Here is a 278,457-nt window from a genome sequence, read left to right on the forward strand (position 1 = left end):
ACAGTTGGGCAGGATGTGTGTCACGCTGTCACTGTCATCGACTTTGTTGCTTTCAGATCAGTTGAGGGATCACATGCTCCTGCGCAGTTTGAGTACACTCCTCAAAACTTTCATAACATTTGTATCTAAGTGGGCCTACAGTATCTGAGTAAAAGTACTCCCACCTGCTACCTTAGCAGCTCTTGTTACAGTTCTTTATTTTATAGCACTGTTACAAAACAAAGTTTACCACAAAGACAAAAGGACACAAACAGACAGTGCAGAGTTCAGTAAGAGTTATGAACCTGGAACTGCCACAGGAACAACAGTCATAAAACACACTGACCTTAATCACTCTGGTTTATCACTTTGAAACTGTTTTGAGAACTACTACATAAATAAAGATTGGTATATTTTTGTAAGATACAAACTATTCATTGGGCATGTTTCTTGGTCTTATTCTGTCTTATTTTGTATTGGATTTATTGCATATCTTTGCATTTATTATTACCCTGGAATCAAATTATAATTCCTGGATTGTTGCATGGTGTTTTTCAAGGTTCAAGGTTCAAGGAGTCTTTATTGTCCCCGTGGGGCAAATTGCTCTACAGCCAGCAGTAACAAAAACAGTCAACAGTCACAGAACAACAACATATTGACACAGAGGAAATAATAAATGGAACAGCAGATTAATCAATCACTTATTCAGAAGACCAATGGCAGCAGGGACAAAAGAATACTTAAGTCTACGATATTGTACACATCTTCTGTTCATTGTTTGAAATTTTACTTTTCCCTCAGAGGTCTCCAGCACACCAGGATCAGGAGATCTCGTTCCCCTCCTAAGAATTCTTACTTTTCTCCTTATATTGGTTTTGTTGAGGGGCAGTTTGAGGAGACATTGAATGTAATATCAGGTAATACATTGATGGAGATATCTTACTATAATATTCTGTCCTCTAACTATGAGGTGTGTCTGAGAAGAGAGAGAGAGAAAGAGAAAGAGAGAGAGATTGTGAGAAATCCTCTCTCTTCCTGACAGGAAGTGTGAGGCGGATTTCCCCTCCTGGTCGTCCCAACGGGGCGGAATTACTTAGACGGATTTCCTCGTCAATGACACAGCTCCTAGTTCACCTCCCAGAATGAAAAAGGAAGAAATGTGAAAGCTGAGTTTCTTTCCTGTTTTAATTTGGTTTGACTTGACAAACACATGACAGACACAGCGAGGTGAGTCTGAGCAGAGAGAGAGAGGGGGTCAAAGGTCAAACTGCAAGCAGACAGAACAATAGCAGGAAGCAGGCGGACAATAAACGGCTGCAGTACTCTGGGGTTCACTGCCTTGCTCATTGGCTCTTCAGCAGTAGATTTTTTTCCTTCCAGATTTCCAAATACGGTTTTAAACCGCAGCCTTCAAACTCAACAGGAAGTCCAATTCTGTTGTTTTCAGCCATTTTCTCTCAGTTCACATGCTCACATCTTTGCCAACATTCATGCCATCCAGGGTAATTTTGCACTTGCTCCTGTTTCTACACTGGTTTTATATTCAATGATGTTGCGTAAAATTTGCTTCACATTCAGTCTGAACACACCTTTAGGAATATTATTGCTATTTGAATTTGTTCAAATAAACTGTTGGTCCACTAGCAAATTTTATATCTACAGAAAATCTAAATAAATCTGATAGGTGTTGAAGTTATGGCCTTGAAAATGCATGAAATGCGGTTCAATTTAAATCTTGTAAATGGACCCAAGTGGCCAGTCGAGCCTCAATAATGAACAATATAAAGAGACATTTTATGTCTCTTATCTATGTTTTATTTAATGTGTTTTATGTTTAACAAGACTAAAGTTTGAATCACCTGTTCACCTGCAACAAACACTAAACGGTGGCTCGAAGAGACAGACAAGTGAACGTATCTAAATGACATGTTCCCACTATCTTCACCACCTAACTTTAGCATGTTAGCATGGTAACCTGGCAAATTACACAAAGTACAGTTGAGGCTGCTTGGAATGTAATTAGCTTTGCAGGTAGAGGAAATTAAAATTTTGTCCTGATAATGGTTCTAGAAGAAAGGTTGCACTGAATTTACTGACAATCCATCCAATAGTTTTCAGTCAAAACTCAACATGTCAGCCTGAGGGTGGCACTAGAGGAAAAAGCTGAGAGATCACCAAAGTCACAAGGATTCATCATCTGGGAACCATGCATGTCTAAAACCTTGCTGTAATTTGGTGGCCGTGCTCACTGGTGAATTTGTTTGGACAGTACCAACGGTCACAAAATGATTAAGCCTTGACAGTTATACATGAAGTCTGTTTTTCTACATTTATGATGAGTACAGACTGACATGACAGAAAGATGAGTTACTGATGGACCACACAAGGATTCATTCAGTTGCGTCGTTATGTTTATGTTTTATCAGTTCTTAGAGATAATGTCTGTCCCTGCATGGTGCTGACTGGCTGACATTGTATATTTCTCTGGATGTCTACTCACATCCTTGAGACTGCCTGATTAAGCGCAAGACAAATTAATTAAAACATTGTGTGAAGGACGCCATAATTGTTATCATTGAATGTTACATAATGGTACAAACACACATGCACGCACACACACACACACCTTCACTCACTGCTGACTCCTGAAATTGTGAGAAAAACCTGAATCAGGAGTACAGAGAGAGGGGCCTGGAGCCAAAGGTCGCAGATGCCCATGTCCCTGTGACCGTCTCAACCTCAACAAATGACTCCAATCAGCACTCTGATCCGGAAAACAGCAGGACAGACAAGAAAAACCATGAAAGATAAGAGGAAGTGAGAAAGGATTTACTATCAGTGTCACATCCGCCTGGTGTTCCCTGGTGTCTTTCTGCTCCGACTGTTTATCAAAAGAGACTTTAACTGTATTCAACAGAATATCTAGAAAACCTTGCAGTACCATGAAGACATGCTTTAATGATCCAACTTCAGCCCGTCACCAGCGGTTCTCAAACTATGGGATGGCCCACCAGGAAAACAATGCAAAGCACCCAGAAACAATAAATAACAGTTCTTTCATGCTCAAGATTAGTGACATGATTTTTTTTCCTTCTTGTTAATTGTTATTAATCTTAAATGACATGTTAAGTGTTACTTAATTCATGTGCTAGTCTTGAACTAATCAGTTGTAGCTGCTAAACTGAACTGTTAAATAAACCTGACAAACACAATATGTGCTAACAGAAGTGTTAGCTTACCCGAACCAAATATTAACTGAAAATCTGACCTGTTGGCTAAATGTGGAGCCAAATCTGAAGATGCCAAACTGTCCCTTTAGCTAACCTGTACCAAACTATGATTGTTGTTTAACTGAGAAGTTGACTGACATGAACCAAACTTACAGTTGTCAGTCTACGCTATGCTCAACTGTTAGCTAGCTAAACTAAACAATGTTATGCTAAAAGTGCTAAAATGACCTGTTAGCTTACCTGACCCAAATATTAAATGAAAATCTGAGCTGTTAGCAAACCTGAAAACAAGCAAACAAACAAACAAAAACTGCTGTTAAACTGGACCAATAGTTAACACGTTACCAAACTTTTAGCTACTAAATTAAAGTGTTTGCTAATGTGAGCTTAATAGTATTAGCCACTTAACTGCACCATTAGCTAACCTAAATCAAACTGGGTGCTAAGTGAGTTACTAAAGCTATAAAGCACTCACAGAAGTGCATACGCAATATGACCAAGGCAGTGCAATCATCTAAACTTGTTATCTTAATAACAGGAAATGTTTAGAACACTTTAATCTGCTTGTGAAGATGCATCAAAATTCACAGTGACAGCAAGTCCAGTACTTGATAAGAAAATAGTCAAAATGTCCAGCTTGCAATGAAAAGACATCCTGATTCCACATCATAATGGAGTCAACTGCTGAATTTTCCACCAAATCTATATGCTGAGAGGTTTAATACAGCTGCTAATTACTAATGGGAAAAATAACACCCTGCAGAGCAGTTTCCCAGCCTGGCGTTTAACCCTGTTTGCTCTTCATAATGCATTGTCATGCCATCCTGGAACATCTACTGTCACTTTGTTCCGAACAGAGATCCTGTTTGGATCCAGCCTCTCTATGTGACCAAGTTCTGGGTAGCTGAATCAGTGTCTTTATTACAGGTTTTTCTTCACATGAAAGCAGAGTCTGAACCTGAAAGTCTTTCCTATCAGTTGACCCTCTGACACCCAAAGAATGCCAATCGGAGGTCGCTCAGCCAGTTTTGCTGATCAGACACTTCCTCGTACAGTATCTCTGCCCAGTCTGTTGAAGTGTCCCCAAAAAGGAAATAAGCAGGATTTCATGACTGCTCCGACAGACAGGAAATAGAGGAAGTTGAACAAGTTGAAAGGTGGCTGTTCGTTTCGTGCTGCTGAACCGCCAAGTCATCAAAATCTCATTGTGTGGCGAGAGCAATTGACTGCTGACGGGAACCTTTGATTAATTCTTTCTTTCTAAGATGTTTTTTTTGGTCTTCTCTAGAAAACAAACTGGTCTTGACCTGGTCTTAGCCAGGAGTTTAGAAATAGTGATTCTTTTCCTAACATAGTTCTCATTGTGAGCAGTTCACTTTTATTTTTTGCACGTTTCCACTGATAAGAGCTTATTAACGGCACACAACTAACTAAATTGTAATGAGAACTTTGTCCATATTTTCCCTATAATCAATACAGAACGTCAGGTCTTTCCAGGAAACCTAGTTGGAAATGATTACAAAATATATAATAATAATAGTATTACAAACCCATAAAAAGGGTTTTAGATCCTGACATTAATGCCAGAATTCTGTTTCTAAGCCAGGAATATTGTCTAGTGGAGAAATTCTTATTCCTTTATTTTGTTGGCCTGAATTTAGTTACATAACACAATAAAATCTGAAAATACTGGAAGGTTTTAACTGAATTTAAAATGCCCAAAGGTTCCTACACCCCCAAATTCACAGAAACATTTCAAGGACATGACCTTAGTGTCCTCAATGGTCACTATGGCTGCCTTCATCGTGTTTTTAGGAAATGTCATTGTCACAAAATCTGAAAACATTTTTGCTGTCAGTTCTAGATCATCTGCATCAACATGTATGTTAAGAGCTGTGGTGGCTCACTTGGGGAACCTATATGTAACTGACCTACATGTGAAGTCACCCCAAATCTGAAGTGTCAGTATAAAATCTGATCCTGTCGGGCTTGGTTCAAGTTGACTCTGCATCATGTGTATGCCTAGAATCAGTCAAACAGATAGACAGTAAAACACTACAAACTGTTCTCAAACCTCATCTGTTGATGAATGTTTGACTCTCAGAGTAGATGTGACTAAGACTTCTGAGTGATACTGCCTACCTCAGGTTTTAAAGGACAATTCTGGTTCATTACTTCATAACTTTGGTCTTAGTTTGGTAGTTTTGTTCAACATTTCTATCAGTGAGATGGAAAGAGAACCCTGAGATCCGGAAACACAGTCATATCACTAAAAATACGTTTGAAAGCTTAAGAAACATGAGCAGTCATTCTGGAAACAAACCCCCACTGAATTATTGCTCTGTTACTCAAGACGGACTTCCTGCATTGCTTTGTATTTAATCAAATTTCGAACTGTTTATTCACATCTTACACCACACTGTCATTCTTAGCTTATTTTTATAGTTTACTCATTTTAAATTCTACTTACATTTGCATTACTTGTCTTTTTACATGGTCTTTTCGTACTGCTTGGTTGCTGAAAGATGCTATACAAACAAACAAACATGCTCCCACCAACACAATGCCACTGTTCGTTTTAATGGAGGGCCGTTTTCAGCCTGAAAGCCTGCAGATCCATGACTTTTATGGCTTATCAGATACCAAACCACAGCACAGTGGTTTATAATACTATGAGACAGGATGTTGTTACGCTGAGAATTATTTTGTTTTTCAGCATCAAAATCGATCAAAAGGTAAACAGTAGAAACAAGGTGTCCATGTTACAAAGAAATTTACAAGGAATGTTTGCTTGCACGTTTTTGATTGGCCACCAGAGCACATTGCTAGATGACCGCGAGTTGCAGTCCAGAAAAAGTTGATCGAAGGTCAACGGTTTTGACAGACAACCCTGCACTAAACAAAGCTAAATAAAGCAATGCAGAAAAAAGCAGGTCACTGCAATAGTAATGAATTGTTGCTGATCTCTGCATTGCTATAAAGATGATTTGTGAAACCTGATTTTTATTTTAATTTGGAATAATCTCACACCATTGGCTAAGACAAAAGACAAAGGCTAACACACTAAGATTTCCAGACTTAATGTGGCTAAAATGAACCTTTGCAGTTACTGTGTCCATCCTAGAGTCCGTTTCAGTTGCCATTTCAACAACTAATCCAACAGTCAGACTGGTTTTCTGGTTTAATTGCTGCATCAGCTCAAAAGTGCGAAACTGTGGTTAAATTCTGCTGATTTTCCAAGAACAAAAAAAACGTTGCTAAACCAAAAAGGAATTTGTAAATGTTTTCATTTTTCTTCACTTTCACTTTAATTCAGTGGCATTCCCCTTTAACAAGACAACAACATGTAACGTAAACAGTGGTGAAGGGTGGGGGTGTCCAACGCTGGCGGGCTTCCCATTTGTCGATAATAATGCATGAAAAATGCAATATACAATAAAATAAAACACAAAGAAAATATAAAAAATAATACTCAATGATAATACTAAATATGACATTTCAGAGCTCATATTGGAAACATCATCACAACCTTCAGGTTTAGTACAAAATCAGCTTCAGGATGGAAAACATCCGTCTGTCCAAAAGCAAAAATTATTAATTAATTATATTAATATAATATTAATAACAATATACAGTTCAGTAATACTGCTTAATTAATTACAATGTGCAAGGAATAAAATGTTCAGGGAGCATATTGTGCCAAGCAGCAGTGTGTATGTGTGTGTGTGTGTGTGTGTGTGTGCTACTTAAAACAACAGTCCAACATTTTGGGAAATCGGCTTGTTGCCTCACCCAGAGTCACACTGCGCAATGTAAAAATGGAAACGTATAAAAGTGATTTTTGGTATTAAGAGTAACTTTACATAATAACAACATGTATATCAGTCAGCTTTGGAGTTGTTGGAAGGTAGATGCTTTTTCTCTTTTGATGGAACTAGGCTAGCAGTTTCCCCCTGCTTCCAGTCTTTGTGCTAAGCTAGGCTAACACATCCTGGATCTTTGGGCTGGAAACGCAGAGATGAAACTGAGATGCATCTTTTAATCTGACTCTAGATGAGACAGCGAACAAGAAGATTTACCAGAAATGACAAGCTGTTACAGTGATGTTGATTAAAATCAAATAGAACTCCTGTGGACTGTCTGCAGCGCCCCCTGCTGTGCAACACCAGTCTGTCTGTCAGTTAAGTCTTTCACCAAATAAGTAAATCTCCTTTGTGTGAGATACTTTGCAAGAAAGTGAGGTTGTGCCAGAAAATCACTACTACTTCAGCTCCATGTGAGGTCAGAGGCCTCTTCTACAGTCTGTGATGGCAGTCTGGTGTCTACTGAGTCCTACTAAGTCTCAGTTTATTTTTCTGTGGCGGACACCAAACAGTGTGTGGTCAGAACCGCATCCCTTCCATTTTGTAAAAAAAGTACGACTAAAGGCCTCAGTATGCTTCAAACTAAGTGTTTGATGGATCATTTAACATGAAAAGTTGTAATTTTTCTGACTTTCGGAAACCAACAATCACGCCCATGCAGTGACAGCAGGCTTTTCAACCCACTTTCCAGTGTGGACATACAGAACACAGAGAAACACTTTGACTTTCGTCGTGGTCAGTCAACATCTCATTTGAACTAGCTCCTTTGAGGATACCTACAGAGATGCACCTTTTTCTTCAAGGGTAAGATCCTTTTGGTTTACCCAGATACAGTCGTTACCACTCTTGGCAAAGCAACCAGACTCCATTTGCAAATACAGTCATTTTATTACTGTAAAACACACTTCCTTCAAACCCGACTGAAGCAAATTAAAACTCACCAAAACCATCCTGGTTAGTATTTTCACTGTTACAACAATCACCATCAACTCTGGTTTGGTCGTAATAAACCCTTAACTCACCGCATTAGAGGAGAAAATTCTGTGAGAAGAGCAAGAGAGAGGGCGGACATAAGAGAAACAACAGGGAAAAAAAGTGAGTTAAGCCGGAATATTTTCACATATAATATTTTTGACCAAACCCTAATTGGAAGTGATTGTTAGACTAGTGAAAAGATGAACCAAGATGGTTTTTGGGAGTTTTATTTTGGAAGTTTGTTGAAGTTAAAGATCCATGAAACATGAAGTGTGTTTTACAGTGATAAAATTACTGATGCTGTAAATTGGGTCTGGTGGCTTTGGCGAGAACGATATAGGTGATCTGGCAGAAGGTTTAACCTGGCTTGACTTTTGTCAAAACACAATGTCAAAATGATGTCAAGAAAGACCCGTATTTGTTCTCTGGTGTGCTTACTGAGAATAATCCTCACAGACAGCTGCTCAAATCAGAAAAAATGCCATGCTGGGATATATGAGTGGCGAGGTGCATCGAGGTATGTGAGTAGACGTATTTAAAATCTCTCTAGGTCTCTTTTTTCCTTTCTTCACACAAACACTTGTTACTTTTCATGTGAACAACAGCGTGCAACACCATGAATGCCCGCAAGGAGAGACTGTAAATGTGCATTGCTGATTCACTGCAGCTCGACCTTCTCTGAGACCATTCAGAGCAGCACAAGAATGCTTTGCCTTTAGTCCTGGTTGGACAACACTTGGTACAAACTAGTATGTTTGAAGCATATTGAGGCCCTTTAAGAGCCAATCAAGCCCTGAATCCGTGTGTATTATCCTGGTCATACACTGACTCCTCCTGCCAGTCAGCTCCCATTGGCACCCATGTGTTTGTCATCCTCGTTGACCAATCAGCCAGTCAGCTCAACAGGAAGCTCCCGGCTGCACAGCGCCTCCCACTGGCGAGCGAGAAGTGAGATCAGCCTCTCTCTGCTGTCGGCTCCTGGGACAAAGACACACCATTGGACCTCGCCCTCTGCGCCCCCACTGGCCCCGGCCCCTCTGTTCGGGGCTTCCTGCACACCGGCGGCGAAGTGGTCCATGGTGAGGTGGCAGAGCAGGTCAGGGCCAGGCAGGTCATCAAAGACCAGGGTCAGAGCCTGAGGGTATGTCTGGTACCCCAGCAGGACCCGGTCCAGGTCCCGGATTCTCCGAGCCTCACGAAGCTGGTATCGCTCCCTGCAGGAGAACATTATGAGGAAGAGGAGGAGGAGGAGGAAGATAACTACTCTCGCACTGTCAGTAATCATCAGAATAACCTCAGATGTTTCATAATGTTTTTTTTTTTTTTTTAAGATTCAACAAAAGCAGCTCTGGACCAAGTTAAAACCTATTTTTTAACATTTTCTTCATCAGGCTAAATATGTTACCAGAGTAATTTTCCAGCCTCTGAAAACTTGAAGACCTCCAGTAGTTTATTCACTCTCTTTTTCTCTCTGATCTCTACCAGCTAAATCCTCCACTATAGTCATCATGCATTCTCTACCTGCTGCCCACTGCGAAAAATAACATGAGAGCTGTGAGAGTGAACCAGAACAGTAAAGTTGTGGCCAGACAGTTAAACAATGATCTGAATCTTGCTATAAAGCTCCGTTAAGCAGATGGATGCTGCAGATTGAGGTAGTAATTGTCTACAGATTCATCAATATGAGCGACCTCTTTCACGTTGTCATGATATATTGTTATTATAAAAATATCAATTATAGCCGCTTTAGAGACGAATCCTATTCTCGACTCAAAAATTCATGTTTAGGTCTATTATAAGGGATGCAAGCTGATTCAGAGATTTTTAATGCATCTGTATAAGCTGTTGGACTGTAAATCAGTTAAAACAGTGGAATAGTTTCCTCCTGAACACCACAGAGAGTCAGTAAACAGCAGAGCAACACAATCAAACATCACCTATTACTTTCACTTTATGATCTCCACACTAAGAGAGAGTGATGCAGCAGATTTGCCTCAGGGCTTATAAAACTGTCGCTGCTTCCGTTTCAGCAACACTGGATCTCTGAAGTGCTGCTGTTTGCTAAAAGCTGCATTTAGGATTTCAAATATTTTGTTTATGGGTGAAAACTGTCCATAATGACAAATATTATATATTATCTGATCAGTGATTAAAATAGGTCTAGTTTTGTGCTCATTAATGGTAATTTCCCGAGTTGGACAAAGTACTGAGCAAATCAGAGCTTTGCAGGCAGGGCTAAGAATGGGGACGTTATCTTCTTGTGCCAGAGCCAGAAAACGGTCTTAAAAATGTGGGAGAAATGGATGCGGCAAGTTGTTCCAAGTCAATTTTAAAAATTCACAACTCTTAAATCACCACATTTGTTTCTAAAAAAAAAAATCTGCTCCAAAAAAATGACAATGACGTCAGTAGGACAGTGGGACGGGCACTATTTAGCCGTAACCAAACAGAAGACAGCTGACATAACACAATGTCAGACTGAATAATGACGTAAAGCATGAAAGCACGTGTAAGAGAAACAGCAGTATTGACAACTGTGCAAAATATTACAGCAAACTATTCAAGGAAATCTGCATACAGTCTGATATCTTTCATTCAGTCAGTTCAAAGGCTTTAAGATGTCCAGTGCATGTCAAGTACAAGCCTTAATATAAGATGCCTGCAGGCTTAGTGTGCAGCTGTATCATTATTATACCATATCATTATAACTTTATTATAAATATCACGCTGTGTATTATCAAATAGTTGATACTGAAGGTATTAGACATGCCTTTGAATTATATCACACACACTAAGCCTCAATCAACCAAAACATGTTGGGATTTGCTGGCGAGTCACTACCGTATTTTCTGCACTATAAGGCGCACCGGATTATAAGGCGTACCTTCAATGAATGGCCTATTTTAAAACTTTTTTCATATATAGGGCGCACCGCATTATAAGGCGCATAGACAGAAAGTACCGTACTGTGGTGTACGGGTTGCGTTATGCATCCACTAGATCAGGGGTTGGCCACCCGCGGCTTTTTCATCCCTCTGATGCGGCTCTTGAAAATAATTCATGAGCATTTGTTTAAAATGTATTTTATTTTAGTTTGTTCGTTTTGAAACAAACATCGCGCGCGCTCACAGATGACAGTTTATCCTGCGTAAAGATGCAGGTGACGGCGCACAGCACTGATGTGCAGATGCTGTGCACTGAGGTTCAGGAGCAGAAATCACATTAATCACGTTTGATTAATATTTTAATTGCCTATTATTTAGCATATATTCATATTTTTTCATTGTTCAGTGAAATAGCCATTTTATTATTCAGGTTGACAGCTGACTGCATGCGGCAGTAAAAGGATGACGGCACACAGAGAGTGGAATACTGCTGTTACTTCAACCACGCCCCCTGACTACAATAGCCATAATTAACCAATATTGATCCATATAAAAGGCACATCTGATTATAAGGCGCACTGTCGGTTTTTGAGAAAATTAAAGGCTTTTAGGTGCGCCTTATAGTCCGGAAAATACGGTAATAGGAAAACTATGATGAGTATTTTTGATTTCTTGCTCAGTCACACAGCCTCTGCTCCTCCTCACAGTGAGAAGTGTGCTGTTCTGCCTCTCTGTTTTCAGGCTTCAGTGAATATTGATTTCAGTTGTTATTTTATTCCTGAGTGCCCCATGTTCCCTGTGACACCCTCTGTGTATCTATGACTGAGCGCTCAGAAGAGACGACATGTTTCACAGTTTGTTTAACATTTGTCCGTCTGCCTTCTAAACGCTAAGTGATGATTCTGCTATTCAGAGACTGCCCTGGATTATATATGCTAGATTTTGAAATTTCATGACATTTCCAGTTTTTCGTTGATCATGGGAACCCTGGGCTTCCCGTGTGCTCACCTGGAGGGAGGTTCTTTGGCGAAGTCGGGCAGAGGATAGCTGACATAGTCCTCGTCCAATAGGAACACATCAGTGCTGGTCAGGATCAAAGTCCTGGGCTGGAGTACAGGAGACAGGGCAGAGCCAGAAACAGAGGGGGAGTGGCCTGAGAGAGCAGAGCCTTGGTTGGGCAAACTGCTGGGGATCTGGACCTGGAGGAAAGGAACGGAAGTTGACATAACTAACCTAAACCAAAGCAAGTACAAAGAGTGGAAATATAAAATCAGTGCAAAACCAACTCAGAAATCATATCTGGCAACCTGCACTGTGTTTAGAGACAATGCACAGAAGCACTGTTGCTGTTCTAGAAATAGTTTGAGCATGTTAACTGCCCCTAAATTCAGAAAGAAAGAACTTTTTACCTGGAAGACCAGCAGGTACAGCAGGACGTTGAAGGAGCGCGAAGACGAGGACGCTGCGCTGGCTGGAGTCTTCCTCTCTGCCACGATGAAGGTCAGGTCTCCCATCTCCTCCTCACTGGGATAAATAAACTTCACCCTGCTGCTGTGGACCAGCTCATAGTTCTGCATCTTGCCTGCAGGGGGAGACAAAAATCACACCTGTCACTATTATCAGGCCAACACCAGGTCAGCAATTATTCTAATTAGTCAGACAATTTATTGTAATTTTTCACAGAAATAATCAGGGATTTAACAAATTCATATATAGGTTCCAAAAAGGTTAGTATATTGCTTCTGTAATCCCCTTCACTGTATAATGTTCTCATTATGGATTTTATGTGGTCCAGTAACAGACATTTTAGATTTTTGTTTGTAAACCAAGAGACCTGCCAACAATCATGAGTTACATGTAAGTGCAGAGGGAAGTGCACTGTGTCTACCTGTGTTTGTGTTTGTGAACTGAGAGTAGAAGTCCTGATCTGACGGCTCTGGAGGAGGAAGCTGCTGCTGCAGACTGAGAGCTGACATCAGCTCCTGAAGGAAGAGGCTCGTCCCATAACTGTCCCTGCTGAGACAGCAGACGATGTGATCAGCCGAACGACCTGCAAACACAGAGTGAGAGAGAGACAGTCCATGAATAGGTGAGAGGGTAACACAAAGTAATATCAGCATTTGGCAACAGTTTGGTATTAATTTGTGTGAATTCTGCAAACACTGGTGTGTATATCCACTGACCTACGACTCTGAAGTACTGGTCAAACAGTCCCACATTGACAGACAGCAGCTCAGACAGTCTGATGGACAGACAGCAGCACAGACAGACGGCAGGATCTCCAGAGTCCATTATGTCCAACACTAACAGAGAAAGATGAAGAAAGACACAAAGAGGGAAGAGATTTAACAAAAGTGAAAGTCTACAGACACATTTATGTCCCACTAAGGCTGTTATGTTCACAACACACCAGAAAACAAACTCACTTGATTTGACTCGGCAGCAGGAGCAGCAGTATTGCAGTATTCTGACATTACATGATGTGATTTTAAATGTAATCTTATCTCTTAACCCCGACTGAACCAAATCATGTCAGTTCATCGTACCTGAGTGATGACCGAGCGTAGAGGCGGAGTCTTCCAGCAGGAAGTAGATCGTATCAGTGGAGAGCAGCAAACAGCAGGTGAGCTCAGACTCTGGAGACTTGTAGAGAACCACAGACAGCCACAAGACCTGTCTCACCTCCTCTGCCTCAGACTGGTGTGGGCATTAGAAGTGACACAAAAAAGAAATGAAAGTTGATTTTTTTAAAAAGATGGGACAAGAACTGCAAAATGTCTTTCTGAACATGAACACCGCCTTAAGATCTTCCCTGAAGTAAAAGCAACGATGCTATAGGAGAACAGTCTGTCTTTGAGTTAAGGCAGAAAAAGCGCCAACTGCGCTTCTTCTTTGAGGTGTCATTTTTCTGTCTTTAGTGATTGTTGTGTCACAGCCGGAGTCCATGCTCTGTGTCCTGGGCTCAACCTGGACTAACTAAAGGCAAAGTTGCACAAAGCAAAAATTCACAGCTGAACCAATCAACATAAAATTAACTATCCTGATAAAGACTTCAGTCATTTTTCAAGCAAAGATTCTCTTGTTCCAGCTTTTTATTTGCTGGCTTTCTAAGTCATCCTCTGCCTTAGTGTGACAGTGTGGTATGGCAGCTGCACAGCACAGGAAAGGAAACAACTGGCACGGGTGGTTAAAACTGCACAGGGCATTGTGGACTGGCCCCTTCCTGACCTAGACTCTATATATGAAGGCCGGGTCCCCGTCACGGACCCCAGCCATCCGGGCCACAGACTGTTTGTACTGCTTCCATCAGGAAAGCGGTACAGGAACATCCGCACCACCACTAACAGACTGAGGGACAGCTTCTTCCCCAGAGCTGTTAGAGCTATCACCCCCAGCAGCCCCTCACTGGAGTGAGAGACTGTGAGAACTGTGAACCACTGCACTTTACACCTCCACCTCCACCTCCACCTTCTGTGTACTTAACATTTAAGTACACACACACTTAACTAAATGGCCAACAATTTGCATTCAGTATATACATTATAGTATATTTCAGCTGCTGTTGGCACATTTCATTGGTATATTTTATTGTTTATTGTTTAGTATATTTTTATTGTCTTAGTATATTTTCATTTCTGGTATATTTTTATTACATTAACGAATATTTTTACTGCATCTTGGTTTATTTTATTCTAGTATCTTAATTTTATTTTAGAATCTTTCTTATCTTTCTTATTATCCTGTTTCTGACATGGGGGTTGCAATGCAAATTTCATTAGCATGTCATGCTCAATAACAATAAAGAAATCTTGAATCTACTAACTGACTGTTTGAGTTTTACACTAACTGACATTTTCAAATCTAACTTTGGACTCTGAGAACTTCTGATCAACACTTTTTACTAGTTCCTGATATTCTAGAGACAAAACGATGAATCAAGAAAGTAATCAATGCACATATCGATAATGAAAATTATCGTCAGTTGTAGCCTTACTAAAATTTCACTCTTAAACAGCTATGGTTTACTTTGGAAAACAGTCTGTGTGTGTGTGTGTGTGTGTCCTACCATCGCTAGATATTTGTGGAAGTAGGTCAGCAGTTGCTGTCCTCCAAGCCCAGCCAGGAGCTTCAGTCCTGGGGAGAGACCCGGCATTAGGTGGGGGGACGGCTGGTTCTCCTCCACCTGGAGGCGGGATGAGTCCCAGCTGAGGAGGACAAGGAAGTACAGTGATGAAAAGATAAAAATATCAAAGGCAGCAAGAAGTAATCTAATGAGAAGAGAAGATGACAGTGTGCTTCCTGGTGTTTGTTTAATGATGTAGAAAAAATGAAATCATGCAGTGCCTCAACATCATTTGGACCTGGCCTGAGTCAGATTCTGGGTCAGTTCTCAGTTAATCAGAACACATGAAGACCTCTGAGTAATAAACTATGTGCACTGTGCAGAATGTATCTGATATTTACATAATCCATTTAGCCCTGAAATAAAGTGCCTCTTCCATGATGCTGTCATGTTGTACAATTAGTCACCATTTCCATGCTATTATAACTACCTGACTTTCATTTTTAAGTGTGATGTTGATGGACACTACATGTTTCCTGATGCAACATTTAATGGGCACAGAGGAACAAATCACAGCTGGATGAAATGAAAAAAAATGCCAGGTCGTAGTGTGATGCTCCAGTAACAATCTGGACCAAAAAATAGAAAAAACAAACAATAAAAACTTTGTTATAAAATTTGAAATAAGTGATAATTAGAGCCTGATACAGACCAGAACTGAAAAATACCTCATTAACAATATTTTTTTTATCATAACTTCTCCAGTTCCTAAAAAATTGTAGCCAAAATATGTCCTGAGCAGGACTAAGCAGGACTAAGCAGGACTAAAGGGGACATTTTACACTGCAGAAATAATTCAGTGCTCTCAGTGGACAAAATATGTAATGGAGACAGCTTTTATGTCAACTCAAACATATCTCTGATGTTTCTTATCACTTATCAACCAACATACGTAAAGCTGACACTGGTACATCTGTAATGAGATCAAATATTGACATGGCACTGTCATTATTTGATCTTATCACAGATGTACCAGTCAGACTCTTGTGATTAAGTGCTGAAATTACAGCTTCAATGACGTACATCAGCATTTACTGTGCATCATGGCTTGGCTTTGATAATAAATGTCATATACACTCACTGATAAATGAGGGCCCTGATAAGATTAGTACATTGTGTCTACAGCTGTGAAACTGGGACACACTGTCTGTCCTAAATCTAAGTACAGCATGCAGCTGTAAATTAAGGCATAAGGAAGAAAGGAATTCTGCAGTTACATGGAGAGAAAGTAATCTATGTTGGGCAAAACAGAAGTCTACCTGCTGGTGCTGTGTGATTTCCTGGTACTGGTACAACAGCACTGGTCCCTGGATCGGTAAAAGCCTTAGAAAGCAACAACAAAGAGGTGTCAAACAAACTGAGAGAAGAAACCAACAAACCATCAAAACCAGGTCTGAGTGTATGAGCTGTCTTCACCTTGTGTGTGTTGCCCTTGATGTGGACAGGGTGTGGAAGGCCGGGGCAGGGCCACCATCTTCAGCCCCTCCAGAGAGGCTCTCCGCTGGCTCAGCTCCATCAGGAAGGAGCTCGCGTCCTGGGCCAGAGGGAAGAGCAGCAGTAGCCTCTGGCCGCCCAGCAGCAGCTCCACAGTGTGACTCCTCCTGGACACAACATGATGGGTACAATACAGATAATGACGACATTTAAATGCACAGAAAGCCATTTCTGCCACTCAAATTCCATTCATCCAATCCAGCTTGTGTACCTGCGGTGGTGCTTTGGGTCAGGGCAGGAGGTGTTTATTGATCTGTCCACAAGCGGAGAAGCTCTCTCTCTGGGGTAAGGGACCACAGAGCCAAGGGGCACACGGACCAGCCTGCACCAGGACGAGGAGGAGGAGGAGTGATGAAGGTCAGCACTGCCCCTCTCTCTTTCTGCAAGCTCTCTGAAGTCGATCTTCAGCACCCAGAGGTGTCGGTGGGTGAGAAAGAGGAGAGAAGGAAGGCTGGGCTCCCTACTCTTGGATAAGATGTCTGACAGGAGAGGGTGGGTGTCCAGGTTAGAGGAGGAAGAGGGAGGGAGGAGGTGGGCAGGATAGCCTCCCTGGGCTCCCTGACTCTCCTCCAACTCCCAGGAGTTGATGACCGAGCGGGGGAGGAGCTGAGGAGCGTTCGGGGGCTCTAGGTCATTATGAGACCCTGATGCCTGGAAAAACAAGTGACAAGGTTTTTATTTTCCAGGTGCTGACACAACAGAGTAATGTCTGATTCATGCTTCATGAATGGCCACACATAAGACTTTATACAACACATCGCTCGTCCATCGCTCCGTTTGACCCAATTATAAACTGAACTGTGTTGAAAGACCTCTTCAATAATCTGGATCTTATGACATTAAACTGTGTTGATTTTATGTCTTTACTTGTGACTCACGCTGCAAATACTAATTTAATCAAAACTGAAAACTGTCCTTTTTATTTAAGGTACTCTAATCATGTGCTGCTCTCTGACCTGCATCAGCACTGTAAGCTCGTCCTTGGTTTGCTGGAGCTCCTTGGCCTCGGAGAAGATGTACCACCGGGTCAGTTCAGCTTGGAGGCCAAATGCAAGGCAGGAGTCAGGGAGCTCGGTTTCAGAAGAGAGCCGGAGCTGGGAGTATGGCACCAGGAGATCCAGCTGCAGGCTGGACAGCACCTCCTCCACAGGAGGACTCTGCTGCTGGTCTGAGAACAGTGGGAAAGATCACTCTCTATATATTCCAGTATGCAGCAAAATCATTTCTGCACTACAGGTCTATGCATAATGTAATTTATTGTATATTATGGTGGCAAATAACATTTATTTTCATTCATTATTGATTAAACTTCAGATTCATGGATTAATTCTTGGTTTATAAAAGATGATTAAAAAATGTATGTGATGCACTGCATGTTGACTTAACAGGTGCTCCTAAATTTTGATGATGATGATGATGAAAAGTATGATTTAACTTACAGAGGAAAAAGAAATGTAGTGTAAATGTCCCTGTATTTATTCACTTTTCTGCTTTTATTTTTGACAGCATCAAAAATATCAATATCAATTTTTTTTCCAGTGTTTACATATACAAAACCTTCTCTTTTCTCTTCCTGTAAAATGTGAAAATATGTTTGATGACTCATTCTGCACTTGCTGGCTTACACAGAACATAGATTTATCCAATCGAATGTGATTTGGGACCAGCCTGCACTTCACCGTTGGCTCATGGGCCGTAGTAACCATCAAAGCAACACCACAGTACAAGGCGTATGTTTCTTCCTCCTCCTGATTCAACAGCAGAGACAGGGAGGTGCAGGTGTTGGTCAATAGTCACATCATAACTTTCCGTTACATACTCCCTCCTCTGTTAACTTCTAACCAAAACAGGCAACTGTGTTGTGTTCAACAGATCAATGTCTCCGCTGTTGAGAAAAGGTAACTAGATCTTCGTTAATATCTTAACACAAGTCGAGCTCTGTTTCACTTCCTGTTAATAAACTAGTTCTGCATTAGGTCTTGGGATGCATCTGTCTGTCAGATTTGTTTCTGTTGTGAACTTTGAAAAAGCCTTATCATGTCAGACAACGGTGGATATGTTTCAAAGTTTTCCAAAACTTGCAGCAGCAGAACATGAACAGTCTACTAACAGCAGTCTCATGAAGTAGGATTAGTTAACTGGATAAAGACCTGCTTCAGATGTGAGGAGGATCAAAGTTTTTCACAGCAAAGTTATCCAGCTAACATCATAATCCTGCTACATTACGGAGGCGTCACATGAACTCTTAATTATTAATTAATTAGTTCAATCCAAGATGGGAAGAAGAAAGAAAACATAATTCATGCAAACAAATATGAAAAAAAATAGCGGCAACTGCAGCTTCTATATTTGTTTGTATAAACTATATAAAGCTTAACTGAGGCTGATTGTGTGCCCACCTGCGTCCTGATTGGTCCGTGTGAAATCATCTGACAGGTACATCAGGCCAAACAGCCGGTCCGTCAGCACCAGACACGCCTCCTTCTGCTCCACCTCCTCCTTCACCTGAAGACAGTAGCACCACAGAACCCTGCTGATCTGGAGTTGCTCCTCCTCCTCCTCCTCCTCTTCATAGAGCTCCCCCTGGTGGGCACTGGACTCTTCTGCAGGGGGAACAGCGAGTGATGTGGAGGAGGAGCAGACGGACTCCTCAACAGAGTCATCCAGACCCATCTCAAAGTATCCATCTCTGGAGCCTGGGCTGGAATAATGAGCAAAAAAGAGTGGATGAATCAAGAAGAATTATCATTTTGTCATTTAAGTTTTTATACATTTACAGATAGTGCTTTCATACAAAAACACAAACTTCATCATCATCTCAGAGTCTGTTGAAATCCCAAGAATCAGTGTGGATTTTAGAGGATCCCAGAAACCAGTCAGAATCTCATGAACCAGTGGGACTGAATTTAGGGAGAAATTTAAGAGCTCTAGAAGCCACTGAGATTCAGAGAAACCAGTGGGAAACCCAGAAACCAGCAGCCAGATCCCAGAAACCAACAGGAAATTCAGTAACCACTGAAACTAGGGGGACTTTTAGGGGATCTCAGAAACCAGCAGCCAGATCCCAGAAACCAACAGGAAATTCAGTAACCACTGAAACTAGGGGGACTTTTAGGGGATCTCAGAAACCAGCAGCCAGATCCCAGAAACCAACAGGAAATTCAGTAAACCAGAAACAACTTCTGGCGCTCCCAGAAATTTGTGGGACCATCTGGAAAACCAGTGGGAACCATAGAAGATCACAGAAACCATAGGAAACTTATGGGAATGCCAGAAATCAGTGGAAATTTTAGGGGACCTCAGAAATCGGTAAAAACTTGGGAATCCTTGAAAATTAGGTTGTTTGCTGGTTAAATTACCTGGGACATCCCACCTCGGTGACTTCCACACTGGACTGAACCTCCCTGGATTCAGATGGCTTCTCTTCCTCCGTCTCCTCCTCCTTCTCTTCCTCTTCCCTTGTCTTCATCTGTTGCTCCTTCAGGATGGAGCTGAGACGATGGGAGAGCTGGGCAATGAAGTCTTTGTTGAAGGAGTTCAGGGAGAGCAGGTGAGAAGGAAACAGAGGACACCAGGGAGCGCTGCAGGAAAGGCAAGTGGTTTCAACTGGTCTGGAGGAGGAAGAGGAGCAGACACAACTGGAGGAGAGAGAGATACGGACGGAGATTTTTAAAAATGCCAATGATGTCATGAACACAGAAGAAACACCTCTTCAAATATGACTTTACCACATGATCATTCACTCGCTTCAGTTGTCCTGTCAGTTTATTTTACTTTCATAAACACTCCTGCCAATATTAAACCAACTGTAGCACCAACTGATTCTTTCGTGTTCCAAATTTTCACTGTTTTATGTTACTGTTGTGGGTTAATAAAGGGCAATTAAACTGCCCAAAAATTAGAGCATGGGGAAGACATGCAATAAAGATCACAATTTTCAGACACCTCATCAGGACTCAACACATTGAAACTCAACTTTTCCTGCACAGATTTTCACACTAAAAGCCTTCCAGTGGTTCAAAAAGTTAACTTTCACTGACGGTAGATTAACAGCTATCAAAAAAGCCTTTAAAGCCAAGCCGACCAGATATTTATTTAGAGTTGCTCACTTCCATGATGTTAGTAGCACTGTTATTTGATACTGACCAGACAGTAATAGCAGTAATACTTGTGGGAGCTCCAAAGTGTGTGTGTTCAGACAGACTGACAGCAGGTTGTTGTACCTGCAGAGAAACACATGAAGCAACACTAGAGCTGAAACAAACATAAATATTGTAAATAAATCATAATCATGAATATGATCTGCACACCTTATCCACAGCTCCCTTCATTAGCTATGATCAGGTACAGCAATGCTTTGAACTAAAAGCTAACATTAGCATGAGAACTTGCTCATGTTAGCTCACTATAGTAGGTAATATCATATTAGGAAATGTATTTTCAGTTTTGTATGAAAACATTTTGCTACATTCTTAATATAAACAACTAGTCTAATTTGCTGTCACATAATCCCTAATTTACATAAAATCTTATACACATTTCTGAACCACCCCTGCCCCTCCACCCCTCCCATCTCACAAATTTGATATCCTACTGGTTGTCATGGTGACAGGCCCCTGCCTCCCTGCTGTTTCAGGTGTGTGTCTGACCTGGGTGGGGTTAGCAGACAGATGGTGTGTATTGGTGTTAAAGCTTGCAGGGGGAGGTGCAGTGTCCACAGGAGGGAGGACACTGGGGGGAACTGTGGCTTCTTCTCTGCTCGTCACTTCTGAAACAGGAAACCAAACAGATCAGTGACGCTGATGGAGAAGAGCACTCTGACATATGTGGTTCAACTAAATGGTACGCAGAATGTAGTGCAATGATTTTATGGCTCCACCTTCTTAAATCTAATTATTTCAAGCTTTTGCTTTTAAAATGTGTTTTAACCGTCGGTCGGGTAAAACAAGACATATTAATAAGAAATTTTGAAGAGCATTTCTCACAGTTTTATACACCAATACAAACAGCAAATTCACTCATTATGAAAATAATCATTAATTGCAACCCTACATAACAGTTAGTTGAACATGAATTCATGCATACACAATTCTGACAGAAACATGTTATCAAAAATAAGGGGCATCTTGCAGAGTTTCACTGAATCTGAAACAAATTTCCAATTTCATAAAAAAACAAAACATTAGTGCTGAATAACAGTCAAACTCAGTTTCGCTGGACAGGCATCAAAAAATGCCAACATGCATTTGGTTCTTACTGTTTAGATTCAGGCATTCACAGTGTGCAGCCGGTACTAAGCAAATATTAGTGTCACAGACAGAGGTTAGTGAGCATTAGCAGGGAGTCATGTAGCCTCCATCCAGACATTAGTGAATATCACTCTTTGATTAATTATTCTCCTGTCATCCAGCTGTTTGCAAATCCATCACTCTGTCTGTGTGCAGTGTAACTGCTCAGAAACAAACTCGTCAGCGCTCTCTGGTGGACAAACTATGTGACGGACCATATTAACACGGCAGCAGCGGGAACCTTAAACGCTGTTATCAAAACGCTTAATATTTCACTGCTGTGTTCCATGTTGCAAGTTGCACAAATATAGGAAATCTGACAAATCATTATCTTTTCATCATTCCAACTGATCAACAACTGAGATGATAACGGACAGTAAAAATCCAGATGGACATCAGGCCATACTTAAGAGTAAAACAACATATTTGATAACCCATTAGCTCCCTTTAGATGAGAGCAAATGTTAGCATTCAACCAACTCCTAGCTAACAGTACTGTTTGATAGTGTTACACAATACGACAGGAAAAGGCTTAAATTAATTCTAACATATCAACGCATATCTCGGGCCCGTTTATTTAAGTCTAGAAGTAAAACTCACTGGATGTAATCAAGCTTGCAATGTAGCAAAAGTAAATGTAATGCAGCAGGCATAATTCATGCCACACAAAACACTCATTGCTAAAGTGCTTGGAACACACGGTGCTGGATATAATCTGTGTGAACATTACACAGAAACATGTGTTCCATATAACTTTACTGACTTAACCAGAACATTTCTGAGCTGAAGAGACAGAAAGACAGTTAACATTAAATTACACCCTTGGCTACATCCAGTTTGTTTTACTTCCTGGCTTAAATAAATGTGTCCAAGATGCGTGCCTATGTGGGTCGTTTTGCTTTAACCAATCAACACAGACTAATGAATCCATCCTGACAACCTACTTTTCTGTTGAAAAAGAGGCTGTGGCAGTGGTTGTTAGGAGCATTTAGCTTAATGTCTGTCATGTCTATTGAACGAACATGTTGATTTTAGAGTTGTTAGTCGACTTGTGCGGCTGCAAAATTCTAAAACACGCTTTAATACTGCAGCATTCTTACTCTTCATCAAGAAGTCTAGAATTAGGCTATTCTAATAGTTGGTTGGCGTAAAAAGTTTTGAGGCTAATGTCATCTGTGTGATGAATAAATATCAACTTTGTGAATGTTTATAATGCAGAGTTTGGACTTACGAACAGCTGAAGCAACAGGCAAAAAACAGGTCACAATTTTCATGATTTATAAGTTATAAACAGTGAAAAAGCTGTTTTCCTCTCAGTCTGAGAAGACAGCAAAGCAAATCTTCAACAGTAAATATAGAGCTCACAATATCTGCTTCAAAATCAGCTAACCTAATGAAAGTTTTGTGATTTTTTTCACTGATTAGTTCACATGTGAACAGTTCCTAATGCAATTACTGCTCTGAGGAACACTCATGTGACAGAAATCAGCGGGGAAAACAGTCTCACACTGTACCTAACCAGACTCAGAGCATCACATGACAGCGATGAAAAACACATTTCAGTGTTAGCAGAGTTAATCCTCATTATCTGAAGATAAAAGTCAGTGAGAATCAAACCAAACTTTATCTTCACTGAAAGCAGCAGCCAGACAGATTTTGTTTTCACATTTCTGTTTCTACAACCTTTCAGTAAAAAAGACACAACATGAAGCCGCTGACTTTGGAGGATGGATTTTTTTTCCACTTTTGATGGAGCTAGGCTAGCAGTTTCTCCCAGCTTCCTGCTGCTGTGCTAAGCTAGGCTAAGTGAAAGAAGTGGAATGAGTACTGTAGTATTTAAGTGTCTGACTTTCGATAACTTGTTCGCCATCTGTTAAGTAAGTGTACAAAGAACACACATTAGAATACTTCAGTTAAAATAGAGAGCAAGAGAGGTGAAATGATGTGATGTTAATTTATTGGTCAGTGACCAACAGGAAACTAATAAAAATTATCAATTAAACAACAACTTCGATAATTGAATATATTTGAGGATTTGCAACTTTTCTGTTTTCTATTAGAGGTCGAACAATGAATCCGTTTGGCCAATAAGAGCCACAGGATGTTTTAAAGACTGTTGATGTTGGCGGAAATTTGCTCCGATGGCTGCAGCCGTTGGCTATGAGCTGAGCAGCATCCACCAGCCATGTGGGGATGTACGTCACCGTTTTGCATGGATGAGGTCAAGGTAATGTCATTGTTTGCCTCCGTTCCCTTCATTATAATATCTGGCTTCACACTGGAATTACTGGGAAAATAATATTATACCAGCCTTTACAAATCCACTATTGGTTGGCCTCTGTTTTATATAACTATAAACTCAACATTTGGTATGTTGGACAGACAAAACAAGGTCTTTGAAGATGTAACCTTTGTCTCTGGGAAACTGTCACGTGTACTTCTCACTATTTTCTGATATTTACTGACCAAACAGCAGGCAGGTTACTGGTACTGAAAATCATTACTAGCTGCAGCTCCATCGTGTGCAGTCAGCTGTTGTTTTTGGGAATCATCTGTTGAGACAGAGGAAGATACTCGTCTGTCCGGCCGCTGCCTTACAGCAGAAATAAAAACCACCATCCCCGCTCCCTCCCGCCCTGCACAGCCTGATACATACATGATTACCTTGGCTGGGGCAGGCAGCCTGCTGGGCTGGACAGGAAGAGGAGGAGGAGGAGGAAGAGGAGGAGGAGGTGACAGCAGGAGGAGCAACAGCAGAGGAGCAGCAGGAGGAGGAGGAGGGGGGAGAGGAGGAGAGGTGAGGAGGTGCAGCGGCAGACAGCCTGGTCTCCTCACTGATCTGACGAGAGGACAGAGAGGAGGGAGCCTTCAGAGAGCAGCAGTCACCTACATCATCAACCAGATTACATCCTAGAACCTGCAAACAGCTGCTCCATCAGCAGCAGAGCAACAGGCAGGTGGTTTTTAAAGACGTCTTTAGACTAACTTTGAGTAATTTATACTGAGGCTGACATGTCTAGTTGTAGAATGACTGCACATGTTTGAGGTTGAGTGAAAATGTGCAAAGTGTGTAAGCTGTGAAGTTCAAGAGGCAAACCTGATTGCTCGAAGTCTAAACATAACCTTCCTGACTCGTGGCAGGTGTGTTTCTTTAAATCTGTAAATGTACAGAGATCTGTGAACAAGCTGCATCAATTTGACCTCTGTGATCCTTTGATGCCAACTGACTAAAAACAATTTGGCCACGTTCTGGTCTGTCTTTTTAGCCTGGTTCCAGAGCTCTGAATGGCCACCCATATCTCTGATTTGTCAAACAAAGCAGGACTTGTGGGCAGGACTAAAAATGGGACATCAGCTTCCTGTACAGGTTGTCACTCTTTGATTTTAAACGTTTCTTTTTACTCTTGGTTATTCTGGACACCTTGGCAAGAGCCAACAAACACACTTAGAGGCTTCTTCTGCAGGTGCCAACAGTTGGCCATAAATATTTTTGACATGTTCTTATAGCAAAAAAAAAGTGAAAAAAACAAAACAAAAATAAACTGTAGTCTCTTCAAGAGGTCTGGGAAATATGTCCTGCCCATGTCCAAGATTACAACCTTCCACACCTAATCGTGCCTCATGCCCACACTCCTCTGATTTACTGGCTGTATGTGTATTACATGTTAACTCTGCTGCTGATGTGCATAATCTCTCTGATCTAAAAAGGTCAACCTGTTATTAGAGTCCCGGTGTAGTTGCTCATCTGCAGGTTGTGACTCTGACAAACAGCTCATCACACTCATGTAGTGAATGAAACAGGCTGCTTTGGTGACTGACAGTGTGTTTAAACAACAGCTGGTCAATCTTCAGGCTTTAGAGATCTGTTAGTAATCAATTTGATATCGAGATCACTATTAGTCACATCGAATTAGTACATTTTGTCTTTTCGGATTGGTCTACCATAAGGTTAGAACTATAAAACCACTACAGTAGGTTTCAGGGTTAATTAATTTAGAAGCTCTGACTAATACAGAACTAACAAAGATGTTAAAAGGAAGCTCTGCTGTCTCAACATCCTAAAAGAGAGTCATGAATTATCTCTTTACCCTGGATCGTAAATGAAAAATAAATTATTTTAACTCTCAACATTTCTGAACTATTTAAAAATCTTTACAGTGCCGACTGTATGTCAAGATAACGGACATAAATACTGATCTGATCATATAAACTGGTCTCTGCAGGTCTCACGCTGCATCCTGCTGGATTTAGTGTGACAGAACGGACCTTCTTGTCGCAGCTGCTCATCCGGTCTTTCACTTCTTTGGCTTTCTGAATGGCTTTCAACACTTCCACTGTGTCCAGCTCCTTTTCTGTCGTCACTTTACCGTCCAGACAAACCTGACGATGTAGACACAGAGGGGAAAAAAAAGTCACACAGTTTTGTGAAAAACAGCAGAATTATTATTAGTAAGTGCTGATATAGGATAAAGAGTAGCACTGTAATACAGATAGATTAGTAATCAAGAAATACTTCTAGTAGCAGTATGAACAGTTTCTATAGTAGTAGTAGTAGTAGTGGTACTTGTAGTGTAATATCAGTATAAGTGGAGGTGGTTCTCGTTGTTTACCTGTGCAGTAATATTAGCAGTACAGACAACAGTGACAGCAAGAACTACATTTTGTTGCTGTTGGCTGTGTAAGCTCTGCAGTAGTAGTAGTAATACAGCAGTAATGTTAACAGTGTGGTGGTTTTGGTGGTGTACCTCTGCAGCGCGGTCTCCAAACTGGGCCAGGACTTTGGTTCTGTAGTCTGGGATGATGCACATGGGGTTACTGGACAGGTTGAGTTTCTCCAGACAGGGCAGCGAGCCGATGTTCCTGATCTCCTCCAACTGGAAACACACACAAAACACATCAGCCTCCTGTTTCCCTTCTTAAACTCTGGAGAGAAGTGGTTGTTTTTCCCCGCAGTCTCAAGTTGTTTTTCATAATCATGTAGTAGCGAGTCAACTGTAGAGAGATGACAGAAAATGAGGAGAAGCAAAGACGGAGACGGCAGAGGACCACACCAAATTAATATGGATCAGTTACATTGAGAGTTTGGTATTTAACTATCTATTTATTCCACTCGACCATCAGGACGTCCTCACTGTGATTACCTGGGCCAGCCGGTTGTGGCTGAGGTCCAGGTTGACCAGAGAGTAGAGCTTGGTGAGGCCGGTTAGTTGGTCCAGCTGGTTGCCAGCCAGGCTCAGGGTTTTGATGTTGCCCAGCCGAGTGTGAGCAGCTTCCAGGACCCGCAGGCTGTTATAGGACAGATCCACGTGGACCAGGTTGTACAGGTGCTGTAACCACAGGACAGTTGCTTCAGTACAACTATTTATGACAAACTATACATCTGCGGGGGTGTCTGACTGCACCTGTCAGGACCAGCTGCCTTTTGATCCTAACTTTGAGTATAAAACAAACCCTAACTACTACACTGCAACTAGTTTCACATTCAACCCCCCATTTGTAAAGTTGCACCTTCTATTCTGACACTACAACTGAACTAGATCAACCGTAATTAAAACACACTCTCAGAGACGCACGTCATCCTGTGCAACAGGACTAGTAATGAAGAGTTAGAGACATACTGTTACGTATGATGTGTGTTCTTCTGACCACCTCACAAACATTTTATCATTTATCCGTCACCTCTAACGTACTTTGATGTTTTAATTATGACGATGCACTCCAAGTATGAAAATGAATATTCCCTCCAGCTCTTCAATCATTAGTCTCTCATCTTCCTTCTGCTACAGCAACAGTTAATCAGGAATGACTTCCACCTGCTCAGGAAGGTGTGAACTTTGCTCTATCTTAACTCTATGTCGTTACTAACTTATGGTGCAAATTGTTTTTACTGATTAAAGTGCAAGTCCTTCACTACGTTCAGACTCAGGTACGTTTGAACTCACACGTAGCTGCTGCAACAGCGTAATGAGAAAGAACGTAGAAAAGAAACTTCATAGAATTGACAAATGCTGAAACATTGAGCCAATAATATCAATCAATTAGTAATTTAAATCCCTGTCAAGCAAAAATATCAGACATTTTCTTCTTCTCTTGTTCTTCTTCTCTGATTTCTATCACAGTAAACTGAATGTGTTTTGGTCTGTTGGTCGGACAAAACAGGACATCAGCTTGGGCTCTGGAAAATTCCAGACACTTCTCACAATTTTCTGACAGCTAACAGACCAGTCAATTAATTGATTAATCTGAACACTATAAGGGCACTCGGAGAGCGCAGACCTCCACCAGGGCAAATAGTCAACTCATCTGTGATATACAAATCTGCCAGTGCACACTTCACTGTCAATACTATTGCTTGTTTTATTGAAGCGGAAAGTTTCTTCTTTATGTCTCTGGTGGAGTTCATTGCAGACAATTCAGATTTGGATGTGCGTAATGTTATAATTAGTTTAATGATAAGTGTATTTACGTTTTCATAGACACAAATTTGTTTGACAAAAAAAAAACAACAAAACATTGTTACAGATGTAACAGTCCTCCCATGAAACCACTCTCCCTGCATGCTGAATAATACCTGCTCTCTGTATGAAGTTTGTTCAACTACATGTTCCTGCTACCCCAGAGGATTACTGGTACCCCTGAATGTGGACTGTGATATGAAGTCATCATATTTCTACAACTATCTACAGCTATGTTTTGTCACTACTGAACTTTACTACCATCTACTGGATTTTAAGATGTATGGCATTTATCCAGTAAAGCCAAACTGCCTAAAACCAGACCAAAACCATATCCTCCTTGGCAAACATAACTTCTTTTGCAATGCTTGAAATGATACAGACATAAAATTCAACCTTAGTCACACAGCTGATGTCATCACGCGGTCACATACCTGGAGGTTTTCCACTGTGGACAGCTGGTTGTAGCTCAGATCCAGAAACTCCACCTTTGGAATCAGTTTCTACAACAAAGAAAAACTCAGCGTCAGCAAGCAGAAACTGATGCAAGGAACCGAATATTTCCTTTATTTACATGCAATACAGTTTTTTAGCCCTGTGTAAAGACAAAGGGTGATATCAAGGACAGTGTGACGTGCCTCCCTACACAACAGCTAGCTGACCAATCAGTGGGTGTAGAAGAGACAGCACATCTGTTTTGAATATTCTTATTGTACTCAAAAACTGACTTTTTAAACAATGTTATCGTCTGATGCTGACAGTGTTTAGGTTTGGTGGGCATGTCTTACCACGGAGCTGTCGATGGTGCTGATGCAGTTGTGGCTCATGTCCAGCGTGGTCAGGTTTCTCCACACGGGGATGACAGCTGTGACGGGGCAGCCAGACTCCGCCCCCTCAGCCTCCCACTGGGAGAACTCGCTCGCTTCAGGGACCAGGATCGACTACAGGAAGCCAGAACACAGTATGTGCATCAGTACACAGCATACAAGACATGCGTGAGCATGCATACTGTAGTGTAGTATTTAGTCTAAACTGTACCATCATAGTTTCTGTGGAGTAATGGATACTCAGAGTTGCCAAACTCGACCTCAGAGACGGCAGACCTCGAATCTGCCGCGAGCTGCACTCACTGATCTGAAAAAAAGAGGAAGAGATAGAAGTTATTCAGTCAGGTTTTCAGTGAATTTCTGACTAGTCAAAAAAAAAAAACTCCATCAGTGCGCACCCTTCAATATACTCATACAGGAATATATACAACGGAACAAGACTTGACTACATAATTAGCTGAGCACCAATACCTCATGTACATTATGGCATTTCATTGCTGCTGTTCACCTTAGCTGGCACTTTATTTGCCTCCTCTGTTATTGTTTTTATTATGTGGTTGGAAAGCGAAGTGAGTCATGCAACCACGATCTGTGGACTGAATTGTACTGGGGACATTAAGGTTAAGTAGTAAGTTGTGACAGGCCCCTTTGTTCTTTGTTCTCTTTAATGGTGAGACACAGGGGCTCTGTCTGCAGCAGATGAAGCAGGAACTACAGTGTCAGTGTCCCTTGATTAAAGTATGAAATGATGACAAGCCTGAAAAGATAATTCTGGTTCCATCAGCCCATCACATGACATCACATCTCCTCATCTATTCACAAACTTCTCCAACTGAGCCAAGGAGAGAAAAATTCTATGCAATATTGTCAAATATTTCGAATTCCTGCCATTTCACCACAGACTCAACAGTAGATAAAGGCAGTGAACTTGAGCCCTTTCATTCATGAAGAGACAGTAGAAGAGAGGAGAGAGAAAGTAGATAATTCTGCTTGCCAGCAATAAAAATATAAGTACTGCTATTTAATTTTTAGTAGCCCTTTATATTAAGGTACACAAATTCAACATTAACTAGTCGCTTATTGACTTATTGGCAGTACACAGGCTCTTCATTAGTCATTATGAGGCACTTATTAATACCTTATTCTGGGAGTTAGGGTTATTAAGGGTTAGATTGTTAAATTCGTAATTCATGTACAACAACGTCCTTACTTACTAATCAATAAGCAGTAATTAGGACTCTCGCAACACACATTGTTCCATCTGATTTCATTTGTACTTACTGGTGTGACCAGGCACTAACCTGGGATCACGGTCTGGTATAAATGTGTTTACCTGGTGTTCACTGTCACATTATCAAATACAGGTTTTGTGTGATTTGAACGAGGCGAGAATTCTACATTTGTACATACGAGAGTATTTTCGAGGAGAGGCAGAAGACACAGAAACACAAACAGATAGTTACCTCTATCTGAAGCAGTGATTTGAAAACAGACAGGTCGAAGGGAAGACTGCTCTCCTGAATGTTACTGGTTCCTACTGGACCTCTGGTACCAGACATCTGAACAATAGAGACAAACCACGGGAGACAATTAAAAACAATACTACAGTGTAATTTGGGCATTTGATGTAAATAAAGAGGTATGTGACCTTCAGGTATCGCAGCCTGCAGGTGAAGTCAAGGATGTGTCCCAGGTCAGTTTTGGCGTCTCCGTTACAGCAGGTTGGTTTGGCCAGACGTAGCTGCTGGGAGACGGAGTAAAGCTGCAGAGGACGGAGAGAAAACACCTCGCCAGCCTGCAACAACTGCTCACCTACACCAAAAGAACACACAACCATCTGATACAGCTCACTGTACAAGGTTTACATCTGAACAATGTATATTTTTTGCAGGCTAGTCAATTTACTGTTCATAGCTATAGTTTCACAGAACAAAGTAGATATCAAAAATACCTAAAACATTCAGCAATGATCTTTTACAAGTTATAGTCAAGTTATATTGGGTTTATAAATATAAACAATGGGTGACCTGGGAGAGATGCAACTTTTTTCTTTGATAATTCTTGTGGAGAAAATGGACTGTTGCAGCTGAAGATATTAAAACAGGTATTTAAATATTTAGGGGTACTAAGCAACCTGAAAAAAATGGGTAGAGTCTAATATGGAGGGACATCTTGTCTCACATCATGTCATTGTGCAAAGAGTCAGCTCAGTTTTACTGATTTTAACTCAACTGTAGATGAAAACCAGCCATATGACTAAATCTACCACACTTATATCATTATGATGCTAAATAATGTGCGTTGTCCCTGATTAACATTATTATTATTATTATTGATAATAATAATAATAATAATAATAATAATAATAATAATAATAATAATAATAATAATAATAATAATAATAATAATAATAATAATAAAGCATTCTGGCTCACTACTCTTTGTCTCTTGAATTGATAAGCACAGTAACAACTACAGAGAGAAAGCCTCTACACAGAGTGGAAACACAGCACTCCACTGAAGGAGTCTCATTAATTGTTAACAGAGTTGTAGAAACACTAGATGAGAGAACAGAGGTCAAAGGTCAGAAAGGAAACAAACCTTTATGGAACAACTCCTCAGCCAGTGCTGCTGTGATGCCGTTGATCTCCTGAAAGAGACAAAGACTTTGTGGATTCACTTCAAAACAACAAGCAGCTTGTAGTTGTTGTTGTAGTTTAAGAATCTTATTTCTTCACTGCTCATTAGACTGCTGGTCAGGGTTTCAACTCTCTACTGATGTTTGATAATGGCTTTTTTTAAATGTTTTTCAGCACACTGATTTGTCAAGGTAACTCCATTGAAAATTAACAAACTGAACCTCTAATTGTATTTGAGTCATGACAGCTGCATAACATGTTAGCCTGGATTAGTTACGCAGCATTTGAAGGACAGCCCAGCACGACACCTCATCACAGGCTGTGAGCATCATTGTTTTCATCAGTGTTAGATTATACAGTAATTGTGTGCTAATGCGGCACTAATGCAGCTGCATAATAAACAAAAATAAAGCTGTTTTTTGTAATCATTTAACCTCGCCTGTGGCGGTCATGTGTTGATCATCTCGTGTCACATGAGAAGATTTTTCTAACGGCTGTTTACTCTGCAGAGTCCTGAGGACTCAGACAAAATGGTCTGTTGTAAAGACATAATCATATGATCACAGTCACTGACATCACAGAGCCTTCAACTACTGCCACTGCTAACACCAGCCTGGAGGAGCGCTTCTACATCTGAGAAATAATCGTCATTTACTGGACAGAAAAAAAACAGTTCTCTAATAACATTTTATCATATGACATACCAACCAGTTTTCAGCCAATAAGCAAGTTTTGAAATGATGAAAAACAGAACCCAACCAGTCACAACTGAAGTAAGTGAAATGAAAAGATTTTTGATCTGGTTTTAGTGTAGCACAGGGTGTGTCACAGCACTGAGCAAAAGAGACCACCCATGTAAAAGACCAGACAATCTTGCCAATGTTGAATAAAGCTGTCAGAATTTTTGTTGATTACTCAATATAACTGTTTCATCTATAAAAGGGTTCCTGCACACCATCTTCTACACTTATCAGAGAAAAGTATTCATTACAATATTTTGGTACACAGACCTTCCAACAGATATTTAGTTATCTAATAACCTGATGAAGGTCTGTGTACTGAAACAATGTTCTGAATAAATTTCTCTTATTGCCAGTGTATAGGATTGAGTGTGGGAGTCTTTTGTCCTGTTTTGTACATAGTTGTACAAAACTCTTGCTTCTTGGATGTATAAAATGTCAGAAATAAAATGAGTTCAAAACTTTCTGACATTCAGTTTGCAATTATATAAAACAGAAAAGCAGCAAATCCTCACGTTGGAGAGGCTGCGCCCAGTGAAAGGTTGCCATTTTTGCTTTCTGAAGTTGTTCGGCTTTATAGAAGAACGAAGAAGATCGATAAATCCCTGGAGATTTGCCCACAATTTACCATTGTACTTCCTGTTACAACATGACAATCTGCACAAGGTCAAAATCCATTGAGAAATGTTTTTTCCAGTTTCTTGAGGAAAAACAGAACTGGCCTGCAGAGCCCTGACCTCAACCTCTTCGAACACCATTGGGATAAACTGAAACGCCGACTGTGAGCCAGGATGTATCACCTAACATCAGTGTTGGATCTCACTGTTTCTTTTGTGGCTGTGGACCAAATCCCTGCAGTCAGGTTCCAAAATCTGGTGGAAAGCTTGAAATCAGAGGGCTGTTATGGCAGCAGTTTAATGCTCATGGTTTGACTTCTCACAAGTCCACATACTTTTGGCCATGGAGTGTACCTGCTGTTTGCAGAATCTGAGCAAGTATCAAGCACATGTTATGTATAATATCCTCTCATTATGACTGAAATACCAGTATGCTGAGGACTGCAGGATCAGGTGCAGTGCAAGAAGGCTGAAGCACCTGAACAGGCTACTGTACATGTGTAGCAGTAAGGCTGGAGTAGCTTCAGGTGTACTCACATAGAGGTGAAAGTGCAGGAAGCAGGCAAGCGGAGTGGGCGTAGCCTGTGGAAACTGCTGCAGCAGCGTCTGCAGGTAGAGTTCCAGCTCTTTCTGCCGCCGCTCCACCAGACTCTTCGAGTTCTTCCCCAACATCTTCTTTGGAGGAAGAAGCCGTCGGTCCACCTTCTTCTCTGCCGTCAGCTGAAGGGAAAAACACACACATTTTTTCACTCAGCAAAAATGTCACATATTCTCTGGGTGTGGCTCCTCCAATGTGAAGACAGAAGATTGGCTTTATATTATTGTAAATTGAGTATGTTTGGACTGTTGGTGTGACATAAGACATTTTAAGATGTCACCTTGGACTCTTAGAAAGTGGGATGGACATTTTTACTATTGTATAAGTAATTAATTAATGAGAAAAAACAGATTCATTGAAACTAAAGCTAATCATTAATTGCAGAGATAGTCTGCTTTGTTCTCTCTCCATTTATGTCCCTAAGAAGTTAAAACCTAGTGATGTTTCTCCACAGCCTGAAGCTCCTGCTCTCTGTTGAGTTGCTGATTTAAATTCAGACTCCTGTCTCTCCTGTATAAGGACCATACTGTCATTTTGTCACATTTACTTTCCATAATTACCAATTATGTTTCAGGTAGCAGATTGCTTATCAATCGGTCAGTCAACAGTCAACTTTAAGTCAACATTTTTTGGTGAAAGTTGTGTAAAGTTGTACACTCCAAAAAATAGATGTAGCGCATCATTGACATAATGCATTATGTTTATTTATGAGCATGGATGAATAATACATCTGTCGCAGGTAAATTATCCTCTAATAGGGTTAATCAGGAAATTAATTCTGATAACTACACGTGTGGGACATGGTTCCTTTGTGATTGTGAATGACCACCACAACCATTTACTATAAGTATAATAAGTAGAATGTCACACAGGAAAGCAAATGAAAATTTATTGATTGCATTGCTGATAGCAAATTCAGGGTAAAGATGAATTTCAGTAAAAAATTACCATTCCATTGGTAGTTACAAATTGTTAGTAAAAGCTGAACTGCCAGTAGGAAAACATAAACTGATTAATCAAAAGTTAGCCTTTATTGTCCTCTTCACACTTTCACAACTGCAAGATAGATAATTATAGTTATTGGCCCTAAAATTCCATAATGTGCACCAGCTGACCTGCTCAGGTCTCTTACCTTCTCGTGTAGGTCGTGAAAGTCACTGTAGCGGTGCTTCACAGTCCACTTGTGCTCTCCATCAGTCACCTCAATTATATAGACCTGAAACACCACAGCAGGACAAATCAGGGACTGTATCCTGCCTAAATTAAATACGGCTGGGATCAAAGTGGTTCCTGGACTGCATGGGTGCTCCAATAGTTAAATCGAAAAAAGAAAGAAACATCTAGACCATCTCTGAAAAGACACACACACAAAAAAACAACTATATACAACCTCATGCCAGGTGAGGTGAATCTAACATTTGAACCATCTGTATGAAAGCATCCGCTAAGGATAGCCACGAAATGCGACTGAAAGCTGCGGAACAGTTCCGGTAAGCGGATCTTGGGCTAGAATTACACCATATGAGCATAAAATATAGGGCCTGACAGAGTAAGAAAAAGATGCAGTGTGCTGTCAGGTCTGCATTGTTTAGCAATAACTCTGTAAAATCTCTGACACCGGCTGACAGCTCAGGTTACACCGCAGTTAGCGGTTAGCTTGTCAGCTCTGCTGGGTTCTCTTTGTCCAGCTTCATGACGTGAAGACATAACGACTATCCAAATAACGTTTAACAACAGAACAGTTTATGTAAACACTGATAGAGGAATTTATTCAACATTAACTCACTGTCACTTTGACAGACATAAAGCTAGGGTAGCTACAAGCTAAGCTAACTGGCGCTAAGCTAGAGGAACCCGGACGTAGCTTACAGTGTAGTTCTCCACCAGCTCCGAGCCGACAACACACACTTTCCTCTCTGAAACCTCCTCTGGAAACGGGGCGGACTCCATCTTGAGGCCGGGGCGAACAAAATATTATGTTATTAACTTATAAAAAACTGCTAGGTTGATTAAAACGGCTGTAGAAGGTTTCCAGCGCTTCTTGTCCGTTAGCCGCCTCCTGACGCCATGTTTGTTGTGATACCGAATGAAGCAGCTCAGCTGACTGCTTTAAAACGCTCAAACTTTATTTACATTTGTTCTTTGACAATTTTTTTCAACACGGTTTCAATCCAGAAAACAACTGGTTTATGTTGAACAGTTATGGAACATACGTACATTGTATGACCAGTAAGCCTTGGTCATTAGACTACTCGTACAATAAAGGCCAAAACACAAGTGAAAGAAAAGTAATCGACCGAAATGACCGACGGTCATTCTACGAGCTTTGTCCGATAATGGGAATATGACTCATCTTAAAACTATTCTTCACGACCATGATGATATTAACAGCAGCTCAGTAACAGCGTTGACTGTGGTTGACATTGGTACAGTATGAGGTAATATACTTAATACACCCAGGTATGAGCAACAGTCTTGTGACATATTGACCACAGTATGTTTCTGAGGCAAAGACCAAACCATTGACCAACACATGAACAAATCCTCTCCAGTAACAGGGAGCTTCAGAGGCACAGACATGTCTCTGCGAAACAAGACACGATTTGTTTTAGGAAAAGCATGGACCTGTTTTACCAAAGCCACGATCAGCTGAACCAAGGCAGGAGTGTTATATAAAATATTCCTGTTATCTTTTATTTGGGAAATTTCGTGGTTTTGATGACAAGTGCATCTTTTAATATCACATTTAAGTAATTTACAAATTTGAAGTCTTGTTAGGGAACCTATATTTTGGAAAAATGTGATTTCATCTCATGCCTGTGAGTTTATACCTTTTCATTCCAGTTCACATCTTTATTGTCCCACAAGACTAGAAAATTCTTTTCACAGCAAGCCAGCACAAAAACAAAATCATGAAACACAGTAAAATACACACCAAGGCAACTGCAGACATTAAAGGAGCTGTACTGTCAATTCAGAATAAAACAAAGGTTGTATGATAAAAGCACCAAAAGCTGCAACAAGAGGAATAAATGTAAGAAAAATAAAATAAGAAGCAGTTTATAATGTATTCAAATTTAAAGCACTTAATCCATATGAGATAAATGAAAACTATGACTTGCGCCTGATTTTTGGAAACCGTTATATATGTGACCAGAGGAGAAAATGTTAAATTCCTCCTCATTGGATGGTTTGGATTTGATATGGTGGATTTAGCTTTCTGTGTGAGTTATCAGCTATAAATGTCAGACAGAAATGCCCATGCCACTTTATAGAGTTCTGTATTTAGTTTTGAACATTTTTTTTGGCATTCACAAGTCACCTATCATAAAGTGGATGCAAAATTGTGGTGTATAATCAGTGTGTATCAATTGTCTATTGTCTTTAAGAGCAAATGCTTTTTGACAAATATACATAAGTTTTGAATAGTAAAACCAAGCTTTATATCTTTATGTAACTATATGCACTCTTACATGAAGAGCATCTCCTCATCAACAAAACAAACAAACAGAAAACAGATGGCTGTGAAGATATATGAAGTATGTCGGTTATAGCCATTTCCTTTATGTAATGACACTTATTGTATTTCATAACTTTGTTTTATTTATTTACTTGGGCTATTTTTATTTTTCCACTATTAGTGTTTAAGATAGATAGATAAAATAGAGTTTTTATGCTCCTGTAAGACCCATAAGCTACAATTACCAAGGAAACAACTACTAGCTGGATTATGAGGACAGATGGTGATGCTTTGCTGTATTAAAATAGTCTAAAGTAGTCAGCACAGGGTAAACTGTATGTGTAGTCAGCAAGGTTAACAGTAGTTTATTGTTGCCAGATGGGATCATCCTACATGCTTTGTATTTGTTCTGCAGATTATTCAGGACTCCAATACAAGAATCAGTCAACAGAAAATCCATTTTCACAACAAATGCTATCATCTCTCTAAGCCTCACACAGTCCTGGACTGTGTACTGCCAGCTGGGATGGGACACGTCGCTCAGTCGCTTCCACAAAGTGGTCGCTAGTCTGCCTGGGGTCCATGTGAAACTTAACATCCGTATCATAGCGCTCTAGTTGTAAGGATCTAGGAATAGAAGGTCTCTTGTAATCTATCCAACACTTTTGCTGGATGGATCACAGGAAACACTGCCGTCCCTCCTCTTCTGCTTCAAACTGTTCTGTGTAATATGCATCTCAGCCACACAGGGTCACTAGTGCAGCTGCAAACCTATCAGCATGTTATGCCATATTATGATATGATGGTTGAATAGAACTGATCTAAATATGTTTGAACGGAACAGACTTGTGACAGCAGGACTAGTTTTAATGGTCTCCCTGCAGACAAAATGCTTTGTCATGTGATTTAGGTGACAATGAAGACGAAGTTCATGTGTTACTGCACATTGTACATTGATTTAAGGGCTGTACTTTTTTTTAGGAAAATATCCTTAATTTCCGCTAACGTCTTCTGTGGGATGATCACAAACCTCTACAGTCTACAGCCAAGCAGCTCTGTTCGGCTGTACTTTAGCTGAACGGTGACATCAGCATGCTAGAATGCTCATAAGAACAATGTTAACATGTTGATGTTTACACGTATAACGTTTACCCTGTTCACCATTTTATTTAGCCTGCTAACATTTGCTAATTAGTTGTAAACACAAAGTGCAGCTGAGGCTGATGGCAGTGTCATTAGTTTTGCAGGTATTTCGTCATAAAGCAAAGTACCAATACACCAATGATGGGGCTAGATACAAGGTCAAGGGATCACAAAGTTATTACAATTCATGCTGAGGGGGACGCAGATTTCTCAACCAAACTTTATTGCAATCCCTCTAATAGTTGTTGACATATTTTACTAAAATAACAAATGATGTTGAAAAGCCAGAGTAATAAGTTAGTCAGGGGAACATGAATGTCTGTACTAGATTTCAACTCAGTCCATTTGTTATTTGTTTAGATATTTCAGTTTGGAACAAAGTGGTAGACTGAGTGACATTGCTATTCCCGGAGCTATGCTGGTAACATGGCGCTTGAGTTGTGTTTTCAGAAGTGATACTTTTATGTGGCAGATTTTATTTGTAGAGTTTGAAACCAGAGACGAAGTCCTTTGTTTGCAATTAAATATTTTATATAAGAAACTACGATCCTTTCAGACAGTTTCACCACTGCAACAGTATTTGTTGTCTTAAGTCGATGTGGGCTGGGTACTTGTATGTGCATGACACAATAACTAACTACAGACACTGCTATTACAGTAACTAGGCTACTACAATCCTGCTGCCACAGTGCTGCTGGTTGTTGTTGCTGTCTGTTGTCAGAGGGGCGGGCTGTAACAGCAGCAGCTCTGGATCAGATTTCAGCTGCTAAAACTGAAGAGGAGTGAACCATCATGCTGCAGGGAGCAGCTTTCTGCGAATCACAACCACAGCTTGAAATCTGAGGCACCTACAGGCCATCATGTATGTTATAATATATTCTATACAGATGTAGAAGTAATAATGTATAGAATCTGCCATATCACAATGTTGTTAATTGGCAGTGGACAAAACTGCAAAACCTGACCCCCCCTCCTTCTGCTAAACCCATGAATGGATCAGTCCAGCTCTTTATCCAGGCTGTGAGGGGAAGGCAGAGCCACAGTCAGAGCTGGTCAGAGCAGAGGACACTGTAGTCGCTGACCTAAAACTGAAAAAAAAACTGCTTTAAATCAGCTAGACGACGTTTACACCCCCTCAGTAGCTCACTTCAGTTCACTAATCAGAGCTGTAAAGAGCTGATTTGACTTTTAGAGAGGTGACGACAGATTAGAGAGACAGAGGAGGGCGTGACAGCCGAGCAGGCAAGCTGCTGCTGCAAGGGGAGGAAGAGCAGGCTATGCATCAGCCAAAGCCAGAGGTCAAGAAAAAAAGCGAAAGAATAGTGAAAAGGTAGACTCTGAGTGAGAGGGGGGTCTTTTGTGATCTGAGCCAGAAAAACAGAACCAGCCTCTCTTTGTTGTTGTGTGACCACTGAGGGAGGAGGATGTGAAGGAGAGCAGCAGGGAGGAAGGGAGGCGACTGCAAGAAAGACAAGAATATGCTCTCAGAGATGATGTGCAGGAGGAGCTGCCAGCAGCAGGAGAAGGAGCAGCAGCAGCAGCAGGATGGAAAAGGGGCTCCACAGAGGGACCCTTCCAGCCGCAGGAAGCACGGCTGGTCCAAGAGCTGCAGGGGGCGCCTGCAGGGGCGGAGGAGAGGAGGGGGAGGGTGGCCAAAAGGGCGAAATCACCACCACCAACACCCTCAACGTCATCATCCTCATTACCATCATCGCCTACACCTTCAGAGGCCAGTGATGTCCCTGCGGCCCATTAATGTCAAAGGAAACAGAGCGAGGGGGATGCGGGCCCCCAAGAACACCAACCAGTTTTTAATGCACGAGAAGTACCAGATGCTGCACATGCGCTCCGACTCAGTGGGTAGCGACAGTGGCAGCAGCTCAGACAGCGACATGGAGCTCACTGACATGGACTCATACCTGGGCGTCCTGGAGAATGCCAGAGGAGCCCTCTTGGACAGTCCCAATCCACACGGCTCAACGACACCACCAGGACAGATCCTGGTACTGCACAAGGACAGTCTGCATCTGCACAAGGAGAGTCTGCGCCTGCAGGAGGACAGTCTGCGTCTGCAGGAGGACAGCATGCAGTATTTCCCTTCAGAAGATGACCTGATTCAGAGCCAGAACTTCATGCAGAGGGACTTTGTTGAGTTCTGTGACATCCTGACGTCCTGAAGGGAAACTTTCAGGGAGCCATTTTGTTCTCAGCAATCAAACCTCAGACTGAACGGGGTCAGGTTTGTTCTGCTTCATGTTCACAGAAAAGAAAGAAAGCTCCATCTTATCAAGTCATTTAGCCTTAAAGTGTTAAGAATATGCTTGCAGGGTGAGATGATTCCACCAGTTTCCAGCAGAAATCAACTTTTTAAAAATATTTTTAAATCAAGTGTAATTTTCTTAATACTCGTTCATTGATCTGCCTTAATTTGTCTTTTTTCAACATACTGGCACTGTTCCGAAAACGACAAGAGGAACTGTACTGAGAAAGAGTGAAATTATTTCACCCTGCAGGTACTTTTCTAGGCTTAAGTAAAAAAAATTTACTGAATGCAAGATTAAATGATATTAAGACGGATGTTTTTTACAGTTCATGTATGGTCATGTACAGTGTGTCCGGGTGCTGTAAAGTGCTGCCTTTCTGTTGTTGTTGTTGCACACAAAGGGAGATGGGCTGGGTGGTGGGAGTGAGCCCAAACAGCCAGTCGGCATCGAGCTGCCTGGATTAGGCTGCAGATGATTGGCTGATGCAGACTGTCATTAACAAAAAAGTCCTTTACAGAATAAAAAGAAAAAAAAAACAGAAATAAATATCTGATTGGTGGAACGTGGGCTGGTTGAGTTTCTTTGTGGATATAAATGAGAGTGAGTGAGTTTTTCATTAAGTATTAGGAATTATTAGAGGAAATGTGTCACTGAGTCATCAGGGGAGCTCAGTTAAACCATGTAAAAAGAAAACTCATGTAACAGTATGTAAGATATATATATATATATTGTTTTGAGTTGCATGAATTAATAAGCAACATTGTTTTGATTTTTACTGTACCATAAACCAACAAACACACCTGTGCAGATATTCACCAAACATAGAAAAGAAGAGAGGAAAACACAAACAGGTTCAATCCAACACAGGACGTGCATTCAACACAAACAATCATTTATAGATAAAGATATAAATAAAACTGAAGCACAACACAACATAAAAACACTACAAGGTTAATATAACATTTCCATGGTGGTCCTGGCCACAACAAAACCATAATATCAACAAAGGCTGCTCATGTCTGCTTAAGTGACATGCAGATGTAAGTATCATATAAGCCTACTCATACAAATATAAACTGATACTGAACACTTTTATTCATACGTGAAATAATTGAAATAATTCATACATATGTAAATCTTTACACCCTCCATTACCTTTATGAATAAAACTTTTTACATCTCTGTCTAAAAACTCTAATGTACTTATAGTATCTCATATCATCTGGTCAGCTAGTCCATATTTTGGACCCCACTGGCTGGAAGGATGTAGGCCCAAAATAACCAGATCTTTCAACGTGGACAGAATTTTGACTATGCGTGGTATTGTACCTATGCTGGTCTTTTAGTAGCCTGGTGACCGACCATCAAGGCATTCATACACACGCCCTGCTGCTAATTAAGTTAGTAATGCTTTTAGGGATGTTTAACCAACATTTTCTTGTAACTAGCATTAATAATTATTTTATTTACATAAACTTTTAGACTGGCATTAAAGCAGGAAGGCGACAGAGACACTGTGTTCCTGCAGAGCAGTTGAAGTGGATTACATAAGGTGAAGTGGGCCGGTCACAAACCACTTATGATGGGCAGCGAGGTATAAGCCTATTTGTGTTTGTGTGTCATAAACTAATAATGGTAGCTGGTCAAAGTGTGAGGAACGAGGAAGGTTATAGATGTTCCTCACTAGTGATTTATATTATCTATTATTGTGCCCATCAAAGTGAAAGAGCAGCAACTACAGACATGGTTAGAATGAGAAGTTTTAAGTTTTCAGGCTGGCTGGAAAGCTGTAGAATAGAGATAAATGTTGTGATGGCTTCATTTTATGCCCTTTCAGTCTGATTATCCTCCCAGCGGGATAGATTGTAGATAATTCATATGGAAGAGGCCCCACTCTGCCCTCTTCATCAGGGAATGTGAAGGAAGGCAGCAGTATCTAGAAGAAAAATCTTTATTGTCAGTACTATGTGATGAAATAAATAAAGGGTAATTAATTAATTAACTACATAATATATTTAAATATGTTAATTAGCTGAAACACACAAGATCACTTGGATTTCACTTCTAGTCATTCTGAGATGGTCTCCACTAGGCTAGGCTTGTTAGCAGGACTAGTTAGTTTAGCTAGCTTTTTTATGTTGTGACTGGATTTAGCTCCTGTCTTATTAATGTGGAATAACAAATTGAAGAAAACTGAACTGAAAAGATGTTCTGATTGTATTTTGCAATTCCATATTAGAACTTCTGGGGATGGGAGGATTTAGTTTTAACTAGCTAGCTGTGGAAACCTTCCCAGTTAGCTTTAATTTGAATCTCTTTAATGTATAGGTGTCTGTTTTTCTTTGTAGCAGAGTAGTGATTTGTTTTTTTAATGTCAGTTTGTATTTACTTGAATTGGGCTATACACTCATCTGGTATAATAAGTGAATAATAAGGGAAAAGCACTTTTCTTAATGGAGTGTTAAATATCACGTTGTCTCTTGTGACCAATCGTCTTTGAACTCTTTGTTATATAATAGCAAACAGGCTAACGGCCAAAAATAGCTAACATTAATCAGCAAAAAGGACAAAAAGTAATGCAAACTTGGATAAAGCATTATGATAAAGTGATAAATATTCAATCTTAATCGACAGCAAGTGAAAAATCAGAACAGTGATACTGAGTGGTGAAACCGTCAACTACAACTTACAGGTAATATACCTGTACCCTGTTATTGGGCAGATTAAATTGTAATGTTATGAGAAACGCATAATCATAGTCTACACTCGTAAACTGTTATCAATTAGTTGTTGTTAATTAGAAAATTATCTTAGCCTGTTTATTTGCTTGGCAACACTTTAACATTACTGTCTAATTTCACATTTACAGTGCACCATCCCAACCACTATTTTACAGAGGACTTTACACCCACTAAAGGCCAAGTGTAAGATTTAAGTTGTAACTTATATCTATGTTGGAACTACTACCTAAAAAGGTCAGTAGCACATCAACTCCATCATAAATGAGAAATTCCGCTCAGACTATGTTTGAATTTCCACATAGCTGGTGCAACCTACTGCAGGGCTGGAATAACCAGCTTGGCAGCCCTGTGGCAAATTGATCTGTGGGCTGTCTACATTTGCAATGTGTATATATTGGTTAGGAACATGCATCATGTAAGAACAATATAAGATGGAATAATGAAAGTGTTAAAAGTAGTTTGTAATTTGAGGCACTACAAGACAGGACCATGAGATTAAACAACAGATTATTCAAAACTATAACTATAACTAACCTGGAGTGAAAATACAAGATATTTCAAATAAGAGGGCTCAACCAAAAACCACTGTGGCTTAAAGAAGGAAGTACACCCCATTTCTCCCGCAGGCAAATCAAAGTCAGCCATGTGCTACCATCTCTCACTGTAAGATTTCTATAAGAAGTATATATGCTCTATTCTTTCATATGTCACAAACTCATCCAGTCCTGAAAAAAAGACTCTCCACATGATCATTATTGTCATCTGGGCCCGGCCCTTCAGTGATCATGGAAAAGCAGTTCATGCCTTACAGTATAAAATAAAATACAAAATTTTGGAGAAAATGCAAATTGCAGACCGGTGACAAGCAAATATCATTACAGTGTGTCTTCACCCACACATTTCCAGCAGGCTGCAGCCTTTTAAACCAAGTCTATATGACTTGCATGGGGTCCATTAGTAATGTACTTGAGCAAGAGCCTTACTATTCAATTTTTTCACATTATTCAAGATTTCCTGCAGATTTCTTCATGTTCCCCCTGAAGGTATTGGATCAGTAACCATTGCTGGGTGATAATACAGTTTTGGATGATTTCATCCATTCACATCACTACAGTGATTAATTCCTACAACCTTATGCTAATAAAAGTCCTGTGTTTCAGAATGAAGACCTACCAGATGGTAAACATGTGGGAAAAAATGAGTACTAATGTTAGCAGCAGGTCTAACCTCCTCAGACTGACCTTTGACCTGCAGATCAGCTGACCAGCTCAACCAGCACAAGGTGAAATTTATTCTGAGGGTGTGTTAACCAAGAACACACAGACAGACATATTGACCTACAGTGTGTGTGCACTGTTTCTTATCTAATCGAAGGGTTCGGTGCCTTGCTCAGGGACACTGCAACAGGTCACGGCTGTGTTGCTTCTTCTGTATTGATTGTATCTACAGTAGCTCTGGTTTCTACGTTTTCTGCTGTCGCCATCAGTCAGCAGGAGCTTCTGCTAAAGTCTGAGCTGCTGTTGCGCAATGTCGCCTCTGATTGGTCAGCTGACTCAACCAAACAGGAAGACAGAGTGAGCAGACACACACACAGACCATTTCAGTATGGTGGTGTATGTGGCAGATTACAGAAAGTAGATCAGTACCCTGCAAACACTTCCTTTACTCTGATGCTAATCTGTGACCACACAAACAGTTTGTATGTCTATACTTGTGAGGACCTCCTCTGACATTTTCTTGCCCAATCTTTTATATAAACCTAATTCTAATCTTGACACTAAAACCAAGTCTTAACTCCAAAATAGCTGTTTCACGAAGTGGGCAACAGACAAAATGTCCTGACATTTTAAAAATGCAGTTGCTTAAAAAAAATGTCCTCCCTTTCCATCACAAAGACAGGCAAGAGCACACACACGAGCACACACACAAGCACGAGCACGCACACACACACACACACACACACACACACACACACACTAAGAAGTGTGAATCGTTGAAGGGGCAGCCGTCCAACAACAAGTAGAGACAGGGAATGAACGACTGTTGCAAAGATCATTGACACACCCACACAAACACACACACACACACACACACACACACACACACACACACACACACACACACAATGCCCTATACCAGTTGCTGAAATCTGTGAGACTCCATGTTGTGAGTTTTAATTTTAATATTTCAGGTGAATACGAAAACTTTTTTTTCCAGAGGCTCAATTGTGCAACAGTTCCACAGAACACTGACATATACAGTCCCCAGTCACATCTCAAAAGGGGATGTTGTGATTCATTGTCAGCCTGACAATCCCCAAGCCTCAGGGACGGGCCAAAATACTTTTTCAGTGTATTGAGGAATATATCATCTAATATCCTCTATATAAAACATAATGTAGTATAGTTAGATTACTGTGGAATAGTTACTGATGAACTATAGTTAACTGAGTCCTTCAACTGGCAAATTAAAATCAAACATTTAACATGTGGTGACCTATCCATGAAGTCAATGACTGACAGCCATGATTAACAGCCATAGCAGCATCAAAATGCCCTAAATCTTACTCCATATGTTTCGATATGAACTGTATTTTTTATTATTAGTAGTGATTTTTGATCTAATGTTGTTGTGTATTGAATATTTCTGGTGTTAGTGGCCTTTAATGAGCAACTTCTTCCAGAAGCCCAGCGTCTTTTTTGGTTAAAGTCACGGCTCGTCGAGTCGAGTCGAGAGGATGCTGTTAGTTCACACACGTCTGTGGTAACAGCAGCACACAGACTCTTCATTTTTTCAGAAAGACAGATGAAAGAACAGCTGAATGAAAAGCTGCACTGAGGTGCAGAAGCTTGTGGAACAGAAGCTTGGGCATGACGTCAGAACTTTGGCTCTGCACACTCCCTCTGTTTCTGTCCGTCTCTACGGCTGTAGAGACAACTTTGTGCAGCAGTCAGCTGCACAATAAAGGCAAAATGCCAAAATGAATAAATAAACAAATCTCCTGTGATGATGATGATGCACCACGTGATCAGATTTCTTTTGGACCTGTTATCGTGTTGTGGGAAACACTATATGAAGGGAAAACAGTCACACAGGATGAAAATCATCATCTTTCTAAGATTTTTAGATGCCTGGAGAAACAAACCATGGTCAGTGCCTGGCTTTTCCTCACAGGTCACAGCATGAAAGCAAGTGAGACTGAAGCAAATGTCAAAGTTATTGTCGCGTTTCAGGACATCTGCAGTGAAAGTAGGCTGAAATGGAGCATGCTGGTTTTTCTACCAGAACTCCAAACCAATTAGAGAGTAGCCTCAGTCGTGATTCAGTACACAACCAAAAATCCTGGAAGAAACCTCTGTTACCTCAGTGTGTGTGTGTGTGTGTGTGATTGGGGAGGGGGTGTGTGTGTTATGAATACACGAAGTGATGGAAGCAGGAGGAGTAGGAGGAGTTGGATGCTGTATCAGTTTGGAGTGGAAAAGTACAGCTGTCCGCTCCGGAGGCGGAAACTTCCCTGTTGAGTACACAAGCCAGCCAATCAGAGGACAGAAAAACACATTGACTGACAGCCGTGCTCAGCAGCATGACAAACCAGCAGTGAGGCTCCAAGTCTGAACCCTGTCTTCATCTAGACTTTACTTTTGTGCTTTTGATGAGAGATTTTACTCTGAAGTGAGACAGTGTTGAACGTGAAATAGATTTACATTCCTGGAGCAGACTGAGCTGAACCAATAGTTTGAAAAAGTTTAAGATAAAGTTAAGATGGCTTTCACACTGGCACATCTGTAAATACTAGAACTGTGTGTGTGTGTGTGTGTGTGTGTGGGGGGGGGGGGGCTTTTTTTGAAGGACTCTTCATCAGTAACTTAAAGTTTTCTCACATTTCATCTCTACAAGGTAAAACACAGCTGAAACTTTACTGACTTATTCACTAAACCCCTCCCCCAAACAGTGACTGTAGCTTAGCAACTGTAACTCGTGTAAGCACAGCAGGAATGTCAAGTGTTAGCTCCACTAACATGGTGAAGAGCTGTGCATGGAGCTGAGGATGGAGGTCTTTTTTTTTTTAAAAATGACTTTTCCCAAAAAAAATACACAAGAACAAAAGGGAAAGGACAGCTGCTGATCTGCCACTGATCCAATTCACCTGCTTAATATTTGTAATGAGCAGTCATCAGGTTCCCGCAGTGTTAAACCCACTGCGAAACACACTGGACAGTCACTGAACTCCTCCTGTTTAATGTTCATGTGAACCAGCGACAGTGAACACAACAGCTGCTGGTCAGTCACACATGTGCACACAAGTAAAACACAGTCTGTTTGAATCACAGCACCACTGATGCACAGGTTAAATATAAACCTGAGTGACGCTGCTTTTGTTAATGAACACATGTGGTCGATCGGGCGTTCCAGTGCTACAGGTTAGTGGATGATCACACTCTGTCACTTGTTTTGAAAACTGGCACTGTGGTTGATTTGTCACCAAACTGTGTCATTGTGAACCAACCAGGTTATCATTGTGCTGTTGGTTAAAACACACACACTCACATGTGGCATTTATGAGCACCAGAGTGCGCATTGTCCTTCCCAATCCATGTGTATGTATGTGTGTTAAAGTGAACGTCCAGCATGCAGCTGCTGGTTAAAGAAATTACTGTTTAGTGCTTTGTGTTGTGTCCAAGGCCAAAAGTTACACCATTAACTAACTACATTATTTTGTGGGGTTCCAGGTCATGATAGAAAATGTCTCATTCAGGACTAGAAGATAAATCTCCTGGGTTCCTCCAGTCCTGGATGAGATCAGAGTTCAGGCTTACATACATACGCATACACACATCCTCATTCAATTTGGGGAAGTTTACTGGAGATATCCTGGCACACAATGGTGACTTCCTCAAGTCCAGTCGCCATCGTGTGCTTCCCAGGTGCTGTAGAGAATGCAATCATTCATTCATTCATTCATTCATTCATTCATTCATTCGGTGTCACTCACAGATCTAGATTCTACGTACATGTTGATAAACCAGCCTCCAGGCGTAAACACGGCAACCGTTTTTACATGTACAGTCTGTTAGGCTGACCAGTGTGAGTACGTGATCTGTTTCCTGCTGCTCCACTGACCTGACAGCTTGTATTTTACACAGACACACACACACACACACACACACACACTTAGAAGAGCTCAACTCAAGAGGACAAGAAGAGAGAGAGTGAGGGAGTCGATATCCTCTCAGCAGTGTGGTGAATGTTTCACAGGACTGATAATCCTCTCACAGCACACACACATGCACGCACACACACACACACGCACGCACGCACGCACACACACACACGCACGCACGCACACACACACACACACACACAGATTCCGCTGGCTGTGTGTGCTTATCTTGGATTGGGAGAGCAGAAGGAGAGACGTGGACTCAGTGGATATGAAGGGGAGATCTACAGCTGTGCTCTATCGTTCTGTGAAGGATTTCAAGTCGTTCAAGTGAAAAAGTTAAAGTGAAGTCATGAGTTTCTGATTTTAAACTCATTTAAGTTTAGAGTTTTTCAAGTTTAAGTATTTTTTGAATTTTGTGTTTAATGTATAAAACTCAAGTCATGAACACCTTGAAGAAGCACAAAAGATAAAATGAAAGGTGTAAAGGTAATTCTTCCTAAAAGGTTTTTTGTACTAATGGTGTAGCAGTACAGTACATATCTGCACACACATGTGGACACAAAGGGACTGGACGGTCAGGGAGGAAGGAACTTGAAAATAGTTTTTATTATTATTTTTGTTAACTAGCATCTTTGAGAGGTGCTCACAGGTCAAAATGAGCGTCGACCATCTATGTTTGCTGGTGTGCTGAGCTGCGGCTGTTGCAGCTGTTTTTGAGGGAGATGTTATGTGTCACTCTTTCTGCATATAGCCTCAGTTCTGCTCAGTTTTGATGCGAGTTTAAGTTATTTGAAGCAACGTGCTCCACTGCTTGTCACATTTTTGTCCTGATATTGTGCAACGGCTTAATAAAATTTTACAATGACTGTATGCCGTTTGTTCATGTCAGTTCAGCTACAGCTGCCTCATCATAAAAAAAACATTTTCTACTCTCTGTACTCCATAAATACAATGAACTACGCTCTGTTTAGCAACAGTGTGAATCCACATAAACCTGAACCACCTCAGGTTGTTCAGTCCCCTGTAAGTACTATCCCAAACTATAAGTAGGCTTTTTTACACAGTAACGCAGTAAAACATATTATTCCCTAACTTCAATCTTGTTTCCTTGTATGCACATATGCATATTGGTACACACTGTACTGGCACACTGCAAAAGCTACATTGTAAACTGTGAAGAATTACGCCTTATATGCCTTAACACATTTACCAAAATTGGTAAATTCAGTAAAGATGGATAAAACTTCTGCAGATAACAGTGTTAGCAGCATGTAGCAGCAAAACACATGTGTGCGAAGTCTTTTATTCTTTGGGACAGTTGTGATACCAGTAGTGACAGATGCAGTAAATGATAAACAATAAAATGAAGTAAAATTTGCATCCCCTCTCTTGAGGTTATCATATGTTTTGCATGTAAAACGCATATTCTAAAATTAATCAGTAACTCAGATTAATGCGTAGCAGTACTACAGTACTTATACTCATTCCCGGCCGTGTGACAGTGTGATCAGTGTGTCAGATCAATCTGACTACACAAACACCACAAACGTTGGTGTGTGGGACAAGTCTGACACGTAATGCATGTGTGTGGCCCGAGGATACACACAAGGAAGTGAAACAGGAAACCTCAGCGTCTGATTGGCTGGCTGGGACACAGGGACCTGCCTGGTTACTGAAGAGCTCGGTGACGTCGAGCCCCTCTTTTGAACACAAGCCTTCTTTCTTTTCCTTCCTGTGTTCACCCTCCAGTGAACAAAAATGCAGCAGTGTGTTCGGTCTCAACATGCACTCTAATGCAGGAGCAGCTCTGCTGTCCTGGGCTCAGCTGAAGCCGTCCAGCTTTAACGACAGACAGAGTTAAGATGCAGGACTTCTTGAATACAAGTGACACAAAGCAGCTGATTCTGAGTCTGCCTGGACTCATGGCTGTTTAGATATCTTCAGATATTTGCAGTGCAGAATCTGACACACTGCCAGACTGCAGCACTTTGTGTGTGCAGGATATCTGGTCGGTGGGTATTGACTTTACATGTAACGGAACACTAATTTATGTAACAGCCATTCCTCTGCACTGGTCCCGTTTGGTAACTACGGATGAGTAATGGTTAACTGAGGAGGTGCTTGACTTCTGTTTCTGTTCCCGTTTTCACTTGACAGAAGGTTCGATGGAAGGAAAGACGACTTCCCACTGAGATTAAGAACTTGATGGTCCCATTTTTTCCGTCTACGAGTCGATAACGATAACTGACATGTTTCAGCGTGAAATGATTTCCTGCTCTGTTTGGATCTGACCTTGTGTCGATGTGGAAAAACTCACAGAGACGCTGATAAAGAAACACCTGGTCAGCGTGTACACACACACACACACACACACACACTCATACTCATGTTTCCACTATTTTTAGGGACATCACATAGCCTTACATTAATTTCCTGGAGACTTACCCTTACCATAACCACTACTTTCCTTACCTTACCTCAACCTGAACTCAAATGTTCATCCTAAAATGTCATGATTCACATTACAGGGACTTCCGTTTTGTCCTCCATAAGGAAGCCAAGTCCCCCACAATGTGACTGTGTAAACATATCTGTATCACAATATTAATACACATACACACACTTGTACGGCCTGTTGGAAATAATAATTTATTACTGATATTTTTTCCTCATACAAAGAACAAGATTTCCTCTGCCAGCTACTCTGTCAGTCTGAAGATTCACAGACACACAAAAAAGTTTGGATTTCTGTAACTGTGAGGACCTTTAGTGACGTACAGTAAGCCATTTACTAGCCCCCACCACGAACTGAACCCTAAAACCAAGTCTGAATCCTCAAACGACCCTTTGAAGAAGGGAGGTCGTCACATTTAACACTTCCTGTAAAAGGTCCTAACTTTTCGAAACTCTCCTGACTCACGAAGTGTCCTCACTTTTCAACAGCTCCCACTTTCTAAAAATGCCTTCAGTCTCAAAGGGTTAACCTCAAACTGGTCCTCACAAAGACAGAGGAACAAAGGACACGCACCCATGCACCCACACACACACACACACACACACACACACACACACACACACACACACACAGAGGGCTGAGGGCCGTTTTAGTTCCTGGTTTGTATCTTGTGAATGTCGCCCATTTAAAGATTAAAGTTTGCTGCAGCTTTTCTCTCTTTTCAATCAGAGATTTTCTGAATGTATCAGAGTTTTGGAATTCTGGCATTTAAACAAAAAAATTATGACATAATCAGCATTTATTTAGGCAAAATGATTCGACTTTAAGATTTTTGACCTATTATTGTGTCACATTGTGAGATACCTGTGAGCTTTGAATCATTCTTAACTCTTCTTGTATATTTTCAAGTAAAGGATGAACTTCCGCAGAGAGGAGGGCAGCAGTGCAGTTGTTGGCTGGTTTTAGGCGATACTGTCAGCGAGGACAAACAACAGTAAGTGTACATGCTCTGATGCCCCCTTCTGGTCAATCAGTGTCATTTAAAAACTGCCTCAAAGAAACAACTTTTCCTGATGTTTGATAAAGAATCTCTCAGTATTAGAAGACAAGTAGATCCTTTCATAAAGTCTTGGAACTCATCTGTTAAGGAAATGAACAGAAAAACAAAATGCCAGTTTTATGTGGATTAAAAGAGGAATTCAGCAGAACTGAAGCTGCAGATTCACATTTTATTATTGAAGATGAAGCCACATCAGAGCAGTCGGTAACTTGAAATATTTTCAGGTGAAAACAAAAGCCTTTCTTAATTTTTACATAAAAAGGGCCTTTATTTTTAGATTCCAGTGCAAATTGGAGTCCAAATTTGGGGTCAGTCAATGTATATATAAATACATTATAATACAATAAGGTTTTTTTTTTTTGTTAATGGATCGTTGTCTTTAAATGAAAGTGATCGTAAAATGCTGCTTTTTACAGCTGAAAACTGAAAATGAAATGTCAGTAAATGGAACCATTTGAAGCAATTTTAAAAGTAAACTGCATTTCAAAATTGTATAACACTATTGATTCATCTTTTAAAGCTGTTGTCAATATATCAATAATATACACTGCTCACAAAAATTAAAGGAGCACCTTAAAGAAACACATAAGATACATCAGATCAAAATATGAAGTTGGATATCTATACCAATAATGACAGGGCACTGTTTTAGGAACAAAAGGATGCCAAGTCTTTTAATGGAAATAAAAGTTTTCAGCTTACAGAGGGCGCAATTGTGTAGACACCGTAAAATCAGAGTGAAATGAAGATGTTAAGGGCTAGTCCATTTTTTCCAAAACTTAATTTTTGCCACTCAAAATGCTTTTCAGTATCTTGTGTGGCCCTCACGAGCTTGTATGCATGCTTGACAACGTCGCGGCATGCTCCTAATGAGACGACGGATGGCGTCTTGTGGCATTTCCTCCCAGATCTGTGTGAGGGCATCCCTGAGCTGTTGTACAGTCTGAGGAGCAACCTGGCGGCGCCTAATGGACCGAAACATAATGTCCCAGAGATGTTCTATTGGGTTTAAGTCAGGGGATCGTGAAGGCCATTCAATTGTTTCAATTCCTTCATCCTCCAGGTACTGCCTGCATACTCTTGCCACGTGAGGCCAGGCATTGTCGTGCATTAGGAGGAAACCAGGACCTACTGCACCAGCGTAGGGTCTGACAATGGGTTCAAGGATTTCATCTCGATACCTTATGGCAGTCAGAGCACCATTTCCTAGGCAGTAGAGGTCTGTGCGTCCCTCCATGGATATGCCTCCCCAGACCATCACTGACCCACCACCAAACCTGTCACGTTGAACGACGTTGCAGTCAGCATAGCGTTCTCCTTGTCTTCTCCAGACTCTTTCACGTCTATCACAGGTGCTCAGGGTGAACCTGCTCTCGTCTGTGAAAAGTACAGGGCGCCAGTGGCGGACTTGCCAATTCTGGTGTTCTTGAGCAAATGCCAGTTGAGCTCCACGGTGCTGGGCACTGAGCACAGGGCCCACTACAGGACGTCGGGCCCTCAGGCCACCTTCATGAAGTCTGCTCCTGATTGTTTGGGTAGAGACATTCACACCAGTGGCCCTCTGGAGGTCATTCTGTAGGGCACGAGCAGTGCTCAGCCTGTTCCGCCTTGCACAAAGGAGCAGGTATCGGTCCTGCTGAGGGGTTGAGGACCTTCTACGGCCCTGTCCAGCTCTCCGAGAATAACCACCAGTCTCCTGAAATCTCCTCCATGTTCTGGAGATTGTGCTGGGAGACACATTAAACCTTCTTGCTGCAGCACGGGTGGATGTGCCATCCTGGAGAAGTTGGACAACCTGTGCAACTTCTGTAGGGTTAAGGAATCGCCTCATACTGCCAGTAGGGATATTTACGCAAGCCAAAATCAGCACGAGTGGAAAACCAGCCGAAAAAGATGAAGAGGGAGAAACTTGAAATGACCTCCACATGTAAAACCAGTCCTGTTTTGAGGGTTTTCTAATTGTTGCCACTGAAGTGCACCTGTTGTTTATTCCATGAACACCAATACAGCTGAAATTGATTAACGAGGCCCTCAGCTGCTTAACCAACCAGAAAATTATCAGACAGGTTTAATTCAATTCATGCCAGGGCCAATGAAAAAGGTGTTCCTTTAATTTTTGTGAGCAGTGTATATCAATCAATATCTTCATATTATCAATGTTTCCAATGACTACATGTATGTGAACGGGGTCAAAGTGGATCTGAAAGTGGATTTTATGCCCCCGATGACCAACTTGAGCAGCTTTAGTGAGAGTCGTCTTTAAATGAATCTCAAAATGCAAATGTTAAAGAAGGAAACAAACGTTTTCAGACAAATTGACGAAATACTAAAAATTAACAATCATTTATTCATCATTCATCAGACAGAATAAGAACACTGAATTATTGATTGGAGTGGAAATACATTTTTTTTAATGTATCAATTTATTGAAGGGGCATGAAGCAAATTCTCCACACCATCAGTTTACTGGTTGGTTTTACTCAGCCTGTAAAAACATTTATACAATGTGTTTGAGAACATCGGACTGAAAAAGAATATAATTCCTCTGGTGGAACACTTCAGATCTGATATTTTATTTGTAATAATATTCTAATAATAATGCTAGAATATATTGAAACACATCAACAAACACAGACGCAGTGTACATCAGCATCAGCTGTTCTGTTTAACAGTGATCATGTGTTTTGTGTTTTTTTCCTTTTAAAGCCAAAACATCAAAGAAAAGTCGTTAATATCTCGTTCTGTGCAACCAAACATTGTTCAAACTCACAGAACTTTATTTTAAGATCTCGAGTTAAGCGTTTCTCATGATTTCTAATCTGTCTGGCTGAATTTTGTGAAAGTGTGTGTGAAATGATGCAGCAGATAAAAATATTTCTATTTGAAGGGAAGGAGAAACCATAAAAAAAAGTGTTGGGTTTGAATATTTCACTCGGTGTACACATTAATGAAGAGGTGGAACAACACGACGCAGAATTTATAGTTTTATGATACAATCAGAGTGGAAGAAAATGACTTTTTCCACCCTTAAACCGACTTAAAGTGGAATTGAGAGTTGAGAGATGCTCCGTCAGCAGCTCAGAATGCATCTCAGCACATAGTGTTTGATTTTACACATAAGAGAGAGCCACTTTATGGTAAAGTCATGACGACATGGGTTTTTGTAACACATTGATAAATTTGTCATTCACAATTTCTAATCAAATAATTATGATTTGAATAAACTCAAAACAGTGTGAATGAATCCATTCTAAGTTGCTGAGACTCCTCTCATGTCAGATGCACCTATAAAATGATTTTCTGGGACAAAGGAGGAAAAACAACAGCAACAAACACCTTGAATCTCATTTAAATGACTCCCACCTTCACATGTTGACATCCTTCATCACTGTCAGACATCAGAATTCAGCTATAGTTGAAGTAGAGTAGATTCGGTGTGAGCGGCAGGTTGAGTATCCCTCACATTAAAAGGTTTTAACAGAAGAATGAGTTTTAAAATCCATCACTGCTGCAGGCTGAACAGGAAACAATCCTCTTCTCTTATATCATCACTTGCGGTTCTCCAGCAGTGATGGAGCTCACTCTGCGGGTCGTTCTGTAACTGTCCTGTCGTGTCTGAATGAAGCCGCACAGAACGTTAAACCGACAGCCGTCACAGACACAGCAGATGATGAAGCCACACAGATTCCAGGTCTAAAAACAGGCTTTATTGCATGAGTCCATCCTCCTGTCCTTTGCCTGTCCCCTCCGAATCACTGCTCTTCTTCTTCTCTTCCTCCTCCTCCTTTTTCATCTGCTCCTGCTCTCTCTCCAGCTCCTGCTGTTCTTTGATGTCAGCCTCCTTCAGTTTCTCCTCCACGTCCTCAGGAATCTCCACCTCCATGAGGTTCTCCATGCCCTGCTCCGGCTCGTCTCCTATCAGCACCTGGAGGCATAGAGGGTTCGCTACATGACATATGCATCCAGCTGCCAGTTTATTATACCCACCAAGCTAAAGCTAACGCAGTCTAATCCAACAGCTCTGCAGTAAATCCATCAGATATTCAGTTTGAAGCCGTTTTATGGAGGTGTTATTTAATAGTAATTTTGGATGATGTAGTTCGTGCTTCTGCTGTGTTGGGCTTTTTCACAACAGACATATTGACTTGTCATAAGAGTGTTTTAGAGGTGTTTCTGATAATATTAACAAAGGCTCTATTCTATTTAAAACCCTTAACCAAACATATGTTGATATTCTTTAAAACAGACATTTTCCCCTTCTGATAAAATCAATAATTCTGTTCACTGGATCTGCCTTTTACAAAATATTTCCGTACACACGAGGAGACAAAAGTGATTCCAAATGCTCAAACCAGCATGTTGAGCCGGTCAGTGGCGATAAAATCCACATCCGTCAAATACCAGAGAAGAAAACTGTGAGCGTGCATCATGAGCTTATTTTCTGTTGGTGGTAGTAACTTAAAAACACAAACAGTTGCAGCTAATTATTTATTCGTAGTTATTGAACACTTTCCTGGCACACGCCACAGCAGAGCTATCCAGACGTAAACCAACCAGTATTTCATCACTGTTGTTGTTCCAGATGCATCCTCATTAACCCTGTAAGACCCAAATACCCCCAAAGGTTGCAGGTTGTATGAGTTCATGGCCCAATGGCCGGACCTATAAACACATTTACCATCCAATAGCACTGCAGGGTTAAACAATAGGCTGGCTATGTAAAATGGTCTTTTGAAGATTTTTTTTTGTTAGTGTAGCATCATCGTTTCCCCACACACTATGTTTTACATGAACACACGGACACACAGAAACCAGAGTTTTGAATAATATGCACTTTGAAGGGAATTATTACAAACAAAACTCTATTTTAGTGACTTAGCTAGCTGTTTGTGTGTGAATGAGAGGTCAAAACATTGAGGAAAATGTGATGACAGTTTAACTGTGAGCCGGCATGCACAATATCAGAACCCACTATGATGCACTATGATGCATCTTGTTCACAGTGGACATTTTGACTTAGGGCATGTAGAATTAATAACATTAGTGACGGCTCAGTTACATTAAGTTTCCCAGTAAACTATCAGCGAGCCATCTTTAATGTTATTAAACACACCTGTCAAATGTCTGCCGTGTTGTCACGCCTGACACTCTGCATTTTTGTTTTGTAAGGGGTGGGGAGCCACCGTAACATAGGACTAAAACTTCCAGTTTGGGTGCCCAACCTTCAAATTAAAAGCACAAAGAAAAACGTTTCATTACTTGGTGGTTAGTATTCTAGTTGACGTATTTAACAGTTTAAAGCTTTGAAGATTTTAGTTGATGATTCAATCTTTCCTACCTGAACCAGTTTCTCACAGGCTGCTGTAACCTGGATGTCTTTCTCCCAGTTGTGGAACTCTCTCATGATTGGATAGACGTTCTTGTCTTTCAGCGTCTGCCGGCCAGCTTTGGTCGCTGTCAGCTGCGCAAGAGACGAACAGTGAAGATCTCAACATGAAAACATGAGTACACACGTGTGCGTCTGTTGTGTCGTACCAGCAGAAGTGTTTCCAGCAGCATCTTTCTGATGTCGGGGTCTTCTTCTCTCTTCTTGTCCTCTGGGAGGTACTGCAGGTCCACAGGTAGACCTGAACAACACGTAAACCTTTGTTAGAGTCAGAACCAGCTGTGCTGTGTTCAGGCTTCATTTAGATTGTGATCCACAAAAAACATTTAGTTTCGACAAGAATTTGAGCAGAACCTTCATCTTAAAGGATGACTTTCGTTTTTTACAACCTGGACCTTATTTCTAGCATTAAATACGCCCATTTACTCACCCAGGTAACTTTGGTGGCATTTGGAGTCGTTTTGAAGAAATTAGCCCCAGAGGAGCGGCGCGTATATCCGTATAATGCGAGTACTCGGGGCATCCATGCGCAGCCTCTATATAACGCATAATCTGCGGCGAAACTCATTCATATTCCAATATTTTGTTATGATATGCTGGTGCTATTCCCCTCTGAGCCCGTGGTGGCATGTTATCAACATCCGGCGTCTCTAGACAACTACTTCTGACGTGGATGATGTCATTACCGAACGCCGGGCGCTGCCAGCAGCCAGCCACAACACGGCTAACTCTGCGGCGGTCGGCTACGAATACGCAATAACGAACCATAGCTGTGGCAAACTACAGCTAAACTAGCCGACCGCAGGCTCAGAGGGGATTAGCACCAGCATATCATAACAAAATATTGGAATATGAACGAGTTTCGCCGCAGATTATGCGTTATATAGAGGCTGCGCATGGATGCCCCGAGTACTCGCATTATACGGATATACGCGCCGCTCCTCTAATTTCTTCAAAACGACTCCAAATGCCACCAAAGTTGTCTGGGTGAGTAAATGGGCGTAATTAATGCTACAAATAAGGTCCAGGTTGTAAAAAACGAAAGGTATGCTTTAATACTTTCTGACTTCCACACCCACTCTGACCCATTGGTTCCTACTGAAGCTTTACAAAACGAATGTTTAAAAAAGGTCCTAAACAGCTGGGACACAGCTGGTTTTCAGCAAATGTTATGTTGGACTGACTCAAAATAAGTGTGTGCGTTCATGGCAATGAAGGAACATGTCAGTGCAACCGTGTGGCTCATTGATGGGTTTTTAAGTTTTTGAACAATAGGAGCTCTACAGCACGGAGGAAGAAAACAACACATGTTAGTCAATCAGTTCATGGTTGGTCGTTCATGGGTTTTGTAGACAAAAAAGAAAACAGATAACATCTCCAGACTCACCATCATTTTCCTCCTCGGTCAGCTCCTCTGGACCAGCCAGCGGCAGCAGGAGGAAGGGCAGGATGTCCACAGCGTCGCTTAGCAACCACTCATGAAGGGCTGGACAGATTGAGGAGAGGTCTGGATCAGATGCAGTACTTGCTACAGTTCAGTGAGGACACACCTGATGCGGCAGCTCTCGCATTTCTCTGATTTATTCTCTCTAACTGTCATGAGTTTAACACTCAGGCAAATGTTCAGAGGATCCAGTTTTAGGCCGAGTCAATGCTCCTTGGATGTTTTGATATCAGACAACTATACTGTGACCTGCTAAATCAAATGAAGTGAGCTGTGTGTGTATGTGTGTGTTTATGTGTCTCACCGTGGTCAAAGCAACAATTGCGTAGGGTGCCAATGACTCCGCCCCTCCTAACACTTGATCCCTGGTACTGAGTGAAGGGCAACAACCTCTGGACTACACACCTGCAAAACACACACACGCGCACGCGCACACACACACACACGCGCATATACACACGCATATACACACGCATATACACACGCATATACACACGCATATACACACGCATATACACACGCACACGCACACACACACGCACACACACACACACGCACACACACACACTGATGTGAACAATGTCTGATAGTGAGGGAGGGAAGAAATATTAAAAAAGGACTTTGCTGTGTGACCGGGGCTTTGCCCATTTCTACATGTGTGCACGTCTTTCAAATTGCTTCAGAAAGGGTTATCAAACCCTTTGTCAGCTTTGAAAAATTACAAAAACCGGGAGACGCAGATCAGTCACCTGTCCTTGTCCATGATGAAGTTTCTGGCCTCGGGCAGCTGTGTCAGGTTGGACAGCAGAGGACCCACGCAGTGGAGCTTAGCGTACTTGTTGTAACCTTCTGTACAGAAGATCTCCACCAGCTGAGCCAGACCAACCCCCTCCTGAAGGACCTGAAACAGCAAAGAAGCACTTCATCTCTCACTATCCAGCAGCTCAACCAAATGATCTGAGGGTCTTTGTGGTCCTGTGTGGGATCACAAGTCAACCTGTATCAGCCAAAACCTTTTCCCATCCCAAATGAGTAGATTAATCACCCTGAACACAATCTTGCAGGTCTTCTCATGGCGAGTCAGGTTGGACAGGATGGTGCCGATCTGGTCAGACAACATGTACTCTGGATCAAAGAGGTTCTTTAACAATGCTGGAAGAAATTTGACATCTGCCACCAAAACCTGGATGAGACAAAACCAAGAACAGACACCTGTAACATCTTTGTCTTCAAAGAGGAAACCAACAGTGAATCTACAACATCTCTGAGCGTTGTACCGTTCTTTTTGTTTTGTTTGTCAAATGTTGGTTATCACAACAATGTCTCACTCTCGGACAGTCAAGTAGCTATATATTAATACTAGTCCATTTAGACCAGACTGCTGATCAATCAAGACTGATCACCTGGTGCAGAGTCTCATCAGCTGACAGGTTGATGAAGATGTGGTAACAGTCCTTCACTATAGCAATAGAGGGGTCACAAGTCAGAGCAAACAGGGCAGCAAGTAAGTCCGGTTTAGAGCGGAGGAAGCGGCAGCCATCCCTGAAAATAAACAAATACAAACTTTAAGTTAGTAAACAATCAGCTGAGTGATGGAGCAGGAGGGTGTAAATCCATCCAGATAAATCCTGCTAACATCAGTCAATTTTCAGTTAACAACAGGTTAGCAGCTGACACAAAACAGCCCCTTTCTTTCATTTAGTCTGGAGGTTCCTGCTTTTATTCATATTTTACTTTTGCTTTACTATTACACATTATTAGTGGTGCACTTTCATCAATACACAATACCCATAGTTGAGAAATTTTACCCATCTAAAACATACATTTTAATGCCTCTGACTGTCATGTGTGAGGTGAAGAAACACATTCACACTCTGTGTCCTGCTCATAGTTTAGCACATTTATTACATTGGACGCAATGGACGAAGAGCATCAGAGTCCAGTCTGATTCAGGACGGGTCTAGCATTTGCATTAGCTGAGAGTCAGTACATTATTAATGGTATCATCATCATCATCTTCCTCCTCTTCTTACCTGTTTCCAGACAGTCCCATGATGTACTCTGTGGCATGACCTTTGACATCAGGACGTGTACTGGGGGCTAGGAAGGAGAGCAGCTCTGCAGCCTCAGAATCACTCAACATCTTTTAACAGTGTCTAATGGACAGAAATAAAACCACAACCAGCCGTCAGCTCTGACAACAATACAGCATGCTACTGATTTACTTACTGCAAGACTCACTGACAGATCTGAAATCAGCAAAACCAAACCTCCCATGAAAGGATATTTACTGCTATATATTTTACCATGACTGACACACTTTGAAGTACGTTTTCAGAGGGAGTTAGTTGCCATAGCGGATACAAAAACTGTTAACAACAGCAGCTAAAGTTAAATAACTCTGAAAATCTTTTGACTTTTTTGCCAAACATGAGGTTAAAGTTTCCACGACATTTTATGACAGTTTGACAAAATCGTGCTGAACTCTTTGAGTCTTCTTTGTGAGCGCTCAGTGACATTAGTGTCTGTTTTTCCAAAAAATGACCATCTGGTGTAAAAAAATATCCTACCTTTAACGAGCTATAGGACTTGTCTGCTTTTCATTTCGCTGTTACAACTCTTCTATATTTCTTTAACATTAAACAGCATGTGTAGTCACACAGCGTGACTACATGTGGACCGATACACTGCAGCTACCAGCCTTTCTTCCGGGTTAGCTGCTTCTTCTTTGTTTTCAGCGTCTTAAATGGCGCTGAGTGAACATTACTGCCCCCTAGTGGTAGCTAAGTGTGAATAACGTCCCAAAATGTAGTTTAATGACCTTCTGCACGATCCGAACGAGACAGAAACAAGCATACTAAAAATCTGTTTAAAAATCTGTTCATGTTGTTTTGAATTTGGGTGAACATCACATCCGGTGTTGGAAACAGTAGTCCCCCAGTCTCTTTGTTGGCATATCAATCTTAAAATGTGCTGGTTTATTTCCTTTTTTATATTCCTTTTTATATTTATTATTTTATTTGATATCTTTTGATATGTATTGTACATATTTATAAGACCTTGGCGATCACTTTTTTGCCTCTTTGTGTTATTTTTAGTGTAATGTGCTACTAGGCTCAAAGTATTTTATGTCACTTATCTCTATTATGGTGTTTGAAAAGTTGAAATAATAATAATTATATGTAGCCGGGGGCTTATTTTGGCCACGGGCAGTACAGAGAGGCAGCCTCAGTATCCTAAAATTGTATGCTGGTCATACTGCACATGCTGTTTAATAAAGGTGTTTTAGACCCTGAAGATAACACACTTCATTTTGATGAGAAACACTGAATTTTAGCAGAAAATGTGTTTATAAGAAAACTCCACAGGGCACCTTTAAATTGAAATTTGCAACAAGAGGTTCCCTTTACATGTTATGATGCACACACACACACACACAGTCCTATTGTGAGTCAGTATGTTATATAATTTTTTCCCCTCTAATTGGGCTATGGATCTGTTTTACAATGATGGGTCTGTTAGTTTGTTTCAGAGCCAATGGTGTCACATAATTACATTGATCAACAGGTGGAGGTAAAATGGCAAGATGTGCAGCAGTGTGACAATAAACGCAGGGAGAAAGAAAAGAACAAACAACAACCCCAACTCCAAAAAAACTGGGATGCTGTCTAGAACATAAATAAGACAAAATGTGAAAACTTTCACTCTTTGACATAAACTCAATTGAAAACAGCCCAATATATTTAATGTTTGAACTCATCAGCTTCATTGATTTTTGTAAATATTTGCTTATTCTCAACAAGTTGGGACAGGAGCAATAAAAGACTGGGAAAGTTGTGGAATGCTCCGAAACACCTGTTTGGATCATTCCACAGGTAAACAGGTTGTTTGGTAACAGGTGATAGAACACATTGTAAAACCAGTTTCAGTAAACACAGCTCATTTGCAAATGATTTTTTATTCATCTTTTACAAAGCGTCCAAACTTTTTTGGAATCAGGGTCGGAGTAAACATGGATCAAACAATGCAGGATTTAAAAGGCTTAAAAATGTTTTGTGAAGAAGGAAGTGCAGGACAACTCTGGTTTATTCACAAGAAAACTCCACAGGTCACTCGTAACCTTCCAAACTATTTTATTGATATATCCAAAAAACACATACAAGACATTCAAATAGTTTAGTCCCATCAGCAACAGCTCCCACTCACTCCAAACGTTGCATTGAAATGCTGAAATCACATACAAATGTTCACGAATGTTGCCTGCACTACAGTACAGTGTTCACCTTGTGTTGAAGGCACAGTTCAACCTTTACTGACTGACCGGTTCAGACAACATCGGGCACTTTTGTTCTCAAACAACCATCAGTGAATCAAATGCTGCTGAATGTCTTTTGCTTAAATCTTAATCTTGTCAAGGTCCAACGCAGCATTTTAGCATGTCACACATACTGAAAACAAAACATTTCAACAATAATATAGCTGTGGAAAAAGGCCTGAGCCCTTGTTGTACTTGTGATTGTGTCTACAGGCTTCAGACATGCATTTAGGAGGAGTGACGCAGATCCAAGGCTGCAGGGTAAAACACCGACCCGAACTCTTCCAAGAGATAAAAGGAGGTCAGACACAGTGAAGGCTGCAGGCTGAAGAATGTGGCTGATCCTTCCCTTCCAATGTTGAAACATTTAATTTTTCTGTGTTCTGGTCACACAGATTTCAATAGTACTTCAATACCTTTGCAAAAAAACAAACAAACAAACAAAAAGACTAAAAATCAGCATCTTATGTCAGAAACATTTCACCACGTATGTGTAGTTTGGAGAGAGAGAAGAGAAGAAAGAGGACTGAAACAGCATCAGTCTGGATTGTAAACAGATAATTCATGACGTCGTCCACCGTGAGCTGAAGTGGATCCGGGTCCATGTAATCTGCCTGGGGCCAAACAAATCCCACTCCGAGTCAGATGAGGACCTTTGTGTGAAGCGTTTCAGTGACTCAAAGTATCTTGTAATTCTGGGTTGTTATGGTAACATAGTACTACTGAATTTTTCGGTACTGTAGTGTTTGCATCAAAGCCTTGATCTCTTTATGGTAACAAGACTACCAGGTTCAAGACCGAGACCGGCATCAGAAGGCACTGTGGAGTTCGATTGGCAGAGGAGAGAGATCAGCTGACAGCCTCTCTCCGTTGGCTCAGGGCGGGGCAAGTCCATCATCATCATTAATCATCATCATCTTCACCATCCTTCACTCGGCCTTGTCTTTCCTCTTGGCCGTGAACGGGACCTTGTTGGCTACCGTCGAGCCCACCGAAGAGACGCCGCCGGCCACGGCAGACACCCCGCCCTTCACCAGCCCCACCCCCACCGAGGGCACAGTGGTCACGGCCGACTTGGTGATCTCCAGGCTCTTGCCGCCCACCCAGGCCACCCCGCCCACTGCCGCACCCACGACTCCCTTGGTGACGTTGAAGAGACCTCCAGTCACCCGCCACATCATGCCAGGGGCGGGCTCCATGTGGTCCTTACCAGAACCTGAAGAGACATCAAACATACATGAAGCACCACAATGCTCAGTTTTCTATTACTGTACATGTATTCCTGCACTGCTGGACAATGTCTGAGAGATTTTATTTTTATTTTATTCCATGGAAAGACCCAGTTTGACAATGTGTTCTTCTGTTTGTCTTTACTTTCTGACTTCTCTGCTCTGACCTTTGGTTCCTACTGAAGACAGAAATGGTTAAAAACTGATCTCATTAACTGGTCCTGTAGTTAATGAGTTATGCTTTTAGCAAACGCGACTCAAACAGAAGGAAATTGTGCATTTTCAGTGGGGGACTGTTTTCAGCCTCTCTTGTGTATATTTCTGGCAGCAGGATGGAGTGAAAATAAACTAGTGTGTGTTCGTGAAGGAACTCCACAGCCACAGTAGCAGCTCTGTGAAGCTGCAGTCGGGCAGCTAAATGCTAACACCAGCATACTAACAAACACATTGAATCAGTATAATGCTCAGCCCATGCAAATCTTAGTTTAGCACGTTAGCATGCAAAACTATTACCACCAGTATTTTTGCAGGTATTTTGCAGAAAATTTGGTCAAATAATATAAATAAATATTTGACATGATGTTGCTTAATGAAAAGTCAGTCACCAACGTACTGGAAGTACTAAATTATTACGTTGTCTGGGCGCCATAAATTTCTGTGCAAAATCAAGTCAATGTGGAAATATTTTACTGGATGAGTCAAAACTTTGGTCTGCTGGTGGCGCTAAAGCAATGGGGATCACCAACGAATTAGGATTCATCCTCTGAGCACCATGAATGTCTGTGAAGTGGTGGACTGACCAGCCTTCACATCCTTAGAGCCATGGCTAAAAAAACCCCCAAAACAGTCAACTGAGAAGAAATTTTGATATTTATGGTCCTTTTGGTGTTTTAACATAACCAGGATCTTTAAATCTTGGCTCTCTTAACCACCCCCCAATGTCTACAGTTCACCTGGTGAGTAAACTCTAATCAGGACTGATCTGTTGAAAACAGAATTATGTGTCATTCAATAACAGCAGATATGTTTACTGAGAGCAGCAGTGAGGGACTAAACTGGTACAAAATGTGTTGGGACTTAAATAGCAGGTTGGAGCCACAACCACTCTTACACAAACACACATACTCCCCTGACAAACCATTTCTGAAATAGCAGAGGGCAACATGTGAGCACAGATTGCACCATATTCCCTGCTGATGCTTCAGCGTTTAGCCACAGCCCGGGGAGCTCTCTGCTTACCCTCTGTGGATTGGCTGTCGGCGGGTTCGACTTCGCCTGAGGCCACGCTGGTCCCAGGCTGGGGCTCCACGTTGATGCTGTTCACATTCTGGAAAAAACAGGAAACCCCCTGGTTTTCTTTACTCTGAATAAACCAACCGTCACAGTACATCTCTACCTCTAATACTTACATGACTGGGCATTAAACTTTTTTTTAATTGTCATCGCACTCAGTATCAAAAACTGCCACATACTGAAATTTGGCATCAAACTTCTGGCCGGAGTCATAATCGTGTTGACTTCTTTGATCAGATAGTTCCTGATTGCTGTCAAAAATGTTGCAAATTTTAAACTGTATTTCACTAATTTACAACAACATTTAAAGGGGCACTCCAATTTAACACATCAGTATACTGGTCATGTGTTGCACTACAACTGTTTTCACTGCTCAGGCTGTCAAAACAGTTGTATAATGTAATTCTGGAGGAGCTACGTCAAGACCGTATATCAACTCCGGTGATGTCAAAGTGATGTTATCAGGGTTATCTCATTTTAAGATTAGAGACATCACATTTATACAAACTGGTTATGTGGAGATTTGAGGATGTGGGTATTTACCAAATGGGGAAGGTCTAATGAAAGAAACATATTCAGTTGCATTGTGGGAAATGTAGGATCCAGTGTGAGCTTGGTGTAAAGATGTGAAATACTAAATTACTGGAGTGTCCTTTTAACTTTTGATGACTGTGGTTTCTTTTGTTAAATAAAAGAAAAGTTTTTTTTACAGTGACTGTAATCTGTGCAAGTTATTTTCTGAATTGACTTTATGCTATGCGGTCTGTGCTAAGTGCTAACTTTAGCTAATGTCAGCTATCAGAGCTAATGTTAGCTATTGTCAGCTAATGATAGCTAATGTCAGTTATCAGAGTTAATGTTAGCTTATCTCAGGTATTATCACGAAAGATAGCTAATGTCAGATATCATAGCTAATGTTAGCTAATGTCAGTTATCAGAGCTATTGTTAGCTTATCTCAGGTATAGTCACGAACGATAGCTAATGTCAGCTATCAGAACTAATGTTAGCTAATCTCAGATATCATCACTAATGATATCTAATATCGGTAATCAAAGCTAACGTGAGATTCTATGTGAAAAACAATGACAGAGAAAAACAGACTTATTTGCGGTTTGGAAGTTCCAAGTGAACTTGTGAAAGCCATGGCTGTAGGTGTGCGGCATCGTTTTTATTTGGTACATGAACTGTGGGAAATTATTTCTAAAACTCTTTCTTCATCCTTTTAGGCTGCTCCAAGCACAAGTTCTGTAACTGAATGAATACATGCATGAGAATAAGTCAATTTTTCACTGTTGTTGTTTTTCACATTGAAAACAATGTTAGTTCTGATAGCTGACATTAGCTAACATTAGCTCTGATAGAAAACATTAGCTAACATTAGCTCTGACAGCTGACATTAGCTATTGTGAGCTATGAAATCTAACATAAGCTATCATGAGCTATGACAGCTGACATTAGGTAAGGTTAGCGCTTTTTCCAGCAGACCGCTGCCAGACCAGCAAAACCTAAAATAATCAGCTAAAACTTGAAACCAGTCCAATTTTATGTGGAAAAACAACTGCACAGTGAAACAGTTTTTAATGCTTGTGTTCAATTTTTCTGTGGAACATTTCTCAGTGCCAAGACAACTTTTTCCAAAACAAGTATTTCAATGGCAATGCTTGCTGTTCTCAATGCCAAAATGTACAGTCATTGTAAACATGAAAACATGTTTATATGCTGCTTTATGTTCATTAAATTAAGGCATAAAAAACAAACAAAAACAAAATGTAAAATCAAATCAAGCTTCACTGTCTAAATAGTAAACTGATGTACAGTCTGAATGTACCTCTGAGTTAGTGTTTTATGGTCATGGCCAACTCCTTTTAATTAAGTTCTAAACATAGACTATAGACTGGTAACCTCACATAGTTTGTGGCTTTGTAACAAAACTAAAATCCAGCATGACGTCTCACAGGAATTAATTTTGATGCAATCGAAAATCTATTTACTTCAACTGAATTACACACAGGAGTCTCTGACCGACCAGTTGAGCCCAGAGTCAAACATGTAATTATGTAACATACTGTACTTATCACACTCCAAAGATGATGTTTTTATATTACAACCTTTCCCTCACTTTCTTTTGATGGCATGCAAATGCAATTCAGCATTTTGCTCATGTTTTACGTTCTTTGTGAGAAAATATAGTTTGATAAAGTAAAAGAGGTGGTTAACAGGTGGCAGCCACACTGAGCATGACTGGTGGCCATGTCCATGTAGGTCAGTAAGCTTAACCTTTTTGACTTGTGACTTCCCTCTTACTACAGGTGGGTACAGCAATTCAACCATGACTCTATAATTATTCAATGACACAAATATGATTCAAATTAGTGCATATTTCACATGGTTGTTGCTAAAAATAGAAATGCCTTTTCATATAATACAAACCATATTGCAAAACATCCACCCAACCCCTATTTTTTCTTGTGACCCACAGGCCCAGATCCTAAGCTGAAGAACCAATGCTGCAAAGTATCTGCTAAATACTGCAACAGCTGGGTCTGGAAGCCAAACCTAATGTAAAAATTTGGAGTTTTTTTAAATGAGGTTTTGGCACAGCTGGATCAGAGTTTGAGTAACATTTGCAGGAAGCTGTGACGCCTTCCTTTACTGGACAGAAAATTACTCGTTTTCAGAGAAGAACAGAGAAGAGGCCATTTCACCTAAACTGGATACCACTAATGAAATAACCTGTTTTTGTGCTCAGAGTCCACATACTCACCCATGTAGCCTGCTGCTGAAAAACTAGTCATGCAACTTGCTGTTGAAAACCCGTCACTCACACGCAGTTCGTGAACCATATTTTAATTTATTCTAACATTACTAAGGATGCTGGCTGGTCCTTACCTTCACCATTGTTCCCAGTGCTTCTCCCACAAACACACCTGGCAGAGAAACTTGAGACAGGAGCAGCTTGTGTTTCAGCCTCCGAACCAAACTCTGCTGTATTTATGGGTTTCTGTGTGTGTCCGGGTCTGTGTGCGTGTGTGAAACCTGCTGCTCTCACTATTGACGGCCTTTTCTTCTTCTTTTCACGCCTTTATCGCATAAATGTGCAGCTTTCTAACTTCTCCTCACACACACTTACAGGCGGAGCTGCGCAGCTCTCTCTTCACCCTGCTGGTTCTGCCGACGTGGCGCCTTCACACACACACACACACACACACACACACACACACACACACAAAACGCACTGGACTTCCGTTTAGGTCCTTCAAATTAAAACCCTTCTCAGTGATGAGGAGGACTACTCAAGAGTCAAGAAGAATAATCTAGTTACTAGAATACAGAACAGACCTATTTTAGAATTTGTATTATATATATTATGTATGATTCTTGACTTCTGCAGTATTTGTTTTTTCTTTTCTCTCACAATGTTTATATTGACTGTTATACACTAAAATACTAAGGGCGAATTCTTCTCGTCATGGCCTGTCAACAGGTTAATATAGTCAAACATAACACTTCAATTTGGCTCACACTGTGTAAATTAAGAAAGTAAAAATGTGATCATGCTTTAAATATGGGGCAAACCAAACTTCAAGAAGTCAGTACTTAACAAACAGTATTGATTCAAGATTCAAGATTCAAGACTCTTAATTGCCATTGAGCATGTCAATGAAATTTTCATTGCAACCCCCCATGTTAGGAACAGATAGTAAGAAAGATAAGAAGATTAGAAAGAATAAAATTAAGATAACTACAATAAAATAAACCAACATGCAATAAAAATATTCATAAAAGCAATTAAAAATATACCAGAATGAATATATACTAAGGCAATAAAACATACTAAACAATAAACAATACAATATGTGTCCTCTCCTTTGCCGTGCAGCTGCCATACCACACTGTCACATTAAGGCAGAGGATGCTTTCAACTGTGGCCCTGTAGAAATTGACGAGCAACCGAGAGGAGAGCAATTTTTTAAAACACCTGTTCTTTAACCAGGAAATAAATTGGTCGACATATTATCATTTATCTATTTATGGCTTCTCTTTGCTGCCACAGTAAAGATGCCTGTTTGTTGTCATCACCTTAAGCTAATTTTTATTTTGGGCTTTTATTATGAATACAGGAAGTCGCTTGTGGGCGGTTACTGCAGCTCCAGCTCCGGATCCAGCTCCAGATTCTGCATCACCAGCAGCCACAACTGGTTGTTTGAAAGTGAAGGGTTGTGTAGAAAGTCTCTAAGTGACACAACTGTGAATGTTTCTGTAAGATGTAGTTTCAAACAGAGACTCACATGTATACTGACGTGTTTCTCACTGTAGCGTCACATGCAGATTAAAACCATAAAGTTAAAGATAGTGTATGGGTAAAAGTCAAGGGTCAAGTTCTGCATGGTGATGTTGGCAGCATCTGTCATTCACTCACAACAGGATAGGATAGACTTGCCACCTGTACCACAAATGTTAGGTAACCAGTAAAATATGCTGTTGGACCTCTTAAAATGAGCTCGACCTGTACCAAGTGCAGCATTAAACTGATCTATGCATTATTGCATCAATAATTATAATGCAATGCCACAATATACATTATTCTAAAATGTGACAATATGTGCAACTTGGTACTTTAAATATATTTTAATGCTAATACTAGTAATACTACATTTACTTCAGTTAAAATTTGAATGCAGAATTACATCTAACAGATTCTTTTTTCCATCAATGGAAATCAGTATGAAGAAACACCACAGGGGAAAGCATCGGAACAAGGTTGAGATCACATAGAACTGAATAAAACATACGTAATAACGGGTATGTGTGAGAATTGTCAGTATTTTAGGTATTATCAGTGTCAAGAATATCCTTCAAAGAGAGATACAGAGAGGCAAGTCAGGAAGCGGAGATTTGAATAATTCGGTTAAAAACAATTTTTCACCTTTAGTTTAGTTGTATCATAAAGAGAAAGCGGGATTAATGAACAGAATTCATGTGTGTTCATGCCTCCTTCTTTTTAGAAGTTACCCGGTCTTGCTTACTCCAGAATAGTAGGTGGCGACACTACACCTTTTATTTAGTTCAGGCATTATCTACGTTGCATTGTTTGGGGTCCTCACTGGAGTATCGGCGCCAGTCAGGCAGTCGTAGCAGTAGTAAATACGACTGAAATTTAGTGAAATATTCCGTGAAATCAAGTCGTTAAGGAAATTTATATCATCGGTCGTCCAACAATGAATCTCGAACTGCTCGGTAATTAACCAAAATGTTTCTTTGTTTTTAATTCCCCTGACTTTTTGCACGTTGCTAACGGCATGTAGCCACTTGTTATGGTTAGCATTGTATGTTAGCCTAGCATGTTAACAGCAAGCGATACGAGTCAAAATAAAAATAATATTAATGATTAGAATCGCACTGTTAAGTTCGGTTAAACTTCTCATCTTAAATTGGTTGCTAAGTTATCGTCCGAGACTGTATGTAAAATCTGGTTATAGATAGGGAAGCACACATAGTGACTGTTAGCTAACGTTAGCCCCAATACATTTACTGTTGTAACGTTATTTTAATTAAGTGTTTCTTTACAGGAGAGAACTTCTCCTCATTTCACCGTATGTATATTATGTACAGTATATATTGCACAGAGCCTACGAACTGATAGGTCTTAACGTTATGAGGACCACGGGGAAACAAAAAAATGACAGCTTGTCCGTATGACAGGGAGTAACGTTACAAACCAGGAAGACTGTACTGTAACGTTACTATACATTTATTCTGTTTTCACAGATAGATTGAAGATTTCGCAAATTATATTGAGACGTTTTAAACAGTCTTCAGAGTTTTCACGCTAATCTAGTCCAGGTTTGATACGTCTAAATATATATCTACAGTTGGTTAATAAAAGTCTGAATGGAGGAAGATCTGTGATATGTGAAATTTCTTTTTACAGAAATTGAATAGTATCTGAATTGGTGTTTTAAGCAGTCAGTTTAGATTACTCTTTAATTTAGTCCAGGTTTGACAAGTACTGTGGTTTTTTAGCTAAACTACATCAAAATGAAGTGAAATGTGAAATTTGATTGTAAACCATGCTAGAGCTCTTAGTATGTCTAGTACCTTCTTCACACCCGTTTTACATTTTTGCTTTTCCTTTCTGACTTTCACTCATGAGTGAGTGAGTGAGTTCTTTCTTATATATTACCAACTCAGACTTTTTGAATGAAACTACATTATTTGATTCTATCTGGTGAATTCTTGTCTTAAGTGTTTGCATATACTCAGATATTCTCCATCTTTTTTGTTAATGTATTTGTTGTGTATATTTGTCTTAAATCTCAGATTGATAAAAGTTATCTTTGTTATTGATTTCTGAATATATTCCTCATGGAATAAATCCTTGACTGTACTGTTCTTTCAAGTTCCAAATACTCTACTGTACCACACAAAATATTTGTACTGTTAATTAGAATTAAATAACGATTAGTGAAAGGTTGTGTTGTGTTTCTGAGCCTACAGTCACTACATACGACATGTATGAATATTTCTTCATTGAGAAGTGTTTCTCATACACTCTATTTTGTTATTTCTCTCCTAGAATCGTTCGGGCAGAACTATCCAGAGGTAAGCCACCAGCTCTTAATGTACACAAGAACCTTAAAGATGTCCCAGTAAATATTTATGCATTGCAAACACCAATACACATGGACTTTCATCTTTTGATCTTTTGGCATAAATCATTATGTGAATCTATTCCCAGATTGCTTCAATGGTGATGCAAACTCTCTAGTTGTGTTTCATTGTGTGTGTGTGTGTGTGTGTGTGTGTGTGTGTGTTGTTAGGAGGCAGATGGCACTCTGGACTGTATCAGCATGGCTCTCACATGCACCTTCAACCGCTGGGGCACCCTGCTGGCCGTGGGCTGCAACGACGGCCGCATCGTCATCTGGGACTTCCTCACGCGAGGCATCGCCAAAATCATCAGCGCACACATCCACCCAGTCTGCTCTTTATGGTGAGACACATCACACATAATGCAGTATGTGTGCTCATTAGTGTCCCATTGTATACACTAAAACACTCAGACACATCTACCTTTTACCTGCCTTGTTTGCTTCAGCTTAGACTACATGCAGACTAAGATGTCTAGTTTTTTAAGATGCTTTTTGGGTGAAAATAATGTGTGTGCTTTTCCAGGTTGTTGTCAAAAGATCTCTTTCCACACTGAATTTATTTGAACTTGCAGGTTTGACCTGCCCTACCAAGCTCTCGTTTTTCTTTCTTCACACAACTAGTTCTGTCTCTTTTTATGTGAGAAGCTGAGTACAACACCATAAATAACTTCTTAATGATGAATTAAAGCATGCTATTTGTTTGTTTGTGTGTGTGTGCAGCTGGAGTCGAGATGGCCACAAGCTGGTGAGCGCCTCCACAGACAACATTGTCTCGCAGTGGGATGTCCTGACAGGAGACTGTGACCAGAGGTTCCGTTTCCCCTCACCCATCCTGAAACTACAGTGCCACCCCAGAGACATGTGAGTGACCTCATCTCATCTGTACTTGTTACTCCTGATGTGTTCTGAGGTTCAGCTGTTGGTCAGATATGCCACGTAAAGTGTCACATTATGGGGTTTTGTCTGCTTAATTTGTCTTGATAAGGTAATATTCTTTACTTTTTTGTACTAACAACAAACTATGGTTGTGTTTTAGGGACAAGGTGCTGGTGTGTCCCATGAAGTCTGCCCCGGTCCTGCTGACTTTGTCAGACTCCAAACATGTTGTCCTGCCAGTGGATGACGACTCAGATCTGAATGTGGTGGCGGCCTTTGACAGGCGGGGGGAATATATCTACACTGGCAATGCCAAAGGAAAGGTCAGTGTCTATGTCATACAAAACCTAATCCACTGTGCACCTTTTTATTACATCACTGCCCTTCAAGATAGCACAAGTAAATATTAATCTGTATAGAAAAATACCTAAAGCAAGTAAAGGTTTATGCGTAGGATTAAAAACGTTCTGTCATTGTGGTGCCCCACAGGTATGAATGCAGGCTACACTTCTCCTCAAAAACTCCACCTGTTTTTACCTGTATTGTAGTACTTTAATCAGACTAAATAAGAGAATCAGTTACTTAAAGTTTGAATTTTTGATAATTTCTCATTTTTACCAACTCGCATTTTACACTCAAAACTGTTCTTTTGGTTTATGAATGACATCCAGTATTTTTGCTGCTTTCCTTCACCATCATGTCTCCCTCTGTCTGTTGTTGCAGATCCTGGTGTTGAACACAAACACTCAGGAGTTGGTGGCTTCCTTCAGAGTTACAACTGGTACCAGCAACACCACTGCCATCAAATCAATTGAATTTGCACGCAAGGGCAGGTGAGAGGCAACAGGAGTTTTTTCTGTATCTAAACCTGAATGAACACCATGGTCTGGATGATCTACGCCTTTAATGTTAGGCTCTAGTCCATATCAGGGTTCTCCTTCCTGTGCTCTTCCTGTACTTTCTTTTTCCCTGTTTCTAATTCTACCACTGTTTTCTTGACAGTTGCTTCCTCATAAACACAGCAGACCGGATCATCAGGGTATATGATGGCAGGGAGATACTGACCTGTGGGCGAGACGGAGAACCTGAACCAATGCAGAAACTACAGGACCTGGTCAACAGGTACAGTATGTCAGCACAGGACTACAGCATAGGACATGCTGTTGGGGATAAATGTCAGGTTGTTTATTTTAATTTGGCTGCTAAAGGTGTGGCTGAATTAAAATATGTTCGTATGGGAAATTACAGTGACAGACTTGGCAAGCTTCTTGTCTTCACATTGTGATTGTGTAAAACCTGCTGGTGGGGGGAATTGCAAGCTCTTGCAAATCAAAGTTTCTAAGGCTAACACTTGCTGGGACAGTGTTACATTTTGTAGTGCTGCATCTGTCTGTGTCTCTGATCGTTTGTTCATGTCCTCTGTTGTGTTTTCTTTGTTTAGGACTCCGTGGAAGCGATGCTGTTTTTCCGGCGATGGAGAATACATTGTGGCTGGTTCAGCCAGGCAGCATGCCCTCTACATTTGGGAGAAGAGCATCGGCAACCTGGTGAAGATCCTGCATGGAACCAGAGGAGAGCTCCTGCTGGATGTTGCTGTAAGGATGTCAGAACTGAGATTCTGACCCAGCAGAACACTTTAGAAGTTTAAACATTGAGACAACACTTCAGTGGATGTATTTTAAATTAAATTGAGAGATGTGTTAACTATTGGATAATTTACCGATCTTACCGTTTACCTTTGTCCAGTGGCATCCTGTCCGTCCGATTATTGCCTCAATCTCCAGTGGAGTGGTGTCCATCTGGGCTCAGAACCAAGTGGTAAGTAGACAATGACAGTAAAGGCAGCATGTACATGAATGAACATGTTGACAGGTTATTAACTTTTAGTATCAGTCACTCATGTTTCCGATACTAAAACTTAAGCTCCATGTGCAATATTATGGACAAATATGTTGAATTTTGGCCTTTGATGAAGTACAACTACCTGCTGAGTTGATGTAAAATGATGTGATCGATATGTGACTGCTGGTTGTGTCCGCAGGAAAACTGGAGTGCTTTTGCTCCAGACTTCAAAGAGCTGGATGAGAATGTGGAGTATGAGGAGCGAGAGTCCGAATTCGATATCGAGGATGAAGACAAGAGTGAACCTGAGCAGACAGGTAGACCACACACACACCCACTAAGGGTTGTTAAGGAAGGTTGTTAAGACAGCAATCATTATTTTACAAGTTACACTTAAGTACATATTACGTTAATTTGCATGAACCCCATCAGTGTGACAGCTGTTGACCAAAGTTTGACCCCCTGTTCTGCTGACACATGCACCGACCAGATGTCTCACACATGAACCTGTGCTAATGTTACAGGTGCAGATGCTGCAGAGGATGAAGAGGTGGATGTCACCACAGTTGATCCTATAGTTGCTTTTTGCAGCAGGTGAGAAACAATAATACAGAATCCTGAAAACCGTTTAGGATCATCATTGTGATGATCAATTCATCTTGATGTGTTTTCATACAACGTTTTTTGTTTTCAAGGTTAGAAATATTCTTGAATTCCAATATACTCCTTAAGAAATGCTTGACTTCCAGCATAATTGTGCATTTCATCTGCACAATCACTGTTAAGATATAATCCAACTTGCTCAAAACACTGCCAGATTTCTTACAAACATCATAAACGGCTCACTCACATTACTGTGATTTTAGCCTCACCGCACCGTCCCACAGTTTGTTTTAGAATTAATTTGATTATTCCTTTAATTACCTGTAAGGTATTAGATGGCAAAGCCACAAGGTACAAGTCTGAACTGATCTTTCACAATGTCTGTGGTCATGTTACCCCTCAAGCTTAAATCAAATCTGAAAGAGGTTTTGCAAGCATGGCCTGTAAAACCTGGATCAGCTGACCATATCACAATAGAGAGGCTGATTCTGTTCATGCATTTAAATTTGAAATATTGACCTACTGACGGTCTTGTCTGTGTTTGTGTCCTGTAGCGATGAGGAGCTGGAGGACTATAAGGCCCTGCTGTACCTGCCAATCGCCCCTGAGGTGGAAGATCCAGAGGAAAACCCCTTCGGCCCCCCACCAGATACCTCGGTCCAGGCTGGCACCCCAGAGGACGCGTTGGCCGGCGGTGACAAGAAACAGAGGCAGCCTTCGTCTGAAGGAGGCCCGGCCAAGAAGAAGGCTCGCACCACCACCATCGAACTGCAGGGGGTGCCCAGTGACGGTGAGTGGAACACAACAATAAATCCACCCAAAAGATGCAAAGTTTATATACTGGTGCATTTTCAGAGACTGACCATGGCTTTTGTTTTCTTCACTGCGGGAGAGAAGATACAGCCTTGTAAAAGAGACGAGCCTTTATTTATAATTTCCCCCTGTTATATTTTAATAAGATACCTTGCTGTTTTTTTTTATCTACACTTACTCCTTGATAAATTCAGTATAATGCATTCTTCCACAGCACTAATTCCATCAGTACAACAACAAGAGCTGTGTCATACTCACCACTCTGCTTGCCAAGAAAGACATTCGTGGACTTTTTCTCTAGTGTCACCATCACATCAAAGTTGTCTCATATCCAGTGAAACATTTCAGTATATACTAGGTAGAATGGTATACGATTTGGTACATTCATTACATTCATTTGCGTTCCCCTCAACATGAGTTTGAAAACTCTGGTGAGCTCTTAACTTTGTGCTCTGCTGTGTGTTGAGTGCTGATGAGTAAATGTTTGTATGTGATCAACATATTGTCAAAGGAGAAACAAATGCAGTGAATGAGAACAGTATTAAAATATTAATAAAATTTAAAACTGAGAGCAGCTGAGTGGTGAGCACAACATGACTCCGTTGTTGTCTGTACGTTATAATGAATTTAGCACGTGAGGCATATTTGGCACAGATAATTTCATTGAATTTGACCCTGAGTCCATCCTCTCTCTCTCCCAGAGGTGCACCCCCTACTGGGTGTGAAAGGGGATGGCAAGTCCAAGAAGAAGACAGCAGGCCGGCCCAAAGGCTCCAAAGGTAAAGACAAAGACTTCCCCTTCAGGCCCAAGCCCTACAGGGGCGAACGGCCCTCCTTCCCCGTGGAGGCCCTGGGCAGCTCTGGCCCAGGAGGAGGAGGAGGAGGAGGGATGAAGGGCAGAGCAGAGGGGGGCCTGGCCACAGGTAAGCACGCCACCGCCCCTGCTGCTGCTGAGTCTGGGAGCTCTGCTAGTCCTGCAGCCCTGCTAGTCTGACTGACACCACCTGTCTCCAAGGCACCCCCCCCTGTATTGCTTCCACCTCACATGAACCCCCCCCCCCACACACACACCCCCCCTTCCCCCAATTCCCCAGCTCACTGACAGAGGCCCGCTTGCTGTAAAGCCACAGTCTGGAGGTCAGAACACAGACTCTGCACTGTGTCAGTCCAGCATTTCATTAAATTAGATCTGTTATTAGTCCAGACTGTAAACAATGACAGACATCAACTGTAACATCACAGTTACCGTTTTTACATTTCCCTTACTATGTAACAAGGAAATGATGAAATGCAAAACATGCCTCTTAAAGCCCTTTTTAATAAACTGTACATATTACTGTGGGTATAGAGGTTTTCGACATGGCCTTTAGAATATATGTATATTGCAATATGTTTTTGCAATAATTTTCATGTATTATTTTTAAAGAACAGTTCTCTGCTTGTTCTCTGAGTTTTTCCTCACACATACCAAACCTCAGTGAAAACTCAGGGTTCATACTTACATCACATTTAAGTATTAATAAATACTATTTTTTATTGTCATCGTGTTAAAGGTAACGTCATGATAAATACAGTTATTGTCTTCCAATCTGCAGGAGAATTATTGTGTTTTCTACTTTTTTCCTTTTTTTGCCGTTAGACTTCTACAGTCGTTGGCTCTGAGACACATGTGATTAGGGTTAAATTCTAGAAAATACCTTTTGTTAACTCACTATTTTTAGCATTTCTGTGTACTGAAACAACCTGTCGAATTGACTTGTCCGCTCTGTCTTTGCTAAATTCTATAATTACAGTGATGTAACTGGACCAACCTTTCAGCTGCAGATGTTTCTTCCGCTTAACTTTCAGGCTAAAACTGAATCTTGCAGTTCAACTTTTTGGCTAAATATGTTCTTAAAATAAGTGAACAAAGTGGAGTGCAAAATGTGTAGACAGTAATTCTGCAGACTGTTCTCGATCAGACATGCAAGCAGCCATCTCGAAACAGAGCGGAGCGGCGTACAGCAGGTGTTGTAACTAAATTAAGTGCTAAATCAAAAAGCTCTAAACCACCAAAACAATATGCTGAAATAGCTGGATATGACAGATTTACTTGCCCCCTGCAGCAGTAATAACATCTCTTCAGCACAGTGAAAATGTTGAGACGCTCCCATAGAATCACTCAGACACATTAAAACCGATCAGAGGATATACCAGTCTTTGAAGTTTGTGTATCCAAAGCCTGATATATCTTATTCCTGTGTCATAGAGCTCCATTGTTCTTTAAAACTATTAAAACACATCAATGAACCCAACTGTCACCAAGTAGATAACATGTTTCTTCATTATCATGAACACACACTGTAGTTTATCCACTATCCTGCTGCCGGAAATACTCACTAGACCACAAATGTATGAAAATAGTCCACTGATCCACTAGAAATAGTCCCCAAAATAATTTCCTCCTAACGTTTGCGAAGAAGCACCAGTAACCAGCTGTTTCAGGAAATCAATGAGTCTTTAAAAAATGAAATGACAAACTTATTTTTAGCTGTTTTTCAAAATTAATGAGCTTGGCCCTGGGGGATGTCAGAAACCAGCTCACTGTTGGTTTTAAGCTTTTCATGGGAATTGTTTACAATAAGAGAAGTATTTAATAACATCAGATCTGAAAGAGGAATTGTTATTCTACTAAAATAAGACCCAGATTCTGCAAAAAAATTGGGCACGCTATAAACGTAAATAAAAACAGATTGCAGTCATTTGCAAATGAACTGTGTTACCAACCAGTGATTCCTCTTGTACCGACATAGTTGCATCCCTCCCAGACTGTGGCTTTATGACTGTATTACCTCTGCTAACCTCAGCCTCACTGACTAATTTGCCATCATTTGAACTTTGCTGAAGTTGGACTGTAGTTGGCAGATGGGTGTTGACGTGGCTATTGGTGGGATGGTGCAGCTTGTTTCCCTGCGGGCTAGCTGACTAGTCTACATCTACTTCCTGCTTGGCCTTTGACCCTCCTGCTCCCACTCCCACCTCGCTCCGTGGGCTTGTCATGTGACATGAACGTGTGTCTGTAGCGGCGCTGCTCAGGTCCTGTCTTTTCTGTTTCTGTGTGTGTGGCAGAGATGTGGGGCGACAGTGTATGTTTATATTGTCGGTGTTAATGTCTCATTCTGCTTTGAACTTCCATCAGTTCTGTAACCTAACAGCTACATTAAAGTGGTAATCTCGAGGATTTCAGTCCAGGTTGATTTGGCGACACCTGTAGTTACTGGGGGTGACAGCAAATGCTGTTTAATACTAGAGATCACAGAATTCTGGGAACAGCAAAACAAACGATTGTCATATTAAGTTAGGCAATAAGTGGCCTTTTTCATCATTCTGGGAGCACCCATTATCTTATCTTACTCTGCAGACTGAAGGACATAGTTAAACAGAAAGTTTATGAGTTAGTAAGGTGCATTTTGGTAATATTTTTGCCATTGGGTCAATGAAAATTGTCCAAACCTAGCCATGTCTGTGTTTTTCTGCACAGATATTGGCATCACAGTCAGCCTTATTAGTGTGCACAGTTCTGGAATTAGCAGTAAAACAGTTTCAAAACTGTGTTTGATGCTTTGCTGAGAAGTTGGAGGTGTGCAGCCTGTCGCCTGCAGCTCTTTATCTATCAGCTCACTGCGGCTGCTCCTTCTTCTTCCATTCCTCCCTGCAATATTTCAAACTGATGAAAAAGTTGTCATGTTTTGTAGATGCATTTCTGATGAACAACAGTGTTGAGTGCAAAGCTTCTTACTAAAAGCCAACTTGTGTTTTGCCAGTTAAAAGATTTTAAGTATGAACCAACTGCATTAGCAGTAACTTAATACAACATTTTTCCTGGGAATGTTGCCACAAACAGCCAGTTCTTCATTCTGCAAATATATAAATATTGCAATACTTCTATCAATGAGCTGCCATTCCTCTGTGGCCACCTTTATGTTAACTCATGCAGCGAGAGATGATGACTCAACAGACATTTCTTTAAATGAAAATCTTCGAGATTATCACTTAAACCTTGCAGGTGTGAAGTGAAAATTAAGAATTCCCCCTCAAAATTTGAGACACACTGCTTTGTCAAGTATGAAACATTTATCAGCCTTTATGTGCAGGAGTGCATTGCTAAAAGTACAACCAATGCATATGGAGCACTCACTGGTCTCTCTGAGCTTCAAATGAACAGATATGTGTGAATCATTTGTATAATCCTATCAAGGATTAGATGTTTCATACTGCAATATTAATCTTCTTAGTTTCATGTTAAAGGCAGTTTGAAACATCTGCAGGAAGTGTTCAGTTTTATTAATACTGACTTAACAGCGAGATTCTGCCAGTTGTTCCAGTTAGTATTTGAGAATTGACAGTGGTAAATCTAAGCAGTGTCTTATTCTCCATGATGTGTCTGTCTGACAGTATCTGTGTTCCTCAGCAGGGAGTCTGGTCGCGCAGTCGTACAAACAACATGACATTGGAGGGATGGACTGATCGCTGCTGTGTACAGTTGTGGAGAATCACCAACAGGCTTAAACAAAGAGACACAAAGCCTGATGTCATGTACAGACTGTGTGAGCGAGCAGCCTGTTTGATGCGCAGGCTGTTTCTTCTTCCGACCAGAGCACAGCGTCACAGGAAAACTCTTCAGCCCAGGTGACTGGCGGGAGCTGACCAAGAGGGCGTGAAGCAGCCGAGTCCTCACAGTAGAGATCACATGTCCTCTGTCTTTGTAGGATTCATCATGTATAGATTGCCTATCCTGATAGTTTGTGTGTGTGTTGTCTTTCTTCTTGTTTTTTATACGTATTAAAACATTCTGATTTTTAAATAACCAGCTGCTGCGTGGTTCTGTGTGCAAGCCTGAACTGAATCTGTAGATCCTGACAGATGATGGATTTCTGTTCACTAAACATTTTAGTGCTAAAAGTAGCTCTTAGGTCTGAGGGAAGTTTGAGGTAAACCGGAGGAATCCCCTGTGCCCCTTTTTTGTGTCAGCATTTTGGTAACAATACAACAATAATTAATCTTTCTAAACATATAATAATGGTGGGCAGGTTAATAAGCATCTACACACTGTTTCAACAAATCAACAATTCAATAACACTAGATGATGGATTGCACAAGTCTCCAATACTGTGATACCAGTTTGGTCAACAGTTCATGAAGTGTACATTAAATAATCAACTGCAATTATTATATAAATAAAACTGATAGTTTGATGTTACGATGATTATTATTATATGTGACCGTTAACAGTGGTGGAAGAAGTGTAATCAGATCCTTTAAGTGTGAGTACCAGTATCACAGAGTAGAAATACTCTGTTACAAGTTGCAAAGTCAAAACATTACTTGAGTGACAGTACAAAAGTGTTTTATATTATCGTTGTATAATTGCTGATACATTAATTTCCACATGTTGAAGTTGGTAAAGGTGGTTAAACAGTTTTAGAAAGTTTAATCTATAATAATGAATTATAATTTGTGTTATGTTATTTGTTTAACATTTTTTTTTACTTCAGTACAATATACTTAATTTCCACTACTTATCCACTAACTATGATGCTGTTCTTTCATGCCTTCCCAGAAAATTTAACAGCCAGCTTCGTACTACTGTCATTTACACCTGACCTCACTGATACAACAGTCAGACTCCCCCCCAGTCAGTTAGACCTGAAGAAACCCTTCAGAGGCGACAGATTTTCAAGTTTCTGAGTCCAGTTGCCCTTGAGACAACCCCCCTTGGATTACTGTGACCTGGATGACTGAGAATCTGTAAATACAGGTAGTGTGAGAAACTGTAAGATATTTCCCAAAACAAAGCTGTACTTTTCCTTTGCTGCTGAGGGATTATCTCGACTTTCTGCCATTTGCATACAAGCATTACTCACTAATCACATGATCTACTGTACATTTCCTCTTCTGGATTCTTTCACTTAGTTTGTCACCCTGTCAAAGTTTTTTTCCCCTCCGTCCCACCTGTCCAACCATGTTGATACCTGGTCTGACCAATCGCAGCGGAGTAGGCGGGACTCCAATGGATCGCGATAACAGGGAGCGGTCCATCAAGTCAAACGAACCAGAATTATACCGGAAACGATTTAAAAATAAAAGCAACAAAGCTAGCCACTCTTTTTTTTTAAGATAATGACATAGATTTCAAAAATATTCAGTAGTGTCATAGCAAGATGCATGGGGTGATTGACTTATTCTGACTCTTAATTTGACGCCCATTTATCGCCACAAGTGACAATATTATGCCGATAAAGTAGTAGTTTTTGTCAATAGTAGGAGCTTTCTCATAAAAAGAGCGTTTTTCTTGTGATAAATTTTCTTGTGGTGATAATAATAATAACAATACACTTTGTTTTTTATAGACCCATCATACCAAAAATGTATTTTAAAGCGTAAATACAGAAATTGCATGCACCAAGTGCTTTCTATGACATATACAAAACAAAGACATAAAATAGGAATAGAATGCAATGATTCATGTAAAATGAACAGCAACAACAATAATAATAAAGCTAAAAATAGGATCAATCGAATAAAGCAAAGTGCAAAACAGACTTTCAGACCTGTATCGAGAAAGTCATAGCTACTAAAGTTTAGAAGTTTCATCTCGTAATATGACTTGTTCCTCACAAAAATCACAACTGTTCTTGAAAATTGTATTTTTTTTGATAAAACTGACATTGTCTCATAATATTATGACTTTTATTGTACGAAACTTTATTGAAAGAAGGTTTTGTCTTCATAAAGCTACTACTTTATTAACATATTGTTGTCCTCTTCAAATATGTTTTCTTTAAATCATTTCTTTCTTCTTGTAAGACTTTATTTCTAATAAACTGAGACATTCTTCTCGTAGCATTTATTTTTTTTCTCCAAGTATATGGGACCTTTATTTTGAAGTCTTAGTCGGAAGTAGTATTTGGGGGGAACTTGGTCAGCCGGGGTCGAGCAGCAGCAGCAGAAGTCAGTCGGTCCTGTAGTACTTCTGAATTACTGCTAACTGCCAGTAGTATCGGTCGGAGTACTTGTATGTTGCCGTGCCGTTGTGTGTTACTTTCTGGCCGTTAACGGGAGCTCAGTTTGTCGTCGTCGGTGTGATGGAACTGGACAAAATGGACGAGAACGACTGGAAGTATCACGGAGAGGGAAACAAGAGCCTGGTGGTCTCACACGTACAGGTGAGTAGGCTATGCTAACGCGAAGCTAAAGCAAGTTCGGCTAAAGCAGGAGGAGTGTAAATTTAGCTTGAAGAGGACAGGACACCCATCGCCCGCTTCACACTTATTAATCGTTAAATATGCCTCACTCCGGTGTTGCTGCCAATGGAAACTTTGTAGTAATTCTTTGAAAAATGTGTTGATGATTGAGGGGTGAAATGTCAACTGCCAGGATTTTATTAATCATCGTTACCATTAGCCTGTGTTTCCTAGCTTACCCGGCTTGCTAGCCAACAGCTAAGAGTTCACATTAGTTCATCCAATGAATAAACGATTGTTACACAGGGACACCAACGCGTAAAACACCACCGATTAATAGAAATTACATATAGATTTATGAAAGTGAAAGTGACTGACTGGGTTGTGTTGAGTCATAAAACGTAGGCTCCTAACGGGCTACTGGGGAGCTAATTTAGCCGTTAGCAGCATCCCAGCTGCTTTTTCCAGCTGCTGATTGAAGTCAACACTTTACTGGGCTGCTGCTTATTGGGACTTGCTCGTTAGTCGACTCAGAGGCAGACAGCTAGTCTTTTGATTTAATTTCCATGCAGGCTAATCCCTACTGATAGACACAGGACTGACCTGGGCAGGGCGGTGCATACACTGTCATGCCACTGGGCGACTGTGGGAAAGGAAAGTCTCCCTCACAAGACCGGTCAGATCGTTATGTTATTGAGCAACTGGTGACATGTTGTGGAAAGGAACCATCACAGCAGCAATGCTGTAACCAGCCCAGGTGCTGTCAAGCTTTCTTTTATTGTTTACAATTTAATACATTCTTTTCTAGGGCTGGGCAATAATTCAGTGTTATTGGTTGCTGACTTCAGATGGAATGATCAAATTGTAGGACGAGTTAACAAAATTCAGTTGTTCAGTTCTGTCATTCCAAAAAGCTGTGATTTAAAATGAACACTAGTCATTTGAGTTTTTGTTTTATGCATGATGTGCCCACCCCATACCAGAGTTTTAGCCCTGGTAACAAAACAGTACTTTTGCAGTACCATACTTTAAGAAATATTAACTTATTTTTTACAAACCCATTTTCATTGAACAAAAGATGTGTGGCTAAAACAACCAGACACAATTGTCTGTATTTGGCTAATCCAGCGAGTTGAATATCTGACGTGTCAAAGCACTTACTATTACCATTAATCAGTCGTGCTCATCCATTTGCAACATTTGCCCTCAATGATCTTGCATAACCAGCAATGACGACAACATAAGCCAGAAATATTTTCCAGTATTAATTGTCATTATTGCCCAACCATAACTCAACAGTTCACCCACTCCCATCAACAGGTGTGATTATGTAAGAGAGGAATGATGGAATGAACTGTGATAGATGAACAACGGAAGGATAAACAGATATTTGCACTTTTTAGAAATCGTTATTATGGTTGTCATTGTTGATAAAATTATTCTTATTATTGTTGTTACATGGGACGTTTTTTTGTCCCATCTTGGTACTTTTACTGAGGAATTACGATGATGCCAGAGATACTGCAGTGATCTGTTCCTTTATTATTGCTGTCCCTAAATCTGTTTTCTGTACTTCTGTTCTTACAGTATGGAACTAGAGAAACCTGGTTTCTCCGGCTAGATTTGTTCAGGAGTTAGCCGATTTCTTGTCCATGTATACGCACAACAGGATTTGTAATATTGGTTATCGATAATGGGTAGTAGCGACAGGCAGTGTGTACAAAGGGCAGTGTTAACTCTGCAGTCATGTTATCTGTTTGCTGGCTAACATTTAATGATAAATAATGGTAAAGTTGTATTGTGAACTGCTGGATACTGTAGCGTTTGTTAACATTAATTACCTCAAATGATGTTTTGTCCTTAAAATTGGGTGGCTGGTGACTGATTGGCAGTGAGACATGATTTGCTGAAGCAAACGTGCAAAACACAGCGCTAGAGATCTTTATGTTTCGATGAGAAGTGTAACAATGTTGGGGGCACACAGTCTGGGTTGGCTAATTAAAGGGAAACAATGTTTGACTGTAAAAGTCAGACAAATTGAAGCTAAACCCCCCATTTAGGTTTCCTTCATAACCGGATTTCTCTGAGCAGTCAGCTTTCTTATAGGCATGTAGATACTCACTGCTAAAATATTTTTTTATGTGGAACACTTGGTGCATGTAATTTCTTTGTTGTAAAGCACTTTGAGTGGCATTTCTTATATGAAAGGTGCCTTACAAATAAAGTTCATTTCAAACCCTCCCTGATATCTGTTCTGTCAACATGTCAGATTCTTTACATAATCACACCCAGGTGTTGACAGAAATGGTCACTGTTCTGTTTTAACAGTTAATACATTGCGTATTGTGTTTGAATGTTCTCCTGACAGTCTGGAGACTTGCCCCAACTTGCAGTCTGTTGCATATGTTTATATGCTATTGATGCTTGTCAGTGTTGATAGGCCATTAAAGTGTTTTTGAGTCTGAGTCACCCCAGACCTTCCTGAATGGACTTACTGTGCACTGTGGGGAAAAAAAAACAAAACGTATCAGTATTTTAACCCACCTCAGGAATCTATTGGAGATGTTCTTGGATTGACCTTGCTGAGTCGTGCAGGTGTGAGTCCAGGTCTGTCCCGTGATTAAATTAGGCTCCATTGATCCTAACTTAGCTTCTCTTCTGCTCTTGCAGCTTTCCAGAGTTCTACGCCTGCTCAAGTATCCTGCAGAGGACTCTGAAAACCCACCACAGGTAAATATGAGTCTTGGTGTGTCTCAGGTGTGTCTGAAGCTAAAGCCTGATCCATGTTATTGCTCAGTAAAAACATCTTGTTACAGATAACATTGCAAGCTTTGGGAATATTTACATGTTTTAGATAACGTGTGCTTGTTGATTGCATTTTATTCTTTTGCATGTCTTTCTTTAGTAAGAACCAAGGCTAGTCTGAAACCAAGTATATGACTGGACCATGTATGGTCAGTGTGCCATATTGTGGCCCAGCTGTTACACCAATAGTCAGTGGTAGTGTCTACTTTGATGCTATCATGAGATCTGTTATAAACTGTGTGGTATTTTAGATGTTGTGGCTGACTCCAGTAAACTAAACTTCAACCACATACACATAATCGCTTACCCCCAGTTCTCATTTCAAAACAATCCAAAGTTTCATCATCCTCCACCTGTCTGCAGCGCCATTCTTCTTCTTGAGTAAAACTTTATAGTACTTGTCAATGCACAGGATAGATCAGAGTTCAGTGTTTACTTTTGGTGTGAGCCCCCACGTCATAACTGGTTGAGTAATTGAAAATGTGTATTGTGGATTAATACAGTGTTAACACAAGATCAATAAAAACAGGTTTCTGCACCCTGTGGTAATGGTGGACTGACGATACACACAGTTATGGCTGAGTAAACACGAGATGGCAAATATTCAGAAGAAAAACAAAGATAGGCAAGCGGAAGATGACAGCGTTCAAATTTTCATTCCAAAAACAACACCGTACCCAATCAAATAAAGTATTTGGCTGAACACCAACAAACAGTGTCATGGTTGCACAGGATGATCCAACTCTGTGGGAGGAGAAACCAGACATCGGAGGAAGTGTAGATGAGGTTTAAGCTCTGGTTCGTATCTGTTAGCGGGGTTAAAATAGAAACTTAATTCATTGTAATGGCTGAGTGCAGCAGTGCAATGCTGCGCTCAGCTGCTGTTCTTACATCCTGCTCAGATTAAAGGCTTGAAGGCGCAGTCCCTGATCCAAATGCAAACCAAAGTGTCGCCCCGCCCCATCCTGAAATTCAAATTTACCTGCAGCTGCTCGCTGCTGCTGTCACTCTGAAGCTGGGCACTAACAGTACACAGTGGCTCAAGTTATTAACATTTTCTGATGCAGCTAAAGGTTTTGTAGCCACAGCGGGAAAAAGGTGCATTTCTTATTAAGCTATAACTCAAACTCTGCTAATTTGTATGAATTTACTCAAAAAGAAATGTGATGAAAAAATAGAAAAACTGGGATCTTGAAGGTTTAATCTACTTTTGAGGTTGATAAGTACAACTAATATTAGTGTGCACTTGGTTAACCAGCTAACTCTGGTTTGAACCCGGCTGTTTCTCACAGAGATGGTCGCCATGGTAACGGTTGGCACATACCAAATAGACAGACAGTTTTTCTTCAGACTTACAAAACTTACATCGTAATTCCTCAAAACTTGTGAAAGAACACTTGATGAGGCTCGGTAGCGATGTACTTATATAGGAAGATGACGTTTCATTTCTTGATCCTGTCTGCGAAGCTCTGAGTGGTTGATTGTTTGCATGGCCAGGGGAACTTCTGCCAGTGAACACAACAGCAGAACAACTTGAATCAGTGAAAACATTGTAGAGTGTGGGGGAGGTCTGAGAACAATGCTAAGAGCAAACAGAGTCAGATGGTGATCAGCTCTGTGAGACCGGTTATCCAGAATCACATGTTGGTATTTGGTGTAGTGAAGCCAAATAATGATTGAGCTGAGCTGACTTTGTGATCCTCTGCGTGAGGTCAAATACCTCCACTGCTCTGTCAACACTCGATGTCTCAGAAAAGAACGCAACTTGCTGCTTACTCGTTTGTTTACCTGCCTGTCAGTCTAACTGTCGGTCTGTCTGTGTGTTCGTTCTCCAGACGGTGGAACAGGCCTTCAGGCAGATTCAGCACATTGTCGACTTCAGCTCCAACGTGATGAGCAGCCTGCTGGGAGAGAAGTTCATCCACAGCGGGGTAAGACACTACGGTGTTCACAGGGTTGGCTGCAGTTCAGTGTGGCATTTTTAAAAATGTTTTATTTAACATGATCACATTTATCACACAGGATATTGCATATTATCTTATTCCACCGTCTTAGCATTGCACTCCCATAATATTGTCCGACTCAATGACAAAAAGAGTCAAAATAGAGCAGCTGAAGCAGAGAATCTTTTTTTATTCTATACATTCTTCTTTCTACATTACCCACAATGCAGCACAACAGTTTAGTTGGAGATTTGTGTGTGTTATGCCGGTAGTGGCTAATGTAGCTGTAGCAGAGGTCTGGTAAACTCACTTCTTTCCAACTCCACTTCACCAGATTTTTTATTTTTAAACTTGTAACCAATGTTGCCTCAAGTGACATCACTTGAGGACATTTAGCAGACTTCACACAGCTCCCTCAGGAGCCACAGAAGGCTTTATACTCCATATTCACATATGCAGTATTACCACTAAAGACCTGCAAAAAGACTGATTTGTGAAATCGGAGGAGTTCTGCTAAATAATCACACATAAAACATAAAAACCATTAATCACAAATGGTCCAATCAAGTGAGGTATATTGGACATTATTCATTCAGTTCAATTCAATTCAATACTGCCAATGAAATAAGAAAAAAGTTTCCATATTTTTAAAAATGCAACATAAATTGTATCACTCATCACTAGTGGCGTCTTGACCACCGTCCTATTTCCCATTGTCAATGTGCATCAACCCAGAAAAGCACCAGTTCCATCACATTCACTTGTGCCAATCAGGGGATTAACGTTCTGTCTGAATGACACATTTGGTGAACTAATTCTATCCCCGCTGTGAAAAATCTGGAGTTGTTTGTACTGGACTCAACACTCCAATCAGAGCTGAATGATAAATCAAACAATTTTCCAGCAGCAGAAATTCCACGAAACAATGAGTTACAGTGTTGAAGTCCGGAGGGTTTAGCACATGAGCAACAGTCTCCAGGTCAGATGGTGCCTAATTTTAGATTCAAGTCCAAGATGGAAATTAACATCTGAATCTAGGGGTCTGTCAGAATGCAGAGCATTTTATTGTGCCTTGATAGTTGCATGAATATGAATATGAGTGTGAGTGTCTGTATAATTAGAAGGGTGATATTGTAGCCAGCTCTGTACATTATCACTCCCATAATAAACTGCTGATGAGACACTGCCAGCAGCTCGCAGTGCTTTACACACAGTAGAAAACAGAAGTATGTATTTGTTCTCTTAACAAATTGGACTTAAGTGACTGACTGACTTCATTTTCTCTACAGGAAGTGGTAAAACTGCCGCTCGAGTTTGTGCGACAGCTGTCAATCAAAGTTCAGCATCAAAGACCAGGTAAAGCTGTTTTTTAATCATCTGGTGTTGAAATCAATTAAAGGGACAGTTTGGCATGTTGGGAAACACGCTTATTCGCTTTCTTGCAGAGGGTTAGATGAGAAGATTGATACCTCTCTCATGTACTGTAGATATGTAGATATGTAAATATATGTAAATATGAAGCTACAGCCTTCAGTTATCTTAGCTCAGAGCAGATCACTGTGGCATCTCAGGGGGTTTTTGTTGTTTAAATTCAGGAAACGAGCAGCGTGTTGAGTCAGATGTCATTGATGACTTTGGGTTGCAGAAAAAATGAACTGAATAAAGAAAATAAGTAATTCAATTCCAGTATTATATTCTAGAGCAGCAACAAGAAGACAATCATTCCATTAATCAATCAAAAGAAAATTAATCTGCAGCTACTTTGATAATTTATTAATTGTTTAAATCAAGCAATAATTCAAGAATTCTCGCATGATGTTACATTGAATATTTGTAGGTTTTGGAGTGGAAGACCAAACAAGACATTGTGTGAATGAGGATGTTGGGGATATTTGTGATGTGATTGTGGCATTTTTACTGTTTTCCTGTGTTTTATATACAAATAATTTACCAAGAAAAGAATCGGCAGATTAATTGAGAATGAAAAAAATTTGTTAGTTGCACTACTTACAATTTGAGGCAAGCAAGGTAATAAATACACACAAATTGTGTCTGTGTGTGCGTGTGTGTCAGCCTGGCGCTGTGATAAGGTGATGGACATCTACAGCGGCTGTGCTCTCTGTCTGCCCAACCTGACGTCTCCAGTCCTCCACCAGCCAACACACACTCCTCCACTCTGTATTGAGATCAAGGTACACACACACACACACATTTTCTTTTCTAGGCATGAAATTATTCTTCCCGTTTTTAAATTGAAAAGTTGTGCTGAAGTTAACAGAAAAAGTTAATTTAATATGAGTCAACTTAGATAACATCGTAATACATTTTGAGCCTGGTTCCACTTCAGTAATAAAACTCTGCATGTTGTTTACGATGATGTTCTCCGTCCTGAGTCGCTGCCACAGTTTCAGAAATCTTTGCCGATGATTCACTCTCATCCAAACAAAGTGAGCTAAAGCAGCAAATCACATGATTGTGTCTGTGAGTGTTACTCAGCTGCTGTTTTTACGTGTGTTGTGTTTTTAGCCTAAATGCGGCTTCCTGCCGTCCTCCAAACATGTCAGCAGAGACATCAAGACCAAAGTGTGCCGCTTCTGCATGCACCAACACTACAAGGTAACTATAACCGATGTACAGCGCCACCTACGGCAACAACAGTGCAACTACAGAACAACAACTTGTTATAACTGTGGCAACTAGAGAAGCGGAGCCGTCGGAGGTGGAGGTCGGTATTAGCTGGTAGGGGCCGATCTGGTTTTATTTTAATGGACTGGTATCATGGGATCAAAACCTGATGCTTTCTTTACAGTGTTTTGTCCACCTCACCGCTCGTGTTTCAGTGCAGCATTTCACTACATATAAAAGTGAAAATTGGTGTGTGTGAATCTAAGAAAATATTTGGGGGCGAGTCTGTTCTGACACCTGGATTGGGAGAATCCATGGATTTGATAAACCCCGACCCTGAAGAATCCGTTATCTCTCCTGTCTCTCTTCACGAAGCTCAGTGTACAAAACATTCAAGTAACAGTTTCTCATTTTTAGCAGTCGCTGACAGTCGCTTTCACAGTTTCACAAACGTCGCCGGAGGCAGATCGTATCAGCTGTCGCTTATTCTGTCAGCGACTTGATGACAGACCTCAGCTAAAGCTAAGTTGTCTGTTGTTATGCTTTGAGCTCTGCTGCCAGTATCTGTCTGTAGATAGTGTTTGAGGGAAGACGCTCCACTCTGTAGCACAGCTGTACAGTCAGAGTGGACTGAGAGGGTCTGCAGTTTGACTCGAGCAGAGTGACAGTCGTCTCCCTAATTAAACTTCCATTCATATCGGATCATTCATTTAACCTTTAAAACTTAACAGCGTTGAATCAGAACCTTCAGTATTTGGATCAAGTAGCTCGTGAAAAATAAGTGGTGCCCAATTTAGGATACAGCTGTTTTATCAATGTGTCATATACATATTTAATGAACATTTAGGTTAACGTAAGTGACTCTGTTGACAGATTAATTCAAGGACTCTGATCCGGATCAGGGCTTAAAAAAACACTTGGTCAGACAACTACAGAACAAAAAACAGTCTTTCATTTAAGTACTTATTAATAAGTTCTGTCTCTCTTCTCTTCTGTCTTTCATTACTTTGTATTCTCTCTCTCTGTCTGTCCAGGTGGCCAGTGGGATGTGGAAAAGACGCAGTCTGTACTGTCCTCTGGACCTGTTCTCAGGGTGAGATCACTGCTGCTACTCCTTTCACCAGCATTTGTCATGTGTGGAGCTCATATGAACAATTATACTGCAATAATGTATATAATAATCCTGCATAACAGTACTTTATTGTATGTATGTGTATGTGTATATATATTACATTCTGTTTATAAAGTCAGTTCTGCAACAAATCCTGTTTGTTGCTAATATTCTGTACTAATATTAGTTCTGGTCTGAAGCAGCTGGTGATCTAAAACTGCACATCTCTGTATGGACCAAACATTAGAACACAGGATACACAGTGTAATGCAGTCCAATACACAAGCACTGCAGCCTGTGTAGTGTTTTAGTAATGTTCCTCAGAGGAACGTCTAGTGCTCCCACCTCCTCACTGCAGATTCAGCTACTCTTAATAAAGCTGCTCTGCTGTTCTGCAGCTGATGTTCTCTGGTTTCTCTCGTGTTGTTCAGGAACAGACAGAGAATGCACTTTGCCATCAGACACCTGATAGAAGAACCTCAGAACAACTTCAAAATCTTCAAGGTGAGACACAGCCACACCTGTCTGTCTGTCTGTCTGTCTGTCTGTCTGTCTCTCTCCCTCCTGCACTGTGTGATGTGGAACCTTTTGCTTGTCTACTCATATCACATAATCCAGATCCACAGTCGATCCTACCACCATTGGTTTAAAGAACAGGCTCACAGCTCTTGAAGTGGTAAAATAATTATCAGTAATCAGTTTTCATTCCTCCTGCTCATACTGGACATTAAAGGACAGAGTCACATTCCCCTCTGGCTGCAAACAGAATTATTCTCAAAGTCATTTTAAAGGAAGAGATGAAGTACAAAATCCACAGTGTTCACTCTGTGCAAAAAGTTCAGCTGGAACTAATATGAAGCTTCACAAGGCTGAGTTAATCAAGTCAATAAGATACAAGTTACAGTTATTTTAGTTCAAAATGGAAGCGAAAAGGCTGGATTTTGTACTAAAAGACCATAACTTTGGAAGATACCATCTCTGTGTGTCTAACTCAGACTGCTGAGGCCTGATTAGCTTCAGATAAAGTTAATAATGTATTTTTACACAGAACAAAGACAGATTTTGTTTGTCTGATTTCTGAAATCTCTGTGTAGCCAGTTAGGGACAAGAGGAACAGTTACAGAGACTAATAGCCCTTTAAATGTACACACAGCGTGTAAGGCATGTTTTCAGAGGGGAAACAATGATAGCATCACCGTTCCAGTGCACTTCAGTACATTCAACAGGAAGTGACTGTCTTCAGTAGTATGTTGATTGTGTCGCCGGCCAAGTTTTCACGCTCGGTTTAGTACAAAACCAGCCGACACAAACACTGCATGTGAGGTTAATGGCTCAACAGCCACTTATTTACAACTGAGTTATTACTTTAGGATTGTTTGTCGGGCTTTCATGAGGAAGTACGGTAACACTGCTCAGTCACCAGTGAAGAACTCCACTGCTAAAAGCTACTGATGTGGTCAGGAACACTGGGGGTTCAGTTGAGTAAAGATTTGTTCGTACATGTACTGAACACCTTTAGATCTGTTGGCAAGACAGTATGGACAAGAGAACAACTGAACAACCAGTAACCCTTTTAATGTACTTACAGTAGAGGGAGTATTGATGATCATCAGTGTGTTAATCTGTGATTTGTTTACCCTTCAATGTTCCCAGAAAGGTCGATGGATAGATCACATAAGATAAAAAGATAATCCTCTGTTAATCCCACTGCGGGGAAATTTACAGTGTTCTCCACTCTGCCCACATGTTATGATGGTGCTGATGTTTTTTCAAAAGACAAATATATAGTATTATATAGTATGGTAATATAATATGGTATTCATATGACTGACTGGGCTCATCATGCAGAGCTACACATGGAGAGTTTGACCCAAGACTAAGCGAGACGTCTGTCTGTCTGTCTGTGTGTGTGTGTCTGTCTGTCTCTCTCAGGGCGGTCAGTGTATTTACAGCAGTAAGGAGGGCAGTGACGACTCGTTGGACCTGAACTCTCTGCTGCAGCATCTCAGACCGTACTTCCTGTACGGAAACAACCGACTCAGAGCTGTCCTGAGCGACTTCATTCAGGTAAAACCAACACACACATATACAGAGGCATATACATGAGTGTCCTTTTAATTCAAAGTAAAAATATATTAGTGTGACTGCTGCTTGGCAGCAAACTGTTTGCACATGAAGTTGGATATTTCTCAGCCAGACTCTTATTTTAAAACCACTGGATTGAAGTTTGATATTAACAAGCTGCACTGACAGGATACAAAGGTTTAACCGGGAGATTCTGATGTGAGACTCGAAACAAAAACAAACAGTCCAGGATAATGACAATGTTTAGAGTGACTTTCTTTCTCCAGCAGCAGAGAGAGCTGTTAACCAGGCGTCTCTGAATGTATCTGCCTTCACACACCCTGTGATGAAGCCTCACTGAACACTCTGTCCGTCTGTAGGTCCTGGTGAACGCCCTGCTGAGTGGTGGAGGAGGAGATGGAGGAGTGGTGACAGACAGACAAGGAGAAGGGCGCAGCTTCTGTGAAGCGAGCCTGTTCAACAAGGAGAGAATCTGGCACGGTCAGAACCCGCCTGCCTGTCTGTCTGCCTGCCTGTCTGTCTGTCTGTCTTCTGTTTTTCTTTCTGTGCGTCCGACAGGTTTTAGTGATTCCACTGAATCAGTCATTTAGTTGTGGTTTGAACGTCCCTCAGCTACAGCTGAAAGGATCTGAAAGCTCACAAAGTTGTTCAGTTTACTGAACATGCTGTAAACCAGAGTCAAACTCAGGGCTAGTTTATTTAGTGTCGCATTAATCGATTAATTGAAAATAATATGAAAATTCTTATTTTGAAATTGTATTAATTGCTCTGAGTCATTTATTTTAAAGGAAAAAAAATCTTGCTAAAATGTGATTATTTGCTGTTTTTTAGCCTGAAGATTTTTGGATTTTGGTTGGACAAAGCAAGACGTTTGGAGATGTCTGTTTGGACTCTGGGAATCTTTGATGGACATTTTTATGGACAAAGCAATTAATCGATTCACTGAGAAAGTAATAGGCAGATTTTTCAATAATTTAAATAACTATTAGTTGCAGCTCTGGTCCTAATACAATTCTGTAGTCCTGTTTTCCTTTCTCTCTCTTCACCCTGAGACAGACGGACTGAAACACACAAGACAAAATACCTCACTTCGTTTTCAGTCCAACTTTTCAAAGAACTGTTCAGAAGTTGCAGAAAAACAGATGGTCACGCTGTCTGATTTGTTTTTTGTGTGTGTATTTGGACTGTTCCTCTGCAGTCTAACAGGTCTGGGTGCAGCCTGTCTGTCTGTCTGTCCCTCTTACAAAGGTTTTTCTTGTGTAACAGCCTCCTTCAGAAATGTTTGTGATTTGAAAGAAGCGTTTGTGTCTTTTCCACACAAACATTTTGCTCATAGCATCTGAATCTGGTTATGTAAATGCGTGAAACTGAAAAGTCTCAGACATTAAATACTCGTCCTGATTTAAACATTTAATGTAAATGTTGTGTAGATCAGAATTCTGACCTGCAACAGTTTGATGACCTCCCTCCTCTACACCCTCTCTGTCTCTGTGTGTGTATGCAGGCTCTCAGGGTTTACCCAGCGACAGTGTGTTGTTCAGGATTCTTCAGACTCAGATGTTGGACACGCTGGACATCGAAGGACTTTACCCTCTGTACCACCGAGTGGAGCAACACCTGCAAGACTTTCCCAAGGAGAGGTAATGCACAGCTGTAGTGATGGTGTCTGTGTACAAATCTCATTCATCCATCACTTACCAGTGACACCGCCTGGTCTCTGGCATCACTTCCTTTTTCTTTCTGCATCAGAGCCCGTCTTCAGATAGACGGTCCGTACAACGAGGCCTTTCTGGAGAAGCTGCAGAAATGTCCGACTGAGGACGACGGCTCGGTGGAGTACGCTGCCGCCAAGGTCAGTCTGGTTTCCCCCCAGTCACACTGAGTCAAAACAAGACCTGGAAACTCAGGCTCTCTGTATGATGGTCCAGGTTCCCTGCAGTATCACTGCTGTCTGATGTCAGCTGACTCTGTTGGAGAATTCGACAATTAAATGTCAGCACAAATGCAGAGACACTGAGATGAATAATATCTGCTTCACTGAAAATAAAACAAAGGTAGACAACAACTTGAGTTTAAGTCCCAGAGAGTAGTGCTGCAGTCGAGGTCAGCGGGGCTGGTTTCCACCCTGAACACTCGTCTCACACAGTCCATGTCTCCTCAGGTGTTTCCCTTCCTAAAGATGGCAGCATGTCTAACTGCTGTGTTTTCTGACTTCAGGTCCATCAGTACCGCGTCGCCATGACTGCCAAGGACTGCTCCATTATGGTTGCCCTGGTGCCCAGCAGTGAGGAAGAGGAGGACGACGAGGGGTAAGAGTGTGAAAGTGTTGTTGATCATTTAAATGAGTCTCATTAACGAAGGAGCATCAGACTAAATGAACTTTTAACGTTAACATTCAGTCTGCAGGCGACTGAGTGAGACTTACATTTCTGTGAATTTTCCTGTGAACAAATGAAGTTTCTGTTTACTCAGTTTGTGTCTGTGAGGTCAAAGAAACATGTAATACACATTTTCTTTTTCAGAACTCACTTTGCAAAGCTGATTTTTGGAAGAATCTGAAACCTGTATTATTTACATTAGTGAACAGTCTTCTTCCACTCATATAACACATTAACTCATAGCGGTTTACCAACTGGCCAATTAGTTCTCCTTTGTTATAGGATGTTCCTGGAAAATGAAAGTCACATGCAGTTTGCCAGCTGTCCAATAAAGTTAAACTTTTCAACTTGTGTAGTCCGGTATTGGGGAACTGGTCTCATCACGACTGAGATTAACACTACAGTTTGTTAATTTTAATCATGATCAAATATGGTAATTGGTTAAATATGGTAAGGACTTGCTGCTTTTCTCTGTTTCATATGATTGCAAGCTGAATATTTTTGGGTTAGGGTTAGGACATCTTTCACATATTTTCTGAAAGCTTATTAACTAAACCTTTAAGTGATACTGACTCTTAATATTGGTGCCTCAAACAGCATGTGCTGTTTTTAGTGTGTAGAACCTGATGTGGTCCACCAGCTGGAGCTAGACATCAGCTCAGCATGTTTAACCTCTTCTTCCCGCTCATGAACGCTCCCCCTCTCCTCTCCTCTTCCCCCAGTCAAAGGCGGTTTAGGGACTTCCTCGCCCCCAGACCTCCGGCTTTCTCCTACTCGGTCTCTATCTTGGATCTGGACCCGAAGCCGTTCGACAGCATCCCCCGCCAGCTGCACCTGGACCAGAAGATTGTCTCCTGCTACCTGAGGACTGGTGGTGCCTTGCCAAAGGGCTCTCTGCCGCCACTCCCCGGCATCTTCACAGCTGCAGAGAGAGAGGACTGCACGCTGCTCTTCCACCCTGTGTGAGCGCTCTGAAGACTGACACCAGGCCTTTGGAGAGACGCCGTGTTGATGCAGAGGTCTGGAATCACTCACAACCAGAGCTGTTGATCTGAGACTTTACTGCAGCACTTTACAACACCAGCTCTGGCTGCTGCTGCTGCTGCTCAGCAAAATTAAAATCTCCAGGAAGTCACCACTAAATCACTAGACGTTTAAGTGACTTTACAGATATTTCTGTTACTGATTCTAGAGTCTGCGTCGTCATGGTGACAGACTAGTGCTCCTGTCAGGAGGTGAATCCCGACATCACCACTGTGTTCTGTCATAATCCATATTTATTAGAAACCTTACAGGGAACTTTGTCCTTTTCTGTGGTGACAAGAGTTCGGATTAACCTCCTGATAGGACTTTTGTGGTTGTCGTGGCGATGATCTCTTACTGCTCTCGTTGTCCGTGGCAACGCTGCTGACAGCGAAGCTTTGAAAGAAAAGCAGGTCATTGAGCTGTGACGTACGTATGATGTCATTTCCTGAATGTAGGTGGGGCCTCCGGTAGAGTGAGGCAGCCAATTTGTTTGAACTGTGTTCTGAAGCATCACTATGGTGACAGAAGCACTAGTTGCCATAGCTACAGCCACAGAGGAGCATGTTTGATCTGATCACCAAACGGTTGGTGTGAGTCTGGAAGGAGGAGGTGTTTGTTGTACCCACAATCCTTTGCAGAAATGTGGATCCTGGAGTGAGGTTCAGGCTGGACTCCATGGAGGTTTTCAGTCCAGCTCATCACACTGATCAACTCGCATTCAGTCGCTGAAGCGAGGTGATGTTTGATAGAACTGAAAACCTTCATGAACCACCAGAGACTTCTCTCATCAGGCATTTGTGGCGAGATGTCGAGGGTCAAATGTTTGACTTAATTTTTCTTAATTCAGGGAGATTGAGTTATGTTTAGGGAAGTGTTAACCCCCCCCCCCCCCCCCCCCCCCCCCCCCCCCCTTGTTAAATCTAGAAACTATAAACTGTTTTTTCAACACAAGCTAAATTCCTGTCATGTCAGTGGAGGCAGAAGTCTGAAATACAGATATCTCAAATCTAATCTAGACGAATAAAAAAAGAAACGATCTGCACAGACAGAAACCAACAGAGGGAGGAGAGCAAATACACTCAGTGGCCACTTTATAAGGTACACCTGTATAATATAATGCAATCCAGTACAACACCCCTAGGGATGGAAATTGATACCAATGCCATTATAGATTCTGCTTATTGGTCCAGTGCCTATGCAGTGTTATTCAAGCTGGCTGTAGCTTGAGAGCTGGCATTTGTTTTCATATAGGTTTTCTTGGTCACACCACAGGACCCTCGTTACCTGTGCAGAGAGTGTCAAATCTATGGCATTCCTGGAATTTAAGACGATGTTGCGTAGAAAGATGTTTCCAACCTCACAGCTAACACTGTTGTCATATTTCTTGGTGAAATGAAGACACACTTTTGGCTGTTTCTTCCTCTCAGCCATGACTCGCCTTGTTGCAGCTTTCCTGCAGCGTAGACGCATGAGTTTGACGTCATTGTTTTGCAATGCACAACTGTCAGAGAAACATGCCTGCATTGATAAAAGGCATTGACAAGCCTGGACGCACATGATACAGATGGATCGGACAATTTGGAACCCATTCTTGATTCCCATCCCTAAACAGCACTGTTACAAATTCTGCTTTTGATGTTCATTTGACACTGTCAGAGGTGTTAGAAAGCAGTTATATTATACTGAAAAGTGCTTCTATTGTCATGTCCACCCCATCTACATATATGAGGGAGGGAGTCCAGGACACCACCACCAAGTAAGACCTCAATGATTAGCATGATTAACACCTCTTTGACAGTGTCACCAAAACATGAGATTATTAAGAGTAGCATTAGTGACAGAGCTGTTGTATTAGACTGTATTATCTTATATAGTTATTTTTATATATATTTAAGTAATTTGGGTAAACGGACCCGTTAAGATCCAGCTGGGACCTCTGACCAAGCAGCTCTTGTTGGATCCTTCTTGTGAAGATGTTTGGGGGGGTTAGGGTTAGAAAACATTTTGTGTTGATAAAAGCAATTAATTTTAACTCGTCAGAATAAGATTCAGCCTGTTTTGTTGGAAGAAAATCCACATTCAGTCGTCTAACATTCCCTCGTTGACTAACATGGTGATATGTATCTTTGTAAAGGTACGGCCACACAACACTTCAGTCCTGCAAATATCTGCTCTGTCTCCTGTTCAGTTTAAGCCCAAACCACCAATTCAACCACGAGTTAGCTGTTCTGGTGTGGACTCATAGGAGTTCACCTTGGACCTGTGATTTCACTCAGGTGGCTGACAGATGAGGGAGGAGTCGTACTGGCAGCAGTGTGTCATCACACTGCCTGACAGGAGACCGATCGCCTGCAGAACCAGAGCAGAGGGTTTTAGAGTGAAGCAGGGAAGTTATAACACGAGATGGTTGAAACAGAACAGGGATGCTTTCTGTCTCCTCTCCAGAGGTCAGTGTGTCCGGTCTGCTGTGGATCAGTCTGACCCACCAGAGCAAGGGCTGCTGGGTAACAGGGCGGTCCTCTTCAGACAGGCCGAGCTTCATGCTGCTGCTCCGCTGGTTTTTTGTGCCATAAGTGGCTTGTTGTGCGTTCGTCCATGTGCCTAAATGTTCTGGTAGGACTGGAGGGTGGTGTGTGTGTGTGTGTGTGTGTGTGTGTGTGTGTGTGTGTGTGTGTGTGTGTGTGTGTGTGTGTGTGTGTGTGTGTGTGTGTGCGTTGCGTTCACAGCTGAGATCTGAGACAAGTCGCTCTGTTTATCATTGTCCAGACTACCATCAGATCAGGTTTGGAGCTGCTGTGGACGCAGCTGTGAACTCTCAGTACCTCGAACTCCTGACGACCCGGACCGAAGTGCCGCAGGGTCGTCTGATGTTTGAAAAACGATGCGTTCAGGAGCGCTGGGAGGTTTCTGAGGACGGTGAGACTTGTACCCAGTGTTTGTTACCATTAGCAGATGAGTGTTGACTGCATTTTCAGGACTTCCGTCAAGTCCAGATGTCGTTCGTGTTCGGATCATCTCGGGTCTTTTTGTCACCACGTACAAATTTTGTGACCTGTGATTTTGTGGTGATCTCATCGTCCTCTTAAACCAGCAGCGCTCACAGAGGCTTCAGATAAACTGGTAACACTTGACTTCAGTTCCTCTGTTTAGTTTCCACTCTCCAACCACCACGACTTCCATCAGCCAACCAAACATCTGAAATCACACTACAGGCCAGAAACTCCTCCGTCAGGTATGTTTTCGGGAACTCCGCCAGCTGATGATGATGACTTGACTGCTGCCTCGTTCACCAGCAGTTTGTCACCATCACGGGATATGTCCACCCGGTCAGTAGTTCTGTTCAACAGTTTAAAATGACTTTTCAGTCTGTCAATCATAAGACCAGCTCTCTCTGTTTGACCGTTAAAGGAACAGTTCACCCCAAATAAAAGTTTTTTCTCTCACCTGTACTGCTCTTTATCCATCTAGAATGTTTTGGTGTGAGTTCTGGAGATCTTGGCAGTAGAGATGTCTGCCTGCTCTAATATGATGGAACTAGATGGCATTTGGCTTGTGTTGCTTAAAGAGACAAAAAAAACCCCTCAACAGCAGCGTCTCTTTACAGAAATGACCCGGTTACTCAAGATAAGCCACAGACCTTGTTGTGAGCACTTTGATATAGGGACTATTTTCTTTCTACGGCACTACACCCAGCATCCGTATCACTGCACAGAGGGTGTGTGCATCTACTCTCCTCACTCCAGTCAATCCCTGGATGCACGCTTCCTTCTACACAGTGACACGTTTAAAGAAAATAGGTCCTACATTAAACTGCTCACAACAAGGTCTGTGGATTATCTTCTACTTGGATTAAAAGCATTACAGGTGAAAGGGGGACAGGCCAATCACATCAGCCCCTTTTTTGACTGACATCTAGGTAGTTGGATGCCTGGTTGTCTGGGAGACAGGAGACAAAGGCTGGAGAGTGGACAGCGGTCGAACTGAACCAACCACTGATCGTTCTAACTGTCGAACTGAAGACGCAACAGGCAGCATGGCAGGACAGCAGAGGCTCATGGGAGTAAGAGGGGGGAGGGTGGGGTCTCTCTGAGACAGACAAAGAGTTCATGTTACCATCACCACAGTTCGATTCCTTCTGAAACGTCTTAACAGTACAACAACTTAACAATTTGTACACCAAAGTCTGTTGCAGCTACGTCCGAACATGACGTAGGATGGACGATGCTGATGGAGAAGAGTTGTTTGTATCAGGGCTAAAAATGCAGTGCATTAACAAGAGAATATAACCATCAAATTAGTGTTCAGTAACTATCGTGAATGAGCAACTTTGGCTGACTTGCGACGTCCATCTTAATTTACTTTTTCCAGTACCTTTTATTTTAGCTTCTAAATTCATAAACGGTATTTACTGTAAACCCTGAAGATCCTTAAAAACCCAGAAGATCATTTAACAACACAACAGTTCTGAAGGTTTTTCCAGAATCCTCAAAGACTTTTCTGTTGATCTGGATAAAAAAATATGAATATATGAATTCTTTATATTAATAATAGTGCCTAATATTATTTACATAAATTGCATGTTTATGTCCTAATCCAGATAGACTCAAGAAAAACAAACAAGTTATTATGATTATAAATAGAAAATAAGGAAAATAAGTTTAAGACTAATTTATGTGATAAAATTCTTTTACTTTGAAGATTCTTGGAAAACAGCAGTTGACAAAATCAGTCTGAACTCTAAGTTCACTTACTTGCTTGGTGTGGAGCGTTTAACTGTATCACACATTCTTCCTCAGCATTGATTGAGTTTGTTCGTTGTCAGACTTTAACGTCCTAGAGGAGCTCAGAATTATGGGAAGTTTGAACATCTGCAGAACAAGAGAGCAAGTTGACCCTGAGCTGAGATCGTTTGCGCAGTTTCCAATGTTAGTTTGTGATGTGTATACATATATATATATATAAAAAAAGTTTTTTTTAAATAATTTTTTAAAATTCTAGATAACCTTCAAGGATTCTGGAAATCTCTTTAACGTGCTTTTAAATGACTTTGTGGGGTTTTTTTAAAGATCGTCAGAGATTTAATGCGACACGAACACAGACCGAGATGCAAACTGGAGCGTAAAAAATGTACAAAGCACTGATAAGATTAAGTGAAAGATTAGAGAACAGCGGTTTTGTAATCAGAAGAAAACAAACGTGGTTCAGACTTTTCTGTCCTCAGAGACGAAGCTCCGACAGGTGAGCTGGAGTCTGATTGGCCGCTTGCCTCTGCTTCCTGCTGCTGCCTGAGCGTCAGCCTGCAGAAGCATCACAGCACTGTGATACCTACAGACTTCTAATAACTGCGTGTGTGTAAATAGCTGAGAGAAGAAAACTATTTGAAAATACAAAGGCGACACTGCTGTCTGGCATTTTGTATTTAAATTATTTATTTTTGTAGATTTTGACCAATGAGCTCTGCTGTTACAGCTATTACAGTCGTGCTCTTTCTATTGAATAAAGATTTCTAAGAGACTAAACCCTTGCCGTGTGTTTACTGATCCGTGTCTATGTTTATATGTGCATCAGCTCAGTCTCGACATGTTGAGATATAAAATGTGTGTGTGGGTATGAGACTCAGCAACAGAGTGTTATGTACACAAGCGCGTTTGACATTTTAACCGGTAGTTCTGCACAGAGGTGAACATGTGAGTTATGTGTCCTGTGAGAGGCTGACCGCCCTGATGACAGACTCCATGGCTGCTTCAGGTCCCAGGATCCTCAGGAGGCTCTGAAAGGCCTCTGCAGCGCCGCCTACAGGCTCAGAGGGAAACAGCTGCAGTGCTGCAAACACAGATAAAATAAAATGAACATCACCTCACCTGAATCACTGAGAACAGTTCAAACTAAAACAGTCAGTTAACCTGTGATGTCATAAAAATGTCACTAGATTTTTTAAAATTTGTTTTGGAAACGCTTTATTTTATGAGTCTGCAGTTTCCAAATAGTTTCGCAATAACTTCAACGAAGTTGCCTGGAAAAAACAAATAAGTAATTTGGCACTAACTGGAGGGAAAATAGAGACAGTGTTAAACTTGTATACTTCAGATTAAGTCTAAATAACTGCTAGAAGAGTTACGATTATTTGACAAAAAATTAATGGGCAACTTTTATCATTTATTGTTTCAATCATTTTTCAAGCAAAATATAACAAAACTTCAGGATCCAGGCTGTAAAAGATGACACTTTTCTTTGAATTTTTGTTTGCTCATATATAACAAATGGTCTAACTACGGCAGTAGGAAACCGACCTTTTTCACTCTTATTGGCAGTGTAATTGTTAATGAAGGTAATTCCAAATTGTAGCTCTGACTATGAACATCACCTAGAGTCGTTTATTTCTCTATAATTAGTACCAAACTATATAACTCCACCAGGAAACTGTTTAGTTAGAGGGAAATAATGAGAAAATTACAGACCTGTAAAATAAAGAGTCTTCCAGAGGAAAGCACTCAGTCTGGTTTAAATTTGTTGTAGTGGTTTCCAAGTAAATTTTGTTTTTTGTTTTGATCAGTAAAACACAGTGTGAGAAGAAGCTGGTGGAGTTAAAGGTGTAATGTCCCCTCACTTTCCAGAATCCTATATTGGTAGAGCTTGTTTGAGCAGCCTGAAGACACAACTGAGGGCTAAAAACAAACACGACATCCTTCATGTTTTGCTTTTCTTTTCTGACAGGAAATATTTAATCTATATTTTGATTTAGTGCCAAAAAAAAAAAAAGATAAAGGACAACACTGTCTTTAGAGATACAAAGTTAGGATGACCTCATTAATTATCAGGTCTTAGACTACATGATAAAACTAATCAAAGCTAATCATTAATAACAAGTGTTTCTTTTTTCTTTGCTAGATTGAGTCTGACATCTAAAACCAAACCGAGACAGCAGCAGACAGCCTGTGTGTCTGTCAGGGCCGGCATGCAGTGTTGGTGTTTCTGTCTGTAGGAGTCAGACAAACATCTCACCTCTGTCAGGGATCTTTGTCAGCAGGTTGATCTTTGGAGTGACTGCGCCGTCTCTGGAAACTTCAACCGACCAATGAATGAACAGGACGCAGCTATGAACAAAAACACAGTCAGAGGTCAGCAGAGGCGCCTTTACAGATTTCAGCTTCCTCCTTCACAGCTCAGGGTTACTGTGCTCCGTCAGTATGAGTGCATTTACCCAGGAAGCTCAGGATGATTCAGGGTCATGACCTCTGACCTGCAGCCTCCAGGAAGAGAGACGACAGACGGATACTTCTTCTGCAGACAGATAAACAGACGGAGACAAACTTACTCATAATATTATCATCAGTTTAGAGGTGCTTCCTCATTCATCAGTTTGAGCATGCTCAGTGTGGCTCTGGGACAGAGATCAGAGTTAATAATTCAAATTTATTCTCTAAAATGATGTTTCTTCCATCAGACATCATTTCTTTTAGAGCACACAGACACAACAATCCCCTCATATCTGCAGGAAAGTTAAAGTACTGTTAAATCAAACAGCTGTTGTCTCATCTAGTTTTGTTTCTCTGACATGAAGTATTTTTACACTTTAAAGTAATTACTATGTGCAAAACCAGCACTAAATATCACAGCAATAATGAGTTAAAGAATTACCTTTAATATCTTTAAAAAAAATGAAGACAAATGTACATACAATCATGTTCAGCTCCTTTCAGTTGAGTTATTTTCTATTTCATGAAAAGTTATGTACAAAATTAAAAGAAATCTACTATTATTCAGTGCAATTTCATTTTAATTTGATCAGGTAAGTGTTGGTTATTTCCTGGCCTGCAGAACTGAAAGAAACCCGTCATTACTGCTGTTTCCCACCACTTCAAAGTGATGTCAGTCGGCCTGCAGGCGGCGCTACAGCATCTGTTTAGCAACCTGAACACTGGGCGTCATTCATCGAAAAAAAAAGACACAAGTTTGTACATGAACACTGAACTGTAAGAACGAGTCCAGAGGAAACACAGTGAATATTTCGAATGTGAGGTCGCGTTGGTGTTTTATCAACTTCACAGCTGAAACTCTGATGAATGGAAGCTGCTTCAGTTCCAGCGAAAACTCTCCTCTTTGTTTTCCATCGAGCGAACAGCAGCGAACACTCGTGAACTTTATGGCCCAAATCACTTCCTTCCCCAGGAGGAAGTCATTCATGTGTGTTCAGGGACGATGACTTTATCGACTTTACAAACCAGAATGGTGAGAGAGATAATAGAGATAAACTGAACACACACACACACACACACACACACACACACACACACACTCACACGGACACACACACAAGGGGTGTGTCCAACAGGTGTGGGGTGTCTTCAGGTGATTCAAATGAGAGGCATTTGCAGCTCTGTTTGTGTGTGTGTGTGGGGGGGCTGTAATCAGAACCAGACCGCCGCAAGTTTCAGTCCAGATGAGACCCAAACCAGGTCTTAATTGTCGTGTTTACTGAGCAGGTCGTCACAGTTTGTTTCTCTCACGTTGCCAGTGTTTGTCTTCTGTCTTTGAGGCAAACAGCAGCTTATTCTCACATGAGCAGAAGAATATAAGAGAGAAACGAGCTGGAGCAGAGTAGAAGGTGATCACGTTACTCATAGTTTACAGGAAAAAAAAACAAAACAAAACAAAACATATCTTCATGTATCTTCCAGCAGCAGTTTAGTGACTCCACCTCCACCTCCACCTCCACCACACAGCGAGACCACGTCCACAGTAAACACTAAATCCGAACACACGTTTTTCTTTCCGTTCCGACCTTCTCTCCGTACCTGGAACCAGTGTTACAAAACGAGGTTGCTTTTTTTTAAAGCCACAAGTCAGCTATGATTTCTCATTTTGTCAAATTAACAAAGCATAAAGCTGCCAGGTGCTCAAAACACAAGAAAAATAAAGTAAAAGAATGAACCAAACTTTATTAGCACTGAAACTATTACTGTAATACATGGAAATTATTTTATTCCAACTGTTTTTGTGTCTTTTTCTTTGAAATCTGATGTATGCCTGTAAAGAAGTCAAAGTTTATATTCCTAAGTATGATAAATAAAGATAATAAATGAAAAACATTTATAGTGTTACACAAATTAGATGCTGTGTGCTCGTCTCAACAAGATAAATATATAAAGTTCTGTTACTGTGAGAAAATAAACTCATTCACAGATAAACAGACGGACTTAAGTCATTCTAACCACTGACCAATCACAGGAACTGGCTCCTGTATGTAAGTGTTCCGTGCTCTGAACGCCTGTTGTGCCCTGTGACAGTGTAAATACACGCAGCTCGCTGTAAACGCAGACAAGCCGAGGCAGAATCAGCTGTAACGTGACATCAGCCAGTCTGACGAACTTGCAGGGTCTTGTCTCGTAATGGTTTTTTTCCTCCATCAGATTGTATCCGTCTGCTTTGCCGCTGAGATATTTCACTCCTTTGTGCAAAAGTCACGTCTTTGTTCGTGGGCAGTTCACTGAGACTGAAGCACATTAACACTTGTAGCACAAAGCAGCACGTCACGGGCTGATGAACTGTCTGGGTACAGTCGCAGAGACGTGGGAACAAGGTGAGCAAACGTTAGAAACTTGTTGCTTTGAATGAGAGCTGATGTGTTTGGAGGCTGGGAAACAGGACAGCGGTGTATTTAGAGATAAAATGATTAGTTGATTAACAAATGATTTTTCATGCCAAAATAGTGAAAATCATTCAGTTTGCATCTTCTTCAACGTGAGGATTTGCTGCTTTTCTTTGACATAAATGATCGGAAACAGAATCATTTCGGATTTTAGATTTTGGATTGTTTGGTGGACAAATCAGGACATTAAAGAGATCATTTTGGGCTCTGGGAAGTTTTGATGAGCATTTTATAACTATTTTTGGACATTTTTTGGTTTAAATTTAAATTGATTAACTGATAATAAAGCCAGGTGTGTGACGTGTGATTGTGGGTTAGCACGTGTTGTGCACCACCGGTAATTATTGTCTGTTATGGTTCATCATCACTGACGATGATGGTGTGGAATAAAGAACAGCTGCTCATGGTCATATTGGACCTTCTGGAAATCATTTCTAATTATAAAACGCACACAGTAAAAGTCCATTCAGTTTGACTGTAGCAGAGGTTTGTAATTAAATGCTGAAATATTTGTACTTTTTATTATATCTTTTATGGCTGCCAGTGTTTTGTTGTGGTGACATTTAAGGCTTTTCCTCCATCTGAGTTTGGGGTTTATTTAAACGTGCTGCTGAGCAGAGAACAGTTTTTCACACGAAGTCTCTGTCGTTGACACTGCAGCAGGATGTTTGGTCTGCCGTGACCTCTGACCTCTGTCCTACATGTAAACTTCACCTCTTCTTCAACTCGACCTTCGATTAACTTTCACCACAGAACTGAAGCAGCCTTCGCGTTTCGTCGTCTTAGCTAACGTCCTCTTGTTTTTGTCCTCCCCACTGTGCAACATGAGAGTACTCAACTTATTTCAGTTGGCTTTACTGTCTTTCTGCGAGATCCTGCAGCACGTTGGCCGTGTCCTCCTGCAGACAGGGAGACAGACCTGTCTCCCTCTCACTCTCTCTCTCTCTGTCTATTACTCTCTCTCTCTTTGACCCAGCTGCAGAACAAATCCTGGCTTTCCTCACAGCTGTATTAGCCTGCTCTGCTCTACACAACTGCTCCACATTCTGAGACACAGCGACAACACGACGCACACACACACTTACAGTATCATCACACAGCGACACACACACACCTCTCCTGGAGCTCCTGCAGAACCAGAGGAGGAGGAAAGAGAGCGGAAGAATTTGGCCTCAAGTCCTGCAACCGCCTTCAAACTGCTGGTAAAGTAGAGTTAATGTCTGTCTGTCTGTCTGCCTGTCTGACTTCAGCTCCTCCCCTCTCCTCGTCTGTCTGTCTGTCTGTCCTGCGATGATGTAAACAGTCGTTTGATTTGCTGTAGATAATCTTCTTCACAGACCCAAAAGACAAGAAAAACGAGGGAATCAGATTCTTCAAGCTTTGAGATAAATGTTCACGTCTGTTCTCTTCCTGGTTACGATGCACTCCCCAGCTCTCCCCTCAGCTCACCAATGATGTTCTGTTGTGTTTCAGAACATCAAAATGAGCTAAGAGGACATCTGGAGATTTGGGAGTGCTAAAACTAAACCAGGCAGACCGTCTTTATTCAGGTTTTGCCATCTGTGCAAAAAAAAAAAACTGGTTCCTGGTAATTTCTCAGTAATTATCACAATAATAGCGTTAAAAAACTTAAAATGAAGTCATTCAACAGTATGACTTCCACAAGGCTTAGGTAGTGAGCACATTTAGCAAAGCAAAGCCAAAATGTACTGAGTCAGCGGGTTTATCAGTTTGCACTCCAAGCATATGATTGTTGGGTCAGATTCACTGTGACGAAGAGCTCTGCACGAGCCTAAAACTGAGACCTGAAGCTGATCCACGCCTGTGCCCATGAGACATGAAGCTGAGTGCTACTGACAAGCATGAGACATGAATCCGACCCAAGACCTGAAGCTTTATGTAAGACAGTGCCATTGGATGCAGTCAGAAAACACACGTAAGCCTGTTGTGATAAGCCTGTTAATGATATCAACTTATCTTACAATATATGGACTTGACCTCTTGACCATCTCAGCTCACCTGTTGTGTTTACATGCGTGTTTGTTTAAGAATCTCACCAACATGATGCCAGAAAAAAAACAGCAGGATTTTCCCTGCGTCGTTAGACAGAGGTGCGTCAAACATCGTAGAACAAAAAAAAAAAAAAAAAAAAAAAACCTATGCTGACACACGGTTTGCTGTCATTTCTGGTGGCGCTGCACACACACACACACATACAATACACACAGTGACAGTGAACCAGGTGAAGTGATGATAGCGTGTTACTTGAGGCTAATAGGTGTTTTTCCTGACGACTGCATAAATCCAGCCTGGAGGTTTGGATGAGTAAGTCCAAATGGACTTGGTTTAACAGCCGCTCTGCAGAGCTCTGCTGTGGAGACACTCTGTGTTTAGGTTGAATGAGACAGGCGAGCGCATTAATGTGAACAAACCGGTGTGTTAACTTTGTTTAAAAACCGTGGCAGTGAATATTATTTATGATATCATATATGCTTTCACATATTCTAATGTCTTAATATTCTTAGTATGTAAGAGTTAATTGCTCTTTGAAAAGGTGTACTTGCAACATTATACTATTACATTATCATTATATCAGTGGCATAAAATGGTCCTGAAATACCAATAATCATATCATCAGTAATATCGCTTATTGTAATTATGTCTGGGACGATATATCGTCCGACAAAAGACACGACAGACCGAAAAGCAAGGCAGGAACGTAACATCAACTGTCTCTGGTTCTGCTTTTCCTTCCACTGTCCAGCACTCGCTTTTCGAGAACAACATGCCAGTTACCGCCATTTTTCTAATACTACCATCACTACTACTCTCAGAGGGAGCTGTGTCCACAGGTACCTTAGTGTTAAAAAAAAGCACCTTAAACTGCCAGCTTTTAAAGGACTCGTGACAGAAACTCTATGTGAGAAGACGCAGATGCTGGAGAAACTGAAGCTAAACTACATGTAACCATGTGGAGCTTGACGTAGACGTGATGCTGGTGGAGTTGTGGATGGAGGACGACTATTTCATAACAACTACAGATCAGTGTGGAGTTAAACTTCAGTCACATCTTTAGTGTGGAAAATAAAAGTCACACACTGGCTAAAAGTGGAGTTTTGGAACTTTTTTGTAATGAAAACCAAAACAAACATGTCTCAAGGAAGTGAGTGGAGTTACAAAAAGACATCCACGAGAAACTTTAACTATTTAAGTCAAGTTAATAAGTGAAATAATAAGTGAGGGCAGCAAACAGAAGCAGCAGAAGAAACTTAAGCTTTAAATGCTGCCTGGGTTTCATTAAACTACACACAAACACAGCCTCCAGGTTATTTTTATCCTCCGCTGTTCAGCTGGAAGTCTCTCCGTCTGAGCCTGCTCATCCAGAAACTGAACTGCTGAATATTTTCCATTTCTCTCCCCTCCCTCCTGTTACTTTCCTCTGTCTCAGCACTCATGGATCTCTCTCTCTCTCTCTTTCTGTGTCTCCCGACCAGCATTGAATTCTGGTTTCCTATTGGCCGGTGCTGAGCTGAGGTGGGACAGTCAGGGCTGGCTGTCTGTGTGTTCAGACCTCCAGTTTGTGGAGCTGCAGACTTTGTTTTCATCCAAAAGAAAATGTGAAGCGATTAATGTGGAGAGAGTGCGGGCAGATGTCATGGATAAAGGAGACCCACCTACCATGACCTCTAATAAGGACACTGCAGCTCGGGAAAAACCTCACGGGGGCTGTAGTTTTTGAATGCTAACAAGTTCATCATCATTAACCTTGTTAAAAACATGAAGGGTTCTGATCTAGCTGCTGTAGATAATCATTTATCTTAAGGCATCAGTCACACTTGTCAGTTATCACGTCTTGATAAAATCCAGATTCACTTACACTTCAGCTGTGGCTACATGCAAATCAGCCCAGAGGGTGGTGGTAATGCACCTAAAACGCCCAAAAACACTAGAAGAAGAAAACCTATGTAAACTGTGTACTTTTGTATGTTAAGTTTCAACAATAGCAGTTAAATTATGTCGCTAACATCCATCCATCACCTGACACAAGCTCATAGATGGATGGACAAAAGTTGACTTGTCTGGACAGACGCTCACTCATGCTGCTCCTTCACCCACATGATCAGTGCTGTGCTTTCATTAAGGGTTTTATGTGCTAATTCAAAATGCAAACAAATTCCTAATAAATCAGTGGAAGTCTCTTGCACTTGCAGACGCTCAGAGTTGGGTTGTTGTTAATGTTAGGAGTTGGATTGCACCAGTTTTTAATTAAAAGCTAATATCAGCATCATCAAGCACGGTTATTACAATGTGATGAGAATTACAGTTGTGCTCATAACTTTACATACCCTGGAAGAATTTATAAGACGTGTACCATTCTTTCAATTTCAACTATAAGGCATCACAGAACAGCACGATCGATAAACTAAGCATAGCAATAAAGCGTACCCTTCGTTCCTAATAGTGTGTTGCCCTCTTCAGCATCAGTGCTAGCTTGCAGTCTTTTGTGGCGACTTGAGTTGTGGATGAGGCCCTTTATTTTCTCAGGTGGCAAACTGCTCATTCTTCTTGGCAAAAAGCCTCCTGCTCCCGTAAATTCTTGGGTTGTCTTGCGTGAATGGCACATTTGAGCTCTCCCAGTGGTGGCTCGGTGATGGCTCAGTGATGTTGAGGTCTGAAGACTGCGATGGCCACTCCAGACCCTCCACTTTTCTCTGCTGTAGCCACTGAAGGGTGGACTCATGCGGGAAAGTCAAAGTGTGTTCCATGTGCAGCTTCTGGACTGATGAATGCAAATCGTCCTCCAACATTTTCTGATAACACACTGTCTAAATGTTTCCATCGGTTCTGACTAAATTCCCTGTGCCGCTGCAGCTCACACACCCACTCATCTCACCTCATCCACCTCCACGCTTCACAGTAGGGATGGAGTATTTTTCATCATAGGCCTCATACACTCCTCTCTAAACATAATTTTTATGTTTGTGACCATAAAATTCAATTTTAGTCGTGTCACTCTAAATGACTTTGTTCCAGAAGTTTTGAGGCTTGTCTACGTGCAGTTCGGCTTATTCTAGGCAGGCTGCTTTATGATGTTGGCAAAGGAATGGCTCTTTTCTGGCAACTCAACCGTGCAGTTGATTGTTGTTTTGTTTGCTTATTATGCATCTCGAAGCAGCCACACTGCTTTTTAGCAGAGCAGCCTGTATTTTAGCTGAAGTGGGTTCTGGATTTTTCTTTGCATCCCGACCAGTTTTCCTGGCAGTTGTGGTTGAAGTCTCTGTCAGTCTACCTGACCGGGTCTTGGTAACAACAGAACCCCTAATTTTCCACTTCTTTATCAGAGTGTAAACACTACTGATTGGCATTTTCAAATCTCTGGATATGTTTTTTATTTCGCTTTCCTGATTTTTAAAGCTCCGTTGCTTTCCCTGTGGCTCAGTATCCAGCAAACTCAGCGCAGCCCTGGGTGAAATGTGCAGGGGTCTCTCAAGAGCCAATTAAACCTGTCTGTGTCAGTGTGTTATCAAGCCAAAGATTCATGCTAATGTAAACATTTGATCAGGCCATTTGGGTGACTTCAGTTATCACTATTATTTAAAAATGGCACACACAGTGATGTCACAATAAAAGGCTTCATCTGACCACTAGTCCTAAATGAAGGTTTCCTGCATGATCACACATGTTTTTTTCATGCCAGGGATATGTACATTTATGTGCACAACTGTATTTCTTTATTTCATTTAAATGTCTGAAAGCTGAATCAGGACCTGACATAGGATCCAGGATAAGTTGGAAATGTGCTCACAGAGCGAAACTTAATAATAATAGTTAACTGAGGCCTTGTCTTTCTGTTGGGATATTTTTGGAGAGCAGCTTTTATTCTGACTGTAACAGAGGCGCTACATGTGGAGACACACATGCTGCATTCATGTTATTTCTCTATATTGAACAATACAGAAACAAAACAAAAATCAGATAATGTTGTAGCAGCCTAACTGCCCTACAGTATTATCATAAAACTGGTTTATCCACAGGAGCAGAAACCTCTCTGGGTTTTCTCTCTCAGATGTTTTGCAAAAGTCCGTAAAACCAGCAGAGACAAGAAGCAAAAATAACAGTAAAAATAACACACATAAAAAATAGCAACCACAGATGAGCTGTGTGCAGCTGCTGTGACTCGCCTTGCAGAAATATCAACTCTTATGTGGACAGATTTCTTTGATTAACATGACAAATGTTAAAGCTGCCTTAACTTTTTGGCCACACGAGGGCAGGAGAACACAGCATCTCGTGCTAATATCTCCTTATAAAATAGTTATGGCTAACAGCTGTCTTTTTCTAGATCCAGCTGACCCAAAGCAACATTTTCATCCCACTGGAGCCCCGTTTGTGTATATCTGATGATTGTTGAGTCAAATATCTTTAGCTAGTTAGGTGCTAAATGTTCCGCTATGGTGAAATGCCTAGAAAAACTTATGGGAAACAAGTCAGCAGTAAATGGACAATGAATGTTTTTCAGTCCTTCAGACTAACCGAACTAAATGCCCCAAGCTTGTTTGGGCACCATCACAACAAATCAGAGGCTCCTATGGTTCAACAACAACTCCCATCGTGCACTGGGACACAGCTACAGCACACTGTTATTGAGACCAATATAGAGAATTAGTTCAATCTTTTCCATTCAGAGGGGGAATCAGACAGAAGGCAAAGTATCAGGTGTGTAAAGGTGTGTGTTAGCATCAGATCACTGCTTTAATAATGACAGGACTGCTGAGTTTAGACTAGTCATTACACACACACTCACACACACACAGGGAACCAGCTATTAGGCCCCCAGCAGAGGGGTATATGAGGGCCTGCAGCAGCACTGACAGCTCTTTTGTCTGAGAAGCTGCTGCAGGTAAAAACCTCTGTTTTTCTTCTATTTGTCTGCAGGAGGAGGAAGAACATACAGCCGTATGTTTGGTTTTAGCTCCTTGTCTCTGCATTTTAAATTCTTAAATCTCAAAGAAATCTGAGGAAGAGGAGTCCATGGAAAATTCTAAGAAGAAAAGCAAACATGAAAAAACAATCTTTTCTCCTCAGGATTTTATGCCTTTTTGAGAGTTGACAGGAATTGAGGAAAGAGAGAGACGGGGAACAACAGGAAATAAAGGTCTCCGGTTGGGCTCAAACACTGGACATAACGGTTCAGAGTCAGCACCTTAAACCCCATCGTTTCTGAGCATTTGATTTCCAACCATGGCGCTGGGAAAATTAACTGTTTAATATTGTCATTTTGTCTCTGGTATATCTCATCAACTGCATGTGATATACAATTTGTTTGTTGCACTGAATGTTGAAAACTGTATGGCTGCTTGTGTTTAAATTACATTTAATGTTTGAGAACTATCATTATCTAAACAGGAAATGTGCCGACACTAGTATTAAAACTTTCAACCAATACCCAGCCATAGTGATGACCCCTGTGGAGGTAAAGGTTTCTGTGAGACAACCTGAACCTGCTCTGTGCTGCTCTGCAGGGATGAGGTGGTGGCTAGTGGTGGCCAGTCTGTGGCTGCTAGTGGCCCTGACCATCCCGGACACCCAGGCCAGGAACAGACCTCGCAACCAGGACGGAGGGAGCCACCGGGGGAAAAGGAAGCGGGACGGACATGGTAAGACTTTGCGTCTTGTTAGCCATTGTGCAGCTAGTTGAAAGGATTGTTATTGGTTTCACCTCTTCATCCAGTACAGACAGATGCAGGCTTAGCTCAAAGGCTGGATGGAGGAGAAAATGCTAGCCTAGCTAGCAAATAAATAAATAAATAAATCACCTTATTAAAACTTTATGGCTGTCTGATTTAAATTCTGCATCTTGTGTATTGAACTGGGGTGGAAATAGAAATAGAAAAAGGAGACAATGCGGTTTTAGCAGCAGTTCGTGTTGAGCGACTTGTTGGCACTTCTCATCTCAACATATATGGGTTTTCAGGTTTGAGCTCTGTTCTTACACCATCTTATGTTTCTCTGGTCACCATCATTCAAAGTACAGTCTTGTTTTCTGATGTAAAAACCTTCGACAACACCACAGCAACCACCAGTTACATACACTATACCTACAAGAGAACATCTTGGACCCGAGCTGTTTCTGTTATACAGTGTAAAATTCACCCAGAATCTATTTGTGCTGAAAATGTCTTTTTATTTGCCACTGATTCAGCCCTTTTGGCTCAGAATGGGAATACATTAAAGTCAGTCTCCAGTGAGGAATTCAGTAAGTTCATGAACCTGCTCACACAAGTTGATGCACCTTCTTTTTAGCTGAAAACCTGGAACAAAATATCTGTAAACTGATAATGAGACTGTTCTGAGAATCCAGTGGCTCTGAATCACGCTGTCTGTTTGTAGATACATGTAGATGACAACTGATATGACTATGCGCTGCAGGTCATGGGCGGGGGAGAGCGGGGCGCTCTAGACCTCTGAAGATCAGACTTGTTCCTGGTCCCAGCATCCCAATGGAGCTCGGACAAAACCAAGAAAAGACTCTGTTTGTGGAGTCCTACAAGAACCTACAAGAACAACACTCCAGCTACAACGTTATCCCAGGTCAGTGAGGCTAAAAACACAGCCGTAAACCAGGTGAGGGAGACCAAAAACTAAGATTTAACCTTGGTAAGTGAGACCAGTAACTCAGCCCAGTGAGACCAGTGACTCAGCTTTAATCCAAGGTAGTGAGACCAGTATTCATCCTGATGAGACCAGTAACTACTAGAGATGCTCTTATCAGGTTTTCGAGGGTTGATAACAATTAATATGTAATGCCACTAGAATCACCTGATCTGATAAAGACCAGCTTAAAGACCATCACCTTGCCATTTCTCTTTGAATCATCCCAGAGCATCTTGAATTTCAGATGATTTATACACCTGCTAAAACTGACAACCTGGAGATACAACCTGGACACAGTTTGGTTTGTCATTTATCCATCTGTCCTCATCTGAGAAATGAGTCACATTACGTTCTGTTGGTTTTTGCGATCACATTAGGGGACAAGAGGCCATGTGGCACAAAAGCTCTGGGCATAATATGATTGTGACATGTTGTTGTATGTGGGAATTGCTATTGTTTCTGCAGATCTTTGCGGCGAGGGGTGTTATGGATAGCACGCCTCCCAAATAGAGCTGAAACTATTTATTATTTTCATTCATATTTTGTCCAGTTTATCCTTAAATCTATAAAATAGCGGCGATAGCCTCCACAACTTCTATCCAAGGTGACATCTTAAAAAAACTGTCCAAACTCTGTCAAACATTTGAATTACAGTTATATTTAAAACAGAAAAAAATCAGTCAGTCAATGTACTGGGAAAGTTGGAACCCCATAATAACTATAATAACTGTTTATCAAAGCTACTGCAGATATATTTTTTATTGACAGACTAATCAACTAGTCAACAATGGTTTCTGCTCCTCTACCAAATATAATGAAGTACTCTGCAGCGCGCTGGATCAAACAAGCAGATCGATCCAACTTCAACAGTTTGAAATGGAACAATGAAATTAAAGTGGACATATTAGCGTTATACCCAAAGTATAAAAGAAAACAACTGTGTGAAAGTCATTTATACAAGTGCAAGTTCATGGTCTGTAACAGAGTAGGCAAACCTTGTTCTTAGTATTGCCAAATGCCTTTTTCTATGCTGAAGCAGGTTTTGATCACTTGGTGCCCCAACTAGCTGCTTAAGAGGAGCGAGGAGTGACTGTCAATGACAGTATAACACAGAGCAGTCGGTTTTTCAAAATCTGTGAGTCACAGTAACCATGAGAGGTCATAAATACAGTCAAAAATGTGCACAAAACATACGATATATTAACATAGCTTAGATTTAAATGGTGCACTAGCTGGCGCCATGTCTGTGCAGCAAGTTTGACCAGCTTTCATAAACAATTCAATATGTCTCAGTGTTGTATGTTTATGTGTAAACCAGCATGAAAACAGGCAGAAAACCTTTAAGTGGTATATTACATAATAGAGTTTTCTCACCAATAAAATGTCAATACAATAAATAAAACCTTCCACTGAATGAAAACAGGACATTTTAATCAAACAGGATATATGAGTGCAGTGAGAGAGCAGCTCAGCTCTGAGGCTTCATCTTGTTTCCATAATGAAGCTGCCTGTTATTACTGCTCGGTAATTTAATGACAAATCATCACATTCCAGCGTTAACAGAAGGGAAAACCATATGTGGGAAAAGAGCTTGTCAGAAAGTAAGTCCTGAAAAATCCCACACAGAGATGAGGACAGAGCCTCCAAAGAAGAACCTCAAAGCCCCGTAGAAGCCCCTAAGCTCAAAACAATCAGAATTAGTCAGAATTATGTAATTAGAAGGGAAGGTGGTGTTGGTGGCAGCCTGTTGTTGCTGCAGGGGGATTTTCTTTTCATGTAGATTTGATCCATTTGGCTCTGTTTTTGCTGTTGTGTGGAATTTGAGAGCATGCCTCTGTGATCAGACAAGCAGATTAAACTTAATGTAATGAAACAACAACCGAACTGCAGTTTACAGAAAAAGAAAGTTACACATCAGATCATCTTTATAAATGTCCCAGGGTACTTCAGTTTGAGAGTTCACTCCTGATGTTTGACAAGATAATCTGAATCTGAATCTCATGGATCTAAATCCTTCTTCTGGAGCTTTCAACCTTATCTTGCAGAGTGACAGGTGATTACATATGCAGGGTGATCATAACCCCCTGCAAATCACTCTGTGTTTCCATCATCTAGGCCTATCTAAATATTGTGAAGGAGAAAGAAATACCTATTTTCATCATTGTTTCCAAAAGCAATTACAGTATCAGAGCTCAGTTAAGCTTAAAAACATTGTTGTTGTTGTTTGCCCAAAATTATGCCATTTACTTTTAGGTTATATTATCTAATGTGCACAAGATAATAAAAAGCACTCTTGGGAGTCATTTGTTTTGCAGAGCCCGGGATGACATCTTCAAATGTCTTGTTTTGCCAGACCAGCAGCCCCAAACCCCAAGATTTAATGGTGATGTAAAATGAAGAAAGGCTGAGTCCTCACATCAGAGAAGCAGGAAACAAAGAATGATTGTTGTTTTGCTTGAAAAATGATGAACTGATTGCCAAACAATGAAGTGACAACAGTTTTGATAATCGGCGAATCAACTAATTGTTTCACTGGTAGTAAAAACACACGAAACTATGCACAGAACACCAGAGAACGAGGGTGCTGCAGCAGGGGCTGACGGTTGCTGTATTATCTGAACCAAACCCTGCAATTTACTAAACAATCAAGAAAGAAAAGAAAAGCTCTAAAGTATGTGTGCTCCAGCAGAGATGACAGGGTGACAGTCTCACTGCTCACAGTAAAGAGGACAGAGATAGGAGAGACAGTATTTAAGAGAAATAACCTGAGCCTCTTAACTACCTGTGTTTCTATGGATGAAACAAAGAGCATACCATTAGAAAGGATAGATGACAGGCAGGACAGACTTAAAATAGACCCAAACAGCCTCTTCCTGCTGTATCATAGTGGTTTACGGTCTTTTCTACTGACTCACTGCCAGTCACAGCCTTGACCTGTCCCAGGTCTGATGTTGAAAGATGGAGTTAATGCAGAGGGAGGAGTGGAAACGCTACAAATCACTGCTTTGTCTGGTTCTGATGGTAAAGTACAGGCTTTAGATTTGACTATACACACACAGCAATTACTGCACCAGGGTCTGCTGTTGCTGCGGAGGAGGAGGGTAACAAGGGTCAGCATGTTCGGCTAAAGGTGTGACCCAGAGATTGCTGCTTTGAATCTTGGTTTTCTCAAAGCAGCCAGGGGACGTCCATGTTACCAAATGACGAAGATGCATACCATGCCGCCCACAACATCCCCAGCTTTATTTTTTTTGCATGTCTTACACACCCCCCGAAACATCATCTGGGGGAAAGAAATGCAGCCAGAAATGATCAGCTGTTTATTTGTCCAGTTTAACTATTCACTAAATGTGCAGATCAAACAGAACTCCAAACAATACTTGGCCATCTTCACAAAACTGAAGCAGTCAGACTAAGATGCAGGAGCAATCATTGGTTATTTCCTTGTTGAAGCACAACTACAGCAGGGCTACTGTAGATCTATATGAAGGTCTTTGTGTTTCAGATTTCATCCACACACTGGCCTCCACTGCTAATATTACTGATGTTAAACTCTTGCATTCAAGCTTATAGACTGAATTAGAAGATTTATCTTGCAAACTGATAACTGACGCAAATCAATAATTTCCAAATGACATTAACTCCGTTCATATTCCCCTCAGAGTGTCACTGTGTGACCTGTTAACAAAGGTTTTGAACTACAGTGACGACTGAGCTGACTGTAATGTGTCTGTGTTGTTTCAGGTAAGCAGGGCCAGTGTCTGTACCAGGGCATGACCATGTTCGACCAGGCTGTCTGGTCTCCAAAGCCCTGTGTGACTTGTCTGTGTACCGGAGGGCGGGTGGTTTGTGACAGGATCACCTGTCCCATAATGCATTGCCATTTCCCCTTCACCCCCGCTGGGGAGTGCTGCCCCGTCTGCATGGAGCCAGGTAGAAACACAACATGTGGCAACGCCATGGTCCAACATCAAGAGGCAACAGAGGTGGCCAATGTTTCTGACTACGCGAAAACACGACCAAATTCACTATATACAGTCTGAATTTTGAGCGTTACCCCTGAAAACATGTGCTTATGAGCCTTCAGATGAGTCTTGAATTGAATGTAAAAGTCTAATGGGGTGGACAGTGATCCAACCCACATTGTTTCTCAATGGAATCATATTTGGATTTCCTGTAAAATTCAGCAGTCGGAACAGTTTTATATTAATTAGGCTGATGTTTAAATAGTTTACTCGTCTCCTGGAATAAATGAAAAGAAACAGTTTCCATCTCTGTGGCCTCAGCATGTTGCTTCCTTTTTCCATCATGGCTTTAAAAAATGTGTTTAGCACATTTCGGGTCAGATCAACACACATGTTGTGACAGTTTTAACATGTCTGTATGTTGTGAGATAACACATGTTGCTTTAAACATGTTCAGGGTTGGTTTCACCTTACTGTCAATTCAATCTCACCAAAATAAAGATTGGATGTACAGAGCAAAATTACTGTGAGATGTGTGCACTTGCTGGAGGCAGAAAACAAACCAGAGTGAGTGGGAGTTTACGTCAAGATCACCATAAAGAGTTGTTTTGTGCCATAAACCGGAGAAATGACAAAAGTAATGGTTGGAAATTGCTCAATATCCCAAGAAGAAAGCCCCCATTCTAGCACAGAGTGGATAATAGTTATTAACATCTAGTAAACTATCTACCACCTTATTAAAATCCAGGGCTCTGACCTTGGATTTTAATAAGATAGCTTTGTACCAAAACAGGTGAGGAAGAAACAGCTGTTTTATGGCCAGACAAAACAAGTCATACTGTTACTCTTTAATGTTTCAGTGTGGGACTTGCTGACAGCTGATGGAGGCGGCTCACTGAAGGCTTCGGATGGAAAATGCATTATGTTTTCATAGAAAAACATCTCAAACGGGTGTGCAGAGTTTCTTATACACTGCAGTCATCTGGTCTTCTGAGTTTTTGCGCTAAGACATCTGGCATAATTTAATCGCAAACAGCAGGAATTTAATTTAATTTCTCACTACCTGTTTTACACACAGATCTACCTCCAACAATAATTTTAGCAGTTCCATATAACCAAAACGGTTTCTTTAATAGTGAAAATGTTCACATAGAAACCATCATGACAATGAGTTTTCTACTTCCTTGCTGTGCATGCATCCTTTACTGTAAACAGGAAACCTGCCTATACAACCTCTGTTAAACTGCAGTAGTTGAACTGACAGTAACTAAGTCATTGCTCTGTCATACAACGCATAGTCACTATGTGAATGTATGGAGGTGAAGCAGGAGAAAAGCTCTCAAAGTCATTTTGTCTATGACTTTTAACTGTGTGTAGATGAGTATAACATTAACCTGATAGCAGCAACCATAGAAACATGTACGTATTTGTACACTGTGTATAAACTCTGAGTCTGTATGGATGGAGTTAACTGTAAAGAGTACAAAACACTAAAAGCTGTTTTATACTCAAAAGAAAAGTGTTGGTCCATCAAGTGGCACTGAGGTATTAAGTGCTGGGAGGCATCCTCCACCTTACACTTTCCTCATGTCATCTCCATAGTAACCAGCATTAGCATTAGTCTGGTTCCAGACCTCTGAATGTCCCGTCACATCACTGATTTGTTCAGCTAGTCTTTTGTCTTAGTAAGAACAAAATGTGGCAAATCAATGAAATCGACCACCAGTAATGCACGTCTATGAGTCAGTGACCGTCCGATATCTTACAGTGAAAAGATACTGTCAGTAATATTTTCTGGGGTTTATGCCTATAAACCAGCATAAAGTGCAAGTGAGCTAAAGTTAAAAACATAAAAGGCAAACTTTACGTGGTCAAACAAGTTCAGTTCAATGGGATCTGGTACAGACTGGTCTATAGCAGCAGGCTGCTCTGTAGCTAGCTAACAAGCTGGCCTTGTACCCATTTGTCTGGGCAAATGTGGGTTTGTCTCTCTGTCTGCAACACTAACACACAGCCGTCTCTGTCTGTCCACCTCCTGTCTGTATGTCCAACTATCATCCTGTCTGTCTGTCCTCGCCAACTTCCCTCTTCATCCTGTTCAATTCTCTTTTGGTTTTCTTTCTTTACTTTTTCTTTCCATCTTGTCTACTCTTATTTCTATTCCATTCCCTTCTTTCCTTCTTTCTATACTGTCACTCTTATCTTTCCTCTTGACTACCTTCCGGCCCCTGATTGGCTGCCCACACACCACCCTACACCCACCCAAGACCCTGACCGCAGCCTTGAACTTTCTGGTGACTCCCCAGTTCCAAATGAGCCAGGCAAGACCGTGAACCCACTGACCCAGGAGGAGATCCAGCGAATCCTCTGGCGGGAGGAAGAGGAGCACCTTGAGGAGGAGGAGCGCCTGAGGAAGAAGGACGAGGCGAGGAAAAAGAGGAGAAAGCAGAGGAAGGAGCAGGCAGAGAGACAAAGAAAAATAGTGGAGGAGAGGAGGAGGGAAGAGGAGGAGGCGCTGAGGCTGCAGGTGGAGAAAGAGGAGGAGGAGTGGAAGAGGCAGATGGAGGAGCTGGAGAGGAGGAGACAGGAGGAGGAGGAAGACAGAAGGCAGAAGGAGGCAGCAGAGAGAGAAGCAAGGGAGAGGGAAAGGAAACTAGAGGAAGAAAGGAGGAGGCAGGAGGAGATCTTGAGGGAAGAACTACTGGCTTTTGTGGAGGAGGAGGAAGAGGAACAGCTGGAGCAGGTAGAGGAGCGACAGGAAGAGGAGGAGGAAGAAGTATGGCTGAGAGGAGACGTGTTTCAGATGCCCCCAAAAGAACCTGAGGAACCAGACCTCCTCCCAGCTCCGATCCCAAGACCCCCTGCTGCGACAGAGGATGAGCTGAAGGAGACAGAAGCAGCGGTGGAGGAGGCAGAAGAGGTGGAGGAGGAAGAGAAAGAGAGGGAGGTGGTGGTGGTGGTAGTGAACAGAGGAGGCCTCCCTCCAGGCTGCACAATCTCTGACGTCACTATGACATGTGAGAACGCCAAACTCATCTACTTTCCTCCTCTGGCCATACCTGAGCTCAGATCTCTCAGTCTGGAGGGTAAGTCAACACCAGGACAACACAAGGAGAGAGCAGAGCCAGAGAGAGCTCCATGCAACCTGAACGACCTTTAACTAGTTAAAACATACGTTTACAGTGTGAGGGCTAGCATCTTAGCTAATCTGAATCCAGTTTCAGACCCAACATTTATGCATAAGTTTAAAATAACAAAAACCCAAACATTTGGTTGAAATTAGTAATAATTAAATTCTGATTAGGTGCAGCCAGCTCAATTTATTTTCATTAGCTACTTGCTTCAAATACTGGGGGCCCTAATTCAAAACTATTAAGTTGCTTAAAGGATAAGCCTAGAATGATCCTATATTTTCCTTATTATGAACAAATCTCATGAAAAGACCAAAACCAACCATGTGTTTGTTTATGAAAACAATTGAGAGACACATAGAGGCACACAGAAATTCACTGCAGTTACTGCCAATTTTCCTCCTCTGAGTGTTAACTGACTGAAGCTCTTCTGACCTGCAGGCAACAACATCAGCAGCATCCCAGCAGAAGCCTTCAATGGCATCCCCAACCTGGAATGGATCAACCTGAAGAAAAACAAACTCACCTCTGCCAGTATTGATGCTAAAGCCTTTAGAGTAAGATATACAACACTGATTCCAAAAAAGCTGGGACGCTGTGCAAAATATCAATAAAACAGAATGTCATTATCCTAATCCTGTTTGACATATACTCAGTTAAAAACAGTACAATGATAATATATTTAATGTTTTAACTTCACTGATTTTTGTAAATATGTGCTTATTCTGAATTTAATGCAGCAGATCCAAAAACACCTGTATGGAACATTCCACAGGTAAACAGGTTGATTGGTAACAGGTGATAGCATCATGGTTGGGTACAAAAGGGGCATCCTCGAAAGGCTCAGTCGTTCACAAATGAGGATGGAGTAAGGTTCACCACTTTGTACAACACATGAATTATGACATTGTATTATAATACATTTGTAGTACATATTACTACATGGGCTCAGGGAACGCTTTGTAAAACCGTTGTTGGTGAACACAGTTTGTTTGCAAATGACTGCATTGTTTTTATTTATGTTTTACACGGCGTCCCAACTTTTTTGGAATCGGAGTTGGAAAAGCCAAATTTTTCCAACTTTCCTTTCGAGGCTTTAAGAAATTGTGATGATGATTTCAGTGACCGTCCCCGACAACAACCACAGTCTAAGGGCAGGCGTGTAAAACAGACATACTGATCATCTAAAGTAATGCAATCAACTAGACAGAAAATAAATATGAGAATTTAAGTGATGTAATGGTGCAAATGATCTCAAAGACTGATATATATATCACACACAGCAACAAGACCAATAATGAAGACTGCAGGAATCAGCAAGTGTTTTTAACACTTTTAAGACTTCAATGTGACCTGAAAGTGAATTTTAACAGGCAGACAGAATCTGTGTATCTGGAATTAACTGACATTAAATATTTGTGGTATGAAAGGGGTGCAGTGAACTTTGCACAAATCACCATGAAATGCTTCCCAGCATCACAGGTACCTGTGTGTGTGTGTGTGTGTGTGTGTGTGTGTGTCAGGGTCTGAAGATGCTAAGGCGTCTGTATTTGGACGGGAACCTTCTAGACGCTGTGCCCTCTGACCTTCCCCCCACCCTACAGGAGCTGAAGATCAGTGAGAACAGACTGAGAGGAATCCATGAAAACAGCTTCCAAGGTACTGTCGCAGTATCCCATAATACCTCCACACTGACATCAGCTTTAATGTCACATCTGTCAGTCATTTACATGTGATAACAACCCACCAGGCTGCCAACTAGCTGTCTGAAAAAGTATTCTCCTTGGTTGGAAGGAAAACCTTTATGGAATAGGTTGGACATGCCTGACCTAGATTGTTTATAAACACACCACTCGGTTGGCCCTTCTGAACTGTAGTACAGTTCACTCAATCTTTGCAAACATCAACTGATTAGTGCGTCTTTCTGCAGGAAACCCACTTTGGCTGAGTGCAGACAGAGCAGCATGCAGAGACATTAACCAGACAACACTACTCCCTAGTGTTTCATTTTGTAGTTTGGCCAACACACTGAGATAATGTTAATTAGCTACAGTTGAAGAAAGCTGGAGGAATTGCTTTGTTTTTCTCGAAGGAGAAACTCATGGCTGCATTACTCTGGGTGTGCACCTCATGGTTCTGCAAAAAGTCTGTTTTAACTTTGACCTTTGGTTGGACAGCCCAACTTTGTGCTGTGTGCTACTTTTTGATAAACTCTGTTTCACAGTAACGGCTGACTATAATACTGCGACAGATATTTCTCTGTCGCACTGATTCTGTGACAAATGTCCAGCTGAGGGACACTGATATTTATCTACTTTCTATGTTAAAGATCTGAGCAGCCTGGTGATTCTGGAGTTGGAGGGAAATCTGCTGAGTGAGGGGAATGTAGATCCTCTGGCCTTCGCTCCCCTCATCCAGCTCTCCTACCTCCGACTGGGCAGGAACCACTTCCGCACCGTACCACAGGGCCTTCCCATGTCATTGCTGGTATGAAGCAGTACTGCTACATCTCTCTGGCTCTCACTCCTTCATTCACCACATGAGGATACCTCACAGAACAACACTTTGACTTTCCTCATAAAATTCCAGGCTGCAGTGCGCTCAACTGATTTAAAAAATCTTGTCCAGCTGCTGCTTTGGTGTGATGGTGCCAACAGAAAACTGATCTAGGTGAAACTAGTCATGATGGCTCAATCCACAAGGGTTCACTGAGGCCATCCATTCCATCATCATCATCACCGTCATTCCAACAGAAGCAAAAAGCTTTTTGCAGCTGATAAAGACTGCTTATCATTTCAAGGTGTTGGACAATCAATGAAAGTGAAACCTGAGTAATCTGGAGGCTCTGACCAAACTGCCTTTTTGGACATCAATTGGCAGAAAAACAGTGACACATGAGAAGTTCAATAAATATATGTATTAATAATACTACTAGCAACATACTGTTTTTAATGAATCAGGCTTCAGTCCATTATCAGATGCCTTCTGAGCAGCCAGTGAGGAGTCAGTGAGGAATTTAGGTTTGCTGATGCATCAGTATTTTCTTTTTGGCTCTCATGTTTAAAGCTTCTCCACTGAGTAAACTCTGCTTCTACCTGTGGGAAACCACTCCACCCATCTTGTAATTACGGCCTCTGGTTAACCACAAACACTGGAGAACACCAGCTCTATGCTGTTGCTGTAAATCCACCTTAAAAACCAACTTCATGTCATGACCTTGGAGAGTTCCTACACACTACCTGCAAAACCAAGACAGCACACATGTTCTTCCTCAGTTTAACATTTAACATTTGCTCTTTTTTAAGTAGCTCTGGGATTCCAGGTTTTATCAGACACTTTCTCCTTCATATAGTCAAGGGTGATTATGATCATGATATTAAGGATGATGTAGAGTAACTAAGCAGATGCCCAGAATGTGTCAGTATGTGTCTGGTGTTCATCCCCCAGTCTGTCTTTTGATTAGGTTGTCAGTTTTAACAAAGACAGGTAGAAGAAATGTGAATTTCGTTTTGGGGTGGATTATGCGTTTATCACCAGAAACAATGCCAACAAACCACAGACTTGTCTGCCAAAATCTCTGAACCAAAAGCACTCAGTTAACACAACTGTGAAATGGCAAACTTGTAACACTCCCACTGTTGCTTTCATTAAAATCTAAAAACGTATGACACTGGGATCCTTTTGTTCTACTCTGACACTAAATTCCAGTTATTGTCCATGACTTTCCACTGAACAAAACATTTTCCTTTCCGACCGTGATGGTGTCAAGCATTTGGCTTCTTTTCTTCTGCTCTGCCTATTGTTTAGGAGCTGTACTTGGAGAACAACCTGATTGAGGAAATCTCAGAGACAGTTTTCAATCAGACCCAAAATCTGAACGTGGTGTCTCTGAGACACAACAGGCTGGACGAGACCAGGATTGCCCCGATGGCCTGGATCAACCACAGGTCCGACAAAAACAGCATTGTCATTGTAACCCACGATTGTCCAGGGTCACAGGAATTTACCACATCTGTTACCAATACAGATGTTATCACAGTCATCAGTACAGCAGGAAAGAAAGTACAAAACAATATATTTTATACAATGGAGGCACAATGGACTGACTGAAATGCACATGAGTTTGGTTGAATATCTGCAGTGATAAACACTCCTACAGCATGAGTCATTGTTTTGGCTTGGTCTGGATCTGCACTCAGAGACTGTTTGAGTGCTGTGGGGAGAAGGACTTGCCTTCCAGTCAGCTTTTGTCTCGTTATACTAATTGACAGATTTGGATGAGAGACAACAACTAATGTACAGCCAAAACTTTCTTGGTAAAAGTCACGTTCTAGAGTGTCTGTTCCACGCATGCAAGCAGTAGAGATAAATTGACTATTTTGACAGCAGATGTTTGTGTCACAGGGCGTACTGAAACGAGGAGGTCACATGCTGAATCTAATGTCCTACACCTACTGTTACACCCCTAATTAGCACCTAATCTGATGTATTACTGTGTGTTTTAAAGAGTAAAGAAACACTGTCTTCGTCACTATATTGAAAAATCCACAGTGGATGGTTTCTAATTTTTGTTCAGTTTTTCTTCGATCAGCTGTTACGGAGGACAATCAAACTCTTATGCTATCCTTTCTCCCCTCATCTTCCTACTCTGCAGAAATCTGGAGTCCATCGACCTTTCACATAATCACCTTTACCTGGTTCCGTCCTACCTACCCAGATCTCTGGTCCACCTAGTGCTGGTGGGAAACAACATAGAGAGGATACCTGGTAGGTAGATGGGAGGGGCTTAACTGTAGGCAGATTGGCAAGATATCTTAAAAAGTTTTGGGCCCTCCAAACATTTTTAAATTTAAATTCTGTGAAACAAAGAGAAATCCATGACCCTGTCCCAAGCAACAGCTGATAGACAGAACACTTACAGTGACATAACACAGCTTTCAGTAAGTATTCATTTTCTCTGGTTCTGCTTTTGTTTCCACCGCTCTGTGCCTGCTGGGATGGGCCCCTGGGCACTGCTTAGAAAGTTAACTGATTGGTTCAGCTAAAATGTCACATCACAAGAACGATGACTACTACAAGCACAGCAGTAATTACCGTTTTACTACTGCAACTGTACAAAGACAACCAATACTAAAGAACAACATCAGAGAATGCCAGTTAGGCTACTACCGTCTCCAAGTAGTTAACCAGAGAAGGCCATTCAGAGAAAGTGTGAGTCAGAAGATTGAAGATGATGATTTCTCAACATCAGACAGAAATGGAGGAATATTACACAGTCAAACAGCACAGGAACAATTAAAAATGTCAAACAAGATTACAGGAAAATAAAAATAAAAAATTACAATGTGTGCAGCGCAGCAATGCAAAAAACTACAAAGTGGGTGGACACCGTGGACACAGTTTCAAACATTTGCCCTGCTTGTGCCAGCCCCAAGGGGACCTGGATTCTCTGTCAGATATTGTATCTCATATTCAGGTAGATCCGATCAGATTAGATTAGATTAGATTAGCCTTTAATGTCTCTCTGAGGGAAAAGAACACAGCAGAATGCACAATGTAAATGTAGCAGAAAATCAGACACAATATTATGCTTCAATTTCGGACTTCATTCACCTACCAATCAGACCTTCAAAATAACACTTTAAATTTTATTGACATAATAATTAAACAATTAGCAAAAAACTGTAGCCATAGTAGTAAATGCAAAAATTCCTATCCACATCCATGGTAAAACTGTTTCTGTGCAACACCTCCACAGGTTACGTTTTTGCCCACATGGACCCTGGTTTGGAGTACCTCTACCTCTCCTACAACAAACTGGATGGGGAGGGAATCGAACCCGAGTCGTTTTTCGGCTCTTACAACTCCATGGTGGAGCTGTGTCTGGATCACAACCAGCTGATCACTGTGCCGTCTGGCATCAACGAGATGACCAACTTACACTTCCTCAGGCTCAACAATAACAAGCTCAGGTATGAAGTCACCAACCACAAACAATCAAATATTGGAGTCTATTCAAAGTTTTTAAGACTTTGTGGGAATATATTGAGAAACTGACTTTAAAACAGAACTATGAATAATTCATCATAAAATGAATGATCTTACTGATTTTACTGTTACGTAATATCTTTTAGTAGAAAAACATTCAATGTTTTTTGAGGTAGAGAAAACATGGAGGCCTGGAGATCTGATTAAGACACTTTGTTGGACTGCCTGCATACTTATCATAGACAGATTTTATGCTCCATTTCGTTCACACTTCACAGCCGCCTTCTATACTAGCAGTGTGTACTGATTTGGCCAAAATGTAGCATGTAGTGCAGGATGCAGACACATCTGCAGTATGCCAAAAATACCACAATGTCGTACTGATTCTTCTTCTGAAAACTGATAACGAATTGAAGAAGCACTGGCTAGCTAGCCGGTCGGTCCCACTCACAGACCCCGCTCACCCCACACTCACACAGACCACTGCATCCAACACAGCAGACCTCAGCAACAATGGCAGAAGAAAGCCAGGCTCACAACTGAAAGATATTTTTCATTTTCCTACCGCTGTTAGTCTGTGATTACATTCAATTTTTTATGTATTTTATTGAACTTGTGAGGCTCTTGCCAAGGGGGAAATATTCACAGTATGACCAAACCCAGCATGGGCAGTAACAGGAACAGAAATACCATCAATCAACAAGTTTTATAAAAAGGCTCCCAGTTTGATTGAAGCCAGGAAAACAAGGGTAATGTTATGCTTCAAAAGCAGCAGAAATACCAGGAAGACTAATTCCAAGTGTTACATTTGCAGTGAAGTAATGCAACAAAACCTTGGTTGATCCAGTTTCTTCCAAACGTTTGACAGGCATTACCCATCTCTTACGTAAATGTTCATCCTTCAGAAAATCGTGAAAATCCACATTATAATTTCCATTTTTTCAGAATATAAGGGAAAGCTACATGGTAGTTCTGGTTTGTCAGTAGCTGTATTATTGTTTACTTCAGCAAAACCGGAAACTGGCTAAGCTTGGATTAGACATACTGCAAATAAATCGATTTAACAGTTTCATACTTCATACTACTATGAAAAACAGTCAGTAGTATGTAGTAGGCGGTTCTGAATACAGCCTTAGCATAAACAATACTTTGCTACTGAACTGTAAGCTGCAATTTTAGCACGTCAAGTAACTGCAGCAGCTGCAGCTGAACAGTTTGGTTTGGAGGTGTCTTCAAGTTTTTGTAAGTTAATAATGTGTGAACTCACAGCAAGCACAAGCCAAAAAAATCCACGTTCTGCATGTAGTTTTCCTTTGGTCTCTTTGTAGGTCACCAGCCCATCACAGGGGATCTATAAATCAGAACTTGAAGCATATTCTCAGAATTTCTGCTACTGATAATAACATTGTACAAAGCAAGTGTCTGAGGATAGAGGGTGTCATGCTGCACAGACCTTTGAAGAACATTTCTGATGTTGAGCTATATTAGTTATGGTTTGACTTGACCAAGTTAATTGCTGGGATCTGGAAATGTACCATACTGTATTCATAAATCTCAGCATTTAGCAGTGCAATATTGTGACTGATAGAAATGATTGCAAAAACTATAGAAATACGACCCATGTTGCAATTGTTCAGTTATCAATTGACATAATTGGCAGTAGTAGAAAATGAAGATTTTCTTCCTCAAAATACACACATGAAGTAAAAATATTGACTTTGCCGTCAATTTAGAAGAAACCTCCAGCAGAAAACAATAAAACCAGGTGCTTAAAGACAAGGCTGAAGGGAAAAAAAGACCAACAACAGACCAGAGCCTCACCAGATGACTGACTCATTCATCGCAGCCAGCCAGACAATATTAAAGCTTAAAGTTCACTGGACGGAGAGTTGTCCTGACAACAAGGAACAAAACAAGCTGATTCATATTTCCACCTGAGAGTCACCCTGAATCACCTCATTACTCGCTCACAGGTCCATGCATGGTACACTCTGTTGTCCAGGTAGTAGCATGGGTTTATATAAAAGTAACATTACAAATTAAACACTGCACCGTGCTCCATCTTCACTGCCAAATGGCTGAAATACCTGGTGGGAAACTGTAACCAGCCACCAAACAAATACTACTGATTACTTTAACATATGTGGGATAGTACAAACAAACCAATAACCTACAGTACATAAGATGAAATACCAAAGAATAAAAACTTACATAACTCAACTTAATTTGGGGCTCCCAAATTAAAAGACAGATTAAAAAGAACGGTCTTGAAATTCTTTTTAAAAATAAAAATGCCACTCTTTTCCTGTGGGAAACATCAGGAACTTCTAAAAGAAAGCAGCGAAAGACAGTTCTAGAGTTCTACTTCAAACAAACATTGAAAAGCAATCACACACATAGGAAGGTATTAGGTTATGTAACGCTGCATAAACAAGTGAGATGGCTTTAAAATGTGTTCTAAAAAACAAGGGTAGCCAGTGATATATTGCAAGCAGTTAGGAATTGTTTAATGTTCTGCTTAAAAAGAGGACTTTCTAAAAAGAGGATTGGAGATCAGAATTTAAGTGTCATTCGGATTTAAAGAGGTCTCAGTTTGGTGATGCTCTTAAGAACTATGTTTTTATTATCTTAATAAAGCCACAAAATTTGCATCCAAGTCTAAAATCATTACCAGGTCTGTAACTTGTGTCTTAATCTGTGTGGACAGACAACTTTGAGCCAAACTCTCTGCCTGTTTCCTGTCATACAAGTAGAATTTCTGTCTTTTGCTCAGTTAGTTTTAAAGAATAAGCAATAGGAAGATATGCAATTGTGTATAATCTGTATAACAGTACGTATAAAACACACATAACATTTGACACTACGATGACTGATAGTGTTGAATGCCTTCTTGAGGAGCTCCAAGTGTCTGTGACACAAAATCAGCGAGACTGAATAAACATGTTGTTCCTCACAAGCTCTACACCAGAGACACTATAAATGCTGTGTTTTCCAGGAGTATCCCAGACGACGGCATCTGTGACCCGAACCACAGCGGAGACGCCACTCTGGTGGCCCTGAGGCTGGAGAACAACTACATCGACCCCCAGAAGGTCTCACCAACAGCCTTTTCCTGTGTACGCTCCTCCTCCAGCGTGATCTTAAAACCCCAGAAAACCAAGTGACCTGAGCACGGAACAAAAGACGCTAAAAGACGCTTGTTTAAACCATCAGAAACACAAGGGCCTAGATTTTTTTTAATTAATGTGCCAAAAGATCTCAAAATCTAAGATTAATTTTCCCTCACACTCCTCTGATGCTATATGTTATTGAAATTACACCCAAAATAATAGAAAAAAGGCTCTCCCATGTCTGATGTACAGGTTGAACATGGAAAAAAAGGGAACTGTCAAAACTCAGTTATTGCTGATGTAATTTTCCTTATGGGAATGTACTGTCCTGTCATATCCTTGGACTGAACCCTTACGAGCAAAACATTTTCTTCTTCTCTGGCCCTGATACACAGTTTTAGGTCTGGTAAGATGTTTTGCACTGCTGCCTGGCCCAACTTAAACCGGTGTGAAGGTGACAGAACACCTTCAGACTTCAAAATCAAACACATCTGTCTGCTTTAGAAAATGTTAAACTCTCTAAAATGGAAAGAATTCCTACACCATACACAGTAAAATGAAAACGCTAATAAAGAAATGGAAAGAATTCGATGAAGTGAGGCCGCAAACCCACCACATTATTTTTAACAACCTCGCTACCTTCATGTTCCATTTCTCAGCCGTTTCTCCCAATGCCTTCTTTCATTCCAACATGGAAAGGGCTCTTAGCAGTGAGATCACGTGTGACACATCATTCGAGCTCTTTGTGTTGAAGATTAAGAGCAGGTTGAAGGATGAAGTAAAAGTGAGTGCTTTGGAGAGTTGATCCCTCTGACCAGATAAAGAGAAAGAAAATGTATGCATGTCTGCCCGTTTCCTCCATCTTTTACATCCTTAATCGCCACTCAAGTGGATAGAGGCAGGACAGTAACTTTCTCTGCTGCAGTTAAACTGGATTTATTCTTGATGTAAGGGGTTAATGAGGGTCTCTCTGTATGGCATAGGCTTTAGTACAGCATCACTTTTTTACCTGTTGATGGCCCCACAACAATAAACGCATGTATCATACATGATCAGGCCACGCTGTGCTTTAATCATACTCCCCACAGTAAAGGTTTCACCTCACTTTCTGATATCAGGTGACAGTGGGTCACACAGAGTCAGGTTACTTCTATTTCACTTAGTCTCATTGTTGAATACAAGGCTATGTCCGTGTAGTTGGCATGTTTATGTGGCTTCATTAATTGTTGAGTAGGAATCATGGTTAGCAGAGGGTTTGCTATAGAGTTTTTACAGCTATGTGGATTATGTGGTCTGAGGAAACACAATTCTTGGGACAACCCTCTAATAAATGCGTTTGACCCTAAGGTCTCTGCAAGATCTCTCCTCAAGTAGAGCAAAGTTAAGATGTGGGAGGAAAGACTGTCTCCAGAAATATTTTCCCTCCTCTAAATTCCCATTTCAGTTTTTCTTTTAAACGATGTGCTCGATGTTCCTGAAAACAGAAACATTATTTAACATACAGGTCTATGTTTATGCCTCAGCTATCAACCTGTGTAACTGTAGTGTAATGTATAAATAAGTCAACATCAGCACTGACCACAGAAAAGAAGGCTTCTGCAGCTCGGGAGAGAAATCCTTTATGTATGAGATGATGTGGATGCTCTTACAGTACGTCTAGACTGCACCATTGCTTCAAATAACATTGACTAGAGGTACAGCACAGCATGCCCAAAAATGTAAGTTTAAGTTACTAAGCCACTCTAGTTAGAAATTACTAAACTAGTTAAGAATTACAAATCACTTTTTTCCAAAAAAAACTGTATCTGAACATTTGAACTGCCCTTCACTTTGCTCTTGGCTGGCCAACGTGCATAAATTATATGACAATATGTTGTGTGAACAATCATATTTTTTAGTTTAACACATGTTACAGTGCAAAATTCAAATAAACTTCACTATGTTCCCACTACCTAACCGATGAAGTCTCGCCTACATTCACTACTCTATATGGACAAAAACACTTTCTTAAAGTAGAATTATGGCAACGAGAGCACTTGTAGTTGTTGTGTTCATTATGTTACAGAGTGCAGCCATAAGAACTTTAGTATAAAGCAATACAGCATCCTTGTGGCTGCGAGGGTCTGTAAGGGCTCCTGCGACATACATTTCATCATTAACTGCATATATGCTCCTTCTTTTTGCTGAAAAGTCCATTTTGATACCTAGTGTGTCTGAGTGGAACATACAAAAACCCAAACTATACGCACTTTTTGAGGCTGAAAACAGATACTGATGCATGAGTCTTAAAAAAAATCTGATAACAATATATCTGCCGATGTTAATTTTTAAAATATAAACAAATAATGTGACCAAGATATGTAGTGAGCAGGACATTTTACAGTGTAAGAATAAACTTGTCACTGCTCTCTGGTGGATGAAGTTATGTACTTGACATTTTTTGTTCCATAGGGGTGTATTGGCTGGCCTCTAGCTCCTGCTACTTCAATTCTGTCAGCTGCTTGTGTTCAACCACCCAAAATGTATCACCATGGACCTACACCTACAAGCATGACGGTTCTTCTTGTTCAACATTTTGATTTCTAGAGTGTGGAACACGTACACCAGCACCCAATATAGAGCAGGTCCATTTCATAGTCCATTGCGGAATATATCAGAGCAGCCGTAATGACTCAGATATTTACTATCTAGTTTACAGAACCAAACTGATTCAATCACTGCAGCTAATGGACTGTTGACTATTAGTGGTGAAAACTGCTTTATAACTCCTATTGTCTCTAATTAATTCTAACCCGCTGTAAAATTTTACAGCAAAAACGAAAGATTTCATGGATGTTATCAGCCTCATAACCAAGGAAGTGCTGTCAATGAGTACAACACCAGATTCATTTGAACTGATGAAAAAAATCGGAGTGGTGATTCAGAGGTCTGGAACCGGGACAAATGAGCCTCATGTTCCCATCTGGAACATTGTGCAACATCTTGCACATTTTTAGGATTAGATGCATGTTGACATTGACTGCAAATATTCAACCTGTGAGGTGTACAGTATGACTCACTTATCTAAACAAGAATTTAGGTTATATTCCACTGGATTCCCTGATCCCCATCACTGTAAGCACATCCAGTACATTGAGGAGAACATTCATTTATTTTTCATGTTATCAAATTAACACTTCAGGCCTCGGGGAGGAGGTGGAGCCATAATGACTCTTAAAGAATGAGTCATGGTAAAAATGTGGCAAACTTTGCATCACATGTCGTCTACCCTCATGCAATACACATTTGCTGAAAGCTGTAATTATCAGAGCTGGAAGCCAACTATATCATAACATTTTCCTCTGAAAGCCTGAGGTTTAGGATCATTTATTTCAGTAGCAGACAGATCAAAAGCACGATTGGAACAGAAAAGCTAAAATGTGAAGAGGACAAAAACCTCAGCTCCTTCTTCGGTAAGACAAATTGGAAATATTAGGTAATTATATGCAGACGAAAACAAACCTAAAAGTAGAAAAGCAATAAAAACAACAATCAGTAATGTCTGGTCAGTTTCTAGATGCTGGCAGTCATCATGTCATCATACTTCAGCTGGAAAACTTCCTTCCAATGAGCCGAAGCTCAGAGATCAAAGGTTTTCCTGTAGAAAAGAGAGAATTCTTCCTGTCTGCCAACGTGAACAGCTGCTGCGTTCATCAGTCTCACAAACCCAACACATGAAGGAACAATCTAATAGTCATTTGTCACATGATCCCTTCAGATTGTTCCTCAGGATGAGAACATATAGCTGACAAATACACCCACAAATTCAGCCTGAAGTACTCAGCACATATTCATCATGTCGAGATAACTATTATGAGGTTGGACAATCAGTCAGCTTCACAAGAGGATGAATTCTTTCAGGATAAAGCTGGTATATTAAAACACTGAAAGCAGAAAAAAAACATGTTGCACAAATTTACATTTTATTTAGTTGTTCACTTTATTAATGTTAAGTACAGGAAATTCTTATCTTTGCCCTCCAACATGTATTCAAATAAAACAGATTTTTTGTTTTCAATTTTAAGTCATAGTCTATAGACATATATACCCACTGACAATGGGTCACAAGTATTACTTCATATTAAGGGGTCACAAGCCAAAAAGGCTTGGAACCACTGATCTAAACAGCTTCATTTGGATGTAAAATAAAGTGAGGGCACCTAACATTTATTCTTAAATATGTACCACTATCCTAACATTGCTTATTTTTCTAAACTGCTGCATACCAACTAATTAAATAGAGTGTACATGACTATAGTGAAAGTAGGTTATTACTTAAGGGTGTGTAATTTTATAATGACTTTAAACAAGTTTAATGAAAAAGTTGCAACATTTAAACCTAAATAAACACCAAATTACATAATCTTATAATGGAGCCATTATCATAGTTTCAGACCACTTGGACTGACTGACGTTGCCTGTGTCAAGACTATTCACAGCAAGTCTTTTCAGCGTTTACTGTGTCCTTTAACATCTATTAAAATCTTAATGGACAGAATGTACCACATTGTTTAACACACTTTGCAACAACTTCACTTTGAAAGTAATTGTGTGCTTGTTTAACGTACATTCCCAGGTCAAATTAGACCAGATGGCAAATGCAAGAAACAGCTGTTGATCAAACCAGGGGACTGTCAAACAATACCAAGAAGGGTAAATTCAGGAAAGGACAGCTCATTAGGAAAGGAAAGGATTAGCTCATAATTAAAACTCACTGCTACACCATGTACAATCTATTTGACTTAGACTTTGATGATATGACAATTCTACCCATTTGGCCATCCTGCTGTACCCAAACTCCTGAGCACTCAGGGAACTGGAGCCTATTCTCATTATTTTTAATTATCCGGTTTTTAAAAAACAGCAACAAAAAAAAATGCTCTATTGGTATCAGCCTCAAAAATTCCTGCAGCAGGTGGACTCATGGTGAGGTGAGGTCATGGTGAAGTCTGAGGATGGTGAACACTGGTCTGTTGTGCAGCCTGGTTGGGTAACTCTGCCAGCAGCAGGTAACATGCTGAGTTGTGACCCTGTCACAGCTCTATTGAAATGTTTCCTGGCAACAAGATGTTCCTGTGGCACTAATGCAACTGCAGTGCTGAGGCAAATGCTTGGCACCATCGCCCTGCAAGTTGCCCGGGTGACTCACAGCTTTAAAGGCTCAGCTGGAGGAAATTCTCGTCAAAATAAGAACGCAACAAGCTCCAGTCGGTCCAGAGCCGTCACAGACGTCTGATGGGTTGGAAAATATGAGATCCTAAGAGACAAGAGACATCCTGACCACCTCCCATGAGGAACGCAGACCATCTCCCACCAGGAAACAATCTCTAACATTTAATTTGCAGTTTGAATACTGTAATTCAAACAATTACGCCATAAAAATTTTCACAACCACAAACCAATTTCCCTCTTTGGACTATTAAAGCTACTGAATTAAATCTTTCTGTGGCAGACGAGTCAGCTGAGAAGTATGAGATTTTCATGCACAAGATCCCCCTGAGGAGAGGATGACGGCACAACAAATGTCCTGCTCACAACAAAAGTTCCACATTTCAAAGGTTGCTTTTTGGACAGATAGAGACAAAATACCACCAGGATATACTGATATCAAAGCAAGCATACCACGGTAGCATTTACTGGTAGGCTTGTGGTGCAGAATGAAGCCAGTGTCCTCTCATAGTGCAGAGAAAGCAGAAAACTCTGAAGCACGTTTACATCGGGGTCTAATCAGAATCCTGCAATGTTTGTGAAAATGGCATCCTTTAATCTTAAAATCTGGCTCATAACAGAGTATTGTTTCAGCAGAGCAATGAGGCTGTGATTATGAGGCACTGGAAACTGAGCTTGAGGTTTTAACAGGAGAACCATAAATGTGGACTTGCTTACATATCAGATAATAGTTGCTTACAGTAGAATTGAGGTACTGTTCAGCTCCGTGTTGAAATTCACCAACAGTGTAGTGCTTGTTAAACTTCAGCTGGGATTGGTAAAATGTTTGACTTCTCAGGTAAACATCGAAAATCATGAGTCTCTTTCATGGTGACCGGGCAGCTCGCTCACTACTGGCGAGGTGAAAAATGTTCTGAGGTTTCCATGATGACTTGGTGATGCCTTTGGTCTTTTAACAAAGTTGCTTTTAAGATTTCTAAACAAATAAGTTTATGATCTTTATCATAAGTGCTGCTGACTAATTGTTGCTGCTTTAACATTTTATCGGTAATGCCTTTTTAAAAAATCTAATCAGTGACCACAACAGGCACTAATAACAACGGTGATTTGAGTACAGCAGCATAAAACAGAGAACACAAAGTATGTCATGAGATCAGAAATTCAAATGTGACAAATAAATGAAATTGTGAAAACGATAACACAACAAATCAACTCCAAGTGTCCCCTAAAAAACAAACAGTCTAAATAAGTTGCAGTGAAGGTCTTGGCCAGACGCAAACCAGGAACCTTTTGATTACATGGTTGGGATCTTAAAGGCCAGCAGGACGCCCTGGTTTACACATTTTTGATGACGAGAACTGAGGAGTGCGGCAGTGCCTTACACCTCTGGGAGGTTAAACCATGTGATCAGTTTTAGTGGTCCATGATGTCAGGGCCAACAGCATGCATGAGATGATGCATGCATGAACAGGTGATTTAACTACAAATGGAACTTTATGTTCTGTTCTTCCACACGTTGCTGATAATGAAGCTTTCATGAATGAGAGTTGTCTAAGAATAGGAGACATACACAGTAGTTTTGCTGTTGGATGGAACAATAAGCAGGAGAACCAATAGTCAATGCTGCAACAGTCTGCAAATGTAATTTAATCTGACACAAATATTGTGCCAGAAATACCATTACTAATTTCAGTTTTCTGGAAGAATTGGAAACTACTTGTGAGAAAAACAATCTTAAAATGCTTAAAAAGAGTATGCTGAACATGACAGAGTTCAGCAGGCTTCTTGTTGATGAGATGGTCATTTAACCAGATCTGTGATGGTTTGGAAAATATGATTTCCACATTGAGAAGATGCATCAAAACCAGAACACCCGCTCCCATTTCAGCTGGCCTGACTGCCAAACCAGGGCATATTTGGATGGTCTGGCTCCGCCATAAGTTGTGCCTCAGGATGCTGTTCCAGCTCAGCTCAGCAGAAAATAACAGCACTGAATGGAAAAAGGAACAGTATAACACGTGAACCCCTGAGGGAGCAAACTCCTGTTAGCTTTTTCCATTCTTGGGAGGTATTTCTCATTCCTGCCTCAAACGTAAAGCTTTAGGCTCTCCTGATGTGCCTTGTTAAGATACACTTCATGCAGAACACAACACAATCAAACAGTGTTGACTGGATGTTGCAAAGCATCACTTCTGTTTCTCTTCAGCCTCTCCTGTCTCAGAAGACATCTGTAAAAACACAAAGAGAAAGCTACCAGCTCTCACTGACTCTGATGGCAACTTTTAAATTGCCTCTGTGATAATGGATAATGTGATAATTGGTTCTAAGACTTTTCTAAAAATGAGTGTCAATATTTTGAAAGATTTGAGTTGTGATGTAACTGAAATGTTACAGGTCAGACCGTGCCAAGTTGCCTTAGAGACTTTTACTTGGCATGCTTATTCAGACATAAGACCTAAATGCACCACTGCCAGTATATTTACATGGAGTAAGAAAGTGTGTGTGAGAAAAGAGGCTTAAATATCACTTGTTTAAAACATTAGACACTATACTGTAAATAAAGTCTTGAAAGTCTGTATTTCTATTGTCTGGGCGGATTGTTTTAAGAGAGTGCTGCAGTGTCTTCGTATCTTTTTCAATTCAAAATATATTTTTCCATGATCATTTTTAGGAAAAAATGTAAAAAAGTGGTCAATAATAGCTGCTTTTATCATTCCGTCCCATTAACCATAAAGATCAACAACTACCTGATGACAAGCATCACTACATCTTAAACATGCTCCTCCTGTTGATCATTTCACTGATGTTTAGCTAAATGTACTGTAGGTAAACATAGCAGCCTCGGTTCTTCCTTTGGGGGAGTCAGCTACTGTGGAGCAGCCAAATGAAGGAATTCCTCAAATGAAATGATGGATCATCATCTTAAAAATCCCTGAAAGGGTCGTCTCACCTCCATCCTAACTGTTGATGTTTCACTGAGAAAACACAAACAGCTACAGCAGCTGTACAGTCCCATATCCTTGTTTAACCAGCTGCCAACAGGCCTTAGTGTAGGACCCATTCATGTTGATGCAAAATATTTAATATGGCAGTCGGCTATGAAGAGAGGGGAGGTGATAGACCTACCAGTATGTGCTATATAAAGACTTGAGCATTCAGGAGCCTGAAGCTAACTATCCTGGCATCACTTCAAAGCTCCTGATGAAAAGCACATGACTAAAGTCCTAACAATGCCTTCCCAAACCTAGTCCCTGAGACGTACAGATGGTGTGATCACAGCAAGAGTGGAGAGCTTTTAACTGAAACTGAACCTCTCACCCTAACGGCAGAGGTTTTCCGTCGGAGGGGGTGTTCTGGGGGCCGTTTTTTTTTTTTTTCTCTGGAGAGAGAGGGTGATGCTGTTCTCCATTCACTGGGAATGTATTGACTGAGGATCCAACTCTCAGCCTTCCAGCTGGACCCTGCTGCTGCTCTGCTCACTGCGTGGGGTTTAAACCAGGACACAAACACACCTGACGGTTGAGGTAGGACACACCCTGGATTTATTAACAAAACAGCTACCTCATCTTTTCAAGTTTGTAACTAGTCAATCTGGCATGTTTTATTTTCAGAGAATGTAGCATCTTTGAGGTGTTTAGGTCAGTTTACAAGTCTCCTGCTGAATACCTTAAAGGTTTCAGTGGAGCCAAAGGACTAGGCTGCAAATTTTAGTCTGAAAATCTTAATTTCACCAGCTGATCTCGGTCTGTAGTGTAGGAAAAATAGGCAATAAATAAGAGACAAAACTTTAAATGCAACAAGATCAATTTACAGGAATGTTCATAAGTCTGTGGTTCATGTTTAAGTTAACTACATAATGCGCAAAATCTTAAGACAATGCTTAATGGTTGTACTTTACATTGAATACTGTGGTTATTCATGTGTTACTTGCATGGAGTCCTGGTTCAAGTTGATCTCATCTGACAAAAATGCAAAGTAATTTTCCACGGAGTACAAGCAATATAAGCTTGTAAATACAAACACATGAGGGAACTTGAATCACTTCAATTTTCCAAAATTGCTTGAAGTACAAAGCAGATCGCTCTCACGCTGATATGAGTGCTGAAACAATTAACCGAATAGACGATAAACAGAAAATTATTTAGCTATAATTGTGATAATTAATTGCTAATTATAAAGCAAATGTTCTTTGGTGGTAGTGACATATACTGTAAGTGAGCCCTGATGGAGACAGCAGGGATCAGAGGAGCATAAACGCTGGAGACGTCCCTCAGGTTTGGATGTTTTATGAATTGCAAGCCTCTAGAGAATGGAGTATAATTCAGACTGTGAGCAAAAACACTCTACCTGCACCAGTCTGACTAGAGGGAAGTCAGATTTACTGTAGCAGTTCGCAACACTTATTTGATTACGGAAGGAAAGCACAATAATTGGATAATTGTCTCCGACTTACCACCAAGTTGCAAAACACACATCAAGAAAATAGCCCCCTTTGTACTAAATGAGCACATGTGGAACAAAAGACAGTGTGGTGCAGAGGAAGGGTCTTTGCTGTGTGGTATTTGCTGTTGCAGCAGGATGCTCGACCACCACTACATATTTGTGGGTGGACTGACTGCTCCACTGAAGGGCTCAGAATCCATAAAGATTACCCGAGGCACGCAACCAGACGATCTCAGCCTCTCTCTGCTGGCTGTCCAATGTGTAATAGACGAAGATATATATATATCATTTTGTGAATCACCACAGATGCTGAATAGGTGAGGGCTGGAGAAACATTTATGTTGGCTGCAAGACCTCCTTTCCATTAAAGGTTTTCAGAGCCTCATGGAAACACTGATAGAAAAAAAGAGCAGCACTTACTGAAACTGATCACTCCAGGAACTCTGCATGCCCTTTCACCATGCACTGTTTTAGCAATACATCCTAAATCAGGGTAATTTGGGGCTGTAAAACTGAATCTCAACTGCTTCACTGAGAAATGTTTTGGTGGGTCTGCTGTGACATTAGCACTGTTAAGCATTAAGACTACTAAAGTTTTATACAACTAAGTCGACTATAGTGCCATAGGAAAACCAGCTGCAGGGAAAAAACTCTTTGAAATGCTAGCATCATGTTACCATGGTAACCACCATTATTGGATTTTACTAAGTATATTTACTGAGGTACTATACTTAAGTAGAACTTTGAGGTAATTGGTTTACAAAATATAATGCACTATCAAAGATTTATAATAGAAAAGAGATGAAGAGTGCAAAATGTAGTGTAAACGATGAAAGGTGTTAAAATTAGAGTTTTAGAGTAAGGACTTAGATGAGCTTAAGAGTAAGGAGACGTTGAGGTGTCATTTAAGTGTGTTAGTTGGAATGAGGGTAAAATTGCTGAGATCTAAACCCTATAAACACTGCAATGAGCTGACGTGAACTGAAAGGAGCTGAGTTGTTTGTGTGTATTGGTTACTGTGTGTGGTAGAAATGTATTGTACATACAGTAAAGGAATGTTAAATTAATGCATTATAACATTATAACACATTATAACTGTTCACCTGTGAGGGCACCAGACAGTCAACTGCTGGGTCAGGCTGGTCATTTACTAAACTTTCACCTTAGAGGCAGGAAGCAACGAAAGAACTGAAATAGCAGTTACAGTTAAAAATGTTTAAATATCTGTAAACAACACCTTTGTTTATCTGTAATACAACCATGGTGACACATAAGAGATCAGAAAACCTGTCTATTCAGCAAATCTCAATTTGCAGCGTGTCCCCAACTAATTAACGGTTGCCATGCTGAGAAACCGACAGTTTGTCCCCTTCATTAGAACGTGGGAAAAAACTGCTAAACTGTTAACTATTTCGGAAAGTATGAATGATACAAAACAGCGAGTTTGAAATAAGTTTCTACGCTGAAAGATGTTGAAGTACTTAGATGCCAAATAACAAGAATAAGACTAACAGACAGTGATTATCAGATTATTACATTTAAGTAATTTTGCAATGTCAATAGAGGTGGGTCAGGTCGGGTTGCATTCTGTCATATTGCTGCAAAATTCAGCACTTGTAAATACCTCTTAAATCAATATGATCAACACAGAAGTGGTTAAAACAGATGAAAAATAGATGCTGTGAAACTCCTTGTTCTCTTGTTAAACACTGCGTAGGAGTTCGTCATTCTCAGGATGACTTTGAAATGCATACAGTAAACAACTGAGAGATTACACATCAAAGGTGACCAACTTCCACAGGCAATTCTAAAATGGCCTGCGAAATCTGAACTATCACAAACTTTTCCCATGTGAAACCATCACATTACAGTGGGTCGTCCATGTGGACAGTGTAAACTGAGGTAAACTACAAGGCTCTGCATCCCTGTTCTGTTGATGCTGGAATAAAACTGCAGGAAAAAACAAACAGAAAACATTCCACTGCTTGGACGGGTTATTTCCTCGTTGACATCACAGTCGAGCCTTATTAGTTCTAGAGCTAACGTAACGTCTGCATTTTCCTACAGCTCTCCCTGGCTGCTGTTTCACTGACCAGTCTTCTTCTAAAACCATGAGTGTCTTCCTCCTGCTTTGCCTGCTGGCGCTAGGCAATGCCAAACCCTACCAGCCAATCAATGTCATGGACTTCATGAAAAACTATGACATCATGATGGCTGACAGGGGTGATGATGATGACGACGATGACGACAATGACGACGATGACGATGATGACGACGACTATGATGATGACGATTGTCCGGCTGGTTGCCATTGCTCACCCCGAGTGGTGCAGTGCTCCGACCAGGGTTAGAACACAACATTGTGCAGAGCAAGGCCACTTTCTCCAGTTGAGAGAGTGACTGCATTCTCCTGGGCAGCAAGCTGTATCTCCGTGCACTGCACTCATTTTGTGGTTAAAGTTAAGGTGGTTAAAGTGCTGTAAAAAGAACAACATACTGGCATTTCATTGCATCAAGTTATGACCTAAATTGTCCTCTTTAGCAGAAAAAATATCACATTCATTGGCACATGCTGGCTATTGTGCCTTGACCTTTCCTCTGTCAAATGATGTAGGCCACTCCCTCACTGACTAATTTTAACCACACACTTCTATCTTTACTGCAGCATTTCAATGTAAGGCTATGAAAAAAAGTCTTATAAACTTTGGTGTGCAGCTAACAGTGGCTTACTGCTTTGTCTCTGATTTGTCATGCATTATCATATATGTTCAACCAAGAATCACTGATGCATCATTACTTGAGAAATCAGATGGCAGAGTTTGCATCAGAGAGACTCTATTGACTTCTTCTTTAGTATATCTCAGTGTTTTATGTGTGACACACAGATGTTGTCTAAGCTCTGAATTTCATCAGTTTTGATCCATCTCTGGTCTTTAATCAGGCATTTGTGTTTCTGCCAACAGGTCAAATCTCTGTTCCAGAGAAGATTCCTGAAGACACTGTGATCCTAGACCTCCAAAACAACGATATCACTGAGATCAAGGAGGATGACTTTAAAGGCCTCAACAAGCTTTATGTAGGAGAAACCTTCAGAGCTGGTTTGCTCTGCACATAGCCTCAATGCCACAACCCCTGTTTACATTAAATATACCTTAACAACAGGGCATGCCAGAAGTTAAAGAAGTAAAGAATAACCTCAAACCATCTGATGAAAACAGACTAGATGAGCAAATAAGTTCACATGTCCAATTTCAAGTTTGAGTAATGTCTGAATGATACTGGCTCTGTATCAGTCTCTCTGCCTCCGACCAATTAAACCATACACTAAAACGAACAAATGGTGTCCACACATCAGCACGATTCCATTTTGCTGTATATGGACCAAATTTGACCAATTCAAAACCACCATGGAAATCTTGGCCATATGCCAAGTGGAAAGGAGTGGCTAGTTCATTGTTAACAAGACTAACACAGAGTCTTTGCAGTCCACATAGCAAAAACAGCACGTTAGCAGAGCAGCAGCAGGTTCACGTCTCTGTCTGTGACTACAAAGGATGTGTGCAGATGCAGTTTTTTTTGTAAGAAAATCACAGTAGTTATGCAGCTATAATGAAAGAAAATAGACTTAAAGCATAAAAATGCTCTTTGGGTCGCATTTCCATGTGTGTAGAGCAAGTGAAAGGTGAGCCGTTACAGGGCCTGTGTAGAAAGCGGGACTGATTAAAACAGCGGTGGATCTGTTTGGCCAGACGTGTGTGAGACAGAAAACTGGAAAATGTTGTAAGAGGCTATAGAGCTACATTAGCAGCTCTGTGAGGCTGCACTTATGCACAACAGTGCTTTGAGCATAATGCATGCTCACAATGACAATGCTTCACATTTTCACCATCTTTGTTTAGAACAGCTGATGCCCATGGGAATGTCATTAATTTTGCACGTATTTGGTTGTAACATTTATGATTGTATTTATTAATTTGGCAAATGCTTTTGCGCAAAGCAAAGTACAAATGTGAGGTTCAATCCAAGCCAAGGATCAAGGTGAAGCCGCTGAGAATAAGTGCCACAATTCTCAGTTTCAAATTCCACCTAGCACACCGCAAGGTTGTGTTTGCTGAAGTAAGGCCTGAGCGTGTAGGAAATCAGAAGTTGTTGTAGTTCATTTTCATCTTTTAGAAACTGGAGTATGGACAACCTGACATTTTGACCTGATGATGGCGCTGGATGAAAAGTCAGGGGATGACCAAAGTTACTACAATGCATTTTGTGGGCAATGTGAAGAATGCAATATTTGATGACAATCCCCCTCCAGTGTTTGCTTACATGTTTCACTCAAAACCAGAAATGTAAACCTTCTGGTGACACTAGATGAAAAGTCAGAGACTGACTAAAGGCAATATGATACATGTTCTGGGAGTCATAAATATCTGAACCAAATGCAAGTGCAAATCTTTGATTGAGCTAATGTTTTCCCAGCTGGGAAGGCCTAAAAGTCTGAATTATAATATACTGTGTCAAAGCAAAAAGTGATAACAAGCTGCAGCCGCAGCTCTGTGCTAATACGGTGGCTTGTCATTGAGTCTTAAATGGTGCAACTGTTCCATTCTTACACCTGCTGTAAGAAATTCAGCAGCTTTATTCTAATTTCGTTTTTTCCACAACAGGGCCTGTTTCTGATCAACAACAAGATCTCTAAGATTCACCCCAAGGCCTTCAGAAACATGAACAATCTGAGACTGCTGTACCTCTCCTACAACCTGCTGACTGAGATCCCTGCAAACCTGCCTCCCAATGTCATCGAGCTCCGCTTCCATGAAAACAAGATCAACAGAATCCAGAAGGATGCATTTAAAGGCCTGAGGAAACTCCATGTGCTGGGTAAGACCTGGTTTCAGCTTTGTGTATCAGCAGCAGTAATGTAATGTTAATGTACTTGAAGGTCAGGGCTGTCCAGTCCTTTGCCAAAGAGATGTCTGCAAGTTTTTAGTCAACACTAAAGCAGATAATTTCATTGATTTAACAATGCTTTAACCAGAAAGAAGTAATGGATAAAGTGCTACACTACTGTTTGGTTTGAAGGGTAAACTGCAGACAACAAGTCCGAAAACCTCATCTGCCTCCCATGTGGAGAGCCGAATTACTTGTTTAAGGTTTAACTTGTAAAGATGGTGGTATCGGCGTGGTTGGGAGATCAAATGCATTAACCTTGAGGCACTTTACACACCGAATAATCCATATTAACACTAATAAGCTCCGGCAATGCTGTGAGAAAGTCGCACTACTTCTGTCTACGAGACAACAGTCGTTACTCCCATGACCCTTAGAGTTCCACATTGTGGTTTCTGCATCTGCATATCTGCGAGAGTCTGCATAACAGAAATTCTATCTGGTCTTGTCTGCAAGAACCTGCATGAGGAGTGTGCAGACAACAACGCTGACTGGGAATGTATGGGAACGTGTGAGCATACATGCAGTACGAACAGAACTGCATACGGGTCTGCCCTGCTGATTCGTAGTACATCAAAGAATTAATGAGTAATACTAGAGTTTAGTTGAATTAATCTTTGGCGAAAAGGGCTTGTAAAGTGTTTCTTAACATGAAACTATGGGGAGCTCCTCTCATTAACAAAACAGTGCTGAATCACATTCTGATGGGAAACGAAGACTTGCACCACAGATAGCAAGATAGAATATTATTAACAATAAGAGACTAAACTAAATCTTATTTCAATCAACCCAAGTTTTTACTTGTTATCAAAAGAACATTCAGGTAAATTTTGTCCAGGCTTTTTCAAGATGGTTTCTTGATTATGTATTTGCACATATGTAAACAAAGCTGACCAGATCGAGAAGATCAGCTGATAGATCTACTGTAATTCACTTGATGCATGTTCTCTACCATAATCAGGAGATATAATGGATCATTAATAATTAAACGCGATGCTTTGTGCTCCAAACAGAGCTGGGTGCCAACCCTCTGGCCAACAGTGGGATTGAGCTGGGAGCTTTTAACGGCTTGTCAACCCTGTATGTCGGCATAGCAGAGGCCAAACTAACTGCTGTACCAAAAGGTAGGATATCACTCACCTCATGGCATGCTGATTTAAACACATTAATGGTAAACTTTTCTTTCTCCTTCAGTCACCCACCTACAGTTTTACATTACACTAGACCTCAACTGTATAACTAAATAAGGCATAAACACTGCTAATGTCTGTTAATATGATCCTGTGATTTAACAGTTTTATTTTCAAATATTTGGTGTGTTTTGTATCTGCCAGACTTCCCATCCTCCATCACAGAGCTGAGCCTGGACTACAACAAGATCTCTAAGGTGGAAGTAGAAGACTTCATCAGATATAAAAATTTGCAGAGGTGAAAACCAGCCACATTGCATCCTAGAAACTTACATTTGCCAGTGATCAAACATTTTGTGCAGGCTGTTGTACATATTAATTCTTCAAAACTCAAAATTGAGTGTTTTTCTGACTCACTGTATATTGAAGGTTTGGTAAACATGAGAAATATCCACTGTAAATACCCAAAGGTCAAATTGACGTTCATCAGAATTTTTTATCTCTATCACCATATTTAGATATAGGTACGTTTATGAATTGGATGTGTTAATCTGTTTTCAATAACTTTTTAATTTGTGGGTGATTGCTATTCACAAGTTGTGATACTTTTGTCATTTTTGCAGGCTAAGACTGGGTTTTAACCAGATCAAGTTTGTAGAAAATGGCAGCTTTGTCAGCATCCCGAACATCCGTGAGATCCACCTGGACAACAACCGTATGAAAAAGGTCCCACCAGGCCTCAGCTCCCTGCGCTACCTCCAGGTGAGAAACAGACGCTGCAGCAAATCTGGCACACTGATCAGTACCCGTAGGTTAAAGTACATGTCACAAATCTGCCAGTAGAGTTAGGACAGAGCTAAAATCTGGCAACCCCATATGAGGGCAGGCCTTCTGAGATGCTGCATGCAGTCAATGCACCAAGCTGTGTTGATTGACAAATAGCTCCAGGCTAACGTCAACTTAAAAAATGCGTGTTTTTGTACATTTCTATTTCTACAAATCAGACAACTTTGGAGGTAGACTTTTTCCCCCTTTGTCCTAAGATAGGTTAAACATGTCCAGGACCTGTTGCTGTATTGGACACATATAGATCAAACTAGAATTTCTAGAGTTGCGGTGGCACAGTGCTAAACAAGCCCTGAGTTTCCTGAGGTCCATAAAACCTCCAGAGGGACCCTGATGACATGACCGAACAACCTCAAGTGGCTGTTTTTAATCTTTCTTCCTCTCACTGTGAAGGAGCAGCTGTTTCACTCCAAACTCCTTCCACATGTCTGAGCTCATGCACCCTGCAAAGAAAACTAATTTCAGCTGTTTGTATCCATTACAGTATGTCATCCTTTTGGTCGCTACCCAAAATGTATCACCGTAGATGGAGGCTGGAACATAATAATCGAGACCTTTGTCTTTAGGCTCGGCTCCCTTTTGACCACAAATGTCCTTTACAGCATCTGCATCACCGCTGATGCTGCATCAATCCACCTGTCAACCTCATGCTCATCTTACCTCACGAGATACCTAAACTATTTAACTTCTCACCAAATCTCATCATATAAGAACAAAGGACAGCAAAGTATACAGTCTTATCGCATTCCCTGATGTGTAACCTCCACTGAAGTGTTGTAACATTAGAAATGAAGAGAAACAGTTAAGTTGTTATTTGTTAGATTTGATTATTCCTTCTAAAAAAACTCTCACTGTTATGAACTAGTTGAATATCTATTTTTGCATTATGTCCATAAGACAGGTAACCAATACAACAACAGACATACTACTTGTATATTATTTCAACATAAACATGTCTTTTAAAAGAGCTAAATACCTATACATAACAAAATAAACAAATAAAATAATGTCCTATACCATACAGTAACTTTATGTGCTGAGTTTCTAATTGGTGCCACCCCACATATTGTTATGTGGGATGGCACATATGTTACATATTACCTGATTACAGGCCCTGTTTTCCCATGTTATTGGGCCCAAATGACAAATGGAGATTAAAATTTCTGAAGATTTTGCAGTATTGATTGAGACCACAGCAGCCGGAAGCCACAAAACGGGCTGCAATGTAATCCCTCTGGAAGTGTGCACAGACATTGTGACCAGAGAGGTTTAAATATGTCAGACTAAAACAGATTTTCCTGGGGGGAAAAAGGCAACTACTATCCCAGGTAATAACAACCTGGAGCTACAAAATGATTTTCAACTTGTAACTCAGACTATTCAAGTCTTTATTTCCTGGTCTAAAGGTTATGATTTTGAGTTTCCAAGGTAGCAGTTAAGCAGCATTAGAACAGAGCTCCTAATCATGGTTGGCTTACTGACAAGGCAGAAAAATAACTGAAATCTTCTCTCTTTGTTTAGGTCATTTTCCTCCATGGCAACAAAATCAGTAGTGTGGGAGTCAATGACTTCTGTCCCATCAACCCCAGTATCAAGAAGAACCTGTACACTGGCATCAGTCTGTTTGCCAATCCTGTTAAATACTGGGACATCCAGCCTGCCACCTTTCGCTGTGTGACTGGACGGAGGGGCGTTCAGCTTGGAAACTTCAGAAAGTAGAAGTCGGGAGTGAAAACTATGCGTTCCAGACAGTTCAGAAATCAAGACTTGCCAATATCATCGTTACAGTATAAGGAAGGAGCTGGAAATAACTCTGATAGATAAAACAAGATGAAACTGCATTTCTAAAGTGTTAGCTATTCAGGAAATGAGAGAAAATGTCATTATATTGGTGTATAGAAACTGTAGTACATGCTGTTGAATGGTGGTACAAGTTACACACAAGCTCTCAGCCTGGAGAAAAAAACAAAACAAAAAACAAAACTGTATTCTGAATGATGGGCTGTTTAATCATAAGCTAACACTAAGACAACGTTAACAGTCAGTATACAGGGAGTGGCCATAATAACACGAACAGCTGTACATTATAATGAAATTCAACACCAGAGCCCACCTTTGTGAGGTGCATTAAGACGATCCTTTTCTTTTGTCACTCAACCTTTGCTGTGTATACTTTCCCAGGAATAAAGCACCTCCATCTGGTCACTTTGAGTAAAACCACCTAGTGACTTGACTTGAGTAGCATTACAAGCTGATGCCTTTTTAACAAAAGAGATCCTTTTTAGTTTTTTCCCTTCTAGTTTAAAAATAAGAACACTTTAAATGAGATACAGCAGAAAATTACAGAGTTGAAGTTGTCTTTGTAACACTTCTAAATAACAAACAAAATAGACTTTGCCCTCCTTTGTCATTTCTTTAAATATTTATGCCTTTTTTAAGGTTTTTTTAAAGACGTTGAACTGATCATAGAGAGTCATCATATGTCAGAGCTCGAACACAACAGGAGCTTAACCTTTTCCTCCCAGCAGAAGTCTGTACAGGCAATGAATGATGATGGCATTATTAAGTGCAATAAGTCACTTTGAAGCCCGATGTTTGTCTTTATGTGGATGTTTTATATTATCTCACTGCATGTTTGTATTGTCTTTATTTAGAAACTGAAAGCTACATGTGAGACTGGATTATACATTGTCCTTGATGTAAACCCAAAACGTCACATTGTTTTAATGAAATATTGCAACCAATTGAACTACAGTTATCATTGAAATTATAAGCAGGTAATGTTGATTCAGGAATGTCTCAGAACATCTCTTCCTTACAAAAATGTTCCTGTCTCCACCAGTGATCTCTCCTCTGAAATGGTGCTATATTTATTTAGTATGTCTTCAAATAAAACCTGGAACACCTCCCCATTTATGTCTTTACTTATTGTCTTATTAGAAGTGGATTGGTGTGGGGGGAGTAAACATTTGATTTTGTTATTTGAGCCATTATTGTCACATCCTCTTCTCCTCTAGGTCAAACTTGTCATTTTAGGCTATGGATAAATTTGACTTAAAGGACCAGTGTGTAGGATTTAGTGTCATCTAGTGTTGAGGGTCAATCAACTAAATACACCTCCCCTCAGCCCTCCCTTTCCAGTGTGTAGGAGAACCTCTGGTGGCCATGAAAGTCATGACAAGGTACTCTCGAGAGTTGTGTTTGGTTTGTCCATTTTGGGCTACTGAATGATGGTATAACATGATGGAAGATGACCCACTACCTCTGTAGATATAAAGAGCTCATTCTAAGGTAACGAAAATACTGTTCTTATTTTCAGGTGATTATCCACAAATGAAAACTTTCTTATAAATATTATATTCCCCTTCTGCCATTCTGTCAATAAATCCCCCTAAATCATACACACTGGTCCTTTAAAATATCAGACAATGCATGAATAAAGCATATCTGCAAAAATCAATGGGCAAGGTACTGGTTGTAAGGATATTAGGAGGGGGGTGTGTGTGTGGGGGGGGGGGGTTGGCAAAGATAATCACCAACTTTACATAGTTTTCATTTCTTTTTGCTTTTGCTTTCCTTAAACAGTTAATAGATTATGAAAATCACTGCCAGTCAACTGCTTTTCTGACTGAATAATCAATTAATGATCTTATGTTGCAGCACTAACTCTAAACAAGGTTCCCCCTTGATAATCACTTTGAACTTGCTGTGGGAGGTAAAGTTGTGATATTGTCCTGAGGATTACCTTGTTCAGTTTATCATGAAATATTATAGGTTCTGTCAGTGTGTTTGCAAATAAAAATATTAAGTGATAGTTTAAACTAAGAAAAATATTAGTTCTCCACTCTCACTCCAGACCAGTTGAGCTATTCCTTTACCCACCAGCAGATGTCACTACACACTAAATAGTTACAGGTAGTTCTCTTGGTGTCAGTGGAGGTCAGGAGATTGAAACGGAAGAATGGAGACACAGAGTGATTGGTTCAGATTTCAAATCCATAGTGTTGAAAAAATGTGGCTTCCTGCGAGACTGTACTGCAGTAACGGGACAATTTGAGAAACCATTTTGTCTCAATTTTGCTATGGTTGCCAAATTGGTCTACCTTACCACTACTAAAAACGGAACTCTCTAGAAGCCACCCTGAACTGGACAGTGGTGAAAGAATGAGAGGTCTTGTAAATGTTACAACAGCTGATACTGTACGATACATAACTTTGATTGGCTATTCATGTTTTTATAGCTGCAACATTTCATCATATGGAGATATTGTAGATGTCTTGTACATTTATACCAGGTATTAATCCATTTTGATTCAGGTGTCTCAGGAAATTTTGGGATCTCAACTTAAATGTACAAGAAATAATGCAGGCTTGAACAATGTCAATGTCATTTGTAAAGATCGAGCCACTGAAGACTCTGGCAGGGTTGAAAGTAGCCCTGATCCAGGACTTAAAGGAATAGCTTGACATTTAGGGATTTAGTCACTTTCTTCTTGAGAGTTAAAAAACTATGTTTGACCCTCAAAGAAACCATGATCAGAACTCACGATGCAGCTGGTTCTCCATACAACTGAAAGGACAAAGTAAAAGGTGTTGCCTGTCTCTACGATGTTTGAAATCGAGTCACTCAAACTGCAGAAAGCACCCTGCAGCTCCTCATCTAACCAGCTCACTTCCTTTTGAACTGCTCCTGCATCCAATATTAACATATCCACCAACACAACTAACAACTAAGTGTCCATGTAGACCAATTTTTAATGAACAGATGGTGCACAGGACTCACCCCAACCACATTCTGGAGATCTGTTCAGACTCATCAATAAAAAACACTGAAAGAAAAAGTCTTGTCAGCAGATTAAGCTGCACATTTTATTTCTTCACTGGATAATGAGGACTTGAATGCTGTTGGAATTTTTTCTGGTACAATAAAGGTTTGGTTTTATTTTGCACATGTTCAAACTCATAAATTAAGTCATTGACAAACATAGTCTTAGATCTTAGGGGGGACACATGGAGCATGTCCACACAACATTCAGAGCAAGTGCATTTGCCTAATATTTTCAAACCAAGTAACTTGTCAATTGTGATGGCAGCTAATAAGCAATTGGGTAATGTTTTTCAACTTTATTTTTAGGGGTAGTTTTTGCTAGTTTGCTAACTAAGTGGATCCCAAACTGGAGGGCCCAGACTTATAAAAAGGGGGCACGGCAAAGGAAATTACATATGGTGCATGGTTCTGCACTGCTAGGAAAGCATGGACAAGTTTGTGACAGGACTGGCAGGTAAACCTAAAGCAGACGACAAATCTATGCTGAACTTCGCAACTACCAAAACAAAGACAAGAAAATATGACGAAGCGCGTCTCGTCCTCGGCTTCACCAGTACAAGGGTGGGTAATGAGGAGAGACCACAGCGTGCTGTGTGTCTCAAAATATTAGCTTCTGACAATATGAAGCCAAAGAAGTTAAATGTCACTTGGAGACTTGACATCCCTCACACAAAGAGAAGCCTGTAGATTTTTTCAGAAAAAACTACTCAACTGTCGTGCACAACAGAGTCACTTCACTAATGCAGCGTCTGAGCCTTCAAATACTGAACTCGCCTTCGGCAAAGTAGCTCACAGAGTTGCATATACACGATAGCTGAGAAGATCTACAGCACGAAGCAATAACGCACCAGTCAAAAAGATTGCAGGTCTAAATGTGTAATTCTTGCAGAGAAAATGTGCTTCCTTTCTTTTGGTGGTAAACTTGACATTTTTGTTCAGAAAGGTACTTTAGAGAAAATAAGTAGAAAACAATGATGACAGTAAAAATCTAGAAGAAGCATGTTGCACTGTAACTTTTAATGTCTCGACTCTAAAAGTGACTTGTTCCTTATTTATTTTTTTCAGTAAGATAACACTGAAGTTACAGTTCTGTATTGATTACAGACAATGTTTCAAATAAATTGGGAGTTTGTGAGCAAATGAATACATGTAGCTGTAGGGGGGTTGAAAATATCTACAAAAGGGGGCCCTGCAGAAAGGGTTCGGGAACCACTGTGCTAACTAATCTTAAGGTAATATTGCCTGCCCATAATTAAAGCTTGCTAATTAGCTAAGTTACCAGTAGGCAAGCTAATTTCGCATTATATATGTCACAGCTGTCCAAAGATAATCAAATAAGGATACTAAATGTTGTTAGCTTGACACGTGCCCCCTGCCTCGATGCTGAAATTAAACCCACTCCCCTCCTGTATGAGATGACATTCTGCTTAGGTGATGGCATTGGAGTAGCCAATGTTAATTGCTTGAATTAGGTTTTGTCTCTCAATTCCCAATGGCTCAAGACTACAGGTAAGCAGGCTTGTGCAGCTTAGGCCCCTCAGCTCAGAAATTACTTCTCTAAACTTATCTTTTCAAAAAAAGCTTTATACACAACATTGACATATTATTACAAAGTTGGTATGGTGAGTGTGCTGCTTATTTACACGTACCGCAAAATCATTACGCATTTAGTGTTTTGTTAGTGTCAACTTGATGAAGTCCACTATTTATGCTCCTTCTAGCTCTAGTTTGGTCCCCATCAACCTTTGAGAGAAACAAATCTGGCTTTTACGTTGCCAGATGTTCAACTTTCTTCATCAATAAGTCTCTCTAACTTTGTCGGTCTGGGTGGTCTGGTGTCTTGTCTGGTGCTGGGCAGGTAGTGTACAGTGATTTTATCAGAGAAGAGGTTTGCTGAAAACAGCTGGCGGCTGCTGCTGCTGAAAACAAGGCTGATTGGAACAACAGAGCTGGTGATAATTCTCTGTGGGTTCATCACTACAGGCACTACTCCCAGGAATGTGATATTCAAGTTGAAACAGGTGGTTTGTGTGTAACATACATTGGTAAGGTTTCATCTTATGTAACACAATAGGCTGTCAGTTAAAGACAAAGGCACAGTGATTTTTCCAATTTCCCAACAACTTTATGGAAATTGCTTGGAAATATATTTTGGGAGCAGCTGGTTGTTAATGTTAGACACAAAAAGTTCTTTATTCTAACCTGCTGACAAAAACAATTCAAACAGTGAAACAAACACACGCACGCACGCACACACGCACGCACCAAGGAATGATGAATGTGATGAAACCAATGTGAAAACGTGAAGGGATGTGTGTGTGTTTTCTTTGCCCTCTCAGTCTCTCTGGGAGGCCCCTGTCAAACAGCAGCCAGCTCACTGCAGATTCTCAGAAACCCAACACCTGCAAACTGCCTTTATCAGTTCCATTTTTACCTGAAACTAATATCTACAGTCCACAGACAATGACACCAAGCTGAAGTGCAGGCCAACAACACACTGCTGCGGATGATCTGCCTCTTGACTTTTTTGTCTTTTTAAATGAAAACTCGTTGTATTGTGGGTGGGGTGGTGGGGAGCTGCCTCTCTTTCTCTCCAGGAAACATATGGAACAGATCTGCTGGTTGGCCAGGCCTCGTTCTGCCACGTCTCACAGCCACACACACACACACAGAGACACACACACATACATACACACACAAAGTAGACCTAACTTCAGGGCTTTTACCTCTCTTCACTCTCTGCTTTTACTCCTCTTACTCGTCTCTTCTACTTTACTATTGTCATTTCCTCTCCCTCTTCCAATTCTTCTTCCACCCCGGACTTAATTCTACCAGCTTTCTATCCAGCACAGATGAGTCTTCAGTCAGTAAAACTAGTGAGGAAAATATGCTGATCAACGATAAGAAAACGCTCTGCATGCTGAAGTAGAGTACATGTTAATTATGTCTTATGATTTAAGATCATTAAGCCTCAGAGAAAACAGTGGTGCCAATTCACACAGCAAAAGGCATGTATTAAACGAGTGAGCCGTGTTCTAGTTACTATACTCAACATGGGGTGAGATGCATCAGGATCTTCCTGATTCAGCAGGTGTTTGACTGAAGATCACATTTTATGTTATTATTATTATGTTATTAACCGCCATTAATCAGAGCAGCATATCCCAATGAAAAGTTTTACAGGTTGGGAAAAACTTCGATGAACGGCTACATCAGGTGGCGATGTGTGAGGAAAGAGACAGCTACACTGCAGATCAGACAACAAACTGTCTGATCACCACCAGCTGACCGCGTTTAGAGTCGGCATTGAGCTGAAGTTAGTTTAAAGTTGACACCAACTGGCTGGATTTCTATCATTAATGGTTGTGATGTATATTTTCTTTGATAAATGGCTATAACTTTACAACTATAATTTGATTATGGTCAATTAACTTTCTGTGAAGTGATTAATTGATCATCATCATGTCCAAAGCACAATAAAAACAGGATTTGGGATACTCCTGTGAGAAGGTCATCTACAGCCTTTACTCCTCAGCCATGCTGTATTTCTTTACCTAATGTTGTTGTGATTATGCAATATTCCCACAAAAACCACTAAGATATCAGTCAGTCTCATCTTTTAACCTCATTTTCCTCTTTTAGTCGCCTCCTCCTCAAAAGGGCCTCAGTAAGCTCTTTCAGGCGAAAAGCTGGTGGACACTTTTGTTCTTTCTGTCTCTCTCTCTTTTTTTGGCAAAAACTGTAAATCTGGGATATCTGTTGGATTTATTGCGTCTTCCCAGGAACGTGCCTACTTTAAAGGCTGTTTAACTGCCTGTGGAGATAAATCAGCTTCCCCTCTCTACAGTTCAAATATTTTAAATCCAAAAACAGCAAGTTCAGATCTATGTCCTGTCCTCCTCTTCCCGACTCTTCAGCCTCCCTTATCTATTAAACAGTTGTGTATAATAATAACAACAAGAATATTAATAGTGTCAATATCTCACTGCCTGAAATGATTAACTGTAGATGAGGTGTAAGATCCAGCAGTTCCACGGGTCGACTGCACCAGCGAGGATCAACTTTACAATTTCACAGATTTTATAGTTCCATCACATCAAAGATTTTACAGAAGTCTAAAAACAACAGTGTTAAATGTAAACCTTTTTAAAAATCTACCATATTTTAGTGCTTTTTAAACTCAGATTAGTGTCGGACATTCATAATCCAATCTGACTTGTCATAATGAATTGACTTTACACTGACGGTTGAAGAGGTCTCATTTTCAAAGTTGGCTGCATTTTTGAGTTTGGTTGGAGCAAAATCGTGCTGGACTTGAGTTTGATGATAATTATGCATTTGATGCCCAGAGTGTCAGAAATATTTTCCATCACAGAAAAAGGAGAAACGTTGGGATTTTATGGTTTGCTATTTCTAACATTATCTTTGACATGTTTGTCTTCAGATGCAGTAAATGACCTTGGTTATACTGAGAGCCTGGACAAAGCTGGTTAGAGGCCAACAAAAGAGGCAGAGGAGGCACAGAGGGAGCTCAGGTTTCCAGAGTATAAACTGAGGACAGAGTGGGCAATGGTAGAGTCATTAAGTGGGAGAGGACCACTGCTTTCAGTCGCTCCTCTGATTGGAGTCTCGAAAACCTCATTAATCACTTCACAACTCACTGATGAATTCAAGGCTACTGAAATATCATGCTACCCTCTAATTCTCATTAACTTTCCAGCTAGAAGAATGTCAGTGTTTTCAAATATGATGTTCCTTCTTTTAAGAGATTTACCACTGCAAATCTGCTCGACAAGTTGAAAGGTCACCTAACTCCGCTTCTTCCTGCTATCTCACGCTTCCTGTCAAAAAGCTCCAGATCAGTAAAAGATAAATAAGTAAAGCCCATAGAGCAGCATGGTTTTCAGGAGAAACGAATGTTCTCTACCTCTGCTGCTGTTTTTTCTTCCCACTGCTATTACATGCTGCTGTAATGCCCAAATTTCCCCGGCTGGGGATAAATACGGTTTTATCTTATTTTGTCTTCTTCAAGGACCGCTACAATGTAGGCCACATAAGCGCCGCTAAGTCAGCAATAATCCCTCAATGCACAGGAAAACTGTGTAAACATAACAATGGTAAGTAAGTTAGGTAAAAGGTGAAACAGAAGGTGGTCAGTATGAATATTAACAATGGACAGTTGGCGTAATTATTTTAAATTTCACCGTTTTCTCTGCTTGCTTGTCTAATGTGGGGATTCATTTCCAACTTGTCAAATCATCTGTCTGCTCACTCATTAACGATATTAGTAAGACTTGGACCAATAAAAATATCTATCATTCACGTACAAAAGTCTAAAAACCATGACACGTAAATAAAAATGCATTGTTGGAACAGCTATTTGAAGAGTCCTGATAGAAAAATAAGAAGACGTCTGTTGAGACGTGTAAAACCTGCTCTTAGAAGTACTTCCACTTTCAACCTGCCAAATTTGAAAACACATCACCTTCTCTTATCTTTAGCCTCTGTCCACATGAAGCCTTTGATATTAAAAAAAAGGTAGATAAGATAGTGCTTTCAGGATCCAGTTTAGAATTACATTTATAAATGCACAAAAAATGCATTGGGTTATTTTGGGTTATGTCGGGCCAGTAAGGCCCTTCCATGTTTTTAGCCTTGCACATTTCATGAGTTTACTGCAGAAGCTCTTCTAATCAGAGGGCTTCTCTACCAGGGCATCATCGTTTTTCTAGTGCGCGACAAATCCTTCATAGTTACGGCCAACAAACCCAAACAACGAATAAGGCACACAGTCTCCTCAGACTGCAGTGGACGCTTTCAGGGAGGAATCAAACACTTCACAACGCCAAAATCACAGAAGAAGAAAAAAAAACCTCTCAAAAGTTGGAGAAAATTGGACATTTAGTCTGTCAGCGCTCACTCAACACACATTCACTGTCCAAAAACACAGAAACACAAAACTAAAACATACACGACCAACTCATCCACAGCAGTGCCAAGGCTAAATGAGGCCAATGAAATTAAAATGTTTAGAGGCGAAGTCTGAAAGGCCTGTTTGTTCATGTGAGAGAATCCCAGCAGTGATGCTTTTTGCAAGGAAAAGACTGACATGAAAAATGAGCTATGACGACGACGAGCCAATTGCTGTCTGGCTCTGGAGTGGAAAAACCTGGCCTATGATGAATGTGTGTGAGAGAGGGTGTGTGTGAGAGAAAGAGTAAATGTAACTGGAAGCATCAAAACAGTCGAAAGTAAAAAATAGTAAAACCAAACCTGTTCACAAGTAAAAAAATGTTCACAAGTTGAATTCAAACTTTAAAACAGTCTGTTAGTTACACAAATAAAAAAAAATCACAACAGATTGCACTGAACTACTACAGCTGAAGTCACATGTTTACATATACATATGTCGAAGTCATTAAAACTAATTCTTTAACTACTCCACAGATTTCATGTCAATAAATGTTGTTTAAATCGTTCTGGCAAGTCGGTTAGGACATCTCCTTAGTGTGTGACAAGTAATTTTTTTACACTTATATTCCCTATACTACAATTCAAGTGGGTCAGAAGCTTACGGAAGTTTCACAAGTTACCTGTGCCTTTAACCGGTTGGAAAATTCCACAAAATGATGTCATGGCTTTAAAAGCTTCTGATAGGCTAACTGATCTTGTTGATTATTTGAGTCAATTTGAGGGGTACCTGCAACTGCATTTTAAGGCCTACTTTCTACCTCAAAAATTATAAACCATGGGGGACCGCACAGACGTCATACCTCTCAGGAAGGACATGAGTTTTGTCTCCTGGAGATGAACATAGTTTGGCGCATAAAGTGCAAATCAATCCCAGAACAACAGCAAAATACCCTGGTTGCCGGAGGAAACAGGCACAAATGATCTATATCCACAGTAAAATGAGTCATACATTGACATATCCTGAAAGGCCGTTCAGTAAGGAAGAAACCGCTGCTCCAAAACCACCAAAAAACGAAACAAAAACAGACTATGGTCTGCAACTGCGCACAGGGCCAAAGATCTAACTAGATATATCTAGTGAGATGAAAATAGTGATCCCACTAGATATATCACTATCTATCTAGTGAGATCACAGATATAATGAAACAACATCTCTAAACATCAGACAGAAAGTTAAATCCTCCAAATAGATATTGGCCACAAGCATACTTCCAAAGTTCTGAATGAATTTGGTTTTTACCTCCTCCCGAAGGTGCATAAGGGCCATAAGGACAACCATCCTGCTCATCCTGTAACACCAGCCAACGGTATAATAGGATGACCAGGATGGTGACCAGGCAATGGTATTCTTACAGAACTGCCATCTAAATATATTGATTCCTTTATTAAACCTTTGGTAAGGAAACTTCCATTATTTATTGAGGACAGTACTGATGTGCTGAATAGGACTGCCTGTTTGACTGATATCTGAGCTCATTGTCTTGTCACTACGGATATGGAAGGTCAGATGCTGTCAATCACAACCTCATTTACATTAATATCTTTTTTGTTGATATTTTTTATGTACTTGTGGCCCAGCCACAGTGGCTCAGACCAATCACTGTCCTATGAGGAGCTACTGGCAACAACGGGTGGGTGTGGTTTAGCTGTAACAACAGCGCAACTTTTCGTTCGAAAACAAGCATAGTGGCTCTCATACAGGTCAGCGTAGATGACGCTATATTTCTTCATTGAAAGAAGAGCGTAGAACGGCACTTGGCTCTCTACCACATGATACGGCTCATTGATCTGGTGGTTGATGATGGTTCATCCAATACCCTTTGCCAAACAGTTTCCATGGGTGACTTCCCAGATGGCCCTGGCGCGTCGGGTTAACTCAAATGCTGGATTTTCACAGATATTTAAACTCCATCAATCATAATATTAACCGCTCTACTCACTATTCTCAGCACAACATTCATTTTTTTGGATTTAACTATTTTTAAAGGGGCCGAGGGACAGTTACATACCACTCTCTAAAGAGTACCTCGAGGAACCCAGACAGAGCCTATATATAGAGAGAGTTTAAAAACAAAAGACGCAAAACAAATGGAAGCTTTAAGGTTCCAAATAAGAACAATCGATGTTAAATAGAGGTGCATTATCACCACCAACTGCCACTCTCTGGTCACATGAGAAAGTGGTAAGCAGTCTCAAGTGGCAAGTGGTGGCGCTTGGGTAGAGTGTGCAGGAGGAGGACTCATCTGTAATGATGACAATGTGTTCATGTTGATATTAATACTACAGGTATTTGAACATAATCACAATGTCAAGGAAAGGGTAGTGTCATCAACAGGAGAAGGTTTTGCCAAATCTCTGCTGGTGTACACATTTCTACTGTTGCATGGTGTATTCCATCCTATCGCCCAACCCTACTATCTAATTTGATCTTATGCTATTTTGTTGTTTTGTGATTTTCAGTTAGTTTCTATCAGCTTGAGATGACCCGAGCACTCTTGCTTCCTGCTTTGATCACAGTTAAGAAGACTTGTACAGTCTGAAGTCAGAGTTTGTAAGGATTTTCTCTAATGTTTCAGATTGGATTTGAATGATTGAGCTTGATAAGTTTGCATACACTGATATCTTTAATCAAGGCGGATGCATGTAAAATCAATAAAAAAAAGACACAAATCATGCAAGAACTATAGTATAATCTAGTATTTAAACAACCTTTTGCTGGTCCTTAAATAAAGGATGATTTGAGGTTTCTGGTATTACATTTAAAAAACATGAGCGACAGAGAAATACAGAGATAGACAGACGGTCGTACAGACTCACAGACACTGTTATTTCAGCCAGTAGCAAGAGCTTAAATCAAGAGCTTTTGAAGAGCAGTCCAATAAAAAGAGATTTTATCCAGATGGAGTCTACTGTTGAGGACACAGTCGTGTTCTCCTCATCACAATTAGCACAGAGGGAAACATTCAAGACCACAATGTCCTATTAAACAGACATAATTACATTAACATGGGACCTTCCCAGAATTCCCCTGCCTTCACAAACACATGAGAAATGCATTGACTTTAACCACAAACAATAATATAGATGAACTGTAAGTGTAGTAGGGAGAAGACAGAGTAGGCTACTGTACTGTACTGGCTACTGTGATTCATAGTCTAAAAAAAAAAAATAAAAAATCTACATACCACTTTTACAGGGAAATACTGTACTGCATATCAGTCTGCCTCAAAACTTAGAGCTGAAGCAAAATGTGAGCAACTGAAGAATTTTAAGCTACTTTATTTTCGCAAGACTTATGTATTGTGTATCAACAAAGCAACTATTTTGATAATCTCATTATAGATGTTTGATTAATCGTTCATGTCATTTGTCATTCTGTAGTTCCAGCTTGCCAGTTGTAAGGATTTGCTTCTTTTCTTTGTCTTATTTGATAGTAGATTGAACATTTTTGGTGTTGTTATAATAAATAATTGATGGCCACAAAGCAGCAGAAGGCTATGAGAAGGTAGCAAAGCGTTTTCAGGTAGCCATTTCTTCAGTTCGTAATGTAATTAAGAAACAGGAGTTAACAGGAACAGTGAAGGTCAAGTTGAGGTCTGAAAAACCAAAAAAACTTTGAGAGATCTGTTTGTACCATTGCTAGTAAGACAAATCAAAGCCCACATTTGACTGAAAAAGACCCTCAGGGAGATTTAACAGACTTTGGAGTGGTGGTGCACTGTTTTACCGAGCAGGGACACCTACACAAGTATGACCTTCATGGAAGAATAATCAGAGGAAAACCTTTTTGAGTCCTCACCACAAAGTTCAGCATCAGAAGCAAAGGAACATCCAACTAAGCCTGATGCATTATAGAAGCAAGTCCTGTGAAATGATGAAGTTAAAATAGAATTTTTTGGCCACAATGAGCAAAGGTAAGTTTGGAGAAAAGAAAGTTTGGACCAATCTGAAACGCTCCTCAAAATCCACAATCTACTACCTCAACAGGCACAAGCTGAAGGTTTTGTCATGGCCCTCACGTTGCCCCACCTAAAAGTCATTGAAAATCTGTAGATAGACCTCGAAAGAGCAGAGCATGCAAGATGGCCCAAGAATCTCACAAACTAAAAGCCTTTTTGTAAGGAAGAATGGGCAAATATCCCCCAAACAAGAAGTGAATGACTCCTTGCTGGCAACAAAATGCCGTGGGTGTGTTACAGAGTACTGACCATGCAGGGAGCCCAAACTTTTGCTTTTCGCGATCACTGCAATAAGTTGTTCACATAAAAAAAATCAGACAGGATTTTGTGGAAAAGTCAAACATTCAGGTTACAGTTTTAATAGACTCTACTATTTTTCAATACACTGACTTATGATTGTTGATTGGATACTGTCTTGTCTTCATAATATGCAACTGCCACTAATTGCTATTGCATCATTATTTTTGGAAATGATTCCCCAATAAATTGTAATTGATTGGCAGCAAATCAGTCTCGATCAGTCAGCACACACTGGGTGATGGCCTCAGACCAGCATGCATCATACTTTCTCCACCTGGCAAGCAGAGACGTGATCTTCAGTTGTGAGCCATCCTGGGACATGGCAGCAAGATGCTCGTACTACTACTAAACTTAAGGATCACATCCCACTGCTTACATTTGACTTTGTTGCCTTTCTGCAGGAAATTTTCCCACACTTTGCTTCATTTATTTTGCTTCATTTTTTAGGCTCGCAGGCTTTTCACACTTAGCCCGAGGGTAAGGGAGCTGCTGGTGTCAGGTTAAGCAAAGCTGTTTGCGGTGAGTGTGTGTGGGTGTGTGGCTGCATGCAAATTAACCAACAGAACATGTATACCCAGTCAAAAGAGTCTTGGTGGTTAACTGATTAATGGTTAACCATTGTGAGTAGAAAAAATTATGATTCTCAATGAAAATAATCATATTTTCGCAGTGTGGTGATAGTACCTGTTACTACAGTACTAGCACTTAGAACCAGTATGACCCCATTTTTTCAGTCTTATCCCACCGTCTGTCTGCAGGAACAGCTGGAATGTCTGGATAACAAATTCAGCAGTCATTAGAGAACAGAGAACAACTATCCAATACCACCCAACAACACTGGAACCCAGTCAACAAATAAACCTCTCCATATGCTCCATTATGCTTTGGTCCACACACACTTATGTTGATCACAGGCCTTCAATTAGTCCCATCATGCTGCACTTGTCACTGACGACTGGCAGCCAGCCAATAGTGGGGCTCATTAGTTTTAATGAGGAGCACTGACAATGTTAACAAGCTGTTCATTGTGGGTAACTGGAGGGACAAGACAACCTTAATTCTGCAGTATTTCAGATGTTGGAGGATTCACTGATATCAATCACTAAACATAGTGGCACAGAATGAAGACAAATGGAACAAGCTATATAGTTGCTATATATAATGGGGTAAGAAACATTTTGTAAAGATTCAATAGCAATTAATCACTACAATTAATCACTAATTGATTGAGTATATTGTTTAAAAAGTGAATGGCCTTGATGTTTGATGTCACACTCAATTATTTCACATGGGTGAGTAAAAACCCTCGTCCTCAAAGCACCAAGTTAAGTTTAGATGTCAAAATCAAAATTATTCAACTTAACTTATATCTTCTCAACATAATCCCTCGAACTGGAAATATCCCTCGAACCTCGAACATGGTTTCATTTTCAGCAGCCTTAGGTCCAACAGTGACACATGGTACCTGGAAATACATGTTGACTCTGATGCTCCCTCTGTTCTTCATCACTCTCAGCAGGGTCCAAGTCACACAAAAGTAACTTCTAGCTCTAAGTTAGTCTTTCTCTTCTGAATGATTAGGATGGTACTGTAGATGTTCTGCTGGGACAGACAACCTGAAGACACTGTGTGAAGACTTTAAACCCCACTAACCAAGGGCTTGATTGCAACTGATAGCTAGTATTTCAACAGAGTCAAATTCAGCATGAATAACCTTTGAGCCAATGTTTAACCGTCTCTCAGTTTCTGTCTGGGAGAAAGAAAATGCCAGGAATGCTGGGATAACAAATCCAGTAGTCATCAGAGAACAGAGAACAACTATCCAATACCACCGCACAGTGGAACCCAGTCAACCAGTAATACATTCCATATGTCTCATACTGGTTTAGTCCAAAACTTGATGTCTCAGTTGACAGTCTAATCAGGGTCGGCCTCCTGTCCAGTACCAACAGAGACCATCATCAAGACATAACACTGCCGACACAACACAGAGACACAAGACAGTGATAAAATAAAACATTTGACAAGGAAGAACAAAAGTACTTGTTTTATTTGCTAAAATCGCTACACAGTGAAGATCACTTGTTTAAGGTCTTTAACTTGTGCATGTCTTTGCTGTAAAACAAACCAAATAACTTACTGTAAGCTAAAAAATGAGCTTTACACTAGTAACCACATATCTACTCAGAACTCTTGTGTATTAGTTAGGCATCTTAGGCTGGGTGCCACTCTATCTGGCTCTTTCATGTATCCATGCAGTCAGACATGGTGAGCCACTATCTCTGTTCCAGGATGACTTTGTGCATTCAGTTAGCTAGTTATGCCACTTGGTTAACAATCTGTTACTCAGCAGTTAAGCTAGGTGGTAATAAAATTAAACCTTGGTAGATCTGTGTGGTGTGACATTTCATTTTAGCTATGCATAAGTCTTGACCTTTGCATATATATGCATAGCAGACACACCAGCAAGCCACTTGTGTAGTTTAAAATAAATGTATATATTTCATAACTATACTATAACTGCTCTGATATAACTGATCATGCTCACATTGTGCAGTATTCAACATACAACAATACCCCGCTATGGGCTGTGGCACATCAATCTCAGTTACATACAGGTTAGGGTACCACTGGAGTTCTCCTTTGTATGAAAAGAGATAGGAGTTATTTCATTGGATAAGAAACTTGATAAAATGTTTTTCTAAAAGCAGCACCAAAGACGCAGCACTCTGAGACTGACTTGTGTAGCATTAGACAATTGATAAATATGGGCCCCGATTGCCAAAGCACCCAGAAAGTACCTTTGACCCAACATGAAACAATATATTAAGGAAAGGAACAGCACTCCATAACAGCTGATAGATTTTTATGGTATTTTATTGTCTGTACTGTCTATCTGTCCATGTTACCAGTCAATGTTTTTGCTGCCTTCAGTGCAAAGGAGGGTTCAATTGTTATTACCTCTGCCCAGCAAACAACAAGAAGAACACAGACCTGGCTAGCCATCCCACTCTCCCCTTGCAGAACACACTGGATGACCTTCTCCCTGGTTCCTGCGGTGTTTGTTAGAGTTTGTTAGCGGACAGTAAACATCATGCTGAGATAAGAGCTTCCAGGCTTAGACAACATGAAGGGCTCTTTACAGTAAACAGTCAGGGGTTATAAACAGACGGCAGACCCTGAAATGTCCCAAACATGACATGAAGCAAAGATACAGGACAATTCACAGCAGCTGAAAACAATGGCTCTTGATGAAGCCTGAGGCAAACAAACCAGAGAAAAACAGAGAACAGAACTCTCAAAACCTGAGACTGCAAGGTCTCCCTTTAGCCTGGACATAATAAAAAGAATAATAAAAAAAGCCTAATAGTCCTCAAGGCAAATAAATATCTTGAACTGAGCATGTAATATAAACAAAACAAGAAAGAGTACACGTTCAACTCAGCATGTGGAGTTTCTTCAAAATTCAAACAGGGACAACTATCTGGCATGGGAGTCAAGTCATATCAAACTCATTGGGAGGTAATTGAAAGCATGCTTCAGCCCAGGTCTGACATCAATTCCTGAAACTACACTAGTGTCAACCTAACAGCAATTTATTAGATGTCTTACAGGAACTTATGTTGCATGACAGAGCCGTATGTGCAACAGCAAACTTTAAATCCTGGCCTTCCTCCCTGTGTATCCCCAACATCTGCTATGCATCTGGCTCTGACAACAGGAACCATGCATAGACAGTGGGCATACTGCAGTTTCCAGCAATAGCTCTACAATACAGCTTCACAGCAATACAACACACATCAAGCAAACAAGCTGTCAGAACAATAAACTACAAAAACACCTATTCATTTTTGTCTTAGACTTAATTTCATCTGAACACAGAAAGTGTATTCATAGTTAGAATTCCCCTGCTTTTAAAATGGGTATAGTATAGTTATGCTTATGATTATAGAAAGGGCTTTTAGTTACACCCGCTAAATTAGTACGCTTAGTGACATAGCCAACAGGAAATGGAATCCTGCTCATTTTAATGAGGGATGATGTCAAAACTACTAAGTGAAAGTATCTCTTTTCCCTTAACAAAAACACTGCCTGACAGAAAATCCAGTGTAATAAGGATATAATGTGGAAGAAGGCATTCAAATGTGCAGAAAAACAATACAGCCTTTGTCTTATAGAGCCTGAGCTCTGGAAAAAAAATAAAAATGTTGTATAAGTTAAAAACTAACCTGTTGTTTCTAAACCCAAAGTGGTGGTCTCCTTTTGGAGGCTGCAGTCATTCTGTTTTAACCATCAGGTCGTCCTCAGATCCTCTGGGACCTGAATTCCAAGGCTGAATGCCAATATTTGAACCAAAGCACAGCATGAGGAAAAACACTCACTTCTACAGTAAATAGGAAGATAGAATACCTCTCCAAGACAGGGGTTTACTTTCAAAAGATTACAGGGAAAACAGAATAGACCTGCTCACACAGACCTAAGAACAGATTTTATTTAACACTGTACAACAGCCAACTCAGCTGTTGGGACAACTTCACATGTGGAGACACTCAACACTCAACATCACATGAACGTGCAGATTATGTTCATTTCACGTCAATCAGTGCAGGCTCACTTTGGAAGTCATATACAGTACATGTCCAGGACAGGTTCCATATCTGAACGTCTAGCCAAGACCACTTCTGATAAATCAATACTAAATGTCAGGCATTTGGAACTGGCTCAAAGTTTAAAGGCCCTATTTTTGTGGCGCCACAATGACCGGCTCAAGCAGCAATCCCACAGTTTGGTATTTTCCAGACCCTGAAATTTCCCTGTCTGTGCGGTACATTGGTGCTGTGCATACACAGCGTACATGTGGGAGGACAGGCACAAACAGGTAGGCAGTTTTCATTCAAATGAGACAGCTGTACTGGTACTGTGTATTAGTAGAAACTGGGTGGCTGACAACATGCTAAGATCAGTAATCCTAAAATCATCTGTTTCTGACTAAATTCTTGGAGCAAAAAATGACCACACACACTTCTACAAACCATCACACTGGTTGATTTAACTTGGTATTCTGACGGTTTATGTAGTAAAGGTTCCTGAACTACATTAATGCGAAAATGCTACTGTATCACATTAACTACAATATAATGTGACCATTTATGATGTGAGATACAGTCATGGATGATTTACAGTGCAGGCCTACCAGGCACAGGCATAGGGTCCTGAAGGGACTGGGTCCCCAGGAGGAGCCTCTGTTTGAAGCCAGGGTTAACATTTCTTGTTGGAAAGGCATAGAGCTCAGTAAAGGAGGAGTTGTCCAAATCAAATTTCTTTGTCCTCATCCTTCACAAAGTCTTTTAACATTGAGTATCTGTCAACCCAATCAAATCAATCAATTTTTCTTTATATTGCAGCTGCACAGAATAGTAAAACATTTCATTAAAATATAGTAAAACTAGTAAAGCAATTGAAAGACATTTACGGCAAGTAACTCTTCTTTAAGAAAATATAAATGATCTTTTGTCAATGGAAAATGGGCTGTGCTTATATAGCACTTATTTTGCTTAATGGACAAGACACTTTTCGATTTGCCTCTCATTCACACACTCGCACACCAATGGTGGCGGAGTTGCCGTGCAAAGTGCTGGCCTGTCCAGCAGAGCAGCTTGTCTTGCTCAAAGACACTTTACCATGTTGAGAGAAGAAGCCAGGGATCACCTTGCTCTACTTCCTGAGCCACCGCCTTTGATAGTGTCCTATAATATTTTGAATGGTGTGCTGGAGTATTTTACAGAAAATCTACAGCTAAGTCTTAGAGTGGATCTGTTGTGTGGGTCCTTTAGACAGGAATATGACCAGCCCATTTTCATCTCAAGCATCAACTAAAGGCTGAAGTGCAAGAGCGTTTTTAATCAAATGGCAGCACCTGAGAGTTCTAGTTCACCTGCAAAATGTCACTGAAAGAGATGCAAAATGACGACAAACATTCATGTAGTAACCACTAACTCCTAAGAAAAATGTCTGCCTTGGCCACTGTCTTCATTAGCTATCTCTAACTTTGTCAGTGTGTCGTCGGGTGAGGTGCAGGTAGTGCACAGTGGGTTTTATCAGATTTTGTTTGCTACAAACTGCTGTGAGAGCTGAGACTGACACCAAAGGTTTGCATAAAGCCAAAGCCAAACTTATAAGAGGCTAAAAAGCTCTATGCACAGTTGGGCAATAATGTTCTGCAGGTCAGTTTGATTTGTTTCTGTTTAATTCCACATGGAGGCTAATAAGCGAATTGAAAGAAGTAGCTTTGTGTCAACCATTTAATTTGAAAAACATTCATTACATAAGGAGCCTCTGAACTAAAAACAAAACAAAAAAAAAAACCTCACTGTCAGGTCTGCAGCTGCTGGCGGCAGCTTAGAGCTAGCGGTTGGCTATGTCAGAACACCAAAACACACAGCTCTCAGCGGTGGGTTAATACATCATGTCAGTTGTCAGCCAGACCCATGCAGACTAAGGCTGTTTAATGCCTAGCCAGGTGGTCCACTGTGTCGAAAGCTACTCTGCAGTCAAATGGGCGTCTGTGTGGAGTAAATTCACTGACGTATGTTGTTTTGTCTAGGCTGGCTTCAGTCTGCCGTTAAGCATGGCCTGCTTACACCTGTCACCCTAAAACTCAGCTCAACATCACATCAACCGCAGCTGTCAGAAGAAATAAGCCAGAAAAAAGTTTACCATTAAAATGATTGTGTTTACATGGGAGAAAAGTGGTGGGTTTGGATCAAGGAACCTCAAGAATTATGACAACACAAGTAAACTGGTTTTACCATTCTGCTGAAAAATAGCATTTACTCAAACCTACTTTAACAACAAAAACAATATTTTTATGGTATTATTTTTTAGTGAGGAGTTTTTGTTATCTAGACCAAGGGTCAAAGGAGAGAGGGTGTTACATGTTGAACAATAAAAAGCACTAAAGTGATTTTAAGCTGTATGAAGTGAAACTTACTTGACAAGAATGTAGAAAAGTGCCCAAATGGAAACAAAACACCATTAGGATACCGGAACACTGATGTGATAAAGTACTTGGATGTTAGACATATTGAGCTGCTTCTTCTGCTCTTTCACCAAATGACAATTCTCTCATTTCTTTCTTTCCACTGGACTACAGCACAGATATAATATAGGTATCAAAAACAATAATGTGTGTCAATTAATTAGATTATGACTAGTCACAGATTCTGAACTTCCAGATTGGACTGTGCTCAGTCGTTAGTTGAATTTCAGGTTAGATGTTACTGATTGTTGAGGCTATTGTTAATTATACAATATTCAGGCAATTGACTTGTTGAAAATTGCTTCATGCTACTGTTGCCTCACACTACCAAAAAATTAAACAGGTGAAGATTTGTGTGGCTTTTATTGTGAAGCAGTCACAGAAAAAACGTAATGTATTAATCACAGAAATTAGCACTAACGGCCATCGTTCATCAACCACGTGACTCCAAAACAAGACTGGTCATTTTTGAAAGTGGATGAGTTTCAAATATTGCAAGAAGTAAATGAGCAGCTATGGTGAGGTGTTAGATGAAGACTTGCAGGCTGCACACCTCTAACTCCTCGGCCATGTAACTAACTCCTGTTACTGTTCCCTGCTGTTGTGTGGAAAACTACTGTGTAAGGTAGTTTGCAGTAAGTAGCTGTACATGGAGTGTTGATTTCAAATCAACAAGGAGATTTTAACTGTAAAACGTCATTATGCTTTAAATGAACCAGCTGTGGCATTGGACCGCATCTAAAAGCTAGTTTATGTAGTACTTGTTCGGAATGGATGTGATAGTGGTAAAATTAACAGCACACACTTTGAAACAATCTTTCCTTGAAAGCGTTATTGGTCTTGCACAATGTTTTTATGAGTGGGTCCCTATGTTGTTTGTATTGTGCACATGCACAGGGACACACATGCAAGGGGGTGAGAGGAAACACGTTCCTTCCACCAGTTTAACGCTATTCCTCTGATTGACAGTTGCCGGCGGTAACCCACAAAAAAAAACGCAGTGATGAACCAACAAAGGCAGTGAAAGAGAAGAATGCAAGCTCGTGAACATGAATGTAAACAACACAGAATTAGAAATATTCAAGAAATCAGCTTTGCAAATGTTTTATGAGGACGAAAATGCATTCAACATGTTTGTTAGACCTCAAGGATACACACAATGTGTTCTTGTGGGAAACACTGAATGTAAACATAACTTTGTTTACAAGAAAACTCCACGGGGCATCTTTGAGGAGAGCACAATGGTCATTTGAATTTCTGATTTGGGCATCTCAAGTGACTGGACCAAGTTAGACCAGGTTCAGTCCAGTCTGGACCAGCTGGTGTTGACAGATGGGAGATAAAAATCAAATAGTGTGTCTGATGAAGTTCTCTCTGCAGAGTTAATCATTCTTGTTGTTACTCAGTCACCATCTGCAGTCTTATCCAAATATAGCACTTTTCTTCAGAACTGCTTTCAAGTTAAAGTACGTCCATTTCTGTCTTGGTACAAAAACGCAAGTTCCAAGCTTTAAAAAAAGGCTTACTCATGTTGATAAACACACTGAGTGACATGACAGCAATAATGTGTGTTTAGCATGTTGTTGTGGGTGGCTTTCCTCATTGACTTGCTTTATTGTGGAGCGGAGTACTAGTGAAACCACCCCGACAGCCCAAATTCTGGTATAGAAAATTAGTGACAGTAAAAACATTCTCCAGTTGTTGGCCCTCTTCCCAGAGTCGTAAAAGTTTAAAGGTGTTCATAATTGCTAACACACCTGTAACAGTCTGGGCTCATGTTCCTTGGATGTTTATATCGGGGCCCCCTTCTTTTTCCTCTCCTCTTGAACGCTGAAATAGTCACATGTTTTCTATTTAACTGTTTTGCAGTTAAACCTCAGTCTTTGCTCTCTTGCATTGCTTGTTTATAGAGAAGTACTGTCTTCATTTTTTTCCTTTCTTTCTTTAATTTCACAATGTCAGGGGACAACAAAAAAAACAAAAACAAAAACAAAAAAAACCCAGCAAATTCTTTAGAACTACTCTGGGGAAGCCCAACATCGCTCTGGTTTGACAACCGAGGTTGAAATCAACCCAAGAACAGCTGGACCTCAGCAGCTGTTGAATAGACTGAGTGAAGAGAGTCTCTTCTCTTTATTACTGAGAATCTCTTGGCCTTTCTGCTTTGGAAACTTCAACCATCCTTATTTTATTTTTTATTTTTTTTTGCCATTTTCCAGTAATTCTGTTTTTTTTTGCATTTTTTTGTGTTTATCATATTAGCAGTTATTTATTGGTGTGTTATTGCTCGTACAGCACTTCATAACTCTTTCGAAAAGCAAGGCTATAGAGGTCTGATACATATTAAACCATAGAGATGTATTGGTTAAAGACATGAAAAGCTAAGATGTGACTTGTCCAGAATTTTTGCACAATATCTTCCAAGGATTATTGTTCTGGTTAGAGTTCACTCAGACAACTGAAAACCTGTTCACCTTTTTCATCATCATCTTTAGGAACGTTTTCATTCTGTTCATCAACCAATCAAGTCAACTGCGACGTTTCACATTTCATGTGAAGTATTATTGTCTGTCAAACTTGTGTATTTAAGAAGTAGCTAATTCACTGTACATGTGCCTGAGATACTTGAACTCCTTCACTTAGGTCAGCAACTCACTAAGAGTCCAAAGGGGGGCAATACACTGTTTTACAGCAGAGTGCCATGACTTGGTGCAAATTCTCATCTCACCAGCTTCACACTTGGCTGCGAGCTGTGGCTGCATGCACCGAAGGTTTGGGGATCTGATAAGCATGCCTCCAAGACACCTCCTTCTGGAGATTTTCTAGACCCAGAAGATGCTGAAGAGACCATATATTCCATCTGGTCTGGGAGCACCTCAGAATCCCCCACGTATAGCTGGAAGATGTTGCTGGAGAGAGAACATCTGGGCTACCACAGGATTGGGTTATGCTCAAACAGAACAAGTCTGTATGATGTGTAGTTGGAAATCAAACACTGGAAGGCAAAGTAAAAAGCCTTGCATGGCCTTCATAGCTTTGCACTCTGCTCTTCACATGAAAAGTTCAAACCCCAGCTCCTTTCTCATCCCAGCACAAGTGGCTAATCACGGTGTGAAGTGGGCAAAGAAATGTTTGGACACTGAAAACACTGATGACAACAAACACCAACAATCAATAAACAGAGACATAAAAGGACTACAAAATAGAAAAAAAGGAGATCACCATCGTAGTTGAATGGCTATGAGCATGCCAGGGACCTTTGTTGCATGTTATACTGTATGCTTTAAGGCATTGATGATGATGATGATGATGTTGTTTTTGTTGACTGAGTGGATGTATGCAACTACTGTGTGACTGCCCCAATCAATTCCTGTATATTAAGGGTAATTGAAGGGGATTATGAAGACAAACAGCAACTTCAAGAAGTCACATTTTCAATAAGACTGTCCGTGATCAGGATTCCTGCCAACAACAATTAAAAAATCAATACAAAGACTGTACAAGCCATGGCACTGTTGGTGCTCTGCTTTACCTGTGAAGTTATGTGAGACAACCAAATGAATGATAGATATGAGCAAAAGAATAGAAAGTCAGAAACGTTGAAAGATGAGAAGCATCTGAACTTTTGAACAACATTTTCATTCAAAACACCTCAACGTCAGGAAGGAAGTAATAAGGAAACCAAATTCTGCTGCTGGAGGGACTGTCCTGGCTCCAGTCTCACGAACAGTCTCTCGTTTAGATGGAGCACTTTATGTCAGAAACACAGATTTAGACTGTGCTTCAGACATAACACTTTTATTCAAAGAGGACATTTAGAACTAAATTACAAGTACTGTGAAACATATGCGTTAGTCTATGCCTACAACCCTGCAAGCTGCTACAGCCAGGTCAGTGGAAAACTCTAACATAAACTCATAGGACAACTGCAAGGTGATTGAGGACACACTATTTCACACTGTAGACACACTAATCTGTGCATAGTACCTGTTCACATACTTCATACCCATAACTAAAGAATGGAACGCCCTCCTGGACATTATGGCTAGAATTTCACATACAGATGGGTGACAAATAAGGTGTTATTCCCACTATGTACTACAGTACTACAGTAGCTTCAGCGCTCCCTATCACAGATTCTCCAAGTCTGGGAAACTCTACTGGAGGGATGACTTTTTTTCCAAAAAAAAAAAAAAAAAAAAAACTCAAAAGGCCCATTCAAACCTCCTCAGGAACCACAACAACCTAAGGCCTCCTGAAAACCCTCTCAGTGTCCATCAAAACCTCATGAAATACCCTAGAACTTCATTAATTACCACTGAAATCCACTAAAGGACTCCAAGAAACACAACAACATAACCTCCTTGCAGCCCACCTGAACCCACCTGAACTGAATGCCTCCCTTCTCAAAATTCTACTATACCATGATCTGAAAAAAGTTCACAAGGCTTTATGCTGATCTATAGGAGCCACGCTACAGTGTAAATTAGATCACTTGGATAGAACTTAGAACTCCAGTACTACACAATATTTGCACTTTAGCAGGGGGTGGAAGCAAAAAAATTAATTTACTCTCATTACCGTAACAAACTCAGGGTATTTTTGCGCACTTGCACATTTTAGAGTTTTTCAGTCGTATTTTACTTCTACCTAAGAACATTGTTAGAACAAGTATTGTACTTCTCCACATTTCAAGTTGCATTCATTACAGAGAAAAACAAAAGTCATGTGAAAAAGTCACAATCAATCGTGTGAGAATGAAATAAAATAAAGGAGCTGAATCAGCAGCTGCAGCAGAGAAGAAGCTGCAGGTGTTTCTGCAGCCACAGGAGTGCAGAGCTCCAGAGAGCTCCAAGTCCAGCAAGGAGACACTCTGCACTCAGCCGACACTCTGGAAAACAAACATGGGGTTTGAGAGGTGTTCAACAGCTAATGCACCCGTGTCACAGCTAGCACTGAGTGAGCAAACATGCACAACAATGCACTATAATTAAGGATGACATCATTGTGGGTTAAGATTGGCATTATTGCACCTTGGTATAGTTAAAAACAGCTAAATCTACCTCAATTGAACACTGAAGCATGCTAAGTGACCTAATTCATAAATAATAAAACACTCCCACGATGATGTGTGACCAATGATGTGTGCATGCTGGGTCTGGCTAATATGTGAAATGCTAAAAGGCTGTTGAACTAGTTACAATGGAACAGAGAGTCTGAGTGGACTGGTTAGATTTTGCTTTGAGAATGAATGAGCACAGAAGATGAAACTAGAGTAGATTGTGGAGGACTTAGCAGTGCCCAATACTAGCAGAATGGCATAGACAGGTGAGTGCAACAACAATCATACAGCAAAACACGCATGTCAATACTAACATAGGTCAGAAAAAAGTTAAAAAAGAAGTTGACCATGATAGGGTGGTTTAGCATAATGAATAAATGTGGCAACTTCATCTGTTCACTTATCTCATGTCAAGTATGCCGTTGCACCACACACACCAATTTGGCGTTGCGGTTGGTGTGATCCGATCAGAAGATGGCCCGTAGTTTTACTGATTGTCTTAGAGTGGACGACAATGACTGAAACTTGGATACAGTGATCCGCATCTAAAAAGGAATGTGGACCAGGGGTGTAAATCAGGGGGTGGGGCAATGACCCTCTCCTTACTTCCTAGCCCCTACGGGTGCCCTTGCTTGCATCACACCCATCTTCGAACTCTGCCCTCATTTTGATCTCAGCTACACACCTGAGAAGTTTCGTGACTGCACTTTTCATGGTTGCTATCGCGTTGACAAAATATGTTCACAAACAGACATGTAAACAACTGGCAAAGTACACAAAACTGCTTCTGTGGTAGTTCTTGCAGGTGAAAACAAATACCAGCCACGCTGCCACAGCTGGTAATTACTAATCGCTTGTCTGCACAGGCTGCGAAGTGCAGTCTATAGAGGAGGAATTTATTGGTTTGTTCCACTACTGTGTAGGTTGAGATTTAATGCAATTTATTTTGTAGCCGAGATGTTCTTTAATATAACTGTAGTATCATATATTATCATAAAACATATGTAATGCAGCAACGTTTACTCAGACTACATTTTAACTGACCTTATTTTTATTAAGTACATTTACATTTCCACTAGTAGTTTTATCTTTACTTGAGTAAAACGTCTTTAAAATAACAGTATGTTTACCTGAGTGCAATATTCTAGTACTCTCTTCATTCCTACACTTAAGTTTTGTCTGTATAACTGTGTATTCACATTGTACTGCCCTGATTTTAGCTGAGAAACCATTGCTTTTCCAGAACAAGCTCCATTGGTTGATAATTTAAAGGAGGTGAAAGCTCTGAGTAACATAAACCCCAACCTGAAACCTCAGTCACTCTGAGAGGAGTCGTCTAGAAAGCAAAGCAGATTCGACTATTGGTCAGTCCAAAGTAATCACATAAATTTTAGCCTATAATCAGTGTCTGTGTAACGGCTGTTAAATGTGTTGTCTGACCAGTGGCTGAGAGAAAAACAGAGCCAGTGCAGAAAAAACACTCATCCAGCCTAATGAAAGATAGGTTGGTTATTACGAGTCATTACTGAGTGGCTGGGCAGAGACCACAGACATTCCTCCTGACAAAACACACTCACACTGTGGTTGTCAACTTTCAATTTTCCTGCTTTCTCTGCAGTTTTTGCAGTGTGTATTTTTTCCTGTACACATTTAAGAGATATTTTAAAGAAAACACTGATGCTTTAGTCTCTCGTTGACTCTTTTGTCTTTTTCCATATGTGCCTTTTTTTGTCTGTGTCTGCCTCTTTCTGTACATCCTGTCTGTGTCTGTCTGTCTCTCTCTCTCTCACTGGTGGGTGGTCAGGGAAGGGTTAAGTGCTCTGCTCTATAAACTCTGCTTTAAGAGTCTGCTTGAAGCTACTGGTTCAGCCTTTAAATACAGTCATCTGACACATCCCAACAGGGGCTTGTAGCAGAGAGCAGCTGCTGACCCAAACTCAGGCTTTAAGGCGAGCTGGTGTGTCGGCATCACACTGCTTTGGACAGCATGAAGGCTCTCTTATTCACCTGTATGCTGGTGCCTTGGCTGGTAGCAGCCTCAGCCAGAGGGTCTGACCAAGACTCACAGCTGATACCGGGATCTCTACATGGCAGGGAGTGGAACAGATACATCAGCGACCATTTCAAATCAAGGAGGGCTAGGGTAGGAACTTTATTAATTACATCATGCTTCTGTGCCAAAAACGTTCTCTTCAATAACTCTGACAAGTGAATTTACATTAATTATGCTTTGAAATTTTAAACTTAGTGATTTGCTCCAGCTTTAACGCATTTTTCCACAAGTGTCAGCAAGTCAATTGTTTTGATTAGTTAGTTTTTGCAAGTCAATTGCAGCATGACTTCAGAAGACAATCCCTAAATTTGTGATTATCACTGTTACATAGCAATTCAGTGTGATTTATTGAAATGATAAAGATTCATTTCTAAACACAAATAAAAATATGCAATCCTGTGAACAGGATTAAATTAAAATAAACAACCTACCTAATATGAGCACAGAAACACACAGCCAGGATGTTTTGTAATACCAGACAGATCTCTCTTATAACAGAAATGTCTGCTAACAGGGATAATAATAATAATAATAATAATAATGATAATAATAAAATATAAAGAAAACACATGAAAAAATAGAGAGGATAAGACTGTACTAATCCCCAGGGGCAATTAGGTCATGCTTAATAGTTGGCAATATTCAAAATCAATAATCAGATTATTCTAAAATCTAATAATCCACTTCATGGTTTAATTTAATTGAGTGTATTTTCTTCAATTTGCTAACAACAGAAACTGTCTGCACTTGACTTCACTGTCCTCCTCAGAGATAATAATTCATTCTCTCTCTCACACACACACGCACACACGCGCACACACGCACACACACACACACACACACACACACACACACACACACACACACACACACACACACACACACACACACACACACACACACACACAGCTCTGTGTATAACTTAATCTTCCACCAGACAAACCCTGATTTAACCACACTAGCCCTCACCTAACCACACTAACCTCTTCAAGAAATATTTGTACAAACCAAAACCAACGTCTGGTCTGGTTTGTCCTTCGGAAACACTTGCAGGAGATGAAATATCCACAAACAACCCGGAGGATGAAGGGAAATAAGTGTGAGTGAATATGGCTATGAAACGTAACTTCAGCTGTAATGAGTAAAAGCTTCATTTGGGACCAGCTGTTTTTCATACAAACACTCTGTCAGTGCCAGACCCTTCAGGGACAGGACTCATACCCTTTACCGCTGCTTCAATTAACCACAAGCTTCATTTAAGCAACGTTTTTTGTCCAAAATGTGGAAAGCTCTGTTTCCTTCACTGGATTTGAGCCAGTTAGTTCAGAGACCCAGCAGCGGGGTCGGTATTTTACTCAGGGATAGTTTGGATGATGAGGATAAATTAAACAACCATTAAACCAATGGTGATGTAGGATTCCAACTTTCATTAATAGTCACTTTACTGGTAGCAGATTAGCTTGATTGGCTGAATATTTATGAAGATGCTTTTTAGCTGCGACCCTCCAGATGTACCCTCAGATTCATGAGCTTCAGTGACAAATGGCTCATTGGTGACTGACGTTACAAAATCACAGTTCAAAGGTTTGAATATTCCAGGAGCCGTCCACACGCCCAAAACTCTTTATCAGAGCCTCCAAAGATCTAAAGGCCTCCGGGGTCAGGGGCTAAGAATGCACAAAACCTTCAAACTAATCGGATTCTCATTGGCTTCAACATGGCATCACTACAATATGACACAAGTTTCACTTTACAAAGCCTGGTCATGGGTCATTGTCAGTACAGAGACACTTCTAAAAAGATGGACTAAGCAGGTGTGCTTACTCATCTACAACAGCTGAATATCAAGAGGACAGTGTCAGACATCCGAGCCAGCAACGCAGGACAACAAAGGGAATCAAAGTGTCTTCACCACAAAACAAAAAAGGAGCAATCTCTTCAACACTGCAGCTCACCAATACCTACAATAATGCAAACTGTAGCAGCTAAGGCTGTGGCCAGTTGACAACCAGTAGCCAGCTGTGGAAAATAATGTGGACAACTAAAGAATGATTTGCTAGCAACTATATCTTAGGGATCAAACTCAGATCGTTGATAGTGAGGGCACTGAACAGAGTCTGTGTTCAGACCAACAACAGAAATATGCCACTAAGTGCAGCCCATCAAATACATGTAAGCACGCATTCTTGGTAGATGACTTTAAAGTGAACAGCGTTCACCTGGACATTGTGCAAACAGCGGATAAAGTGACTACCATCGTGATAACTTTCCAGAGTTTACAAAATATCGCTCACATATTATAAACCGCTATTTAGTGTTTTGGTGTTAAAAAATTACAGATCTGTTACTGAAACTGGACTTTGTGGATCATTTTTCATCTTCTGACCTTGTATTTCAAAAACACGTCCCCACCAACACAGACCCCTGTGGGGTATGTTTAAACATAGTGCCGTTTATGGGCTGGATGTCCACTTAATTTACACAGTGTCTATCAGTGTAAATGCTGTTGTCATCTAATGGCTAACATCACACATTCAGTTACCACACTCACCGTTAACAATTAATTAATTACAGTAAAACTGTGCATTGCCACTGTCAAGATCAGTATGTACTGTTTTCTCCAAATAAAACACTGGGTTTACCCTGGTCTAAATGGCTGTGAAAGAAAACTGTTAAACTGTGAGTGTCTCTCATTTTATTTGGTTTAATCGTTATAATCAAACCAAACCAAAACCTGACCAGCTTGTTTAGTTGTTTAGATGAAGAACAGTTTTGTACCGCCAAAGTAAAGGTGCCTCTTACATGCTAGATTTATCAAGACTCCTGGCTGAGCCAAGCGCAATGCAGTACAGATATTTGTATGATCTTTTTCTTCAAATGATAATGGTTTCTGCCTAAAATATGACACAGTACAATGTGTTATCATATTTCCAAAACTGACCTCCTAATCCAGGCAGCGTCAATGTTTCGCTCTGGTCAGTGAGCTGGCCGGTATATGAACAGGCCATGTTTTCTCCTGCAGAGGGAGCTGCCTCTTGCTGATGAACCTGATGACAGCCCACTCTCAGAAGGAGGAGACGCCTCTGGTAAGAGATCTGTTTACCTCATGTCCACATGGTCATACACACGGAAACATCAAATTTAAAATATAGGGGGAGTGCAAAACTGCTCATCCACTGTTTTGAAATGCTTTGACTCAATCTTTTTTTAATGGTTTGAAAATCTGGGAAAGACACTCAGAGACAAACTACAGGTTTCTCATAAGATAATGAGGATTGTTATGGGTTGGTTGTTCAGTGTTGTTCACAATGTCTATCTCAAAGTCCACATTAATGGGTTTTGGGGAACTATTGCCCAGCAGAATAGTGTTGCTGACTTGTGTGGAGAACTTTGAAGTGTAAGGTTAACCATCCTACAGTAGTTATAGTCAAACGTATAGAGTGTTTACCAAAGTGCTTTACAAAGAGAACTACAGTCAAATAAATTCAAAAATAAATACGTACATAACTGTAAGAGACTCAATTAAACCAACTGTTGAGCTATATTAATTAAGGGGACTGAAAGGCAATTGTAAAAATGAGTCTTTAGGCAGGATTTAAAAGTGGTGATAGGTGTTAAAGACCTTACAGTGAGGAGTTAGGAAATGCAAGATGGCATCAGTCCATGCGAGCATTTAAAGACAAATTTAAAGAATTGAATCAACCTATGTTTCACTGGTTACCAGTACAGAGAGGCTAGTACAAGGGAAATCTCTTCTTTGTACCAGTTAGGAAACTCATTGGTGCAGTTTGAACTATTGACAGGTGAGCTAGGGATGACTGACAACATGAACACGTTACATTAGTAAAGATGTGAAGCAATACGGATATACGATGGCTGCTATTCATTAAATGTGTTTATTCTGTATTCTCTTTCAAACTACACAGGTAAAAAAATGCAGGGCTGACTGAATGGTGTGGTTAAGGTATTCTGTTGTGTCATATGAAAGAGGACTGACTACAGCTGATCAGACAACTAATTGATTATTCAATCAATGGAAAATTAATTCACAACTATTTTGATCATCAATTTATTGTTTAAGTTATTTTTCAGAGAAAATTACCAAACATACCCTATGGCCATCTTCTCAAATTGAATGTTTTTGTTGTTTTGTCTTATGTGATGAACTGAATATTATTGGGTTTTTGTAGGTTGGTCAGACAAAACAAGACATTTGAGTAATCACCTTCATTTTAGTTGCAGCCCTAGTGTGAATCAAACTGACTTGGATCAGTGGTTGGTTCTTAAAAGTGCACCACAGCAAAATCAGTCAAATCTTTCCATTCTGCCTGCAACACGCCTCTACTGATATAAACGTGAACAAGATCGTAGAAGACAATCCTGAACACGGCTTGATGTTTGTTTGATTCCTCTGTTGCAGACCTGCCCACCTGCCTGCTGTGTGTGTGTCTGACTGGTTCAGTGTACTGTGAGGAGGTCAGTCCGGACATGACCTCTGTCCCCACCCTGCCTAAAGAGACGGCCTACCTGTATGCCCGCTTCAACAAGATCAAAAAGATCAGCACCAAAGACTTTGCTGATATTGGTAGGTCTGAAAACTGTCTCCAACACAACCTGTTGATTTATCAGCCGAGTTTTTCCAAGCAGCTGTCAAATTAAATTTCAGAAAATTTAGCTCATGATGATGTCATAGTGATGTCATCAGGGTTATCTCTTCTGCTTGGGCTTGGAGACTGCCTACAGCTGAAAGCCTGCATAACAAACTGGAGGTGTATAGTTTAAAAGACATGGGTTTCAGAACAATGCTGAAATATCTCATGGTGCTGTTTTGAACCAGTTTTTTAACTGGTGTAAAGAAGCCGTTTTAGAATTGAACATGTGCATTGAAGTCAAACACCACCACCCAACTCCTGTGAACACTATAATTAACTGACAAGATGTTAAGATTGTTGAGTCTTACAAGTATTTGGTAAACATAAAGGACAATAAGATTATCTTTGATAGAAATACAGATAGCTATAAAGACAGAAATAAAGACAGATTTTTTTGTCCAAGGAAGCTAGTCAAGTTACGGGTTGACAGATCCCTGATGACATTGTTTTATACATCTTTTGTTGAATTAGTTTTCGCATTAACATTTATCTGTGGTCTATCAACCTTAAACAGAAAACAATCATTAACAAGGGTGATGAAAGCCAGTAGCAAAATTATTGGAACTTAGCAGAAAAGTCTATCTGAACTACACAACAAACAGCTATTAAAGAAGGCGCAATCAATTACATCTGACACAGAATTTAAGTTTCCTGCCTCAGATGACTGTTAGCCAAAACTCACAGTTATAAATTGTCTTTGCGTCTGCCATTTCCCTGCTCAGCTCTGTGAAGTATGAACAGCATCAGCAAATCTCAAACCGTGCATGTTTCTTCCCTTTTCTTTCCCATTTATTCATCACATCACCATCACTGAGTAACTCATACCAATTTATGGCAAAAAAAAATCTGAACTGTGACTTTAAGTTCAGCTTCAGTCCTAATAAACCCCAGATGTCTACAATGGATACAACTGTCAATTTTTTTTCATCTATCAACAGTGACTCTAAAGAGGATTGACCTGACGGGGAACCTGATCTCCGAGATTGAAGATGGGGCGTTCTCTAAGCTAACCCTGCTGGAGGAATTGTCTCTGGCGGAGAACAGACTGGTCAAACTTCCTATGCTCCCTGCCAAACTCACATCCTTCAACGCCAACAACAACCTCCTCAAAACCAGGGGTGTCAAAGCGAATGCTTTCAAGGTACACATCATTACCTCTCCCAACATTTTACATAAGGAAAAGAATAGGGGCAAATCAGTGCATTTTTAAATACTTAACAGAACCGTTCCTCTATAATTAGCAAGAGACCTTCAGAGAGATAGAAACAAATTAACAAAAGCTTCAATAAAAGTGACAGTGAGGTGACAGCGAGCCATGACAGCTCTGCTCAGCACTGCAATGTTGAAGATGAAGGCAGGTTGTCCAAATCCTGTACTGTGCCCATGAAGCTCGTCTCTGCACAAATATTCTAATATATCATACAATGTACTATCATACAACCTAAGCTGCTAGGTGTGGAAGCTATACACACTCACAACACCTTGCTGTTGTTCAAATAGGTTCAACTTCTAACTCCTGTTTGTGCACACATTAAAGAAACGAGATAAAACATGTTAATTAGTGAGTCTTTATGCAGAGCTAAGTTAACCACATCCTGACATCAGCTTTGTACTTTATGTAGAAGAATTATGAAGAATATTTTCCCCAAAACATCACTGGATCCCAGTAACTCATTATCACAACTTACTACCAAAACATATGTGGTTTCCAGCCAAGTACACTGCATATATTTGTGAGTACACCTTCACACTCCACACAGTGACAGGACAACTAACAACAACTGAACTGAATCTATTCCATCCCCACGGTGTGAATTTGTTTCCCCAACAGAAAATGACCAAGCTGATCAACCTGTTCCTGGCAGATAACCAGCTGGAGGCTGTTCCACACATCCCTGACAATGTTCGAATCTTACATCTACAGGTTTGTATCTTTTACTGGCAAAATATGCACAAATTAATTCGGAGACAACTTACACACCCTAATTGTTGTATAAGTTGCTGTGTTCTACATTTATTATTTAAAGCTAAGATTTTATTTACTGTCACATTCTCAACATTGTTTCCATTTCCTCCAGAACAACAATATTACAGAGGTCAGCGTCGACACCTTCTGCAGGTCCAATGACACCTACTACCTACGACCAAGCCTCAGTGAGGTCCGTTTGGACGGCAACCCGGTGGTGCTGTCTAAGTATCCAGATAGCTTCACCTGTATGAAGGTACTGCCTGTCGGACGGTACCGCTGAGGAGGCACAAACTTTACTGTAGCCCCTTTGTTGTTAATGGAGCAGTTTTCCCACAACAGAGTGCTGGGGGGGAAACCGTGAAGTTCTGGATTTTGGGGTGCTGGTCCCGTGGTGGGGGTTAAGTTGCCAATGTTTTTACTTCAGCAAACCTACAAACAGCTTGTGACATTGTCAGGTCGAAATGAAACATCTCACTGGACTGAAGGTGTAGAATTGAAGGAATTTCTCTACTGTGGTCTTCCTCAGTTCTACTGACTGGAGGGGAGAACCAGGCATTTAAACGTCTACAGGAAGTTTCACATGAATTCACTCACTCACATGAATTGGTGCAAAACCACCTGAGAAGGATGTGAAGACGTCAATATGATTCAAACTAAGTTTTCTGTCACACAATGTCAAAAATCAGTGTTTCTACTGGTAGTGAATATCCTTACTACAAGGCAGGCTGAAAAGCCTGTGAGCTCCGTTTCAGACATTCTTTCCTGAAAGGCATTTATTCACTCGGATGTGCACAAGTAAAGTGATGGTAGGCCCTGCCTACTTTATCAAGTCTTCACTCCTGCCCAATCACTGCTTAAAATGCGCACTGTCCGTCAAATTGTCAGTTTTGGACAACAAAAATTGTCCAAAACAGCCTTCCATTCCACGATCAGACAGCAGGCTTAGGATGCGATTAATAAATATGACAAGCATGTTGTTTGAAGCATACTAAATCCTTACCAGGTGGACTGACAAATGACAAAAAGCCTGAAAAGATTTGGGCCACCTGTTCAGAAGACAAACAGATGAGGTGCCTTGTTTCTACAGGTGACGTAATGCCAGTAGAACTGATGTAACCCCATGAATGAGTGGAGAAGCGTTAACAGCTCTACAATGACAGTCCAATTCTACGTTTCATTTTGACCTGACGCTGTACTACCTAGATGAGTTAAACTACACAAACTACATTGAATCAACAAACATGCAATCACAAGCCAACAGGCTTGCTTGTAACTACCTGTTCCAATTGTTTAAAACACAACAGGCTGATGTTTTCACATGCTTTGTGGAATGAATCCTAAAAAAGAAAGCATTTTGTTGCTATAAGTAACTATAAGTAGATAACAGGATAACAAAATATTACAGCAACCGACACTGACATCTTACTAGAGTAAAAGCTCTCACTTCAAGGTTTTAAATTAAACTTAAAGTTACAAGTCAAATATCCAGCAGGTGCTTCTAACGTACTCACACGTTTTTCTAGTCAGATCACACGTTTCATCTTTCTCACTGCAGGTCATCAGGAATTTCATTTGGACAGATATCACTGCAAGAATACATGACTTAAGTGCATTGTTTGATTATGTGTATTAATGCTGTTGCATGCTTCATTTTAAAATTTCCAGACTAAAATTGTAGAGAAAATGAGTTTGTGAGATTTAGGCTGTCTTTGAGGCCAACACATTACAAAAATAATAAAGGTTTTGAAAGTAGAATCACCAGTGACTGAAAATATTGGTTTAAAGAAACAGACACTGTTTTTAGATATTTTGAGGTGAAATATTTTCCAAGTATTAATGACATGTTAGATTACTGTCTCATTGAGTGTTCTCTCAGAAAATTACTAGAAATGATTACAACACTGCAGGTTTTGCTCTGCCTCTGTGTGAATTAAATTCAGTGTGAATTATTCCATTACAAAATGCCTTTCCATAAGGGCTTGCCCAACTGCAAGCTTTCTCATGCATTTTGTGACTTAGCTTCACTTTGGTTTTTAATTTATAGACTTCAGTTGAAGTGAACTGGGGAACAATGTATCTATGAACTATAGTAATGTGAAAGTTACTCCTTTTTACTTTGTCTGCTTTTAAAATGTCTTGCTTTTGTCCCTAAATCTTTCCTTCCACCTTAGAAATTATTACTGATGTGAATAAGACAGTGGTGTACAGGAAGATGTGTAAGTGACATGGCTATGTTTTTAAGATATTTTAATAAAGTTACAATTTTTTAATTAAAGTGTGTTTTGAATCATAGCTCAATTCTGCTTCACATGTAAGGTATAGTGTGAAAAAAAACAAAAACTTCAATTATACTTTACACAGGGGTTTCGGCGGTGGTTATGTCAGTCCCATTGTAGATGACATTGGTTTAGAGTTACAACTTCGGATTACACCTGTAGATAGCATCACTAACAGCAGACAGATGATTCGTACATGATCAGGCCGTATCATGCTTTACCTTGTCCTATTACTAAATAGGGACTACTGCCTTGCTGTCGCTGTGTTTACGCTCTTTCATTCACTGTGATATAGAACGGTAGCTAGCAGGAGGTTTGCTAAGATGTGTCAGATTGTGTTTCTTTCTTCTACTTCTTTAATGTTGTCTTTACTGCAAACAAACAACCTTCACCAGCACCAGAAACTAGTAGGAAACATTCTACATGGTATTCCCAGAACCCTGATGTGTAGTTATGTATTTGAGATGTATGTCATCCACTAGGTAGCAATGGAGCCTACAGCTATTCTTGTAGTCCTAGTATAAAGAAAAATCAAGCCAATCTCTTAAACATCCAAATATTGTATCCCAAGCCCTGCCAGCAGCCCTACAAGGTTGAAATGTTCATTTCAGTTCACAGTCAGCTTTTAGCTTAAAGCGCCATACAAGGTACTGATAATGGCAAAGCTTCATAAAGACAATTTGATGTCATTGGGTTTATGTTGTGTCTTTTAATTGCAAATGCAGTGAGGGCACTGCTTCCATTATCATGATCAGCATACAGTATATGTGGTACAATAAGAAACATCAGTACGGAAATGTCAAAGACCTGTTTGAGGTAATTTTATCATTTGTCAGCAAGAGAGCAAGGAAGATTTTTTTACACTGTAAAATGTCCCGCTCAGTATGTACAGTCATCTTCATCGCAATTCTTCTATATTCAGATTCAAGGAGTCCTTATCAAAATGTCTGTTTATGTTAAATCAAAGGGCAAATATCGACAGTATATGTTGTTAATGAATGTTTTATACACTCAAATATAGATATGAACCTTAAAAATATCGTCAAGCAATTGAAAAGTGTTAAAATTACCAACTGATGTCACCATCTTTAAGCCACATGGCTAGCAGAACAAAAACGCTAACTGCATTACACCATTCCCCACGGCTGACTGGAGAGTCTCTGCATGTTTGTGTGTCTGAGTGCAGAGACATTTAAAAGAAATATGTCCTCGATGGAGAAATGCCAATCACTGATTGGCCACATGCTGGTAAATGTCTGTGGTTTGTAATTGCTACATAGCCAGCCATCATCTGCAGTCCTGTAGTCCAACAGTGACAGACTGGTAGATGTCGTGGTCTACCAGCTACAAAAATGTTAACATTCCTGGCCTGGACTGTGTGAGAATTTTTTGTGTTTTATGTCTTTATTTGTTAAGTCCTCTTAATACATGTTGATGTCTGTGTGTCATTAATGCATGGAAATCCACATACATGGCACTGCCCACATTACAGCAGAACAGTTACAATGGGAATTACATTTTTCCATAATAACACTGAAGAAAATGCAACTAAAGCAAAATTAGAGTTTAGAGCACACAGGCCAGTATGGAAAATGTGGGTTAATCCTCCTTCAGTCCAGCCAACTTGGCAGAATGTTACATTCTCCAAGTAAACAGCAGAATAGGTTCCATATTGCTGCTGCAGCTAGATTTACTATTTGACATTATTCTGCTACGTCTTTAATAAAGTCCCACCCTGACATTTACCATGCTCACACTAATTCACACCCAATGCATTAATCTTCATTTTTCTACTCTTTGATCAGCCTAAAGCAAAAGCAGTTTACAAACAATAACCCCTGTATAAAGTGGCACTTTTTTGGAGATGTCATTGTATTTTCATGGTTGACATACAGCTGACAACCCCTATACAGTGACTACAAAGTCTAATCTATTGTTACATATATTATATTGCGGTCCCATGGGTGAAGCAGTGGGTCGTAAGGGGTTTGCAAAACAAAGCCAGCGTACAACTACTGTTGTTCTGAAGCCTGAAGCTCTTCTGGGCCACAAAGCGAAACCCTGTCTTCTGGACTTGCACTCTGGCCTTTAAGTTGGAAAAGACAACAAGGGCTTTCTACTGATGGATGAGGGTGAAACCCAGCAGGGGTCAAGAAGAGGTTAAAGGTTAAATCCAACTTAAAGTTCCCATTTTAGGTTTATCTGTCCTCACACTGACTGACTGATGGACCATCTGGTCTCCCCACTGAAAGAATTCGGAAAAGACTGATGCATCTTGTCCCCCACAAATGAGATGTCATTGAGCAACAAGTCAAAAATGTTCCCTCATGTTTCTAGACTCATACACAAACAATTAAAGAAAGGCTGGGGTAATCTCATGGACCAAACGCTGCCATGTCTCAAAAAACTGTTAGTAGTGGTGTTAAACACATTGCACTGGAAGAAAGGACCAACCTGATCCAACTCCAGACAGTCCTCCATATTCATTGTGAGGGACAGTTTGTCAAAAACACACAAATAATTAGACACCGTGGAATGCAGCAGTGTGAGCTTGAGGCGACCAGTTTTAAGTTCATTTTCGTGCAGGTTTATCTTCACTTACCTGGAAGTGCTGAAAAGTTCTGCACCGGTCATCACACCTGTCTGAGAAAGTCCTGAGTGTCCTGAAGAACAGCGGAAGATCACTGCTCTCCTCCACACTGCAATGACATTACATACAGCATTAAAACATTAAGGTAATTTATTAGTTCTGCCACCTCAAAGTTGGTGATTTTAATCAGTGATCAGTAAAAAAAAAAAAATCTGTTTGAATACAACACATCCCAGAAGGTGCTATTAAAAGTAATCCATTACTATTGCATTGTTGACAAGGGTACAGTGTTATAAAGAATAACATTGTGTCTACACAGAAGGTGTAGCATGAGTACATTCAGTCCTGCAGCTGTGTCTAAACTGAATGTGCTCAGGCACATTACTGCATGCTGTTCACCTACCTGCACTTAAAACTCAGCACACAATCACTGTAGTTCCACATGTAAAATGCAAACTGTTACACTGCCCATGCTGACAGATGGATTCATTAAATCTAAGTGTATCTGTTATGTCAGAGATGCGAGACAGGAATGACAGAAAAACGAGGCTGAAACGAATCTACATCCACACTAGCAGCTGTGGGAAGGTGCACTTGGCTGTACTTTGTCATTAAAAATCTGCATTTCACTCAACAACAAACACAAAAACTTTAAATCACGACCTGTTACAATTCAATTATGCTCTCTGGACCAGTTTGCTATTGTCCTTCACAATTGTACTATTAAGTACAGTTAACAGAGGCTCAGTCTTTACTGCAGAGGGCTCAATTTCAATGACTTTGTAACATTACCAGGCAGCAGGCTAAGAAATCAATTTACTTAATGGTGACTTAAATTGGGAACAGAATAGAAGCTTCTTTAAAGATTTCATTAAATATTATTATACTTAATACAATATGTCCAACAAGCATAACCTTGTTGTAGCTCTGCCATTCACACAGAAAACCCTGAACTACCCACACAAAACCTGTAAAAGGTAGGTTGCTTCTTTGTATACTGTATGCTGTATATCACAATTGCAATAGAGAAACAAAAAAGAAAACATAGTTTCGGTCTGGTTCACTCTGAGTGAGCCTGGGACAGTCTGTGAAAGGTTTTCCAGAGTTTTCCATGGGGACCCGGGGATAGACGGGAACCGGGTGAAGTTTCCAGACGACTGTTATTCCACACAGAGCTGATGGAAACATGGCAGCACCCTCTAATATAAGGGAGCACTACTCCACAGACAGAGAGCATAAGAGAGAGACTGATCCCTGGTTTGATATTGTTGTATTGAATTGATTTGGTCTTACTGGTTCCGAATGATGCAGTTTGATGCATCTTCAGTGTAGAAGCCATTAAACCATTGTGGTTGTATGTGCAAAACCTTATCATGTACAAATCATGTCGTGGTTCTAATACGATGGGTGGACTTGGAAAGTTCATCATCCCAAAGAAGCAGTAAAATTTGTTCGCAGCAAACAGTGGAAAAAAGATTAAATTAAACGAAAACACTTAGGCTAGAATTGGTGCAGCATTGTAGATGGTACCAAAAAAATCAAATTGAATAAAACAAAACAAAAAAAACAAAAAATAATGATTGAGGTTGATACCAAGTCCTATACACATTCGTGCTATCACTTTAAAAATAATAATTTTTGGATCAACAACAACAGGTAACTTGAAAGAATGCGCTCAAACAAAATCCATGTCGCCTAATCCGAAACTACAGTGCAGAATTTACATTCTGTTCATTCAGCCTCCACTGCCCTGAACAGCAGTTTGAATTTCAAAGACAAATGGAAAAACCAACACAATACTACTTATTTAAAGAAATGAATAACATAATGTATAACATTTGCTGAATTTACAAGAGGAGACAAATAATTAAGTATTTGTCAAAGGCATCGGTTCACAAAGTTTCTAAAGGTTCCCCTAACTCAACAACTCAAAACTCAGATATTATATTTTAGGGAGTCTGGGGCTGATTTGCTACCACCTCAGATTACTCACACACAGGTTTTGCTCTGGAGGACAGAGTTCTGATCTTAACAAGGATAATGACAATAAAAAATATCAGGTGTAAACACAAAGGCAAGATTGCATCATTTATTATCTGCAAAACATATCCAGATACAGTATCCATTTTAATACTAGGTGTAAATGGGGTGTCAGAGATCTGGATCTGCACTTTCAGATACATAATACATACCAGAATCTAATGGGTTGATTGCCAAAAAAATTAATGATGACATTAATATTACCTAGAAAATGAATCCTTTGACTAATTGAATGTTGCAGCTTACCCCCCCCAAAAAATTTACAGATATAGTGTTGCATTGTCATCATTAAATGCCCAAAATACATACATGCATACTGTTAAGTGTTGCCATGTCTTTAAAGTGGTGACTGATTTGAACCTCCCCTTTAGTTTCAGAACTGACCGTTACCTCCTGTTGCTGGCCTGACCTCAGCACAGTTTGGCTTCACACTATCCGCCTGGCTTAGACAAGGAAACACAAGCTGTACTGTAGTCAGCCTGGATCAGTGTTGCTTCAATTGCAGGCTGGGAATCAAAATTGTTCATGTATCAGTTGGCTTGGAACCCCATATGACAAGTACAGCGCTGTGTTTTAATGGCAGAGGTTCATAGGCAAGTTTGACATAATCCAGTCTGCCTCAGTTCCTCTAGGCCTATCACAAAATGCACCACATGAACAGCATGTCCACGTTCCCACTCTCTGATCACCTGTACCGTCCATTAATACAGCTGAATTCACAATTCAGTTGTTCTCATTTGAATATTTTACTGTTTCTGTTGTCAGAAACAGACAACCAAGGAATATGAAATAGTGATTTACCAGAATCTAAAGGGCAGACTCAAGTGCTGCGTGATACTGACAGCGGACCACAGTGGCCACAGTGTTGTATCAAACACTCACAACGCTAACAAACCACTTCAGGGAGATAGGAGAACAGATGTGAAAATGACGTGCCTGCTGAATAAAAATAGCCAATAAAAATCACTGTGTCAGTGATTATCTTTAACAGGTCAGAGCAGCTTGACTTAAAGATTATCAGTCTGATTTGGACTATAAAACTATGACTCTCCCTCAAGCACACTATCGCTCTCTCATACACACACACACAGAATCAGACAGCAGCAGTGTGTCAGAATCATTATCTCCAGTGTTTTTCCATCTGTTGTTTGCCAGATTCTGCAGAATGGACCATACAATCCAGATGTGGTTTGGCCTCAGATATAGAGCAAATCAGACTTCTGCTTTGTGGTGCTGATCCACAGACAAAACAGGCGCTTTCTGGCAGGCCGTGGTTATCAAGACAGAAGATGCACCTGAGTACTAAAACGCAACATCTACAACCACTTTAGTTTAGAAAAAAAACGTAGATCTAACAGGAGTCAAGACCAAAGCAGGTGCTCCTGATGCTCAGGTGAAGACTAGAGTTCACCACAGCTTCAAGGCAAACTGCTGTGTTGCATGCTGAAAAACTTATTACATATACTTATTAAAAAATATATATATATATATATATATATATATACCTACATTTTACCTAAAATGTAGGTCAAATATTACTTCATACCTGAAGTAATAAAAGAAATCAGATTAAAGGTGAAACAAAGATTCTGAGGCGAAATTGTCTTTGATGACAATGAACATTTTTCCCTCTGGTCTAAAGCGCCTGGGAAGAAAGAAATGGTGATTAAAGCTCCAGACATTATGGAGTAAACCTCAACAGACCAGATTCAGCCGAGATATTTTGAACAGTCACAGCAGGATAAAAACAGGTGTAACTAATAGTGACGATGGCTGAGCTCCATTTACAGGTAGGTGTGCCAGTAAGCCAGCACACCTAAATGGAATGCAGCGATGATGAATGTAATGAGTTACAACTGTGCTTGACAAGTCAAAATGTCTGCTGCGAGAAAGGCTTGTTGGTGAGTAAAGAGCAGACAGAGTAAGAACTAGTGGATGTGTGAATGAGGACGTTCAGCTGGTTGACAGCCGCGCTTTGACATCTTCTTCTACTTTAACAAACACTTGAGTTGAACTAAAAAGACAGCTGACAGGAATAATATCTAATCCTGGCAGGAATAATATCCAATATTAAATATGTAGAGCTGGACTGAGCACAGTGTAAATAAATGATAAACTGACAGGCTGCCAGGTTTCAGTCCAAACACACCACTCATAATGTACCAATTAGTTTTTTACAATCAACTCCAATCTGATAGCAGATTCACATATGACACAATTCAGCTTTCAGGTTTATTGAGTTGAGTTTAATCAGACTATTCCTCTAGTTGCTGACCCATGTGAGGATACACCAAAAGTATGTAGACACCTGAACATTATAGCCACATGTGACAGTTGGACACGTGATTCTAAAACCATGGGCATTAATCTGCTGCTATAGCTTCACTCTTCTGGTTTCAGGCTGTCCACCATATTTTAGAAACTGGCTGCAGGGATTTGCTCCCATTCAGCCACAAGAGCGAGAGGTCCAACGCTGATGTAATGTGATAAGGTCTGGCTCACATTCACCTTTCAAGTTTATCCCAAATGTGTTGGATAGGGTTGAGATCAAGGCTCTGTGCAAACCAAGAGACTTTCCACACCAACCATTTTTTCTATGGACCTGGTTTTGTGCACAGCAGTGTTGTAATGGCCATATACTATTAGCCACATTGTTTAGACCCCATGTTTTATCAGATACACTGGCTCGATATTAATGGTTTTGACTGGTGCAACAGAAATGAAGTTAATTATTATTAATATAATGTGCAGTCATAGTTGCACCAGTTTGCTCAGTCTCTTCACAACTGAAGCCTGTTCCACTGACACTTTAAAGAATGCATCTCTTGTTTTGGTGTGATCCCCATTTCAGAGGTCAATGTTCACCTGTGATCAACTCTGATGTGCAAATGTTTAGCCAACAGAAATAGTGTTGTCTTTATTATTCATTTTTATTGCCTTACTTTTTATTGCCTTATTGCCTTACTGGACAGAGACAGTTGGAGGCAGACAAGAAACAGGGGAGAAAGGGGGGTACAACATATAGAATAGGGAACAATGTGGCAACCTGGAATGCAACCGCCAGTGGCTGCAACCATGTAGTATACGCTCTCACCACTCGGGTACCAAAGTACTCCTGCAGTATTAGTTCTTACCCAGACAGGAAACTGCTGAAGTTCTGCAGGTCACTGTCATCCATCACCATGTTCAGATCACTGATCGTCCTCTTGGATCCCTGACCCTCCTGCAGAACAAACACACCAATTTCTCAGTCAAAAAAAAAAAAGACATCTTTCAATCAATTTGAGACAGGTGCAACTAAACGCTGAGAAAGCTGTGGAACGCTTCAAAAACACCTGTTTGGAACATTCCACAGGTAAACAAGTTCATTGGTAACAGGTGACAAGTTGAGATGCCCCTTTCACACCCAATCATGATTGGGTATGAACAGCTCAGTCGTTCACAAGCAATGCTGGAGTGAGGTTCACCACTCTGGGAAACACGATTGTATAAAGGATATCACTTTATTGGCTCGGGACCACTTCGGAAAATCGTTGTCAGTAAACAGCGTATTGCACTCTGTTTTTATTTACGTTTTCCACAGCGTCCAAAGCTTTTTGGAATCAGGGTTGTAAAAAGTAAGTATTAATCCAACTATAATAAAGGGCAAGAAAAGAGAGCATGTTTACAAAATGACTGTTTCCAAATTACACAGCCAAATAATTAATGTGTTTATTAAAACAAGTTAAAGCTTCAGAAAAAAAACATCATTTTAATGACACTTCATGAGCCAGGCAGGAGTGATTCAATGAAACCAGCTGTTCTGAGGGTTAGTCCAGTCAGAATGAAAACCAGAAGACTGTTGGACCTACATGATGCAAGTTTACAGATCAAAATAATACAGAATCTCTCTACAATACAGTTAAAATTACTGTTGACATGTACATTGTATTGACTTATGTTGAGGGCCAACCATCTCTGTGACGGTCCAAAAGGTGCCTCTAACAGGCCTGGAGGTAGGGCTGCGTATTGAAGCTCAATTGAAGCTATATTTTCGACCAAAATGTGTCTGCGTATCAAAAACCATCAAGTACTGAAAGTTGTCATCAAATGTGTGGTCAGATTCATAATCTTGAACCTGAAATTTGACTGGATAGTTCCTGATTCAAATCTGATTTTGCCAGTTTTGTAGATTGAATTATATTTAGAGATCATGTATGGGTGCTTGTATTTAGACATTTGACAAAAGAACGTTTTGCAGAAAAACATGTGTATAGTTGTTAAAGTTAGATATGGCTAAAATCATCATTTTATTATCATTATCATATTAGCACTAGAACTGTAAGATTTCAAAGGACACCCAGTTCCACCTGGAGGAACGTTCTATCATATTTCTTGCGCATTAACTGCTTGTGTACGAGGAAATGAAAAGGGGCCATGTAAACATCTAATTTAGACAATTCTCCAGTTGGAACTTTCAGTTAGAGGGAGTGATCACAACATACAAAAACATAATGCTACTATTTTGAAGAGATTACATATAAACCTGAATTGTTATTGTTGCCAGTGACATGATTTTACCTAATACCACCTGACACTGTCCCATCCACTGAGGCAGCTTGGTCTGATGTCTAATTGGATGATACAGACCTAACAGTGATTTTTCTTTGTGTTGCATGTCTGACAGCTGCTTCTGAGGTCTGAAGAGCTGCTAAAATCTAAACTGTGCACTTGATGTCGTCTCAGTGAAACACTGAAGATGGCCCGCCGATGCCCTCTGCTGGCTGCACCCAGCACTAGCAACTAGTCCGTGCGCAAAACCAGCAGCACAGATTGAATCCACACTTTCATGCAATTTGTGATGAGATGACAAGTGATGTATCGATGGAAACTAGAAAAGGCTTTTGTAAAGACATCTGACTGATCTCACTTTTGCTGAAACATGGTGCTTCAATACACTCAGAAAGGCTAAAAGCCCCAATAAACCAACTCCACTTGCCAGATGCTTTGGTAAAGAGATGACAGTGGGAGTATCTTTAGCAACCTACAGGAATGGTGACCACAGCGGGGTCGGTCTCTCAGATTAACTGAACAATGAAACGACTCACCTTGACCTCTGAGAGCCGGAACTCCACTTGAAAGACCAGTTCAGAGCAGTGACCTGATACACAGAGCTGCTGGACCAGCATAGTGCTGCCTAGTACACACACAGACACACAGACACACATTACTAGTGTAATTACATTAGTACATCACAAGGGGTAATCTTTCAAATCTTGTATTGTTTACACCCATGTTTACATGCTAGCAACCTTCTTTTTCCCTGTCTTCATTTGCACATTGCTATGTTTCTTGCCGTGTTACAGCTGCCAAATGTCAATCAGCGGAATAGTGTGAGACCAACAGGCTGTGCGAGGACAAATAAAATGTAGGCCCACTCTTCAACATTAGCACTACTAGTGGTCAAAAACTCCACAGGGTACCTTTCAAATCACAAAATTTGATGTGTGGTCATGATAATAATACGCTGCTTATTTTCCTCATTCATCTATAAAATGTCAGAAAAACAGAGAAGGTTGTGGATTTGGACATCTTTGTACTCTTACTGCTTTGTAGAATCTTTGTGGTGCAGCTGTTCAAACTGATGCCATTCATTTGTGTCTGCCACTTCAGATCCTCCTCCAGCTCCTCCACCTCCTCCTTCAGCTTGGACAGCACCTTCTCCTTCCCCGCTGCTCGTTTCTGTCCGCACATATAAGACCTGACCAGACAGACAACATGCTGTTCATTTACTTTCATGGCAGTTCAGCTATCCTGGTTACCATTTCCTATTAACCCACACACCTCTGCATCACCTGGGTGTACTTAAAAGTAAGTTTAACAGAAAAGTAGATTTAATATGTAAAGGCAAATATGGGAAAATGCTACAGCTTTTAAAGTGAATGAGAGTTGACAGATTTAAAAATAAATGTTGACTTAAAAATGAAACTCACATTGCATCCTGCATTTGGCCTCTGAGGTGGAATGTTATGTCCATGTTGTTGTCCTGCTGTTGACCCTGCAACACTGCAACTTCAGCCTGGAGACGCTCAATCTGAGCCTCTAGCACCTTCACCTCCTCAATATTCTCCTTGCTCATCATCTCCTCCATCCTGAAGAACAAACACTGACTGACTACTCAACGAGAAAAAAAACATTTCTATGTTTCTATGTGTGAAGAGGGCAATACAGCATACATAAGCTAATAAGACAAATGTCACATACAGGCACGAATAATATCCAATATGTTGCAGATGAGAGAACGCTACATGAGAATGTCAGAAAAGCAAATGAATGATGAGAAAATGCTAACGGAGTGAGAGATTATGGGACCATTCAGCATTGAAATGGTTGGAATATTCGCCTGATAACTAAACTTATTAATTGAGAGACCGTTTTTCCATCGTGTTTTAGTATGAATGCACTCCCCACCATTAATGGCGTCGCTGATAGTATAAATCATGAAACAAATACACTGTCACAAGGGTTTATTTGGGTTACGTTAATTTTATTCGCAGCAGTAGCGAAATCTAGCTAGCGAAAATGACGACGATGGCTTTAGCAAATACACTGCAGTAGCTAAGTGAAGCTGACATGCCAAGTTAACTCACCGTATTCGTGTCCGTTATAATGTCAAACTTTTTAAATAAAAGTAACTTTAAAGCAATAAAATTCACAGGTTATACAAGATTTGTTTTACAGTAAAATGAAATTCTTATCCTCTCCTAGCTGATTCTCGTTTTCACTCACCCTAACAACCAAAACAGTTCGGAACCTCGCGCCCTCTGGACTGTACCACTTTTCATGTGTCGGAGGGAGGGGAGACTGTGTCTGTGAAGATGGCTTAGACAGCGTGTCTCTCTGTACAAACAAATATGTAAATGTGTATAGTTACTTATTTCAAAAGCACACGTTGGCACTTTATTATTGCTAATAGGCACGAAACAAAAATCTTTCCGGGGTGGAAATTGTGAGACTCCCCTCTACATAGACAGCCCAATGTGACACACATGTTGGTAATCTAAAATAGTTGACTAATTAAGAGAAAAATGATTATTTCATCTTTGATTAACGGCCATAACTAAACATTTTCATAGGTAATTGTACTAACATCCCTTTCTGTTTTTATTTGTGATTTTATAAAGCTGCTGTTGAATCGCATTGTAAATAAACCACAGCGGAACGTTTCAATTCTGCGGAAACAACTGCGGAAGGGAAAGGCAGCGGGAGTGTAGCCCCGGACAGAATTGACGGGGACACTGGTTGGATACATGTGAGGTAAACATTTATTTGGTTTTCCTGTCGATATAAGTTAATAATGTAGTTTCATCGTGAGAGCTATTTCAGCTCGGTTATAAATTCATTTATTTTGGAGGTAGTAGTTTATTTTCACTCTGCATGCAGTTGTTGTAGTACCTTTTAAGATTCAGTGAAGATATTCAGGCTAAGGTGAATGGAGACTTTAAAGTCCACTAATCGGTCGGTTTTAATTTAATTTATAATTGACATATTTATTATTATTCCCTCTTAGTGTAGTCTGTCCATCTGGTTAGCATAGTTGTTATCATGTGAATCTTATCATAATGCCTTTTATCATTTATTTTTTCTCACACGTTTATCCGGTCCACCTAGCTACAGATAACGTTAGAAATAACAGATACAGGTTTATTGCCAAGTAAGTTTAAAGTACTGCAAAAGACAAGAATCAAATTAACAATAAAAACATGTAAAATATCTTTGTTTTAAAATGTAAAGAGCTGTACAGTGTTTGAACCAAAGAAGATGGAATGTGCAAAATATTCAGTATTCACTGTTTCCTCAGAGTGGAGACCTGAAGTAAAGGAAATGAAAATTAGATATGGCAATTAGCTAGTAGCCACTGAGTAAATTTCAGGTAGATCAACTACTCATTGATTCCTCAAACCTTTTTGGCACTGCTCAAATACAAGTACTCACACTGAAACCTTATGGTTTATTAAAGTCAGAACATACCTATCATCTAATGCTAAGTGGACAGGCAGTTAGATGGCTGACCCTGATGTTAATTGTCTGTACAGTGACAGTGCCATCGTGGAGCAATGCGGCGGCTGTACATCGGTGGGTTGAGCCACACGGTCACCCAGAAGGATCTGAAGGATCGATTCGGAAAGTTTGGAGATGTGGAGGATGTAGAGCTCCGGACCAGGAGGGATGAGGAGGGTGAGGAATCCAATACACACTCTGACATTATTGTTGATAACAATAAGTGTTTAATTCTTAAATAAAAAATCTATTCTATCATTATTATGATTATTATTTTATTTATTGTTTGTTTCAATAAATCAGTCACATCAGCTGTGATTGATTCTGCTTACGACTACAAGAATGAATTTGTTTCAACTTTGTGATGCTTTAAGGCAAAAAGTTATATCCGTCATTCTGGTTTGTAAACACAACATTCAGGATTGGTCCCTCCTCAGTGACTCAAGCCTCCTCTTGTTGTGTGCTTCCGATCTGGCACCTAGTCCCTACTTTTTTATAGAGTGCCTCCCTCACATCCTGCACGCTGTTATCAGCTGGGAGCTACACACTCACTGCTTCCCAAACACAGCAAAATAAGAAAATATTGGCAGAAGGCAGGATCTCTGTAGGCTGATTTAAATGCAAATGTAATGAATGTGTATAAACTGTTTATCACTTTAGTGATTAATTTTAAATAAACATTGGAAAAGTCTGTAATTGTTCCAGTAGCACACTCCAGGATGTTGCAGTGTTTTCAAACAGTGGATACTCTAAATTCAGATATCAGAGCTTCACAACAATGTTGCTCATAACAATGTCACCAAATGACAATTTTGCAACTTTGACCAAAATAATTTGGACTACATGTTGACTGTGATGGATTTTCTCTCTGTAGCAAATTTTAAAAACTGATGATTTGGACGGTGTTCATTGTGAATTAGATTGAATGCATTTTGTAGTAAGGTAAGGTAAATATCTATCTAAAATTAATATTTATTTTAATCAATCTAGTAGAGTCATATTTTGTTGTTTGTATCTTTTTAGTTCAGAGGTCCTCCACACTGACCTGTATGTGTTCTGACTCTTGCTTTTCTCCTGCAGGTGTTCCTTACAAAACCTTCGGCTACATTAACATCAATATTTCAGACGCCGACCTGAAGAAATGTAAGAGACCCGCGCTGCTGTATGAGTTCAACAGCTTCATTTGTTCTGTTTAGATGTTTATTCAGACTGTGAGTGGGTCACCTCAGCTGCCATATGACAAAAACCCTCAATCTGAATGTGTCATTCAGTCTTATTTTACTTTAAACAGAAGAAAATACTGTCAGTGTGGGGATGTAACACACTTCACAGATCAGTTTCTCTTGTTGTGTGTCTTCATCTTGAAGCTAAACAGAATCAGGAACATCACTGCACAATTCTGGCTCTGGAAAATTCTTCAAACGTTGTGACTTGTCTTGTGTTAGTGTCTCTTACCTTGTGTTTACCATAACTGACGTCAGAGCTTGTGTTGTATCATCAGTATGAGATCTGTGTGTTTCTCTGCAGGTTTGACAGTGCTGAACAAGTCTAAATGGAAAGGAGGAACTCTGCAGATTGAAACAGCCAAGGAGAGTTTCCTACACAGGTACAGTCTTGTTCACCACACCATGAAAAATTTAACAGTCAATCAGTTTAATTTTAAAAAGGGCTGCAGCTAACAATTATTTTCATTAATGCCTAATGTTCTGTCCGTTTGCAACTATTGGCAAATCTAAAACCTGTCTCTTAATTTACAAAACAAAAAGACTTTTGTTTCAAAATTGGATCCGTAGTTCTGTGGGATGAAGGTGTTCAGGTGGTCCCAGACTGTTCACATTCAAACAGATTCCAATGAAAGTGGCTCTTTACAGCAACAAGAAAATATTCCACCTGCCTGAACAACACGCTGATAATCTATGATGATAGGTTCTTCCTGATCCCAGCAAGTTTATGGTATTTGTATCTTAGACTGGCTGAGGAGCGGCAGGCGGCAACAGAGGAGCGCCACCAGAAGCCTGCAGCTGAAGACAAGAGGCAGAAGATGCTGGATTCCCTGAGCAAAGCCGGAGTGGACAACTTCATCATGAAGGCTGCCGTGCCAGGGACCGAAATACCAGGACACAAGGTCTAGTGAACTCGTCATCTCCTGGTTCCTGTTTCAGTCAGAATGTGTGTCTGTGGATGTGAGTTATGGGCAGGTTTAGTGTGAATATCAGATCCAGTAGAGCCCAAGTAATTGATTATTTTATGCTGACACTAAAATTCAGTATTTGAAAGTTAAAAAAACTGATAAAAATACAACAGTATTGTAATAATACCTGGAGCCAACAACAATGGCACTAATTCCATCAGTACAACCACTTAATGTAGTGGTTGTACTCACCACTCTGCTGTTTACCTCCAGTTTTCCCACATTTCCATTTTTCCAGATTGATGGTAAAATGCTGTCAATAACACGCTTCTTGTAGATTTTTCACATTAAAACTTTACAAACAACAGGGAGGCTTCAATACTTACAGTGTGAAAAATCTGCTGGAATTGTTGAGTTGAGATGATATCTTAACATCATGTGGGGAAAATGGAAAAGTAAAAGGACTGGACTTAAGAGATGGAGAGAACAGCAGAGTGGTGAGTATGACATGACATGGCATACTGATGGAATTAATGCTGTGGAAATGTACATTACATAGAATTTATCAAGACAACTGATGAACACGGAGAAGTGTTGAGTTACAATAATTAGAAATAAGGTTAAATAAAAGCCTGTCTCTAAAATAAAGGCCTTGTTCTTTCTGTCATTGAGGTGAATTAAGGCCTTACAGTAATCATATGTATGTGACACACAGCATCATATGTGAGGAGGTTGACTGTCCTCTGGGTGCTCTGGTTTCAGGACTGGGTGGTCAGTAAATTTGGACGAGTCCTCCCCATCCTGCAGCTCCGGTGTCAGAAAGGCAGCAAAGCTCGAGTCCTGAAGTACGACCCCTCGAAATACAGCCACAATATCCGCAGGCTGGACCGGTCCACCACAGACCAGCACACACCTGTCACCCAGCTCACCTGGGAGGTACAGGGAGGGGATGATGACATCAGCAAGAAGAGGCGGGGAGAGTTCCCTCCATATGAGCCATCGAGACCCAAGAAGAGTCGGACAGACATGGTTAACAGTCATAATCCAGTGGGCACAACCAGGTAACCATGTGATGTTTTCTGCTGCAAACAGTCTGACCCAAAAGTTCCACTTGTTTCTAAGATTCCTGCAAGATCCAGCTTGTTTCTGTGATTCTAAAAGGTTAATTCTTCTTCTTCTCCTCTTAGATTTAAACAGACAGTTAACTCCATTGATCAGACTGAGCATCTTCAGTTCACCAACGGGTATGAACAACCGACCAGCCACCGACTGGCTCAGAGGAGCAGGGCCGTGACTGACAGTGATTTCGATTCAGACGAGGAAATCCGTAGACTGGTGGCAGCTCAGAACACCTCCCATGCTGCAATGCAGCAGGAAGTGGACGAGGATAACCTGGAAGTGGTTGGACTCGACTACTTGGTGAAGTCTGAACGTTCCCATCGGCAGCAGAAAGGTAACAGGTGTTTTACTGAAAGGCTGAAGGCTTTGTAGCACTGAGGGTCAGTTCTCACAAATTATAAAATGCAATTTTACACTGCGTCAGTGGTGCTTACTGGTTTTATTGCAAGTATTTCCTCAGTGCAAAAATAATTTCAGTGAAAACTGCTGAGTGTGTTTGAGGATTATCCAGAGTAATCCCCACTTTACATATACAGTCAGAGAAGCAGGCCGGTCAGTTACTGTCTCACATTCCAGGATTTCATGTCTTTATTTCCAGGTGATTTTTTCAAGTCTTTGTAGTTTGTTTAAGTTCTGCTGCAGACACTGAGGTTGATTTATTGGTCTAGCTGTAGCAATAACCAATAGGAGTCATGTGTTAAAGAATTAAAATAAGAGAATAAGAAAACAATGTTTTTAGAAAGATTTAAAAGAAATGTCACAGGATGTTTCTAATAACCAGACAAACACTCTTTTAGATATGCTGTAAAAATGTGATAAACAGTGCAAACAGTTTCTCTTTGGGATTTCAGGTGGTCCTGATGATGAAGAAGAGATTGACTATGACTCCGCAGATACGGATGAACTCCTCGCCTCCAGGAAACCTCCTCCTCCACCAGAGGAGAGACTGAGTCCGCCTGCTGCACAGCAGCTCTCAGGAAACGACACAGACAGGAAGAGAAAGACAAAGAAGAAAAGCAAAGCTGCAGAGGAAGAGGACAGTTCAGCAGATGAAGATCAAGAAGATCATCTCACCTCCAGGAAACCCTCCTCTTCACAGCAGAGAAGGGATTCTGGTGAACAGAGTAAAAGTAAGAAGATGGCAGTCCTCCCTGTTGTAAACCCCCCTTGTTCAGAATCAGACAGTGACGATGAGGATCAAGATGATGAAGATGAGGAGGAGTTAGAATCAGCAGATTACAGTTCAGATTCTGATTATGAAGCCATGTTTTCTAACGTCACCCATCTGGAGATCTCCCTGGGTGATCTACAGAGGCTAGCTGAGGAATCCGAGCAGACTTCTGGGACTACAGCTCCCAGCATGCCCAGCGCCTCCTCTGAACAAGAAGCTAAACTCACGCCTGGTCCTGCTGAACGGCCCGCTCCAAAGAAAGGCACCTCACCAGAAGAGATCCTCGCCGCTCTCATGGAGGAGGACAGCAGTGAAGACGAGCAGAAAAAGAAAAAGAAGAAAAGAAAAGCCGTCATGTCAACGCCGCTGCCTGCCTTCCAGGGGACGAGAGCGCTGAACGAAGGATCAGAAACAGAGGAGTGTCAGAGGAGACAGAAAGAGGAGGAGGAGGAGGGAAGAGTAAGTGAGGTTAAAAAACAGAAGCTGGACTCTGAAGCTCCTCAGATGAATCACAGAGCAACAGACAGCAAAACCAGCAGGACTCTGAGCATACAGAAGCACACAGAAACAGAGGAGAAGACTTCAGAGAGCAGTGAGGAGGAGGAGGAAGAAGAAGAGGAGGAAGAGGAAGAAGAAGAAGAGGAGGAGGAGGAGGAGGAGGAAGAGGAAGAAGAAGTAGAAGAAGAGGAGGAGGAAGAAGAAGAGGAGGACATGGCTTCTCCACAAGTTTTGAAAGTGGTTCCAACTAAAGCTGCAGTTAACAGTGAGAAAGCTGGGAGTTCCTCCTCTAGCAGTGATGAGGAGGAGGAGGAGGAGGAGATAGAGGAGGAGAGGGTAGAGGCCACTAACACTGTTCTTACAGCGAAAGTTGCAGCAAAGGCTTCACCTTCATCCTCCAGCTCCTCCACTGAGGAAGAAGAGGACACACAAGAGTCCTCCTCCAGCGAGGACGAGGAGGAGAAAGAAAAGCAGGCTCCTCCCCGGGTGCCGTTAGGAGCTGAGGAGGAAGAGGAGCGGCAGAGGAAGGCCAATATGAGGAGGCTGGCTGCCATCCAGCAGCGACAGAAAGAGGCCGAAGAACACAAGAAGCTCATCCAGGGGGCTCTAGCTAAACTGGTGGGTGCAGAGTGTTTGATGAGATTAGACCAGATCACTTCAGATCAGATTAGATGAGATGAGTGTTTGTAAAGTTATTTTTCAACATTTTTGGAATGAGAGGAACAATTTTCAGACTTTCACAATGTTAAGATATAAAACAAATGATGCATGCATGATAATAAAAAGACATTATAAACTGATTAATTAAACTGAGGTAAGTATTGGAAGAAAATTATGAAAGTTTAGTGGAAAAAAAACAGATTTATCAAATTTGCATCATAACCTTCTGATTGGCCAGCTGTTATGTGTCAACAGGGTTCCGGCCAATCAGAGATCTCTCTGAGTTATACCTCTTTTAGCTCTGCACTGGTATGCTGCTACATCTTAAACCTGTAATACCTGATTTTTCGCTTGAACAAACATTGACATATTTTCACCTTTATCCGTTTTATCAGTTTTTAACATCCAGGACGTGCAGAACAACACTGGCGTTCGTTTGTCGTCATGTTTAACACACATTGTTAATCTTCACCAGGATGCTCCGACAGCAGGAGCCGGGAAACACATCGTCTTTGGCTCTGAGGATGAGGATGATGATGAAGATAAGCAGCAGACAAGCTCAGACGTCACAACGTCAAAGAAGACACTGTTCCAGAACAGCCAATCAGAGGATGAGGCCACGGGTGATGAGAACAACACAAGAAAAGGAACGGTGAGTGAAGAGTTACTGATCTGAGGTCAGATGGTATTTAGTTACTTTGAAATCTGCCTGTGAATTTATGTAAACACCTGTATTCGTTCATTAATAGATGAAAATGTTTGTTTGTGGTCAGGTGCATCTGAAGCCATCAGTTCCTCAGCTGTTTAGCAGCAGTGAGGATGAGGAGGATGGTGATGAAGAGGAGGACGGCAGCAGGTTTGACATCAGGCCTCAGTTTGAAGGTCCAGCAGGACAGAAGGTGAGAAAAGGCATTTCACACCTTGCTGCTTTCCTCGTATTCTTTTCAAGTCAATCCGACCACTGGGTTAAGCTCTTGATGGAGGAGCTGAGTGCTGTGATTGGACGCCTGCTTCTGATGTTGTTCGTTTGTTTGTTGTCCAGCTGATGGAGTTGCAGTCTCGCTTCGGGACAGACGAGCGATTCCGGATGGACTCTCGCTTCCTGGAGGAGGACGAGGCCCAGGAAGGGGAGTCAGGTGAGGCTGTGGGTGGGGGTGCTGTCCGGTCACAGTGTGTAGAGAAGCAGGTCAAGACAGTGATGAGGAAAGGATGATGTTTCCATGACGATGACGCAGAGGTCTGGTTGCTTTCATCCATCGTATAGAAAACATTAGCTAACTTAACTCACAGAGACATAATGTTACTGACAAGTTGAGATGATGCGGATAAGTGCAACAGCTGCATCAGAGATAATTTTGAGGTTTTTTCAGGATACTACTTATGATATCATACATGTTGGCCGATTGCATTAAAATAGTAATCATCTTATTTGTCAACCTTTCACGTCAATTAGTTTTTATAGGTTTTAGTTTTCAAATGTTATGTTGATTTTATTTTCGTTTTCGCCACAAAAAGGTCCTCTGAGAATATTTTTCATCATAGTTTTTGTGTAGGAAATTAATTACAGAGCTTTACTAGTAGTGGAACGAACGAAAAATATTGATGAGGAAATAAAATAATGGGGTTCTTCAAATCTAAATGGAGATGAATGAGAACTTCTCTTATAGATGTGCAGGTTTCAGCAGTTCTGAAAATACACATTTATCATGGATGAAGGTACAGAGAGGTTTTATTTATTATATTAATTAAGGTGTTATCTGGATGTTTGTAAGTTGTTAGTGCACTGAAGTGAAACCTGTGAACATCTCTTCCTGGTGTGTAAAGTGACTGTTTGTTATTCAGAGAGAAAGAGGAGTGTGACGGAGGAAGAGGAGGCTCTGGAGGAGGAGAGGAAGAAGAACCTGTCCATCCTGCAGAGCGTCCTCGGCAGCAGCCAACAAACCTGCAGCAGCAAGACGGCCGCCAAGGCCAAGACCTTCAGGTCTGCCATGCACGCACACACTCAGGGTCTGCTCAGAGTCTGGACCACAACCACTTCTGACCTGGAATATTTGATGTTCAACAGAAAATTAATGAAAAAATAAAACGCCTGTTTGCAGAGACGTCTCAGCGCTGCACTACGACCCCAGCAGAGAGGAACATGCTGCGTTTGAGACCAAAACCACTGAAACCAAGGAGAGGTACAAACATGGGAACTATGAATGCACCAATCCCATCGGTTGAATCAGTATCAGCGCTGATAATGACTGTATTAACCAGATAAAATATCAGCCAGGCTTGACTGATCCACATTAAAGGTTGAGGCTAATTTGTAAACCCTGTCCCAGGTGAGGTTTTCACCTTAAAAAGGTCATATCATCATCACTAAGAGAACATTAGTTAAAATGAGTACGCAATAAAAAGTGACGTCCTCACACATGTGACACGATCGTATAAAAATGACAATATTGGCATCACATGTATTAAATATGTGTATGTGATGCAAATGATCACAGATTTGGTTTTGTTTCACCTTTTTATTCAATGTTTTCAGATCAGTTTGTGTTTTTTTTGTTGGTAGAGAATTTTAAAAATCTGTTTCTGTTACTGAAAATCCACTAAAGTTCTCATCCAGTCAAAATGTACCGGACTGCATCATGTCCACATGATCACCTGTACCTGTCATGTGATCTTCACAGCAAGTCGGCCAGGAGGAAGAAGAGGGAAGAGGCTCAGAAGCTTCCGGAGGTTTCTAAGGAGATTTACTACGACGTGTCCGGCGACCTGAAGGCCGTGTTTGGTCCGACGAAGGATGACGACGCTGGAGGAGAAGAGAAGACGAGCTGGGACCAAGAGGAGGAAGAGGAGGGAGGAGGGAAGGAAGAACAGCCGACCCCTCTGTCATCTCTTCTCTCAGCTGCTGCCAGCGCAGAGAAAGAGACGTTTAAATTCTCCTTCTTTGGAGACGACGCAGACGCAGGAAGTGCAGAGACGGGTGGGTCATATCGCAGGTATTTATCTCAGGCTGTCAGAGGTTTGTTCTCGCAGCTTTTAAATCTTTCTGTTTCTCTCTCTGCCAGCAGAGTACAAGATGGAGACGATCCAGGTGCCAAAGGTGTCGTGGCAACAAGACCCACGTTTCCATGACAGCAGCTCAGAGGAGGATGAGGAAGAACAGGAGGAAGCTGAGGAACAAAGCAGAGTCATCACTAAAACCACAGAGTGAGAAAAATGAGGATGAAATCCTGTGAACTGCTTCAGTTTGTCAGACATTTTGTCCGACCGTCTCTGAAGTCTACAAAAAAAAAGTAACACAACTAACGACTGTTTTCATTATTGATTAGTTTGCTGAATATTTTCTTACTTGATTGATTCATTGTCTTCTAGAATTTCTCAAAACCTAAAGTCTGGTCTTCACATTCTGTGAATGAATAACAGAAATACAACCATGAGTCCAAAAAACTCACGACGCTGCGTGAAACTAAAGAAAATCAGAACAGTTTTCTGAAGTGTTCCTGAGCCCATGTAGTAACATCCTTTATCCAATCATGTGTTTCCATCCTCGCTTGTGAGCGACTGAGCCTTTCCAGGATGCTCCTTTCATACCCAATCATGACACTATCACCTGTTACCAATCAACCTGTTTACCTGTGGAATGATCCAAACAGGTGTTTTTGGAGCGTACCACATCTTTCCCAGTCTTTAGTTGCTCCTGTCCCGACTTGTTTGAAACATGTTGCTGCTTCAAATTCAGAAGGGTTAGGGTTTGTGCCAAATCAGTGCTGCAAACATTAAATATATTTTTGTACTTTGTACTGTTTTCAAATGAGTATATGTCAAAAGTGATTAGCAAATGAAGACGTTCTGTTTAATTCATGTTTTACACAGCGTCCCAACCTTTTCAGAATCAGGGTTAGTTGTTATCATTAGTCAGAGAAAAGCAGGCAGTCCTGACACTTTAGAAACTAGAACCAGTGAAAGTTTGGATTTTTCTCTCAAGAAAAAGTTTCTCTCAATCAGAAGTTACAAAACTTGTCGGACACAGTATGTTTGAAGTCTGCTGAGGTCTCAACTCTGTTATTTCATACTTACAGAGCTGGACAGTTATTCTAAACTGTGTTTGTGTTGCTGTTCACAGAGAGGAAGCTCCTTCAAAGACACATCGATTCTTCTTCTACCCTGAAGACAGCAGGTTGACAGGTGGGACGCAGATAAAAGAAGATAGAAAAATGAAAAATCGACATAGTGTAGGCATTAAGGAAAGAGTCTAAATGTTTTTGTTTTGTTTTACCTGTTATCAAGCAGCAGGTCAACTCTTCAAATGTAATTTCATGATCCCATTTCATGTCAAAATGTTTGCTTGGGGTCAAATCAGCTTTCTGGAGATTAGTTGAAATGCTGTGCTGGTTGTCTGTGTGATCTGAACCCCTCTCTCTACTCCATCAGAGGGTCCCAGGTTGTTCTGTCGGCCTTCTCACCTGGAGGAGCAGAGGGAGCACTGGGAGGAGAGGAGGAGCGCGCTCAGACAGGTACACATCATGATTTTTTTGTTTTAAAACATTTCAGTAGCTTTACACTATACCTGTTGTTGAGTTTGTGAACAACACATTATGTTATGCTATTGTACTCCATGACTTTCAAGTATACGCCAGTGCCACATCCATTCATAGGCTAGTAGCTTACAGTGTTCGTGGCAGATTTACACCCTCCCCTATTCTGTCACCGTCCTCTGCTGCATCTGCTGAAGTCTTGCTATGCTACGTTAGCATTTCAGCCCTCTCTGAACCACCGTCTGGACAGTCAGTGAAGGTGGAGACTCAGGGGGGCTCGTGCTTTGCATGCCGGGTCCCTGTGTGTAGATACATTCCGATGAAGTCTGGATGACTGTCAGGTGTATTTCCTAGACATTAATATGACTGAGGTGTGTTTGTGTTGTTCTTTTACACATCTTACAGTGCACTTGAACATATCATCATGATGTAACCTGTCACTACAGTTTTAATCCCATTGAGTTTTTTCATTTTGGCTCATACGTGTTAACAGAAACCTACATTATTGACGACCAGACATGAACTGAAATGGGGAAGATTAGATAAATATATTTCTACTTTCCTGTCTGTTTCCACAGGAGTACCGCAAGAAACACAAGGATGCCCGAAGGCAGCTGAAGTCCTCCCAGAAGAGCTGAGGATCGTGGGAAGTGAAGTCTCTGTGGGTCCGTTTGCACTCTCTGGTCTGGACTTCAGAATCAGGATCTGATGGATTATTTCTCCCTCTTGGTGCCATTTTGTGCCTCAGACTGATTTTAACAGTCAGCAGGTGGGAGGTACAGACATGGAGGGGAAAGATCATCAGAGGATCAAATTTATTTTTTATTTTAGTAAATACTGATATATATTTTGTGGTAACAGCTTCCTGTTGAAACATCTGGTTTGGTTTTCGTCGTTAGCTGCCATGGAAACAATGCTGCAAATGAACTTCTGGACAATGAGCAGCAGCCAATCACAGCATCAGGGGACCAGACCTGTTATGAAAAAAAAACAATAAATAAACACACTTGGCAAGTCTATTCATTCTTTTTTATTCTTTTTGTTCATATCAGTCAGTTTTGGTCTTCCATACTTCACATCACCTACTTCTGTATCACTTTTGGTTCTACGGCTGACAGCAGGCTGAGATCAGCTTCTGGAGTCTGACTAATGAGAAACAGTTAGGATTTGTTTGACAGGGCTGGAGACGGTGCAGGAGTCTTCAGACTGGCGTGATCTGCTGTCTCCACTGTAGTTTGTGTGACTGTTGTATGGTTTTAGAATGGTAAATTAACTGTATTTATGTAGCGCTTTTCTAGTCTGACGACCACTCAGATTGCTGTTTACGTCACAAGCCTGCATTCACCCATTCACACACACATTCATGCAAAGCAACCTGTTCATTACAAGCATTAACACACTCACACTACCTCATGCAGTGAACCTAGGGTCTTTGGGGGGTCTGGGGCAGTTGCCTGGTTTGTCCATCAGATTATCCAGCTTTGGTTGAATTGATGCTCAACATTATAAACAGATTGTTTTACTGTTTCCTGTCAGGCATCCAATCCCAAGGATCCCAGTTATTTGACTGACACAGTAGGACACATGATCTACTTCCGTTTACAAACTGAACACAATGACAGTGTAATATATGTGTAAAGTTTTATACAATGAAGTGTTGATGCAAAGCAGCGTTGTCAGAGTAGTTTAAAAATTCACTTTATCTCTTGCTAATTTTTTTTTTTCTTATTTTGAAATTTAGAACCGGAAGAAAGTCCCTGTTGCATTAAATCTGTCATGATCGTGGTGAATAACAAGTGCTGAAGTGCGCAGCAGAGACAAAACTTCTCCATCAGGACCAGAGGCGGGCTGGACTGAGACAGACTGTTTTATGGACGTACTTTTTTCAGGAGTCAAGTGCTTGTTCCAGCACATGTCTGTGAAAGAGACAGATAACACAGAGCAGTTGGTGAAACGGTAAAAATGAGCCCGATTCTGTTCCTTTTGCTTCTGTTTCTGCGGACCGCGGAGCTCCGTCACGTCCACACAGACCGTGAGTTTCACCCCGGGTCCGCGCTGGCGGTGCAGCGGGCGGAGGATGCTGCTGCGGATACAAAAGAGTTTCTCTCCCCGGAAAGGACTTCTCTGGACCGGGTTGAAAGCGCAAAAGTTTCCGACCCGAATCGAGTCGCCCGAGGAGCCAAAGATAGGAATGCGGGTAAAAGAGACCCGCACTCCCCGAGCAGTTTCGGACATCCTCGGCGGTACGACGACCCGAGCGGTTACTTCACCACACCGCGGACCGGTCGGGACGCCTCCGCCCCGCCGGGTAACTCCTCGTCAGGCCACGGGTCCGGGCTCCTCAACCCGCTGTTCCCGGTCACCGACGGCTCCTACTGGGCCTACGCAGTCATGCTGCTCGCGCTCGTGCTGTTCGCGGCGGGCATCGTGGGGAACCTCGCGCTCATGTGCATCGTGTGGCATAACTTCTACCTTAAGAGCGCGTGGAACTGCATCCTGGCGGGGCTCGCGTTCTGGGATTTCCTCGTGCTGTTCTTCTGCCTTCCTGTGGTCGTCTTCCACGAGCTCACCTTGAAGAGGTTGCTAGGAGACCTGTCCTGTCGGCTCGTGCCCTATCTGGAGGTGAGGAGGGGAACTTGAGTGTAGCTCCGCAGGTGATGGAGCGCTAGAAGATGTAACATTTTACTCAATTAAAGTTCATTTTCTAATATTCTACTAAAACGAAAAAGTTTTTATAAAATTTAATATCGTTTATACTATGAAAATATCACAGAAATTGGGATGTTACTGACCCTCACTGTACGTTAAAATCCAATGAAATTATATGAATGAATAAAAATAAAATGGAAGAAATCCATATAAAATAAAGAAAAATAACACAAATCATGAATAATGGAAAATGATAATGAAAAACAAAAGTTATTTTGTTTAAAAAAAAAAAGGCTAAAATGTGAAAAAAGTCATTCAAAATATCCATCACAGTTTGCTGAAATCCAAGCTGATGTCCTAAATGTCTTGATTCGTCAGACCAACCATCAAATACCCAAATATATTTAGTTTTCAATTTTATTAAAGAGAGAAAAGCATCAAATCATCACATTGGAGAAGCTGCAACCAGAGAATGCTTGGTGTTTGCGATTGATGAGTCTTAATTGATTAATCAATTCAAGACAAAAATCACTTACTGTAATTGTTCGATCGGCTATTTCTTCGTTTTTAGGTTTACTTACTATGTAAAAGGAACCAAACAACGAGTTAAACTAATCACTACTTCTACAACTACTTTAAATGTTTTATATCTGTATCAAAACTCAGTGAGGGAAAGAGATGTCAACCAAGTCAAACACTTAAACAAACAACTTAATGTGATGATAATTAATTAGCCCCCCTGTACTGCCTTCACACTGTCAGTGCTGTTTTTACACGCTGATGTTAGACTCATTGTAGATGTTTTACAGTTTCATAGAGAGGCGTCCAGGCTTGAGATGAATGGCCTGTTTGTGTCTTGTTGCGTCTCAGTTTCAGACTCAGCAGTCTTTGCTTTCAACAAACGGGCTGTTATGGTCTGTTTGGCTTCTTCAGTTGTCTGTAATGAACCATCAGGGGAGGCCGACGGGGCCCCACATGAAGGGACTCTTCTTCTCCAGCCAGAGACGAGGTTATCAGGAACCGGCTTGTTTATGTGCAGGTTCAGAGTGTAGCGATCCAAAACTAAGTCTCAGTAATGAAACAGGAAACAACGTTATTGCTGCCTCTAGAGAAAACAGGAGGAAATCATGGTAAAACAGCAATGCCAGAGCCGCCGATTAACACATTATTCATGTAAAATGTCAGGACAGGAAGCAGCAGCAGGCTTGGAAACAACATGGGGACAAGGGTTGAGAGTGATGATTATTTTCTTTTTCTTTTTTTTTTTATCAATTAGTCAGTTATTTTTCTAGTTAATTATTTCGTCCATAAAATGTCCAAAGAGTGGTTTAACAAATGACCATCTCGACTTCCCAGTGTCCAAGTTGATGTTTTAAAATGTCATAATTTTTTCTTAATTACAGACTAATCAATTAAGTAATCATTTGTTTTGAGACCTTAATGTTGCCAATAAAATGGGTTCATATACTTTTAAATAATTTCCTTGCATTTATAGGAAAATAGAGACATTGTCTGAGTCTGAGGTTAGTTAGCTTAATGAAATTTATAAGCACCTGTTTTTTTTTTCCAGATTAATTGATTATTAATTAATCCTCATATTTGAGTTCTGAAGAGATTTTTTTTTTACATTTGCATTTAATCTATCACCAAAATACTCACCAGTTATTTTTCTGTCAATCAAGTAATTAATTAACGTCTAATCGTCAAAGTTCAGCCAGTCAGGAGCATCATTTAGAGGGCGAGTGACTCTCACAGAGTAATAATGTGGAGCTCTCTAGTCTTTCTGGTTACTCACTGTTGGATTTTCATTGGCTTCATCGGTCTCCTGTTTCCACACAGACTCTGCCGGACTGTGGAGTCCTGGCTTTTGTCTCTAAACCAGCTCCGTGCGCCTGCAGAGCTTTAAATCACTGGAGTGGAGTTTTACTAATTTGTAATAACCGCTTGTGCGAAGCAGTCTTTAACAAGGGCAAGCTGCTGGCCTCCTCTATTCTTTGTTGCTTCACCTATTTTTATGCTAATCAATGCCTGCATTTCTTGCTAATTAATTAATGTTTTTTTAAAGTGCTCTTTAGCAGTTTGTTCTCTGAACGTTGCTTTGAGCAGCACTGAAAGCAGGTCAGGCTGCCAGCTGCCCCTGTGCTCTGTTAGTTAAACTATTTTCATGCTAATTAGAGCTCTGTGTTAATTATCTTCAGTTGTGTCTTAACCGTTTGAGGTCATTAAGCACCCACAGAGGGAGGACAAGTCTCAGTAATGATAATCTGTGTTTTTGGCCCAAACAGCAGATTTAAATGTGCACGAGGCACCAATAACTGTCCTCAGTCTGTAGGCTAAGAGCTGCTGTAACATAATGGCTCTCTATTTCCTCTGTGGCTCCGTTTATTTCCCTGTTTGTGTATTCCAAAGCTGTTTTTACATCCAAGGCTTTTTACTCAGTAAGAACTGCAGTGATACTATAGTTTTGATTAATTCACCTACAGCTTGTTGGCATAACAAGGCAGAGGAAAGGCTTTAAATCTGTTCTTTAAGCAACACAACCTCTGCTCATTTTAGACCTTCTGCATGAAGTCTTGTTTTGTCCCCTCCGTTGTGCTAACAGGTCACGTCTGACTGGAATCAGCAGCATGAATGAATCCAGTGCGAAGAACAACCTGCATGTTAAACCTGGAAGTAGCTCTGCAATGCTACAAACAGTCATAGTCTAGTAGTCTACTCTGGGTATCATTCATGCAAATGCAGCCTTTATAAAAGTTTTTTCAGTTTTAGCTAATGGCTTTAGATGATGTTCGGTGATTCACAGTCATTCACGACTTGGATGGTCATGAAACTCTCCAGGTTCAGTGATCAGTAAAACAGAAAAAAACTCAAAGGCACAAGTCCTCAGATGTAAAAATGTAAGAAGAGAAGTTCCAAGATGTTTTTTAGTAAGAAACATTCATCCAAAGAGCTTTAAATTCTGTCATGTGTGCCCACTAACACTAATGCTGAGCTGAAGCTAGAAGTTGAATGAATGAATTCACTCTTGGATTCTGGGACAGTTTTGGATTAATTCAGTAAACATGGCGCCATGATTTGTCCACAACTGCAACAAAGACACATTATGAATTCAATACAGCTTTGACTTGCTCCTCTGATTGGCTTCTTCTCCATTGTGTTAGTTAATGTTAACTGAGGCTCATGGGTATTGCAGTATTTAGAGTCGTCCACCACATCAAACTGATGGAAAAGCATCATTGTTTGTTGAGTCCTACGTTTATATGCTGAAGAACAATGAGGAGATAATTAAAAGAAACTTTGAAATTGCTATTAAAGCAATACTTAAAGAACAGTAGGGAATACAGTTATTCCCTCTTTCTTCAGCACCAGATGATACAGTCAGAGAATGAGGAAGGAAGTGGATGAGCGGGCTAACTAGCCACTATTGTGTACTAGCGTTCTTATTTTTGTTATTCTTGTTTATTTTCAGCAAGGGTGGTCGTTTAACAAATCCCATGATCCCATGCTGCTTGGTGACATTACCGAACTGTCTTTTGTTGCTGGCAGACATTTAAAGAATTAGATAAAAAGCACATTTGAGTGCTATGCTGGAGGGGGATCACCGCCGGCTAAACCTTAAAGTTGTTCTAGTTAATTAGTTAATTTTCTTGAAAGTTGTGTGATTAACATTCATTTCATGCCTCTCTGTCAGGTGACCTCTCTGGGAGTGGCCACATTCAGCCTCTGTGCTCTGAGTATTGATCGTTTCCATGCAGCCACCGGCCCTGGGTCCCTTCAGACGCCGAAGGTGGAGCCCTGCCAGTCCATCTTGTCCAAGCTGTCCGTCATCTGGGTGGGCTCCATGGTGCTGGCCGCCCCGGAGCTGCTGCTGTGGCAGCTCCTCCAGGAAACCGTCAGCCTGCCGACGCTCCCCACCGACCTGCAGCAGAGCCAGCCGGGAGGCTCACTGATGGCTGCCTTCAGGGCCCGGACAGACAAATTTAAGGTGGATATCTGTGTCCGTGAGCCGTCTGCGGAGCTCCCTGACAGCATCTACTCTCTGGTGCTGACCTACCACGAGGCCCGCATGTGGTGGTTCTTTGGGTGCTACATCTGTTTGCCTCTGCTCTTCACTCTGGCCTGCGACTTGGTGACGAGGCAAGTGTTAGCCCAGCGCCTGCCGCAGAAACCCGCCGGTGAAAAGGTGACCAGCAGATGCTCCTCCTCCTCTTCGTCTTCCTCCCCGACAAAGAAAAAGCAGCATGTTAGAGAGCAGAGGCTGCGCTCCACCGTGATGGCGCTCACCATCTTGTACATCGCGTGCAACCTGCCTGAGAGCATTTGTAACATCACGCTGGCGTACGTCTCCGAGCACGTGTCCGCCGCGCTCCCAGCTCTGGCTCTGCCAGCTCTGGGTCTGATTGGACAGTTTTTGCTGTTCATGCGTTGCTCGGCGACGCCGGTGTTGCTGCTGTTCCTTTGCCACTCGCTGGGTCAGGCCTTCATGGACTGCTGCTGCTGCTGCTGTGAAGAGTGCCTCCCCGACGGCAACTCCTCTTCATCCTCATCTGCTTCGACCACCGCCACCTCCAACCTCTCCTCTCCCACATCGCCCTCTCCCTCGTCCCTGTCTCCTTCCAGCAAAGAGGAGATGAAGAGCATGTTGGTGACAGAACCAGCAGTCTGCTACGACAGAGCAAAGGACTCCTCACCAGCTCTCGGGACGCCCTGCTGAGGTCCAGAACTGCATTTAACCACGTGTACCTTTAAAGGACCATTTAGGTTTATCACAACTTGGGTCTTATTTTCATAGTTTTGTTAATCATTTCTATCGGTTACCATAATATTGAACTCACCATATTCATAGTGGAGCTCCGGAGGCACAGTGATTTCACTGAGAGCAGTCAGATGATCAGACATGTTGGAAACAAACAGCAGTTTAGCCAGATTTTGGCCAAAAGTATGTGGACCCCCCCGTTTCCTGGTTTGGTCTTGGTCTCTTAGTTCCTATAAAGGGAAATCTTTATGCTACATTTTAGACAACGGTGTGCTTCCGAATGTGTCGCAACAGGTTGTGTTTGACCATTTCCTGTATCAACACGACGATGCCCCTGTGCACAAAGTCAGGTCCACAACGTGTCCTGACCTCAACTCCGTCCAAGACCTTTGGGATGAACTGGAACACTGACTGTGAGCCGGACTTGATTGCCCAGCGCCAGTGTTGGACCTCACTGATGCTCCTGGCGGCGCATCCCTGCAGCCAGGCCCCAAAATGTGGTGGAAAGACTGAAACCAGAGGAGTGGAGATTGTTCTAGAAGCAGATTAATGCTCATGCTTTTGGTATCACATGTTCAACTATCACATACAGTACATGGGGGTGTACAGATGTCCACATACTATTAGCTTTTTCAGATCTTTATCCAACCTACAGGTTTGTTTCCAACCTGTTTAGTCATCTGACTTTCATGTTTCTTCACCTGTCAAACAGAAAATCACTGTTAGTATTACAGATAGAGATGATATACAAAACTACCAAAATGAAGCCCAACTTGTAATAAATTGGAATAATCCTTTAATCTCAGTCTGTATGAACTGATGTTGTGGAGCCACTGTAGGAGCGGAACTCTGTCTGACTAGAGTTAGATGATTATAAACAACATAGAATATGTTTTATTTTGAAAAAGGAGGTTTAGTGTTGTCTACCTGAGATGGATTTAATCCAATTGTTGTAGGACGCATCATTTTACATTTTTTAGATACATTTGACATTTTATAGTTATTAATAAGTTTCTAATGCTCATCAGGACATTAGCACAATCTGCTCTAAGTACTGTATTAGAGAGAAACACTGGATCGACTGAAGATGGTTGAACTGGAACTGCAGACATCCTGAGACTGCTGTCAGCAGACTGACAAACTGCTGTGAACTTTGTGAGCTGTTTTTTCTTTAATGATTTTGCTGTTGCTGCTCATTCGCCTCACTGACACTGTGTCTACACAGCGTGTGTTGTATAAGTTGTATGTAGACACACTGTCACACAGCTGAAACACATCCTGTGTAGACAGCAGGTTCAAAACAGGATGAGATATTAGAGATCAATCAAATTTTGAACAATTCAGTGTGAAGTGTGTGAACTTTTTTTTTTCTTGTTTAGTTACTTTTTGTTTAGTAAAGTTTAGATTTTCTTCAAGAAAAACTGTTTTGCATCACCTGTGAGTAACTCCCTCGTGTTTTTTAATGTCTGTTATACACTTTATTAACTGATAGAAACAGTAGAGCTGTTCATGAATGCTCTCTGTGTTTACAGGACATTTTATCTGAAGCTTTTATTGGAATAGAACACTCACACTCAAAGTGCTCTTTTTGCTCATTTTAAATATGAATTTACATGTTTTTATGAGATGGCTTTGATGTTTTTATTATAAAAGCTAGTGGATTTTTTTGAGCAGCAGAATCATTTTTCCTCTTGACAGTAATTCCCATGTGCAGCCCAAACCAACAATGAGCTCCACTGTTGTCCCAAAACTGTTAAAAACATATCAATGAGCCACAGTGTCGCACTGACATGTTCCGTCATTCACACACGCACACTCATTGTAGTTCATTTTGGCTCAATCTCACACACACACCGTCCTGCTGCTGGAAATCAATCAAATGTGGATTAATCCGCCGCTGAAAATAGTCCCCAACAAATGCACTATTCACCATTTCTTTCTGTTAGAGCAACAGTTGCAAAAAACTACACAAACTACATACATTTAACAATGAAACTACATTTGTGCGACATTCTTAGTGGTTTATGTGGAAATCCAGGGGCTTGAGGCCCCGCAGATGGAGCAGTGACCCCGAAAGTATTGAGATATGCAGTAACACTGTTGGTTTTGGTCTGCACATGGGATTTGTCGGCAGTGAGAAAAATATTAAATAACTTTAGTCGTATCCTGTGAGTTTGCTCCACTTAGCAAATTGCAGTGTCTGTAGGGCTCCCATAAAAAACAAGAAGAAAGCGTGTCACTATTTAAATCTGCAGACATCCAGGTCCAGTTAAACAAATATTAAGCTGCAATGAGTGTAAAGAAAGTCAAAGAGAAAAGTCACAGAAGAAGGCAGAAAGAGAAAAAGCAGAAGGAAAGCAGGAAGATGAGGAAAAATAATAGAGAAACAACAAAAGGAGGGAAGGAGAGATCAAACGAGGAAGGAGAAACAGACCAAGAGATGGAGACAGAGGAGCTTTCTGATAGTGAGTTTGTTCCTAAACCATCTGGACTCTGGAGAATCCTCACGTGGATTCATCTTATTTGGGAGCAGAGTGACGGCTCATGTTATAATCTGATCTCCGGTGGAAGGAATGCTACGCAGCAGCGCTCCCACCTCCCACTGAAGGAGAAAGCTCCTCATGCCTGACTGTGACGCTCCTTTTTGTCATTATTCAATTATTGAAGGTCACAGCTTCACAATAACAGTCGGCCTTTGAGTTTCTGCAGACATAATAAACAGTCGCTCTGTGGCCGGTTGCTGGGAGAGCAGACAAGAATTCCTCGCTTATCCAAGTATTTTCAGCCGTTTCTCAGCTTTTTTTTTGTTCATTTTTTTATTATTAATTGTCTTTCATTTCTTCTAGTAAAAAACGTTTTTGTGAATACATTGACGTATGTAGCCTGAAATTTGTCTTGTTCATTTAGAAATTAAAAGCCTAGAACACAGAGATACACAGATAACACACAGGATAATAATAGTTTGTGTGTTTAAGATACAAAAGGAAGTAGAAATTATCGTTTTAACTGCTGCTAAAAGTCTCCTTTTCACATCTTCTACATGTAAATCCTGCTGTATCGTGACTGTTTGCTATTCTGATAGCGCTTGGCCAGCAGTTTCTCCATGCTTTCAGGCTACAAATAATTGTAAATTAAGAAAACTCAGAACAAAGGAAGCGGCTGCGTGCTCCAGCAGAACACCTGTGCTTTGTGGAGGAATTTTAGCATTTGAGAAAATTCAGCAATGAATGAACCAGTAGAAATAAATGAGGGATTCAGTGAGTCAGTTCCACAACAACCACAAACTTTTAACCTTTTTGTCAGCTGCCAACAGGTGACGTTTTCAGACAGACAACAAAAATAGATTTTACTTTGTTCCCATTTTAAAAATTGTGAGTTAGGAACAAGAACTGAATATGAAGTGGGAATAAAAGGATTTAACAAAACATTAACCGACATCTACATCACAACTTCATCCTGGGCACAGATTCATCATTTAGATGGACCCTTTTCATGAGCACAATAAAGACATCACCATCAGGAGGCACCTTGGCACGGCTGGCTGCTGTAATCAGTCCAATTAAGATCACATGGTCTGGTTCCAGTTGCAGGCCCACAGTTGGCCTGAGCACTGCTGACAGGAGCCGATTCTCAGCCCAAATCTGCCCGAGTCAACTCCCCTCAACCTGAGCCAAAGCCGGCAGCTGCGGTTGGACCAGAGCCGGCTCATGTTCGGCCCTCTGGGACCAGAAAGCGGTCAAGTGTCTGAGTTGGCAGGAAATCTGGCACAGGTATTCGTTCTTAATTAGTCTAGGAGCAGGGTGGTTCATTTTTAGTTTTTTGTGCAGTTTTATGAGCATTTTTTGTTCTTAGATTAATCCAAAAGTGACCTAACTTAACACATCAGTCCAACATATCTTTATAAAAGCAACTCATATCGCTGTACTCGATGCACAGAGATGAAACTGATACCCGTCATGTCACCTGGAAAGAGGGACAACAAAGAAAAACAGTATTTCAGTACAAAATGTTCCTTTAAAAGACTTCAAAGAACGAGAGTTTCTCTTGTGTGGAGATTTGAGCTTGATTGTGACTGTACATTGAATGTTATGCTTTTAACTTAATAAACTGTTGAAGTTAAGTCTCGGTTTCTGGTTTCCACAACTAAAGTAAGTAAGCAGGTAACTCTGAGTAAGTCAAGCCAGAAGCACCAGATATATGGATGGGGGGGTGGAAGTCAATATCACAAACTCAGAAACACATGTTGATTTCAGTGGGTTAATTATTTCGAGTGAATTAAGACGAAGTTCACTGCACATACACACATCTGTTTGGATGGTGTACAGGCCTAATGCGTTCATCTTCCTGGGAGCACCTCGAGGGCCCCCACAGATGTAGCAGGCCCTGGGTTAAACTTTCTGTTGTTAGTTAGTTTGAGTCCCGGTTCCTTTGAGCTGAAATATTTGTCCTCCCACGTCGTTGTGCCTGGGCAAAGAGAAGGAGGAGGGGAAGCTTCAATAAGGCCTGCTTTGTTCAGGCGTCCCCCTCTCTGGCTCAGAGAGAGACACTCGAACAAAGCTGCATATCAATCGCCATCCACCAAGGGAGTTGCTAAGCTACACAACACCCACCACCTCCCACCAGCTGCCCCAGTCACTGAAGAGAGAGAGAAGAAAGAGGGCAGAGATGCAGGGGAATAAAAGCTGCTGCGCTCCACCCAGATAAGCCAAAACCCAAACTCCTCTCGTCTTGGTTGCCTTGACAACCAGCTGAGGCGCAGCAGCATGGTGGCCTCAAGTAAGCAATATGGCCTAAAACCAACAAGGTCCTGGGTTTGAGCCTGACTGGGGCCTGTGTGGACTCCCACAGGTGCTCCACCAGTTTCCTTCCACCACAACAACAGACACGTTTCAGTCTGGTAATGTGATTACTTTTATCAGTTTATAAGCAATGATGCAAAGGTTAACAGAAACACACCATAAAACCAACACAAAAGACAGAGACGGGAATGACTCCCTGTTTAAAATGTGAAATTATGTGTGAAAAAAATGTGTGAAATTAATGCTCTAAACTGAGAGCCAAAGTCCTGAAATCCTCTGATATCATTCGTGTTCCAGCTTCTGTGATGCAGTGCAGCTCCCGTGAAAATGTTGCCGTATCAGATATCAGCAAAAATCTGATACCGTGCATCCCTACATGATCCACCACAGCGCTCAACTTCTGTCACCTGGAACCTGGAAGATCTAGTTTCACTTAAAACCTCAATACTGACCTAAAAAAAATCCCATCAAATCAAATGACCCATAGCATTTACACTCCTTTCTGCTAATAATCCCTCAATGCATCTCATTGTATAGATGCATAAACTACAGTCATGTGATGTTGCACCTGTCAGCGATGAGGCTAAATGATGATGAAGTGTACTTCATCAGTGCTGCTCGCTGCTGAGTCTCTGTTACATCTGTGTCTTATCTGAACCAAAGTCTGTGTGAAATTGTCAAAAACTTGAAATTGAGTTCAATAAATACCAGCAAACTTTAAATAAGAGTTATGTGTCTCTATTCATGATGGTTCTAGATCTCTAAGCTTCATCTCTGATGGGTCCATCACACAGTAACCGATTACTACTTATAACATAGTGCTGTACAGAGAAGTATGACATACTCGTCACACACACCTTCAGCTTCTTAGATAATTAACCTGTCTAATCACCTGACTGCTCGTGTTTCTCCACCAGTCAGACTGATTGTTGTTGATCCTTACAGCTAAGAAAGACCCATTTAACCCAAATGCTTTAAAATGACAGCAGCAATTTCAAAGGACCATACCAAAATTTTTTAATGTTTTAACCTGCTTCCTGCATAAACCCTCCATCTACTGCATGTTGACTTTTTATGAGCTTTAAAAAACAGAATTGTTTTTAGCTGCGACGCCTTTTTCAAAATTTCAAAAGGTTTGTTTGTCTAAAGTTGTACAAGAATTTTCTGATCTTCTGATTTTCTGAACTCTTAATCCTTAAATCAAATTTAAATCACTAACTCTGGAGATACATGGTTTTCTATGGACACTGAAGATAGGCCTTATAATATTGTACATTTGAAAGTGTTCACATTTTGTGAAACATTTGGTTTTCATTTAATCTTTTATGTTTGAAAAACAACTTGCACAGACTTTTTGGAAACACTTCATAATGAAGTAAAAATACATAATTAATGCATCTTTGAGGCATATAAATTAATGTAACAAATGACTGAATTATAGTAATGATGATTAACTGATGATCCATTAAACCCTAAATAATAAATAATAATAATAATAAAATAAACTTGATCATTTGTTATCAGTGAGCATTACTTAAGCAGAAGACTTTTGTAACCATATTACTAATCTACCTCTTCTATGCAAAACACATGATGTGCAGTAAATGTGCTAAAAGATGCAAAATACAGGCGCTGTTCTCTAAACATCGGGTTAACAAAATAAAATACAGCTTTTGAGTGATGAAATGTGTAAAAGTCTTGTTGTACAACATGAATAAGTCATGTAACCTTTCAAAATAAAACTGCAGGCCTTCATGCATTTGCACATCATTGTGTTGGTGTGCAGGCTCTCCTCTGTGCGCTCTGACAGTTATATTTTTCATACTGGGGTCGCTCTGCCTGCAGCCTCAGCAGGATCAGGAAATCTGTTAGCAGCAACCATTACCAAGACAACAGCCCACTGCTAATCAGCAATGCTGACAGAGTCCTGTCCACCAGTGGAGCTCTCTGTTGACTTGATGCAGAGCCAGCACGAGGCATCAGTACACCGAGTGGTTGCTCAGGACCCCGCAGACACCCGGGGGCCTTCTGTTTGTTTGTGTGGGTTCGGGTTAGTTAGGGTTAGTGTTTAATTATTTATTAAAGGTTTACTTGTTGATTTTGCTATCATGTCCTTCAGTACCCACAAAATGTCTTACCATCTGTAGACTTTTGGGGATTTGGGGACAATTGGTTTTGGGTCCAGCAGCTAGTTCCAGTTTGGATCCAAGTTGGTGAAATATCCTGATTCTCTAAACTAATAAAATCGTATCTGAAGTTAAATGTTATGTCATGGATACATGTTCATTGATGAGCTTTAGCGTGGTTGGAGGTGGAACTTTGGACAGAGCCAGGCTAGCTGTTTCCACCTGCCTCTACTCTTCATGCTAAGCTAGGCTAACTATGTCCTGACTCCCATCCTACTCTCTAAAATAAAGAAAACATATTTATCATTATATAATATTCAGATTTTGTTCAACCTAAACCTCAAAACTTTGGTTGCAATTAGCTGACTGACGGTTGCACATTTACATTAACGTTTTTAACATGTCAGTGGGGATTAATTTGTATAATCCCCTAAAAAAATAGCTACAACAAAAGCAGATTAATGTAATATCACTAGATTAATGGAAGAATAGAAACCAAAAACACAACAGACAGAGATCAATGTCAAAAGAAAGTCCAGTTTACTTAATCTATGAATCCTAACCAGGAGATCAAGCAGCACTGACAACCAAATCCAACAACAGGCAGACAAGGGTCAAAAGCCAGGCAAACAGAAGGCTGGAAAGCTCAGCACAGAGGAACAGTGGATCCAGGCTGTTGAGTGGCTGATGAGGGAATACGGTGCAGGTGGGATAGTTGAGGAATCTCAGGTGAGGGTAATGAGGTGATTGCAGGGAAGAGCAATTAGATTTGATATGAAACATGGTGATATGACAAGAAAACAGACCAAACGAAAAGAGGACAAGGACAATTTGGCTGGAGTTGTGACAGATTAGTTCAGAATGATTCCACGTTCCCCTCACATTCACATGGATTCATGGAAATGCACAGTTTTTACAGCATGTGGATCAAATCATGAAATCATATTACTACAACATGTAAAAAGTTTGTGGAAAGTTTCCCAAGTATTGCACTTTAGTACAACTTTGAGGTAGCTGCTTGAATATTTCCGTTTTAATCTTGTACTCCATACACTTCAGAGACATTTTTTCTTATTTTTTCTTCAGTACATTTGTTTGACAGTTTAGTTACATGGCAGGTTAAAAATTCTACACATTAAACATGAAACCATAAATACAATTACTAATTTTGAATTTTAATGGATTACACTACCAAACAGTATATTAAGTAACTAAAATTAGCCACACCTCAACCAGTTACAATGTTAAAATTCTGCTTACACATCAATGCATCAATGATATTAATCCAACAGCTTAAACACATTTTGCTGAAAACACTTTTGTATTTTTACTCAAGTAAAATCCAGGACTTTTACTTGTAACAAGTGTTTTTACACTTCCAAGTGTAACGTTGGTCTCACAAAAGGCTGAGTCCGTCCCTGTTTGATTCTGGACTCCTGCAGAGACTTTCGGGCTGTAAGCTTCCCAGCAGGACCAGAGGTTCCGGATGCTTCCGTGTCCCCCGTCACCAGAACACTGAAGTGGTTTGTTCTGCAGCCGCGTCAATGTGAGACAGCGGGCACTGGAGCCCCACCAGCAGGCTGGGGGTAGACTGCCCGGACCACTTCCTCATTGAGCTCTTTAAGAGGACATGGGAAACATCACTGAGGCCGACAAATAAACTCTGGGGGTCCCTTTCAACCCTGAGCAAACAGTGCTTTCATTAACTTGGCAAAGCTCAAGCAGGGAAGAGCCAAAATCTGAAGGTGGTCATCCAACGGTTTAACCCAAATTAAATGTTTCTTCAGAATCATCTTTATAGGCCACAAACGAGGGATCTGACTCTGGTTTTAAGTTGCTCACAATTTATAGGAAGATGGAAATAGACAGACAGCTAAAAGCAAGGACATCAAAGCTGAACAAAAGGTACAAATCTGCAGATAAACATATGGAAAGAGCAACAATGACCAACAACATACAATATCTATATGCATGTGTGTATATATACTACAAAATCTGGCTTTAATCTGATACCAACTACACCAGGACCAGAATCACCTCTATAAATCTGATACTTTATGTTTTTACAGGCAGCTATTGCATGTAGGCGAGAGCAGTGAGTTTTACAGTGAATTAATACTTAAAAGGTTTTTTTGTAAATAGATTTTTATCAACACCAAAGTATTTTCCAAACATAGAGCGTCTCTCTTTACTGTTCTCTTTTAATTACTTAACATCTTAATCACATAGATGTTATATAAGAGACTAGCTTTTAATGGTCAGTGGTGGAAGAAGTATTAAGATCAAAGGAAAAAGTACTAATTAGGCAAAATTCCTCCATTCAGTGGTAAACATGTTTAAATATATTATTAGAATATTGTTATTGATGCATGTATGGCATCATATGTATTAATCTTATTATATGTTTTAAAAGAACAATTAACCTGAAAAGTACTGAAAAGCTTCAGCGTAGTAGTATAAGGAGATGTATAAAGTAGCAGAAAATGGAAATACTCAAGTAAAAGAAAGATACCCCTAAATTGTACTCAAGTACAGTAGTAGTACTGTATATGTGTGTGTGTGGGTGTGTGTATGCATGCTTGAACACAACAGCAGCAGAGAAACAGAGCGTGCATGATGAGTGTTCATGTGCCAATGATGTGATGTAACATGAGATGATTCTTTACTGTTCCTATTGATACCATCGATGCTCGATTGATGATCCATACTCATAACAAGACTTAGTTTGTGTAATATTTATACGTTAGGTATTGATTTGCCCACCACAGTTCAAAACAAGAATTAGTTTTATGGATTTTGACACATATATCTCTGTATTGTTTATGTAATGAAGCCCACAGTGCTTTAGGCGAAGCCTTAATGAGGTGTAATTATAATGATAGTTAATGATAGTTACAACTACTTTACTACTGTAGATGTTTGTTGTGAAAGCATATAAACAAAGGGGGGAGTTTGTAGTGAAATATCAGTAAAATCAATCCTGACATACTTTGATATTCAGATTCATTGTCAACACTAAGGGTATATAAAGTGCTGTATGTCTTTCTTTGGCCACAGGGGGGCAGTGTTGCATCATGTCAGCAGACCTGGTACATGTCAGACAAACAGTGAGAGGTGGACACTAGGCAGGGACTGAGGTATGGTTCATGTGTGCTGCCGTGCTGTGTGATTATTAGTTTCACAGAGACACCATTTCCCATAAAAAACTGTTGGTTTAAAGAGTTTTTTCTTGAAATCACACAAATATCAGCTTCATTCTGTCTCAAAATGTTGACAAACATTAGAGAGAAATCCTGAAACAAGCTGATCTGTATTGAAACCGCTCACAAAAGGTTTGGATTGCTTTTGTTTGTTATTTGCTTTAAAAAAAAGTGATTTTTAAGACAAACAAGATTTATAAAGATGATGAATGTCGATAATATCAGAATACACACACACACGCACACACACACACACACCCTCAGTTGCCATTTTATTTGTATAACCTTCTTTAATGCAGCAGAACTCAGCAGTCCTGCAGTAAATCCTGCCTACATGAACACGATAATGCTCAAACTGTTATAAAGAGGTGTTGATTCAATTCCAGCATTTCTCTGCACATGAATATCTCTCAGCTCTTAATTCGGACCTGAGATGTTTTCACTCGACTATGACTTACTCCGTCATAGCAACAAAACGTACAACATCTGCAGTTTGCTAGTTGTCAGGAGGCCAGAATATATTATTACAGAACATTAGTGCTGAGGATTTTCCATCAGCAGTCTTAAACACTGTACAGTATCCCTCGGTGTGCTGTGTGTGTGTGTGTGTGTGTGTGTGTGTGTGTGTGTGTGTGTGATGAAGCCTGGATGTTTGTACAGGAGGCCTGCAGCTTCCTAACAGAGACCAGCTCACGACGTCCATATTTAGACTCTTAGCATGTCCAGCAGCTTCGCTTGTTTATGACACAGAGACAGAAGACACAACCCAGCATTTTATACCCGCATATGGTGTGTGTGTGTGTGTGTGTGTGCGTGTGTGTGTGCGTGTGTGTGTGTGTGTGTGTGTGTGTGTGTGTGTGTGCGTGCGCACTGAAACAGTCACATTGTGGGGGACTAAGAATATCTTCACTTCAGTGTATTTAAAGGTGCAGATTAAACAGGGTTTTGGGTTTAGGTTAGGCTCTTTACTTCCATCTTTGTGAGGACCTGTTAGAGTTTTAGAACGTGGGGACGACATCTTTAAAGTGAGGACAATATTCCAACAGTGGACCAGCTCTTTATCCTTGTACGGTTAGTGGAGGGGTCGTGGGACTCTGCCCATCCAGTCCAGTGTGTTTTCGAGCTGATGACCGCGGGGTACCGGGGCCTTTCGGTCCTTACATAACTGCAGAGAGAGCAGAGGGTGTTTGGCTCTGCCAGGGTTGTCCCCTGTCATAAATTCTGTTTATGATCTCAAGTCACTCGGGGAAGGAGAGCGTCCACGTCTGAGGAGATCGTTCTCTGAGAACGATGGATGGTTTCCTCTGGGTTGGTAGTGAGTCGCTGCCCCGAGTGAAGGAGCGTCTCGGGGTCTCGGGGGTAAAATGGATGTGTGATGTCCATGGATTGGTGCTGCTGCAGCAGTAATGTGTGTGTTGCATGTGTGTGTTGCATGAGTCGACCCACGTTCCAGCCCTCACATGCTCTTTAAATGATGAGTGAAAGAATGAACAAGACATTGAAATGAGCTCCTCTGTAGGGTGATCCGACCTGTACAGGTAATCGTAAAGAGCTCTGAGGGGGCTTAGAGTAGAAAAGGAGCCTGTTTGGTCGGACATCTAATGATGTCAAAGTCTCCCAAAACACAAGCACCTTTTTTTCCTGCTTCTAAACACAAGAAAGGAATGTGCACAATGTGAGACAACCTCCTCACAAACCAGCGACTTCAGCCATCTTACAAGGCCGACAGCTACAACTTGGCACAAAAATAGTACACAACAAAGCTACGTAGCCTTTTTTGGCAAACTTAAAGGACGAGCCCTAAATTTCTCCTCATGACCGAAAAGAGAAGGAGACAAGGAGGAAAGTAAAGAATTTATTTTAACAAACAACATAACTGTTAACACAAAAGAAATTATAAAGGGATGTGTTAGTAAGCGTAGTGTGTGTTTGTGTGTGTGTGAGCGTGTCAGGAGATGATCTATTAAAACAAACAGAGCCGGATGGAAGAGAACTTTAACTTAAATTCACAAACTCTTATTTTAATTTAATCTGATCCAGTTCAATTCTTGAAATTAGTTCAGCGAGTCAGATAAATACAGAAGTATTGTCTGTCTGTGTGACATCACTGAAAACAGTAATCACATTACTGTAATGTGTTACTGCCCACCGCTCGGGCTAAAAGCACACGTGTCTTTGCCTCTGTGTGTGTGTGTGTGTGTGTGTGTGCAGGATAATGGTTCATGTTCTTGTTTTTGATTTGCAGGAATCAAACCGAGCAGCTGCTGCAAATCAGCGTCCAAACCTCCACACAGCAGCGACACCAGCTCCCTCTCTCTCCCCGTCCGTCTCTCATTCACTCCGGCTGTCTCTCTACCTTTCCGTTTGAAGCCGAGCTGTATTTAATTCCCAGTTTCCCTCCCCCTCAGAGACTCAACACTCCATCCCTTCCTGTCCTTCCCTTTGTTTCTCTCTCTTCCTCCTACACCTTCTCCCCCTCTTTCATTCCATCTCTCATCATCCACCGCCTTCAGCTAACCAGCCTCCCAGCAGAGAATTATGAATAGAATTCAAATCAGTTGAGCTTTACTGTCTCCCACCCCCTCTCTACCTGCCCCCTCCATGTCTGCCTCTACTTTCTAACTTTCTCCAACTGTTTCGTATTGATTATAGCTGTGACCTCACACCCACACTGCACAGCCTCCTATACATTAACCCCTTCCTTCTCGCTGTGTCCTGTCTGCTGCTCGCTTCTCGCCGAGCCTCGGCACTCAGCCGGTGCTTCAGTGTTGGAGGAAAAAAAAGAAAAGCGTCACCTCCTCCGTGACTGAATGTGGTGATGAAGCTGAAACGATGATAAAGTGTTGCGACGCTCACCGGCAGACGCTTTCTGAGGGGTGAGTCGGAGCTGCCCTCTCGACGTTTCGCCAGACGGGAATAGTTCAGCTTTTTATTTAATCACTTTCTTTACTGAGAGCGAGATGAGAGGATGGATGTTAAACTCCTGTGTGTGTGATTAGGATGGAGCTGGAGTCTCCACATAGTTAGCCTAGCTTAGCATTAAGACATGGTTGTGTTAAAGTACACCTGGAAACGCCTTTAAGGTCACTTTCGTAACCTCAGTCGGCAGAATAAAATGTATACGTTGAATTTGTATGTTTCATATGTATCATATCACTGTTTTTACAATAGGTGTCAAAGTGACGTAGCTCAGATTATAGTTGCATGTATATGAGCTGAGCTTCTCATCAGCAGGAGGCGGTGACAGCAGCTGACCGCTGTGTGAGTTGTGTTTGTGGCGACTAAACTGGGCATTTTAAGCCAAAATATGATCTTTTTCTGAGCACTGAACATGTGGGTTTTGTGCCTAAACCCAACCAGATGTTAACCGCAGTGCTGTCACGACATGAAACTGAAAACTGAAACATGAAGTCTGAACATTTCTGTGGTTTACAGACATGTACGACATTAGTTCTGGGTCGATTTCACACTGGGTACTTGAAAGAAACGTTGCTTTTTAGTTTAGTGTTCACACTGACTGTGCAGACGAACCGGCACTGGAGTTGATCTTTGCTGATGTTCAGTCTTGCTAACAGTGCAGGCCTGTGACATTATCAGCCTGATCAATGCAATTGATTAATCAGCTGGAGCACCTGCGATTGATCAGCTGTTGTTTCCTGACAACTCCACTGACTCCTGCAACAAGGCCTCTGTCCTGTTTTTAAGTAACTCTACTGTCATATGTTACTGTGGGTCTGCAGGCTTTATACCGCGTTTTTATCCATGATGATTGTAATATTATCATCTGCTGATCAGTGCAAACAGGTATCCAGCTGCTGGACCGCGTTTCTGTTGCTTCTTGACAACCACAGTCGCGATTTCATACAACAGAAAAAAGTTTCAGAGTTCAGAAATGAATGTCTGACCCAGTGAAATCTGTGTCTGCTTAATGACGTCATCCTCCGCCTTCCTCCTCCACAACTTTTTCAGTCAACTCAGTCAGATGAGTTTTGTTGTCTGACAACAGAAGCAGAAAAATATGTAGACGAGAACAACTATACTGCATACTGATACTTGAACTGCATTAAAACGCAGCATAAGTGGGCACAGAGAGCAGGAGAGGTTTAATGGGCCGTCTCCCTCCCTCGCCTTCTCTCTCTCTTTGACTAAGGACAGACATGAAAAAGTGGTTTTGCAGTGCAGACTGACACAAATGAAATACATTATTAATTATGTATTTTAAGTCAGCTGCCAGTAAAGACAGACATTTACAGAATATACATTCGCAAGTGAATTTCGTGCTTCAGAGACACAAGCTGTTCCAGTAAAAATAGACCTGTTGTGTAAAGGTAGCAGCTGTTACGGTATATTTCCGCAGCCGGAGAGGCATGACATTTTTTAAGCTCTCAATAGGGAGCAATATTTGAGAGCCACTGCCTGGGTCTGCCTCGAGGACTTAACAGTACGCATCAAGCGAAGTAGTTCATGTGAAATGAGGTGCAGCCATACCTGTTCAAAATGTCCACGGTGAAATGTGGGGTGAAACGCCTGCCGTCTCACAGAGGGACGGGATGTGATGAATCATAAAAATGTAGATAAAATGTGCAGGCTTTCAGACGGCCTCTCCTCAAAGACATTTCACGCTGGCGCCTCGCTCACATGAAAACTGACCGAGGAGTTCTAAACTTGCCTATTTTCACACCTCCGCACACCTGGTCAGACGCCGCGTGAAGCGGCCTGATTGTTACACTTACTGACTGATGTCTTAACACTGAGCTGACAGGACGTTTCAGCAGCATCGGGTGCTTTAGCTGCATCAGAGAGTGTGTCTTTAAGTAGATGGAAAAATGATTAATTTTTCCATGTGGAGGTTGATCTGCTAGATTTAGAAGAACAGCCACCAGTTAATCAGTGTCACAGCTTGAGCACCATGACTGCAGCACAGAGCTGGTTATATAATGTATGACTGTGGGATTCCCAGCAGCTCTGCCTCCTCCACTTAGCGGTGTGGGGAGAGGAGGGGGTTGCAGAATCGATGGCAGCAGAGGGAGGAGGGTATTGAGATTGTGATCATGAGTGTGAAGGGCTCAGGTTGGCCACCAGCTCCTCAACTCTTCAATAATCCAATAATTACAGGCAGCTTCTTAACAGGGGATCCCTCTGCTGCTGCAGCCCGGCTGAATGCAAGTCACATCCATTCTGTGCTGGCTGTTTGCACCGAACCTGACTGATTGAGATGTTATGTTAAAGAATTTAGATGGCAAGAGTGCCCCTGTTGCCCTGGATAATCCACAGACACACAGCACACGCTCACAGGTGACGCGATACAGATTCCTGTCAATGGCATCACATTATTCCACTGACCTACAGGTGGCAGCAATGCAGCTAGAAACACAGTAATGCACCAGAAAAGGCAGAGAGGAACAGGACTGCTCACAAGTTAGTAACATTAGCCTTGTTTCTGCTGCATGGTACGGCTTGGCTCAGCTCACTTTTGGTGCCAAGCATCTTCCCTGATTCATTTTCCTCTGCAGGTGGTGTCCTCTCAGTGTAGGATTCTCAGCTGATCGTCATAGCGATGCCAAGTGAGGCTGTCATGACGTGACAACATGTCACATGTCACAAACACAGGAACAATGGAGGATATCAAAGAGATGGTGTTCTTGACTCTCGGTTTGTGCAAGTGATCGCTTTACCTTTTAGTGTCGGCTGAGCTCACCTGGAACCTCGACCAAGGTGATACCTGAAATAGGACCAGGTACCAGGTGTTACCCATTACTTTTGCCAATGGAAAACCAAATAAGAACAGTTCCAAGCAAATCGAGTTGAGTTGACAACATGTTATGTGAAAGGAAATGCATTCGGTGTGTTTGTTAGAGGATATATAGAATGAGAACAGGCTACCTTTAAGTCTGTCATCAGTCTATATACAGTATTCCTTACAGTCAATTGTTGGGGACTATTTTCAGTGGCGGATTAATACACGTTTGGTGCTCTGGTGAGTGTTTGCAGCAGCAGGACCGTGTATGTGGGAGTCAAAATAAACTACAGTTTCTCTCTCTTTCTCTCTCTCTCTCTCTCTCTGTGTTTGTGTGTGTGTGTGTGTGTGTGCATGGTAATGAAGGAACATGTGCTCTATGGCGCAGAGAAAGAAGACATAACTATAGAATATAACTCGACTTATACTTAGAATTAGGTCAGAGTAGGGGTTGCAGTTGTAGTTATGATGTTATAAGTAACTACAAACACGAGTGTGTTTGCGTGCATGTGTGTGTGTGTGAACGTATATACACATACATACTGCGCTTTAAGTGCTGCGTGCTCTCTCTGCCTCTCAAAAACAGCAGGTTTGGTCAATATGCATCGCCATAAGAGCGAACCCTTATATGACTTATACATTATTCACACAGTGACATCAGTTTCTCACAGAAGCTCAGAGGAGTTTAAAGATGTCCGCCCTCCTTCCTCCACACACTGCAGCTTGGCTGTGAGGCTGAGGAGCAGCAGAACCGACCCACAGCGTCTGACTCCACAAAGCTGCACAGTGCAGCTTTGTCTCTTTAGTTTATTCCTCTACCTCTTAGTGCTCTGGCGTAAAGCAGTGAAACTCCTAAACAAAAACCTATAACCAGTGGTGGAATGAACATGAACTGTCTTTAGCTATAATTTTGCACTCAACAAAGGAATAACTGTACTTTTTACTACATTACGTTTATCCGACAGCTGCAGTTACTGGTTACTTTTATGCACAATTTTGCACTGCTGTCGATAAGTTGCATAATATAACATTTTGTGACATGACTGTTGTTTATGGGTTGATCAGCATTAGATGGATCAGCATCGTATACATGAAGAATATATCTGCATGTTGGTTTTGCTGCTTAATGTCGGCAACATTCAGGCTGTAATTAGCAAAACAATCTCACCATAAGATGGATATTTTGTTGTAGTTATGAAGCTTTAAATGTTATCACATGAGCTTCCTCAGGGTAAAATGTTTACATTTTAATTTTCTCTGAGCAGTTTGAGGAATTCTCATCTCAACTGGGCAAGCTCCATTTGCTGAAGATCATGTGATATGATGAAAAGCTCCAAAACAAGCTACCCAGTGGACCACGTGGGGAGACTGGTTTGGTAACTGCTGATGTTTTCTTGCAATTTAATTTCTCATGGAGCTCCTGAAGATTATTATTTTGAGTTCACCAGATTTTAGGCAAGATCAGCCACAACATTAAAACCACCGACAGATGAGGTGAATAACACTGATCATGTTCTGCTGGGTCCTGGCATTCATGTGGATGTTACTTTGACACGTATCACCCTCCTCAACATTGGTACACCCCCCATGGCAACGACGCTCCCCGATGGCAGGACAGTGCACCACATCACACCACAAAAACTGCTCAGGAACAGCTAGAGGAACACAGCAAAGAGTCCAAAGTGTCCACCCGACCTCCAGACTCCCCAGATCCCAAACCAACCGAGCTCGATCCACTGAGGCGGCGCCCCTCAACGCACAGGACCCAAAGGATCCGCTGCCAGCTGCCCAGAGTATTGTGATAGTGGGCTGATCTGTGTATGTCCACACTTTGTGAAAATGTCCTCACTCCTGAAAAGTAAAACTCAGATTGGTCCTCACAGAGATATGCAATAACACACAACACACACACACACACACACACACACACACACACACACACACACACACACACACACACACACACACACAGGAAGAGCAGTAGGAAATACAATAAGACAGGGATACTACCACAAAGCTCCTCCTCCCCCTCTTTTCCATCAGTTTGACCTCCTTTCCCCTCTTTCATCTCCATCCCTCTCGTCCTCCCTCTCTCCCTGATGACCTGTTTCCCTCTCTCTCTCTTTCTGACCTGCTGACTGATATTGCAGCTCAGAATGTTTTACTGGTCCACGGACAGACCATAAACTCTAGATTTACAGCCTCCTTCCCCTCCTCCTCCCTTGCTGTTTGTCTGTGTGTGAATGGGCGTCAGGAGCTGGTTGAATATTTACAGCTTTTGGAGTCTCTGCTCGCAGAAAACAAAGCGACCGAGGCTGAGGCTCGATGCTGAACAACATGTTTGTGTCAGAAACAGGAAGAAGATATCTGTTTTCATCTGGTTTTATCTTTGCTTTTACTGCTGGTTGACAGGACGGCTGCAAACACATCCACCTACACGTCGATTCACCTACATCCATCCATCCATTTATTCACTTACATCCATCCATCCATCCATCCATCCATCCACTCACATATTTATTCACCTCCATCCATCCATCGACCCATCCATTCACCCAGTTATTCATTTATCTATCCACCCACCCATTTATTCACCAACATCCATCAATCCATTTACCCACCCATTTATTCATCTATACATCATCCATTTAACCATTTATTCACTTGTCTATCTATCTATCTATCTATCTATCTATCTATCTATCTATCTATCTATCTGTCTGTCTATCTGTCTATCTATCTATCTATCTATCTATCTATCTATCTATCTATCTATCTATCCACTTATTCATCATTCATCCATCCATGAACCACTTTTTCACCTCTGTCCATCCATCCATCCATCCATCCATTAACTTATCCATCCATGCATCGCCACAACCCATTTACTCACCTCCACCACCCAGTCATCCATTCATCCACACATTTATTCACTTATCCATCCATCACCTATCCATTAGCCATTAATCTATCTATGTATCCATCCATCCATTTATTCACTTATCCATCCATCCATCCATCCAACCACCACCTATTTATTCACCTCCATCCACCTTCCATCCATCCATCTATTCATCCATCCACCACCCATTTATTCACTTCCATTCATCCATCCAGTCATCCATTCATCCACCCATATTTTTACTTATCCATCCATCCATCCATCTGTCCATTAACCAATAATCCATCCATTTATTCACTTATCAATCAACCACCTCCCATTCCTTCAGTCTATCCATTCATTCATCATCCATTTATCCATCCATCCACCACCCATTTATTCACCTCCATTCATCCAGTCATCCATTCATCCACACATTTATTCACTTATCCATCCATCATCCATCCATCTGTCCATTAACCATTAATCTATCTATGTATCCATCCATCCATTTATTCACTTATCCATCCATCCACCCACCACCTATTTATTCACCTCCATCCACCTTCCATCCATCCATCTATTCATCCATCCACCACCCATTTATTCACTTCCACCCATCCATCCAGTCATCCATTCATCCACCCATTCTTTCACTTATCCATCCATCCACCCAGTCATCTATCTGGCCAAGTAGCCATCATGCATTAATTTACCCATCTGTCCACCTATTTATGTATCTCTTCCTTCATTACTACATTCATTCACTGATTTATCCAACTATTCATCCAACTATCCATCCAGCTGTTGATACACTTATCCATCCATTTATCCAATCAGAAATTCACCCATCTATCCATCCATATACATCCATTAATTCACTTAGCTATCCATCCATCATTTGCTGTAATATTACTCCCCTGCAGTCCATCATACTGCATATCTGCCCATTCATCCAGCCATCAATCCATCAGTCTATTCATTTATTCATTCATCCATCCACTTATTCATCTATCCATTCACTCAACCATCTATCATCCATCTTTTATTCACCTATCCATTTCTCGTCCATCCAACCATCCATTATCGGTTCATCCATCCCTACATTTGTTTGCCTATCCATGCACCCACCCATCCATCCAAGAATCTGTCGTCCTTATATAAGGTGGAGGTATATTATGTGATGATAACAAACACAGGGGTTGTATTTTTGAATAAGGACTTCCTTCATGTTTTATACATTTAACACTTTTTGCCAATAATACTTCTCTGTGGACGGAGTTAGGGGTATAACCACCAACCAAGACACCACTACACAACTGGAGACTGCACTTCCCACAGATTAATGGTTGATAATTGTTGGTGTTAATGTAAATTTAAATGACTGACTCCACAGATGTTCATCTGAATTCTACTCACATGTTCAGCCCAACTAAACTCCTCCCAACATGAGCCCTGTTTCTTTTCTTTTAAAGGTACACTCCTTTATTTGGTTACAGTACTCCCAAAACCCAAATCCCTAAACCTCCACCCAGCTCTCCGTTGATGTATTCAGACTGAACACTTTCAGAAACAAAGACGCTGTCAGACAGACACTCTGAGACACAAACATCAGCTGATGGACACAACGGCCCTGAGTGTTTCCCTCTTGGGAGCTGTTTCCTCTCTACACCGTGAATCAATGTGGATTATAGGAGCTGAGCCCTGACACACGCAGCGGCATGCAGTCCTGATCGCATGACCGTGTGCTCTAACAAGGGACTCTATGTGTGTGTGTGTGTGTGTGTGTGTGTGTGTGTGTGTCTCAGAGAGGGTGGGCTAAAAAGTGACAGCAGCACTTTGTAGAAACTAGATGCCGCAATGAACACATAAATAAGTACTGCACCATTCTCTTTGTAGCAAACACACACACACACACACACACACACACACACACACACAGAGTACAATATAACTTACCCAAATCTTAACCAGTGTCTTCATCCTAAAATTGAATGATTACATTATGGGGACTTGGGGACACGACAAGGAGGCAAGTCTCTACAATGTGACAGTGTAAACAGATTTATGTCCACACACACACACACGCAGAGGCAGGAACCCCCCTTGTGCAACACGTCCACACTCTGTAGCACAGCTGAATGAAGCCATGAAAACATGTGGGCTTGTTTCAGTGTTATGCGGCGGTGCTTGGGCAGTGAGGTAATGGCTGAATGTTGCTCTACAGACTGTTAACATTAAACATGCTCTCAGTACAATAAGAGTTGGAGCAGCAGGCGTAAAACACTGAGTGACAAACTAACAGGTGACTTCAGTCGAGCTAACTTCAGTTGTTTTTTTATTTTAGAGTCAGCAAAAAGCCTCAAATTTTCCATCTATGATGTTAAATCCAAATGGTTTCCTACTATTACACTAACAGATTGAACGCAGTAACCAGGGGTGACGTCACCCTCACTTCTCAAAATCCTATTTTTGTCCACCTCACTTTTATTGTTTCGGGTTTTTTTCTCTCTGAAAACTCTCTGAACTCGGTTGTATTTTTGTCCTGCCACCATAATCCAGATGAGAGAAGATCTGAGATCTGATAAAAATGTTGGTATTGTCATCTGGGTTGTTCAGCCCTCAGTTATTGCTGTGTGCTCAGAGCAATAAGCTTATTGAGCAGGAGCGAGTGGAGCAGCGAAGTCTTTGTTGACTTATTTTGCTCTTTGTGTCCCCTCTAAGGCTGTTGTTCGCTCTGCAGAAGGTTTCTGGGTCTATATGCAGCCTGTAAAGAGGACAGGTCATGTCCTCCAGTTTGCGCTCTTTCTCTTGAAAAAAATTACAGGTGAAAACTGAGAATTTAAAAATTAAAAATAAAAGTGACTACCTTAAAGTCTCCTTCTACATCTGCCATTGTTTTTTAGATTATTCCATTCTGGGATCTCACCTGCATAAATTCAGGCTCCTCAGTTAAATAAAGGAACATTTTCTGGACTATTGTACACTTATTCTCTTTCTTTTAGAAAGTGAGATGTTAAGGTTGATATCAATCTCACGTTTGCGTGTTTATATGTATGTTTATACGTACACAGGCAAATACAGTGGAAACCCTGGGAACGTCCTGACCTAATCCTTCGAAGAGCAGCGTCGGCAGGTTTCAGTTCCTTTGTTTTTGACTCTGACCTGAAAAGGGCAGAAGCGTTCGTTCTCACAAACTGAAGAGTCATCTGGACGAAGGAAGCAGGCAGTAATAGTTTATCTAAAGGAGTGAAGTGAATGCGAAAAACTTGTTATAGCTTATAGTAAGCACAATAGGATCTCATATCGGCTGCTTCATGCCTGATGGACGGATAGTGAGCTGAACATGGTGCTTTAATGAGGCTGCCAGCAGGACATGGTGTTTAGCACAACTTGGCGTAACGATCAACAGTAAGAAATCTGTTTGACAGATGGGTGTTTGGTCTTTAGATGGACAGACCAAACGTTACTGTTGTTGTTAAATTAACATTAGCATAAGTGAAATTCCTGAAGTTTGACTGTATCAGAGCGCTCAGGCGCAACATGGCTGGACTCAAGTGCAAGACTCTTAGACACACTAAGAAATCAAAATATGCTCGGAGCCGGTTTTAATAACAAAAATCTCTCAATATACAAAAATGCAACAAAAAGAGTTCTGTGATCAAAAATGTAACTAAAGACACTAAAGATAACTTTCTCGAAAATACAAAAAGGAACAAAAGACTCGAGGGTCATTTGCAAGGTAGCAAGACTGGACTGACATGAACCATGAAGTACACAAGACAATCTGGCACAGGACGGGGGAAACGCAGACAATATGTACACGAGGTAACAAGGAACAGGTGCAGACAATCAGGGCGGGGCAGACAATCAGACAGGCGGGAAACACACCAGGAAGTCAATGGTCTGAAACGAGAGGGAAGTTTTTCACAATAAAACAGGAAGTGCTGGACAAGAACACGACGCCAGTGAACAAAACCTCAACAGACACGACGGGACATGATAGTCTGCTCAAGTTAAGAGCACAGACACATTAATTCTGGTTATATTTGTAACATCAGCACGTATGAAGTCCTTAAAAATAGACATGAATATACACTTGATTTGTGTGAGGTGTTATGTTAGTGCACTAACTCATCTTAGAGATGACTTCAGCATACAGGCAATGCTTCGCTCACGATAAACTCAGTGTCAGTACAGGATTTAATAAACAGTATTCATCATTCATCACAGCATCGTGAGCAGAGACTCTGCACACTCCGAAGAATTATAACACCAGGGAGCTTTTTCCATTTGCACAGCAGTCACCAAGTCACTGAAACTCTAAACGCTGTCAGTCAGTCTAGTTTGTTTTCAGGCCCCAGTGGGCGTCCAAGGTGACGTCTCCAAACTTTTATTTTCACTGCAGTCCACAACATAAGTTTTACCTTTTATGACAAACTGAACCAGCAAATATTCACATTTGAGGAGCTGAAATCAGTGAATTTTTGGTATTTTTCCTTGAATGTTTTGATGTATTTTATTCTGCGCCCACCTCAATACAATGGAGGCTGATATAGTTTCAGCAGACCTCAAAGTTTTCATATAGGGACTGTTTTTTTTTTTTTTAACAGAAAGTAGTCGCCAGCAAACAGTTGAGTCTGGGTTTGAATGCACTGTTTAATTTTAGAAGGGCTTTTTTAAAGCTAAAACAGGGTGTGAAGTTGCTCTTAAATAAATCTGTGTAATCACATAACCACTCACTAACCTGGACAGGGGTGTGGGGGTGGCTGAACTGTGGTCCACAGCTCATTTTTGCCCCCAGGTTGGTCCTGCCCCGTGTGGTCCCGTCTCCACAATTTACCAGCACCTACAAGTGTGTGCCAAAGGAGCAACAGCATTCTCGACACATCAGGCCACAGATGTTTCCATCCGTGTAGACATGAATTTGTAATGAGAAGGAGAGCGAGTGGAGGGTGGGAGAGAGGAGTGAGGAGTGGGTGAGAGGAATGGAACCAGAGAGGAGTGACGCGAAGGGGGAGGGGGTACGAATGAAATGTTGTCCTGCCGCTGGAAGAGCTATGGCTGCCAGTCAGCATTTCATCTCAGGCTGCAGTCAATGAGCACAGAGACAGAAACACATCAACACACACACACACACACACACACACACACATGCGTTTCCAAGAATTGAACAGTAAAGGCTTCTCTTGGTTCTGAATTCCTCCCTCAGACGGTGTTCGGAGATCAGCCTCTTCATCTTTTACGCAACATGTTCATCGGCATGCACCAGTCTGTAGAAACGCTCCTGCAGAAATATGCTTTGTTTTCATTACGGCCCCCCTGTGGTTTCTGACAGTATCAATATCATGACAGCTTGCAAAGTGTTACCAATTTAGCCAGTGACCTTGCATGTGCTCTATAATACTCCTCCCCTGGTGGTTGTAAAGAAGATCCTCAGCTCATTCGTCTCACTGTGGTCAAATTAGACAGAAGATAATGGCTTCTTCTCCAGTTGCTGTCCTCAGATACGAAGCCTCTTCTGCTGGTTCCTGAAAGCTCTCGCTCACGTCTGCTTCATCTGTCAAGTATATCATTAACCAAGAACAAATACTTTCAGTTAAAAAAAGCTCTTTGATAAGTCTTTAGAAGAGATCTGAGGGAGGATACTGAGTTTGCCTGCCTGAGATCTCCAGGCAGGTTTTCAGCAGCTGAGGGGCCTGGACAGCAAATGCCAGGTCGGCTTTTAGTGAAGCATCAGTCGGACCCTGCCAGAGGGTCTCCAGCAGCGATCCGGCTGTGTAGGAGCCAGACCGTTCTTTGGGAACGTGTTAAAAGCCCAACAGCAGTGCTTTGAATCAACAGTCTTTGGATGTTACTGCTAATAGCAGAGTCTGGAAGAGCTAAAAAACATGGATGACCTTTCTGGAGTCTGCAGAGGAACCTGATCTTGGTTTGTTGTCTCAGCTGAGCATCAAACGACACTTCTGAATCAAAAATAAAAGCTGTGTGAGGACTTTCTGAACATTATCAGATAAGGCATAAGACTAGAGGAAAAATTGTTAAGGTTGCTAAAAAGCACTTTTATGCTTGACTGAGTTGTGATTAATAACAAAATGTGACAAAGTGGAAACAGACTTCACAAATGAATGAAGCATGTGACTTAAAAGAGCTGCAGAAGAAACATCACTTGTGGAGAAACACTCCTCAAACCAGAACATGAAGCACACGTCATCCTGTCGCACCCTCGTCTTCTTCTTCTGCAGTAGTTTAATGGCACAGAGCGGATGAGCGCCACCAGCTGTTTATCTTAAATCCATCCATCTGAGGAGCACTTTGAATGAAGCATAGTGACGCCTTTAGACATGTAGTTGTTGTAGTAGTTGATTGGGGGGCAGCAAAGCAAGAGAAAGAATTATGCCAGTAAATTCCACTAAGTGAATTAAGGTTTGGATAATCCCGAGATTCCAGCTGAGATAACAGCTGCTAACTCGATTAAAAGCGATGTTTTTCATGTGTGATTGGTTTCAGCCATCTTGAAGGTTGTATCCTTCATGTATTCTGTCCCTCAGCGGCTTCTGTCCTATCTATATTTTGTCTCACGCTCTGTTACGGGAAGACAGTCATTGCTGGCCATGTATTATTGAACAGCCTCAGCATTTAATTATAAATGACTGTATCCCTTTGAGAGTGCTAATGAATCCCCTCTCACACAGCATATTCCCACTGGTTAACTTGGTTTTCCTGTCAGTCCAATTGCGTGCCCGCCCATGCAGAGAGAGACAGCGAGTTAACAGCGAGCCTGTCATTCATAGAAAAATATATATCTTTACTTTGAGTCATCTGCAGTAGATTAAAAAGTTAAGTGGAGATCAAATGTGTTGGAGTGTTTTAGGGTGATGAGTTCAGGGTCCTTACTGCTGTAGGGAAAAAAATGCTTTTAATATGAGATGATCTGGTTGAAGAGAGTTATAAAACTTTTAAAATCAGCACTCTCAGCTTTGCATTCTGGGACTTTAACAGCGGAAACTTTTGAGTGAACGAAAGTGATTCTTTTAAAATTTACGCTGCAAGAGTGGCACACAAGCCCGCCGTTTTCACGCGTGTCTGTCAGCGTGCAGCTCTGCTGGGCAGCTGCTGAAGCCACAGCGGCATGAATTCCCACCATGCAAAAATGAGACTGGGTGGAAAATAAGCCGACCTCCACAATGCATGGGTTCATCCGCAGTTTCGTTGTACTGAAGAATGGAAGCTAATTGAACGAGGTCGCTCGCGGTGATGAACCTACAGAGAATTATGACATGAATCTGCAGCTTCCCTTGGCTTTATGGAGCTTTATAGCCAGTTTCAGCTCATGGTTTAGCTTTTCTGTTCACTTTCACTGCTTTAACAGCCACAGCAGGCAGCAGTCAAACTCTAAAAAAAACCACTGCACACTACCTGCTCAGCAGCAAACAGCAGACAGACGCAGTTAGAGACTGGCTGGTGAACATAATGGAGCATTAACAGAGTGAATACTGGAGACGTATTCAGCAGGAGTTTTAGCAGAGTGGTTACTGTGGTGAATGTGAATTTAGCCAATATGGAAGAAGTGTTCATGAAAACAAGAGATCAGAAAACATGCTTCTTTCTAAAATACGATTAAATATATCTCTCTATAAAAATGTGGACATTTTAAATAAAGGCCTGGTTCTGTCTGTATGTGAGATAAATACAAATTTGCTGTATTTTTAAGGAATTTACACAGTTAGCTGCTTGAAAAAATGTGATTTAGAGTTTCATTTCTCTATTCATGAAGTGAAAACCTAAGTATTTAATTCAAGCTTCATTAATGGCTATGAGATGCTGCTCCCTGACACACAGAAAAGCTTGTCTGGAAGGGCACTTCTGTCTTTTCTTATGCTGTTTTAATGCTTTTTCTTTCTTTCCACACTCCTCCACTCCTCCCCCCTCCTCACCCCCTCAGCTCCCTTGATCTCTCTTTAGTCTCTCTTTCCTTCATCCAGAGAGAATCATTAAAGCTCAGATATGATAGTTGGGATACATCAGAGGGAAGCTGTACCCCCACGTTCTGCTGCTTCACCTCTCCTTTTCAACTCTTCCTCTGCCTTTCCTAATCTCATTAACAATTGACATTTACATTCCCTCTTCATCCTCCATCACTGAGCAGCTCTCTCCGCACCGCCCCATCTCACTTTCTGCAGGTCCTCGAATCCAACAGAAAACCTCGACAAACTTTTCACTCCACCATGAACAGCTGCTTTAATATTCACTCAGCTTTGATACTGATGTTTTGCTCTTTTTACTGGTGGAGAATAAAATATATGAGCTCGGAAAGCTGAATATATTTTGCACTGCTTCTAGCTCATTATATATTAGAAGGCAACTAAAGTGCAGTCTCTGCATGTTGTGATACAATAATGATTATTTCAAGAATCTCAATCTGGCACAAACATGCACTTGGACTGATAAGAATTTGGTAGTCACATGTCAAAGGTCTTAAAAACACATTTCCTCAGCTCAAGAATTCATATGCTAATTATGACAAGCTTTCACACTAATGTCTCAGAGGATAAAATGATGCAGTAATGACAGTTTACATCCAAAAGGTGAAAGGTCAACTTCACTGTGACATCATAATGTTCTGCAGAAACACTTTTCTGGCCGTTATTCACACCATTAACACCATTCACACCATAGCTCGGGAACAGAAGGCAGAGTGTGGCCATATTTCACATGTGGTCAGATACTGAACTGGTGACACAAATCCTGGGCGTCCACCTTGAAACTGTGCTGACTGTAGAGATCTTCTGTGCTGTCGGGGTGAAGATGTGTGTGTGAGGGACACAGTTTATAGCTTCTTTGCAGTAGCATCCATATTTGAAGCATCATAGTCCACCACAAGCTCATTGGTTCTGCTGATATTGATCTTCAGGTGATCACAGAAATATTGAAGGAGTATTATAGGATTACTACATGCATCAGTGTGTCTCTATGATCCTCTCGCTCTTCCACGATTAGACGTTGCTACTTACCTCTTTGATCATGAAGGTGACTCTACTTCGTAGAGTATATAGGCTACAATATAGTATAGAATTGAGTATTTATAATATATAGAGAATATCATAGATCTGAGACAAAATTGACTGAAGCCTAGTCCCAGTCGTTTTGGCCTTTTGTCCACACACAAACAAAGTTTTAAATCACTTAAAATGGACAGTTTGTAAAACTGCTTCCAGGCTGAGGATATTCAGAAACTCTGTTTGCAGTGTTGACGTGTAGACAAGGCGTTTTTTCGGCTTGTGACGACAGAGTGGGCGCCGTTATCTCCTTTGTTTACACAAGGCAGTTTGGTTCAGTGGAGGATGTGACTGAAATACTGCTGGTGCTAACGTTGCTAACAGGACTTTTTATATGTTTACACATAAATGTACAGTTACTCTTCCACTAGGAAGAGTGAGGAACAGAGGCGTCAGAATGCTCTACAGAGGTCACTGCTACATAATCCAACACTCCCACCACACAGACCCGCCGCCAACGTCTTGACCTCCAGTTGCAGGTGCTGGTGCTTGTGAGGACATGAAGGAGGAAAATCCCTGTTTTAATAAAAACCTGTGTATGTGTGGACTAGGCCTGAGAGAAAAAGGCACAATTACAAACCCGTCTGTTACTTCAGCACCACGAGCTGCACCATGGATTCATCAATACACAGCACAGTCAGGCTGCTGATGTGTCAGAGCCATAAACAGCCTCGCTCTGAAATGACCTGTGATTGGTCAAAGCCAATCTAATTTTCTGAAGCCTAAAACAGAGCCAAGAGGAGGCGCAGAAGTCTAATTTTCTCTCAGACCACTTAAATGGAAATATTCTGAGGTTATTATGGAATTCTTGGCCAACGACACCAAAACATTTCTGCGTCCCTTATCTTTAAATGTAATTCTCAGCAGTTTGCTAAATGTATTCTCAGATTTTCTAATCCCCAATTTAAAACAACAGGTTTCTAGTCTAGATGCCAGTGAAAACATCAGATTACTGCAGACAGAATCACAATGCACCAACAGTAAGAGCACTTTTATTCCACATTAAACGTCGGGTTTGACCAGCGGTCCTTGCACTCTGTGGATGTGTGTATGTGCACACACACAGTGGTATATTCTGTACTGTATGGCACGCTCCAGTGGTACACCCCCACCCCCACTGGGTCAGCAGTCCCATTGTAAATCCATGCAGCCAAAGCCTCTTCCCCCCACGGCTGCCTGCTCATTGATTACCTGTCAGATAGAGAGAGCGGGAGAGGAGGGCGAGAGAGAGCAGGCCTGGGCGAGAGACAGAGACAAACTCTGACAGAGAGAGAGAGAGCTGACAGGACGAAGCGGAATGAGAATGTGGAAGAAGAGGAAGAGTCCTGCAAAGTGAAAGAGGGAGACGATGTGAATGACAAGAGCTGGAGACAGACGAGAGGATGAAACTAAGAGGGGGAACCGAAACCTGAACCATAGCTCTCTCTCTCTCTGTCTCTCTCTCCCTCTCTTAACCAAGGGGTTGTTATTGTGCCCATGACGACCACAGCCCCCAAACCTTAACGGAAAAGTCATTTGAACCCAAACCACCATCTTTCCCCAGACCTAACCAAACCTTCACCATAGAAAGGTTAAGGTTTCTAAGATTTCTTTTCCATTAGTGATTTGAAACAGTTTTGGAAGGCACAGAGAAACTACATCGTCCTACGGTGTGAACATCAGCAACACCACAGACCCTCTTGCTGCGACTCGCCTTCTCAAAGACGCCCCTCCAGGGCTTCACGGCCCTAAGGCAGAGTGCCCCAGGCTTTGGAGGCGGCTGCAAAGCCGTTTAACTGCGAGATGAGAGGCTGGGTACACCACACACACCAACTGAAAGGGACCTACACACATATCTGCATTTGTAGCCAATGGGAACACCCTCTCTCTGAAATGACCTGTGATTGGCCAAAGTCTCCTATCACGGGATAGATTTTCTCAAGCCTAAAACAGTCGAGAAGAGGCACAGAAGTCGAGTTTTCTCTCAGACAACTTGAATGACAATATTCTGAGGAATATATTATGGAATCTTTGCCCAGTTATGCCAAAAAAATGGCTGCCTACCACGAGTAAGCAACAGTTTTGGTGTTTTTCTGAGCTTGAAATTTGCTGTGTGGTATTTTGGTGCTAAGCACAGAGCACACAGAGCACATGTGGTAGCTTCATTCAAATGAGGCAGCACACAGCGAGCTGTTGGTGTTTTGTTGGAAAATGTGTCTTAGATTTTAATAGACTTCTCAGAGCTGTCTGTCTGTTTCTGCTGCGACGTCAGTCTGCTGCCAATTTGGTGCCAATTTTTTTGATTTTTTTGGTGATTTGGTGAAGAACAAACTACATACTTGCAGCAGCACCAACCAGTAGATGCATTTAAAAACTGCATCAACATAATGTTTTCTGTGGTTAAAACTCAGTCTGCATTGATCTATACATTAAAACAGGAGAATCTTACAGTATCTGTTGCCCACAGCTGCTTTATACTTTATGAAAAGCTTCTCCTTCAGTTCATCAAATAATCCCTGCAGCCGTCTGAAGGCAGCACGACAGAAATGTTGATAAATCTGATTTCTCCCAGCGCAGTATTATGCATGACCGTCCACTGTGTTAACTTTGATTAAATTACATGGAAGTGACACCAGGCTGCAACAAAAAGTGAGATATGATGCAACCATTTAATCGTAAAATGCTGAAATTGGTGCAACCACATGAAGGGCTTCACTAAACTACATTTTTCTGAATTGGTTCTATCATCATTAAACTAATTAAGAGTTTAAAGAAACACACTCTGTCTCTGTCTCCTCTCCACATCACCTGAGTACTCCACCCGCCTACACACCTGTTCCCACTTCCCTCATCTGCTCTGCAGTTGCCCGGCCTTCCTCATCTACCTCATCACCAGTATCTCAGTTCCTCGTCTGCATTTGGGTCCAATCCTGAGTTCAGTTGTCTTTGCTTAGGAAAATTCCTAACTGAGTGAACTGACTTAAAAGAATCTAAGTGGCAGCCATGATAAGAGCTGTGGACTTTTCAAAATGTTGAGAAAAGGTGCTTCAGTTTTTCCTTTTGTATCTCCGTTAGCATAAGAAACACTGGAGCTTCCTTTACAAAAGGAAGGAGATAATGCTGTTGCACCATTCGACCGACAACAAATGATCAACATGTCACATGACACATCCGCTGCCTGGGTCAGTCATAATAACTTCAAAGAACAATCAAGTCAACATTTCAAGGTGCTGACTGAGCTGTGGCTCTTAAACTGTTATATGCACTGACTAACAATACAATGCAATCACACTAATTTGAGTTTTACATGCACACCAACATCCTGTAAATCACAGCAGCCACAGCAGCAAACAGTCAACAACATGTGTCTAATGCATGAGAACTGCAAAGAGATGAAGAAGGAGAGTCAGGGCCTGGACAGGGGCTTGAGGTGTGACCTACGACCAGGTCATAGTATATTATAGAGTTTAAAATACAGATGAAAATCGAACCACTGTCCCAAAATATGTTGTCGTATGGTTGGAATGCACGTAAGCATGGTTTTCACTGGAACCTGAGGTCTGAGGTATGATGCAGGATTTGGGGTTAGCGAGGTGACTTCAGGTTCAACCCTGGATCCTCAGGGTTAAGATGGTGTTCCCCTTCTTAACTGGATAAATCACCATGTTAACCCATGCCGCACACCGGCTCTGGAGTAGGTTATGTTCAAGATAACAGATCAACAGGTATAACATGTATGAAAGCCCCGCCCACTGACCAATCAGTTCTCTTGGAAAAAAGCATCATCATTCGTTGGACAGTGCTCAGAGAGAGGCTTTGACTCCCTGAAGAGTATCTACGTATATGAGAGATACTGTATAGATTTTGTGTACCAATGACACAACAAAGACCGACTGAAGCACAAAAGCCTTGAACTTGTATTTGTAAGACATGAACGCAAGCCTAATTACCACTTTTAATTATGTTTTAATTTTTATTTTTTATCTGCTCCCAAGTCTGTCACCAGGCCATCCACCATCACCAGGCTCTGCATCTGAAAGAATAAGGCTGAAACTGTCGAAAATGGAAAACACACATGTGATTATAGTCAGGTCTGCCTGCCCAAATGATGGGGCAGTGATATTATAAGCCTGCTAACCTACACATTTTTACAGTCTGCAGTTTTTTTTTGCTGTCCTTCGTGCATTTTGCAGCTGCAACTGTGCAGCTTTTAGCCTGGATTATGTGTTTAACTTCTTGGTATTTGCCTAATATTATAGTTTGCTCTTTGTTTGTAAAATCCGCCGCTCTGCTGCCAGCAGTCCATGTTTGCGAGCGGTCGTATGCTGCAAACACTGGCTCTTTTATGTGAATGTGCTCATGGCTAGATTGGGAAAACCTGGGTTGATTTACCGAGATGATAACCACCATCGTGTGACTGCTTAGCATGATTGCAGGTGTTATCTTGTTTAGTGAAGCCAGATAACGAAAAGATATCCTGAGTATGTTGAACGTCCTTCAGGTCACTACAGTGAATGTCATCTCAGTCCCTGTGTAACCTCATTTCTCAATACTAACCTTTAATTTACAGCAATAACTCAACAGTCGGTGCTAGTGCCCCCTAGAGGCTGCAGTGTTCATTCGAAGGCTCAGCAGCAAAGCTTTGAACAGAACACACAGCTTACAGATGATTGAGCTATTCCGACTGAAGTGACCCCATCTAATTATTATGCTTCCTTTTAGGGGATGTTTCCTGCATTTGAACATTGTTTAAAAATTCCAGCAATGATTTAGTTGTTTGTTTGTTTCAGTTTCACCTGCTGGACATTTAAACAGACAGAGCTGTCGCATCTGCAGTCAATTTAGACTAATTAGTGAGCAGAAAGAAGAGCGAGCTGCTGTGCCTGCAGGTCCTGCTCTTTTCTCCATTGCTTTCCTCTCTCCGAATGCTCAGTGTGCTGTTTGCCTGCAGCTAACAGTGGAGAACTGACATTTAGTGGCAGAGTTACCAGATTTTACTTGTTATTTTAGTGTTTAATTAGCCAATGTCACTGATTAGCATCATGTAATGCTTCTGTCTGCTGTATGTTTAGATGCAATAATTAAAACGGACATTTATTTCAATCTACAAATAATTACCCAATTAGCCAGCTGTAACCAAGCACAGTAATTCTGTCAGTCTTTGCATTTCCCCACCAGCTGAAGTTGTGTTCAGGGACCTGTTGTGTGAGATATACTGTATAAACAGAGTTTAGAAGGTCGTATCATGTTTTCATCTGCTTTAATTTAAGCTGCAAGCGGCTGGCTAACTAGCTTACCACCTACAGTAGAAACCTGCCATGCAGGTGACTTTAGGAAAATCTCCCATCGGCACTAACAGGACGTGAGCAGCTGTCCTGAGCAGCGATTCATAAAACCAGATTACCAGATTGAAACAGGTCATAATGGAGGTTTAAATGAGCCAATCTATTGTCAGTTTTCAATCTGAGCTTCAGCAAAGGCTTCACCACATGACTTAACTTTTCTCAAGTTTTTATTGTTTATACGATGTTGTACGATTGCACGATTCGATTTCGCAAATTCAGATTGGCTGGTATGAATGAGATTTGAAGCCGTTAAGTCAAGATAAACTGAAGCTAACTGATGCTTGAGTATCCTGCGGCTTCATGGATCTGCTTCATGAACGCACAGAGATTTAGATGCAAACATCAGATTTCCACAAATGACACAAGGTTCGTCTTTACTGATGTGAACACGAGTCAGTTTGCAGTTCATGTCTAGTTCCTCTCATATGTTATTAAGTAGCTGTACAGTTTCCATTTAACGTGGGATTTTGAAAGCTAAAATAAGGCTAATCGTCCGCTTTGACCCATGACTGTAGCCTCATAGTCAGAATGATTTTCAATGTTTGTTTATGAGACAGTTAGTAAGATTTCTAATGGTAAAACAGGCCGTTATTGAACTTCCTGAACAGTAACTAAAAGGGGGCGGTGCTAAGCAACAGGTAAACTGACTCTCAGTTTGGTTTCCAGGACAACTCATCACTGGAAATTATACCCAAAGATGACATTTCATCATCATTCATCATTAGTTTATGAATTATTGTTATGTGATTGCCAAAGGTTTGTTATGAATTTAGCCTTACTTATAGCCAAAGATCAGTTCAGTTGGTTTCTTCCCCTCGTGTTATTTGAATATAGTCATCTCATGGACGGTCTGAACTGTTTATTCAACTGGAAACGCATAATAACAACAACTCCATGAACAAAATCCTCTCTTTCACGGAAGGCTTTTAATGTCAAACATCTGCCTCAAGTGTTGAGTTGTGTCTGAAAGAAAAAAAAAACAGCAATCTGGAAGCCACTGGATGACTTTGAATTATTATTTGACTGGCGGCTTTCATGTGAGAACTGGCAGTTTGGCAGGAATGGGATCGGTTTGCCTCATGCAGGATCACACAGTCGCATCAGTTTGTGTTGAGGGCAGCAACAACGTGATCGTGATTCGTTGTGGCACAGAGATTTAACAGGCGTGTTGCCGGGCAGATGTGGCAGGATGTGGATCAGCTGCCCCTGTGAGACCCGAGCTGGAGGAGGTGGACGCGAGGTCACCCTTCACTGCATGTAGGTTGTCCACATGACGTGTTGCTGTTTTAAGTTGCTGAATGTAAGAAGACGCAGAGTCAGCTCGTGTGAGCGTTTCAGTGTGCCGCTCAGGCCCGCAGAGCCTGATGGAGGTCGAAGGCTGTCTGATACTGTCTGATACACGTCAACACCTTCGTCATATTTCTATAAGTGTGATGAAGCAGCTCACAGCTCCGTCACACAGCTGACAGTGTTCTTTCAAATATCTACCAGAACAAAGTCAGAAACGGACGTGAAGCAGCAGAAAGTGATGCAGAAAGTCATTACTGCAGTTTGTAGGACTCTCTGCCTCCAAGATGACAAAGAAAAAACTAGAGATCACGACGTTCGCCAACAGGGAAGAAGCCGTAACTGAGGACACTGCAGTCGTATTTTTCTGTTTTATCAACCTGTTGCTATGTGCAAGTTTTTAATTTTTGGTGCGAAAAACCTTTTCGAAAAACCTTTTTGCACCACATCTACTTCAGGGCTGGAAAACAGTCAGAAAAATACTTCACATGTGTCTATTTCTAATCGGAAAATCAGCCCATTAGACACTTGCGTCCCTTTCATGTGACTTAATTCTATTGTACACGTTTTCTTTGGTTCTTTAGATCCTGGTTGATCTTTTCATCCATGGTGGACATTTTCAGAGATCTCAGTGAATCTGTGTTTTCTTGATTGTGCTGCTGTCACTCGGACATCTCTCCATACATTAATACAGATCCCGTGTCAAATAACAGACTGAAAAAACTGTATTTCTCCTAAAAGGATTAATAAACTATCTCTTCTTCTTCTTTTGCAGCCTTTTTTTAGCTTGCTTATTGATCAGTTGCATGAAGCCTACGGAACAGTGATTCAGTACCTGTTTCGATTTCCAAAAGAATGTCAGCTAATCTCTGTCCACACAGGGTTTTTGTTCTGCTGTTGTCCTCTTGGCATTCGTTTATTTCCACAATATTCTGCGAGTGTCACTTTTGTCGAATTGCTTTCTTGTTGAGATTAGTTTTGCCTCCGAGTCCTTCAGAAAAATGATGTGTGGTTTGTTGAGTGTCGTGACCGCTGGGAGTTGATGTTTGCTTGGTCACTGCTGATTGACAGACTCTGGGCTTGAGTCCATAGCTGCAGGATTCATTACACTGGAATGTGTGTGCACCAAGAGCATGAGATTATCTTTCAGACTTTCAAACAAATGAGAATGACAGAGAATAAAAGCTTTGTCCTCAGTGTGTACTGAAGTGCTGGAGGTGCTGGCAACTGTAAGATCAACATGCTGTCAGAAACAGGCCTAAAGCTGCATCCCAAATCCATACGGCACACTTATTGCATGCACTTTGCACTACATACTAATCGTCATGTAATACTGTTTAAGCAGTAAGTGGACAAACTGATCTATGATCTACGCAGTGTTTCATGTTTGAGCTTTTAGTCTCTCAGACCTTCATCAGAGCAGACATGATTCAAGCTTGAATACAAGATGTTAGAACACCATATTATACTAACAGGAAATGATACAGTATGTGTGAAGCTGGTTGTCAATCAAACAGCAACCGAGGAAAGCTGCCAATTATAAAGGTACAATATTTCACATTTCTGCATTAAAATGTCTGAAAAAGATTACACCTTCAGCATGCTCTATGTTTTTTTATTGGATTGTGTTCTTGCATGTATGACCAGAGAAATACAACTCTGGTTTCTGTTTCTATGACTTCCAGGGAAACACAGCAAACATCACATGATCCATCACAGAGTGAGGGGGAAGTCAGAAAACGTTACTGAACGTAACATTCATAAAACTTTAGACGACAATGACTACCATGATCCCATGCTACTTCACCGCGTCGTCAAGCTACGTCTTTTGCAATAGTTGATTGCGAGACCCCTGGCTGCTGAAATTAGAGCCTAGAGACATCATAATGACTAGTAAGACTAATAAGACTTTAAGCTTATTTTTCGCAACTTTTTCACAATCACCCACAATTGAATATTTTTTCCTAGCTGTAAGTAGCTCCTCCATTTCCTTTGTCTTTACATTTTGGTAGAATCGTGTGCATCAACAGCACACTCAAAAATCTACAGTATTTAGTGTGGATGCTATCTGCTTTGAGAATACCATATTTTGTCACTTTTCTAGTTTAATACATAAAAAACTTCAATACAAACCTGCTCAGAATCAGAGCATAGTTTGGCATCAGAATCTGCAGTCATGCTAGCAGTTCTATGGGAGATGTGCTTATAGCGCAATGCTAATGTTAGCACGCTAACATGCTCACAATGCTGGCATGCTGATGCCAAGCAGCTATAATGTTATCCATGGTCACCATCTTCGTTTAGCATCTTAGCATGCTAACATTTGCAAATTAGCAGACAAGCACAATGTTTCCTCTGCCCTGCTGCATCTCTTTCCAGCCATCTGAGGGCAGCAGGTGTCTGTTCAATCCTGGCGTTAGCAAGTCACAATTTTGCTCAACCAGCACCAGACTGACGCCAAATAACCACAAAAAAATGCTCACATGCACATCAAACTCTGTGGTTATGATCGATTATTTGACTCTGTTTCTGCTGCAGTGTAAATCTTCCAGAACACAGGAAAATTGAAGATAAGTTTAAACTTTTCTATCCACAAATAACCGCCATAGCACCGTCTGCTCCCACCTCTCACGTGTCTCCACCCAAAGTCACCAGCAGGATCGTCACAGGACACGGGTGGATGTGCAAAATACCATGTACTGCATCTGAAATAAGTCCATGATTAAAAAGTGAAAACTGGAAAGCACCTAAAGCAGACAGAAGGTGAGTAAGGGCATGTTAAAAAAATGGATAGAAGCTATTTATGTATAACAGTAATGGACCAAATGTAGACCCCTGTGGCACCTCATTATGGATGGCATTGATGATTCAGCACAATCAGTCACAACTGTCTGCATTCACCCTGTAACAATACTTAATGCTGAAAATATTGACGTTCAATATCAGTTACTGATCATCAGTGTGTTGTTTGCTCTGCTCAGCACTGTCATAATGTGGCTGTAATGAGCGCTGCCTCCTCTAGGGGACACTAGCAAGACTTCAGACTCATAGTGTTGCTTCACTAGACATACAGCCCTGACGGAGATGTTTGTGTGAATGAGACCCTGAAACTGAATGGTGTTCAGTCGAGAAAGTTTACACACACACACACACACACACACACACACATACACACACACAGACTCCTGACAAACTTCCTCGTTGCTGCAGATTGCAGATATGATCCTCAGCTCCTCGGGCTGTGGTTGGGTCTGGTGGGCGTTATCGATCGGAGGAGCATCATCACCCACACTCAGCAACATGTTCACCAAAGGTCAACAAAGGTCACAGAGTCAGCGGTGATCCCTGAATACTTCCTCTTTTCACTGACTTCTGCTCTTGTCTCTCACTCTTCGCACAGGTCAGTTCACATTCAGATTGTTCTGCAGGACTCAGCAGCATCACAGTCACACCGGGGAGGAAATGCTTCAGGCAGTCAGGGGCGTAGTATTGATAAATTAATGATCAAAAGGTCATTTAGTTGCAACAGTATAAAATCTCTAACAGGGCTGTAGTACTAGAGATCTGTCTCAGTGTTCAGTCTGGAGATGTTTTAGTTGTCTCATCTCGTGGATGTTTTGACTTGTTTTCTCGTCTCAGTTTTAGGGATGTTTTGACTGACTTGTTCCAGCCTTGCGGGTGTTTTACCTCTGACTTGATGACTTTATTTTTTTTCATTAAAAAAAGGTTTCTTTTAAAAGCCAACAAAGTTCAGAATAAACGGGAACACCTAAACCCTAACCCTAAAGGGAACTAACGGGAACAGTTTTTTTCAAATCTCTTCCATGAAGCTCAGAATCGTACTTGACTCTGAATAAGTGGTCTTGACTTGGAGCTGCATTGTAAAATGGTCCTGAATAAAACAATGAAGACTGACACTTTCCTCCTTTCTCTGTTAAAAACGTTAAAAGGAAAACAATAGTGTAAGGATTGGATGATGGACTTATTCATATGTGTATGCTAATGGAACTGAATCCCAGTGGCCAAACAGTGAATATATTTATTTATTTATTTTCATTTTTGAGCGGAGCTTTGATAAATTCTCCTTCAGCAGCAGTGAACTCTGTAGGAGAATAGGAGATGTCTGTTTTAGCTCCGGGGGAAGAAGCGGCAGCATCATCCGGACGACTGCGGACCCCTGAGACGGTAAAAAGCGAGCGGCTGCAGAGACTGCCGGGCAAAATGCTGTTCATAAACAAGCAAACAGCATAATCAGGCCAGCTCCCAGGGTCTGTACACAGCAGAAGTGTTTGAGAGTTTGGAAAGTGTAAAATAATTATTCATGGGTTCTTCCCTGGAAGAAGGTGAGTGTGTTTCGATTCATGCTCTGAAAAACAGGATTCACTTAAAAAGAAGCCAAACACTTTGACACCTGCTAGAAAACTAAAATCTTTTCAGAAATCACTATTGTCCTGTTAAAAAAATGCAACAAGGCACAATAGAAACATGATATTGTATTGGTGCGAGCATTAAAATGAGCCCCTGCTACTCAGAGTTTCCCAACAGGAAGTGAAATCCCAAGGCCACGAGTTTAAAGTCGACATACTCGCTGAGAAAGACCTCCAGTCTCTGCTGCCCTTTATGATATACGCCTCAGTTCACATCAAAGCTCGATTTCTCATTAAAACAAGAGCAGAAGTACAAACTGTCACTCTGAAATACTGACAGTCCTCCACTTCTTGGCCTTTAAAGATTAACTACACCCACAAAACATCCCTTTGATCAGTAAACACCGATTTATTTCTGATCTCAATTAAACAAGTTTAATTGGCAGTCCTCTTTTAAAGTCGCAATTTGACTGACGTTCAATGGCTCAAATATTATTTCCTGTTAGTTAGCGAAATATGTTTATTTGTTGGTACTAACTGCAACCAGTATAGTATACTGATTTTACAGTTAGTATACGTGCTATGTGTACATACTAATACTAATTAGTACATAACATATGCTGCAAACAGTCAGTATGCAGCATGAAATTGGGAAACAGCAGCTGACAGGTGGAGTAATATGCAGTAACAGAGTAAGATAGAGACTTAGTGAGGTCACAGACAGAACTAACAGGTACTGATAATGGCCTCCAGCTGGTTAAGTACCTGTGACGCTGATAGTGGTGAAGTGAACAAACAGTTTTTAAAGCCCGCCCACACAGATGCAGTCAATCGAATTACAGTTCCAACATCATCAGCAGTGTTAAAAATTCATGTCCACTGAAAAACACCGATGTAGAGGCTGCTGTCACTGCAGAAACATGCTAACAATCACTGTTTTATTTGTGATAATTATTATTTTGGCCATATGAGCATACAAGTCAAAACGCCACAGAGAAAACATCTGAGCAAAAATCTGTTTTAATGTCAGTTTGACATTAAACCTGCAATACTTTTTTGGCCACTTGGGGGCAGTGGAGACAAGTTTTGGACACAACATTGACATATTATGACTTTTAAGTTGATATGGTGAACATGTCATTAAACAGTTGCTTAATTACACGTCCAGCAGTCGAGTCTTTGGCGACCTGATGAATGTCAGTCTGGTTTTCACTCTCTTTTAGCTCTAATTTGGGTCTCTACCATCTCCTGAAGGAAATGTCTGGCTCTTTAGCTGCTTAATGCACCACTTTGTGCACAGGCTAGTCGCTAACTGTCTGTGTGTGTTGTTTGGTTAGTGCTCAGCAGGGTGGTGTACAGGTAGCTTTTTTACTCACTGGCTGGTGCAGCTGAAAATGGCTGCAAACAACAGAGCTGTGGGCTGAGGTGAGCTGCTGGTCCAGGTGATAATTCTCTGCACATCCATCACCACGAATGACACCTTTCACATCGTCACATTTTTTTCACATTGTCATTTAATAGTGTCATTATTAAGATATTGATTACAGCTGCTGTAAAAACGTGCCCATCCTTGGTTTCTGCCATTCGATCAGACTGAATAAACAGTTTAAAGACTCACTGTGGACATTTGGTGTTGTTTTGAACATTTTCTAGATTAATTGCAGAGGCAGATATCTACAGTGGAAATCTCCATCATTCGTGGATTCGTGTTGTTTATGCTTGGGTCACAGCCCAGAAACTGTGCAACACATTACTGGGTCACATTTTTGGCCGTTTCCTAACATTTAATTAAATTTTCAGCAGTGATTAAGTCCCATCACTGTTTATGTGTACGGCTCATTACACTGAAGGGGTACATTTAATTTGTGAATGAGAGGCTGACAAACAGTCCTGTTCTAAAGATAGAGAGGAATTTGGGTGATTTTTGGAGCAGTCATCAGTCACTGTGCCTCAAGTGGAAACTCACAGTTTAATTTCCCTTTGTCGCAGGCCTTATCCTATTTACTGAAGTATTTCTATATAATATCCTCATCATACTCTGGTCCTTTTAAAAACGAGATAGAAAAACCTGATGGATGGATGTGTTAGCATCCATCCATCTGGAGGCAGGACAGTCTCACTGTCATGCACCTTCTGTGACTCATATCCTGTCTCATCCTTCAAGTGGGTGTTTTCTTTTTCAATATTAAGAGCACATTACTGAACACATTCAAAGTGAACATATCGGAGCTTGAAATGGTACTTTAAAGCACTCCTTTTGCAGAACATTTGGCCATGAATATGACTATTTAAATGCTTGTCAAGGGGAAGCGAAGGCAAATCATGAAATAAAAACACCGCTTTAGAGACTCATGTTCGAATCTGAACGGCTTGCATTTAAAATAAAAATCAAGATTTCAGGCAGCCGGTCAATAACATGTTTCGGACAGTCATGCTCATCCAAGTCATGAGAAACTGCAGGCAGATTTCCTGGTAAAAGTTAATGTTGATGGAATAGGTTAGCGCCAAGCAACCTAAATTCTGGAGGACCTCTTTAGTTCTACTTCTTGTCTTCATAGACACCGCTAGAGTGCTTCTCCCGGACGATCCTGGACCATCAGGGCCCACCAGGCGAGCAAAGGGAACTCTCGCGGTGTGGAGGTTGAATTGCAGGTGGGACTGTGATGCGGATATTTCATTATTCATTTCAGAGGTATCTGGTGATCTGTCAAACAGGCGGTGTGATGACTGACAGCTGGAAGATCAAATCAAATGTGTCGCTCTTTGCCGCCAAGTGTTGCTTTTGCATCCGCCATTTTTTTGTTTGTGCATTTTTTTAACCCACAATTAATTGCGCGACAGGCTATTTAAGTCATTCTTCTTAGTCACTATGCAACAGGTAAATTTAAGTATCTGTAACAAGTCTGACTGCGTCTATTTTTATGCAGCTGGCTCCAGATGTGGAGACTACTTGCACAGATTACCTGCAGACGTGTATTTGTAAGGATTTCAAATGCGGCTTGCAAAGAAGGATGCATGTACATGTGGTCAGAATATCCATCCATCCATTATCTATACACCGCTGAATCCTTTGCAGGGTCACGGGGGGCTGGAGCCTATCCCAGCCGTCTCTCGGGCGAAGGCAGGGGACACCCTGGGCAGGTCGCCAGCCTACCACAGGGCTACATATACAGACAAACAACCACGCACACCGCTCATTCACACCTACGGACAATTTAGAGTTATCAATTAACCTCAGCATGTTTTTGGACTGTGGGAGGAAGCCAGAGAACCCGGTGAAAACCCACGCTGCACAGGGAGAACATGCAAACTCCACACAGAAAGATGTGTGAACCATTTAGGTTTAATTCTGTCCAATCCTTCTTGGATGCACTTTTTAAATATCCGATTGCTATCTGATCCGCTCACGACTCGTGAATGCGGCTGAATGTGGTTTAAGTCCTGCTCAGTTCCCACCAGATCACTTCGGATCAGATGACGGCAGCAGCTCCTCAGGTAAGTCTGCGTCTGTTTTTGATCAGTTTGTCTTCTCAGTCTGAAACTCTGATCGTCTTTATGTAACCACACAGCTTTGTGTTGTTGCCATGGCGTCGATATCTGACACTCTGCTGCAGCGCCTACATGATTTAGGTGGCACAGTCACATCTGAATCAAACACACACACACACACACACACACACACACACACACACACACACAGTATAAGTGAAGTGTGTGTGTCACAGTTAGGGAGGAAAGACAGAAAACAGTATTTAGTATCAGCTGCCTTTGTGAGCTGGCTGCATGTGAAATGGCTCCACTTGTTTCACATATATGTATATAGAAAACATGCACGCACGCACGCACACACCCACACCCACACACACACACACACACACACACACACACACAGGTATTTTTTTGCAACCTGTAGACAATAACAATGCATATTTTTTCTGTTTCTTTGTTTCAGTTGGATGTGCTCTCGTTTCTATCGAATCAAAGCATGGGTTTGGCTTTTACTTGTATAACTGAGACCTGCAGCCTGTCGTGTCGCTTTAGGAAATGATGTTGCAGGTTGTTGTTGTCGTCGGGTCACTTAAAAAGGGGCACATGGAGTTTTACCTGAGCGCAAACAACTCTGTCGCAGTGTTACTGTAATGAACGCGAGTGACCAGTTAAAAAGACAGTTGTCAGTCCTCTAGTTTTGTCTCACAAAGTCTGACGCTGCTTGTGACTAGCTTTATGCGGTATTATTGGATTGTGTTGCTATGGAAACAGCTTGGGTCCAAGTTCTCTTGCAGCCAGCTGTTGACAACAAACACTCAAACATTTAGAAAGTGGATCCTTGTGTTTGAAACGGTGAAATGATGCACAGTTTCCAGCTCTTTCTGTCAGATATTCACTCCCAGACTTGTCAGATGAGCTCATCGACACCATCCGTCATGCTGCAAATGTGTTCGGTTGATGTAAAACTAGATCAAAGTGGATAATGTTGCAGTGTTTTTCATGCCAAACGTGATGATCCATGAATAGTTAATTTGTAGGTTTTAATCTCGTCATTACAGCTGTTTTGCCTCTGTATTGTTATCATTAGAAGTAGCGTGAGCTCAACTATTCATCAGCACTTTTCTACTTTGAATGAAGGTGTGAAGTGGGCCAAGCTATTCCACCATTAGTTCCAGAGAAGTCCCATTCATTTTCCCATAGACAATGTAAAGTCGCTGACAGTCCGGGCTCTTCTACGGATTTGACTGGCATCAGATTGATTAAACCAGGCATGTCAAACTGATTCCATAAAGGGAAAACTTTGGCTGAGAAGCAAACTATGACTCCCAAGATGCATTAAGAAACATAACCAAGCTCTGTGACATGCACCACTAACCACAGGCAGACGCTAAATAACTACTGAATACAATCTGCATCTTAAACCAGTTTACTTCTGGGTCAATTTTGGATGAATTAAATGGCTATGGCGCTGTCTCTCAGGAATGAAGCTGAGCTAATTAAAACTAATGGCTTTAATGTTACCGTATAGGATTGTTACATCATCATAGATCAGCTTTGTTGTGTTCTGGGTCTTTCAGTCTCAGTGTGAGGACAAAAAATCTAAAAATGTGATTCTGAGGCGGTAAAGACTCCCTTTGACAGCTCTGTATTTATCTACATCCTGAAGTCAAACCACCTAAGCACCGTGTCACCGTCATCCAATTTCATCTCCAGCAGGAAATGAAATAAACGTCTTCTGCTCTGGATCCTTGTTGCCTGCAGAAAAATCAGAAACCAGAGCGAAGAACAGATCGCTTTGTGTGACGTCAGCGAGTGAAAGATTATCACTGAGCAATTACACTGATGTGGTCATTACGCAATAGTTGAACGTGCAGCCACAAACAAAGTCAAACATAAAGACACGCAGACACATACAGTAAGACTCATCCACCACACTCTCATCTGCAGATCTGGATCTCATTTCATGAAAAGAGCAGCTTCCATCTGAACATGTCTGCTAATTAATACGCTCTGCTCTTGTTCCCACCAACCCCTCAAATGTTGGGAGTGTGTAATTAGAAACTACCATCTGTGTTGAAGCAGAGATCAGTCCTGAGGTCACTCACAGATGAATCCATGGATTTTACGTGATGATCAACAAACTGCAGACTGCGTTGTGTCGCACAGGTTCTCGCCCCATCGTTGCCAATCTCATCCCGTCACTGTTACACTGTGGGAGACACTCGATTGACAGCTATATCAACTTAGCATGTAGCTTTATCACGGACTCTGCTCATGTTTCTACTGGCCGCTTTGGAGGGGAGTGCCTGGATCTACATTTGGGCACTGTGCAGGAAGTCATACTGAATCAAAGCTCCAGGTGCCCTCTGGGGGGATAAGCATCGCAATCACCATGCTATAAAGCAGGACATGTGTAGATATGTATCGCAAAGAGAGCGTGTTTCAATAAACAGCTGATATTGTGATTCAGTGTGTGTTTCGCTGCCTTGTCCTTCATTTGACGTGTAAACTGTAGATTGTTTGCACAGTTATGCTTCTGGTTTAATTACATTTCCCACCAACATTCGGGTAGATCATGTATCGTTTCCAGCAGTGAGCTGTTTTTTCCACTGAGTGGCAAAACACTTCATCACCGCGTCTTATATTCTCTTGAAGAAAATGACTTCTCTGCATGCAGCGGTGTTTCGTTCCTTCAGTCAGAGAATCAACCGGCCGACCTGTCATGAATGATGCAGCCGGCTCTGGAGAGCTGGTCAGCGGGGAGGGAGCTCGTATGGAGCCGGTCTTGTGTACCTTCTTTGCTCCGTTGTGTCGACCTCCGACTGTGTGTGTGGCCCCTCTATTACTTTAATGATATCAGCTTTTCAGTCATTACTTCTAAATCTGTGCCAGTGCCACTTTTCCAATTGTCTGTTCGACAGCTGAAATACATTTTCCTTCCAAACAGCACATATAAATGATTATGTTTCCTCTGCTGTAGCCTGGTTAGTAAAACACAGTGGAAATGCAAGACAGAATCTCGAACTAAAGCCTCCTGGGTCCCTAAAAGTTCAGAGACATGATAAATGTGAATAGAAACCTTTGGAAGCATCTGTAATGTGATATCACTGGGACTTTTATGATGTATTGATCTCCCCTGTTCATTGTGTACAGTACACTGACACCCTGAGCTTCCCAGCAGCAGCTCTGAGCCCTTGTTTGATTACATGCCGGGTCAAGTCATACATTAATGGCCGGGGTTGGGTCCAGAATTGATTTAGAGATAATAGCAGGTAACAGATGGCTTCGTGTTTGTTTGGTTCGTGTTGAGCTTTGCACTGCAGATTAAAAACCTGCTCATTCGTTTTAAAATGTTTCAGACTCAGCTCGCAGGGCTGTGGCTATTTCCTGGAAGCAGTGTGTACAGCTGCAGGTCCAAAATATACCAAGGAATTGTACGTTCATTTTTTTTTCTGCTCCCAGTCCCAGTGTGTAGTTACATTTTTGAGGAGGTGCAGGTCAGCTCTGGTGGAGGTTGTGGTGTAGCTGCAGAGGCGCCTGGGCTCTGTTGCTATGCTCTAACCTCCTAATGCACAAGTTTAAATCCAGCTCAACACTCAGACTGAGGCTGATTGAATTTGTACTTTGGAAGGAAAGTGAAGAAACAAGAAAACATCCTGAACAGCTGAAAGGGTTCTGCAGGTTAGCAGTGTGAGTGTGCGTGTTTGTGTTCAGGTGTGTGTGTGTGTGTGCAGAGCTTTTACTGTGTGGGCTGTTAACTGTGTGTGTGTGTGTGTGTGTGTCACTTGCTGCGTGGGCTGAATGTCAAATGAATACATCTCATTGACATGTACAAAGTGCTTTTTCTTTACTGTTGTGATATATGAACTGTACTACATGGTCACAGTGTGATGCTGTGTGTGTGTCTGTGTGTGTGTGTGTGTGGGAGCTGAGGTTGTGCTGCTGTTTGAAGTGAGCAATGGGGTGCAGCGCTGCAGCTGCTGTTTGCATGCTAATGCTGCGGCAGAGCTGGAGGACGTGGGAGAGGAGGGGAAAAGGCCAGAGCCCGCCCACACACACACACACACACACACACACACACACACACACACACACACACACACACACACACAATCCCAACCTGCCATTTCACACTTCTCCTGGTGGAGAATCAGAGAACAGGCTGGATGTGTTGATGTGTTGCTGCCTCACTGCACATCGTCAGGAGGATCGAACCCACAAACACATCAACATTAAACCCAGACGAATTAAAACCTCTATCAGCCATCGTTGGACAAATGTTGAGTCTCTGCAGTAGAATAAAAAGATGTAGTAATGAGGGATTACTTCAGAACTGCTCGGCCACTGTAGGTTTTACGCTGTGTCTGGATGATTTGGTCTTGACGGCCTTGATCAGTGCACATTTGCAGAGAAGGGTCCAACTGTAGACCTTCTTTCTGTGGACGCCAGGTCTGCAAGATGATGGGACGAGTTAAATAATAACAGTTAGGATAATTTAATTCTTTGCAAAGCAAAAATTACTGAGTGCTTTACAAATACCATAGCACCAAGAAATCTATGGTATTTAAAATAAATAAGATGATGGAGAGTTCACATGGCGATGAAAATTAAGCCTGATATGAAACGTTACACAGAGATAATAGTTGAAGACAGGAAACGTGTGAGGACGTTTTATCCTCATTAAAATGTCCTCACTCTAAAACCAAAGATGATAAAAGATGGGCGTAGTCTCTATGAAGTCAGCCACAGGTTTATGAAGCTCAGAGTCAGCAGCTCTGCTTGTTGCCATCTTGGCAGTGCCCGACTCCACCAAACTCACAGCTAATCCAAAAATGGGCAAAGAGGTGGAGTGTGGGTGGAGCTGTATCTGAATGACGCCTGTTTACTGAAATCTATCTAAGCCTTGATATGATTTGAACAAGTGAGTTACCTAAAAATTCACACCTGCACAGCTGAACAGGGAAACTCGCTACAGAGACCAAAATGTTTTTTGTATCAGGATGTAAACATGTTTATATCTACTGTAAAGCTGAACATTTTAATGTGGGGGTCTATGGGGATTGACTCGCTGTTGGAGCCAGCCTCAAGTGGCCATTCAAGGAACTACAGAGTCTGGTACTCCCACGTTGGCTTCATGCTCGTTGTTTTGATGCTTGTTTATGGTAGAATTTCCTCATTAAAAGGTTTGATCCTGCAGTGAAATGTCTACTGTAGTCCAGAGTCCAGAACCATCAGCGCATCAAGGTGAGTTAAACCATGCGAGGTCAACAAAAAAAAGATTTTAAGGGGGTATAAATGACACCGTTTACACAGTGTGCATGTATACATAACGTGCGTGGTGCTGGTGTGACGGAGGATGTGATTCCACTTGCAATATATCCAGTAATGTAGGTGTGTTGGCTCAGCTAACGTTTAGCTCTCGCAGTTGCAAAAGGCTGCTCGTAGTTGTGTAATCGCGCCAGTTCGTGAGTTCACTTCTTGAGGTAGGTTGTTGAGCTCTGTGCTCAGAATTCACACAGATTTGGCAAATTCATATCATCAAGAAAATGCTGGCGATGTGACTTTTCACTGAGAGAATGTGTCAGGTGGATGTAATGGATTTTGCAGTGCTAGTGAGCCATTGTGCTGTGATAACTTGATATAGTGTCGTATGCTGGGTCTGTGTTGACTGACCGGAAAACATCCAGATACAAGTTATAGTCTTTGTTGTATCATTCATCATCATGAGATATTAATTTCAATGCAAGATACTTTATTCCTCCATCAAAGGGCAATTTGAGGCAAGGGGTGTTCATAAAAATATAAAAACACAGGGAAATAATCCACACACATAAAAACTAATCTAAAAGGATCGGACACTCCATAGCTGGCCAAAAGGGTCCAACACCATGAAGGCACATTATGTCAATAAGTACAAGTGCATTTATCAGTCAATACACAACTAAACTGATGTGTATTTACCAGCTGTTCACAAGTCTGACGGCTTCTGGAGTGAAACCAAACTTCCTTCTATTCCATTATCCAAATAAATGAGGGAGGATGTAGAGGATGGATGAAAAGATGTGAGGAAGGGGGCGAACGTGGGGGAGGAAGCTGTCTGTTTAGGCCGGTCTGGGATGGATGTATTGAAGGCCGGGGAGGAGGAGACTCGGCGTGGGGGGGTTGAGTCATCAGAGCCAATTCAGTGCTCCAGACAGTACCTGGAAAAGGAGAGATGGGAGAGGTATGCACAGGATTGAAAAAGAGGGTATGAGAGGGGGGAAGAGAGAGAGTGAATGCATGTGAATAGGGATGTGCGGAAAAGAACAGATACAAGCCTCCATCCATCATTCCTCCACCTAAAACAACACAATGCAATGAGTCAATGGACTGCTTAACTGGCCAGTTACAGCAGCAGCTGAAAAACCTTGATGGTGTTAGTAAATTATCTCTCAAGATGCCGTTGGTGGAGCACTATGCAGAGTAAAGTTGATTTCAAAGCCGGAGCTGCTGATGAAAAGTTAATGGTTATCAGTGAGCAGCTCCTCCCCCCCAGCCAGCAGTAATGACAGGGTTGGACTCCATGTCAGGGACCACCAGCAGAAATCCAGTCAAGGAGGGAGGCCTCACACTGCTGCCCAGGGCGGGGAGACCTCTGCCTGCGTATCCATCAACTGACAGCTGGCAGCAGGAGCCGCAGCACAAAGAATGATGGGAAACTCCCTGAGCAGGTGACAGGGATTTATGTTCGATCTGGAACGACGTCAGCTCGAATGGATTCCCTCCTGACCTTTAACCCCCGCTGGTGAAGGCTGTATTTCTTCTTCGTCAAGCGTAGAAACTGCTGATGCCACGATTAACCTGCATGTGTCTGAAATTTTCATGTTTAGATTCAGATAATTTAAAGTTCACCTCTGCCAGCTGAGAGTCAGCTGTGTTTATACAGACCTTTTTATTTCACTGATAATCAGAAGATGATCTTAATCAGAACAATGTGCATCAAACTGTGAGATTAACCAGCCTGAGTCTTCAATCATGAATTCTAAACCTCATATTAGAGGTAACTTACGGTTTTTTATTGTAATTTATTCAAAAAAATCTGAGAATTTATCACCAAATGGACACAAAATCAATTAAAAGTAAGATTTGAAACAAAAGCTACAGATGAAAACTGAATTTTATTAAAAGGTTGATCATAAATTCTGCTGAATGGCTTCCTCTGTGTGGGGACATAAAATCAAGATAAAGATCCTCTTATGTAGAAAAAATATGTGTATTTTCCAGAATTGTTAAACCAAAAGCAATAAACCTTAAAGGCCCTGAACACCTGGTTTGAATCTTCTGTATTTCTCAAAAACATTAAATATTCAAAACTAAATAAGCAACAGTTGAGCAGTTCTTTGGCAGAGCGTGCAGGACATCATCTCTCATATTAAGACGCCTGTTGAGGAGGTTGTTATTTTTAGGGGTTTTAAAGGAGAATTCTGTCCTTTCAGGTATGATTGGTTAAAGTCACTGCTGTAAAGTTGTTCCACTGTAAATCTACACAACTGCTCCCATTGTGTGATTACAGTAGGTGACAGCTGAAGCAGGAAGCCGGTCTGAAAGCTGTTGGGTGAACAGTTTGAACAGGTGGTTCCAGATCTATTAACTTTGAGAGAAAAATGTTTGTATGACTGATAGAAATGATGGAATCATTGTATCAGAACAAACAGCAGCTACTTCAAGTGCCGTAATGTCGTCTGTTCTGACCTGAACCTTTAGTACGAGCTTCTTCCTGTGTTTCCACTGGATTTAATAAAGTGGGATTTCTCAGATAAAACACAGCGGGGTCGCCGCAGCATTTTTCTGGTCTGTTTGGCAGTGAAGTCAGTGTTTGTGGGACGGGCAAAAATGGATGAAGTAGTGCTGATATTGTTAGATTTCCTTTCCAGGTCTCTGCTGGAGATGTGTAAAGGCTCAGTGAAAACAGGTCTGAATCCAAAAACAGAACTCTACAGAGCAGACTTTAAAATAAAAAGTTTACTCAAGGTCAAACGCAGGAAAAAGTCAGAACCAGGCAGGCAGGAGAGATGAGGCAAACTCATCCAGCAGGGGATCAGGCTTGAGAGCTGTGGCCAAATGCATAAAGCTGTGGATATTTAGGTGCAGAAATCTGTGCACACCATCCCCACAATTCACTGTAACTGGCTTCAAACACCCCCCAATTACCTGGTTTGCATATGAAGGGCCAGCATTTAGTTTATTTTTGAGGAAAAATACTGAAAGCATCTAAGAAGCAGCAGCAGAGGAAGAAGAGGAAGCATAATTTCACCGACTGTGAACTTGAAAAACAAACTCATATAAGAGCCAACCTGTTAATTAGTCACACCTATAGATGAAGGTTTTTCTTGCTCCCCGACAGGATAATAATCTTATCATATTTATACAAAGATCACATATGTGTTTATTTAAACAGAGATGATTATCATTATGATTATCATAATACATAGTGACAAACATTTTTATTCAAAATAAAGGCTCACCAAGAAACAGGTCATCAACCACTCACGCATCACTAAGTCAAATCATCATAGTCAATCAGAGTGAAGATTTTTTTAAATTATACATTATACATTATATTCTAACGGTGTAGTGAAACAAAACCCTAAATAAAATGTCACACTTTTACCCTTTTTTACCACTTTGCAACATCACACTAATCAGACTGAAAACACTCACACTATATCAGGAAAACAGATGACTGGCTGCTTGATATAATCCAACACAGATCGATAATATGTTGGGTGCTCTGAGAAAATGGGAGTATCTTTAAAAAAAAGAAGGGGTAAATCATTAAAAATCATCAAATGGATTACATTGGAAATTCAGTAAACACAATCACGAAATGTAATCACGTTGATGATCGTCTGACTTTTCATCGAGCACCACCATCAGGCCAACATTCCAGTTTGCCCAGTGCTCACTGGTGATTAAACACCTGCAGCTAAGACATTCCCATCAGCCTCAGCTGTACTTCGTGTTTTGCGCTCATGTCAAGTGAAGATGGTGAACGTGGTGAGAACTACCCCTGCTTAACATCAGCATGTTGGCACTGTCATTGTGAGCATGTTAGCGTTAGCTCCAAGCATTGCTGTGCCTTAGTTCAGCATCACGTAGCTGCAAGCATGGCTGCAGGCTGTAGTGCTGTTTAATGGATTTGTTATCCTGCTCCATATGGATGCAGCGGTAAATTGATGAGGATTGATTAAAATGCACTGCAGACAAAGGACAGTTTAAACAGATGTTTTGCTCTACTGTATTTCTGTCGATCTTCACCACTTAGGCTCACATCTGCTACCAGACAGAACATTGGAAATCACTGACTTGCACACCAGCTAAAGTCAAATGGACTCCAGTTTGTTCACACTGCTGTTGATTAAAAAAACCCTCTCTCTGCCTTATGGAGCCTGTTTGGTTTTGGTTCCTTCACATATAGAACTAAATCTGTGTATATCATGTTAGCAGGAGGCTCGGGAGAAAAAACAGAAAAGCCTTTGTGATAAAAATAATACAGATTACGTGAGAAGGTAGCCATGGATACAACATCCAGTCACCCTTGTCAGTGCATATATGGAGAGATTTATGTGTTTCCACCTCAAGTAGTTGTCTAAATGCTGTGTGTTGTCAGATAGCTGCAGTGTAGGTGGATCCTGACCCCAGGAAGTCACAGCGTTACATAAGCCTGATGGATTTGAATCACAGCCTCCATTTCATAATTAACATTAATACTGAAAACTTTCTCTGGAAAACTGCACTGCGTTCGAGCAGGACTGCTGATCGATGATTTCATGATTAAATCGCTGATTTCAGCTGGCGCCTGCTCTTTTCACAGATAACTCCCACATATCATGAAAGCCTCCAAGTGTTAACATGTTATTTTTAAATTACAACGAGACGTTAAAGGACAGTTCTGCTTCTCACAGCCGTTCAGGGACTTGGGATTCATTATTATCCTTTCTGAAAGGCTTTTACTCACAAAGGCTGTGTTTGAAATCACTCTGTCATTCACCACCTCTACATAATGAACTCCCAGCAGTTCTTTAGTGAGCAGTAAACTGAAATTTGGGACAATGAATCATCATCATAACATCATCACTGAGAGAGAGTACATGCCAAGGGCACTACTTCTTTCGTTCCATTGAGGGAATTTTTGAGGGCACTATTGAGTGCAGAAACGTCTCTCTCAGAATTCAGACACTCAAATAAATGGACAGCACTCCAGCGCTCAGAGGGGTTTTGGACATTTTCTGTGTTAATTGCTGAGGATGAAGTGATGTCACCAATGAAAATCATGTTGATGATTCTTATTGTTCAGTTCGGTGTGTTACTTTGTTATTGCTGTTAGCTGTAAGCCACAAAATCACCATTCATAACACCATGATATTCTGATCTGCCTGGCTGGTTTAAACTCTCATTATTGGGTCTATACTCTGCTCTGTTTATAAGTTATCGTCATGATTGTGTCGGGAAGTCACGCTCATCCAGTTAGCCTTTAACTGGACAGCAGTAATGTTCTGTAGATCACGGCTGACCTGACAACGGCAGTTCAGGAAGTTCAGTCTGAAGATTTGGTGTTAAAGATTAATTCATACATGTTCTGAACCTCCGGATGTCTCTACAACAGTGTCAGAGGGATCAGGATCAGAGAGATGGCCTGAACAAACATCAAATCCCCATTTTATCCAGATCATCTAACTTCTTGTCTCTGAGATAAAAGTGAAAGTGAGTGAACCCAAAGTGTTTTAAATGGTTTTATCCCTCATTACACAGAAAAACTGAGCGCTTGTGTCCAAGCTAAGAAGACTTCCTGACAAATGCAGAGAAACGTAACAGAAACAATCACCTTCAGAAAAAGCTATTTAAGTTTGTTGAACATGTTGAACTATGTCTTTGTGTTGTTTCTGAGGGTGAGATGTTCAGCTGCTTATCATTCTAATGTCTGTGTGTGAAGTGCAGAGCTGGAGTCGGGATGTTGCTAGCTTAGCATAAAGACTGAACCCAGGGGAAAACTGCTAGCCTGGCTTTGCCCAAAGTTAAAACATGCACCTAAAAACACCTCGTAGCATGTCAGCCTCCTTTTTCCTCTTTGCTATATTTAAATGTATGATTTAAGGGTCTATTGTGTAGGATTCAGGGGATCTATTGGCAGAAATGGAATAAAGTATGTTTTCATTCGTGTTTAATCATCTGAAAATAAGAACCATGTTTTGGTTACTTTAGCATGAGCTCTTCATATCTACAGAGGGAGCTGGTCCTCGTTGCGCCACCATGTTTCTACAGTGGCCTAGAATGGGGGCAAACACTGGTTCTAGAGAGTGCCTTTTACATTTTTCTTGATTTTCGCAGCCACTGCAGGTCCTCCTACACGCTCGGAAAGGGAAGGCTGAGGTGAGAGGTGTGCAATATACAACTTCAACGTTAGATGCCACAAAAGCCTACAAACGGGACCTTTAAGTAGCTTCAAAACACCAAATCACAATTCCAAACTGTAAACATTTCTATAGCTTAAGTATTTTTTTTGTCGTGGAACAAGTCAGAAAGTCTAGTCTTAACTACTGCATTTTGCATACAACTGAAAAGTGAAAAACATGGACAAACTATATTTAACTGACTCCAACAAGCTTTGTCATTAGCTGTTATTATTTAAGTTGCCATTCTCTCACATCATCATATACAGTGTGCATCTAAATTTAGACTGTGTAAGTGCAGTATCTTGAGGGAGGACCCAGACATCACCACGGGGTGGTCCATGAAACTCCAGGGCACCCAGTTGAATCTGCCTGTGCAGTATGGTGAGTGAAGGTAAACCAAGAAAACAGTCTGGAAAATCTAATAGACATTTACAGGTCCAGTATGGACTGATGGTTGCGCTTCGTGAAAAGCCAGAAAATATTTCCCCCGAGGACCCTGAACATCCATCCGACAGTTATGGACATGTTTCACTCTGAATCGGATTTCACAGCCACGCAGCAAAATATAAAACTGAAAATGTAAAGTTGTGTTTTCATAAAATTCAGCCACAGCTGCTCAGTGCTGCAGTAACTCTGAGCTGCAGGTGGAATCAGTCTTTCGTATCTGTGAAACTGCAGGGCAGAAGCACCAATAACACATCACGCGGTGATGTATGATGCTATTACGCTGCAGACAACAAGATCAGTCAGCAGCCTTTCTTCAGCCGGTGCTGCACCAAGCATATATTTAACAAATACAGCTTACAGCAGTGGTTTCCACCATTAACACTTCTTCTTGAATGACATTGTTCGTACATGTCTAATAATATTCTGGTAATACTGTTGGTGTTGAAGGATGAGTTCAAGCCACAAGTTTAATTTCCTTTTGAAGGAAGGAGCAAGGAGGAAGTGATTTAAAGGCAGAAAAACTTAAAAGATAGATTTGATAAAGCAAACTGCGTCATACAGGACTTTTATGAGACTGGCGGGACTGGTCACATGTACTGGTCATGCAGGAACCCTTTGAATGACAAGTGGTCCAGGAAATGTCCCCGCTGCTTTTTCACTGCAGTTGCTTCCAACGCCTCCACCTCATGAAATGGATATGAGACTCGAAGATGCTGTGGCTGCTTTGGCTGTCAAAAAGACACTTTAGGAAATTTTCAAGTATCCGGTCTCCTTTGCGTCTTTGTGTGAGTGTGTGTGTGTGTGTGTGTGTGTGTGTGCTCCTGCTGCTTTGAAGCCATGAACAGATGGAGAGGTGACTTCTTTGCCCTGAACTCAGTCTCTCAGGACATCTCCATCCAGGCTTTGGAACGCCTCCAGCAACTAAATAAATGCTTTAGATGGTTTAGGTTATGGACCAGGTCCCATTCATAAAACATCTTTTGGCTAAAAGTAGCTTCAGGTCAAGTTAAGAGAAACCCCCAAGAAATAGTGTCAATGTTAATCCCAGAAAGACAACCGACCTGGGTTTTATTGTTAGAAATGTGGTTGTTCTGACTCCTTTTAACAAATCACAAAACAACATATATCATAGCAAACAGCGCGAGCCACCTACTGCTTTTAATAAATCTTGAAATCTCTGTATATGAATCACTTTGAATGCTAAAACCAGTTTGTTTACATGCATGAGGCTGTGTGTCTCTGTTGATTTAGCACTTGCTCATGCTACAGACATCGTAGCAAACAGGAGAAGTTTTGCTTGTGTCGTCATCTTGTAAGGATATTCAAGTGCAAGAGCTGGTTGTCCTCTGCACATGCTGGATGCAAGTACAAAGTTGCCATGACGACTCGTCAGAACAGCCACAATTATGAGAACAAGACTCAGGTTGAAACACACTGGAATTTTCCTTTGAGAGCAGCTCAAAAAGCTTTTAAGCAGTAAAACCAGCAGCTTTGGGTTCTGAGCCAGCTCCATTTGGGACTGACAGGATTCGTTAAGTTTGGCTGCTAACACCTTTTCTTTCCTTGCAAGTGCAAAAGTGCAACATGTTCTGGTAACTTTAGCTCATTTCTAGTCAGTACTGACAGTCTTTCAACCCTTTAAAATGACAAACTGGTCTGCGCTCGGCCAAAGATGATTTGTTGCTGGAAAGAAACACCAATCTGTAACACAACTCTTCAACCGTGAGTGTTCAACAGTTCAACAAAGCTATCAGAGCAGCTCCAGCTGCCACTTCAATGTGTCGGATACATATCTGACCACATTTTCATATTTTATTTTGTTTATTCATTTCATTTGTTTCATTTTCAGATCAAGATAAGATAAGCTTTTATTGATCTGTGGAGAGGAAAATCAGGTGTTGCAGCACCATAAGGACAGAAATAAGTACAGATGAAAAGAAAAGGTAAAAACTGACCGGTAATTAGAAGTATATAGAATAGAAATAAGAATAGAAATAAAAAGAGCAATTAAACTCTAAAATACAAGGCAAACAGTGGTGTTACATACAGCACTCATGGCCAGTGCTTCAACTAATGGTGAGGTGCAGTCTCAAGTAAACTGACACACTGGTGTGATTAAAATCAGCAAAGTCAGTATATGTAGAGTAATATGATGCCATTCTATAACAGCGTTCACCAGAATAATATATCATATGACTGAGTTATGATATTTAGTATTTGTCTGTGCTAATGCAGAAATACAATAGAAATACGATATAGTAAGTAATAAAACATTATAACATCAAAGCTAGCTGGTCAAATTGATTGTCTGTGGTCTCGCCTGCTGTTGTGCGGTCTGATGTCAGTGGGCACTAATGAGCACGTGAAGCACTCTGTTATGAGTCTAGGTGGGACGATCCAGAGGATGAATGAGCTGCCCTTCTGCCAAAGCACGTCGTGGTGGGAGAGAGAGCGGTTATCTGGCTTTGATTTCGTGCCTCATCCTACTCTCCGCAACCGACTGCAGACTGTCCAGCCTCAGCCCGACCACTGAGTCAGCCTTTCCTACCAGCTTGTTGAGTCTGCTGGCCTCACCAGCCTTGATGCCACCACCCCAGCACACCATAGCAAAGAACAGAGCACAGGTTACTGCCGACTGGTAGAAGATCTGCTGTTGCACACACTGAAGGATCTGAGTCTCGTTCTCTGTCCCTTCCTGAAGAGGGCGTCGGTGTTATGTGTCCAGTCCAGTTTTCTATTGATTTGGACCCCAGGGCACTTGTATGAGTCCACCCTCTCCACTTCCTCTCCTTGGATGATAACTATGACAGGGAGCCTTCAGTGTCTCTGGCAGTCCATCACCTGCTCTTTGGTCTTGTTGATGAGCTTGAAGTGATTGTTGTTGCACCATGTGACAAAGCTCTCTCAGTCAGTCCTCTGTACACCTCTTTGCCATCTTTGTTGATACATCCTACAATGGAGGCGCCATCAAAGACTTCTGGAGGTGGAATGAATCAGAGTTAATGCGGAAGTGTGTGAAGAGGAACGGTGCCAGTACAGTTCCTTGAGGTGCACCAGCGTTGCTTATCAGAACCTCAGCAGCGCTGCCATCCACTCTGACATACTGTACAGTATGTGAGGTAACTATGGGTTGTCGGCATCATTAGGCTGAAACTAAAAACTGCAGCCTCAAAGTCTGTGAAAAGTTGGAGGCAGCACAGAGGATGCCTAAAGCACTAAGACCTGCTCACAATCAGTCAGTCTGCTGCTGATAATGTGCTTCCTTCTGCCGGTGATAAAGAGCTTTCAGAAAGGTATCGGCTTAACTGTGAGAATACACAATGATCCACTGCTGTGACACTGCAGACAGGAATTTATGCAACGACATGGAGTTAAAGTATTGCAGCCGTTTGTGTCAATGTTAATTCTTCAAACCAGAGGCACCAATGTTCAACAGTTCATTAGGTTTCCATTAAATAATCCCCAACTACATCAAGTTACTAAATAAAGATGATTTGGGGTTGCCTGGTGTATTTGGTGTTACTGTAAATATGAAACACACCAAACGTCAAATTTACACCCGTTACATTTTATCTTCTACAGTTCTGCCTCCTCGGTCCTCCTCAGCCTCATAGATGCTAGTTTTAGTGGTCGGACTCTCTTCAGATTAAATGTTCGGCACTTCTCCCACCTGTCCTGCCTCAGACAGGATGTATTGACAATAGATACACAGGTGTGTTGTGGCAACAGTGCGTTCAGGAGGGGAGGAGAAGGACTGCAGCAAATCAGGCAGGTGAGTCCTGACATGGCACATTCCTCTGATCTGAACCACAGCAGGGGGATGGACGGGTCTAACACCAGCACTGAAGTGTTACATAAACATAATGAGTATTGAGACACACATCGAAACAGCCGACCAACCAATAATCATACTGAAGTTCAACATTCACAACTTTCACTAAAACACAACACATGAGGAAAATCTATGTGAACTGACTGTAAAACCTGTAAAATCAGTGGGGGTTCAGACACAGAGGCCTATAAAGGTTGACCTGCCTCGACTTTTTCTGCAAAGCACTGCCTCAGTCAATCAAATACATTCAGGCACAGACTCCTGGTAGATGTCTTTTTAATGTGAACAGTGCCATTCTAGTGTTTATCTAGTGATTGTGGGGACAGAGGATAAAATGACCTCCTGTCCACCAGAAATTATGCTTACTGCAATAAAACATTTTGGGCAAAACATAATGCCACCTGAATTATGTTAATAGTCAATATAATGACATTTTTTAATGATGTGCATGGAGCATTCACTGACAGGACAGTGTTAAAGCTCTATTAAACTCACTGTTCACTACCTGCCAGCACCAAACTGGAGACAAAGTTAGAGGCCAGCTGGTGAACAGAGTTGAACACTGCTAACATGTTAGATATTACTCTCAGGAGTTGGTGGAGACCAAAAACAGAGGTTAAAGGAGAGTGAGTTATCTGCTGGATGTGAAAATGAGGGTTAGCTAACAGGTTTACGATATCAACTTCACATGGTAATAATACATATGTCAGTGTTGGGTTTACAGCTTAGTGGCCAAGAAATCAGTCAATGCATAGTACTAAATACAACTGAAAGTGGGGTTAGTGCATTAATACAGAAATATTACATAGCGTTTCTATTCTTTGCTAAAATATCTTTAATATGGAAAGTACTATAACCAAATTCATGCAGTTTATTTGTATCTACTCATTTTTATGCCGTGCCGCCGGCAGCTGTGGCTGGAGGCATGATATGTTCAGGTTGTTTGTACATATGTATGTCTGTCCCATTCTCATGAACACAATATTGGAGGAGGACCTTTAGGGAATTTCTTCAGATTTGGCACAGATGTTGACTTGGACTCGAGGATGAATTAGATTTTGGTGGTCAATGGTCAAAAGGTTACTGTGACCACAAAAACCCATTTTTGACCATAACACATATGTTAATTATGACAAAATTTCACACAAATGTGTCAAATTGAAGAAGTGATGACATTTTATATCCAAACGGTCAAAGGTCAACTTCACTGTGACATCACAATGTTCTGCGAAAACACTTTTCTGGCCGTTAACGCCATAACTCAGGGACAGAAGGGGAGATTGTGAGCATAATTCACATGTGGTCAGATACTGAATTGGTGACATTAATCTTGGGCGTCCACCTGAAAAACTGTGCCGATTGTATAGATCTTCTGTGCTGTGGGGTTGAAGATGTGTGTGAAGCATTTACATGTTACAATTTGTGGCTTCTTTGCAGCAACATCCATATGGAGCAATTTAGTCCGCCACAAGCTGATTGGTTTTGCTGATATTGATCTTCAGGTGATTGTTGCTGCACCATGTGATGAAGCTCTGATGAAGCTTTTTTTTTTCTCAGTTAAACAACTTATGACTTCATTGTTTCCCCCCACTTTGGGAACTTTTAAGAACAAATCATCTGTAAAAACAACAGCAACAAAAAGAAAGAAAGGAATTAAATTCCTTCCTAAATATATTATAATAAACATTTAGTCATTTTTAGAAGATCACTTCTGGTGATTTTTTTTTACTGTAAAATAGTTTGCTACAAGTATGACTACAAACTGTATATAGTGGACATATTATACTTGTGGCAGCTTGGCAGCACCTGGATGTTGTTGTTGTTCCATATTCTTCATATTTAGAAGCTATCTGTGATTTTGTCATCCTGATTGTCAATACTGCATTTTTCCTATGTTGATCTGTTCTGTACACACGACATCCATTGCATGTTTGTCCATCATGGAAAGGGGATCCCTTGTCTGTTGCTCTTCCTGAGGTTTCTTCCATTTGTCAACCATAAAAGGTTTCTTGGAGGAGTTTTTCCGGATGTGAATCGAGGGTCTAATGTAGTGGGCGTTGTAAAAACCTTTGAGGAACATTTGTGATATTGAGCTATACAAATAAATAACACTAAATACAGTTCCGGGATCAGGACACAGCACCGTCAGACACACAGACAGGATGAGAAGCTGTGGTGGTGACTGATGGTGACTCCTGGGAACGGTTATGAGAATCAGTAGCTCTCCTTCATCTGCAGTCACTTTTTATTGAGAGTGAAGCAGTGTACTGTGCTGTTAAATGGCAGCTTTAACCACCTCTCTGCCTCTCTGTCATTAGCATAGCGTAGGAGGCAGTGCTGATTGAGTGGCCATTTGGCAGTCAGAGAGAAATTTCTTTTCAGATTCTTTGTTCATGTTCTGTGTTTGGACCAGGAATATTCACCACATGAGCACAGTGTACATCTCCATCTCTTATTTATAATGATGTGATCTGTTTTCATAAGTATATATATCAAGCAGATGTGCATAGGGGCTCAGATGCTTTAATATGAGCATTTTTTTTTTTTGCCAAAATAGCAGTTTAAAAGCATTAAATAATTTTAAACTTATCCATCAACCCCCCAATACCTTTGAAAAGATGAGTACCTGTTCCTCTCCAAAGGATAAACACATATCAAATACACTGTAACCAATGTTTTTGTAATTTTGAAATCACGTAAACAGTAGATTACTGTAAAAGGCAAAAGATTATAGGAAAAAATTTGGTCACTGCTGTAATTCTAAGTCAATTTATAGTAGTAAACCTGCCCACAAAAAAGAGACCAATGGCAAGGGATGATTTCTTCTTAAAGTTTTTTAAAAACTGTGTGGAGGAAGTATTGGTAAAAGGACAAAAGAGAGACGCAACTTGGCAAAAACATAAGTATGTTATTTCTATTTTTTTAATGTAAAAGTGTTAGTTACCTGGATGTTACCCCAGTTCTATGAGTGCACGAGTAGCCATCTAATAGCTTTGCTATTGGTTTACCCTCTTGAGCCTCCGCCTCAGCACATTAGATTTTATTTTGTACTCATCGGCCAAACAGAGGGAAGTATCCTCCCCCTCCTATAAAACCTCAGCGTGTCCATTGCTTGTCTCCCTATGAAACTCATCAACACAACCACGGCCAGCTGGGCTGCTGGTCACATAATCATTGAACTGGAGTTAGATCCAGGTAACTGCTTTTTCTATTTCGTACATGCTGCACCCTCTAATAGGCTTTGCTATTGCTTAAAACTGGAGGGGAAGACCATAGCGATGAGATGTACGCCAAGTTGGGCTTGAACCAACATAGTCTGGACCTTGGAAAAAACAGAGCAGCAAACAGTAGTCCAATGGAGGGTCTGTGGTTGCCATCGTAACATCAACTGGTGAGCGGACATCAACTAAATTACCTTAAGCAACGTTAAACCCTATAGTTAACTAGACATAGGATAAGTAAA

The 278,457-nt window shown here is 41.1% G+C and overlaps 12 protein-coding genes across 16 annotated transcripts; 8 read left to right on the forward strand and 4 right to left on the reverse strand.

Moving 5' to 3' along the window:
• Positions 1–5,631: 5,631 nt before the first annotated feature.
• nisch (nischarin) lies at positions 5,632–35,772 on the reverse strand. Its single transcript, XM_041956861.1, has 28 exons — positions 35,583–35,772; positions 34,846–34,929; positions 33,653–33,835; positions 31,721–31,769; positions 30,768–30,931; positions 30,583–30,678; positions 29,331–29,426; positions 29,081–29,233; positions 28,727–28,795; positions 26,979–27,164; positions 26,583–26,711; positions 26,104–26,217; positions 24,502–24,676; positions 21,199–21,317; positions 20,696–20,772; positions 19,909–20,187; positions 18,949–19,250; positions 17,506–17,717; positions 16,761–17,200; positions 16,472–16,656; positions 16,315–16,378; positions 14,999–15,137; positions 13,479–13,629; positions 13,116–13,235; positions 12,821–12,982; positions 12,342–12,514; positions 11,941–12,131; positions 5,632–9,261 (listed from the first exon to the last, which is right to left on the reverse strand). Exons 1-28 carry the CDS (start codon positions 35,661–35,663, stop codon positions 8,934–8,936), a joined length of 4,521 nt encoding a protein of 1,506 aa, XP_041812795.1. The 5' UTR covers positions 35,664–35,772; the 3' UTR covers positions 5,632–8,933.
• A 3,596-nt stretch (positions 35,773–39,368) lies between these two features.
• wu:fb55g09 lies at positions 39,369–41,142 on the forward strand. The gene has a single exon (XM_041957957.1). The coding sequence runs from the start codon at positions 39,795–39,797 to the stop codon at positions 40,491–40,493; it is 699 nt and encodes a 232-aa protein (XP_041813891.1). The 5' UTR covers positions 39,369–39,794; the 3' UTR covers positions 40,494–41,142.
• A 13,183-nt stretch (positions 41,143–54,325) lies between these two features.
• On the reverse strand, positions 54,326–61,535 carry hgh1 (HGH1 homolog (S. cerevisiae)). Its single transcript, XM_041956679.1, has 10 exons — positions 61,401–61,535; positions 60,864–60,986; positions 60,234–60,372; positions 59,876–60,013; positions 59,580–59,731; positions 59,135–59,235; positions 58,774–58,872; positions 57,536–57,627; positions 57,339–57,461; positions 54,326–55,925 (listed from the first exon to the last, which is right to left on the reverse strand). Exons 2-10 carry the CDS (start codon positions 60,971–60,973, stop codon positions 55,707–55,709), a joined length of 1,173 nt encoding a protein of 390 aa, XP_041812613.1. The 5' UTR covers positions 60,974–60,986; positions 61,401–61,535; the 3' UTR covers positions 54,326–55,706.
• Positions 61,536–62,801: 1,266 nt separating this feature from the next.
• zgc:153675 (uncharacterized protein LOC768179 homolog) lies at positions 62,802–68,836 on the reverse strand. Its single transcript, XM_041956482.1, has 3 exons — positions 68,558–68,836; positions 65,614–65,701; positions 62,802–64,361 (listed from the first exon to the last, which is right to left on the reverse strand). The coding sequence occupies exons 1-3, from the start codon at positions 68,564–68,566 to the stop codon at positions 64,075–64,077; spliced, it is 384 nt and encodes a 127-aa protein (XP_041812416.1). The 5' UTR covers positions 68,567–68,836; the 3' UTR covers positions 62,802–64,074.
• A 1,933-nt stretch (positions 68,837–70,769) lies between these two features.
• rbbp5 (retinoblastoma binding protein 5) lies at positions 70,770–81,301 on the forward strand. 2 transcript variants are annotated; one of them, XM_041960061.1, is made up of 14 exons: positions 70,770–70,906; positions 72,246–72,271; positions 72,490–72,662; positions 73,042–73,182; positions 73,358–73,520; positions 73,921–74,030; positions 74,200–74,319; positions 74,639–74,792; positions 74,944–75,015; positions 75,239–75,356; positions 75,564–75,633; positions 76,197–76,432; positions 77,157–77,378; positions 80,906–81,301. In XM_041960061.1, exons 1-14 carry the CDS (start codon positions 70,888–70,890, stop codon positions 80,959–80,961), a joined length of 1,680 nt encoding a protein of 559 aa, XP_041815995.1. In that variant the 5' UTR covers positions 70,770–70,887; the 3' UTR covers positions 80,962–81,301. The 2 variants fall into 2 exon arrangements, with proteins under 2 accessions (XP_041815995.1, XP_041816003.1); XM_041960069.1 differs by having other exon boundaries at positions 80,909–81,301.
• Positions 81,302–83,435: 2,134 nt separating this feature from the next.
• On the forward strand, positions 83,436–103,163 carry ippk (inositol 1,3,4,5,6-pentakisphosphate 2-kinase). Its single transcript, XM_041956169.1, has 14 exons — positions 83,436–83,660; positions 86,349–86,408; positions 88,319–88,414; positions 89,716–89,782; positions 90,500–90,618; positions 90,953–91,042; positions 92,086–92,144; positions 92,594–92,666; positions 94,095–94,229; positions 94,607–94,727; positions 95,752–95,887; positions 95,997–96,099; positions 96,465–96,556; positions 97,348–103,163. The coding sequence occupies exons 1-14, from the start codon at positions 83,580–83,582 to the stop codon at positions 97,589–97,591; spliced, it is 1,476 nt and encodes a 491-aa protein (XP_041812103.1). The 5' UTR covers positions 83,436–83,579; the 3' UTR covers positions 97,592–103,163.
• LOC121620225 (centromere protein P) lies at positions 103,063–198,239 on the reverse strand. Of its 2 annotated transcripts, none has more exons than XM_041956194.1 (9): positions 198,091–198,239; positions 197,434–197,592; positions 197,047–197,201; positions 196,549–196,637; positions 194,596–194,684; positions 189,434–189,530; positions 104,853–104,932; positions 104,654–104,745; positions 103,063–103,474 (listed from the first exon to the last, which is right to left on the reverse strand). In XM_041956194.1, exons 2-9 carry the CDS (start codon positions 197,589–197,591, stop codon positions 103,344–103,346), a joined length of 891 nt encoding a protein of 296 aa, XP_041812128.1. In that variant the 5' UTR covers position 197,592; positions 198,091–198,239; the 3' UTR covers positions 103,063–103,343. The 2 variants fall into 2 exon arrangements, with proteins under 2 accessions (XP_041812128.1, XP_041812137.1); XM_041956203.1 differs by having other exon boundaries at positions 197,434–197,614.
• On the forward strand, positions 107,094–134,478 carry ecm2 (extracellular matrix protein 2, female organ and adipocyte specific). 2 transcript variants are annotated; one of them, XM_041956155.1, is made up of 13 exons: positions 107,094–107,231; positions 108,277–108,502; positions 114,824–114,958; positions 115,731–115,892; positions 119,700–119,888; positions 122,188–123,006; positions 123,493–123,608; positions 124,575–124,710; positions 125,381–125,538; positions 126,859–126,998; positions 127,706–127,818; positions 128,810–129,023; positions 132,035–134,477. In XM_041956155.1, the coding sequence occupies exons 3-13, from the start codon at positions 114,826–114,828 to the stop codon at positions 132,201–132,203; spliced, it is 2,349 nt and encodes a 782-aa protein (XP_041812089.1). In that variant the 5' UTR covers positions 107,094–107,231; positions 108,277–108,502; positions 114,824–114,825; the 3' UTR covers positions 132,204–134,477. The 2 variants fall into 2 exon arrangements, with proteins under 2 accessions (XP_041812089.1, XP_041812084.1); XM_041956150.1 differs by lacking the exon at positions 108,277–108,502 and having other exon boundaries at positions 107,128–107,231; positions 132,035–134,478.
• aspn (asporin (LRR class 1)) lies at positions 140,748–151,624 on the forward strand. The gene is made up of 8 exons (XM_041956182.1): positions 140,748–140,881; positions 143,868–144,146; positions 144,764–144,876; positions 146,462–146,675; positions 147,758–147,868; positions 148,079–148,172; positions 148,498–148,636; positions 150,242–151,624. The coding sequence occupies exons 2-8, from the start codon at positions 143,912–143,914 to the stop codon at positions 150,437–150,439; spliced, it is 1,104 nt and encodes a 367-aa protein (XP_041812116.1). The 5' UTR covers positions 140,748–140,881; positions 143,868–143,911; the 3' UTR covers positions 150,440–151,624.
• On the forward strand, positions 177,790–186,818 carry ogna (osteoglycin, paralog a). Its single transcript, XM_041956215.1, has 6 exons — positions 177,790–178,024; positions 180,957–181,020; positions 182,355–182,519; positions 183,525–183,727; positions 184,418–184,510; positions 184,665–186,818. Exons 1-6 carry the CDS (start codon positions 177,869–177,871, stop codon positions 184,833–184,835), a joined length of 852 nt encoding a protein of 283 aa, XP_041812149.1. The 5' UTR covers positions 177,790–177,868; the 3' UTR covers positions 184,836–186,818.
• A 482-nt stretch (positions 198,240–198,721) lies between the features above and the next one.
• Positions 198,722–210,618, forward strand: nol8 (nucleolar protein 8). Of its 2 annotated transcripts, none has more exons than XM_041954308.1 (18): positions 198,722–198,757; positions 199,537–199,678; positions 200,582–200,644; positions 201,029–201,107; positions 201,470–201,626; positions 202,395–202,693; positions 202,820–203,085; positions 203,603–205,038; positions 205,556–205,732; positions 205,854–205,979; positions 206,123–206,216; positions 206,923–207,061; positions 207,180–207,260; positions 207,759–208,054; positions 208,140–208,281; positions 209,198–209,259; positions 209,506–209,588; positions 210,188–210,618. In XM_041954308.1, exons 2-18 carry the CDS (start codon positions 199,558–199,560, stop codon positions 210,245–210,247), a joined length of 3,681 nt encoding a protein of 1,226 aa, XP_041810242.1. In that variant the 5' UTR covers positions 198,722–198,757; positions 199,537–199,557; the 3' UTR covers positions 210,248–210,618. The 2 variants fall into 2 exon arrangements, with proteins under 2 accessions (XP_041810242.1, XP_041810251.1); XM_041954317.1 differs by having other exon boundaries at positions 208,143–208,281.
• Positions 210,619–211,571: 953 nt separating this feature from the next.
• On the forward strand, positions 211,572–216,972 carry gpr37l1a (G protein-coupled receptor 37 like 1a). The gene is made up of 2 exons (XM_041960683.1): positions 211,572–212,231; positions 215,950–216,972. The coding sequence occupies exons 1-2, from the start codon at positions 211,572–211,574 to the stop codon at positions 216,970–216,972; spliced, it is 1,683 nt and encodes a 560-aa protein (XP_041816617.1).
• The last annotated feature ends 61,485 nt before the right edge of the window (positions 216,973–278,457 follow it).

The sequence above is a fragment of the Chelmon rostratus genome, chromosome 2, assembly GCF_017976325.1.
Source record: "Chelmon rostratus isolate fCheRos1 chromosome 2, fCheRos1.pri, whole genome shotgun sequence".
In the NCBI taxonomy this organism is placed as follows: domain Eukaryota; kingdom Metazoa; phylum Chordata; class Actinopteri; order Chaetodontiformes; family Chaetodontidae; genus Chelmon; species Chelmon rostratus.

What these genes read in the sequence shown, in the direction of transcription:
- nisch (XM_041956861.1), bottom strand. Translation starts at nt 35,663, where the DNA reads ATGGAGTCCGCCCCGTTTCCAGAGGAGGTTTCAGAGAGGAAAGTGTGT. An exon ending in GCAGGCTGCGATACCTGAAG is followed by an intron (nt 30,679 to 30,767) that starts GTCACATACCTC and finishes TCTATTGTTCAG; the next exon opens with ATGTCTGGTACCAGAGGTCC. An exon ending in ACCGAGGTGGGATGTCCCAG is followed by an intron (nt 19,251 to 19,908) that starts GTAATTTAACCA and finishes TCATTATTCCAG; the next exon opens with CCCAGGCTCCAGAGATGGAT.
- wu:fb55g09 (XM_041957957.1), top strand. Translation starts at nt 39,795, where the DNA reads ATGCTCTCAGAGATGATGTGCAGGAGGAGCTGCCAGCAGCAGGAGAAG.
- hgh1 (XM_041956679.1), bottom strand. Translation starts at nt 60,973, where the DNA reads ATGTTGAGTGATTCTGAGGCTGCAGAGCTGCTCTCCTTCCTAGCCCCC. An exon ending in CCTGCAAGATTGTGTTCAGG is followed by an intron (nt 59,732 to 59,875) that starts GTGATTAATCTA and finishes TTGCTGTTTCAG; the next exon opens with GTCCTTCAGGAGGGGGTTGG. An exon ending in TTCATCATGGACAAGGACAG is followed by an intron (nt 59,236 to 59,579) that starts GTGACTGATCTG and finishes TGTGTTTTGCAG; the next exon opens with GTGTGTAGTCCAGAGGTTGT.
- zgc:153675 (XM_041956482.1), bottom strand. An exon ending in CGACAGCCAATCCACAGAGG is followed by an intron (nt 64,362 to 65,613) that starts GTAAGCAGAGAG and finishes ATGTCTCTTCAG; the next exon opens with GTTCTGGTAAGGACCACATG.
- rbbp5 (XM_041960061.1), top strand. An exon ending in CAGTGCCACCCCAGAGACAT is followed by an intron (nt 73,183 to 73,357) that starts GTGAGTGACCTC and finishes GTTGTGTTTTAG; the next exon opens with GGACAAGGTGCTGGTGTGTC. An exon ending in CTACAGGACCTGGTCAACAG is followed by an intron (nt 74,320 to 74,638) that starts GTACAGTATGTC and finishes TTCTTTGTTTAG; the next exon opens with GACTCCGTGGAAGCGATGCT.
- ippk (XM_041956169.1), top strand. Translation starts at nt 83,580, where the DNA reads ATGGAACTGGACAAAATGGACGAGAACGACTGGAAGTATCACGGAGAG. An exon ending in ACTCTGAAAACCCACCACAG is followed by an intron (nt 86,409 to 88,318) that starts GTAAATATGAGT and finishes TTCGTTCTCCAG; the next exon opens with ACGGTGGAACAGGCCTTCAG. An exon ending in CCTCTGGACCTGTTCTCAGG is followed by an intron (nt 92,145 to 92,593) that starts GTGAGATCACTG and finishes CGTGTTGTTCAG; the next exon opens with GAACAGACAGAGAATGCACT.
- ecm2 (XM_041956150.1), top strand. Translation starts at nt 107,192, where the DNA reads ATGAACTGTCTGGGTACAGTCGCAGAGACGTGGGAACAAG. An exon ending in AAGGAAGCGGGACGGACATG is followed by an intron (nt 114,959 to 115,730) that starts GTAAGACTTTGC and finishes TATGCGCTGCAG; the next exon opens with GTCATGGGCGGGGGAGAGCG. An exon ending in ATGGCCTGGATCAACCACAG is followed by an intron (nt 126,999 to 127,705) that starts GTCCGACAAAAA and finishes CCTACTCTGCAG; the next exon opens with AAATCTGGAGTCCATCGACC.
- aspn (XM_041956182.1), top strand. Translation starts at nt 143,912, where the DNA reads ATGAGTGTCTTCCTCCTGCTTTGCCTGCTGGCGCTAGGCAATGCCAAA. An exon ending in AAGGCCTCAACAAGCTTTAT is followed by an intron (nt 144,877 to 146,461) that starts GTAGGAGAAACC and finishes TTTCCACAACAG; the next exon opens with GGCCTGTTTCTGATCAACAA. An exon ending in AGATATAAAAATTTGCAGAG is followed by an intron (nt 148,173 to 148,497) that starts GTGAAAACCAGC and finishes TCATTTTTGCAG; the next exon opens with GCTAAGACTGGGTTTTAACC.
- ogna (XM_041956215.1), top strand. Translation starts at nt 177,869, where the DNA reads ATGAAGGCTCTCTTATTCACCTGTATGCTGGTGCCTTGGCTGGTAGCA. An exon ending in AGAAGGAGGAGACGCCTCTG is followed by an intron (nt 181,021 to 182,354) that starts GTAAGAGATCTG and finishes CCTCTGTTGCAG; the next exon opens with ACCTGCCCACCTGCCTGCTG. An exon ending in TTCGAATCTTACATCTACAG is followed by an intron (nt 184,511 to 184,664) that starts GTTTGTATCTTT and finishes CATTTCCTCCAG; the next exon opens with AACAACAATATTACAGAGGT.
- LOC121620225 (XM_041956194.1), bottom strand. Translation starts at nt 197,591, where the DNA reads ATGGAGGAGATGATGAGCAAGGAGAATATTGAGGAGGTGAAGGTGCTA. An exon ending in CACAAAGATTCTACAAAGCA is followed by an intron (nt 196,638 to 197,046) that starts GTAAGAGTACAA and finishes TGTGTGTACTAG; the next exon opens with GCAGCACTATGCTGGTCCAG. An exon ending in TTCAGCAGTTTCCTGTCTGG is followed by an intron (nt 189,531 to 194,595) that starts GTAAGAACTAAT and finishes ATGTCATTGCAG; the next exon opens with TGTGGAGGAGAGCAGTGATC.
- nol8 (XM_041954308.1), top strand. Translation starts at nt 199,558, where the DNA reads ATGCGGCGGCTGTACATCGGTGGGTTGAGCCACACGGTCACCCAGAAG. An exon ending in CCGAAATACCAGGACACAAG is followed by an intron (nt 201,627 to 202,394) that starts GTCTAGTGAACT and finishes CTCTGGTTTCAG; the next exon opens with GACTGGGTGGTCAGTAAATT. An exon ending in ACCACTGAAACCAAGGAGAG is followed by an intron (nt 207,261 to 207,758) that starts GTACAAACATGG and finishes TGATCTTCACAG; the next exon opens with CAAGTCGGCCAGGAGGAAGA.
- gpr37l1a (XM_041960683.1), top strand. Translation starts at nt 211,572, where the DNA reads ATGAGCCCGATTCTGTTCCTTTTGCTTCTGTTTCTGCGGACCGCGGAG. An exon ending in GGCTCGTGCCCTATCTGGAG is followed by an intron (nt 212,232 to 215,949) that starts GTGAGGAGGGGA and finishes CCTCTCTGTCAG; the next exon opens with GTGACCTCTCTGGGAGTGGC.